At 46.1% G+C, this 288,358-nt stretch overlaps 1 protein-coding gene across 2 annotated transcripts; it reads left to right on the top strand.

Moving 5' to 3' along the window:
• Window positions 1–84,030: 84,030 nt before the first annotated feature.
• Window positions 84,031–286,557, top strand: RNASEH2B (ribonuclease H2 subunit B). Of its 2 annotated transcripts, XM_069205346.1 has the most exons (11): window positions 84,047–84,246; window positions 131,371–131,442; window positions 135,684–135,791; window positions 155,077–155,153; window positions 180,583–180,700; window positions 206,010–206,074; window positions 207,578–207,683; window positions 219,996–220,077; window positions 220,421–220,463; window positions 257,804–257,881; window positions 286,408–286,557. In XM_069205346.1, the coding sequence occupies exons 1-11, from the start codon at window positions 84,183–84,185 to the stop codon at window positions 286,513–286,515; spliced, it is 921 nt and encodes a 306-aa protein (XP_069061447.1). In that variant the 5' UTR covers window positions 84,047–84,182; the 3' UTR covers window positions 286,516–286,557. The 2 variants fall into 2 exon arrangements, with proteins under 2 accessions (XP_069061448.1, XP_069061447.1); XM_069205347.1 differs by lacking the exon at window positions 219,996–220,077 and having other exon boundaries at window positions 84,031–84,246.
• Window positions 286,558–288,358: the final 1,801 nt, after the last annotated feature.

The raw sequence follows: 288,358 nt of genomic DNA, 5'->3' as shown, positions 1-288,358 counted from the left end.
CAGGTTAATGGGACCAAGAAAAAAAAGAAGGTGGATGGATACAATAGGGAAAGGAAAGAAGGTAAGAAAAAAAACTAGGGATGTTGGAGAAGACATTGGTGAGCGATAACTAACTGGTGATGAGTGTTGACGTCCTTGCCAACAACTATCACTGTGTGACACAGCAGGCAGTAGGTGGCTGTAGTGCTGTACTGGTCTACAATGTCCCATTCTTGCCTGAGCATCTGCACAGGCACCAGAGTACCAGGAGCAGATACAGGATGGCCAGTCAATGGAGTGGCTGATGGTGAAGGTGCAACCAAGGCGCCTGAGATGGAAGGCCTTGCAGAGTCTAAGGTTCTGGCTGCGTATGATGTGGCTGCAACCACCTCTTCCAACTCCTGCTCCCGCCTCCTTTCATTCAATGCCAATCTTTGGAAGTGGATAGACATGAGATCTTTCCTCATCTAGGAGGTCCCAAAAGAATATTGCTGCCATGTGTCACAGAAGATGACTTCCTGGCATAGGCTGCATGTAACCACTGGAGCAATAGCTTTCTTCTCCCCAGGTGGCAGTGAGAAGAATTGCCACACCACCAGTTCTTTAAGCCTCCATTTCCTGTTGCCCTCTTACTCCTCCTGCAACCAGACTTCCTCCTCTTACTGTTCCTCATGTGGCCAGGATGACATTGGTCAGCCATTCTGAAGATCAAATACAACAGCTAATGACAAAATTGCAGCGAAAAACTCAACACCACATTACCCTTAGAGGTACTCAGTGGAAATGGTGAGTAAGGTGTTAAACTTTCTGTTTCCTGTGACTGTCAGTGTTTCCATCCAATCAAATTCTGTTTTACATTCGCAAAGTACTGCAGTATTACCGCAATAGTATCTAAGAAGTACTGTGGTACCAAATAAAAACCAAAAATATATTTTTGGCTTCTAAATTTCATAAACATATTATAAGAAGAGTAGGAAATGTATCTATGGGTTACTAAGATAGCCCAAAGTAGACAGCAATTAACACCAACCATAAAGACTACTTTATGGTTGAAAGTTCTAATAAATGAGTTTTCACCACAGCCCAGTACTACTAGCTTACAGCACAAACCATGTTGTTTGTGCTGACTGAAGGTACATATTATAAATGTATCTCTAATTTAGAAAAACAATGTATCAAGTATGGATACTTTAACATAGATGCAGAAATGTGCATATATTACAGTGTAGGGTCAAGTCATGTCAATCAATCTTCATTCAGTTAAAACCACAGAAGATGAACATTAAAAAATCAGATAAAATCAACATTACAGTATAGTTTTGGTAGACTGTATTATTTTGTATTTTACACATGGAAAACTAAGGAAAATAAAAAAAAACAAAGGTAAAATGTTACTTATAGTTAAAGAGAGCATTACTTTTATTTTGCATACAATGAAAAAAAACGACACAAACATTAGAAATTTATCAGTAATAGGTATACCGCACATTTACAATTGATCCTACTCCTTCACATCACTGTAGCTAACACAACTTCATACATGTTCTTTCCGTGTGTTTTGTTTTGTCTGTTTTCATTTCAGGTTGTTCCAAATCTTCTTCATATTTGTGGTCACATATAATTTTTGTTTTGAAAGACATTTTAGGTTTTGTAAAAATGGGGTATTCACCCAGATGAGGAGCGTATGTCTTTCACAAATGATTGTTTTCATTGACACTGCTATGCCAGCATTAATTCTTGTGTCATCAAAATAGATTATACATAGTCCTTTTATTTTTTTGTACGGGAGATAGAGCAATAAATGACATTCCATCTTTGAATACTGTAAAGCCAATATTGATTACAATATAATCTGAGGTTAGCCCTTGCAATTTGTGAATTGTAACCTCTTATGCCAAATAAACAGGAAACTGTTTTTTTCTAATATTTGTAGACAACAGAAAGTCCACTGCAAATCCCATGGTTCCATTTTCAAGTCCTTTTTTTACATGTAAACTACAATGTAACATAACACAACACTTTTTACACAGATGTAAATCATTCTCCAATTCTGCTGTATGTGACACAGATCTTTAAATATTTTTTTATTTTATAGCTAAACCTTTGCTAACATGTATGTTTAATATATAAGTCTCTACTTCATCTTTACAAGGGAGATGTACGGTGTACTTGTTTTCCATACGTAATATTTCATTATTTATTTCAGTGCATCCTTGAAGAGTTGGTATGAAACAAACCACAGATTGTGATTGTGAAAGCAGAAAATGCACCAATTGAGCTGGTGAATGGTTAGGAAACCATGTAGTTATACTTCGTTCCTTTAAGATAAGCTGTGATTCTTTTGTTAGAATGCCAAGGTGAACGTCTCAGAATATTTTTGCATATTTTTCATCATTAGCGTGCCTTTTATTCTGTATTAATTCTCTGTATGTAAAATTCAACCAAATATTCACTTTGCCTATACTTCCCAATAAATTCTGAGTTTAGGCCTGCACAAGGTTTTTGAAAAAAGGTTCACCTTTTACAGGGATAAGGTGTAATAAGTCCCCCAAAACAATGACATGTTTCCCTCCAAACAAGATTTCATTAGATGTTCTGAGAACCTTTTGCATTTGCAAATGAACAAATGCCAACATTACATTAAAAATCACGCTGACTTCAGAGCTCTCCCAAGTCCTTAACATGTATCAGTATGTAATTTCGAGTACTCAAATTTGTTATCCTGCTCCACAGGCAGTAACATGATTTAGATGAAGCAGTGTTATTCCTTTTATATTATGTGCAGCATCTCTTGTAGGAGCACTAACTACATTAGATACATTTGAATTTGTAACTTTATGGACATCAGCAGTAATTATTTTGAAAAGAAAGCTTTTTCCAGTTTCAGCTTAGCCACTGATATTGTAAAGTAGGTTCAAAACGACTACTGTCACATAATCCATTTTCATGTTCAAGTCCATGATCTACTGACTGCTTAGTGCCTTTCTATATTTGAAGTTGTTCAGAATTCTCTTGTGATACTAAGTATTCCAAAATCTCCACGCCCTTCTTAACTTTGCCCATAGCATATTCAACCTCGTCCATTCCAACCATACCTTTGTTATCAATTATTGGTTGTCCAAGTGGGCCAGCCATCCTGGAAGTACAATTCTTAGTGGTAGTTCCACTATTGTGTTGTATATCAGCATTAATGTTATTCTCTTCTGCCATTTCTTGTTCCAAAATCTGTAACTGTCTGAAATTGAGGTACTGCAATTTCATTTTTATATACATTAAATACATTTTTATATTAGTCAAAGGGTCCTATGATCTTTTCTTCTTTCTGCCATGGTTTAATTAGTTGTAGAAGTGCTTAGTAGTGGAAATCTTTCTTTTTCTACTGTGTCCCAACTCAGGCGGTCATTCCAAGTTTGGTGGTCATTACCGAAGACCGCCGGGCAAGCGGCCGACGAAGGACTGTCATTGATGGTGGAGTGAAGACTGCTGCATTACGAGTCACCCACACAACACCACCCAAAATACACCCAAAAAATGACACTGTCATCTGAAACTACGGCGTGAGGGAGGCGCTGCACCACCAGCACCACCACGCTGAGGATATCCCCCCGCTAAATAGCAATTCACAAATCAGCACCGCAGTCCCAACACAGCAGCAATCCATTGGCGGTCCGAACCGCAGCGGGAAAAAAAAAGCACCACCAGAACACTAAACCACATTGGACAACACCATTACCCAGCACCTGAGACACATACACACACCTGTCCACAGCACTACAAAACACCCCCTACACATACCCAGAACCCTTTGCAACCAGAAACTCTGACAGAGTGAGGCAAGGGCACACTAAAAGAAGATACTGCACCTAGATACCACAGGCACCATCACACTGAACACGCATCGCACAACACACCACTGCACACAAACACCACAGAGCACATGCACATACCACTACACAAACTCACATCAACAAACAGCACACCCAGAATCCCTGCACTACATACACCTGCACCCATAACATAACCACCATGGCACCACCAAAAAACCCACGATTCGCAGAAGAGGAGCTGAAAGTAATGGTTGAAGAATTCGTCAGAGTGGAGCCATGACTGTTTGGAGCACAGGTCCAGCAGACATCCATAGCCCAGAAGAACGACCTAAGGCAGAGGATAGTCATCAGGGTGAATGCAGTCAGGAACCATCCACGCACAAGGGAGGACATTAGGAAGAGGTGGAATGACCTATGGGGGAAGGTATGGGCCATGGGTTCCAGGCACCAAATCGCCATCATGAGGACTGGTGGTGAGTCCCCACGCGCTCCCCCAGAAATGTCACCATGGTAGGAGAAGGTCCTGGCCATTATACATCCAGAAGGGCTGACGGGAATACCTAGTGGACTGGACACTGGTAAGTCTACTGTAGTCCCTGGCCAACATGTCCCCGTGCACAGCATGTACCCCAACCACCCTCTCACCCCCTCACACCATCCTAACGTGCACATACCCACCATGGACCCAATACCCACCCTTGCATGCCACAGCACCCTACTGACACCATTCCTTCACAGGCCTACGTATTGCATGGATACCTCACACTGCAGCAAGTACCACAACTACCACAATGCAACACTCCCTACCCTTGCATGACTGCTACATCCACATCACATCTCTGCAATTGCATATTAACCCATGTCACTCCCCATCACCAATAAGTATAAGAAATGCACATCAGTGCATGGCAATGACAGTAGCAAGACAAACATTAACATTCCACTGATGGTAATACAAGCCGTGGACTGGTAACTGTCAATGCCATTACTGCCCTGCAAATCCAGTTAATGATGGCATACAACTATGTGTGTCACTGCTACAATACCATCATCTGACACAATACCTCTCTTTACACAGGTCTCCCACGTACTGCCACACAGCAGAGGAGCCTAGTGACAGAAAGCCCAGGCCTGGAAGCAGGTCCAATAGGGGAGGACTCCCCCAGAAGTCTGGATATGAAAGACAAACCTGGCACATCAGGCATGAGTGGTCAGTCCCCCACCACCAGCTTCACCCTGCCCAAAACTGAAATCACCTCCCCTGTGGCAGCCAATGCACAGCAGAACCCACCTTCCCATACCTGTGTCCCAAGGTCGCATCAAACATCAGTGTGCAAACCGAAGACAATGACGGTCCTGCTGTCAGTGGGAGGGGGCACACTGCACCAAGGGCACAGGGGGCAAGAGTCAGTGGGAGGGCAAGAGTGGGCCGAGGCAGGTGCAGGACACAACTGGCCATGCAGCCGTCTCTAGAGTCCTGGGAGCCTACGGGCAAACCCACAACAAGATGGACCAGATACTCACCACCTTGCACGATACACAAAGGCTGCAGGGGGAATACCACAACGGAGGCCATGCAGCAGTGGCAGGCACTCAGTGCCACCATGGTCTCCATATTAGGGGAGTTCAAGGAATTGAACAATATCCTGCAGACGTCCTCAACCCAACAGTAGGCCCTATCCAGTATTCGGGTAACACCACTGCCAACAACATATGCACCTGCTACTGAAATTGAGGCCCAGCAGGAGGACCCACAGGCCACCAGCACCCATACCCCTGCAGCTGAGGGGCCCCTCGCAAAGAGGTCGCCCATCCTGACATCCTGTAGGACCTGAGGCCAAGACCAATCCCCCCACCAGGAAGTGATCCCTCATTTGAACTGTCACCCTTGTGTGCCACTGTTACACCCTGTTGGCTGTCCAAACCCAAGTACACATCATACCAGGCAAATGGATACAGGACCTGTGAGACAAACAGCTGTACCACCCACTCTGATCAGCACCCAGACCATTACCCCCCACTCATCTGGACTGTGATGTTATACACTTAATAAACACAAATTCACCCACGTTGTGGTGTACGTCTCTTGATTGTATGTAGTGGCAATCCTGTTTTAAAGCAGCAAATGTACACACTTGTCGGCACCACAACAATGTTGAAGTGACAGATGTAGTGGGACACCCCAGCAGGTGTGTAAGTACATCAAAATTGTAATGAGATGCAGTGTCAACGATGGCAACAGACAATACAGTAATCAGCTTGCAGATAGAGATGCAACCTGAAGAGGGAAAATGAAATGGAATCAGGCACAATGTTGTAAGGCATGTGAACCAAGTCATACATCCACAGCATTTGAACACATACACAGTATGACTGGCCCAGCAGCTATGATATCTCATATGTAAGGGCATACATAGGCACTCACACACCTGTGGGACAGGAAAGATGTAACATAGGTAATATCCTCTATTGTTCACCTCCCTGAGTAGTCAGGAACAGTACTTGCCACACAGCAGCTGACAATGCAGCTTGCATGCCTATGCAGCAGGACAAGACTGATAAGTCCCCCTAGCATATCCCCAAACAGGCAGACCGAGGACCCTAAACCTTTGGTACAACTATAAGGTTGTACAGCAATGGCACCAGCATTCCCCACATGTACTTAGCAGCAGTGCATTTCCACTACCCATCATGGTAAGTCACCTATACTTCAAGGTCGGAAACCAAGATGGAAGGCTGTAGTCCCCACACACACCTTGATGCATGCAAATACTGGCTAAAGACTGGCTTCAGCAATACATCTTCCATTTGCACAATTCACACATACCTGTACATCATTGAAAGTAGTGATGAATCATGTCAGTCCTATTGTCATGTGCCTCATCCTCGTCTGTCTCCCCCTCAGCATCAGAGTCACTGGCCCCAAACACTGCTCCAGGATCAATGTCCCCCTCCTCCAACAGTGGGATGTTTATTCTGAGGGCTAGATTATGGAGCATGCAGCATGCAACAATGACCTTGCAGACTTTCCCTGGTCCGTACTTTAGGGCACCACCAGATACATTAAGGCAATGAAATCTAGCTTTCAAGAGACTGAAAGTTCGCTCAATCACTCGCCTCACCCAGCCATGTGCCTCATTGTACCTGTTCTCCCCTCTTGTAGTTGGATGTCTCACAGGTGTCAGGAGCCAGGCCAGGTTGGGGTATCCGGAGACACCTGTGTGGAAATGGGAACATGAATATAGGAAACAATGCTGGGCAGAGTGCTGACTGTGTTATGAGAGGTACAAATGTCTGACATGGAGAGCAGTATACATACCTATAACCCAGGCCCTTTCTCCCTGTAGTTGTGACATCATTGCAGGGACATTGCTGTTCCTCAGGATGTAGGAATCATGTACTGATCCTGGGAATTTAGCGTTCGCATGTGTAATGTATTCGTCTGCAAGACACGCCACTTGTACATTAGGCGAATATTCTCTTACGGTTTCTGTAGCCCTGTTCATTGGTCCTCGGAGGTACCAAGGCAATGTGAGTCCAATCAATGACCCCAATTACATGTGGGACCTTTGATATGTTGTAGAAGACTGCTTTTACAGTGGGCAATTCTGGACATTGTGGGAACCTAATGTACCTGTGCAAATGCTTGAGTAGGGCATCCAGCACATCCTGCAACACCTTATTGAACTGGGGCCGTGAAAACCCTGCAGCCAGTCCCACTATAACCTGAAAAGAGCCACTCACCAGAAAATGCAGGACTGACAAAACCTGGACTATTGGAGGAATGGCATGGGGATTTCTCAAACCAAGCAGGAGGTCTGGCTTCAACGGGCGACCAGTTACCTGCTGCACAAACGGTTCAGTCAATAGGTCAGGATGATGTGGTGCCCTTCCATGGTATCAAGATCTACAAGTGGCCGGTAAACTGGTGCATTCCTCATCACTCCATTGTGGCGATATTTGGCCGGGGACACAAACAACAATTTTGGAACCTCTCACAATGTAGAGCACCAAGTATGACATACAACTGTCACGAAGTTTTATTCATGCAAGTTGGCTATCATGTTATGGGAAGACACATTACTCCACACTCCATTCCTAACCAGACGATGGCACATGGTCCCTGTGGCAATAGACGTATACAGTACATTTACACATACACCTTCCATGTGTTCCACTATACTGATCATATATGCTGACATCTGTAGTGACAAGTGTGGTGATGTCACCAGACACTCACTACATGTGTCATTATCCACAATGTGTGACCTAATGTATCTATTTGTGACGACATGCAGGTAATTACGCAGTGTGAACCCAGGACAATCATGTTACAGACTAATATGGCATCCGCCTGTCCGGCATGCATTGGACAGCTGGAAGTGACCTCGTTCCGCCAGCGGAAGTCGTCATGGCGGAAGGCGGTCTGAACTGCTGTGCAACTCCTCATTGGTTAATATTGACGTCCATGGGAGACTAGGACCAATGACAATCACCGCCGGCGGTGACGGTCATGACTGCTGCTGTCGTAACCGCCATTTTGTATGGGCCAGCTCACTTGACTCCTGGCATTTGAGTAAGACAGATCTCCACTTTGTGTGCTGCTGTGTCCTGTATCTTGGAGCAACGATGGCACGCACTGCAGGGGATAGGGCCCCAACCTTCACTACGGAGGAACTTGAGAAACTGGTGGAAGGGGTCCTACCCCTGTATGAGCAGTTGTACGGTGCTCCAGGGCAACAGGTCAGTACAACATCCTTTGCCCCACATGTCGGGTGGTGTTTGGTGTTTGACGATGTATGTGTGTGCACATTACTAAGTCACAAAAGAGAGTACGGGGTTTTTTGAAAATATAAATGGACTGGAAGTGTGCTAATTGCGTCACCATGCCAGTCCTAAATCTCAACTAGAGATACAACGCGGGGTGGTTCACGGTCTGTAGAGGGGGATTTCCTTTACGGACTAAGTGGTCTCACACACTATATAGTGTCATGCTTCATCATATGACCACCTAGCCCCACCCAGGTAGGGCAATACCACCTGGGCGGACTCAACCTCGCTGTTAAAGGAACAGGAGGGAGTGCGTAAATTTAGTTAGATTTCTGGAAAAATAGGGATCCAGCTATGCTATGGGAATAAAAACACCTACTCAGATACCAGGGTAAGTTTTAATAGAAGGTTCTGTGTGGTGTGGTTAAAAGGAATGGGAGACCGGTGTGAGAACAATGACTCACAAGGTCACCTATCTAGCCGACATGTTTCTGCCCTTGTGATTGAGCTATGGAGGGTCTCTGGGCATTCATCAGGGCGTTGGATCCCTGTTGCGGATGCTAATAGCGCGCTGCAGTTAAATTCGTAATAGGAAAAAACGTGGGAAGGGAAGGAAGGGCCTACCTTAGCCAAGGGAATACCTGGGGAGAACCCTAACAAAAAAGGCTACTAGCCTCTGGTATCCTGGAGAGGGAGCGTCCCCTTATAGTCAGACTTGCATCAAAGGTGGGCGCTCGCTGTGCGCCTATACCGACCTCTCTGTCAGGACCGCTTGGGTGTGCACATTGACATGTCATGACTGATCAGGTGTTTAGCATGCACATGATATGTGTGGGATATTAGTGTGGTCCGTGTTTATTGTGTGTCGCCAAAGGTTACTGCTGTATTGGTATTATTTACATCATGTCCCCCATTTTTGGAATGTTTCTCTTGCAGGTCGGCTCCCAAAAGAAAAAAGGGTTATGGAGAGCCATCGCCAAGGAAGTGCGGACCCTGGGGGTCCATCGCCGGTGAAGCACCCACTGCAGGAAGCAGTGGGAGGACCTGAGATGCTGGGCCCGGAAGACGCAGAGGCCCATCTGGGGATGACCTCCCAACGTGAGAGGGGTGTCCGTCGGACCCTGACCCCCCTAATGGCCCGCATACTGGCAGTGGCCTACCCAGAGTTAGATGAGCGCTTGAAGGCAGCACAGCAGCCACAAGGGGGTAAGTGTTGACTGTCAGGTGAGTACCGCATGGTTGTGTACTGTGACTCTCACTGGACTTGGAATTTACGTGGTCAGATGGGATTTAGGGAATGTACAGTCCTGGTTGTCACACCCATTACGTAGGAGTGTGTCACGTTAGTTATGTCGAGCCATGCAGGAAAAGAAGTGGTGGTACTGTGACACACGTTCACCGGTCACTCAAGTATGGAGTATGCATGTCACTGGCTGCATCCTCCATCTCTGCATGTACAGCAGTAGTACAAGGTGGTCATATTGGTTCTGTATATGGGTAGTGACAGAAATGTTACATGAACATTGCAATTGTTTCACTTGCTACATCAATGGACCTCTGTATCACATGTACTCCACATTCCTGTCAGTTAGTTAGTGTTTTCAGTCCCTCTGTGTTCAGATTTGTATCATCCCGTAATGGATGATATGTGGTTGGGTATGTCCCTGGGCTGGACTGTTGGATAAGTCATTTGGGCAGTTGATAGGCATGTAGTGATCTTCATTCAGGTGTTTAGGCTACAGGGTTGAGGTGAGTTTGGGTATCACTTGCATGACTCAATTGTAAATGATTGATAAGGAGCTACCAATACATCTGATACAGATTTCTCCTCTGAAGGTGGCTCCCTGGCAGTGACAGACTCATCTGGGACCACCCCAGCACCATCCTTGTCCGCCACCCCCCATTACCAGCACCACCCTCCCTGTAGCACCACACCCAGCTGCCCGTGCCCGCTCACCCAGGAGGGTGGGCGTCTCCTTTGCCGAAGGCACCTCTGCCCATGACCCAGTCAGCCCTGCTGCACTCAGTGAGGAGGCTATTGACCTCCTGAGGTCCATCTCTGTGGGGCAGACAACCATTGTGAATGCCATCCAGGGATTGACATCCCAGATGCAGCAGTCCAGTGCGTTCCTGGAAGGCATTCACAGTGCCTTGTCTGGCCTACAGAGATCGTTTCAGGCTCTGGCCTCCTCATTAAGGGCAGCCAGTGCCCCTTCATCTTCCGTCCCCCCTCCAGCTACCTGTTCCCAATCCACAACCCCTCTCCCTACACCTGTCTTAAGCACACCTACAGACCAGCATACATCCACTAAAACAGACAAGGTGCCCAAAGACAGTCATAGGCATCACAAACGTTCACAAAGTCATGCACACAAACAACACACATCTGCAGACACAACAACAGACACTTTCCTCACCACCTCCTCCCTTACAGTCACATCTCCACTCACACCTGCCAGCACTGCCTTATCACACACTAGTCCTGCTATCATTCCTGTCATACCCTCAATCACCACAACAGCAGACTCACAGATCACATCCGCATTCACCACGACTACCATCTCTGCCACCTGCAGCACATCCACCTCACTTGCACACACCACTGCAACATTCACTCACACATCTCTCATTCCCTCTCCCTGCATTTCTGCCCCTCTCCTCCCAATGAATGTGCACGCACCCACTCACCCACCAAACATTCAGCCACCACACACATGCACACATTGCACACACCAGCATCCACGTACAGCACATCAACACGTCAGATGAGCACTCCCTCTACCTCCACTCCCAACCCTTAATCATGTGACCGCCTCCGTGTACCTAAGAAAGTTTTCCTTGCTGCCCTTGACCTCTTCCCTACTCCTCTCCCACCCCGTGTTCCCTGTAAACGCTGTGTCCCCCTGTCCCTCTCAGGCCCTTCCACCTCCCATTCCTCAGGTCCCCCCTCTGGTGTTTCCCCTGTTCCTCTACCCAGCAAGAAATCCACCCCTCCCAGTGCCAAAGTCACCCCTCCAAAGCCCAAACCAAAACGTGCCCCTTCTAAATCCAAGCCTCCCCCACCACACCCACACCCCAGAAGTGCCTGTCCGTCCCATAGATGTCCCTATGACATGGAGGCCTATTTGCTATCAGGGGCCAAGTTGGGGCCATGATATATATGGTCTTAAATGCGCTTCTGCACTAATGCAGGTTGGACTTGCCATTTGGCATATTTTGTATTTATTTATTATCATTTTTTATGGTTCCAATTACATCTGCCCACATTGCTGTGGTTGGCAAGATGAGTTGCTTGTCCTGGTTTTCTACTACTTGGTGGTGTAACATCTGTGTGCAACGGTGTGTGAGGTCTGTATATAGATTGTGTCTGTGTTGTTGCATGCACTGGGTAGATGGGTTGTGCCATGGGCATGTGGTAATATGTCTGACTGCTTGTTTGTGGGATTGTTGTGTGAGTATGTGTGTATGGTGCTGTATGTGTGGATTTCCTTGATTGTTGGTTGTACGTGTTGTGTCACCTGTGTCATTGTTTGGATGTGTGTTCACTGCTATTGATTGTGTGTCATTGCTACATACAGTTCATGGTGTGTGTGTATGTGTGGTGTCGCACAACATGCCTGTCTATGCCTGCGTTGAGGTGTTTGTGGTCTAGTTGTCGTTGTGTGGTTATGGGCTGTGTTGGTGGTGTTGGTGTGCATTGTGCTGTATGTTTGCCACGTATCTGCTTGGCTTTGTGTGTGTATTGGGTACTTGGCATTGACGTATATTCTGTGTGCCTGTGTGAGGCCTTCGCAGTCTGTGCGAAGAATGAGTGTTATGTGTAGTAGTGTATCACTGCCATTTCCTCCCCTCTGTGCTAGGTGTGCTTATGGTTGTCGTCTTCATCGTTGTCAATGGCCCTGAAGGTGTATGGCGAGATACAACACTGGGAACGCTACCAGTTTGTTTTCCATGGCGGCCGTGGACACGTCTCTGTGCCTGGAGGTGGGTGTCTCCTCTTGTACTTTCTGTTTTCCGCCAGGTTTTTCGGAGTGGCCAGCCCGCCCCAGATATCCCAGTGCCGTAGTGCCTCGGAATATGGTGGGTGGGACATTGGCTTCCACCTGCATGAAGTTGGCTTCCGCCGCTGGATGCTGCTCGTCCGAGGTGGCAGTGCTGGCGGTGAGTTTTCTGAGTTGCGTTGGGTTGACCACCTTACTTGTTATGTGGCGGTCTGCACCACTGCTGTTGTAGCTGTCAGGTTACCGCCAAACTCGGAATGACCACCTGAGTCTCCTATAGTCAATAAGAGTGCGTTTTGAATGGCATTAAACATCCATTGGCCCTGTCAACTACAAATTTTCCAGGGTTGATATCTTCTACTACATTATTTTGAAATGTATAGAATTGAGCAACATCATAGAACAATAGGTTTTCTAACAATGGACTTATGTTTGGGTAGTACGTGTCCAACATATTAGTTTTCAAAATGTCTGTAAGTTGGATTAACATGTGCAAGGTATTCGTTTCAGGCAGGCTTTTCAGACTTCTTCAGCATGGTGGTGACAGTTCTAAGCTATGCCACATGATTGTCCGGGATTTACTGTATAAGCCTGAAGAACTCCAAAGGTCACATGCTTCATAGCTACTGACCTCTTGGTGAGGTAGCATTTGGAGGTGAAATCAGTGACCATTATGCATCCTGAGGGCCTCGGAGGAGTTGGTGGAGGAATGGACTCTGGTAAGTCAAATCTTTAACTACCATATCCCCCACCCTACCTGCATGCTATCACAGACCCCCACCTTCATCCCCTCCCCTATCACTCCAACTCCTCACATATGTACTACTAACACAAACCACCTATCCCAACACCAAGCCCTGCATGACACAACAAAGCATGGACACCCATCACTAAAGCATGCCCACTGCACATACCCATAACACCCCCCCAACCATCATCACACAAGTCCCCACATAGGAATGCTACCACTGGGGTACACGCTCACCCACCCATTGCACACCATGACACACACAGATGCAATAATCATGCTTTTACACCCCTGCAGGACCACTACCCAAAGTCACCAGACAGGAGGGTCCAGACATCTCCACCCCACCAACAGAAGAGGCCCACAGTGATGACAGCAGCTCTGGCCAACTGGATCTACATGACCACCCCGGACCATCGTGGGCCTCGGGACAGTCGGTTCCCCTCACCCAGTCACAGGCCACCACAGACCTTCCACCCTCTGGTAACACCAGCAGAGCACCCACCCAGCGGGCCCATACCTCCGTACCCAGGTCATGTCAATCAGCTGTGTGTCCACCACTACAGGTAACCCAGGATAATACACCACCCCAACAACAACAGGGACCTGGGGGACGGAGGCCCAGGAACACAGGGGAACTGGGAGGGCTGCTGTGCGACAGGGGGCGGACAGGCCAAGGGAACCCACTCTCCACGAGGCCCTCTCCTCCATCATGGGAGCCTACCACCACTTCCAGGAGACGATGGCTACGGTCCTGGCCAAGTTTCAGGAGACCCAGCGCCTGCAGGAGGAACAGTATTTGGGGTTCAGGGAGGAACTCAGAACCATCAGCTCCGCCCTGGGCACCATCGTAGGGGTGCTGAAGGAGATACTGAACACCAGGAGGGACACTGTGGCACTCCAAGGGGACCCTGACACTAGCATGGACGATGAACTGCCCACCACCTCCACCAGCGCTAGTGGACAGGACGCCCCGCCACAGGACCACCACACCAGCACCCCACCCCCTGCAGATGGAGAACCACCCCGCAAGCGGTCCCTGGGATCCAGGAATAGGACAGAGCACGATGGCAAGACCCCCGCCAAGAAATGAGACCACCCTGATTGTCATCCCACTGTCCCACTTTGTAACCCTGTCCATATTGGAACTGCTCCAGATCCACTTCCTATGCCCATGTGGGCAGTGCACCTGTGAGACAAATAGACTGGACTCTGCCATGGACATTCCACCACCATCACTCCTCACCATTTTACCACCCCCCTCCAATATTTAGCACTTCAATAAACACCCTTGAAGCACAAAACAATCTGGAGTCAGTCTGTGATGTTGAAAATGTGTATTGGCAATGACAGTGACAAAATCCGTTCTCAAATGTAATGTCAACATACCTGTGTCACACATCTCAACTCCATGAGGAATCTAAGCAGATGACACACGTTGGTGACCACACCTGTGAAACCGTAATGGAAATGTGCAACTCAGTTACCATATACATGTTGAAATTGACAGACAGGATAGAGGTAGAAGTGGGAAAGTACTTATAGTAGGCAGGAAGGTGTTCTCACCTGTGTGTCATTGGAAATATTGCTGGATAACTGAGTCCCTGTTGTCAATGTCTTCTTCCTCTGCTTCCTCCTCATCACTGTCCACAGGCTCCACAGCTGCCACAACACCGTCATCTGGACCATCCTCCTGCAGAAAAGGCACCTGGCGTCGCAAAACCAGATTGTGAAGCATACAGCAGGCGATGATGATCTGGCACACCTTCCTTGGTGAGTAGAATAGGGAACCACCTGTCATATGGAGGCACCTGAACCTGGCATTCAGGAGCCCGAAGGTGTGTTCGATCACCCTCCTAGTCCACCCATGGGCCTCATTGTAGCGTTCCTCTGCCCTGGTCCTGGGATTCCTCACTGGGGTCAGTAGCCATGACAGGTTGGGGTAACCAGAGTCCCCTAATAGCTACACCCGGTGCCTCTGGAGTTGACCCATCACATAAGGGATGCTGCTATTCCTCAGGATGTAGGCGTCATGCACAGAGCCAGGGAACATAGCATTTACCTGGGAGATGTACTGGTCTGCCAAACATACCATCTGCACATTCAACGAATGATAACTCTTCCGGTTCCTGTACACCTGTTCACTCCTGTGGGGGGAGGACCAGAGCTACATAGGTCCCATCAATGGCACCTATGATGTTAGGGATATGTCCAAGGGCATAGAAGTCACCTTTCACTGTAGCCAAATCCTCCACCTGAGGGAAAACGATGTAGCTCCCCATGTGTTTCAGAAGGGCAGACAAAACTCTGGACAAAACGCTGGAAAACATAGGTTGGGACATCCCTGATGCCATGGCCACTGTTGTTTGAAATGACCCACTTGCAAGGAAATGGAGCACTGATAGCACCTGCACTTGAGGGGGGATCCCTGTGGGATGGCGGATAGCTGACATCAGGTCAGGCTCCAACTGGGTACACAGTTCCTGGATTGTGGCACGGTCAAACCTGTAGGTGATGATTAAATGTCGCTCCTCCATTGTCAACAGGTCCACCAGCGGTCGGTACACCGGAGGATTCCGCCATCATCTCACATGTCCCAGCTGACGGTGCCTAGGAAGGACAACAGCGACCACACAGTCAAACAACTCAGAGGTATGTACCCACAGTCTACACAGAACACGAAAATTAATCCAAAAAGTTGTCTGTATGTGTGTTGAGTCCATGCCTAGGTATGTGTGACGCAGTTGAAAATGAAGCCATGTGGGCCCCTGAAATGGCGGCTGCCTTACCTCTAAAGTGGGACAATGGGATGTGAGGTAACTGCACTGGCGTTGTACACCGTCGCGGTAGGCGGACGAAGACCGCAGCGCAATGCTGCATTGGTTAACATTGGACCCTATGGGCCCGAGGAGCCAATGACGAAGTGCGCCGGCGGTGATGATACGCACCGCCGCGGACGTGACCGCCGTTTTCTATCTGTTGAATCACTCGATACCTGATCTTCGACAGGAGAGGACCTACACTGCAAGTGCTGCTGTGACCTCGGTCTGGAAGAGACAATGGCTTGTGCGTCTGGGGAAAGGACCCCTGCCTTCACTGCACAGGAGTTGGAGAAGCTCGTGGAGGGGGTCCTCCCCAAGAACACGCTACTCTACGGTCCACCAGACCAACAGGTGAGTACACAGGGAGCAAGGTTTATGGGCTATGCCTGTGTGGAGAGGGCTGGTTGTAAGAAGGAAGGGGCAACAGTTCTGTGTGCATGAAGGACTGTGAATGCATGTGCCACATGGCAAGGGTAGGGATGTGGGCTACTCACTTTGACGGTGCAGTTGGTAATGACTTCTCTTCTTCCCCTTTACATGTCATGTAGGTCAGCGCCCACCAGAAGAAGGATATTTGGCGTGCCATCGCCAAGGACGTCCGGACCCTGGGGGTCCACCAGAGAGAGAGCTCCCACAGCTGTAAAAGATGGGAGGACATTCGCCGCTGGAGCAAGAAGACGGCGGAGGCTCAGCTGGGGATGGCCTCCCAACGTGGGAGGGGTGGCCGTCGCACCATGACCCCCCTGATGTTCCGGATCCTGGCGGTGGCCTACCCTGAGTTGGATGGGCGCTGCCCCGCCCCCCTGTGATTCCATTCGCCGGACCGCTCCTGCCACCCAGCTGCTCCTCCCTCCCGGCTCCTTACTTATGACGCCCCCAGAGCGACCGCGCAGCGGACGCGTGCAGCGGGAGCACCGACTGAGCGCCGAAGGTGCGCCAAAGGTAAGCCCGTCTGCGCCCGTCCGCGCCTGGACCGCGCCCAGCGCCAGACCCCCTGGTCCTCGCCCTCGCCAGCACACCCTGCACAGCTACGATGCCAAAACCCTCCACGCACTCAACGCCGGCCGAAACACCGCCTGCTACCGAGCCACCCCGAGACGCACCCACGGACTCTTCACCTGCCTGACCTGCCGCTTCACCAGCCTCCGACCCAACACTGCACCTACTAAACCGAGCCCCAGCAACAAACACCTGATGTGCATCCTGCTCAACACCCGCTCCGTTCACAGGCATGCCGTCGAACTCTGGAACCTCCTCGACTCGACAGCACCAGACATCGCCTTCCTGACGGAAACCTGGATGAACGCCTCCTCAGCACCCGACGTCGCCATCGCCGTCCCAGAAGGCTACAAAATCACCAGGAGGGACCGCGTCAACCAGACAGGAGGAGGCATCGCCATCATCCACAAGAACACCATCCGCATCACGACCAACTCCGATGACACCTTCACCTCCGCCGAACACCTCCACTTCCAGATACACACCAACCCCAAGACCACGCTCAGAGGCACCCTCATCTACAGACCACCGGGACCACGCACACAGTTCAGCGAAGACATCACAGACTTTGTCAGCCCCCACGCCATCAATTCCACCGACTACATCCTCCTGGGGGACCTCAACTTCCACCTGGAGGACGACAAGGACCGCAACACCACTGCTCTACTGGACAACCTGGCCAACCTCGGACTCAAGCAACTGGTAACCACCCCCCCCACCACGCCGGCCACACGCTTGACCCAGTCTTCTCATCCAGCAAATATGTCACCTTCAGCCACTCCACCAATCTCCAGTGGACTGACCACAGCTGCGTCCACTTCAGCTTCAGTAAAACGACGACCCACCACCACCCTCAACAAGCCCCCCGCAGGAGCTGGAACAAGATCACCGGCGACCAGCTCACCACCTTCCTCAGCCAGAACCCCCCCACCAGCTCAACGGACCCCAACGAAGCCGCCAACAACCTCACACAGTGGATCACCAACTGCGCAGACACCCTCGCACCACTGAAGAAGAACCCCCCCAGCAGACGCAGCAGCAAGAAAGCCTCCTGGTTCACCGACGAGCTCATCACCTCCAAGAAGAACTGCCGCTCCCTGGAGAACACCTGGCGCACTAACCAGACCACAGACAACATGACAGCCCTCAAACACGCCACCCGCAAACACCACCAACTGATCCGCGCCACAAAGAAGACAGCCTTAAAGGAACGACTGGACAACAACACCCACAACAGCAAGGAACTCTTCAGCATCGTCAAAGAGCTCTCCAAGCCCGACGCCGGAAACAATGACATCACTCCCTCGCAAGACCTCTGCGACTCCCTCGCAGCCTTCTTCCACGACAAGATCGCCAACATCCACAACAGCTTCGGCCCACCAACCACAAACCCCACCACCGAACCGATGCCCCCCACCGCCACCCTCTGCACCTGGACCCCAGTCAGCACCGAAGACACAACACGCACAATGAACACCATCCACTCCGGATCCCCTACGGACCCCTGCCCACACCACATCTTCAACACGGCCGACCACATCATCGCACCCCACCTCCGCGACATCGTCAACGCCTCCTTCAACACCGCCACCTTCCCGGAGTGCTGGAAACACGCTGAGATCAGTGCCCTGCTGAAGAAACCAACTGCAGACCCCTCCGACCTCAAGAACTCCCGCCCCATCTCGCTCCTCCCGTTTCCTGCCAAAGTCATCGAGAAGACCCTCAACAGACAGCTAGCCGCCTTCCTCGAGACCAACGGATCCCTCGACCACTCGCAATCCGGCTTCCGAGCCAACCACAGCACGGAGACCGCCCTCATCGCAGCCACAGATGACATCAGATCCCTAATGGACAATGGGGAAACTGCGGCCCTCATCCTCCTGGACCTCTCCGCAGCGTTCGACACTGTCTGCCACCGCACCCTGGTACAGCGCCTGAACAACACCGGCATCCAGGAGAAGGCCCTGGAGTGGATCACCTCATTCCTCGCCGGAAGAACCCAGAGAGTCCGCCTCCCCCCGTTCCGGTCAGCGGCCACCGAAGTCATCTGCGGAGTTCCACAAGGGTCATCGCTCAGCCCCACCCTCTTCAACGTCTATATGAGCCCCCTCGCAACCATCGCACGTCAACACAACCTCAAGATCATCACCTACGCCGACGACACCCAGCTGATCCTCTCCCTCACCAGCGACCCGGACGCCGCCAGAGCCAGCCTACACGAAGGGATGAAAGACGTCGCCGAATGGATGAAGAACACCCGCCTGAAACTGAACTCAGACAAGACGGAGGTCCTCATCCTGGGATCATCACCATCCGCCTGGGACGACTCCTGGTGGCCCCCCGCCCTGGGAGCCACCCCCAAGCCAACGGACCACGCTCGCAACCTAGGCTTCATCCTGGACTCCTCCCTCTCGATGACCAGACAAGTCAACGCCGTCTCATCTTCATGCTTCAACACCCTGCGCATGCTTCGAAAGATCTTCCGGTGGATCCCCACCGAGACCAGGAAGACGGTCACCCAGGCCCTCGTCACCAGTCGGCTGGACTACGGGAACGCCCTCTACGCCGGCACTGCCGCCAAACTCCAGAAGAAACTCCAACGGATCCAGAACGCCTCAGCACGACTCATCCTGGACATCCCCCGACACAGCCACATCTCCGGACACCTGAGAGACCTGCACTGGCTCCCTGTCAACAAAAGAATCACGTTCCGACTCCTCACCCACGCACACAAGGCCCTCCACGACCTGGGCCCCAAGTTCCTCAACAGCCGCCTGACCTTCCACAAGCCCACCCGCCAGCTCCGCTCCGCCAGCCTCGCTCTCGCCACCGTCCCCCGCATCCGCAGAGCCACCGCCGGAGGAAGATCCTTCTCCTACCTGGCAGCCAAGACATGGAACTCCCTCCCCATCCACCTCCGGACAACGCAAGACCATCTCGCCTTCAGGAGGCAACTCAAGACCTGGCTGTTCGAGCAGTAGCGTTCCCCCTCCCCCCCCAGCGCCTTGAGACCCTCCGGGTGAGCAGTGCTCTATACAAATGCCTTTGATTGATTGATTGATTGGCGCTTGAGGGCATCACAGCAGACACAAGGGGGTGAGTACAACATCAATCTGCGGACTTTGCACGCAGTGAAGGTGTCTGGGCGGGGGAGGAGGTCTGTGGGTTTCCCTAGGCCAGGGCGAGTTCCGTATGCTAGGCCCCTCAGTAATGCAGGCCATATGGCACTCCACCCCCCCTCTGTAGAGTGCCAAGTACAGGTATACATGCCCCTGTGTCATCTATGTGTGCTGATGTCCACCATAGCCATGTAGGCCATATCCAAGGAACTGCATCTGTAGAGGCCAACAGCGCGGCGTAGTGAGGGGGATGCTGTGTCTGTATTGTCTGCCAATGGTAGCGGTAAGCCAAGCACTCAACATGTCTTTCTTCTGTCGTCCCCCTTTTGTGGTCTCCCTGTTCTTGTGTGCATCAGCATCATCAGGCGGAGGTACAGTGGCACCGGAGCACGAGGGAGCTGCATCCCACATGGCCATGGAGGGCCACACCACGGACTCTGAATACACCAGTGGGACGGAGGACGAGGGGAGCTCCACGGCGGCCACAGGATCAGCAACCAGCGACATGGACTCGCCCTCCGATGGGAGTTCCCTTGTTGTGGCGGCAAAATCTGTGCCCCCCACTTCTACAGGTACAGCCGCCACCCCACCTACCAGCACCGCCCTCCCAGCAGCCCCTCAGCCTTCGCCCCGTGCCCGCTCACCCAGGAGGGTGGGCATCACCTTCACCCCAGGCACCTCAGCCCCTGCCCCTGTCACCTCTGCTGCCCTCAGTGAGGAGGCCATTGACCTCCTCAGGTCACTCACTGTTGGGCAGTCTACCATTTTGAATGCCATCCAGGGTGTAGAAAGGGAATTGCAACACACAAATGCATTCCTGGAGGGCATTCATTCTGGTCAGGCTGCCCTTCATCGAACCCTGCAATCTCTGGCCTCAGCACTGATGGCAGCCATTGTCCCTGTGTCTAGCCTCCCCCTTCCAACTTCCTCCACCCAGACCCAATCCCCTGTACCTCAGCCTATCCCAAGCACACCTTCAGACCAGCCTGCACACACGTCAACACACAAGGGAAGCTCAGGCAAACATAAGCACCACACATCCCACAGGCACTCACGCAAGCATCACACACATACAGACATACCAACATCCACTGCCTCCACTGTGTCCCCCTCCTCCTCGTTTCCCTCCTCCCTCCCAGTGTCGTCTATACTCTCACCTGCATGCACTACCACTACAGCCACTAGGTCCCGCACCAGCACTCTCACCACCACACCCCGCTCACCTGCACTCACCACCCCCACTACCATTTACATGTCATCTGTGTCCTCTCCCAGTGTGTCTGTGACGCCCCCTCCCAAAGTACACAAACGCAGGCACACACTCACCCAACAGCCATCCACCTCACGACAGCCTCCAGCGCATGCACCTGCACCCAAAGCCACAAAAGTTACACCTCCTACAACCAACTCCTCTTCCTCCACTCCCAGCCCAGACCCCCTCCAGCTACCCGTCCCAGTGTTCCTAAGAAACCTTTCCTGAGCAGGCTTGACCTCTTTCCCACCACCCCCCCTCCAATTCATAGGTCCCGTACTAGCACCTCAGCCAAAAAATCTCCGGTACCAGTGGTGCCTGTTAGAGGTATGTGGAGTGCACCGGGCACCAGGGCAGCCAGTGTGACACGGAGCCACAGCGCAGCCAGTCCCCCCCCTGTGAAGCACCAGAAGTTGGACAGTGCCCGGCGGGAGTGGGGGAAGGCTCCAGCCGGCAAAGCCGCTCACAAGGGTCCCGGGGGGAGTGTCCACTCAGCTGTGACTCCTCCCAAGGTGGGGACGGGGCAGAAGAAATCGCCAAAGTCTGGGAAGAGCAGCACGGCGGAGAAGACCGCCATCATCCCCGCTGCCCAGGAGGCCACCGGCAGCCCCATCGTCACTGGCCAGGAGGCCACCGCCAGAGTCAGTGCCCAGGATGGCAGCCCCATCGTCACTGGCCAGGAGGCCACCGCCAGAGTCAGTGCCCAGGAGGGCAAGCCAATCGTCACTGGCCAGGAGGCCACCGCCAGAGTCAGTGCCCAGGAGGGCAGCCCCATCGTCACTGGCCAGGAGGCCACCGCCAAAGTCAGTGCCCAGGAGGGCAGCACCGTTGTCACTGGCCAGGAGGCCACCGCCAGAGTCAGTGCCCAGGAGGGCCCCGGCAGCCACAGCCCTGCTGGGCAATGAAGGACCGTCAGCCCCAGCCCAGCTGGGCAATGAAGGACCGCCATGGCAAGCACCGCTGAACAGGGCAAGCACAGCTGAACAGGGCAAGCACCGCTGAACAGGGCAAAGACCGCCATGGCATGCACTGCTGAACAGGGCAAAGACCGCTGAACAGGGCAAAGACCGCCATGGCAAGCACCGCTGAACAGGGCAATCACCGCTGAACAGGGCAAAGACCACCATGGCATGCACCGCTGAGCAGGGCAAGCACCGCTGAACAGGGCAAAGACCGCCATGGCATGCACCGCTGAACAGGGCAAGCACCGCTGAATAGGGCAAAGACCGCTGAACAGGGCAAAGACCGCCATGGCAAGCACGGCTGAACAGGGCAACGACCACTGAACAGGGCAAAGACCACCATGGTAAGCACCGCTGAACAGGGCAAGCACCGCTGAACAGGGCAAAGACCGCTGAACAGGGCAAAGACCGCTGAACAGGGCAAAGACTGCCATGGCAAGCACCGGTGAACAGGGCAAAGACCGCTGAACAGGGCAAGCACTGCTGAACTGGGCAAAGACCGCTGAACAGGGCAAAGACTGCCATGGCAAGCACCGCTGAACAGGTCAGTCCTGCAAAGTCAAGTACCGCTAGCCCATGTGCGGCAGGGGCAGTGACGGAACTGGGACCGTCACTGGGAGAGTGATGCACTGTGGGCACCAGTCCCCCTCCAGAACCAGTGGAGAACAGCATCCACTCCGTCTGTCCTTAACAGGATGAAGCACTGTGGGCACCAGTCCCCCTCCAGAACCAGTGGAGAACAGTATCCACACCGTCTGTCCTTAACAGGATGAAGCACTCTGGGCACCAGTCCCCCTCCAGAACAAGTGGAGACTGTAATCCACTTGAGAGACTGTGGCTTTGCACTCCCCAGGATTGAACAGTGGGCAACCCACCCACTGTAGAGACTTGAGAGACTGTGGCTTTGCACTCCCCAGGATTGAACAGTGGGCAAACCAACCACTGTAGAGACTTGAGAGACTGTGGCTTTACACTCCCCAGGATTGAACAGTGGGCAAACCACCCACTGTAGAGACTTGAGAGACTGTGGCTTTGTACTCCCCAGGATTGAACAGTGGGCATACCACCCACTGTAGAGACTTGAGAGACTGTGGCTTTGCACTCCCCAGGATACATTAATGGGCATGGAGCCCCCTCGTGGATCTGGCGTGGTGCACTCATCCGTCTGAGGTGCCCCCCCTTCCCCCTGAGGTGCCTGTTGTATTTCTATCTGATGCCCCAGCAGTGTTCTCTCCATTTAGATCAGGTATCTGATGTGGGCCTGGCCCATGCATTTTGGGCCCAGTGGTCCACGGACATTGAATGGTGCATTACCTGCACTACTAATCGTGATGTATATTTTGTTGAATGTGTATATATATATCTGTATATATTTGGTTACTGTCTTTTGATATATTACAATGGTTGAACTCATTTCCTTTTGTCTTTGCATTCTTCCAGGGGGTTTGGGGGTTGTTACTGTAATGTTTGGATATGCATTGGTGTGTGTGTTGTAGTGGGTGAGGGTCGGGGTGAGGGTGTTGCGTGTGTGTGTCCCTGACTTTTACCTCCCCCTCCCCTATGTCGTAGGTGCAGTACTCACCGTTGTCTTCGGCACCGGCGTTGATGATGGTCGTACAGGAGCAGGAAGACTATCGCAGGGAGTATTTGGAGTTCCATGGTGCCCTCCTTCCTCGTGGAGTGTGTAGAGGTGAGCGTTTTCCCTTTGAAATGGCTGTTTCCGCCGTGCTTTTATCCACTGTGAATCCGCCCCAGAAAAGGTGGCGGATTGGTAGGTTGTGATACTGTGGGGGTGCAAGCTTCCATCTTCGGAACAGATAAGACTATGATAGTTCACGCGAAACTAATGCGGGAGGCCGCGCCTTTGTATGTTCCTCCTAAAGGATTGGGTACAAGTGATGATAAAACTTCTGTTGATGCTAAGGGTTATTTTATTTATAATTGGGTGTATACTCCTTGGAATAGGGCAGATGTAATGGCACTTAAAACAGCATTACCTGACCCGCAGAAAAATCCAGCCGCCTTTTATGAGGAAGTTGAGGGAGCAATTAGTTCTTGTACTATGACTTTGGCTGACATTGATTTATTTTTCGGATTGATATCACGGCCAGATATGTGGAGAACTGTTCGTAAAGTTGACGATCGTGTAGTTTTTGGGTTGTCAAGGAAAGAATTAGAGCAGATGGATGGGGATAGGGAACCTGCGAAAAAGCCATATCAGTTGATTCTAGATCTTCCCGCAGCCATATTAGTTAAGTTAAAAATGATTATTCCCCCTAAAAAGATAGATTGGACTGTTTTAGCGTCTTGTAAGCAAAAGGCAGATGAATCAGTCTCTGATTTCTTTACACGCTTTGAAGAAGCATTTCATGGTTTTAGCGGCCAGTTATTGTCAGATGATACAGGCAGACATTTGTTTGTCGATAAATATGTGGAAAATCTGTTACCAGGAATAGCTAGTCATCTAAAAGCTAGTGAAAGTTCATGGACTACCTCTACTCCGGTTTCTCTTTTGACTATGGCTCAGTATTATGAACTCTCAGGAATTAGAAGCAAAAGGTAGCAAGGATAAAAAGATTAAAGAATTAAAGACGAAGGTTATGTTGGCTCAAGCTTATGGTCCGCCTTTTAGAGGTAGTGATAGAGGTGGACGTGGATCTTATGGTTCTTCTTACACTCGTTCGAATTTGTCTGTTGATCAGTGTGCGTATTGTAAGAAATTTGGGCATTGGGCTGCCCATTGTCCAGCACTACGTGTTCAGCAGTGTTCACGTGGTCGGGGACAAATGAGAAATCGCTCAGGATATTCAGGGCCTAGAAGAAGCACGAATGATCATGCTAGGGTTGATGCTAATGTACGAGGGCAGGATGGGTTTAACACTTTTGATAGACGGAACCAATACCAGATATCTAACTATGTGCAGCCTGATTTCTAAGATTCTGCTTATGCATAGGATTGCCTAGGATGGGGTAAGGAATCAGTTGAAGTTCCAGTAGATCAGAGGGGTCCCTATGTTACAGCACATGTTTTGGGTTCTACTGATCAGTTTCTGGTTGATACAGGAGCTACTCGTAGCGCCTTGTCTAAACAATTGATTCCAAAGGCTCCCCTGTCTGGCTTAACCATTACATCGATAGGTTTCGATGGAACACCTTCCCCTGAGCCCATTGTCACAACCACTTGCATACCATGTTGATAACTTTACTGCTCCATGTCCATTTTTGCTTTCACCAAATACACCAGACAATATTGTGGGTCTTGATATGCTCAAGTATTTCAGGGATACAATACGATGCTCTCCTGAAGGGGTGCGTGTTATTTTGAATGATAAACATCCTGTGATGGAAAGAGTTTGTCTTGTTAAAGAGGATATTGCATTAGCTTCACTCCCTAGTACTTTGTGGGCTACTTCAGATACTGATGTGGGACAAAGGATTATTCCACCGGTGCATATTAGTGTCAGGGAGGGAGCTGTATTGCCACGTTTGCCTCAATACAAAATGTCACAGGAGGGCGAAGAAGCACTCACACGAATTGTACATGATCTTATTGCAGTTGGAGTTGTTGAGGAAGTTCCGTATAATGTTTGTAACAGTCTGATTCTTCAGATTCTGAAAAAGGATACTGATACTAGGATTTACCGATTCATTACTGATTTACGAGAAGTCAATAAGATTGTGGTACCACAATATCTTGTGGTATCTGACATCACGACACTTCTTACTTTGGTTCCCCCGACAGCAACTAAGTTCTCTGTGATAGACTTGAAGAATGCTTTCTTTTCGATCTCTATTCATCCTGACAGCCGATATTTGTTTGGTTTTACTTTGAATAAACGATCATTTAGATTTTGCAGAGTTCCTCAAGGCTATACTGAGAGTCCTAGTATTTATAGTCAAGCGTTAAAACGACAACTTGATTCTTTTGTTTTGCCTGAAGGTGTGGCTCTCATACAATATATTGATGATATTTTGTAGGCAGCTGATACCCCTGAGCAATGTGAAAAGTGCACTTTGTGCTTACTTTCTTTTCTTGCTTCACACCATCATAAAGTGTCACAAAAGAAATTGCAATATTGTAGACCAAAGGTAACCTATTTAGGTCACCTTTTGTCTAAGGAGGGCCGTGCACTTACATCAGACCGTATTCAAGCAATTTTAGACACACCAGCACCCTCTACTCAGAAAGATGTTCGTGCATTCCTTGGTCTTACTTCTTTTTGTAGGCAATGGATATTAGGGTTTTCACACATTGTCAAACCTTTGCCAGCCCTTTTGACTAAAGATACTCCAATGCCCCTTCCATGGACAGATGAATGTGAGACTGTTTTCCGGCAGCTACGACAAGCCTTTTGTTCAGCACCAGTGATAGGTACTCCAGATTACACAAAGTATTTTGCACTTTACGTACATGAGAAAGATGGATGTGCATTGTCAGTTTTAGTACAGACACATGGCGATAAGCAGGGCCCTGTGCATATTTTTCAGCAGTACTTGATCCTGTCGCTCGAACATTGCCTGGGTGTTTTCGTTCAGTTGCCGCAACAGCTGTGTCAATACATCAGAGTGAAGGGATAGTTTTGTCACATAAGCTGTTGGTGTTAGTACCCCATGCGGTTGATGCTCTTTTAAATCAAACAAAGACGCAACATTTAACTAGCGCTTGCCTGACAAGATATGAATTGACATTGCTGGCTCCTCACATTACACTGAAGAGATGTGCAACACTAACTCCAGCCACTTTGTTGCCATATCCGGTGACTCAGCCTCAGTCACAAGAAACACATGATTGTATATTCCTTACCGAAGAACAGACAAAGGGTCGTATTGATTTACAAGATACGCCCCTTCCAGATGTAGACGGGGAATTGTGGGTTGATGGGTCTTGTTTGAAGTTGCCAGACGGTACAACCTCAGCTGCATATGCAATCACCACAATACACACGGTAGTGGAGACAGCTCGTATACCACAGAAGTCAGCTCAAGCAGCTGAACTAATAGCTTTGACACGAGCATGTGAGCTTAGTACTGACTTATGTGTGAACATTTATACAGACAGCCGCTATGCTTTTGGAGTGGCTCATGATTTTGGTTTTCTTTGGAAGGACAGAGGCTTTCTCACATCCCACGGGATGCAGATAATGCACAGAGAATTAGTGCATAACCGCTTGACTGCATTGACATATCCAAAGAAACTAGCTATTGTGAAATGTAGTGCACACAAGAAAGTGACCGATAAGATAGGGCAAGGTAATGCTAGACAAGACGTATTAGATATAAAGAAATCTGCTTCTGTGAAAGAACGTGAGCAATGGTCTGAAGAAGGAGAATTGGATGATGAGGGCTGTTGGCGGAATAAGCAGATGGATAAATGGAAATTGCCTATAGCTTTTGTACAACCTATGGTTCAGATGGCACATGGGCTGGCACATGTTGGAGCTTCAACAATAACGAAGTTGCTTACGCAAGTTTGGGAGCATCCAGAAATTTCCAGTACAGCTAAGAGAGTAGTACAGTCTTGTTTGATATGTTTACGATACAATCCTGGAAAAGGGACACGAACTCCTACGGGAGGGTTTGCTACACCAACTGCACCTTTCGAAGTTCTACAAATGGATTATATTCAGCTTGAACGTTGCAACAATTTAAAGCATGTCTTGGTGGTGGTATGTACCTTCAGTAAATGGATAGAGGCGTACCCCACAAAGGATAATACTGCCATTACCACAGCAAAGCTGCTTTTGAAAGAATTTTTCCCTAGGTTTGGTGTTTGCAGACTTTTATGGAATGATAACGGACCTCATTTTGTTGGGGAAGTTATTAAGTATGTCCTGAAAGGATTAGGGATCAAACAGAAGTTCCATGCGGTTTTCCACCCACAATCAGCAGGGTTGTTGGAAAGGTATAATGCTACTTTGAAGCTGAAGTTAGCGAAGATACAGGCTTCCACATCCTTAACTTGGCCAGATGCATTACCGTTGGCTTTAGTGTCTATTAGGTCACACTCTCGAATAGGCCTTACCCCCTATGAAATAGTATTTGGAAGGCCAATGAACATTTGGGGAGTTCCTAGGCCAAATTCTGTATATGATGTACCTTGTGTCCTGATGAATGATTATTTGGCACAGTTAACCGACAATTTGGTTTCTATTCATCAACAGGTTCGAGAAGCACTTCATGACAGAATTACAGGTGAAGGCCATGAACTCCGACCTGGTGACCTGGTGACCAGGTGATGATTAAGTCCTTTGAAAGATCAAGCAGCTTGGAACCAAGGTGGTGAGGCCCAAAGCAGGTGCTCCTTGCGACACGGACAGCAGTTTGAGTGACGAACCGAAAGAAGTGGGTCCATAGTACTCATTGCAAGAGAGTACTACCTACCTTGGTGGAACCTGCTGTGCTGACCGATCATCGAGAGATTTTGACTACAGAGAGAAAGGCCGTGCTATATCACCTGACGAATCTGCGGAGTTCTTCCCAAACCATATGATTTCTGGAGTGTCGCGATATAATTTGAGACTGAGGAAAGACACGTAGTGCTGGATAAAACTAATTGAGCTACCGCCCTGGGTTAGTGAAACGGAGAGCCAATGTAGCAAGGGGGGGGTCAGCCATGCATTAGAGTAGTGACACCCGTCTTGGCCCGTGCTGAAGAAATCAGCGGCTGCCCAGGGATAAGAGCTCCAACGATTGTTTTTAATTAATTTCTGAAAGGGTCAATTATCACTGTTGCTAAAATGAATAACAAACTGATCATTAGTACTATGAGATTGTTGTTGTTTTGGTGGTTATAGCAATAATCACCTGGTTTGTTGAGAAGAAGGCTCCTGCTCGTGAGTTTTTTGTTGCCACTACTCCAGTACCAGAGGATCACTATCACTTCACGCTTCCCTATCAGGAGCAGAAGCACTGTCAATCGTACTTCAATAATACTTTCATTCAGATGTTGCATCATACTCATAATGCTACAAATACTACTAACTGTTAGGGTATGTGGAATGATACCTGCGCATCAAAAGAAAGGAGGAACACCTTTCATTCCTCTTCCTTTTTCACACAATGGTTCTTGTCAAGCTTGGTATACGCTTTTGTTTGCATCTGGAAAACGTACAGAGGGCGGACTTCTTTTTCGCCTTAATAAAGTATGCTACCAAGACAAAGATGGGTATCCCCAAGCCAAAGGAACTAAATGGGAATGGGAAGAGTATCAACTGGACAATGTTTCAATACCATATGTCTTCACAAATATAAGAGACTCTGACAAGAAACAACAATTTGTGATTTCTGCTACAAAAACTAATGTATACGTAGCATTGGGCGAATTCCAGTGGGGATAAGCGATTGTACCTTGATTTTAACTATTGAGGGTGTAAATAATAGTAGTTTTACAGCTTCACATAATACATATTTTGTTTGTGGTAACTATGGATATTACCAACTACCTGTTGGGTGGTCAAGTGTGTGTTATGTATCTTTTCTATTACCCCCTGTGTTTTTGGCCCCTGCATCATATCACCGAGATTTTAAACTGTTCAATGACATCATTAAAAATAGATATAAAAGGACAATAAGTACAAATGAGGTAGACCAAACGGACACTAGCCTGCAACAAATGTTGATTTTAATTTGGGGTTGTTCTCCTTTGTGGGTGCTGCATTAAACAGTAGGAAAGTGAGACGATTGACTAGAGTTGTGGAAGCTGTTACCAATCAGGCAGCTCTGGCACTTGGGAATATTACCAAGGAGCTCCAAATTGCGAGGATTGCAACGCTCCAAAATCAAATGGTACTAGATGTGATATTAGCTGATCGAGGTGGTGCATGTCGCATCATCATTAGTAGTTGCTGCGTTTTCATTCCAGATCACTCACCTTCAGTGTATGATGCAATATCTAAATTGCATAAAATTGCTGCAGAAATCCACACAGAGACTGGTACTTGGACTTTTTCTGGGTGGTTTTGGGCTCTTGTTTCCGCTTGGGGCTGGAAACTACTGACTATCCTGTGTGTAATGATTGCAATATTTTTCACATACTGTATCTGTATTCAGTGTGGTCCAATGTTCTGCTCCATGTGTATTACTGCTTGTATGCCTACCAAAAGAAATATTACAGAAATGAAAGCACAACACATGTTAGATAAGGAAATAGCTGAAATGATGAGCATAAATATACAAGATGAATATTAGATTATCCCAGAAAGACAAATGTCTTCAGCTAATGCTGAAAGGGTCGTCTGCTGTAAATCAGTAGTGATTAGATTAAGCATTAGCAGAAGACATCTTGTATTTAGCAACTATTGTACATTTCGCGGAGTCCATTTTGTATTCATGGCAGCCATTTTCTCTGCCATGTGCTCGCCATGTGCTCTGTCCTACCTTTCTGTTAACTACTCTTGAAAATCAGTCTAGTGACAAGTTATATTAAGCATCTCCCACTTTTGCACATGCCCAGTAAGATCTGCAGCTGTTAGTAATCAGTAACAGACAGTAATGTGTCAACTTGTCCTTAAAAACTGTTAGCCCCTCCTACCTGTCGACTGTGCATTTCCATATGACCTTATATGTATGTAAGTCTTGCTTCTATAATTGTACCACCTTCTTTTAGCCCCTGCGTGGGTATAAAAGGACCATGCTCTCTTAGTTCAGTGTGCTACTTCAAACATTACCGAAGGGTGCTGTTTGAACTGTAGTACCACCTCATGAGGTTTAATAAACTTTGTCTTTTATTTCGGTTTCTGTGCCAACTTCTTCCTACATGGTCCGAGGACTTTGTGCAGAGAAGGGCGAACCCCTTGCACTAGTAGGCCTTGCTGAGGCTTACTTCGACACTTGAGTTGGGTAGTGAGGGAAGTCCCCATATATTGTGGGGTAAAACAGACCTGCAGTTTGCTTGCATTTTCACCTTCTGTGTGGTGCATGCATCTCAGACTCTCGACTAGCTTTGCATATGGTTTCCTGGTTGTGAATAGTGTCTCATTTACTGAATTGTCTTGGAGTGCTACATTTTCTAGGTGTTTGAGCTCAGCATCCATGACTATTAATTCCCTTTTTAGAGTTTTGCAGCTCCCTTCTGTTGCACTTATGCAATGTCCCCTTACAACTTCTTGACCAATTCCATAAGCTACTTTTGATGCTCAGACCCCCTCAGTTGATCCCAAGTCCACTGCTGGAGACAATCTGATTAGAAATTAGGGAGATGAAATCAACAAAATCACAAGCTATTCTGCAGCTATAAGCCCATTTGAATAAGATCAACCCAAACTAACCCAGTGTACAGAAAGAGTAGATGAGTTGAAGCATGGGGTCTTGTATCTTGAGGATTGACAAAATCTACCATGGAGCCACTCGTCTGAATAAAAAAAATAAATCAATTGACAAATAAACAGGCAGAAATAGAAAACTACTCTTGTCAATCGAATCTTTGGTTCCTGGGTGTCCCAGATAGTCAGGAGAATGATGGAGACATGATTCCCCTGAGTTGAAAGTCTAATTAAAAGGTATTTTGCTAACTGTTCTACTGAAATTCAGGAGGGTGGAGTTGCATTAAAGATGGATGCTTTTTTACACCCCCAAAGTTGTCAATTGTCTTCTATCTGCTCCTAGTCAATACTGCAAATGTCAGAGCAACAGGCTGCCAGACTAGCAGCTTGCCCTTGCCTTCATCTTTTATTTAAGCCAATTGTTTCAGTTTGAAAGCTCCAGGCTAAATAGGAAAAATACTCCAGATTATTTCACAATCATGTACGTGCATGAAAGAAATCATAATAAATTATCAAATGCAGAGAGAAAAGTTTATGTTTGTTTTCTCTATCTATTGTTCGCTCATTGAAAACTACAATGCTGGAAATCTCTAGACATTCCTTTTTTGCTCAATGGTAGGTAAAAATGTGATAATTTAGATTTTTATAACAAATAAATTCTAAGAGAAATAATCAGGTGGTGAAATATCATGCTGTTTGACAATTTTTTTAACATCCAAATTAATGTTAACATGCATGATGAAGGGGGGTGGCCAACCACTGAAGATGGCAACCGTAATTGCTTAAGGCTCCTGCCGGGTGCCATGAACCTGTTATCATCCGGCATCATCCTCTACCTGCAAGTAAACAGGATCCTGCCTTTAACGCAGGGACCTGTAGTGTTGACCCTACAAACATTTTGGTGTGTTGGATAGGGCCACATGACCAGGCTAATGACATATGGAGGCCAGGACTGACTGTGTACATGTTAGCCCCTTCCTGTCAGAGCTGTCCCTTGGGGGCTGTGAGTCCCTGTCCCCCACCGGATCAGGTGGAGGGCCTTGGCGGGAGCCTAAGCCACAGGCAAGATCCTGTCTGCTGATCGCAGATATCGCCCTGGGCAGGCTCCATCTCGGGTTGAATCCCCCAGCACAGTGGTGAAGATTTGGTGGATGCAGGAGACCCAGCCCGAGATGCTGCCTGCTTCACTGGACCAAAGTGGCAGTGAGTGCGGGGCCCGTCTTGATTGCTCCCTGCGCCACTCAGACCTGCAGGTGTCAGAGGGGATTTCCAATTGTGGTGCAATGATTGCCGGCTGCGGCGCAGCCCCCGTGTGAGATGCAGTGGGCCGGTATTGTTGAAGATGGGAAAACTAGCCCTTCAAGACCTCATGCACTGTCAGCTGATGTGCCGGGCTCTGCGGCCCGTTCTGATAAAAGTGGTCCACCCTCACTGAAGACTCCGACCCCACTGTTACCAGTTATCCACACTGCTCAATGACTAGACTGCCGGAATCCTGGGTCATTGGGCCTCCCAGTGCAATCATCAAGGTCCTCTCTCTTAGTCCTGCAGTGTTGGGTGCCCACCCCCCTGGTGCCCCGACTGTGTGACTTTGCTGCAGATTGCAACCCCTGGGTCGTTGGAGTCCTCTAAGGACTTGCAAGCCCCCCCACCACAGAATGCAGTCCAGCTGTGGTCATACGGACTAGCTGCTAATCCAACACCCAGCATACGGGTATCCCCCAAACTCTCCCTGTTGTAACCTCACAAAGCTCCTGGGATCTAGACAGGTGATTCAGAAACCGCTCACACCAAAAATATCCTCTTGGGCTCCCACAAGTCGGGGTGCGTCCACTGCGCTACACCTGGACGTATGTCATGGGCTGCACCAACTCCAACAGAATGTATAAACTTCCCTGCAGGGGGGCATCTCAACATAGCCTTTCGGACGGCTCCTCAACTCCTAAGCTTGAAGTCTATATTTCCCCCCACCATTTTCAATTCACCACCTGACAATCTGGACATCATTCTCCAGGAAATCTGGGACTCTAGGTCGGCCATCGAGTACCACATTGACTTATTGTCAGCAGACTTAGGCCTCCTACGTGATGACCACTGCAAACTCTCTGACAAAGTTAAGACCTCTGAAACTACTCTATCAGCACTGACCTCTCAAGAAGAACTGCAGTCTGCCACAATCAATGAACTCCTCAAACAACTTACGACTCTGCAAGATAGAGCAGAAGACGTGGAGGGCCCTGCATGCCGGAATAATGTGCGCATAGTAGGGTTGCCCGAGGGCATGAAAGGGCCCAATCCAATTTTGTATATTGAACAATGGCTCCAGACGTCAACTGCACCTCAGGGTATCTCCACTTTATTCACTGTGGAACGGGCGTGCAGAGTGCTGACACGCCACCCATCACCAGGCGCCCCACCACACTCCATTGTTTCATGTATCCCTAAGTATAGGGATCAAGATGTCCCACTGCAGAAGGCCATCGAGAAGGCACCTATAATTTTGGGCAATGGAACTGTTTCCTTATTCCTGGATTATAGACTGGAGGTTCAGTGCAGTTGGGTATCCTTCCTGGCTGCCAAGAGACAACTATGGGCCGAAGGGCTCTCACATGCATTGGTGTCCCCGGCATGCTTTAGAGTGGTCTGTGATAAGCACAATTACTTCTTTGGCACTGGCTGGAACAACACTATCCAAATGATGTGCGTCATCCTCCTCCAATGGGTCATCCGACCAGGGAGCCGTGGAGTCCCCCATTCCTGTGATGACGACAAGGACTCCCTGGGTGGAAAACCTTAACAACGGCACCCTCAACAGACCCTGGAGGGTAGACACGCAGTGCTGGCACTGGTATTTTCCACAGGGCGTAACAGACTCTATCCCCCTCCAGCTCCTCCGGGCTCTGACTCAAATGCAAGCATGGCTCTGTTTATCCCAGTGACACCACTAATCTCCGAGAATGTGATTGGTTATGAAACCACTGTAGTAACCACTGTAGTAACCACTCTGTTCTTACTGTAGACATGTCCACTGTTCTAATGGAAAGGCCCCCTATTTCTGTCCTCCCTTCTCCTTTTTTCCTCCATTCTCCCCCTCTTCCAACCCTCCCCCACCTCTCTCTCTCTACTCTCTTCTAAGCTGTATACATTGGGCCCTATTGAAGGTGGTGCAAATGTGGTCCATTAATTCAATCTCACTTCAAAAAATTACCTTCATTGTGACTGGATGTAAGGTAATCCTTGCTTGTGATTTCACTGTATGGATCTCTAGTGGCACCTGTGCATGGTCTTTGTACCTACAGTGATCACCCCATGCTTGTCACAACTCACACTAGCTATTCTATCCATCATGACACCCTTTAACACACACTGAACTACACAATTAGAGATAAATGAGGCATGTCTGTGTGACCTGAGGCTTCTGCGGCCCTCAGCAGTTAATCAGGAGGATCTGAGTACCCATCCATCCCCCAGCGAAATATGCCAAGCACAAGAAGACATGCTATGTAATAGGACACTAGGAATCAATGGGCTAACCATTGAATTCTATTCCACATTTGCTCCCTGACTGGTCAAATGCCTGAAAAAAACTCTACAAAGCCTCACTGGACACAGGCTTGCTTCCACCAACTACTTGACAGGCCCTGGTCAACCTCCTTTTTCAAACCTGGCCGAGACCCAGATGACCTTTCTTCCTGTAGGCCACTCTCATGCCTGACTTCAGAGTTTAAAATACTCAGTAAAGTGCGAGCACGACCACTGCTCCTACTTCTACCTGACTTGATCCATATCAGCCAATGCGGTGTTGTTCTGCGTAGAAGTACCTCTCTAAACATAGAGATTATACCACATGACGGAGGTAGCACAACAGCAATACCTGGACGTGATGTCTCTCTCCTTAGACCTCCAACAAGCGTTTCACTCCCTGGGCTGGGATTATTTATTTGTGGCTCTGCATAAATTAGACATCCCCTCGCCTTCATTAATTGGGTTAAACTCCTTTACACTAATCCACAGCAAGGGCTAAGATTCGGACACACATTTTGTCACAATACCTGATCTCCTGGGGGACTTGTCAGGGCAGCCCATTGTCTCACCTCTCACTTGCTCTCACCATGGAACCCCTGCACAAGAATCTGTGTGCTTGGGGTATCCCACAGTGGTTTTTAACCCATGCAGTTTCGGTATATGAAGATGACATGATAGTGTACACTCGTGACCTGAGCAAGGATGTTGCTCCTATCTCCACTATACTTTGCTCCTTTGGCACCTTATCAAGCCTCCAAGTCAATCATACCAAATCACATGCAGTTTAATTCCAAGGCACTATGCCACGTGATAAAGTGTTCCTAGGGACACAAACTATTCCAGTTGCGCACCACACATTTCGATATCTAGGTATCCAAGTATCCAGATTGAACACAGATTTGCTGGATGGAAACTTACTTAAGGCTATTGCATCCTTTAAGGCACTAGTGAAATTTTGAGTCACAGTGCCCCTGTCAGTGGTAGGTCATCTAGTATTGTCCAAAATGGTGATGCTGCCCAAATTATTATACTATTTCACCAGCAGCAGCTTCTCCGTTATGGTGGAAGAGCGTTGCCACCCCTGCCAGCAGATACAAAACTTGAAATATAAAACGATAATAAAACAGGTTTATTAACATTTTATTTTTCTTCACTGGAATGAGTCTTCGGGGAGGGGTCATTGAGATGACAGGCAAGGAGGAAGAGTGGTGGAACTTCTGCAAGTGCGCATGTGGGTTTGGTCGCCGTCTTAGGACGGCCAAACCGACATGCGCACTGAGATGTCTCCAACCCGAACTGGGTTGCTGGGTTGGAGACAGACGGCACAAGCTCCCACTCCCCATGGGAGCGCAAATCCATCCCACTCAGGCTAAGCCTGGTGCTACCCTCATGCTGCCAGCAGCAGGAAAGCAGCATCTAGGTTGGCCATATTGAGTCCGGGAGCCTGTGCTACAGTGGAGCCAGAGGAGTTGAATAGCGGTGATGCGGCAGGCAGCAGGTAAGTTCTTTTTTTTTGTTTGCTTTTGTGCTGTTATTATCACCCACCTTCCCACCTCCCCACTTTCCCTGACACCAGATGCTACTGTATTTCAGGAATCTGCTGGTTGCTGTCCCCAGGACAATCTTTAAAACATTGCACTCCCTACTGATTGACCGCATTTGGGGATCCGGATGGTGGTGGTTTAACCTACTTAAATTGCAGCTACTACCAGGAGGGGGGGCTGGGTGTGCCTAACTTTAAAGCATACTGCCTTGCTGGCCAGTTGCAATGGCTGTCTTATTGTTTGGGTAAGATTCACCTAAAAGACACTGGATATTCACCAGGTATGATAAAATTGGGCGAATTGCACAAATTGCTGCTACCCGAAGTGATGCGTCCCTCCGGCCTTCCTCTGTTCCTTAGAATGCTGTCACATATTGGAAGACTATGCTTATATACACAAATACCCCGACAAACTATTGCCCTAATATCACTCTATGCATCCTGCCTAACCCAGTGGGCAGGCTCACTTCCACCAAACTACTCCCATGGCAAACTGCAGGGGTTACCACAGTGGGCGACTTGTTCAGTGACGGGGCACTGATGACGCATCAGGATTTTACACAATTACACAGGATCCCTGGTTCCCTCTTTCTTACACACGCCAATATAATACAATATTTTCACCTATATTGGTCGCCAACAGGCACTGAACCTGACACTCATACACTCATTCACGCTGTTCATGAAATGGGAGCTGGTAAGTATCTGGTTTGGTGGCTGTACAAAGGGCTACTTGTCCACTTACACACTTCCCTACTCCTATCATGAACAAAATGGGAGGCGGACCTCAACCAGACCTTCAATGACAAAGAATGGAGCTTTCTTATAGGAAACTCTAGCATGATCTCCTGAAACACGTGCTTTAAATGTATCCAATTCTCGCTCCTGCATAGGGCCTATTTAACACCTTCAAAATTTCAAAGGATATTTCCTGTGGCTTCATCCTCCTGTCCGAGAAGCCGGACTGACAACGCTGACTTACTGCATATGCTATGGTCATGTCCTTTGTTGTCGTCCTATTGGATTGAAGTCAGGGAATCACTCATGACACTCACAGGGACCATGCAGTGGGACACCATTAAACATTGTCTTCTAAGCTTATTCCCTAAACCCAAGTCCTCCAAGACCATGACACACTTCATTGATCTAGTGCTTCTCCTTGCTAAGTGGCAGGTTATGCGCTGTTGAAAATCCCCCACCGCACACACTGGGATGGGCTGGAGAGAGGAAGTTTGGAACTTAGGTTTGGCAGAAAGTCATGCACTGCATAGGGAAGAATACAGTGGGTTGCGTAGACAGCCCATAGATATGATATAGGATGACCTATGGGAACAATTAAAGTTAAGGCCCAGTTGGAGGATACAGCCTGACCTTGAGGTAAATGCGGGTATCTTCACCCACTTGTCCCCATCTCTGGTCCCTCCTTACCTACTTGTACGGGATGTGTGTTGACCCATGTGGATGCTTCTGGAGATGGGGAGATCTCACCTACTATGTATAGAATTGATTCTCAAAGAGGCATGGACTTGGTTCAGTGGATAACATTAGGGGGTGGGTGGGTGAGTAGTTTATGGACAATTCCTTACTATTCATGTAACGTTTCACCCTTGTGAAATGTATGCCAACATGATTCTAGGCTTATCGCACTATTTATTAACAAGGATATGCTTTATATATTTGCTTGGCTGCTGTAAGATATCTTGACCCCATAGGACACATGGGGGAGTCCTTTAGGTACACCTCATGGGTAAAAAATTGCCCATTCAGGGGAAAAGCAATGCCCTGACTGGCTGGCCCCACCCTGACAGTAATACTATGGCCCTCATTATGACTCTGTCGGTCTTCTGACCGCCAGGGCCAGATGGCAGTTTCACCGCGCCACATTATGAGTGTGGCGGGTTGGCCTCTGGCAACTTGCCACATCCCCACTCATACCGCCAGGGTGGTTGGGCCCTCCGGGCCAGAGATGAGCATCTCCGACCCGGCGGTCCACAGAAGACCACCAGCAGTATTTTGAGCCGGCTTTCCACCAGGGTTTCCGTGGCGATAGCACTGCCACAAAAACCCTGGTGGAAAGGCTACAGGTTACAGGGAATTTCTTCCCTGTCACTGGCAGACAACTCCAAGCAAGCACAATACCGCACCCAAGCCCCCCCCTCCCTTGCCCCTCCTACCTCCCCTTCAAGGTACAGCACCCTTCTCCCCCTCCAGGTACAGCAACCCCACCCCACCCCACTCTTCGCATACATGTACACAGAGACCCACACGCATCCCGCATACACTCATTCACCAACACTGACATAAATGCATTCACGCACATGCATCCATACACGCACTCACTGCAACACTCATACACGCATTCCCTTCAGCATTCATACACGCATACACACACGCAAACACCCATTCACCCATGCACACACAACACCCCCCACCCTCCCATCCCCCTCCCCTGTTGGACACCCTGACTTACCTTATTCTGCAAGAAGGTCGTCCGTCAAAGAACGGGCACTTCCACGCCAGCAGTGCCCTGCCATCTGGAAACCGCCAGGCCATATTACTGCTCATAATACGGCTGGTGGAGTCCTTTTGGTGGGGTGGGGCAGGGCGGGCCGGTGGTAGAACCGCCCATGCGCCTCTGCCCACCAGCATGTCTAATGCTGGATTTCCAACCAAAATGTGGCAGAAATCCAGAGGTACTCATAATATAGTGGGCGGAAGACTGTCAGCACTGCCGGTCTTCTGGCACCTGTGCCGTTAGCCCCTGGCTTTGGCGGTCTTTGTGTGCATTACAAAAAACATAAAACTTAACTGAAAAAAAATAAGATTGCAGGGACGTTATAGTTAGGTTGACGTTTTACCCACAAAAAAAACATAAAAAATCATCAGTTATAGTTATACTTATAGTTATACTTATCTGAAGAAACTAGAACTTGTGCTGCAAAGTAACTTTGGGCAACAAGTTATAGTTTCTTAACATAAGTATAACTAGAAGTATAACTATAACTGCTGAATTTCTATGGTTTTGTATGGGTAAAATATCAACCTAACTATAACGTCCCTGTAACCTTTATTTTTTTCAGTGAATACATATATGTATATATATATATATATATATATATATATATTTGTTTATACATTATTTCATGCTTAAAATGTATATAGGTCACTGCTTCATTTAACTAATGTCTGTCATATAAAATACAGAAAAGAGAAAAGGCCCACTTTTGCTAATGCACAGGTCAGCAGGAAAACGTGCAATATTGTATGTGGTCAAGGACAAACATAGGTCCAAACTGTTTACAGTGTCAGAATAGAGAGCAGGAACAGAGTGATGGCCTGGGTGAGAGGCAGACACGAGTTGAAGTAGATAAAATAATTAATAACATAGCTGTAATGGAAGGTCACAGCATGAATCATAGGCCACATTGTAATGCACGTTTCTGAGAAAAAATGTAGTTTGCAGCATAGCTGGCACGTAGGGAGGAAATGTTGATATGCTTCAGAGCATGAGACTAAAACACACTGTGCTTACTAACAAAAATGTATCAATAGCAGGTGCACTTAAATCACATTCTTGGAACGTGTGGTTAGATGTTTTTGCAGAAAACTATTGCTTCGTCCTGAAATTAATAGAGAAAACAATATTACTAAGCAAGCACTTTAATTAATATGCATGCCACCGATGAAAAAGAGGTCATTGTGGTTTTGAGACTATATAAGACACTGTCTGTTATGTTGCAGTTTGAGTGCAGTTCAATCACAGAGCTGATATGTCCTTCCGGCCATATTTGATAAAAACCTATACTATATTGCCAACCAGAATTGTGTTGCTTCTGTATTCCACTATTCCAAAAACATTTGGCGTAGCTGAGCCAGAAGCCACTTCCCTTCCCCGGACTGCGGCTGATGGAAGCACCGGCTGCACTGGTTCGATAGAATACTGAGCAGAAATCAGGTGAGCATACACCTGCCTATTCAAACTGGTGGGCAGGGTTTCCAGAGGTTGCCATCCTAAAGGGTGGGGAGAGGTTGGACTTTGTACCATAAAATTTTAATCGCATGATCCGGTGGCAATTATAGTATGGGGGATGAGGAAATGCATGAATGATTTATGTGTTATTTTTTCAGGATGCAATGTTATGTTGCACAAATGAAATGTGATTTCCCAGTCAGACTGGAAGACTAGCTATGTGTGAATCCCCTTTGAGATAGAAGGGAGGAATATCAGGTAATAGTGTGTTTACCCAGGAGACAGCTCCTGGAAGGGATATTCCTTTGGGAGTGGCCAACAGGTATCCAAGTTAGATACGAAGGGCCAGAGTAAAAGTAGTTAGGTGGACCAGGCAACAGGTGTGAAGTCTGACGTGGCAAAGAGACGGTCACTTCACAGGCACTGACAGGCCTTGCTCTGAATAAGTCAGATGCCCTGTTCCCAAATTCCCAGATTTAAGATATCTGGAAGGCGTCTTTAAGGGAAAGTGACTGAGGCATCAATGGGGAGTCTGACGTTTAGGTAAAGGGACAACCGAATAGTTGGTGTCAATTGACTTTGCCCTTACAACGGGCAGACCCTTGGTTGCAAACCCAAAAAGCGCAGTAGTAGCAAGTAGATATCCCCTCATGAGTATTCAGTAAGGAGGATGACATAAAGAGTACAGTATTTCATCATCATAATGGCAAAAATATAGAGATGTGGCAGGAGTCCCTGCCAGCTGTCATACAGTTTGATATAATCAAGGAAGAAAGGGTGCAACATCTTTGCCACATTTTTGACTTTCCAATAGAGACCTCTAAAGTGTCCTGTAAGTGGGGAAACATTATTTCAGATAAAAACACAGGGAGGAAAAATAAAACATCCCAAGACAAGTGTAAAAATTAATAATAAATCCCTATGAATGAGGCTGATGATTCACTGTGGCAGGAAACAGATACCATTGAATTAAAACTAATATTTCAATGAGCCCATGGAGAGCCCCCATGTCCATGTAGCACCCCTCGGTTTGAAATAATAACAGTCACCTATTATTTTAGAGGTGCTCCTTGACGCAGTTCTCACAGACCTTCACAATTTACTTAAAAACATTAAAGGGATACCACATCAAGGAGCACCACAAATAGTTATCTACATTCATGATAAGGTTATAACATGTAATGTATCAGGCACCAATCCACTTAGACCTCTCATAAAGTAATAGACCAGACATAACCATGGAAGAAGTGTTACACAGACTAGCGATAAATATGGCTGATGTTGACCGATTTGGTCTCACAACAATATATGTGAAGTAAGGTAATACTGCATGAGATTAACATGTGCTTACCAGTGCCATAGGTTAGCGATATTGATAAGGACAAATACACATCAGTAAAGGAGATGAGGTCCAAAATAGACATAAAATAGTGGACAAATAAACAGGAGATACACATAGGAAATACATATCCTTTGCACCCCTCTGGAACACATGCTAAAAACCTTCCCTTCAGACAAGTAGAGGATACAAAAATACTATAAACAATGGTATAAAGGTACCAAGGACCACACTCAGCCATGGCCAAAGGAAGGGACATTTGACGAAGACATAGCTGAACATACATTGACTTATATTCGCTCTACGTATAAGAAAAAGAAAAGAGAGAAAAGGGAAGCCATCTTGTCATTATGGCAGGTATTCTGTGATACAAAAACAAACATGAAGCCAACAACACCCAAAGAGGCAGTGACACAGCCCCCAGAGAAGCCCCAGAGAAGCCTTAAGGGGAACCCCCATCTCACAGTCTTTATCTCATTCTGCCAGCAGGGTACCAGGTTCCCGTTAGAGTTGCACCTAAAGAGGAGAAACAAGAATTACGGGGAGCCAAGTCAACGTCAGACTGCATCCTTACATCTCCTCGGGCCAGACTAATAAATGAATTGCAGCATACTGTGAGAAAGGCAGAACAATATAGAAGTCCTGCCCCCCTTCGAGGGCAATGGACTATCTTAGGTTGGGAGACACTTCTGCATAGAGTCTGAGAGAGGCAGCTGAGGAATGTAGAGCTGCCACAATATAACAAACCTACGACTGAGTTACAAGACGTAGCAGGGGCAGAGGACATTGGGGAGAGGGAAGAAAGACCTAACAGGGGTGCAGATGAACAGGAAACTAAGCGGAGACCATATACTTTCCACCCTCCGTCCTACGCGGGGGTTACTAATGACAGCAAGAGACACCTCAAACATGAGGAGGAAGTCAATCCTAAAAACGAGCAGCCCAGATTTAACACCCATGGAGATAATAGAACAAAAGGAGGGTAGTTACTATTGCCAACCCTTCTGAGATGAATTGGCGCAGTGAAATAAAAAGGAAGGGAGAAAGCCATGGCCTGAGAAGGGTCTTTTCATCCCTTTGACTTAGTAACTACAGAAGATTGTAATTGGCAAGGACAGAGTGACCCTGATTGGAACTACCCCTATAGGCAAGAGTGCCTCACGGTCTGGGAGCAGTAATAGATCAGATCCGAGGTTAGGCCCGAGGCCAGTAAACCCTCAACCAATAACTCATTTACCCCTCATTTTCAAGGGTGTTAAGTATCCACATATGTACCACGGCCGCAAATGGATAAAGAGAATTTAAGGAGAGCACTACTCACCGCTGTCTGAGGGAGCGGGAAAATGGAGGAAAATGGAAAGGATGCTTTGAAAATCACACTGCTGGAGTGAACCTCGCCTTGGGTGATATTAAAAACTTCTAAGTTCTTTATTGGGAGACAAGGGAACTAGAATTTTGGGGACCCTCAAATAACATTGATAAATACACAGTTTGATGGGTCATCCGCTCCGACTAACATACCCAGACATGCCAGACATTGGAGCCTTTATGGCAGAGAGCATAAAAGCGACTGAGGATATTGCAGAATGTATTACCAGAACAAAACAGCGATGGGTAGAGGAAGTAGGATGTGACTGGGAAAACACGGGAGGAAATGCAATTTTATTTTATAATGTATTGGAAAGAACAATGAGCAAGCACAAGGATGGATCACCCCACAGAGGCAGGTGAGGCCGCAACAGATACAATGGACGCCCCAACAAGAAGTAATACAAGAACCCCTACAGGTCCCTCAAGCTCAGTGGTACACACAACGGGGGCCAATGCCACAGAGTGCACACCAGGGTGTCAAAAACACTACAGGAGGACCAACACAAGTCCAGGTGGGAGGGGTAATGGTGCAAGGAGGCAATAATTTTTACGCACAACCCTAAATGTCCAGAGGGACACTGATCAACAATTATACTCAATGACAGAGCCCACAGACAACCACTATGTGTCCAATATTATTAGTAACCCACAGGACAGATGAGGAGCCCACTGTGACGGGAACCTTCTATGGCTGCCAAAGAAGGTCATCCCTATAGTTTTCTCATCCACATTGAGGCCACCAAATTGTGTATATAGGAAGGAACACTACCACTTTCTCACAAAGCAATGGACACAGGTTTTCTGGGGCTGTCAGGAGGGTTCCTTTTACTGAATCAGTGAGCATGGTTGTAGCAGACACACAGATTGAAGGACCATTATTATATTCCCCAGAGTCACCAGTCATACTTCTTGGAAGAGACCTAATGACTAAGTTGAACATGATCATCTCTTTTCTGGAAGATGGGCCAATGGTATGTTTCACACCAAGTGTCACACCAGGTAGGATACTGTCACTTATAGCTCATGAGGAATTGGGACAACAGGTCAAAGCAATTCCTATTGACACAGAGGCCTTTTTGTGTGGCATATATGTTTTGAAAGCACACACACCAATGTTGCAGAGGGAAGACAGTGCAAATGCCAAAGGAACTATTGTTCAGACATGAAAGGCCTGTTGATCCTATAGCAGAACCTGATATGATGTTTGAAATATCAGCCCTTGAAATAAGGCCAACATATGCAACGCTGATAGCTTTTGACAGGAGGCAGGAAATGTGGCAGTCAATGGTATTTACAGATGGAGGGATCAAATTGAGAGATAAATCAGAGGAAGAAATGCTTCATGACAGCCAACCAGTTGAGACAGTGGTATTTGAAATGGACATCACCATTAGAGCGCAGTTGAAATACAGGACAATGCCATGGCAAGCAGAAGACAGTACAATAAGAGGAAAAGATTTGGCAAGGGTACCAGAAGGTCTTTGGACAAAAGGCAGCATGATGTGGGACTGATTAAAGGAGCTGAGCCTGTGAAAATTACACTGAAACCTGGGGCGATACTGCCCAGGGTACGTTAGTATGCCTAGTCCAAAGAGGCAGAAGGAGGTATCTTTCCTACAACTCAGGTGTTACTTGAGCAAGGAGTAATACATGAGAGATTGACACCATGTAAAACTGCAATTTTTCCGATAAAGAAAGCAAAGGAAGAAACTTGGAATATGATTCAAGATTTTCGCTCCCTGATCGATATAGTAACACCAGCATTTCCAATAGTAGCAGACCAGCCAGTCATACTGACAAACATTTATACGGACGGCACCTACTTTTCAGTGATTGATTTGAAAAATGCATTTTTCAGCAATCCGTGGCACCTAGATAGTCAATATTTAACGGGGTTCACACGCAAAGAAACTCAATATCGCCATAAAAGGCTTCCACAAGACTATTGTGAGTCCCCGAGTATCTTTAACAGGACAGTGAAAAAGGATTTAGCGAACATAAAATGCAAAAGTACCCTTCTACAGTACGTGGATGACATTTTGGTATGTAGCCCTACTGGAGACATATGTAGAGATGACAGTATTGGTCTCATTTACCTGCTTGCAGAGAAAGGATACAAAGTGGACAAAAACAAATTGCAATATGTGGAGACAGAGGTCCACTATTTGGGGCACATAAAATCTGAAGATGGGAGGAGTAGAGAACGTCAGAAACATGCCTAAACTCGCCACAACAAAATAAAAGCATCAGTTCCTAGGACTCTGCAATTACATGAAACAGTGGGGATTCCATTATGCCACCCTTGCTGCACAACTTCTGGCCGCTCTAAAGGAGTCCCATACCAATGAGAACAAAATAAACTGGACTGATGAAAGAGAGACAGCATTTCTAGAGCTAAAGAAAGCAAATTCAAACGCTCCAGTTTTAGGTACACCTGACTACAGCAAAAGATTCTACCTCTTCTGTCATGGTAATGGAATGACAGTGACAGCAGTACTGGCTCAAAAGACATCTATGGGACACAAACCAATTGCCTCCTACAGTGGGCTGCTAGATCCCCTCATGAAAGGTCACTATCCATGTGAGCAAGCACTGGCTACAGCAGCATTTGCAGTTCAGAAAAGCACCACTAAAGTGATGGGATCACCTTTAGCACTGTATGTAGAGCATGCAGTATTTGTTATCTTACAAAGAGGCAAGAGCACCCTCACAACTCAGAGAGCATCTGGATGCAAAGTATACTTTCAATACCATCACTGCAAGTGGTTCGCTGTCACACAGTTAATCCAGCAACATTCTGTGTACACTCAATTACTGACGATGAACAAGTATATGACTGTGCTAATTACATACCAGATGAAGGAAGTAAGGTGGGCGAAGACCCCATCCCAGGGAGCATGTTGCTCTTTGTTGATAGGTGCTCTTTCATAGATCAGAAAACTGAGATTAGACATTCTGGAGCAGCAGTTGTAAGAGCTGAACAGCAGGGATCATCTGATACATTGCAGATAATTAGTCAGATACCACTACCTTCTCATTTTTCAGCACATGCGGCAGAATTAGTGGCCATTATTGAAGCATTGCAGTGAGCTAAGGGACCAGAGGTCACCATTTACTCAGAATCAGCATAGTCACCACCACTTTACATTCTAGCATTCACAGGTGGGAAGGGAGGGGATTTTTAAAATCTGATGCGCAAAGATTTATTGGCACAATTGATAAAAGCTCTAACTCTTCCACCCAAAGCAGTAGCAATAAAGTGTGCAGCGCACACCAATCAGCAAGACCTTAACTCCGGAGGTAATGCTCTGGCAGATTGGGTAGCAAAAGAAGCAGCTAAAGCATCCCCAAATTATATTGAATATGATGAACACACATTAGGAGTGATGACAAGCAGGCAACAGGATGCTACTGAATTACCACTCCCATAGACATAGACGACATAATTACATTTACATGAATTGCAAGAACAAGCACTACCTCATGGAAAGGAGCTGTGGGAACAGCGAGGCTGCACGCAGTCCCCAACAGTCTTTATTTACAGGCAAGAGAGCACAGGCAAGCCAGTGATGCCACAAGCCCTGTTGTACACAGCTCTAGAGCCACTACATTTCCCAGCGCACACTGCCAAGGAATATCTTCATGCTACACTATAGACAGATTGGTTTATTCCACAACTATCTGAAATGATCACTACGTATATTGCAGAATGTGCAGTATGTCAACAGTACAGCCCCAAGACTACATTGAAAGTGATCACCTCAACAATACCACACCCAACAGTTCCATTAAAAAATTTACATTGAGAATTTGTTGACATTGAGAGATGAAACAATTACAGGTATCTTATTGGGGTTGCCTGTCCCTTCTCGAGATAGATCAAGACTGGACTATGTGCACATAATGATGCTAAGGCTGCAGCCAATTTTTTAATAGGAGGACTAATACCCAGGTGGGGAATTGCAGAAGCGATTTGCTCAGATAATGGCACACACTTCATTAATGCAATGTTCCAGCACATTTGCTCCTCCCTAGGAATAAAACATAAGTTGTCATCTGTTTATCACCCCCAAAGTAATGGTATAATAGAGCACCTCAATGGCCTCCTAAAAAATAAAATAAGCAAACTATGTGCTACGTTACAAAAGATGTGGCTTCACTGCCTCCCCCTAGCTTTATATGCCCTCAGAAATCAACCAGTAAGTGATCACCATTTGACCCCGCACCAGATAGTGACAGGACGTCCCACGCCTTCCCCTTTAACAATAGCGCAACAAAAGAGAGCTGCCCATAAGACAGCTGAGGATTTTAGGGGATGAAGTGAGCTGTTTTTTATGTCAGTTGTTGAAGTCTGCCAAGTTCCTCTCTAAACAAGGTGTTGCTCAGGAGAAGTGTACCACTGAAGCCCAGCAGACCAGTCCAATACCTGTTGGCCAATAAGTGTACATCTGCAATTTTGTACGTAGCTGGAGGGACAGGAAATTCAAGGGCCCTATTCAATCACCCAAAGCAAACCCACTGCAGTGAAAGTGGAGGGAAGGAAACCATGGATACATTTGTCAGACGTTCAACTGGCCCCTGCTTTGGGTCAAGCTTCGCAATCCTCAGAAGGAGACTTAAAGGAGAAAAAAGAGAAACAAGAGTAACAACATCTCCCTTCAAAGCGTGAGTGGAGTATTTTATCGACTCTGATTTGTTTTTTCTGTTCATGTCTTCTTGTGTTAGCAGCTGCATTGCAATGGTATTTTAGCCCCTGTATGGCACTATGGCCCTCATTCTGACCTTGGCGGGCGGCGGAGGCCGCCCGCCAAAGTCCCGCCGTCAGGTTACCGTTCCGCGGTGGAAAGACCGCGGCGGTAATTCTGACTTTCCCGCTGGGCTGGCGGGCGGTCTCCTTCAGACCGCCAGCCAGCCCAGCGGGAAAGAGGCTTCCACGATGAAGCCGGCTCGGAATCGAGCCGGCGGAGTGGAAGCTGTGCGACGGGTGCAGTTGCACCCGTCGCGTATTTCACTGTCTGCGCAGCGGACAGTGAAATACATTTAGGGGCCCTCTTACGGGGGCCCCTGCAATGCCCATGCCAGTGGCATGGGCACTGCAGGGGCCCCCAGGGGCCCCGCGACCCCCCCTACCGCCATCCGGATCTCGGCGGTCCGACCGCCGGGATCTGGATGGCGGTAGGGGGGGTCAGAATCCCCGCGGCGGTGCAGCAAGCTGCGCCGCCGCGGAGGATTCAATGGGGCCGCGGTACACTGGCGGGACCCCGCCAGTGGTGCCGGTCCGACCGCGGCTTTACCGCCGCGGTCGGAATCCCCATTGAAGCACCGCCGGCTTGTCGGCGGTGCTCCCGCGGTCCTCCGCCCTGGCGGTCAAAGACCGCCAGGGTCAGAATGAGGGCCTATGTCAGTATATACCACACTTGCGGAGAGAGGTATACGTGTACAAAAATGTATCTCATAGCATTCATGCTAGCTTGTTAGATAATATGTGGTAGCAGCATATGACAGAGATAGGCATGCAGACTTCTATTAAATCATGTTTTGTTTGTTCCTTGATTCCAACTGTTAGTAATTCAGACAGACTACACTCGTCTAAAGAGGTACCCCCGAATATTACTCAGTGTCTATTACACCCTTTCCTTTGTAGAATACAAGCGCAGATGCAGCCCCTGCAAGTAAAACAGGGAACATTCCTAGGAAATACCACGAAATATGAGGAAGAGTAAGCAGACGTAATGAACGTCCTGACAGACCACAAAGAACTAGTAGTGAAGCTAGACACAGTGGTCAAGACAGGACCTATGAGGTACAAGTGTGAAAGGTGGAGAGCTAAAATATTGCAACAGGGGTTTTTAGAGGTACCCGAACTACATTTTTCTGTAAAAACTATGCAGTCACACCAAAGTCCCACAATTGTCAATTGAGATCAGTATATGTTCATGATCACTGGCACCCTGGCACTACATTTGGATGCAGAGCCCTTTCCTTATGGAAAGAAAACCAGAGTGATAATATCACGCAACAAAAGTGTCAGGCGGTTTTGGATGAGAACATATCTAGACTAACTTGGGTAGAAACACCTTCAACTCTTCGAGTAGGTAGAAGACCCATTATTTTTTCTTTTTGTTTCAGGGGGAATGGAACGGTCCCAGTGAGGAATAACATGAATTGCATCACCACAAGGTATAATGCAGACATGCAATGGGGCACCTTCAGTCTGATGGATTACTATTGACAGTGGGGAGAGTGGCAGTATATGCAACTTCCTTCAAGATGGAGAGGTCTCTGTTCTTTGGTCGCCATGCACTCCCCCTCCTTGGTGATTTCAGGAGTGGACATTTCAAAATTACATGACCATCCCATGAGCTGTCCAACTACCTTGTTGCACCATCATCAGAGGAAGAGATCTGCAGAATATTTTGGCACTACAACCTGGAAAAACGTCCTGCAGAAGCACAGGTTGTTCAACAATGCCCAGTTGTTCTTTGGAAACATCTTTCCGCCAAGCAAAAGTGACTGTACACTGGTTGCAAATAACTCACTGTGAACTCATGAAGGCCATCAACGCCACTGAAGATAGCTTTAAAGCAGTTGAAAAGAGTTGCAAGCTATGAGAGTAATGATCATGGGGCACAGCTATGTGCTGGACTTGATGACGGTTATGGAGAGGGGAATTTGTGGCAAAATTGGAACTGCCTGTTATACATACTTCGGGGCTAACGATGCAGACAATGGAACAATAACAGAGGCCATAAAACTCTGCATAACCTACAAAAGAAGATGGTGGACAATGGGGTGTCCCCAATGAATGGTTCTCAAGGTGGTTCACTTAGATGCCATCCTGGATGTCAGGACTGTTTAAGGGCTTACTGCCAGTCTTTGTGGTGATACTCTTGATGTATTGTATCTTCCAGTTAGTGATAGGATGCTGCAAGAGGGTTAGCCAGAAGCTGGGAGGGACGTTTTACCACTAGATTGGTCAATAAAATGCAGGATGTTGAGGAGAACAAATACGCACTGATGGACGCTTGCAAAAAGGAAGGTGAGGAAATAGTTGAAAGTTCAACTAAAAGGGGAATGTCATAGAAAATATAAAAAGGAGAGAAGGTTCACTTTTGCTAACGCACGGATCAGCAGGAAAAGGTGCAGAATTGTATGTGGTCGAGGACAAACACAGGCCCAAACTGTTTACAATGTCAGAATAGAGAGCAGGAACAGAGTGGGGGCCCGGTGTGAAAGGCAGACATGATTTGAAAGCATGAGTCATAGGCTACATTGTAATACACGTTTCTGAGAAAGAATGTAGCTTAAAGAGCAGCAGACGCATAGGGAGGAAATGTTGATATGCTTCAGTGCATGAGACTAAAAGACACTGGCCCTCATTACAACCCTGGCGGTCGGTGATAAAGCGGAGATAATACCACCAACAGGCCTGCGGCAAACACCGCCCAATTATGACCATGGCATAAAGAGCTCAGACAGACAGACACTTTACCACACCGATCGTCAGGGCAGAATCGACAGGTGCAACGGCAGTAGCTGCCAACAGCCAGGCAGAAGTCAATGTTCCGCCCACTGTATTATGACAGCCCAATCAGCCACCTTTTCTCTGGCGGTAACCAACGACATCAAAAGCTTGGCGAAAACACTGCACAGAAGGGAAACAACTCACCATTGGAGAAACAGGGAAGAAGCACGCTGCCATGGAGCCCGAACTGCAGATCTTCCCAATGCTATTCTACGTCCTGCTCCACGACAAACACCAACAACGGCGAAGACGACCACAGTGAGTACAGCCGCCTAGCACAAGGGGGGGGAAAAGAGAGCGACACACACGCAACCCCCCACCCCAACACCATACACACAAGCAGATGCAGTAAGAAAACATATTCACCCGTACCCCTCAGGAATAATGCAAAGACCACAGGAATACATGAAAGTGGATGTAATAATATAACTATAGAAGAAATAAGAAAATTCAATCTAAAAGTATATACATATGTACAAACAAGGGACACTGCCCAGTCCTCAATCTTCGTGGGCCACAGGGCCACATTACAAAGTCCAAGGCCCCACTTGACTCCTTCAATAAAACAGAGACAACACTGCAGGGGCATCAGTTAAAAAATAGGCAAGCACCTCAGGGGGATGGGGAACAGGGGGCATCTCAGCCAGCAGATGGTACAACACCACTGGTCCTGGAGGGGCCAACATGCCCTGTGCTAGGTCCTGGGGAGTGCAAGGCCACAGTCTCTCAAGTGGGTGACTTGCCCATTGGTTCTGGAGGGGGCAACATGCCCTGTGCTCTGTCCTGGGGAGTGCAAGGCCACAGTCTCTCAAGTGGGTGACTTGCCCACTGGTTCTGGAGGGTGCAACATGCCCTGTGCTCTGTCCTGGGGAGCGCAAGGCCACAGTCTTTCAAGTGGGTGACTTTCCCGTTGATTCTGGAGGGGGCGACATGCCCTATGCTCAGTCTGGGGGAGTGCAAGGCCACAGTCACTCAAGTGGGTGACTTGCCCACATGCTCTGGAGGGGGCCAACATGCCCTGTGCTTGGTCCTGGGGAGGCTGGGGTTGATGGGTAGATTACCCACTGGTTCTGGAGGGGGCATCGTGCCCTGTGATCTTCATCCTGGAGAGGATGGGGTGAGTTGATGCCATACTCACTGGTTCTGGAGGGGGCATTGTGCCCTGTGATCTTCATCCTGGAGAGGACGGGGTGAGTGGGTGCCATACCCACTGGTTCTGGAGGGGGAAACATGCCCTGTGCTTTGTCCTGGGGAGTGCAAGGCCACAGTCTCTCAAGTGGGTGACTTGCCCACATGCTCTGGAGCGGGCCAGCATGCCCTGTGCTTGATCCTGGGGAGGCTGGGGTTGTCCCACTGATTCTGGAGGGGGCATCGTGCCCTGTGATCTTCCTCCTGGGGAGGATGGGGTGAGTGGGTGCCATACCCACTGGTTCTGGAGGGGTCATCGTGCCCTGTGATCTTCATCTTGGAGAGGACGGGTTGAGTGGGTGCCATACCCACTGGTTCTGGAGGGGGCATCGGACTACAGACTGTCCGCCGGCGGTGACAGCTGGTCAGTAGTGGTGCTGCTGCTGCTGGTGGTGGTGGAGGCTCCAGCCCATCCCCTGCGGCCTCAGAGGAGCTGCCCACTGGTGGTGGTGGTGCTGCTGCTGGTGGTGGGGGGAGGCTCCAACCCATCCCCTGCAGCCTCGAACGGCTGCTCACTTGTGGTGGTGGTGCTGCTGATGCTGGTGGGGGGAGGCTTCAGCCCATCCCCTGCAGCCTCGGACGGCTGCCCATTGATGGTGGTGGTGCTGGTGGTGGTGCTGATGCTGCTCTTGCTGGTGGTGGGGGGAGACTCCAGCCCATCCCATGCAGCCTCGCACGGCTGCGTCACCATGATTGGTGGTGGGGGCACCGACTGAGTCCAAGCACCAGGCCTCTTGTCCTTTCTGCCTGCTGGTGCAGGCCCCTTCCACTTCCTGTCAGCAGCTGAAGATTCCTCCTTGCCCTTCCTGGCAGCAGCTGGGGGTGACACCTTGCCCTTCCTGGCAGCAACTGGGGTTGGCACCTTGACCTTCCTGGCAGCACTTGGGGCAGGAACCCTTTCCGCGTGGCTGGCTGGTGGCCTGGATCCTTTTCCACCACGAGTGAGTGTGGTGACGACTGGGCCCGTGGACTTGGTGGCTACGGTGCTTGCCTGGGTTTTACACACCCTGGCCAGACATGAAGGATGGGGGAGGGGGAGGGAAGACGTCAGTGGTGGAGAGGAAAAGCTTCTTAGGGACATTGGGGTGGAAAGAGGGAGAAGGTTTGGGAGTGGAGGAAGAGGGAGTGGTTGTAGGAAGTGTCTTCTGTGTTTGGGTGCAGGTGCATGGGCTGGATGCTGGTGTGAGGTGGATGGCTGTTGGGTGTCTGTGTGCTTGCGTTTGTGTACCTTGGGAGGGGGGCACAGACACAGTGGGAGAGGACACAGGGGACGTGTGCATGGATGTTGGGGTGGTGACTGCCAGTGAGGTGTGTGTTCTGATAGGTGTGCTGGTGATGGAGGCAGTGGATGAGGATGTTGTGCATGCAGGTGTGAGTGTAGATGCAACTGGGAGGGAGGTGGAGGGGGCCACAGTGGAGGCAGTGGATGTTGTTATGTCTGCATCTGGTTGGTGTTTGTGTGAGTGCCTGTGGGATGATGTGTGGTGCTTGTGTTTGCCCGTGCCACTCTTGTGTGTTGTCCTGTGTGCATGCTCTTCTGTCTGTGTGCTTGGGATAGGTTGGGGTTGAGGGAAATGGGATTGGGCAGAGTACGTTGGAGGGTAGAAACAGGGACAATGGCTGCATCAGAGAGGAGGCCAGAGCCTCGATTGATCTCTGTGTGAATGCCCTCCAGAAATGCATTGGTCTATTGCATTTGGGCTGCCAGCCCCTGGATGGCATTCACAATGGTTGACTGCCTAACAGAGATGGATCTCAGGAGGTCAATAGCCTCCGCACTCAGGGCAGCAGGTCTCACTGGGGCAGGGCCTGAGGTGCCTGAGGAGAAGGAGATGCCCACCCTCCTGGGTGAGCAGGCATGGGCAACTCGCTGAGGGGCTGCTGGGAGGGCGGTGCTGGTACGGGGGTGGCGGCTGTACCTGTAGCTGGGGTGGGCACAGAGGTGTCCACCACCACCAGGGAGCTTCCATTGGAGGAGGTATCCGTGTCCGAACTGTCCCCTTCAGTCTCCGCCATGGTGCTCCCCTTGGCCTCCATCTCACTGGTGCACTCAGCGTCGGTGGACTCTGCCTCCTGGGTCCTGTGGGATGCAGCTCCCTCCGTCACCGATGCCTCTGCTCCTCTGCCAGATGATGCTAATGCACATAAGGACAGTGTGACAAAACAAAAAGGGGGGGGGGAAACAAAGGATACACTTGGTCAATGGCTGCACCAACACCACCGTTGGCGTACATACCACCCTCACACACAGGTAAGAGCCCTACACACTATGCAATGCACTACCAGTAACAATGCTAGTCATCAGGGCATGGGGAGGGACACATACCGCCAACTGCAGCATGCCTGGGATCCACACAGCCCTGCCCAGTAGTGGATGCCTACTAGTTAAGTTCGAAGAATTTCCCATCAGAACCCTGGCCAGCATGGGACCTACTCTGCTATGTCAGGCCTGGCCTAGGGGCACCCACTGACACACATTCCCCACCCGGGTACCCCCCTACCATGCATGAGTTGGAATGATGGGCACTGTACTCACCCCCTTTTGGCTGCTGTGATGCCCTCAAGTGCCCATCCAGCTCCGGATAGGCCACCGCCAGTATGCGGGCCATGGGGGGGTCATGGTTCGACGGGCAGCCCTTCCTCGATAGAAGGCCATCCCCAGCTGGGCCTTTGCTGTCTTCCATGCCCAGCGTCTCAGATCCTCCCACCGTTTCCGACAGTGGGTGCTCCGCCTGCCGTAGACCCCCAGGGTCCACACGTCCTTGGCGATGGCACATCATATACCCTTCTTTTGATGGGCGCTGACCTGCAGAGGAAACATACACTGGGAAAGGTATTAGTTAGACCATCCTGCCTGTTACATGCATGGCCCACCATAGCCCTTCCCATCCCCTTTCGAACAGACATGGCCCAGCATACATGCTGCATGCTGCCCAGGGCCAATCCACCAACCCCCGCCTACACGGGCCTTCACACACAGCACTCCATGCATTCATGATCCATGCATCGTGCTCACAGTGTACTCACCTGTTGGTCTGGAGGCCCATACAGCAGTCGGTACTGGGGTAGGACCCCATTCACTAGTCTCTCCAACTCTGCCGAGATGAAGGCAGGGGCCCTTTCCCCAGTCACACGCGCCATGGTAGATTCCAGACACAGGTAACAGCAGCACATGCAGTGTAGGTCCTCTCCTGTTGAAGGTCAGGTAGCAAGTGAGTGAACAGATAGAAAATGGCGGTGACGTCCCCGCCAGTGCATACCGTCACCGCTGGCATACATCACCATTGGCCACTGTACCCCAAAGGGCCCAATTATAACCAATGAGGAGTTGCACAGCGGTTCCCGACTGCCTCACGCAACAGCGCACAACGTCAGCGGAATTACCTCACTTCCACCTGTCCCTCCATACAGGACATGCGGACGCCATTTCGGGGGGGGGGGGTGCAGTGCATTGTGTCACAGATCACAATTGTGCATACAGGACATATGCCAGTAATACAGTTAAAAATCACATCATGCATTGAACTGTAGTGGCTACAATGTACATTTTATGACTGGCACCTCACTCTTTTGCCCCATAGATTGCAACCGCTGCGGATGAATAGGAGATGGAGACATCCCCCCGTGTACAGACCCCTGGTGGACTTGGCAACAATGGAGAACAGGAACATTATACTCACCTACAGACTTGACAGGGTTACTATCACAGAGCTGTGTGCCCAATTGGAGCCTGACCAGATATATGCTATCCGTCACCCCCAATGGGATCCCCCCCTCTTGTGCAAGTTCTATCTGTGCTCCATTTCTTGGCAACTGGTTCTTTCCAAGTGACAATGGGCTTGGCAGCAGGAATCTCACAGACAATGTTCGCAATAGTGCTGACAAGAGTGTTGGGTGTCCTGTAATGGTGACCAGGGTGGTGTTAATGGCCTTCAAGTCCTCCCTGATCCCCTGGTACTGTCCCTCCTGCAGCCGCGTGTTCTCCAGGATCTGACCCAGCATATCCTGGGAATGTTAGTTTGCTCCCAGGATCTTAGTGAGTGCCTCCTGGAGAGTCGGGTCCCTGGGCCTGTCCTGCCCCTGGCGCACAGCAGTCCTCCCAGCTTTTCTGTTGTCCTGTGCCTCTGTCCCCTGAACCGTGTGCCCACTGCCACTGACACCAGGTCCCTGATTGTCTTGGGTTTGTGGTGTGCCTTGGGGTTCCCTTTAGTGATGGACACACTGCTGATTGACGTATCCTGCAGAGAGAGTTATGGGCATGCTGGGTGGGTGCTGGGGTGGGGGAGGCTCTGTGGTGGTGTGTGACTGTGGCTGGGTAACCGACTGTCCGGAGGTCCCTGATGGGCCAGGTTGGACATCCAGATCCAGGCGACCAGAGTCACTGTCATCACTGTGGCCCTCTTTTATGGGGGGACTGGATGCTGCTGGTACCTCTTCTCTGGTGACATTAGCTGGGATACCTGTGAGGATGTAAATGCAGTGTTATTGTTTCTGTGTGTGACATATTGTGCATGGATGGGTTGCCCTCTATGGTCGTTTTTGCCCTGGCAGCTTTCACTTGTGTATGTTAGTGTATGGTGGGATGATTAGTTCTCTCTAGTGTGCATGATTTAGTGATTGGTGTCCATGCAGGTCTGTGAGTGGTGTCCATGCATTGGTGGTGCATGCAGGGCTTGGCATAGGGATGAGTGAGATGCAATGGTGGGGTTTGTGGGTAGTGGTGGAGTGATGGGAGTGAGGATGGGGGTATGTGATGGCATGCAGGTAGGGGGGTGATAGTAGTATAGAGTTGACTTACCAGAGTCCAGTCCTCCTGCTACTCCTGCCAGGCCCTCAGGATGCATGATTGCCAAGACTTGCTCCTCCCATGTTGTTAGTTGTGGGGGAGGAGGTGGGGGTCCACCGCCAGTCTTCTGTACAGCGAGTTGGTGTCTTGCTGCAATGGAACGCACCTTCCCCCGTAGGTCGTTCCACCTCTTCCTGATGTCATCCCTTGTTCTGGGGTACTGTCCCACAACATTGATCCTGTCCACGATCCTACGCCATAGCTCCATCTTCCTAGCAATGGATGTTTGCTGTACCTGTGCTCCAAATAGCTGTGGCTCTACCCGGATGATTTCCTCCACCATGACTCTTAGCTCGTCCTCAGAGAATCTGGGGTGTTGCTGTGGTGCCATGGGTGTTGTGTGAGTAGTGTGGGTGTGGGTGTGTAGGGTGATGTGTTGGGGTGTGTGTTGTGAGGTGCGTGGGTGGTGTATAGGTGATGGTGGTATGTGGCTCTTGTTGTGTGAGTGGTCTTGCTGTCTCTCTCTGGTGCCAATGATTTGTATTTGTAAAGGGTTGTGGGTAATGTGGGTGTGTGTTTTATAGTGGTATGGGTGTGGTATGTGTATGTGTGCCAGGTGTGTGTAATTTAAATTGTCCAATGTGGTGCTGTTTTGTATGTGTGTGTGTATTTTGAGCGTGGCGGTATGAACCGCCAATGGTTTACCGCAGTTGAATGTCCGCCGTGGGGATTCGTGGATCATAATGTGATGGGTGTAGTTCTGTTGGCGTAACGGTGTGGGTTTTGACACCGCCAGTTTATCACTGACTTTTAGTGTGGCAGAGTTGTGCCTGTGGCTGTATACTGACGGATTGGTGTGTGTGTGTCATAATATGGTGAACGGATATCCGCCGCGCCGGCGGTATGTTGGCGGCAGTCAGCATGGCGGTAAGTGGGATTTACCGCCAATGTCATAATGAGGGCCACTGTGCTAACTAGCAAAAATGTATCAACAGCAGGTGCACTTCAGTCACATTCTTGTAACATGTAATTAAATGTTTTTGCAGAAAACTATTGCTTTGTGCTGAGATTATTAGAGATAACAATGTACTAAGCAAGCGGTTTAATTAATATGCATACCACCGATTAATAGAGTTCATTGTAGTTTTGAGACTATATAAGACAGTCAGTTCTGTTGCAGTTTGAGTGCAGTTCAATCACAGAGCTGATCTCTCCTCCTGGCCGTATTTGATAAAAACCTATACAATATTGCCAACCAGAATTGTGTTGCTGCTTCATTTCTCTATTCTGACAACACGTTATTTAATTAGATGCTTATGGGCCTCTCTTTATTTTATTTATCTATCACAATATGTAAATATGATCATAACAATTAATCTATGAGTGCTTTACTATTAAAATATTGAGTAAAGCATAAAAATGTAATAAAATGAATATATAAAAAGAAAAAATTTATATATAGAAACACAAATAAATTAGCTTTCACATACAGCAACACCTGAAAGTCTGAATTTCTAACTATCTATCGATACTTCCACATATGGAACATTAAGTAATACAATTTTATATCTCTTTATTATTTTCCTTATAAATGTATACCCTTTCTCTGTAGTTATGTATCTATTTATTACATTACTCATACAGTAGAAAGAAAAAAATACTTTAACTCCCTCCAATGCACTACTCTATGTCTCATCCTATAACTTTCTCAATAAATCATTTACTTACACTCTCTAACTCGACGTTACTCAAAGTACGGCCCGCGGAGACGTACAACAAACGGCCTATGATAATGGCCGCAGTATGTAAACATAGAAGAGGGCCGCGGGAGCATGCGCAACAGTGGCTTCTTTGCGCATGCTCCCGCGGCCCTCCTCTATGTTTTACTACGGCGGCCATTATTTATGGCGTTTCCGTGGATCCTGGAAGCCAAAGCCCCATAAAAGTCAGCGCTTGCAGCTAACTTTTACGGGGCTTTGTCATCTGCTTCCTGTCACCGGCTCCACTCTGCTGCCCGCCTGCCTGCCTGCCGTTCTACATTTGTGGCATCTTTACAGTGCTTTGAGTCAGGTAAGGCTCTTTGGTTATTTATTTATTTGTTTTTAATGTAGTGTGTGTGTTACTGGGTTAGGGGTGAGAGCAGATGGCGCTGTGTGTGTGCGCTGTGTGTGTGTGTTACTGGGGTAGGGGTGAGAGCAGATGGCGCTGTGTGTGTTACTGGGGTAGGGGTGAGAGCAGATGGCGCTGTGTGCAGATGGCGCTGTGTGTGTTACTGGGGTAGGGGTGAGAGCAGATGGCGCTGTGTGCAGATGGCGGTAGGGGTGAGAGCAGATGGCGCTGTGTGTGATAGACCGGACCCTGCAAGGGTAAGAACTGTGCTGCAGCATTGTTTAGCAATGTTTTGAAAAAGGGGGCGGGTGGTTGTTCCCCCTCTAAGCCCCGCCTCCGCCCCCGCTGTCACTTCAGTGCGGCCCTCGGCCGCAAACCATACTGCAATTTTGGCCCCCGAGAAAAAGTTTGTGAGTACCCATGCTCTAACTCATCCCAAACCTAATCTATTACTATGATCTCCTCAAGAACCTTTGACTCTTCCTTCCTCTATCCCTTCTTGACTCATCCTAAACCTCATTTATTTAAATGATCTACCTAATATCCCTTTCTATACTCTTCCTTCCTCTATCTCTCCTTTGACTCATCCCAAACCTCACCTGATATGAACTCCAAAATAACAATATCTAGACTCTTCCCTTCTCTGTCCCTACTTTATCCTATTCAATCAAACCAGCAGAATCACATGTACACCGCGCAGATCCCCAAATTATATTTCCGTATACTAATACACCATTAATCCTTTGGGTTCCAGAGTAGTGTGCTAGTCAATGAAAAGCTCTCCAACACCTCAGGAGTAATAAGTGCTATATAAGTAAAATTAACTTCCCCTGTTCTGTGTTGTACCTGGAATTACTGTGCCTCAGACTGTATGCTCTGTGTGCAATTCTTCCTTGGTGCGCTTCTACTGATGGTCCACAGTGGAGACCCCGCGTACAGCGAATGCTGCTGGAGAAATCCGTCCAGAGAGACTTTTTAGGATTTTTCTCAGCTCCATCCTCATCAGAGCACTACAATGTGCAAGAATCTTCACATAAGGTCAAGACGTAGGCAGATGTTCAGACAGCAGCTATCGCACTCATTCAGACTGAGGTGCTGAAGGGTTAGCTAGCTTTCTGTGCAAATCCAACTACATGCTCAAACAGCCAAAGAGGTAGAATAGACACAGAGACTAAAATGTTACAGTATTGCAAGTTTCTACTTTGTTTTTTAAGCTCTCTCAGTTTTGTGTCATTTTTGTTCTCAAGACAAATGAAACAGCACTATCCTCCAGACAGCTGGCCTACTAGAACCTAGGTGCTAGAATCCTCTCTTGGAACACATCAGAAACAATCTAAAGATTTGCCTCTTCAGATTACATTGGTCAGAATAGCTGTTGCTATTACACCTATCCCTTCTAATATTGTACCCGTTCATTTAATTTTTTGCTCTACTGCCTTTTTGACTAGGGTTCACAATTTACATATTCCTTAAATAAATACACACTAGATACCATTTTCTGTGTGATTGGAGGAGTAAGTGAAAGTAAAAACACACTTTCAAAAAGGCTACATCAAGATCCTGTAAAGAGAGACAGTTTTCAGCAGAAGTAAAACACATTCCAGAGAAGCAATATTTAATAAAATGCAACCTTGGCTTTTTGACATGCTTGGTCACAGAGAGCAACAACATTAGCGTACCCCTCAACTAACCCTGTTCCAGAAGGTGCCAGGCTCCAAAAAAGCAAAATATCTCCCATTGACTTCTGTGATATCCGTCACCCTCAACCTTCTTCACTATCCCTATTTTCATTGTCATTGATTTTAATGGCACTCCCTCCAAAACCACATAATCTCACATTCTTTGAGACTAGTTAAGGCATCAGACAATCTTAGCATGTAAGAAGGCCAAGGTTCGGCAAGAGAAGAGTGGGAAGAGGTGGAGAGCGTCTAGACACACGCTGGAGTGGACCAAGTGAGAGATGTGCCTTGCAACAGTAGCAGTGCCCTGACCGCAGAGGAACATTTTCAACAAGAGGTGCTCTGTGTGCCCCCTAGCAGCCACATGCTGACACTGCAGGCAACAAATAAGAGGCAGATGGGAATCGGTGCTGGAGGCAGCCGGTTTTCTACATGACTAATTAGCAGACACAGCGCCAGCACAGGAAATCCAGCGAACACCACCCAGGGTGTGTCAAGAAAGTATGTGGCAGCGCTAAAGGACAAAAGGGACCCACAGGAGGCTGTTAAGAGGATTCATTTAGAGGAAGAACAGCAGACAAAAAAACACAATAGGAGAAGTGCAAGCACCTTTCGTTTAAAGGTTACTATCACTCACAAGTAACAGAGACTGGGAATAGAAAAAAGGAAGGTGAAAAGTTGACTAAATAAAAATATTTCACTGGCTATCACTAACATCTGTTGATCCTTCAGCCCCATCAGGTCCAGCCATGAACAAAAACATAAAGGGCAATGCCGCAATGGGGAAGCAACATCACACGTCTCCATGACAGCACTATCACCCTTTAGTGCACTGGTAGATAAGGCCACCAAGGCCCATGATGGAAGATCTTGGTTGGCAGCTTAAACAACTACTTCTCATCCACAAATGAGATAGATAACACAGTAAAAAGATTCCTGCTGTTTCATTTCGCAGGTGAGGTGTACAAACTCTTTGAAACGTCCCGGGGAGATGAGATAACCATGACTGTGATGTAGCAGTAACAATGCTGAACATGCATTTTAATTCTTATATCAACCTTGATTGCAAGTGCTTCAAGCTGCAGCAGGGACAGCAAGGGGTTGTAGAAACTAATGATGAGGGAGTTAAACTAACCCCCAGGTGGCAAAATACCTCATAATATCATGAACATGTGCCAAACCTGTAGACTGGATTCCCACCCCCTTGATAAGTGCCCTGCCCAAGACAAATCAAGGCTAACTACTTTACCAGTTTGTGCCAGGGCTCAGAGAGAGGGCAGAGGCTCTCTGGGAAATCATGCATCTGCAGCGGTGGAACATCTACAGAGCAGTGGCAGCTCCTCCATAATGGTGGAGGAGCATTGCCCCACTGGCTCAGAGCCAGCAGCTGAAAAATAAAACAATATTTTTTTATTGTTTCATTTTTAGCTGCTGGCTGAACCAGCGTTTGCAGAGAGGGGCAGGGCCAGGCCATGGGAGGGTGAGGAGGAGGGGAGTGGAGTCACTGGAGTGCACTTTAAAGTGCGCATGTCAGTTTGGCCGGTTCTCTTAAGCCGGCCAAACAGACATGTGCACTTAGGTTTCTCCAACCTAGCTGTGCTGCACATCCGGGTTTAAGAAGCAGCACAGACTCCCATGCACTGTCTGAGTGGCAGACAAAGCCACTCAGACCAATCCTGGCGCTGCTCTAATGCTAACTTTAGCATGAGAGCAGTGCCAGGATTCCCTGGGGAGCCTGTGCTGGTGTCCCAGGGACTGCTGGGACACCATAAGGAGCAGGAGACAAGAGGAGCGAGGAAGCCGGCAGCGTTGGCGGCAGGATAGGTAAGTTTTTTAATTATTATTTCGCTAATCTCCCGTATCCCCCCCACCTCCCCATTTGAGATTTGTGGCATCTGCCACTGCTACAGAGTACAACAAAAATTGCACCACCTGATGAAACAGACATTAATGACGAAGATGAGGAGGACATCTTAACGATTTGTGTTAGAAACTGGGTGTCTGGTTGGCAGAGTTACGAACCTTGTCCAAACAAGAAACACAATCCTAGTCAGGGTAGATCCCTACACACCTTAAATTAACCTGTGCTTAACCTCTGTTAGTTTGGCACAGAGCAGTCAGGCTTAACGTAAGAGGCAATTCAAACAGTCAAACAGAAAATACCACACAAAAAGATACCAAACCTGGTTCGAAAAATAGAGCCTAATTTAATGAATAAAATAAGACCAAAACAACAAATATACAATAAGTAGAAGTAGAGATATGAATTTTTAAAGAATAAACGTAGTTTTAGTGCTTAGACGCATAAAGCACCAACAAAGCCATCTGGTCGCGCTAAACCGGGTCAAATGTGAAAAGTCTGACTGACTGGGATGGAGCTCGTGTCAGATACAGGGACCAACCGTGGCCCATTGAAACAGTACCTTGGTTCGGACTTACGGCGAGAAAAATATGAGAGGAGCAACGGAGGTGATGTTTTTCATTTGATCCTGAGAATGTAGGCTATGCATCACTTCGGTGCTGTGCAAATTCAAAGATGCATCGAGAATGGAGACGATGCTGTCAACAATACAGTGTACCCGATCCTCGCAGCAGCAGTGATGCACCGGCGTTGACAGCAATACAATGTCCACAATCCTCACAGCAGCAGCAATGCCTTGGTGTCAATGGAGAAGTGCCGGTTCTGAGCAGCGCAAGGGCATTGATGTGTGAATTTGGGCCTGAACAGCACTTCATACCAATTTCCAAGGGCCCAGGACTGGTTTGGCACCACTTGCCAGGGCAAGACTCTCAGAAGGCAGAGTCCAGGTGCTGTAGGTGATGATTTGTAAGACTTTTGTGTCTCTGAGACTTGAGAAGAAATGGAGGCAAGCCAGCAAGCCCTTAGAATCACTCTGGTTCTGGGTACAAGTGTTATGGGCCTAGTCCTTCTCACCCAGACAAGGAGGGCAGTAGGCAGCAGGTCTGCACAGCAAAAAAACTGTTCTTCCAGAGCAGCAGTCCAGCAGAGGAGCAATTCTTCCTGGCAGAGTATCCACAGGTCCAGAAGTGTACTGAGTTGGTAGGGTCAGAAGTCCAGTTCTTAAATCCAGTGCTGCCTTTGAAGTGTGGGAAACATCAAAGAAAGGCTTTGAAATGCTCAAAGGTCGCTCCCTTCCTGCCCTGGCTCCAGACTCACTAGAGGAGGGCATGTAATCCTTTGTGTGAGTTCCGGACACAGCCTATTCAGGTGTTACTGTGAGGCTGTGACCAGCTCCTCCCTCCCATCCTGCCTAGGATGGCCCATCAGGATGTTGATGGCCCATCAGTCACACCTCAGCTCCCTTTGTGTGTGGCTGTATAGCGGGAATGCACAAGCCCAACTGACACCCCACTAGACGTGTATTGGAGATAGGCTGCAGGCAAACAGGGCTAAGAGCAGGCCTTTTCAAAATTGTAACAATATATCCACATTTACTATTAAAGAGGATTTATCCTTACAATTCCATAGGTACTAAAAATAACAGGTCTACCCCTTCCCAATCAGGAATTACACCTTATTAAATGTAATAAGGAATTCTCAATGTTATCCTATGGGAAGGATAGGCCTCACAGTACTGAAAAACGAATTTGAGAGTTTTTCACTACCAGGACATGTAAAACTTAAAATTATATGTTCTGCCTTTTAATTACATAGCACCCTGTCCAATGGGTTTCCTAGGGACTACCTTAGGTGTGACTTATATGTAATAAAATGGCAGTTTAAGGCTTGGCAAAGGGTTTTAAAGGCCAAGTCAACATTGCAGTGTAACACTTCATTCAGGCTGCAATGGCAGGCCTGGGACATGTTTTAAAGTGCTACTTATGTGAGTAGGGCAAGCAGTGTTGCAGGCCCACTAGTAGCATTTAATTTACAGGCACTGGGCACATGTATTGCACTTTACAAGGGACTTATAAGTACATTAAATATGGCAATTAGGTATATACAAATCAGACTGTGTTTTAGAGAGAGAGCATATGCACTTTAACACTGTTCAGCAGTGGTAAAACACTCAGAGTCCTGAGGCCAACATAAAGAAATCAGCAAAATTTGAGGCAACATGTTTGGGGAAAATGTCGGGGAAATTTGAGATAAAAGGCTTGGGGGAAGACCACCCTATGGCTGTTAGGTCCAATACGTGTCCCACTTCAGGTGAAAGTGGGGAGAACTACCCAACCTCCTGGAAGTTGTCATCACTAAGGCGGAAGAACTCAGTGAGACCATCAGCACTGGCCTGGTCTGACCCAGGTTTATGTTCCACCGTAAAGTACATTCTCTTAGGGAGATGGACTACCTCAACAATTGTGGGTTCTCCTCATTTGCATTAGCCACCTTGGGAGGCTGTGGTCTGTCTGGACCTGGACATGAGTCCTAAACAGGTATGGTCTCAACTTCTTCAGTGCCCAGACCAAAGCAGAAGCTTCCCTTTCAATAGCACCCCACCTCTGTTCCCTGGAAAGTTAGCCACTAAAAATTAAAGCTACACGCTGGTCTAGGCTCTCATCATTGAGCTCAGATAGTGACAGTACTGAGGCATTAGTTTGGACAATGAGTTCCCTGGAAATGTAAGTAGCCTTGAGCATAGGGGCTGTGCACATTGCCTGTTTTAAGGAGTCAAATGCTGTCTGGCATTCCTCAGTCTAAATCACATTTATGGGCTGCTTCTTGGAAGTCAGCTCAGTCAGGGGGACAACAATGGTGCCATATCAACATAACAAACCTCCTATAGAATTCTGTGAGACCCAGAAAGGCCCTAACCTCAGATTGAGCTTTGGGGCTCTCAGGCCAGTATAGTCTCCATCTTGGATTGGAGGGACTGCACCTTACCCTAGCCATCAGGTGTCCCAAGTAATCCAAAGACCCCTGCCCTATCTGGCATTTACTGGCGTTGATAGTCAGCCCTGCAGTTCGCAGAGCTGGAAGCACTTCCTGCAGGTGAAACAGGACCACTGAAGGCAGCTATGTAATCCAAGTAAGCAGCACTGAATGCCTCCATGCCGGCCAAAACTTGGTTCACCAGGCGCTGGAAGGTGGCAGGGGCATTCTTGAGTCCAAAGGGCATCACTTAAAATTGGTAGTGGCCCTCTGAAGTGGAGAAGGCAGACTTTACCTTGGCTCCTTCAGTTAGGGCAATATGCCAGTAACCTGAAGTAAGGTCAAATGTACTCAGGAACAGGGCAGCCCCTAACCCTTCAATTAGCTCATCAGTCCGGGGAATGGGATGAGCATCGGTCTTGGTCACTGAATTAATCCCCCTGCAGCCTACATAGAACCTGAGTTAGGGTGTAGTGCCTGGTGGGTCAGCGTTTGGGCCCAGCATCACAGGACTGGACCAGGGACTGCTGGAGGGTTCAATGACCCAACTCCAACATCTTGGATATGTCATCCTTGATGTTGACCCTTACTTTGTCCAGCAGCCTGTGTATTTTGTTTTTGATAGGGGGGCTGCCTCATGTATTAATATCATGGGTATACAGATGTGTAACCACAGGAGTGAGGGAAAACAGGAAGGAGAACTGTCCTAGCAAGTGGTAACAGTGCCTCTGCTGTTCTGAAGGCAGGGTAGGGAGTAGGTTTATACCTTCCACTGACCCATCCTTCTCTTTGGAGGCTAGGTCAGGGAGAGGTTCACTGTATTCTTCCTCCCCACCATCTGTCACCAGCAACATGGTGACCTCAGACCTCTCACAGTGGCGTTTGAGGTGGTTAATATGGAGGACCCTTAGGGGGATGTTTGGGGCTCTTGAGGTCCACCAAGTAGGTGACCTCCCCTTCATCTCAACCACCCCATAGGGCCCTGGGGGTCCACTGGATCCATAACCCACACTTTTTGTCCAGGCTGGAATTCTACACAGGTAACCGTCTGGTCGGACCACTGCTTTATAACCTCCTGACTTGCCTCCAAGTTTTCAGAAGTTTTTTTCCAAAACTTGCCCATCTGACTCTTGAGGGCTACCATGTAGCTAACCACATCCTGGGGAGGTTTCCTGGGACTTTGCTCCCACTCCTCCCTAACCAGGCTGACAGGTCCCCTTACAGTGTGCCCATACAACAATGCAAAGGGGCCAAAACCAACCCTTTCTGTGGCTCCTCTCTGTAAGCAAAGAGCAGGCATGGTAAAAGGACATCCCACTTATGCCTCAATGGCTCTGGTACGCCCTTGATCATGCCCATTTTGGTAAAAATCCCCATTCGAGTCTTAGCCACTGCAGGTGCAGTTGTGGTCCTCAGAGGAATAGCCTCTGGCTACTGTGTGGCATGGTCCACCAGAACCAGGATAAATCTGTGGTCAGAGGTTGTCTGGGGATCATGGACCCATCATTATTGATACCCACCCTTTCAAAGAGGGTGCCAGTGAGAGATAAGGGATTCAAGAGAGCATTCATCTTCTGCCATGTCTTCCCACTGGCATTTCAAGCAGGTCCTACAGAAACAATCTGAGGAAACATTCATCCCCGGCCAGTAAACATGTTGGAAAGCCTGGCAAAGGTCTTGTTCTGGCCCAGATGTGCTGCCAGTGGTATCTTGTGAACCAACCTCAGTAGGAACGAGCTGTATGGCTGGGGGCCACCAGAGCACTTGTTGCCCCATGCACGTGGGCTTTAGACTCACTGAATAGGAGGCCATCCTCAAATCAGATTGACTTTTTTGGTTACATTTTCTCAAAAGATGCCATCAGCATTGACCCTCGAAAGGCAGAAGGTATACAGAATGCTCCAAACTCTCAGAATATCACAGACGTGAGGGGCTCCCTGGGTACTGCTACATAATGTGGTGGGTTTGTGGCCTAACTGGCCACCCTATCATAACACTTAAATCCCCTCAAGACGGCAATTGTCCAGCATGGCTGCAATACCCAAACAGAAACAGCGTTCAGAGAAATCAAGAAGGCATTGCACAAGTATTCCACAATGGCTTATTTCACCCCCCCCCCAAAAAAAAAAACAAATTACTGTAGATGCTACCCAGAGGGTCTAGCAGCCGTTTTGATGCAGTAGTAGAACTAATTATTATGCGTATCAATTACATATGCAAGCAGAGCACTGACAGGCAACAGGGCCCAATATGCTAAAGATTTAAGCCCAAGGACGTGGTTTTGGGATTGGGAGGGTGCATGGGGTAGAACACTTCCCCCCAACAATTTCTCAGTCGGGTCTTTACCTGGCAGTGCAGTCAGATTTGCCATCAGCAGCAACAATTACAACAAGTCACTGCTGATGCAGACTGGGTAAAAGTGGTTGAGCCAACAAATTAGGAGGAACAGCAGACCCTGAACTGAGCAAAGGATTTGGCTGACTCTTAGAAGCTTGTGCACGAGCCAAGCCATAAGACTATTTGGCATGTAAATCATGCAACAAACATCATCTAAAAAAAGATAAAGTAACTTCAATTTATTTATTTTTTAAATGATTTCTTCAACTGACAGAAGCGTTTCATTTCAGTACCTCAGTACTTCAGATTAATATCACTGCATTGAGAGGCACTTATTAAAAGTAATAGAATTGAAAGATGAATTTAGAAATATTCATGCCTCCAATGCCCTGATGACAATGCCACAAGTGAATTCAGAAAACTGCATCACTCTTAAACTGATGCATGGCCTGGGTTTCTGTCTCCCGGTATACGCAGGTACCGAGCCAGACAACTTGGGCCTGAAGAGACCCTTTCACTCATAAGGGGCGAAACATCGACATACATCTCTCCTAGTTCCCAGCCAGATTATTTGTATTCCACATTGTGCAATATTGTATGCCCATGCATGTTAAGAAAACTATGTAATGACCCCCGGGAGTAGCTATGGTGTTTTTTTTATATATTTTATGTATTTATGCACTCACTTAAGCACTGCGTCATCTACACTTTGTTGATACTTGCTGTACAGTCATTTGCATATATATATATTGGATGCTAATACATAACAGCAACAGAAACTTTCTCAGGCTGAGTCACTAAATGGGTGTATCTTTCTCTCGCCTGTTTTCAATCAAAGGTCACTACTCTGTGATTAATTCTTGGCATATGAAGTTAGCATTGAGGGCAGACAGAAGCCATCTGAAAGCTCAAATCAATTTCGACTCAAGGGTCCAAGAGGGCCTCAAGATGAGCGAGGCAGCTGGCTTGAGTTTTCAATGACTCACCCATCTCCAAGACTGAGGGCCTCATTACGACGAGGCCGGAGGTAGCACCGCCAACAGGCTGGCGGTGCTACATCAGGTATTCCGACCGCGGCTGTGAAGCCGCGGTCGCCCAGCCGGGTCCGGCGGTTTCCCACCGGAATTCCCCCGGCTGGGGGAATCCTCCATGGCGGCGTTGCATGGGGATTCCGACCCCCTTCCCGCCAGCCTGTTCTTTGCGGTTTACACCTGCAGGGGCCCCCTAACAGGGCCCCATTAAGATTTTCAGTGTCTGCTTGGCAGACACTGAAAATCGTGACGGGTGCAACTGCACCCGTCGCACCCCAGCAAATCCGCCGGCTCCATTCGAAGCCGGCTTCATCTTTGCTGGGGCTTTCCCGCTGGGACGGCGGGCGATCTTTTGAAGATCGCCCGCCGGCCCAGCGGGAAAGTCAGAATGCTCCCCGCGGTCATTTGACCGCGGGCGGTGTTTGGGCGGTTTCCGCCCAGCGGGCGGCGCCCGCCGCCCGCCGGGGTCGGAATGACCCCCTGAGTCTGGGATGGCAGAGTGATCTACGAAGAAGTGTGTGTGATATCCAAGCATAGCCAAGGGCACGGATCTGAGTAGGCCTTTGCCTTTTAGTCACATCACACCAGTTTGCTGCTTGCAGGTCATTAGGTGGGTCAGATCTTCTGAGGTCTTATATGCATCAGTAATGAATAAAAACGGTCTTTGAAATGGGTCTCCACTGGGTCCTAAATTCATATGCTTTACACCCCAAAACAATGCTTAATTTCTGAACAAGGATGTAGACGGACATAACCCTTTCGCTGCAAGGCCTTCCCCTCCCCCCCATGCTAAGTCTTTTTTCCCAAAGAAATCAAGTATTGAAATGAAAAAATATTGAAATTGAGTTGAATAAAACAGCTATTTGTGTCTCTGTTTTCATCTGTAAAATCCAACTATGGCAGATTTTCGAAAACAACATACAGTTGCATCTACTGGACCCTTCTGGTTGTGGGGATACATATGACTTGTAGGTTCACCAAGAACCCTAGGTACCCAGAGCCAATAATTGAGCTGCACCTTGCAATGGATTTTCATTGAGTACTGGGTAAGCAGTAATTCATTTGGTAAAAATATAAACAATGAAAAATAGGTATCAAGGAAACCTATGTATTTCTGAAATGGGCACAGGATATGGTGTTTAGAAGCAGTGGTTACTTGCACATCTTTGAATTTGGGGTTACCTACACTAGCATGGGAATTAGAGGGTATTTCTCAAAATGACTTCTTTCTTACTCACTTTCTTACATTGGGAAGGTGCAAATGCAGAGAAAGACAATTGGTAATAACACTTGTTCTACTATTCTGTGTTCCCATAGGTCTCCCGTTACAAATGGTACCTTACTTGTGTGGGTAGGCCTAGTGCCTGCTACAGGGAAATGGCCCAAAATGCAACATGAATACATCAAATTTTTCCACGCAAAACTGACCTGTTTTTTTGCAAAGTGGCTAGCTGTGGTTTTGGGGCCCTACCTCAGCTGGCACCTAGAGAAATCTAGCAAATCTATAAAAAATTTAAAACTAGACATCTAGGGAAATCCAGGGTGAGGTGACTTGTGTGGCTCTCACCTGGTTGTTTTGCCCAGAATCCCTTGCAACCCTCAAATTTTGACTAAAAGAATATATTCTTCTTACATTTCTGTGATGGAAAGTTCTGGAATCTGCACAGAGTCACAGACTTCCTTTCACCTAGCATTTTCCTAACTCTTCTGTTGAAAATGGTACCTCACCTGTATGGGCAGGCCTAGTGCCTGTGACAGGAAACAGCCCAAAAAGCAACACAGATATATCAAATTTGTCTACGCAAAACTGACCAGTTTTTTGCAAAGTAGGTAGCTGTGGTTTCTCGGCCCTGCTTCAGCTGGGACCTAGGAAAACCTAACAAACCTGTGATTTTTTTTAAACTAGACACCCAGGAAAATCCAGGATGGGGTGGCTCTCACCAGGATCTGTTACCCAAAATCCTGTGCAAACTCCAGAATTTGACTAAAAACACATTTACTTAACATTTCTGTGATGGGAAGTTCTGGAATTTGAGGGGAGCCACAAATTTCTTACCACCCAGCGTTCTCTCAGGGTCTCCGGATAAAAATGCTACCTCACTTGTGTGGGTGGGCTAAGTGCCTGTGACAGGGAAGGGCCCAAAACATATTGTGGACACATTAAAATTATCTTTCACGATTTTTGCAAGGAGGGGCCTGCATTTGTGGTTCAGGGCTTGGCGGCCATCTAGGGAAACCTACCAAACCCAGACATTTCTGAAAACTAGACACCCGAAGGAGTCTAGGGAGGTGTGGCTTGCATGGATCCCCTAATATTTTCTTACCCAGAATCCCCTGCATAACTCAAATTTCAATCACATTTGCCTCACATTTCTGTGTGGGATTACCCAGCTGGCATAATTTTCCTCCTCAGTCTTCTGATAAAAATAGTACCTCAATTGTGTAGGTGGGCCAGGTGCCTGGGACAGGGAAGGGCCATAAACTTGTAAAAATTGAGGGGGAACCGTGGATCCAAAAGGGCAGTTTTTTTTCATATGTTTGTTCTGCTTTGGGCACCCACACAAGTGGGGCAGAGTTTTTATCAGTACAGACATTGGGTAGTATGACTTTTGTGGATTCCTGTGGATTCTGGAAGCTTCCATCGCAGAAATTTAGGGATAATGTCTGATTACAGAAAGACTATGCCAATTTTGGGGGGGAATGGGGGCATTACAATGCTCATTGATGAATAAAACAAATTTGCCCAGTGCCTTGTGGGCTTTTTCGCCGACCGGGGGAGGGAAAATTAGGGACTATTGCCCCATCTACCCCACCGGGAAGGAAAGGACAGAAATACTATGCTGATTTTTTGTGGGGAGGGGTGGGGCATTACAATGCTCATTCTGGGCAACCCCCATCCCTAAATGAATACAAAAAAATCCCTGGTGCCTAGTAGGCTTTCTGCCCCTCCAAGGGGGCAGATCAGTAACTACTACCCCTTCTGGGCACCTCGCGGGCAGAAAGACTGAATATGCCCAAAAAATAAAGGGGGGAGCAAACGCCTTTGCCCAAGGTGCCACTACCACCTCCCTGGTGTCTAGTGGGTGGATCCCTGCTTGGGGATCACCCTCCTGTGGTGATCCCCAGGCAGGGAATCCACTAGGGTGGGTACCTTTGGAAAGGGGAGATTCTCCCCTTTTGGCGCGCACTGATTATCATTTCACTGAAAACCCAGAACTGTCTCAGGAGCTGGTGAAGCTATTCCCCAGCTCCTGAAGCTGTTTTGGAAGAAAGGAAATCCCTCTGGTACCTGCACCGAAGGGATTTTCAGTGCCATGTGTGCAGAAGGCTGGGAGCTGTCCGACGCACACGAGCACCATTACGTCGGATGGCTCACAGCCATCTGAGGTATCGAAGGAGTTAAAGTAATCCGTAACAGTAATGCAGTCCCTGTTTACAATTCATTTTACCTTCCTTGTGCACTACCTAAGAGTCTTTGATTTTTGTTCCATATGTTGGGCTGCTATAGTTTTTTTCATGCAACATATGACTTGTATGTGTAAACTGAGTCACTTCTAGTCATCTCGGTGAGTTTTGGTTGTGGGTGAGTGTTCATGATTGGGCACAAGAGCGAGTTCTGGAGATGAATCTGAAGATAGCGTGAATTTCTCACATTACCTGTCAGTGGGTTATAAAGGTGTTTTAACTTCATGTACACGCTATCCTTGGCCTCTCTGCAGATCGCACAGTGTGATTGTCACATATGTGCCAATTTTAAATGCAGGTTTTTGGGAAAGTGTTGAAAAGATGAGGGCAGCTGTTGAAATACTGACAGCACCATAGGAAATAAAATGCAGTGCTTAGAGGTAAGTTGGTGGTTTGAGTGTGGGGAAATGGTGAAGTGAGGAGATGAACAGAAGTACAGGTAGAAGGAAAGAATGGCAAGAAGGTTTGATTTGTGACAAGAATATTTGCGACCAGTTAAGAATGGTAAGATCGGACCTATGTAATAATGGGTCAGTTCTTAACATTCTGAATGATAGTGGGTACAATCCAACCTACATCATGAATATTAATAAGATAGATTTCAAATTGGGACTCACTATGGTTGGAAGTCATTACAGGGAAGGTGGCCTCCCGGGGTAAGAAAACTACCATGTCTATGATTGTCTTTCAATAAAGTCAATCTTTTTTTTTAAATCCAACCCATTTTTGTTACAGGAAACTAGGCTAATTTAAAAAAAGGAAAGTTTACTTTTTTGGTTTATTTGGAATTTTGCAGTACTCCCAGACAAACATTTTGTAACATTCACAATGGAAAAGGGATTTTCACCCCATCTTGGAAGTCACTACATTTTCAATGGTTTTTGACTGCTATTTCAATGCTAATCCATTAATATGTATGGACCAGAATTGCTATTTTGAAGGGATACCTACAAAATGCCCCTTCTAAATAGCGATTCCTTATCCATTTCTAAACCCATTTTAGGAGTCACTAAAAGCAGTCTCTTAAATTGGAGCATGCTTAACAAAATAGCTGGAATTACATTTGCATGTATGTTCTTAGAGTATAAATATACTTGTCACCAACTTGTTATACAACATTCTGAGGTGGCTGACTGCTATTCCTTCTATTATGAGCCTCAAGTCACAGTGTTACATAAAAGTCATCATGTTTGTAGTTATAGAATCTTCTATTGTTGGGGTATGATTTCTAAGCAACAAAGGACAGACCCCAATCACAAGGTAGTAAGTACTAGAATTCTTGATGAGATCTGCAATCAGTGCTTCCGCATCTCAGAGATTTCTTGCACTTTGCTGCCTAGTAGGTACATATACATGCCCTTCAAAGTCACTAATCCTCTTTTACAACTCATCATGTGCACAAGGGTAGCAGCTGCACATGTAGCCGCACCAAATTCTTTTACACACACACATCCACATAGACATTCGTTTGATGTGACGGAATTTTAGGAATTTCACTGAAGAAGCGTAACATGAAATTCCCAAAATACACATATACCACCTACACAGTGGTCTTTAATCTATCCATGCACACAAAATAACAACTAGCACAAATGTCTATCAATCCACAGACATTTTCTTATCACATGCATTGTCCATCCACATTCTCCATCATCCACTCATCCAGCTGCCCACACAACCAGCATTCATTGAAACATAAATTCACATGCTATCCAGCTTCCCACTAACCCAGTTCTCCACCAACTCTCACCACCATCCACCTCTCTATCCATTAAATAATGTATTAATGCGGCCATTTACCCCTACACATGACATAGAATCCTAAACACAGATTCACCCATGGGACATCTTGGTGCTGACATGACAGATTTTTATACATAAGCATCCATACTTAATCATTACTTGCTCAATCATTCATGCACTCACTAGTCCACACAACCATACTGAAATGAATGCATAAAGTAAGCAAAGGTTTATGTACTACTTCTGCAGCCAGTTATTTGAGAAAGGTACAACTGATACTTCCTGAGCTTTACTGGTCTGTGACAGTGTGTACTGCTGCTGTAGTGTCAGGAAGAGAATCTTCCACTGATGTTACAATACTGTAAGTGTTCCGCAAATTAGGGTAGCTTGTACTTCTACCCATACTACATATGTTCCAGGAGGAATGGAAGCATGCACTGCTGATGGCCAGCTGTCCATGTTGTGTGAAGCATGCTGTGGTGAACATCCATGAAGATGGCAAACTTGCCAACTGATGCACAGGTGTATCTGCTCTATAAGAGAGGCAAATGTGTGCTACTAATGCCCTACTGTGCCTGTTTTGTGAGTGATGCTTGCACTGCTGATAGTGTTCTGTACCTGTTCTGTGAGGTAGGAAAACTGTTTGTTCTATATGTTATTCTGAGCTTATAGAAGGGCAGGAGATGTTACTTACATTGCAATTTGTGTAACAGTATCTGCATTCCTTTTATTTAACATAGCAATTATGATTCTGTTTCCATTAAAACATTTAGGAATAGTCGAGACAACTCTAAAATACTTTTGATGTGTTTTCATCTTGTAGATGCTGCGTTATTTTTATATTTCAAAGGGGTAAAATACTGGATTGTGATGATGTTAGTGCGTATTTTTCCTCACTTGGCATAAAAATACTGGTCAAACCAATGGTCACAGTTTCAATTCTCTTAATATAGCTTGAATGGTTAATGTATCTGCAATCGAGCACTGTAATATTAGATCTCACATTTACAGTCTAATCAAGATAGCGCGGAGGGTACTGCTTTTATTATAGATATCCGTGTGTAGTCCTTGCCCGCACTTTCCTCCTTCCTTCTGTGTCTCCCTAAGAGCCCCTCATCATCTGCTGCACAGGGCATGGTGGTGCTGTTGACTTGGACTCAGGGGCTCATTACTAGTTGGCAGTCCCAGGACTGCCATGTTGGCGGCGGCGGTGGTTGTACCGCCAAGGGGCTGGCAGAGAAGACCATGGCGGTCTTCCCAACAGGACACAGCCAAGCAACCACCAGTACCGTCAATGCGGACATGCCTCCATGGATAGCGATAGACACCTTCAGGCCATGTTCCAGCCGGACATATTACGAGGCTGCACACCGCCAAGTTTTCCACCGCGGTCGCACCACCACAAAAACCTTGGCTGAAACCAACTCTATAAATGGAAACACCTACCTTCTGGAACACATACCTAACTGGAGCTGCCATGGAGCCGGAACTGAAAGTCTGCCCTCTTCTCGCACAATGACTCCGGAACCAGCGACAAAGACAACAACCGTGAGTACACACAGCTACCTCACACTGGAGGGAAAACCCACACTACAGACACGCATACAACATACACATCTGGGATGGCTTGCGACAGCAACACACACACGTAACTACACACCCATACGCACATACACACACCTACATACACACATGCACACCCATGCTATACACACCAAGGCCCGTACTACACACACCACGGCCAACACAGACATACCATACACACACCAACCCGCAGACACACAGCACCGGCACTCTCTAACACAATCATCCACAACAGCTCCAATACACACAACGGCATCACAACCTCAACTACACAAACGCTTCGCCAAGCAATGTCATTGCGCACCTCCACGTGACAACACATACTAACAACAACACGTAGCAATACCAGACACCAATATAAACAATCACACTGCAATACAACGAAGCATATGTCACAACACGCTAACACCACACACAACGCATATGACATAGCCATCACCACACACACGGACGCACACACAACAACCACACAAGGGCACAGAACACCACCATAACACATCTCTAAGCAAACACAACACAATTTTGCAACATACATTCACGTGACAAACACAAACGTATCTTACACACATTACACAGCAATGACAGTGGGATAAATGGCAGGGCCACACCCACATATGCAGCCCAGGCACAACAGCTGGCACAACCAACACACACACACACAAACCAAACCCACAAACACCAAAAAGGCACGTTGAAAGAAAGGCAGGACAAGTTTGTCAACGTCGAATCCAACATGTTGGGCCAGATGTATTAGGTAAGAAACATATATAGAAACAAACATATTTACAATTAAAAGGCCAATGGCCAGTCCAAAGTGCCAAAGGCACAAATGGCACCTTAGAGTGCCCCAACTTGACTCCTGACTGCAAAATGACCTCCCCAGGGTAGGGGCATCAAGGGGGGAGGCAGGGACCTCAGAGATTATTGGGAGAGATGGAGGGGGGGTTGGGCTTCGGTTGGGGAGGGTGGTCTTTGGTCTTGGGTTTGGAGGGGGTACTTGGGCCTTGGCTTGGGAGGGGTATACTTCTTGGCAGAGGGAGCGGCATGGGCACTAGTAGGGGGGTACGGGAGGACTTGGAGGTGGAAGGGCTGGACTTGAGGAGGGACGAAGAGCGCTTGGGGGTATCACAGGGTGGGAGAGGAGTAAATAACAAGGATAACTCAGAGAGAAAATGCTTCTTAGACTCACAGGGCTGTCATGGCAAGAGAGTTTGGGAGTGGAGGGGGAGGGACTGGTTGTAAGATGTGTTGCTGTAGATGCCTTGGGTGCAAGTTTGTGCGTGGAATGCTTGTGGATGTTGGGTGTCTGTTGGGTGAGTGAGTGCGGGAGTTTAGGTGCCTTGGGAGGAAGGGGGAGGAGGTGCAGGGAGATACCATGCTGGATTGGTGACTGTCTGTTGGGGTGGTGTCTGCAGGAATGGTAGATGTGGTGCATGTGGGTGTGTTGGTGGTTGTGGTAGGTGCGGATGTGGTGATTGGGGTGGATATCAGCGGGTCTGATTTGTGATGACTGTGGGTAAGACAGGTGTTGTGGCTGGATCCATGAATGATGGTGTGGTGGCTGCAGGTGTGCCTGGTGTAGTGTCTGTGAAGGAGGGGGTGGCGGGGAGTCAGTGTAGGTAGTGGATGTTGGTGTGTCAGCAGGTAAGAGTTGTTTGCGTGCATGCTGGTGGTGGGTCTTGGGGTGCTTGTCAGTGGTACCTTGTCTGTTGAAGTGGATGCATGCCTGTTTGTATGTGTGCTTTGGATGGGTTTGGGGAGAGGGGTTTGGGATAGGGAAGAGGTAGGTGGAGGGGGGACAGGAGACAAAGGGAGAATTGCTGCAGTCAGTGTGGATGCCAGAGCCTGAAAGGCTCTCTGGTGGCCAGCCAGAGCCAGCCAGAACACCATGAATGCCCTCCAGGAACACATTGCTCTGTTGGCCTTGAGCTGCCAGTCCCTGGATGGCATTCACAATGGTGGACTGACTCACAGAGATGGACCTCAGGAGGTCAATAGCCTCCTCACTGAGAGCAGCAGAGCTGACTGGGGCAGGGGCAGAGGTGCGTGCAGCGAAAGAGATGTCCACCCACCTGGGTGAGAGGGCACAGGCAACTGGGTGGGGAACTACAGGGAGGGCAGTGCTAGTAAGGGGGGTGGAGGACAAAGATGGTGCTGGGGTGGTCCCAGGTGGGTCCGCCACCGCCAGGCAGTGTCCACTGGAGGAAGATCCCGAAGAAGAGGTGTCAGATCCGGTCTAATCCGTGGCACTCCCCTTGCCCTCCGTCCCACTGGGTCCCTAGCTCTCGCTGGTTGCAGCTTCCTGGGTCCCGGTGGCTGCTGCTTTTCCACTCGCCTGTGCCCCTTCTCCTTCGCCTGACGATACTGATGCACACAGATAGAGAGAAAGGGGGGAAGAGAGAGAGAGGGAGAAAGAGATTGGACCAAAATGAGTTAACAGATGACTCTCATACACTCTGGTTAACAAGCACATCTGTTACATTACTTATCCTGGCTAGGCCATCGCAGGTGCCAATACACATTACCTACATCATGTCACAACAAGTCACTACTACCCACACCTGTATGCCAACCCTCACACCTACATCAATATCTATGTTGGACAGCACAACTGGAATCATCCATATGATGACTACTAAAGCTATTTCTTCTGCCACAGCATGCCCTGGATGCAGTATCAATTGTCTGCCTGAATACACATCATACCTTCCCATACCCCTTTCACCCATTGGATGGCCAGCTGATTAAACAAAACACTTCTCGCCACTACAGTTACAACACCTGATCAGACCATGCCATCTGTAACATATCCATTACATTGAAGACAACTCCACTCATAGACCACACAGCACCTGCCTGTCACATTACATGCCAAACCAAACAATCTGTACAGTGATGCCAATATAGAAATCAACACTGATTGGCCATTACAATTCAGACACCCAAACAGTTGACATCTTAAAATATGAGTCTGTGTTATAGCCGTTTGAATAGTCAGACCCAATCATTGAGCCAGATCAGCAGACACCAAACACATATATCACAACTGATCATACTGCTAGTTGCAACTACAAAGGCCCATACATCACATATAACACATCCATACTCAATCACTGAGTGCAGTGTCACAACAGATGTACTTCAGGAACACACATATTACATCATGGTCCACTAACAATGCGACAACACATGCAGTTACACCTGTTAGACTGCGCAGCATGACAACTCCACCCTCACACACCATTCCAGAAATGACAATACCTGTCACAGAGCCTGGACAACACACATTTCAGACGGCTACTGTCAGGATGCATTAGGCACACACGGACCAACAACACTGCCTGTACACCATTTACACATCCCACTACTACATGAGCCAGCCTGGGGAGACCAAGTGCATCAATAGATTCACATCGACATGCCATGTGTCATGCAAAAGGCCAACCTCTCCTAATCTGCCACTTCAGCTTGGCCAAGGCAAGCAGAAAAGTCCCAGCCCATCAGATGTGCCCTCAACTTACCATTAGGACATGATGTTGGCAGTGACTCTGCAATGTAGCATGTCAATAGCTAGGGCATTGTCATACATCCCATATACATACCATGGTGACATAAACAAGATCTGGCTAAAGCACTTACCACCTCTTGTACCATACCATTGGTTTAACGGTTACATCCCCACAAGTATAGCACCTAGGAATGCATGTTGTTTGCAACTAGACCTCATCAATTGTACATATATCAGTATCCCAGTTTGCCTAACTTCACTTACTCTACAGTCAGCAGGTCACCTACATGTGGCAATACAGCTATCAAATCAGTAATCCAGTCCCAGGAAGGCCATATCTGTTGTGGAACTGTAATGGCAGCCCCACATTCAGTCAATACCATTACCAGTGCATGATGTATTTAGTCCCTATGATAAAACTAGAGTCACACAGTAACATATACAGGTATGATACACAGATGAGAGCTGACTGACATCTCAGAGCCACAAATGCAGATGGATGGAGCTGGTCACACTCAATGCTTAGGGTGATACTAATACTCACATCCATTGCATAGGCAGGATGGTCTCACACATGTGACTATGTCATTAGACCATCTCCACATTTCAGACATTGAGAGGTCAAGGAATGGGGGATGTACATCCACTGACAGTAAACCATGCCGACACATCTACTATTTATACTCAGCCAGGGTACACAATACCCATTTCCAATAGACGAAACACAGGATGTCATTACAACAATGTCACTTTGCCAGCAGTGAGGCACTTAATGCCTACTAAGCCCAGCCAAGGGCCGGGATACAGTCAGTACTTACCCCCTTGTGGCTGCTTTGCTATCCTCAAATACCCATCCTCCTCGGGGTAGGCCACTAGGCGATTAGGGGGGTCAGGGGCCAATGGGCTCCCCTCCTTCATTGGGAGGACAGTGGATAGTGTATTGTGACATGTGTACCATGGTCCATTGAGGTAGATGTCAATCAGTCTAGGTAACTTTTGCTGGATGGGTGAGTTCAGGTCCTGTGTGATGTTTTACATGACAGGTATGCCCTGCTAGCTCGTGGCAAATCAGGCTTGCTAAATGTGAGTGGGGATGGCTGTACATTGCAGCATGGTGTCCAAGTGGGAGGAGGGTATGTGTGTATGCAAGGTAGCTTGTCATGTCTGTGCATTCGGTACATGGGGTATTACTTCTTACTTTCAAGCCAATGATCAGTCCATTTCAGGGTTGTTGATCTGGATAAGTGGCCATTAAGTTTGGTGACAGTGCTGTGGGTGTGTTTGGCCTTGTTTGCCATTGTGTAGTGCCATTGCATTGCTCTCATTGCCATGTAGTGGTCCTCAGACAAAGCATACAGTTGGTATAGCTAGTGCTATAGTCATACATGCAAGAGATGTGCTGTGAAGTGCACATTGCAGGTTTTGTTGTAGATGGGCATTGTGGGAGTCGTAGTGATTGTTATTGGCAACGCTATCTGTGCATTTGCCAGGGACTGTGTGGGCATTGGGGCTGGGTAGTGGTGTGGCATGCAGGAGAAAAGCAATAGGTGATTAGGTGGGAGGTGTAGTGGGAGATAGAGTGCATTGGCGAGTCTTTGGGTGGTTTGGAAGCATACTGGACAGGACAAATGTGTGCCAGGGGAGTGTTAGTTACTTACCAGACTCCAGTCCACCGGGTATTCCAGCCAGGCCCTCTGAGTGCAGAATGTCCAAGATCTTCTCCTCCCACAATGTGAACTCTAGGGGAGGAGGTCCGGGCCCACCGCCAGTCTTCTGCAAAAGCAATCTAATGGCATGATGTCATGGAACGCACCTTCCCCCGTAGGTCATTCCATCTCCTCCTGATGTCCTCCCTTGTACGTGGATGGTTGCCTACTGAGTTTACTCTTTCAACAATTCTCTACCATAACTCCATTTTGGCTGGCAAATGGATGTTTGCTGGACCTGTGCTCCAAACAGTTGTGGCTCTACCCTGACAATTTCATTGACCATGACCGTCAACTCATTGTCTGTGACACGTGGGTGCTTTTGTCAGGACATGGTGGTGGATGTGTTGTGGATGGGGGTGGGTGTTGTGTGTGCACGGGTGCAGTGTGGGGTGGTTGGTGGGGTGGGGCTGTTCAGTTGTATATGAAGGTCGGTTGTGGTGTTTGTTTGTATTTGTTATGTGTATTGTGTTGTTCGTGCAGTTCTATGGTGCGTGCTGAGTGAGATGTGTGTGTGCCTATTGTGTAAAGGTGGTATCTGTCAGTTTTTGCCTGCTCTCGTGTATGCAATTGTCATTTTAGTTGCAAAGTGTTGTGGACTGTGTGGGGGGTGTTATATAGTGCAAGGAGTAGGTGTATATGTGTGTCAGGTGTGGGGATTCGAACTGGCTAATGTGGTGTTGTGTTCTGTCTGACATGGGTTTGTGAGTGCGGCAGTTCGCACTGCCAATGGTTTTCCGCCATGGTAGAACTGCTGTGGTGATTTGTGGCTTGTAATCTGGTGGGTGGAAAGTTGTTGTGCTGGCTGTGCTGGTGGTGAAACCGCCTCTTTTCCGCCCACCTGGGTCCTGGCAGTGTCGGATTTGTGGCTGTTTAGTGGCAGTCTCCAGTGTGTGACTCTTCAAACCATGGTCTGATTACCAACATGGCAGTCTTTTGGTGGCTGCACTGCAGCAGTCTTCCGAAAAGACCGTCAAAGTCGTAATGAGGCCCTCAGTGTCTTCCACCCTTGTCTGGCCTCAGCCAGGTTCCATCTATCCTTTCTGTTGTTATTTCAATTCAAATCATTGCATGGTATTGGCCTGTTGCATGCCAGTGAGTGAGGGGATACGTCCTGGGACCATCAATCAGCTTCAAGCCATCCAGATGGTTCAGTGTTTATTGATCATTAGTTCATCCAGTTCAAGCCATAATTACACAACACCCTACAACAGTACACATTAGACACAATTCCTGTCCGCATCATATACACAATTCAGATCGAAACCGTGTCTTGTCTATGTGTTTGCTCCATCAGTGGTTTATTGACCCATGATATTCTATCAATGTACATATCCTTTATGAGAAAGTTAGTTTAAACCTGCCATACCCAAAAACACTTTGAATGGCATCAAAGCCACATAATTGGGACTGGGAGCTCTAAAATGATTAACCATTTGAAGCTGAGCAAGGGACAACTGCATACCCAGTAGAACAAAACAAATTGTAATGTCCTTCAGCACATGAATCCATGACTATTATCTTCATTTGCAACACCATTTTATAAATATACTGTTAAAAGGGAGAAAGAAGAAGGGGCACTGGTTCCTTGTTCTGTAGATCACCACACTGAGCAGGGATTTTAGGGCCCAGGTAGTTTCAAACATTTCTTTCCTGAACATTTAGGTGTCTTATGTCATTACATGCTGCTAGTATTCTACAACATTTTCTACTATTTGGCTGCTTTCACTTTGCCTTCTCTCCCTGGTTCATCTCTTCTTCCAAGTGTGGTCTCCTGCTGGGCCTGAACTACTAAAAAGCCTACTCTTGCTGCCCATCCAAAGCCTGGCATGCTGATGTTAAGTATGGGCTTACGCCAGCCTGCTCTCCTGGACCTTTCTGCCCTACCTACCTGTGAGGAGGAACATTGTCCACACTATCTCACTGAGGCCCTACGCTGACTGGCCTTACTTTTCCAAATAACTGAAAACTAATGCCCCTAATCCTGCCCATTACTACTATCCAGTAGCACCAGCTGCTTTATCCCTTTTAGATGGCTACATCGCATTGCTTATTGGGAAATCTCAGACTCACTCCTGGTAACATTGCTGATGTTAGTAGCTCTGAACCATTGAGGTCTAATATCATACAGATTTAAATTTGGAGTCTAATACACGCTCGAGAAGGAATTCGACATCTCCTCCATGTGATGTATTATCTGATCGTGGCTATTCTTTAGATGGCAATGCTTCGGAATCTGTGCAGAATGAGGGTTCAAATTCTGCTGTTATTATGAACCCTTCTGGGTCTACTTCGAGAACTACAACAACTCGTAACTCTAGAACGGTCAAATTACCAGCAACATTTCAGGATTTCATTCTTGCATAAATATGTATATATATATATATAGCTTGGTTATTTGTTTTGTATAAAGGAGGGAGGTGGTGTAGTAGGTGATGTAATTAGTTCTTTTTTATTAACGTTCCTTTTATGTATTGTTGTAGGATTCTAAGAATGCTAATGTGCTCCAGCTGCTGGCTCGATCAGCATTCAGACGTTGATCCAGCAGCTGGAGACAGCTGTATCTGTTGTGGGTCCTCACTCAAGAAATAAACGTTTGATCGTCTTTTATCTTCGAGTTGGAGTTGTGGTCTTTGTTTCCCCATTCTACACGCAGTCGGAAGCTGCGGCGGTAACGCCAAAAACCTCTACCCAGTATTCACAAAGAAACTGTAGTAGCATTATCCTTTACAAACTGTGGTCAAAACAAACAATGCCAAACGCTTTAATTATGTGCCCTGAAGCGCACGAAGAACTACATACTGCTCAACAGATCACGCAACGAAAAGCTTCTTATCATATGCGACCCAACTTTCGGTTTCGTTTCTCACGACTAGACCTACTGGGCCATACCAATGCAAGTGCAGAGTGGGGGGAGCGGCAAAGAGCGCGGTCTGTGAAACATTGTGTATGTTTGCTTTCCTCATTCATATGTAACGGCGATATTATGTTAAAACTACACACGTCACAGATGGGAGGCGACACATCTGATGTACACTTTTGCACGGAGTTCTGTTGTGGCGTTAATCTATATTTCCCAACCCAGCAGTCGCTGTACTTAGTACGATTTGCCGCCAAGCTTCGACTTGCTCTTCTCCTTTCGTGGAGTTGAGCCACAGCTCCGCGCGTCAAAGCAGCAAGTGGTCAGCTTGGACATTAAGATGCTGTCCAAGAAGAAGCGTCAGACTGATACCCAGCGTGACCAGTGGGTGCTTATTGGTCAAGGTAAAGCACCTTAATCCGTGCGCCTTCAAAACTGGCTGCATGAATTTACTCCGGATTTTCTTCTGTAAATGTAGATTGCTGGAGTCTCATAAACAAAGAAAGGAGACTGGAGACGCAACTCCACATGTGAGCCGCCTGATTACAAGTAACACCGTATTGAAGAAAATATCTTTTAAATCCGACACTTTAGAGGGATATTTGTTATTTTCTGTCATGCGAGATCTCAGTACACTGAGATTGACTTGTAATTACAATATTTACTTTGTTACTTTTAATGTTTGAGGTAGAAGCCTCGGACCAGACAAACTTCGAAACGTTGTTATTGTGTTGTTTTTAATGAAAACTGGCTAAATGAATAAACGCAGTCAGTTGTGCGGGTTCTTTTTCTCCACTGTTTAATTTTGGCACTGTAATTTGGTGCTTTTATGTGAATCTCTCTGAGTAAACTAGAAATTGGCCCGCAGGGCTCAGTAGCAATGTTCACTTGCAGTAAGTAGTACATGGTAAATATAAGATTTTTTTTTACCCAAAATATATTTGCATGCCAGGATTTTAAGCCTACGCATCCATTGTAGCGAAACTAAATGGGCTAAAATGCAGCCTTTTTTATTTAAATGTTAGGTCTAGCTAAACGTATCTCATAAAACACGGGGAACATTTGGCGGATTTAGTCTGCTCTTTTTACGTAAATGTTAGTTGTGCTGTGGTATTGTAGGTCACATGCCTGGTACAATGTTACATACTGTTTTCACATTTATTTGTATATTATTGAATTGCTTTCATGAAAATTTCAACAACCTCGTGTTCCTGTTACTTATGTCTATGGCAATACCAATACAATATTCGGGTCTCAAACCTTATAGCTCAATTTAGCAATGCGGCATAACTGTTGTCCCAATCATAACTGTAGTGGACCGCATACCATCAACACATTTCTAGTCAGGGTTAGGCAAACACACCTATTATGAAACTCGGGACAGAACCCTCGCATCTATCTGTTTTAATTGTGATAGCTTTCCCATTCTGATAATTACAGCGGCACAATTCAGTAATATAAGAGTGATTTCTATTGACAGAAAGGAACCATATATCCATCTCCTTTACAGCCAATCTAGGGCCATAATTGTGCTTTGTTGCCCCCACCTAATTCCAAACCTGCCATCATAAAGTAGTCTATCATCTGTCTTGGCTTTCGAGATGATAATAATCTCGTCCGATCTGGCACCATTCTACCTGCCTTTGTTTTTTTTCTGAAAGATGGCCAAAGCGTCCCCCTCTGCCACTGTCCACTTCAACAATTATCTCAGCTAGGTTCCCGGGAGTAGCTCTTTCAAAGGCATAGCTATTTGTTGCTTGAGCAGCAGCCCTGCCTATTCAGCAAACCTATTCGCAAGCCCTGTAAGCCTCGACCTCTTGAACAGGCCCAGCAGGCTCCAACACCCAGTAATCTCCGCAATGTGTTTCGACACCACTTCTCAGCAGTGTCCGAAATCTAGGCAACTGCAGAACATATGAACTAAGTGACATCTGGAACAACAGTTTGGCATGTCTCAAAGATCCAGTGCAACTTTCCTGATGGCAGATAAGCTCTATGAAGTATCTTGTACTTAATAAATTTAATCGGTCATTTCTGGAAATTTTCATGGGGTATTCAAGTATTTGGGACCACTTTTTGGGAGCAAAGTCCCGTCCAATATTCCTTTCCCTTGCTCCCAATAAATGGGATATATATATCTCGTCACTGTGTCAAAATGGTTTGTAGCATGTCATGGGGGTCCTGGCTCCCTGACTCGGTGTATTTCAGGTATCGCACCAATGAACAAAATATTAGGAACTGACCCACCGAGATTTGAATATTCTGTCACAATTCCGCAAAGGTAAAAAGCTTCCCTTCGTTATAGGCTGTTAGGGGAAAAAGTTAGACGTCTAGGGTCACCCTACTGGGAAGGAACACTTCATTGTTTCTGTGTTTCTTTTCCGCGGTTTGTGATTTAAATGATTCATGTAGGGCATCCCACTGCAAAGAGATGCAGGTTTTATGGAGGCAGAGGTATTGTTCTCTTCTGAGTGCTTCACCCCAGCTAATCCCCAGTGATCTATCTCTTTACGCCAGCTGTCTGCAGTGGTGGCCATGGGTGATTTCCATCTTCCTGTTATTTGTATTTTGACCAATAGTAAAGGCAGATCCACAAAGCGAGAAAGAGCTTTAGAGAATTTTGGACGAGGGTAAAGGCCTAATATACAGTGTTCCAATGTGTGCCAGTGTGGGGATTCTGCCAGGTCTGTCAAGGAGGATCTAATGTCTTTTCAGTAGGTTCATAAGGAGGGACATGACCAGAGCATATGTAGTAGATCACCAAGAACCGGTGCATTATGGGGATACTGTGGGAAAAATAGTGTGTGATTTTTGTGACAATAAATATGCCCTAGGCAACAGGGAAAACGATATGCCAGTCCTTGTCATTTACTGCCCGAGCTATATCTTCCTCCCGTTGGGTCCTAAGGGATGCTTGTGATGTACATGGGTGTGTAGCTATTCCTCTGTACAACCACTTGACCAGGAGTCTGCCTGTTCCCATCTCATATAGCGCCTGAACCAGTTTGTGAAAGAGTTTGTGGTTCTTGTCCCTCTTTTGCCCAAGTTCTGCAGACATAACGGGATATTCCAACATACAATAGAAAAAGGGATTCTAGGAAGCCATGCATTTAGGCAAAGTGTTGGTGGGACATTAACTTACCGTCAGTGAATAAACCTCCAATTGTGTTAACTCCTACTGCGTCCCACAGGTAGACACTGATGAGCGGACCCAGGGGTGACGGTATGCAGAGCAGAGGCACGTTATGTGCATATTATAATGGACCTTTCTTGTATTTTAGAACTTGTTTCCAGTATAGTAGGGCATTATTTGAGAGCAGAGGTAGCTCAGGTGGTTAATGGGCTCCCGGTAATAACAGTGTCTGTAACCTGCCTCTCTGTAAGTCCCTTAGTGTTTAATTTATTTCTGTCGGGTGGATACCTACTAGCCAGAACGCCAACCATGGCAGCTGGCCTGCAGAGCAGTACGCTCTAAAGTCTGGGGCTTCTAGTCCTCCCTCGTCTGTGGGTAGTTGTAATTTGGCAAGGCTCCCCCTACGTCTGCCGGTACCTCAGACCAGATCTGTAAGCATTGTTGAGAAGTTGGTAATACCCCAGTGGGACCATTACCGATAATCTAACAAAATAATATAATAAATGGGGCAGCATTACCATTTTTGCCACTGCTATTCATCCGGCCACAGATGAGTGATCCAAAACCGAATCTGCAAGCTGAAGGAAGTAATTGTTTTGTATAAGTTGCCTTCTATAAGGTTGCGAGCTGTAAATTTGGACTCATAAGTACCAAAATGTGCATGGGACTAAAGGGATTGCATTTGTTCCCATTTTTATATGTCTAACTATAGCGTCTCCTTGGAAGGTGAAAGCACAGGATTAATTATGATTGCTTCTTAGCCCTGAGAGTTCTGCAAATTGAATGAGGATTGTATTGAGTGGTAACATTATCCATTGTCACAGAGATCTACTATGAGGTTGCCTGCATACAGTGAGCTGGCATGATGTTAGTGTCCCTGTGAAATACCCCAAGTGTGTGCTCTCTGTTGAATTCTCTGTGCCAGTGGCTCCATGGCCAATACAAAAAGGAGTGGTGATAGAGGGCACCCCTATCTAGTGCCACAAAAGATTGGGTAAGCAGAGGAAATGTACGAGCCTATTTGGGTACAGCAGTTGGGTTTGTATATAGTAATTTCACGCTTGTGGGAGGTCAAGGGAAAGACGTCCGGCATTCGGGTAGGTTATTTTAGCGACCTCCATTACTTGATATAATCTTCTAATATTTAACAATGTACTATGCCGGGGCACAAACACATTTTGGGCTGTGTGTAAGATCTAGTAATAGTGGGAGTAATCTGGTGGCTATGACTTAACTCACTATTTTATACTCTGTGGAAAGCAGGGATAATGGCCCGTAGGATGACATGACTGTCCTTTCTCTGCCAGGTTTGAGCAGGGACGTCACCAGGGCCTGAGAAGTAGAGGGTGAGGGGAATCCGTTTTTAAGTGACATATATGTTTTCTAAGTGTGGGAGGAGACGGGTGGCATATGTGGCGTAAAATTCGCCCAGCAGACCATACAGTCATGGTGTCTTATTACGTAGGAGATCATTTATCGCATTACAGATTTCTTCTTGTGTTACGGGTGAATTTAGTGCTGCACTGTTTGTATTGGGGACTAGTGGCAATATCATGTCCTCTAAGAAGCCTTGTAAATTGGTTGGAGACTGGGTAGTGGGGCCCATACAGACATGTTGAAATGCTGTGTTAATGGATTTTTGTGTTCTAAGTGTGGTGCCCTTGGGCATACATATAGGACTGCTGTGATCGAATCAAACAGGTCAATGAGGCACCTGCCGTATGGCCCTCTGTATATTTTATTCGTATAGGCGCGATAATCTAGCATCCAGAGACGTTCCAGATGTTCGGCATATTGAGTGCATCAATCCTGTAGTTCTTTAATCTGTGCTTCATTGTGGGCCGTCAGCTAATCTAGGATTCTTAACTGATTCTCCACTTCCTTTATGTCTTGTTTTATCGTTGGATGTGCCCCAGACGAGGAGGACATAGATGTTCCTCTTATAAGTACCTTAAACGCTTCCTATTCAACTGACGACAATGAAGCTGTATCCGTATTTTCAATAAAATAAGTTGTAAAAATAGTGGCCAGGGTGTCTTTGAAGTCTGTGTCCTCCAATTGACTGGGCTGGAGTCTCCATTTGGGCACCAGAGTGGGAACCCACCCCCATGTAATTTGTAGTTCGAGCACTATATTTTCGTTGTGTGAGAAATGCTTCTAAGGAGGTGAGGGTAACAAAAAATGTGATCTAGCTGGAAGTGCAGATTGTGTTGGATTGAATAAAATGAGTGTTCTCTCATCCCCTCATTCAACTCTAGACAGGCATCCAGCAAGGACCATTCCTTGGCCCATTCTTTCAGGGCTTTGGCTTGTCAAATCAGGGGCACATTAGGAAGAGGAGGGTGGGACCGATCCAGGGAAAAATCAAGGACTGCATTATAATCAACACAGATTTAACCATGGCATTTGGGACGAGTCTGCCAGCATTGCAGAAAGATGTGATCAGAAAGATTCCTGTTCTGTATTTGGGGCATACACACTTCATAAAACTAATGATTTACTATCCAAGTTCCCCCATACTAGCACATAACAACCGTGTGTGTCAGTCTTGGATTAGAGTGCCTCAAACGGTTCACCAGCTTGAAAATAGCTGCTCCTCATGCGTATGTCGAGAAGGTTGTAGCAAATAATTGCCCTCGTCATTTACGACAAAGCTTTAACACTTCTGTGGAGGAGGGATGTGTTTCTTGTAATTATGCCACATGGACAATTTGGCGACTCAAGAGGATGTGTATTCTGTGTCACTTTTGTGTGGTGCCCATCCCCTGACATTCCTTGTCATTATAATATATGAACAGGCTGTGGTAGGCATTAATGTAGCTATTGTATAATTCACTTAGATGATTCATTTCTGCACACACCATTTCTCCCACTAGGACATTTCCCCATCATAATAATTTCCTGGAGCAGAAGTACTCCCCCTGTAGAACTGGTGAACCTTAATACTCGGTCCAACGAAAAACAGTTGTTCAACCAAAACAACAAACATTAGAACACAACATGCGTTTCGTAGCGCATGCACTGGGGATAGGCTAACATTTTCAATGATAGTACCTGTCGAGTATGTAATCCACTAATTAAGCAGGCTTAGGATTGGCTCCCTTGGGCAACCCAGGAACAAGCACAATAACACACCAGTTGTGTCAAAAATTGAGCTCTGCCACTGTGCCAGACCTACTAACCATCAGCAGTATAGCCTACGGCTTCAGACCTGGAGAAACAAGATGTTTATCAAATATGCAATCAAAGGATATTGAGTCCCAGGAATATAACTTGTGAGGAAAAAAGAGGGGGTGAAATAATATAACGGTGTCGTATGTTTGCGGTGTCACCATTAGGAACAGTGCTGCACTGGCGTTTGCAGTCAGAGTCTGATGAGGCATTGTTCAGGGACCTGGACAGTGAGTGTGGGGACCGGTCCTGTTTGGAAGAAGATGTAGCAAGCACCGCCAGACGTTCCTCCAATGCTTGCTTAGGGATCGGGCTGCCCCAAAGGAGAACTGCCTGGTGTTGTCATGTTTGCGGTGCCGGACGACACAACCAGAAGGGTCTCGTAGTTTTCTGGCGGTATCTGGTCGACGATCATTGGGATAGTGGGTTTCCAGTCAATCACTGACTGCCACTGGGGTATCAAAAAAATTAGTTTTCTGGTCATGGAATATTCAAAGTCCTGCTGGAAACATCAGTGCGTAAGTTAGTCCTTCGGCTCACAGTTGAAGTTTTGCTGCTACAAATGCAACCTTTTCCACTGGACTTCCAAGGTATAGTCTGGAAATATAGAAACATTTGAGTTGTGGACTATGATGGGTGTATACTCTGGCTTTTTGCAGGATGGTATCCTGGCCTGTCTAGTTCAGGATATGCTCAATCATGGGTCGTGGTGGTTTTCCAGGGGCCGGTCGTCTTGTGGGTACCCTGTAGGCACTCTCCACCGTGAAGTGAGATGAGAGGCCTTGCACGATGTATTGAGTCAGAATGGAGCCTTCTGCCCCTTCAGCCATCCCAGTTATTCATACATTGTTACGCCATGCCCTCCCTTCTGCATCCTCTGCCCTGTCATGCAGGTGATTAAACTGGGTGCGCAAATCGTCTACTGCAGCAGAGTGGGTAGCTTGTTGTGGACTCAAGGTTTTGCAAACAGCTTCTCTGACCCTGTCTGTGTACTTGCGATGATCATTGATCAAATCTGTCACCAGTGTGCCAATTTGGAATTTGATGGTGGCTCTGGAGTCTCTGATTTCTTTTAGTATGAGGTCAAGTTTGTTGGTACCAGGGGCTGGGAGGTATTACATCCACTCCTGTTCAGTTTGACGATCCATCTGAGTAAGGAGATTTGGCAGAGGTTGTCCTGGGTATGAGGAAAGACAGGCTTTGTGTTTTTGGTGCAGCCCATTCTTCGTGTCTCTAAGGGCAGCTGTCTGAAATATTGTCAGTGACGAGCTTGGTGCTGTTCTATCTTTAATGACCAGTGTCGTAGAACATCATTGTTATTGGGTTCACAGAGGCAACAAGGAGCAACAGTTATTGTATTATTACCCCAATGCTATGAGCAGGCCAGGCGTAACTGTGGGATAGACGCTGTCGTCCTAGCATCATACAGTTATTTTACTGATGGTCTTTCAGTATCTACGTGATAAACCGGTCAGGAGGAACAAAATGCCAGTTTGTGGTATATTTTATGCTGGAGGAACTGCGTCTTTTGCAATAATTCAAGCTGTGCTCTCGAGGGATAGAGTGGGAAGAGCTGGAGTTCTGGCCTTTTATAAGGGATTCAGTCTGGCGCCCACAGTAATTCGTTTAGTAGATAGCTGTATGTTAGTCCACTCGTGCACTATATGTGCAGCAGTTATCCTGACTGAGGCAAGGTACTCTCCTTTATGCTGTTCAGGCACATCTGAGTCATTTCTCTTATAAATTTCACTCTATTTCAACTGTATTTCATGCATGGAGGTCAATGTGCGTTTAGACCCCTGTTTTTGTACCTGTACTTGACCCCGATAGTGCCCTGAAGGCTCACTAGAGGGGGAGGGACAGAAGCCCTGGTTTGCTTGAATGCCACCATTCTGGCCCCCACTGCTATTAGTATGGAGAACAACAGTCTTACAGAGTACACGGTCACCTTTTGTGGAGCAATTGTCCTGGCTGTATTTTGGCAGTCCTTTTGATGCTATTTGGCTATGTGGAAATCAGTTACCCCAACATGCGATGCCGTTCGTTATCTTCTCCGCACAGGAAGGCCGCCCCAGCTCTTGATTTCCACCTCCCCCCCCATTCTTGCACCCGCTTGCTCCCTTAGCCCTGTGCATGTGACTTGGCTTACCTGCTGCTTATTCGATTCTGAGTTCTGTTGGGGTTCACAGTCCTCTCCGCACCATCCGCCCGGCTCTGCAGGGCCACACTGCGCAGCGTATGGATGCCCTGGTTCCCTCTCAAGCCCTTTTTTGTGGGTGGGGAGGGGATGGGGGGGAGGAGAGTTGTTTCCAGCAGCAGGTTCAGGTGGTCTGGCCTTCAGTTTCTCCCTCTGTTTTGTACTTGAGGCCCCGATTACCATTCTGCTGATTTTGAGGGTCTGGGCGTGATGGGGAGTCAGAAAGCAGGGTTCTCGGCCGGCTTTGCTCATGCCATCCAACTCTTCCGGGCTGTACCATATGGTATATCTGTGTCTCGGCCCCTCTCTTAGACTCTCCTCCCGGTTTTCCTGCAGCGGATGAGGAGCTCAGATGGTCCGGGCAGCCAGAGCTTTGCAGCAGGAGGGGGCACCTTAGTTCCAGTCTGGTGAGGCCGTCTTGAGGCCTGTGCAGGCTTCTGTCCTCCAGACCACTTGGAGGATTTTTCACTGTTGCCGACCTCGTCCAGAAGTCGGCTTTTCGGATGTCGGACTCGCACAGGGCCCATGGTGTTGCGGGCAATTAACTTCTGCGACAGATGTGCAGAATGATAAAGGATTATGTTGGTTCCCGGTTGCCTGTTGGGAGCCTCACTAAAATGCATCCGCTATCTTAAGCAGTTAGCCACGCCCCCAGTTTTTGGTTTACCTTTAACAACTAATGGTCATCTGCTGTGGTGGCAATTGTTCAGTTGAAGTAAAACTAGACTAGTACCACTACCAGATGTATTGGCACCTCAACTAAAACCTCTTGTTGTTTTCATTTGTCCTTATGCAATGGAGCTGTGTGGCAGTTTAAGGGCCACATTAATCTCACATGATTCTTTTTTTTATCACAGTCACAATAGTAATGTGAGAAGGAATAGTATGTAGAGGTCTCCAGTTAACTAGGTTCATATTTGAGTATGACTTAGTCCACTTTTTTTCTTTGCATTCTATTATGTTTTCCTGAATTTAGAATGGCATAAAACAGGACTTTCTGTATCACAATGGAAAGAAAAAAACCTGAACTCAAATAGCAAGTCACTAAGAATGTTTGGAGCTGTGCTTCAAATGAGTCTGCATGTGAGGTGGCACCTTCTTGTTGTTTGCTTCTGCCACTCATTTCTTTTATCCATCCGGAATTGGTCTGGATAGCCATCTTGTCTACAGCTGAGGAATGACTTGATATCAACTATTCTTTATTTTGCAAATTAATACTTCAAATTCTCCAGCCTCACTATATCACTAGTATTCAAAGCATTGAATGCATGAGGTCAGAGAGCAGTAAGAACCTTAAATGCACACCCTACCTCCAGTATCCTTTAGTTACTGACCAGATCAGTAAGCGAGGTAGAGATCTTAGGTCACTGACCTATCAGTGAGTTGACAGGATCATGGTACCCAACAGCGTACTACATACCTTGAATGATGAGGAAGCAAGGCTAGCTATCTACCTACATCTCTTTCATTGGTAGTTTAGAAAAGCAGTTTCCTCTCAGCCTGCCAGCAGGACTGGTTTGTTTTACCATAGGCAGATTATTAAGTACTTTAAGGGAAGGACCTGCCTGGCAGCCATAAGACACTAGTGCTGATCGTCAGCATGATCTTTCCTGCCCTTTCGTTTTTTTTTTTCTATGGCGGAGTCTGCAGTGTCTCCCACAAACCTAACAGGCAGGTAGGTGGCAGTTGTCACCTCCAAGACAGTTTAGTCACCATAGGGGGCACACACACAATGGGATCTCAGGTCTCTCAGTTTCACTGCAGATGCCAAAGTTACATTTGTGGGTGTAGGCAGTGGCATATGGATCCCACCTGCAAATTGCGAGTGATTGCGAGTCTACGTTTAACCTGAACCGGTGTGATTAAGGTTGACTTAAAGTTTTGAGTTTTCCTCGTGATTTTGCTTCACAGATTGGAGGAACCTTGATACCTTGTGCCTAAACTATGCAGGTTTGTTCTGCTCATTGTGGATTATTCCAAAAGGTGTTTCTCTATCCAGTGTTTGGTTTTGTGACCCTCGAACTATCTAGTGATTTGTGAAGTCCTCTGCTGATTGTGGTCTTCTAGTTAGCGGGATAATTATGGAATGAGAGTTATGCTTTGTGACCTACTAAGTCCATGTGGGGGTTCTGTTTATGTACAATACTATTTGCACTGGGGTCCCTTTTCTTCTTTTGAAAGGGTCTCCCCTCCCCAGAGCCTCTTTTCTTCACCCAACAGTACTTCCTCTTCCCTCCCCCTGCTATTGGTCCTATAAGTCGTACTCTTCATGCACCAAAACCTCTTTTAATGGTTTCCTAAGTATTGTCTTTTCATATTTCCCACAGTTGCCTGGTTCCATGGATGGAGGCATTAGTATGTACTTGTAGTCCTTGAAAAATCATACAAATGTTACCAAACCTGCAAATCTATGACTTGAATAATCTACTCAACCTCCTGTAATGCACGTGACGCATAAACTTGTCTAAATTGTGTGATCCTAGCCAACTATTTTGTTTCACATAGTCTCCTTTTTCTTCATTATCACATAAGAGTACCTTCAATTATGTGAGTTGAGCATGTCTACTGTTCAAAAAACTCTATTGTTTGATATAATAGACCAAATGTTTGCTCCATGTTTAGTGAAAATGTATCCCATATATTGTGTACACATGACCTTTGACTTGCCTCTTAGTTCACTAATAGCATTGGCATCAAGGCAGGGGATGGAATGTGTAGCAGTTCATATTGGAAAAACTCTTACTTTTAATACATTTATTACTAAATCACAATGTGATAGTGCACTGTCATTTACCAACAGACATTGCCATTGAAATGATGACAAACTTTCCCACTGACATGTAGTTTACTGCTAAAACTATATAATGTACGGAAATTTGGTTTCAGCAAATATTTACCATTTTCACAATGTTGTAATTGGACTCTCGCTCCTAGGCGAGACTGCCGGTTTAGGGATGACAGCACTTTTGTTTGTAGACGACTATGCCAATCCTACAACAAATTGCAACTGTCCGCCCAACCCTCCTGGCTTACAAGCAGTACCTCACCATATACCCAAACAGTAAAAGGTTATTTCTGGCAGCCTTTATGCATGGACTCTAGACTGCACCATCTCAGGGGAGTAGTGGTGGAACGGAGATTACCTGTTTCTAACATGAGCAACAAGTCTCAGTCACACACAGTCAATAAAGGAGATGCAGGAGAGTTTTTAACAGGTTTATTAAAAAGACTGCAATCTACTGTAAAATGCTCGAGATGCAATGATTAGGATAGTGAACAATGCAAGAAGCAGAATGGTAAAGATAAGAGTCGTGAATACAACGACTCCCACCATATTGCAATGAACATAAGATGTAAAATATCCCTAAAAGCCTAGCATGGAGAACCTAATCCCTAACCTAATGATAGCTAGGTGTGTTAGGTGTGATAAACCTAATCTGCCAGTACCAGGTCCATGAGAAGCACCCCCCCGCCCCCAACCCTCGTTACCGTGGAATGAGGTCTTTAGCTCAGACTCCGTGGGGACACAAAGGCTGGGTCTGTATCAAGGCGATGTGCGGCATAGATGCCTTCAATAGCATCTGGTAGGAATCCCTCTGATAACCATGTCTGCGTTAAATGTATTTGTACAGATCTTGTAGGATCCCTGACACTGGTATGTTCCCAAACAATAGATAAGGGGCAGCAATTATACAAACAATTTCCTCCAAAAGTACATAATGTTCCTGTCACAAGTAAGTGGGAAGGTGTTTTGCTTCACTGCTGACCGAGCTGAAATACACACACACACACTGAAAAGAATCTCTGGAATGCAGCCCTTAGTGTAGGAAATACATTTAATGCATCACTCTGCTAGGCTCGTAAAGGAAGGTCAGTACAACTGAAAGTGCACATTCAAAATGTGCACAACAACAAAATTAAAACATGTACAAGGAATCTTCAATCTATAAACAGCAAATATATATGCAAAGACACATATATATAAACATGCACAATGCAAAGCAAATAATTAGTAAAAAAATAATCACCGTGGGGCCCAGTTGCTCTTTCATCTTTCTCCCTGCAGCTTCAAGTCTTAGACCCCAGACCAACTGGAAGGAGAGATCTGATCTACCCTCACGGGAAGGATGACAGGCGTTTGCATCCTGACCCTGACCGAGGTCTCAGAATCCCTTCACTGTCAATCTTTGGTCTCTTATATACCTTAAACAAGCCATAGAGGAGATTTCTAGAAGAAAAAAAACTCACTCCACAATTAGTTGTTAAAAAATGCTGGCTACTTCAGGTCAGTTTTGAAAGGAACAGGTTGGAACTGGCCAAAATCCCAAGGTGCTCTCTCAAAACAAAACTGTTCCTTGCCGTACCATAAACATCATCCTAGAACACTCTTATCTCTCTAAGTCCTTGGTGAGAAAGAACTCGCAGACACGTAGAATAAAAACATGAGCAAAAACACATTTCATAACATGAGCACGGAAAAATACTTGCACTTCTAACATATGCACCTCTAACTTGGCAGTGGCTAACACTAAAATCAAGTCAATAGGCAAAATGAATCTGGTGGTCACTAATGTGAAGGTGTGCTGCTAGGCTAAGTGCAACGTGGAGTCAGTGGTCAAAACACAAATATCATTAGAGAAAGGGACATGATGTGCATACCTACGTATCTCACCTAACATTGATGCTGATAATGACGCCTTTACAGAGTGCCACTGATGACATAAAATCAAAACATTTCATTAACCATAAACATAGCAGCTGTTTTGAAAGAAATAATTAAATAGGCTAAGACAGAGCAAGCTAAGTAGGTTAAAAGTCACTAGGTGAAGGGGGCACATGCCTGCAAGCCATAAGGCTAAGCTAAACTCTTGAATCCCATAGAAACTAAATAGGATCCACTACACCCTTCCCATTGCCGTAACAAGGATGGCACCATAGTTATGATGGGAAGAGAAGGTGTATGACTCCAAGCTAAAATGCTCTGAGGTAAAAACAAGTTAAAATCTCATTAAAAATGAGTTAAAACAGCTAAAACATTCAACGAGATAATAATGTCGACCTGACCAAGCACAGCAGACCAAAGCCAATCTTATCAATAAGGGAATTTGGCATAATACTTTTGAAACTTTGGAATAAAGCCAATGGTCAAACAGTTAACATTAGTCATGATATTATAGAATGTCTCCGAAGTCATCGGAAGGAAGTGCATCCAGGAATGACTCCACATCGTCAAATGTCATGTCGATGAGAGGCTTGGCAGACGGGTCCATGGAGCAGAAGTGCGCAGGAGCCTCAAGCGCAGGATCACCTGCGAAGGCAGTACCATCTAAAATGCCTGAAGGATCCAGATTGTTGACAAAGGGTGGCTCATAGGTGGCCTTGCAAATCAGCCTCAGTCTCATGGGGCCCGACGGTAAATGAACCCTCATCAGGAACACCATCAGTTCTTCGTCCACAGGAGGCACTGGTGAAACAGCAAGGCACACTGAAGGTAGACACTCAGAGGCACCAGGTGCAATGCACCACCGGTTGCATGCACCATAGGATCGGCCAGAATGACAGTGACTAATCATCCTCCAATTCTACCGGCAACGAAGCACCAAAGAACTGCACCATGTGATCACGGCACAGCTGGGCTGGTGGTAGTAGCTCCATTATTCGGCTTAGCTGAGAAGGCACAAATACTGCGTTCTAGGAACAGCAGCTGCAGTATCCTGCCAATCAGTGCCAAAGTCACAGGAAGGCCGCCAAACACACCTGAAAAGAGTGAATGGGTTGCTGATTGAATGACGCCGAAGACCATCTGGAAGATGGAAACAAATCTAGGCCCAACAGCCTTAAAGAAGTGCACAATCCCTGTAGTGCTTGAGGTGTTACATATTCTGGAAACCAGCTCTCCAGCGTGCTTGGGGAAGTTGGTATTTAATAGGGATTGTACCTCGGCTGATGATGGAGTTGAACAGTGTTCCCACTGTGTCTTGTTGCTTGGTGCAGGTAATAATGTTCCCAATTATTATAACAGAACATTTCCCCATAATTCTTTGTGTTAATGGACACATCATCACTTTCAAATACAGTGTCGTCTTGCAGCTCTGCAAGCAATAAATCAACTGTTTGAACATCCCAGTCATCAGAAACCACACCAAGTGTAATTACATCAGTCATTGAAATCTTGAAAACATATGGTATTTGAATGACCTCAGTTGGCCCGTAAATATCAAATAGAACTTTATCCCACACAATTCCTTCTGGAATTGGTACTGCTAAAATGTTCAAAAGAGACACATCTCTTCAGACCTTATGTGAGGAAAGATATGGAGTTAGTACTTCATCCCTTGGCTCGACAGAAGAACGTTCAGGAAGATAATGACCATTTATAGAGAGAAAGAAAACAGTCACAAGATCAATCCATAACAGAAATGCAAGCAATGTCAAAAATACCCACAGATAATTCCATGGATATACTAAATAGTTATTTTCAAGCCATATATACAGCTTACGTGTCTTTGAGAAAGTTTCAGTTGCAAGTGCGGATGAAGTTGAAAAAAAGTCATCAAGGTCGATGAAATAACCAGAAGCAGTCTCTGTAAACACAGGAGCTGGTGCATTACTGGTGGATGGATCGACTTTGCGTGGCGGTTCATAGTAGACTATGTTGTCTGTTTGTGTTGAGTTGGAGTAGAAGACAGCCACATCTTGGACAGTTGTTGTCAGTGAAGTGGTAACCGGAATCAGCAAAAGCTCATTTTCTACCCTCCCCATGCTCGAGGAGGCATTTGGAGCATTGTTGTTCATGCTGGTGTAGTCTGAAGAGTTGTTGTTTCTTCGTTGAAGAGGTATATCCTGTTTGGTAGTGAGAGGGGACCGGGAACTACCCAAGAGACCTCTGGGTCTACTGTGCATGATCGACCACATGGTGCAATTTGATGTTGTAGATGGAGACAAATCTGTTGCCTTTGGAACCTGGCAGAGGTTGTAGAATGATAGTTCTGGTGCCTTGTGTTCCCAGGACTGGTACCGGTGCTCTGTAGGGTGGGCCAAATTCCTTCTTCACAGAAATCTTCTCACAAGCCAGATCCCCATGTCTTAGGAATCCTGCCTTTAGATGTTGTTAGCAAATCTCTTATTTCTAAAGCGGCAGCACTGGCGGATGGATTGTCATCACAAAATTGCTGAAGCTACTGTAAGACAGTGAGAAGTTCATTTATGTCAAAAGGTGTCTGTTGCCTCCAAACCAGGGCCATCTAGATCTGGGACATACATAGGTATCCCAAAGAGGACCTCGTAAGGAGTGCGTCCTCCCAAGAACCAGCTTGGCAGATTATTCAGCACTCTCTGGACCCCATATGGGTGAAGAAGCCTACTGCGACCTGAACCTAATACTCTAGCTGTTAAAGACTGCTTCAGATTTCTATTCCTCCTCTGCAGGGCCGAATTACCCTTGGGATAGTAGGGTGAGGAGTAATTGAGTTCGACACCCATCGTCCTCATGGTGTCCCTGAATGATTAGAGGCAAAGGCAGGGCCCTGGTACGAATGGAATGCAGCAACCGCTTATGTACCGATAAAGATCAGCAAGTCTTTAATAACAGTTTGAGCGTCAGCCGACCACTGTGGCCATACCCACACGAATCTAGAACAAGAATCTACAGCCACTAGGATGTATTTGTATGCACCATCAGGTTGTAAAGGACCACAGTGGTCCTGGTACACACATCGTAGTGGCCTGTTGGACACTAAGAGGGATGTCTGCTGTGGGCGTTTGATGTTTGCGCCTTTAATTTGCTGGCAAATGTCACAGCAAAGGACATATTGCTTGGTCTGTTTGTATAGACCTGGCCACCAGAAGCATTTCTGTAAGAGTGTTATTGTGGTCGCAACACCAGCATGAGCAGGCGCGACACCTTCATGCACTGCTTTGAGATATGATCTCGGGCCTTGGTTGGGGATCACTCGATCTCCTACCCCAGGAATTGTTTCAAAGGCAACATTCTGTGCACTTATGTGGTAAGAATACTTAGTAGGGTATACTTTTGGGAGAGGTTTGCCTTCAGCCGAAGCTTTCATGGCAGCCAGAATTGAATTATCCAATTTTGTGTGGGAATGAGTCATTGCAACAACAGAAGCCGTAGCTACTGTGGATTTGGCTATTTTATCTGCCAAGGTGTTGCAATAACGTGTACACCTACACGTTGGTGGCCCAATGTATGGATTCCATGAGATTCAGGTAGCTTATCCTTAAGATCAGCCACCCTACCCCTACAGAGTTCTGTGTTTTATGGTGTTCCCCTTTGAGTCTCTGAACCAGTTTAGTCGCCAATGATTAAGATGGTCATGGTAGGACTGGACAGAGTAGTACGAATCAGACTGTGAGTTACCCTAGATCCTTATGTTCTCACGCAAGGATAAGGGTTTGAGTTCAGCCAGTTGTGCTATGGAGCCCCCTAGGGTCTGCTTGTAGGTATTGTGAGGGTGGAATACGCCATCTTTCATTACGCCGCTCACGGCTGCACAAGCGGCTGAGTATTGATGTTTTGTATCTACAGGTGGTTGTGCTGAATCATCAGTGTAAATTACATTGTCATCTGTCAAGTGGCAAGATGTTAAGAGGTGCGAGGTACTCCTGTTTATATTGGAGAAATTCTTGTGTCTGAAGTTTTGGATTAAAGATGTAATCAACATCAGTGGCAGTCAGGGAGGTTGCCCATTGAATCCAATGTGGATATAATGCTTTAGTGTTAGGAACGCTTGCTTTGGTGACGGCTTCTAAAGCTGGCACCAGGGTAATGACAATGATGCGTTTCCCTTGGGCAATTGGCATCTCCTTGATGACGGCCTTCTGCACAGCAGTTAGAATTCTTTCTGTGGATGCAAAGTGTTGCGCTGCATTGAAATGTAAATCTGATTTATATGCTATGGGCACCATGTCACCCTCATTAAAGGTGACATAACTGAACCCAATGGCACTGGCAATTATTCTGATGACCAAATTTGTTTTGTTGTCATGAATGTGTAAATGTTTTGCTTCTAGCATGTCTTGCTGCAATCCTCTAAGGATCCGCATGTGTTCAATTGTCCAGTGTCTGCTTGAGAAATCTGAGCGTATTAAATGATAGAGTGGCTTGGTGCGTTGTGCCTAGTCAGGAATGTAAGTTCTGCCAAAGTTTAAGAAACCAAGTAAAGACTGCAGTTTCTTGATAGTATTTGGTGGCTGGAATTGAGCACATTTTTCTAAAAAGTGCAGGACCAGGCTCTTGCCCTCATTTGATAGCTTGTCTCCCAGGAACAATTCACTGACAGGCAATTTTAGTTTTTCTAAAATTGAATTTGTAGCCAAGGGCTGCGAATCCAAGAACGATCCGATCAACCCTGGCAAGATGAATGTTGAGGTTGTCATGTGTGAGATAGATGTTATCCACATAGGACAACGCCTCGGGTCAATATCACGCAATATTGATGTTACACGGGCTGAGAACAACCCTGAGCTGTAGCCCTGGGGCAAACGACAGAAGCATTTTTATGAGCCAAATGAGAATGCACTCGGGTCCCAACTTTCGTGTGTTAAGTTATGGCAGAAAAAAAACGTTCTAAATATCCAAGGTTGTTTTGTATTTTTTAATCACTATGTTAATTAGTGTGGTGCTGTGTGAATTTTTTATTGCATATGTGCATGTGGGACTGTTTAGGTGTCTGTAATCCAAGACTGTTCAATATGAATGGTCTGGTTTTGCAACAAGGAATAACTGGTTATTCATTACATAGACACAGGGTTCTTTTACTCCCTGGTACTGAAGCTGAGTGAGGATCTCCCTCACTGGAGCTTTAGTCTCGTGTTTAACAGGATATTGGGGCTGAGGCTGGGGTTTAGATCTGATCAGTATTATATGGTGGGAGAAATCTCAATCAATCAGGAATTTGTAAAGCGCACTACTCACCCATGAGGGTCTCAAGGCGCTGAGGAGGGGATGGGGTAAAAGGTGGTGGAAGAGGTGCTGCTACTGCTCGTACAGCCAGGTCTTGAGAAGTTTCCTGAAGGTAAGGAGGTCTTTGGTCTGGCGCAGATGGGTGGGAACAGTGTTCCACGTTTTGGCAGCGAGGTGCGAGAATGATCTACCACCGGTTGTAGTTCTGCGGAGCAGAGAGGACGGGTCAGAGTGTAGAAGGAGAGTTGTCTGTTGAGGTATTCTGGTCCGGTGTTGTGCAGTGCTTTGTGAGCATGGGTGAGGAGTTTGAATGTGATTCTCTTGTTGACTGGGAGCCAGTGCAGGTTTTTCAGGTGGTCTGTGATGTGGCGGAGGATGTCCAGGATGAGGCGTGCGGAGGCGTTCTGGATGCGTTGCAGCCTCTTCTGGAGTTTGGCTGTGGTTCCTGTGTAGAGGGCATTGCCGTAGACCAGTTTGCTGCTTACAAGGGCTTGGGTGACTGTTCTTCTGGTTTCGGTGGGTATCCATTTGTAGATCTTTTGGAGCATGCAGTGGGTGTTAAAGCAGGAGGAGGAGATTGCTTTGACTTGCTGGGTCATGGATAGTGAGGGGTCCAAAATGAATCCTAGGTTGCGTGCGTGGTCGGTGGGAGTTTGAGCGGTTCCGAGAGTGGCAGGCTACCAGGAGTCATCCCATGCGGACGGGGTGGAGCCGAAGATAAGGGCTTCCGTCTTGTCGGAATTGAGTTTGAGGCAGCTGCTCTTCACCCACTCGGCGATGGCCTTCACTCCTTCATGGAGGTTGGTCTTGGCAGAGTCCTTGGTGATTGAGAGAATCAGCTGGGTGTCGTCGTCATATGAGATGATGTTGAGGGTGTGGGATTGGGCGGTTAGCAAGCGGGGCCATTTAGACGTTGAAGAGGGTCGGGCTGAGGGACTAACCCTGGGGTACGCCGGAGATGATTTCAGTGGCCTCTGAGCAGAATGGGGGGAGGCGGACTCTCTGGGTTCTGCCTGTGAGAAAGGAGGTGACCCAGTCCAGGGCTCTGTTGCGGATTCCAGCATTGCTGAGGCGTGAGCGTAGGGCGTGGTGGCAGACGCTGCATAGAGGTCCAGGAGGATGAGGGCCGCGGTTTCGTTGCTGTCCAGTATGGTTCAGATGTCGTCGGTGGCGGCGATGAGGGTGGTTTTGATGCTGTGGTTGCTGCGGAATCCAGATTGGGAATGGTCCAGGGTGCGGTTCTCCTTGAGGAAGCGGGTTAGTTGTCTGTTGACAGCCTTCTTGATGACTTTTGCCGGGAAGGGGAGCAGGGAGATAGGCCGTAAGTTCTTGAGGTCCTTTGGGTCCACCTTGGGTTTTTTGAGGAGGGCGTTGATCGCTGCATGTTTCCAGCTCTCCGGGAAGGTGGCGGACTCGTAGGAGCTGTTGATGATCTTCCGTAGTTGGGGTGTGTAGGAGGCTGGACTGGCTTGTAGTAAGTACCTAGGGGTACTTGCACCTTGCACCAGGCCCAGTTATCCCTTATTAGTGTATAGGGTGTCTAGCAGCTTAGGCTGATAGATAATGGTAGCTTAGCAGAGCAGCTTAGGCTGAACTAGGAGACGTGTGAAGCTACTATAGTACCACTTAGTGTCATATGCACAATATCATAAGAAAACACAATACACAGTTATACTAAAAATAAAGGTACTTTATTTTTATGACAATATGCCAAAGTATCTCAGAGTGTACCCTCAGTGAGAGGATAGGAAATATACACAAGATATATATACACAATACCAGAAATATGCAGTATAGTCTTAGAAAACAGTGCAAACAATGTATAGTTACAATAGGATGCAATGGGGACACATAGGGATAGGGGCAACACAAACCATATACTCCAAAAGTGGAATGGGAACCACGAATGGACCCTAAACCTATGTGACCTTGTAGAGGGTCGCTGGGACTATTAGAAAATAGTGAGAGTTAGAAAATTACCCCTCGCCAAGACCCTGAAAAGTGAGTGCAAAGTGCACTAAAGTTCCCCTAAGGACAAAGAGGTCATGTTAGAGGAATAATGTAGGAAAAGACACAAACCAACAATGCAACAACGCTGGATTTCCAATCTGGGGTACCTGTGGAACAAGGGGACCAAGTCCAAAAGTCACAAGCAAGTCGGAGATGGGCAGATGCCCAGGAAATGCCAGCTGCGGGTGCAAAGAAGCTTCGACTGGACTGAAGAAGCTGCGGTTTCTGCAGGAACGCAAAGGGCTAGAGACTTCCCCTTTGGACGACGGATCCCTCTCGCCTTGTAGAGTCGTGCAGAAGTGTTTCCCGCCGAAAGAACGCCAACAAGCCCTGCTAGCTGCAAATCGTGCGGTTAGCGTTTTTGGACGCTGCTGCGGCAAAGGAGGGACCAGGAGGTCGCAAATTGGACCAGGAGGTAGAGGGGACGTCGAGCAAGACAAGGAGCCCTCTTAGCAGCAGGTAGCACCCGGAGAAGTGCCAGGAACAGGCACTACGAGGATGCGTGAAACGGTGCTCACCCGAAGTCGCACAAAGGAGTCCCACGTCGCCGGAGACCAACTTAGAAAGTCGTGCAATGCAGGTTAGAGTGCCGTGGACCCAGGCTTGGCTGTGCACGAAGGATTTACGCCGGAAGTGCACAGGGGTCGGAGTAGCTGCAAAAGTCGCGGTTCCCAGCAATGCAGTCTAGCGAGGTGAGGCAAGGACTTACCTCCACCAAACTTGGACTGAAGAGTCACTGGACTGTGGGAGTCACTTGGACAGAGTTGCTGGATTCGAGGGACCTCGCTCGTCGTGCTGAGAGGAGACCCAAGGGACCGGTAATGCAGCTTTTTGGTGCCTGCGGTTGCAGGTTGAAGATTCCGTCGACCCACGGGAGATTTCTTCGGAGCTTCTAGTGCAGAGAGGAGGCAGACTACCCCCACAGCATGCACCACCAGGAAAACAGTCGAGAAGGCGGCAGGATCAGCGTTACAGAGTTGCAGTAGTTGTCTTTGTTACTATGTTGCAGGTTTGCAGGCTTCCAGCGCGGTCAGCAGTCGATTCCTTGGCAGAAGGTGAAGAGAGAGATGCAGAGGAACTCGGATGAGCTCTTGCATTCGTTATCTAAGGAATCCCAAGAGACAGAGACCCTAAATAGCCAGAAAAGAGGGTTTGGCTACCTAGGAGAGAGGATAGGCTAGCAACACCTGAAGGAGCCTATCACAAGGAGTCTCTGACATCACCTGGTGGCACTGGCCACTCAGAGCAGTCCAGTGTGCCAGCAGCACCTCTGTTTCCAAGATGGCAGAGGTCTGGAGCACACTGGAGGAGCTCTGGGCACCTCCCAGGGGAGGTACAGGTCAGGGGAGTGGTCACTCCCCTTTCCTTTGTCCAGTTTCGTGCCAGAGCAGGGCTAAGGGGTCCCTGAACCGGTGTAGACTGGCTTATGCAGAATTGGGCACATCTGTGCCCAAGAAAGCATTTCCAGAGGCTGGGGGAGGCTACTCCTCCCCTGCCTTCACACCATTTTCCAAAGGGAGAGGGTGTGACACCCTCTCTCAGAGGAAGTCCTTTGTTCTGCCATCCTGGGCCAGGCCTGGCTGGACCCCAAGAGGGCAGATGCCTGTCTAAGGGGTTGGCAGCAGCAGCAGCTGCAGCGAAACCCCGGGAAAGGCAGTATGGCAGTACCAGGGTCTGTGCTACAGACCACTGGGATCATGGGATTGTGCCAACTATGCCAGGATGGTATAGAGGGGGCAATTCCATGATCATAGACATATTACATGGCCATATTCGGAGTTACCATTGTGAAGCTACATATAGGTAGTGACCTATATGTAGTGCACGCGTGTAATGGTGTCCCCGCACTCACAAAGTTCAGGGAATTGGCTCTGAACAATGTGGGGGCACCTTGGCTAGTGCCAGGGTGCCCTCACACTAAGTAACTTTGCACCTAACCTTTACCAGGTAAAGGTTAGACATATAGGTGACTTATAAGTTACTTAAGTGCAGTGTAAAATGGCTGTGAAATAACGTGTGCGTTATTTCACTCAGGCTGCAGTGGCAGGCCTGTGTAAGAATTGTCAGAGCTCCCTATGGGTGGCAAAATAAATGCTGCAGCCCATAGGGATCTCCTGAAACCCCAATACCCTGGGTACCTCAGTACCATATACTAGGGAATTATAAGGGTGTTCCAGTAAGCCAATGTAAATTGGTAAAATTGGTCACTAGCCTGTCAGTGACAATTAGAAAGAAATGAGAGAGCATAACCACTGAGGTTCTGATTAGCAGAGCCTCAGTGAGACAGTTAGTCACTACACAGGTAACACATTCAGGCACACTTATGAGCACTGGGGCCCTGGTGAACAGGGTCCCAGTGACACATACAACTAAAACAACATATATACAGTGAAAAATGGGGGTAACATGCCAGGCAAGATGGTACTTTCCTACACAACCCCCCCCAAACGAAGGACAATAAGACTAGCCATGACCTGATGAGTCTTCATTGTCTAAGTGGAGAGTCCATCTGCATTGGAGTGGCTACTCCCAGGTCTATGTTCCACTGTATAGTCCATTCCCTGTAGGGATATGGACCACCTCAACAATTTAGGATTTTCACCTTTCATTTGTTTTAGCCAAAGTAGAGGTTTGTGGTCTGTCTGAACAATGAAGTGAGTGCCAAACAGGTGTGGCCTCAACTTTTTCAGAGCCCAGACCACAGCAAAGGCCTCCCTCTCTATGGCAGACCAACGCTTTTCTCTAGGGGTCAACCTCCTACTAATAAAAGCAACAGGTTGATCCTGGCCCTCAGAATTAAGTTGTGATAGGACTGCCCCTACTCCTAATTCAGATGCATCAGTTTGGACATAGACATTTTTAGAGTAACAAGGGCTTTTCAGGACAGGTGCAGAGCACATGGCCTGCTTCAGCTCCTCAAAAGCTTTCTGACAGTTAGCTGTCCACAATACCTTTTTAGGCATCTTTTTGGATGTGAGGTCATTAAGAGGGGCTGCAATGGAGCCATAGTTCTTAATGAACCTCCTGTAATACCCAGTGAGGCCTAGGAAGGCTCTCACCTGAGTCTGAGTGGTAGGGGGAACCCAATCAATAATTGTTTGGATTTTCCCCTGAAGTGGTGCAATCTGTTCCCCACCAACAAGGTGTCCCAGATAAACCACCTTACCCTGCCCTATCTGGCACTTTGAAGCCTTGATAGTGAGGCCTGCCTTCTGCAGGGCCTCCAAAACTTTCCATAGGTGGACCAGGTGATCATCCCAGCTGGAGCTAAAGACAGCTATATCGTCCAAATATGCTGCACTGAAAGCTTCCAGCCCTTGCAGGACTGTGTTCACCAACCTCTGAAAAGTGGCAGGTGCATTTTTCAAACCAAAAGGCATTACAGTAAACTGGAAATGTCCTCCAATGGTTGAAAATGCAGTTTTAGGTTTAGCATCTTCTGACAATTTGATCTGCCAATACCCTGCAGTCAAATCAAAAGTGCTTAGATACTTGGCAGATGCCAGTGTATCTATGAGCTCATCTGCCCTGGGTATAGGGTGAGCATCAGTTTTGGTTACCAAGTTGAGACCTCTATAGTTTACACAAAACCGCATTTCCTTCTTTCCATCTTTGGAATGGGGTTTTGGTACAAGTACCACAGGAGAAGCCCATGGACTTTCAGAGTGCTCAACCACTCCTAGTTCTAACATTTTCTGGACCTCTTGATTTATGCAGTCCCTGACATGGTCAGGCTGCCTATAGATCTTACTTTTGACAGGTAAACTGTCTCCAGTATCTATAGTGTGCTCACACCAAGAAGTGGTACCTGGCACAGTAGAGAAGAGTTCAGAGAATTGATCTAGGAGATTTATGCAATGGTCTTTCTGCTCAGCAGTAAGACAATCAGCCAAAACTACACCTTCCACAAGAACATCTTGTTCTGTGGAAGAGAAGAGATCAGGTAGAGGATCACTGTCTTCTTCCTGTCCCTCATCAGTTGCCATGAGCAGGGTGAGATCAGCCCTGTCATAGTAGGGTTTCAGGCGGTTGACATGGAGCACCCTAAGGGGACTCCTGGCAGTGCCTAAGTCAACTAAATAGGTGACTTCTCCCTTCTTTTCAACAATTGTGTGGGGTCCACTCCATTTATCTTGGAGTGCTCTTGGGGCCACAGGCTCCAAGACCCACACTTTCTGCCCTGGTTGGTACTGAACCAAAACAGCCTTCTGATCATGCCATTGCTTCTGGAGCTCTTGGCTGGCCTGAAGGTTTTTGCTGGCCTTTTTCATGTACTCAGCCATTCTTGATCTGAGGCCAAGTACATAATCCACAATATCCTGCTTAGGAGCTTTTAAAGGTTGTTCCCAACCCACCTTTACAAGTGTGAGTGGACCCCTAACAGGGTGTCCAAAAAGAAGTTCAAAGGGGCTGAAGCCCACTCCTTTCTGGGGTACCTCCCTGTAGGCAAAAAGGAGGCATGGTAGAAGGATATCCCATCTCCTGCGGAGTTTTTCAGGGAGACCCATAATCATGCCTTTGAGAGTTTTATTAAATCTCTCCACCAGTCCATTTTGTTTGTGGATGATAGGGTGTTGTGAACTTGTAAGTTACACCACACTCCTTCCACATGGCCTTTAAGTATGCAGACATGAAATTGCTTCCCCTGTCTGATACTACTTCCTTTGGGAAGCCCACCCTAGAAAATATTCCCAGGAGGGCCTTTGCCACTGCAGGTGCTGTAGTGGTCCTTAAAGGAATTGCTTCAGGGTATCTTGTGGCATGGTCCACTACCACCAAGATAAACCTATTGCCTGAAGCAGTAGGAGGGTCAAGGGGGCCAATTATGTCAACCCCTACCCTTTCAAAGGGAACCCCAACCACAGGCAGTGGAATAAGGGGTGCCTTTGGGGTGCCACCTGTTTTGCCACTGGCTTGACAGGTTTCACAGGACTTACAAAAATCTTTTGTGTCCTCAGACATCCTAGGCCAATGAAACAATGGAACCAGTCTGTCCCAAGTTTTCATTTGACCCAGGTGCCCAGCTAGGGGAATGTCGTGTGCAAGAGTTAGGAGGAACTTTCTGTACTCCTGAGGAATCACTAGTCTCCTGGCAGCTCCAGGTTTAGGATCCCTGTGCTCAGTGTACAAGAGGTTGTCCTCCCAGTAAACTCTGTGAGAGTCACTGACATCCCCATTAGCCTGTTTGACAGCTTGCTGTCTGAGACCCTCTAATGTGGGACAGGTTTGCTGTGCCACACTCAGCTCCTCCCTGGCAGGCCCCCCTTCACCCAAAAGCTCAGCAGTGTCTGCTTGAAGCTCCTCTGGTGTAGGTTCTGCACAGGGAGGGAATTCTTCTTCCTCAGAAGTAGAATCCACTGTAGAGGGAGGGATAGTAGGAAGTGGTTTGCTTCTACTAGCCCTAGCTTTAGGGAGCACTTGGTCCATTGTTCCAGGATCCAAGCTTCCCTGTCCTTTTTGCTTTTTGGCCTGAGCCCTTGTCAAAGCAAAAATATGCCCTGGGATGCCCAGCATTGCTGCATGGGCCTCCAACTCCACATCTGACCAAGCTGATGTCTCCAAATCATTCCCTAATAGACAGTCTACAGGTAAATCTGAAGCTACCACAACTTTCTTTGGACCAGTAACCCCCCCCCAGTTGAGATTAACAACAGCCATGGGGTGGCTAAGTGTGTTGTTGTGAGCATCGGTTACTTGGTACTGGTGACCAAGTAGGTGTTGTTCAGGGTGGACCGGTTTCTCTATGACCATAGTCACACTGGCTCCAGTGTCCCTGTAGGCCTGAACCTCAACACCATTTATTAGGGGTAGCTGCTTGTACTTATCCATATTAAGGGGACAAGCAACTAAGGTGGCTAAATCAATAGCCCCCTCAGAGACTAACACAGCCTCTGTGGCCTCCCTAACAAGGCCAACCCCAACTAAGTTACCAATAGTGAGCCCAGCTACTCCCTTGGATTGGCTATTAGTAGGTTTGCTCCCACCCCCACTGCTATTAGTAGGGACACTAGGGGTAGCAGTAGGGGTTGTGGTGGTAGGAGGCTTGGTGCTTTTCTTTGGACAACTGGGATCTGTTGTCCAATGGCCTTTTATTTTACATAAATAGCACCATGGTTTCTTTTCCTTGTTTTGATTAGAAGAGGATTTGGGCCCACTACCCCCACCAGAGTGTATTTGTGGGCCTGATGAAGACTCCTTTTTAGATTTGTCCCCACCCTTGTCAGAAGACTTACCATCCTTCTTCTTCTTGCCATCTTTGTCACCCCCTGTATGAACTTTTCTGTTCACCCTTGTTCTGACCCATTTGTCTGCCTTCTTTCCCAATTCTTGGGGAGAGGTCAGATCAGAGTCCACCAAGTACTGGTGCAACAAATCAGACACACAATTATTAAGAATATGCTCTCTCAGGATCAAGTTATACAGGCTGTCATAATCAGTAACTTTACTGCCATGTAACCACCCCTCCAAGGCCTTCACTGAATGGTCAATGTAATCAACCCAGTCTTGTGAAGACTCCTTTTTGGTCTCTCTGAACTTTATCCTGTATTGTTCAGTGGTTAAGCCATAACCATCCAGGAGTGCATTCTTAAGAACTTTGTAATCATTAGCTTCATTTTCTTTTACAGTAAGGAGCCTATCCCTACCTTTTCCACTAAATGATAGCCATAGGATAGCAGCCCACTGCCTTTGAGGGACATCCTGTACAGCACAGGCCCTCTCAAGTGCAGCAAACCACTTGTTAATGTCATCCCCCTCCTTATAAGGGGGAACTATCTTATGCAGATTCCTGGAATCATGCTCTTTTGCAGGATGACTATGGGGAATACTGCTGCTGCCACCATGGGTTTCTAAACCCAGTTTCTGTCTCTCCTTCTCTACTTCTAAAGTCTGTCTATCCAAATCCAGCTGTTGCTTCTTGAGCTTCAGTCTGGTTTGTTCCACTCTCAATCTATTGAGCTCCCTTTCTAACAATCTGTCATCAGGGTGGGTGGGAGGGACATGCCTTGAAACAGAAGTATGGTGAGAATGGACAGAAGGAGACCTGTCCCTTACAGAGGGCACCCTAACAGCTTGGCTAACAGAAACATCAGTACCACTGTGGTGAGAATAAATGCTTTTGCTATGATGTGAGACAACACTATTTGTATGGTGTGACCCAACATCATTACCAACTATGCTAGACTGTCTAGTAATGGGCAGGCTAGGAAGTTTCTTTCCTGAATCTTTTCCTGGGGGAGTCCCTGGATCAGATTGGGAACCATTAGATACTTTTTCAACAGATGGGGCACTTCTTGCCTTATCTTGTTCTCTAAGCATGTTAAGTAACAATTCCAAGGAAGGATTCTTCCCTACACTCAAACCTCTCTCTATGCAGAGACTCCTTGCTCCTTTCCAGCTAAGGTGATCATATGCAAGTTTGGACAGATCAACATTTTGGCCTGTGCCAGACATTTTTAGAGAGAGTTAAAGCGATAGAAAAAGAGAAAAAGTTTGTCAGAGCTTTTAGAAAGACTGAGAAAAAAAACTTTAAAAACTTTTTAGAACTTTTTAGAAAGTTAGAAGTACTTTTCAGCACTTAGAAAAGAGTGAGAAGAGGAAATGCAAAACTTTTTAGCAATGTGTATATACACTGAACTTGTTTTGTATATTTTTCTCTTATGAAAAGTACAATGACAAGAGTGGTAAGTAGTCTCAAAGCACTTATCCCACCGCTGCACAACCAATGTAGGAGGCTGGACTGGCTTGTAGTGAGTACCTAGGGGTACTTGCACCTTGCACCAGGCCCAGTTATCCCTTATTAGTGTATAGGGTGTCTAGCAGCTTAGGCTGATAGATAATGGTAGCTTAGCAGAGCAGCTTAGGCTGAACTAGGAGACGTGTGAAGCTACTACAGTACCACTTAGTGTCATATGCACAATATCATAAGAAAACACAATACACAGTTATACTAAAAATAAAGGTACTTTATTTTTATGACAATATGCCAAAGTATCTCAGAGTGTACCCTCAGTGAGAGGATAGGAAATATATACAAGATATATATACACAATACCAGAAATATGCAGTATAGTCTTAGAAAACAGTGCAAATAATGTATAGTTACAATAGGATGCAATGGGGACACATAGGGATAGGGGCAACACAAACCATATACTCTAAAAGTGGAATGCGAACCACGAATGGACCCCAAACCTATGTGACCTTGTAGAGGGTCGCTGGGACTATTAGAAAATAGTGAGAGTTAGAAAATTAGCCCTCCCCAAGACCCTGAAAAGTGAGTGCAAAGTGCACTAAAGTTCCCCTAAGGACAAAGAGGTCGTGTTAGAGGAATAATGCAGGAAAGACACAAACCAACAATGCAAGAACGCTGGATTTCCAATCTGGGGTACCTGTGGAACAAGGGGACCAAGTCCAAAAGTCACAAGCAAGTCGGAGATGGGCAGATGCCCAGGAAATGCCAGCTGCGGGTGCAAAGAAGCTTCGACTGGACTGAAGAAGCTGCGGTTTCTGCAGGAACGCAAAGGGCTAGAGACTTCCCCTTTGGAGGACGGATCCCTCTCGCCTTGTAGAGTCGTGCAGAAGTGTTTTCCCGCCAAAAGAACGCCAACAAGCCCTGCTAGTTGCAAATCATGCGGTTAGTGTTTTTGGACGCTGCTGCGGCCCAGGAGGTCGCAAATTGGACCAGGAGGTAGAGGGGACGTCGAGCAAGACAAGGAGCCCTCTTAGCAGCAGGTAGCACCCGGAGAAGTGCCAGGAACAGGCACTACGAGGATGCGTGAAACGGTGCTCACCCGAAGTCGCACAAAGGAGTCCCACGTCGCCGGAGACCAACTTAGAAAGTCGTGCAATGCAGGTTAGAGTGCCGTGGACCCAGGCTTGGCTGTGCACGAAGGATTTCCGCCGGAAGTGCACAGGGGCCGGAGTAGCTGCAAAAGTCGCGGTTCCCAGCAATGCAGTCTAGCGAGGTGAGGCAAGGACTTACCTCCACCAAACTTGGACTGAAGAGTCACTGGACTGTGGGAGTCACTTGGACAGAGTTGCTGGATTCGAGGGACCTCGCTCGTCGTGCTGAGAGGAGACCCAAGGGACCGGTAATGCAGCTTTTTGGTGCCTGCGGTTGCAGGGGGAAGATTCCGTCGACCCACGGGAGATTTCTTCGGAGCTTCTAGTGCAGAGAGGAGGCAGACTACCCCCACAGCATGCACCACCAGGAAAACAGTCGAGAAGGCGGCAGGATCAGCGTTACAGAGTTGCAGTAGTCGTCTTTGTTACTATGTTGCAGGTTTGCAGGCTTCCAGCGCGGTCAGCAGTCGATTCCTTGGCAGAAGGTGAAGAGAGAGATGCAGAGGAACTCGGATGAGCTCTTGCATTCGTTATCTAAGGAATCCCAAGAGACAGAGACCCTAAATAGCCAGAAAAGAGGGTTTGGCTACCTAGGAGAGAGGATAGGCTAGCAACACCTGAAGGAGCCTATCACAAGGAGTCTCTGACGTCACCTGGTGGCACTGGCCACTCAGAGCAGTCCAGTGTGCCAGCAGCACCTCTGTTTCCAAGATGGCAGAGGTCTGGAGCACACTGGAGGAGCTCTGGGCACCTCCCAGGGGAGGTACAGGTCAGGGGAGTGGTCACTCCCCTTTCCTTTGTCCAGTTTCGCGCCAGAGCAGGGCTAAGGGGTCCCTGAACCGGTGTAGACTGGCTTATGCAGAATTGGGCACATCTGTGCCCAAGAAAGCATTTCCAGAGGCTGGGGGAGGCTACTCCTCCCCTGCCTTCACACCATTTTCCAAAGGGAGAGGGTGTCACACCCTCTCTCAGAGGAAGTCCTTTGTTCTGCCATCCTGGGCCAGGCCTGGCTGGACCCCAGGAGGGCAGCTGCCTGTCTGAGGGGCTGGCAGCAGCAGCAGCAGCTGCAGTGAAACCCCAGGAAGGGCAGTTTGGCAGTACCAGGGTCTGTGCTACAGACCACTGGGATCAGGGGATTGTGCCAACTATGCCAGGATGGTATAGAGGGGGCAATTCCATGATCATAGACATGTTACATGGCCATATTTGGAGTTACCATTGTGAAGCTACATATAGGTAGTGACCTATATGTAGTGCACGCGTGTAATGGTGTCCCCGCACTCACAAAGTTCAGGGAATTGGCTCTGAACAATGTGGGGGCACCTTGGCTAGTGCCAGGGTGCCCTCACACTAAGTAACTTTGCACCTAACCTTTACCAGGTAAAGGTTAGACATATAGGTGACTTATAAGTTACTTAAGTGCAGTGTAAAATGGCTGTGAAATAACGTGTGCGTTATTTCACTCAGGCTGCAGTGGCAGGCCTGTGTAAGAATTGTCAGAGCTCCCTATGGGTGGCAAAATAAATGCTGCAGCCCATAGGGATCTCCTGGAACCCCAATACCCTGGGTACCTCAGTACCATATACTAGGGAATTATAAGGGTGTTTCAGTAAGCCAATGTAAATTGGTAAAATTGGTCACTAGCCTGTCAGTGACAATTAGAAAGAAATGAGAGAGCATAACCACTGAGGTTCTGATTAGCAGAGCCTCAGTGAGACAGTTAGTCACTACACAGGTAACACATTCAGGCACACTTATGAGCACTGGGGCCCTGGTGAACAGGGTCCCAGTGACACATACAACTAAAACAACATATATACAGTGAAAAATGGGGGTAACATGCCAGGCAAGATGGTACTTTCCTACAGGGTGCGATGACAGAGCTTGCTTTGTTGAGGATGTGGTGAGGGCAGGGGTCAAATGGAGAGCTGGAGTGGATGGTGTTCATGATTTCGATGGTGTTGTTGACGGGGGTCCAGGAGAGCAGGAGGTTGGTCGGAGGCGAAGCTGTGGGTTCGGTAGTTGCCGAGGGTGGGGGGGTGCCAGGTGCTGAAGCTGTCGTGGATGTCTGCAATCTTGCAGTGGAAGTAGGAGGCTAGGCAGTCGCAGAGGTCTTGCAATGTCTTTGGCGTTGGAGCTGGGGTTGGAGTGTTCCTTCACAAGGTTGAAGAGCTCCTTGTGGCTGTGTGCATTGTTGATTCGCTCTTCAAAGGCAGTTCTCTTGGCTGCTCGGATGAGTTGGTGGTGTCTGCGAATGGCGTTTTTGAAGGCTGTGAGGTTGTCCAGAGTCTGATTTTGGCAACACTTTCTTTCGAGTCTTCGACAGCTTTGCTTAGATTCGTGGAGGTCGGCGGTAAACCAGAAGGCCTTTCTGTCGGTGCATCTGTTGGAGGGATTCTTGATTGGGGCGAGAGTATTGACACAGGTGTTGACCCATTGGCTGAAGTTGCGGGCAGCTGCATCAGTGTCAGTGGTGTTGATGGGTGGGTTCTGGGAGAGGGTCGCGATAAGTTGGTCTTCTGTGATCTTGTTCCAACTGCGGTGAGGGATCCGTTGTGGGTGGCGGTGTGTTGTGGGTTTCTTGAAGGAGCAGAGGATGCAGCTGTGATCTGTCCAGTGGAGTTTGGTGGTGTGGCTGAAAGAGACGTGATTGCTGGCGGAGAGAATAGGGTTGAGTGTGTTTCCTGCGGAGTGGGTTGGTGTTGTGATGAGCTGTTTGAGGCCGAGGTTGGAGAGGTTGTCGAGCAGGGTGGCAGTGTTGTTGTCGTTGGTGTTCTCGAGGTGGAAGTTTAAGTCCCAGAGTAGTATGTAGTCAGTGGATGCGAGAGCATGTGTGCTGATGATGTCGGTAATGGAGTCGCTGAACTGCTGTCATGGGCCAGGGGGCCTGTAGACGAGAGTCCATCGGAGGGTGGTGTTTGGGTCAGTGTGGATTTGGAAGTACAGGTGTTCGGCGGTGCTGAGGGTGCTGGTTGTGATCCTGAGGGTGTTCTTGTGGATGATTGTGATGCCTCTTCCATGTTTGTTGAAGCGGTCACTGCGGGTGATCTTGTAGCCGTCCGGGATGGCTGTGGCGATGTCAGGCGCTGAGGAGGGGGCTCATTCAGGTCTCGGTCAGGAAGGCGACGTCTGGGGAGGCTGAGTTGAGTAGATTCCATAGCCCTACTGCGTGCTTGTGGATGGAGCGAGCAGGTGTTGAGGAGGATACATCTGAGATGGTTGCATCCTGCCTTGGTGGGTGGGTCATTGACGTGGAGGCTGGTGAAGGTGCAGTTCCGGCAGGAGAAGGGTCCGCGTGTGCTCTGCGGGAAGGCTTGAAGGCAAACGGGAGAGCGGCCGGTGTTGAGGGTGCAGAGGGTGGCGGCGTAGTAGTGAAGATGTGCGTGGTGGCAATTGGGGGGATGGGAGCCAGGGGTTCTGGCGCTGGGCGTGGTCCAGGTGCAGGCAGGCTTGCCTTTGGCGTCCGCTGCGTGGCCACGCAGTGGTTGCCATTACGTAGGGAGGTGGGGGGCAGGACAGGACAGCTGGGAGGTGGGACGGGGATGAAAAACGGCGCAAGAAAGGGGACGGAGCTGAAAAAGGGGGCAGGGCAGCAGAGGCGGGGGAGAGAGAGAAGGGGAGAGCGAAAGTGAGAGAGCAGATTTAGAGAGAACGAGGAAAAGGAGCACTAAGGGACAGTAGTGAAGCAGAACAGAGAGTAAAGCAAAAGTTGCACTAAGGGACAGAAGTGAAGCAGAGCAGAGAGCAAAGCAAAAGGAGGAGAGAGGCAGAAGTTAGCCTAGTAGGAAAGCAGAGCTCTCCCACTAGACATCAGGGGTGAGGCGCAGGCAGAAGCCTGCGGGTTGAGGAGGGCCTCGAACTCCTGACGGGTCAGGAAAGGGCTCTACTTACAGGGTAGAGCCATGGTAGGCAGAGCAGTGCACTGACCAGGTCTGTCATATTGCTCGACCTACCATGCAGCGGCTGCCATTAATTAGGGAGGTGGGGGGAGGAGAGGACAGCTGGGAGGCAGGAGGGGAGCGAAAAATGGCACAGAAAAGGGGGTGGAGCCAAAAAAGGGGCGGGTAGCGGGGACAGCAGCGGTGGGGGAGATTGAGAGAGGGGGGAGAGCAAAAGTGAGAGGGAGTGAGAAAGAAACGAGGAAAAGGAGCAATAAGGGATAGTAGTGAAGCAGAGCAAAGAGCAAAGCACAGCAAAAGGAGGAGTGGCAGAAGGTAGCCTAGTAGGAAAGCAGAGCTCTCCCACTAACACCAGGGATGAGGCACAGGCAGAAGCCTGCGGGTGGAGGAGGGCCTTGAACTCCTGAAAGGGGTCAGGATTTCGAGGAGCCAGGGAAAGGGTTCTACGTACAGGGTGGAGCCACGGGAGGCCGAGCAGTGCATTGACCAGTCCCATCCTACCCTATGTGGTTGCTGTATAGCGTGGGTGCTTGCGCCAAAGCCCAGTCGACAGTGTAGGCTTCTTTCACAGCTTCCGGAACAAGATCTGAGAAAGAAGGCAAAATTACATCTTCCCCGTGTGTGAGCTTACAGATGTGCTCTGGTGGCCAGTCTTTTTCTGCCAGTAGGCTATTACAATTAGGTTCATCCCAAAAGAGTACACTAATGGTACGCTCTGTCTCCCTCAATTTGGATAGTTACATTATAAAACACTGTTGGGTGGGAGAACACACCCGTCCGCAGTCACGACTGCAAGAAAGTCATTAGATGCTGTCACATCCAGGTGATCTTTCAGACTCTGGTGACATATTGTGACTTCTGCTGCACTGTCCAGCAGGGTCACTGCCCACGTCTTGTTCTTCAGCATTGTTCTCAAGTTTACTGGCATGTTTAATTGATATAGCTGGCACCTTTTTCTTTTTAAATTGTGGCTTTTGTTGTGGGGATTTGTCTTCTTTCTTGTCTGAAGACCGCTGTAAGTCTTTCTTCCGTTTTACGTAGTCAGGGCTTTGCTCTGACTGGGCCACTCTTTTGCTACGTCTATCCGGTGCGTCCTGAAAGAAACGAGAGGGACCTGAATCAGAATATCAGGAGCTTTTATTTTTTCTCTGTATCTGAGATTATATCTCTTTTCGGAGCTCTCCAGATGTAGAGAGTCTGCTCTCTATCTTCGTCTGTCTTCATTTTGTTTTTGTTTATCCCAACACTTTTTGGAACCCTCTTGTGCTTGTTTAGTACCTTCCTTAGGGGTGGCAGTCTGTAATTCAGGCTTTTGTGGTTTGGCTCCCAAACTATCCTGTTCTATACTAGTATAGATGTCAGTAATAATTTTCAGTAGTTGATGCTCCTGTTCCAGTTTTGGAATCTCCCGGAGACACTGGCGTACAGCCGACGATACTGCTTCCCCTTTAATGTTACTTAGTATTATTGAGGAGACTGTGTTGAAGTTACACATTAGTTTGATCCCCAAATCCAGTGCTGGTGCAACCAGTACTCATTCTGAATTTGTTTTAACACTACGGGCAAATTCGCAAGTGTTGGGACACATGTGTGGTGGTGTATATTGCAGCGAAGACTCTACCCCTTGTGGTGCAGTCGTCTACTGAGGGAACCATTCTGAATGCCAAGCGCATTGTGAGAATTCTCTGTTTGTCCTGTGGTCCCATATGGGAAAACTCAGCTTCCCAGGTGATTCGTTTTTTGTACTATGCAGAACGGGATCTTCTCATGTTCCGTGGGCACCTTGCCCATGATAGAATGTACTGTTTTTGGGTTAATCCCAGAAATAGCCAATTGATATCCAGTTGATGCTGAACACACTGGTGTTGTGTTCAAAGTTCGCAATATGAACTGAACAAGTTATCTATATAATGTTACTAATTCATTGTAAAGATCGCGCAGATCAGCTGCCTCCATTGTTTGTACACCTGAATGTGGTGCATACGTGGCAAATTTTGGCCACGTTGGTCTGTCATTTCTTTAAAAACCTAATCTCACAGGTTGTATTACGTCTGGTAGGGCGCCATTAAACCAGTTCTAATGTTCTTGAGTGGTAATTGGTATTTCAAGATACTGTAAAGCTTGGTACCGTTGTGGTACGTTCGCTATTTCATGTGTGTTAAATGTGTATGTTGTAATGTCTTCCTAATGAAAAGTAACCCAGGAATAGAATGTTTCTGTTTTGTAACCTTCATTAGCTTCTACTATAAATGTGACATCCTCAGCATCATCTTTCAAGCCATGCGCTGATAGATGTATTGTTAATGCATGTCTAGAATTTTCTATAATCTCTATGGCGTTGGCCATGTTGGATAATGGGTGAAGAGAAGGAACACCAAATGGGGAAAAAATCCTTTTAAGAGTTCAAGCTTGAACAACCTACAGCCCAATTAGGTGCTCACTGTTCAGCTGAGGAGGATTATCCTAAAGACCACTTACGCCTCCATATAATGGTACTTAGGGTACCTTTTGTGTGTGAGACCAAGGTACTTGGGGCCTCCGTAAATTAGTGCTCCATGTCGTAGTTGGACCCACGCTCATAGGCAGCTGCACTGGCCTCCTGGTCGGTGTCTGCTGCCCTCCCCAGCTACTCTGGCTGCTGCTGCCTCTTGCCTGGGACAAACTGAAAGTCTCAACTCTCAGTTCGAGGCCCTCCTCCACCTGCAGGCTCATCCCTGCACCTCATCCCTGGTGGTCTGGTGTCCATCACAAGTAAGTATTTTCCTTTTCTTTTCTTCTCTCTGTCGCTCTTTCACTTTTGTATTTTCTGCCTTTTTCTTCTATCAGCCCTCATTTATCCCTAGTGCTTTTTTTTTTCCACTCTTCCTCTGCCCCCGTGTAGCTCCTTTCCTGTCCTCACCCACCACCCTCCCCTTCCTAATGGCGGCCGCAGCGCTGTGAAAGAGCAGCCGCACTGACCTGGTCTGTGTCTGCTGCCCTCCCCAGCTCCTCTGGCTGCTGCTGCTGCCTCTTGCCTGGGACTTATTGAGTGTCTTCTGACTCTCAGTTCAAGGCCCTCCTCCACCCGCAGGCTCGCCCCTGCACCTCATCTCTGGTGGTCTAGTGGCCATCACAAGTAAGTATTTTCCTTTTCTTTTCCTCTCTCTGTCACTTTTTCACTTTTGCATTTTCTCCCTCTCCCTTCTATCATTTGCCTTTTCTTTTTCTCTGTCGCTTTCACTTTTGCATTTTCTGCCTTTTTCTTCTATCACCCCTCGTTTTTCTCTAGTGCTTTTTCCTGTCTCCCCTCTTACTCTGCACCCCTCACCCCTTGCGAAGCACCTTTCCTGCCCTCCCAGCTAACTGCTCCGCCCACCCGCCCCCTCACCACCTTAATGGTGGCCGCAGCGCTGTGAGAGGGCAGCTGCACTGACCTTCTGGTCGGTGTCTGCTGCCCTCCCCAGCTTCTCTGGATGCTGCTGCCTCTGCCTCATGCATGGAACAAACTCAGTCTCCTAACTCTCAGTTCGAGGCCCTCCTCCACCCACAGGCTCGTCCCTGCACCTCATCCCTAGTTGTCTAGTGGCCATCACAAGTAAGTATGTTCCTTTTCTTTTCTTCTCTCTGTCGCTCTTTCACTTTTGTATTTTCTCCCTTTTTCTTCTATCACCCCTTGTTTTTCCCTAGTGCTTTTTCCTTTCTTCCCTCTTCCTCTGCCCCCCTTCTCAGCAAAGCACATCTCCCAGCTGACTGCTCTCCCCTCCCCTTAATGGCGGCCTCGCCGTTGGCGCGCCGAAAGCACACCAAAGGCAAGCCAGTCTGCGCCCATCCGCACCTAGTCTGCGCCCAGTGGCAGGAACTCTGGTAGCTTCAGTTGAGGTTCCCCCGCACCTTGAGACCCTCACGGGTAAGTAGCTGCGCTTTATAAGTATTGATTGATTGATTGAGGCAATACAGCTGGTTTAGGGATGACAGCACTTTTGTTTGTAGGCGACTATGCCAATCCTACAACAAGTCACAATTGTCGGCCCAACCCTCCTGGCGCACAAGCAGTACCTCACATATACCCAAACAATAAAAGCTGACTTCTGTCTGCCTTTATGTGTGAACTCTAGAATGCGACATCTCAGGGGAGTCGTGGTGGAATGGAGATTACCCTTTTCTCATGTGAGCAACGACTCTGTCACACACAGGCAATAAAGGATGTGCAGGAGAGTTTTTTAACAGGTTTATTAAAAAGACTGCAATCTACTGTATAATGCATGAGCTGCAATGATTAGGATAATGAGCAATGCAAGAAGCAGAACGGTAAAGATGAGAGTCGTGAATACAAAGATCCCCACCATATTGCAATGAACATAAGATGTAAAATATCCCTAAAACCCTAGCATGGAGAACCTAACGTTAGCTAACCTAATCTGCCAGTACCAGGTCAATGAGAAGCGCCCCCCAACCCTCGTTACCTTGGAGTAAGGTCTCTAGATCAGACTCCGTGGGAACACGAAGGCTGAGTCTGCATCAAGGCAAAGTGCATCACAGATGGCGTCAGTGGCATCTGGTAGGAATCCCCTTATAACCTTGTCTGCGTGAGATGTATTCATACAGATTTTGTAGGACCCCTGATGCAGGTATGTTCCCAAACAATAGATAAGGAGGCATGCTTGGGGCAGCAATTATTGTATAAATAATTCCCTCCCAAAGTACATTATGTTCCTGTCACAAGTAAGTGAGAATGGGACATGATGTGAATACCTACGTATCTCACTTAACTTTGACCCTAATGATGACGCTTTACTGAGTGGCACTGATAAAGTAAAATCAAAACATTTTGCTAACTATAAACATAGCAGCTATTTTGAAAGAAGTAATTAGGCTAAAACAGAGCAGGCTAAGTAGGTTAAAAGTCACAAGATGATGGGGGCACAGGCCCGCAAGTCAGAAGGCTAAGCTAAACTCCTGATTCCCATAAAAACTAAATAGGATCTACTACAACAACACGAAGTAAAGCATTCCGATTTGTTTTGATCCTATTAAAATCTTTTTCATTTCACTTCAGAATTCCAAAAAAGCTCTATTGAACTGTAATTTGAACTATTTGTACAGTTCATTTAAAAGTTTTTTTTCTTCAATTTTCTGTGCCCAGAGCGAACGTCGGAGAGTTCACTTTACAAAATTCTCTTTCTTTTCAGTTAAAGAAAGAAAAGTAAACCCCAATCTGTAGGATAAAATGAGCAGCAATCTGTAGGAACACATAAGCTGACATTTGACCTCGGTCTTTGAACACACAGCCAAGGTGGCAAGATAAAAACAAGACCTGAAGACCTATTCATTGCTCTTTCAGTATATGAATGAACAGAGCACCTGTTCTTTGCCAGCTTGAGCTCTCTAGCCAGACCGGTTTAGTAGGCCCTAAAAATAGCGCATCCTGATAAATATACTCACCCACTCGCTACTACGAGTTAGGTTTTATCAAGGACTGTACCCTCATGGTGTATTCAGATATGTGGAGGAGTAGTGTACAAATGGAGAAGCAGATTACAGCACGCTACTTATTACCATCATTGAGTGCCGGGAGGAGCGAAGATCTACAAGAGGTGGTGCTACAAATGGGTCATGATGCTCATGTAGTCTGGCTGCTTGGATTTGTCTCTGTATCTCTTAGAGGCTCCACAGAAGACAAAGTTGCAAAAGTCCAGTGTTGATGAGACTGAGGCTTTAGGAAGTTTGATCTATTGAGGATGCTGAAGCAAATTTTTTTTTTACTTCCATTACATGAGTCAGTATGAGGGCTAATTTCTCAGGCTGGTTTAAAAGAATGTTCCCAGGACTCTCCAAATCTTCATATTTCAGATGTCAATCCGTTCAGGCTTCATCCAGCTGAAAAAGGAAACATTACATATGTAATCCACATACTTTAAAACCGGAACATAACTTTCAAGAAACAGGATTAGTATCCTTGCTTAATAACCTGTGATGCCAAAGACTACAACAGAAACAAAATGAGGTACTTGGGAACTTTGACAACTGCTACCACAAACAGACCCTAGTCGCTGCTTTAAAAAAAAAAACATGCCTACATCGCACTAGAGGATGAAACGTGTTGTAGACTCTTGGAGTACACATTTTCAAATTATGGATTAATAATAATAGCATGGAATAAAATAATTCTGCTCACCCTCTTGAAGCTGTTCATTTCTGTTGAAACTTTTACGTATTGTACTCAATATAATAATCATGTGAACCAATGGGTGCTAAACCCAGTCTGTATCATATGACAGTAAGTGGGGAGGAGCCCAGACCGACAACTGACGAATGCATAAGCACACCTGTTGACAAATACTGCTCTCATGGCTAAGGCATTGCAAGATTTTGGAGGCCTCAGTTTCAACTCTAATACCTCTAGCTGCCTATTGAATGCTTTTTATGGCATATCCAAGATGTGTTGAGTGAATGCGTTAAGACCTGTCTACTGAACAGGTGATTGTGTAGGGTGTCCTGTGTTTTTTTTTGGATAGCCTATTTACAAGCCTGTCCAGCATTACATACGTGTGTGGTGTTTAGTCAAGAAAAGCTTATTGATAGGGGTCTTTAACAAGTTGTTTGGTGGCTTTTCAGTTGCACCTCTCCTGAGAGCTGTATCGGGCAAGCATATCCTAATTGTACTTTATGGCTCAACACTAATGGCTTTGTGTGGAACAGTGAAGTTTTTGAATCTTGAAAGTCAGGTCTTACAACACACCTTTGGACATTCAGCTCAACTCAAGTATGGTCCAAGCTTTTAACACTGAAATTTGGCTCTTGCCCTTGGTATGAACTCGCTTTAAAATGTGCTGTTATTACTTTTATTTGGGACAGTGTCTAAGCATTGGCCTCCCCTGACCTGACTTCCTAATATATGCTTTAATAATCTGGCATCTTAATCTTATTTTAATGTTTTCTTGTACCTAGCGTTGAAAATATTTCAGTAGTCCTATCGGTTCAGCTGAATTTGGGACCCTTAGTTGAAAAGACTTTTCAAAATATTGCCTTAATGAAACGTAAAGCTCATGTATGTTTAGAGGATATATTTGGTATTGCATACTGGTTATTAATTGGACTCTCATGGTTATTTTCCTCTCCTGTTTTAATTTCTTAAACCCAAACTATGGGACGCTTGCTTAGATCGATTGGGATCAATGCTTCCAAGGACCATATCGGTGCAAATTATGGATTTTGTATGCATGTTTGTAATTTACCCTTTTGCATTTGTTATTGGATTGTTTCTGTCTTTTGTTGTTAATCTGTTGTACATTTCTTTGCCCTGTGTTTCTGATATATCTCTTCTTGTGTACAAGCTGCTGATCAGTTAATTCAGTGATGGACTGGGATGTAGCAAATGCTCCAGAAGGGTTATTGTGTTTAAAATTTAATATTTTTATGTAATTATGTAATTTTGGATCCATTATATGTATTTAGGGGTGTGCGAAATTCGTGTGATTTGCTTTTGTGTAAAAATTGGAAATCAAGCTAAAACTTCACAAATTAACCCATAATTATGCAAAATGAAAATCCATCATTATGGGCTAGATTTTAGCACAAAAAATCAAATCAATTTAACAGCTGCTCATGTTTTGTAAATTTTTACTGCGAACAATGCATAATTGCACTAAGTGGCATCGTTTCTGGAATTTCACATAACCAGCATGTAAGAAATTGGGTTTTGAGTGAGGGGGGTGAAAGACCTTGAGCAACAACCACAGTCCTTGTGAGGGATAAACACAAAAGTCACTAAATTAACCTGTGCCTAACCCATCTGGAAGGTTGGAACAAAAGCAGTCAGGTTTAACTTAGAGGCAATGTGTTAAATATTTATGTAACTCACAATCAGTAATAAAGTGAACACGCAAGTGCTATCCCAGACCAATTTAGAAAAATTGAGTAAAATCTAGGAAACAAAACGAGACTAAAATGACACAAACCCCATCAGTAGCACCTGAGATACGCAGTTTTAAAGGTGTAAGTACAAATAACCTCAAGAAGCAGAAAGTGCTAACTGTGGGTGTATGATAACAATAGATCGGGACTGTCCCAAGTTTAGGCCGACTACGATGGGAGTGTGAGACAGATACGGGGACCAGTTTAGTCCAGCTGAAAAGTTTACTTTCTCAGAGTCTGGCGCACAGAGTTCCAAACCTCAGGATTTCACAGGAGTTCAACTGCTGCCAGCCAGGTGTCCATAACCTGGGGAGGCACCTCTTTCTAATCAGGCCCTCACTCCAGCAGAGGCCAGCAGGGCCATTTGCAGCAGATCAGCTGGGCACTTGCAGGAAGGCCTCTGGAGCTTGTTGTGACGTTGTTGCTCAGAACATGTCCGCCAACTGACCCATGGAGTCACTCGGGTTAGCCTGGGATGAAGGGAGCAGGACTCTTCCTTCTTAGAGAGCAGGGCAGCTCTCGAGCAGAAGGGCAGTCCTCTGATGAATAAGTCAGGCCTCAAGCCGTAGGGCAGTTCTGTGTGGAACAAGGCAGGCCTCAATTTGCAGGGTGTCCCCCCAGTTTGAGACCACCTTCAGGCAGTCAAACGTCACTGACAGAACATAATCCTTGGTAGTCTTTTAAATAAGAAACAGTCCTGTTAGTCAAAGACCAGGGCAGAGTCCCAGACTTTAATCCACAGACCATTTAATTTCCCAAAGTAATAAGACTGCATTTTACAAACTGGCATATCAGCCCTGACCTAGAATGAACGAAGGATAAAGCAAGCTCCACAGTGACCCAGATCCACCTAAGGAAAGTGAAAGAATGTGTTGTAACCAAAGTTATACATTTTTCCCAACTTCAATGTAATAAAAAGTACAGTGGACCTTGCCGCAGTGTGAAACTATGTGCAAGGGGTCAGAGCTACAGTACACAAACAAATTAATTGACCCAGTATCAGAAACACTGATGATACATCTGAGATTGCATGCAAGACCCTTTGATCATTGGGCCTTGCCCTGGACACCAGTTACACATCAAAGCAAAAGCCTGCCAATCAAGGGCTGCAATGGGACACAGTGACAGAGTTAAAATACACCCCTCAAGAGCTAGGTGAGCAGGGTATGACTAAAGGACCCAAAGACCCATTGCTGTCTTGCTACAGGAGACCCAGTAGCACAAACTCCGCAGCCACACATAACAGACCCACACAAGAACTGCCAAGTTTAGGGCAAGCAGCATAGCACATGCTCACATTCCCTTGCTATTGATGGTAGCTAGCTCCGCAGTTGAAAATTGGAACAGAAGTCTACTAAAGCAAAGCAGCTCACCTGCACCTGGGCCCCCAGCACCCCCTGCCTTGTCATAGCTACAGCACAAGTGTAGGGCAGACTAGAGCTCTGTTCTGGCAAGACCTTTTACCTGAATCATGCCAGGACAGCAAGTAATTAAAGCATAGAAACTACTACAATGAAAATGAAATGCTCATTTCAGATCATGACTTATCTTCTGACAGACAAAAAAAGCAGGTGGAGCTTCCTGAGGGTTGGGGTATTTTGGATGAAAGGATTGGGGTTAAGGATATAGAAAGGGCACATCCACTAAGTGAAAAAGGGAAAACAGCATTTTCACAGTTATGAATGATTATCTGTCATGGTATGTGGTCTGTTCTCACATATATAATATCTGAGAGGTGGGAGACCAAATAAGTATTAATGCCTTGTATTGAGCTAAACAAATAATGGCTAAATACTCTTGAAAGATAAATTATTTTTATTTTTCATGTTAGTAGATGCAACAAGGATCCTGTTAAAAGCTGGACATTCCTAAAGAAGGCTATTAAAGGTTTCATCATTGGTTACCATGACTCCTCTTTAAGCCTAATATTTCTGGCAAGTAGTCTAGTCCATTCCATGTACTGTGGGGCATGAGACTGGAATGCCCAGTCACAAATCCTAGTTGCACTGACCGTTGAGCCACTGGCTGAAGTAATTCTCAAGTGGACGCTCATGTTGGGGGTTGTTGGTGAGCTCCTGCCAGGGAAGGCTGAATTTCACTCTATGTGGATGGCATACAACTGCATATAGCTGACTCAGAGGACTCCCTCATCTGGCTTGTTAAGCAAATAGTCCAGTCCTTGGATCAGCTCATACAAATCCTGCAGGTCTTGTTGGAGGTTGGAATCTGGGAGAGAAGCTTCCTATGTGCCTTCGGGTGCAACACAAACACTTGGAGTACCTAGGACTGGTGTTTCAACCAATCCACACACACTATGCAGATAATCTTGACTCGATGCTCCGGAATTCAGAGACTGATATTTTATTTTAGATATTGCTTCCCTTGTTCATGCTGGGTTGTATTGCTGTTTTCAAACTATTCACGTTCTCACAGATAGTGAACAAAGTATACCATACACAATACTGGAGGGTCTCTTTTGTAAAATGGGGACCAGACCTCTACTGTGGCATGTGGTGCACCAAGAATATCTCTAAAGCACTCCAGAGATCCACATATGATTAAGGGATATCCTTGCCTGATGTACAGAAGTATAATAAGCACCCCACATAATGAACATCAGCGGTTGGGCATTTGCCTCACAGAATGAGCTGACCTGCAAGGTAGTTGGGCATGAAGGGATGCATGCATTCCTTATAAGGCAGCATTTTCGCCTAGGATGCTCTGGCCTGCAACTGAAACTGTGATCAGGATTTAAATTTAACAAAGAAATAAATTAATCCAAAAAATAAATCCTTGGGATTCTGTTATGGGATGCCACAAAACTTTGGGAAGTGAATAGATGTACTGGATCTAGGAATTGGGACATTGCTGAAATGTCAACATTGAATGAGGCCTGGGGAAATGATAGTATGTTTACATTTGCTTATCTGCAGAAAGAATATGGAATGAGCAACTCAACTTTTAAATACTTCAAGCTGAAATGCACTCTGAGGGCATGAATAGAGGTTGATGCTGCTGAACCAAACTCATGGCCCTCAGATGACAGGTTTCTTGATATGGAGGTGGGGGGCATATCCCGGACGTATGCCATGCTGATGATCAACTCAATTGTTGATTTAGCCTAAGTGAAACATAGATGGACCCAAGAGGTGGGGACTCTGGAGGACAATGAGTGGAAGGAAGCTCTTGCATTCTCCAGAGAGATATCAATGGAGGCTAGTTTATGACTGTTCCAACTAAAAACTCTTCATCACATATATTAAGCCTGGGATATCATGCAGAAAACGAGCAGGGCAGTGAGTAACTTGTGCTTTGTGTTATTTGGAGTTGATAGAACCTTTTTTCATATATTGGATTGCCCCTTGATAAAGGGAATACTGGGGACAACAGAGAGAACTGCAGCCCATTGTTTCATTCAACATAGAATTGAAGGTATCCACTGTACTCCTGGCGTTATGAGACATGGGTGGCTTCTGTAGGGTTAAAAAAATAATGGTTAATCAAAGCTTTCCAGTAGCAAAGAGGGTTATAGCAAGGAAATGGGGTAGCCCTTTCATACTTCCACTCAAAGAATGGAACAGAGACATGAACTCTTGGACTCTTGGATGGCTGAGAAGCAGGCGGTCTACCAGGCTCGGAGATGCCTCTGCAAGTTTGAAAAGATATCAGGCTTTGGTTTGAGCATGCTGGTATTTGCTGATCAGTGTAAAGATGTCTTGTTAAACAATAGCCTATTGCAAGTATGTTGCAGTCCAGTGGTTTGTATTGTGAATGAGCCAAATAATTCTCCATCTTTGGCGTATTCGCAAGGATGCAGGTATACATTCACATAAAATTATCCCTACCCCAGTGGTCAACTTGCAATCTGAATGTTCGTTGGCTGGATTTGCTCTCGCTGGATGACTGACAGAGATATATAAATTTCCAATTTTTGTGATGATAAAGCAATAGCATGGTTAAGTAAAGGAAAAGGATTCCTTTTCTGAGTATCTAGTAAGAGTGGTTGGCCACGATCTGACAAACATTCAAACTGTGGGCCTCATTACGACTTTGGTGGTCTTTTTGTAAGACCGTCGAAGTGGCTGGAGCCAACAGACCGCCAGTGCTGGCGGTCTGCTGACTGCCATATTAGGAGTCATTGGAGGAAGGGGCGGGGGGTGTTTGTAAGTGTTTGAATGGGTGGGAGGGGGGGGCATGTGCCGGCGACAGGAATGGGGATTCTTGTCGCTGGGTGCATAACCGCCAGGGTTTTCGTGGCTGGGTGACCGCCACGGAAAGCCTGGCGGTCTGCAGCCTTATAATCTGGCCGGCAGGCAGAGGCCTGCTGCCAGGCTGGAGAAGCTCACTGCCGGCCACGGCCCTGGCAGTCTTCGGACCGCCAGGGTCGTAATGAGGCTCTGTGTTGATGCAGAGCCTTAACATTCTTTTTCTGGGATGATTGTAAAGGCATTCTGCCACAGGTGCCCACGGAAATGTAGCTCTTGGCTGTCTCTGTTGGAAATGTGACCTTCGTCACAAAATATTCCTGTGCTACTCTTACTGTATTACTTAATCTGGCTGGCGCAAATCAGTAGTGTGAAGGGTACAGCATCGACCTTTCTCTGCATGTTTACTCAGATGTTTTCTCAAATCAGCTGTGTGATGAATGTTTAAAACGGTGCACACATAGCTACAATCCGCGTGTTATGATAAACAGTAGCAAGGTCTCACAAGTGGCAGAGAAGGCTGTAATTAGTCTATCTGGAGGAGAAAAATTATCTTGTGGTGGGTGGGCAAACGGTGACTAACAGCAGGATTGGGTGGACTGCATGCCACTCAGTTGGAACTGAGGTTTCATGCAGCCACACTGAAGGCTTTCTCCAAACTCAAACCCTTCCAAGGAGACCTCTTTCTGTAAGAGCAGAAGTGTGAGAGGGAGCTGAGAGAACTGTCATACTTGCTGTTGTGCTTGCAGCAAATACCTGCCCCTTGTGCTTTCTTTCAGAGAATAGAGTGGGATAGAAAGCTGTAGAAGGGTGCCTTCATGCAAGGGTGTATTTTCCCTTAGATGTGACTGGAAGACACATCAACATAATCTTTGTTCCATCAGGTGTGAGTAGTGAAGCCTTTGAAATATCAGTCAATCTGGTGTGAGGTGAAATTTAGTTTAGAGTGCTGCACTTTCAATGCACTCTCTTCTCATGGATGCAACCTTTAGTTGTCGTCCCGAGGTCCTTGTTCCACGCACTCAGGTTAATTTTTTTGCGCTTTGTGCACTTTTCCATAGCGAAGCTAGGTGACTTCACCTGAATCAGTCATTTTTTGTGTGGGAGCTGTTTGTTGAAAAAAGACCTTTAAAATAACATTGACCGTATTGGTTTCTGTTTTGCTAATTACATCGACATTGTTTATGTCTAATACAATATTAATCTTGGCTTCTGTAATGTTATTTGAGTATTGACCACTGATGTCGTGACACACTGCTTTAGCACCTGGCTTAATTGCCTATTGTCACTTTAGTGGTCACTTTTTACAGACTCCATTTTGTATTCAGCCTAGGCTCCATTTTGTGTTCAGCTTACTTTGCCTCCACGTTAAAGTATTTTTCTGTGCAAACATGTTATGCAATGCGTTTTTCTACTTCTACGGGTGTGTCTTCTCACCGAAGAGCCAGGGCTGGTACACAACATGTACGAGGTGAGCAGTTAGTACGCTAAGGCCGTAACAAGCTAGTGTTCATCATAGGCAAGAGAACAGTTTGACCTTGAAAGGCGTGTTTCGGAACGATGGCCAGCTCCCAACATATTCCTGTCAAGGCTTATCTAAACAAGCCATCATTTTTTATATTTCCATCTGAGAGGGAGGGCTTTCTAGAAAGTTCTCTCGTGATTGTTTAAGATATAAAAATATGGCTCTACTCAGTAGCGATGAATTCCGAGATCTCAGTCAGGATTGTACATCAAATGCCTGACATTTTCCAGTGAGGGTGGTTGTCTCTTTCTCGCAGTTGAACGTGGTCATCGACTTGCTGGCATGAGAAAGATGAAGAGCTTGGCAGGCCCTACGGTGATGAATTTTTATTAATTATTTGCTTTGCATTGCATATGAATATATATCAATATACAAGTGTTTGTATCCTTGCATGTATATATTTGCTGTTTATAGATTGAAGACCTTTAATACATAGTCTCACGTTGTTGTTGCACATTTTGGAAGTACACTTTTTACTAATCAATCCTTCCTTCATGAACCTTGCAAAAAGCTATAATAAATGTCTTCTTCAGATTAAGAAGTGCATTCAAGAAAATCTTTTCTACTCCTTTCAGTGTGTATATCTTGGCTCAGTCGAAAATAAAGCAAAACAGCTTCATAACCAGACACTAGTTTATAGCAACGTAAATATGTGCTATTAAAGAACACTTCAATTTAAATCTTGATGGGATACAAAATGTTTTACCAAACATAATTTGCCTTTTCTAGAGTCGCTCAAAGATGTTCCTGAAAAACATGATGGTGGACCTCTGTTTGCCAGACTGCGGCATCCCTGCACTGGTAAGTCGCACATACTATGTCAAATGATTTAACATGACTATAAATCAGTTTTCCATTTGAGTTCCTTCTAAGTTTATGTGAGTCTCTTTATATAATTCGCACTTTTGTGAAGAAGTGATGTAGACTAAGATGACAGTTAGATGGGGTTACTCTTGCCTTGGTCCACAAACACCTGCCATGGACCAATTGAGTGGCTGTCCCTGCTACTTGTTTTTGGCCCAGCAGGGTGGAAGAAGGGGAGAAATAAAGAATGGTGGTGGGTGGCCTTCCCACTGATAAGTAGTTTTGGTACCCCAGCTTCCCCTAACTGAGGATATATTGGGGAGATGGACACCGCTCCTATCACCTCTGTATTAAAGGGCATTAAGGTGATTTTTTCCCCCCGTATATTACCTTCTTAGGGACATGCAAACATTTACACAGTACCTTGCGGGAGCTTCTGGAATTCCTCTTTTTGTTAGCCTAATAATAATGGTCAAGGTCTGACATTGTTGAATGGTGTTCTACATCTATATATATATTCACACTTACAAAGTTCTGACACAACATTACAAGCTAGTAGACCTTCTGATTAGCTTTCATGTACACCTATGTTGACGACTGACCAAGGGTTCTGCAGCTCAGGCTTGTAACTTCAAAAACAGTTAACCACAATCATCTTTGGGTGTCTTCAGCAGGTCTTCTGTGCTTCCTTACAAACCATTCAATTCCACCTCTAAGCCTTGGGAGAGGAAGTGCTAAAGCCACAGCAGGTTTGGTAGTAAACTGAAGCTACTTGGACACGGAAGCAAATGCGAATCTGCTTAAAAAAGATGAATTAGCCTGCTAGGCGCGTTGCTCTGCTATCATGTGCAGTAAAGGGGACTTCCATCATATTGATAGACATGCCTGAAAAATTTGAAACAATTAGTTTTTTTATGCACATCTCAAACATTACAACTTTGTTTGTCGGTGCGTGAAATTGCTGGTACTGGCTGTGAAAAAGTATTGTTTTTGTCTTTGGGCTCGATTCAGCAGCCTTCCTTGCTGAATTCCCTGCAAAAGAAAATTAGCCTTTAAAATAGTTTACATTTTAAAAGCAGCCCGTGCATTCCCAGATGCCTTGGAAGCCATACATTTATAATCAGAGTTGCTGTTTTGTTTATTCTACGGTTAATTGAACTCTTCTGCTGTATTTTTAACATGTATGAAGAACTGTTACGTTTTTCGAATCTAGTGCCTAATGTTCGCAAGAGCATTTGGTAAAAGTGGTCTCAATTTTTTGGCAGATCTCTAACAAATATATTGTCTTTTTTTGAGTACTAACATATGTTTAAACATTTTTAAAAATTCTGATTTGTAGGGGGTCCCAATTTGACTTATCTCACTAATATGCATGATGTATGTAACAACCCACCATGAATCACTGCTATCACAGAGATGGTGGCCTACTGGGGTTTCCACATCTGTGATTGCTTTTAAATAAAGCAATCCTTTAGTTTTTTCTTCTTCTTTAATATAGCCTATTTCTCGTAAAGAAAAATAGGATGCGTTTTTAACAGAAAAGTTTCAAAAACCAGCAAACAATGCTCCCGTTGACCATTGCCTACTCCTAAAAAATGTTGTTTTGCAACATTCACAAACGAAGAGGGGTCCTAATAAAACCCCTTCCCGTTGGTGAGAGGGTTGTCACCTCCTTTAAAGTGTTGGTAGCTCATCAATAATTTGGACCGTAGTTGTGGTCACAAACCATTGGTACTTAATGTTAGAAATCGCAAGTTTGAAGGGACACCTCCAACTCTCCCCTTTCAATTAGCGATTTAGTATGTAGTTGCAAACCTATTTTGTGATTCGTTAACCTGTTAGTAAATCACAATTTGGGTTTGGAAGATAACCAAAAGCTATTTTGCAGTCTCAAAGTCTCCAAAAGCTTTGAACATAAGGCCTGTAGTTCCTTGTGTGGGAAACTATGTATTTACTTATTCCCTGTCGTCGACTTGTGAACTGATTATCCCACTGTTGCCTTTTTAAAGGATATTGCAGAGATTCATTAAGTTCACAAACTGAGTGAAGGTGACCTCATGAACAGTCTTCCTGCTTCATTGGTGAATGAGCGCAGGTTCAGCCGGAGTTTATCTGTGCCTATATTCTTCCTTTCTCTAACAGAAAGCTCTTTGAAATGCTTGCATCTATTTAGCCCTTGATGTTTCTTATACTTTTCTCACCCCTTCGCAAATTCCTAACAAAAAGTACTAACAATATCTGTTGTCCAAACCCTGTAATGCAGGCTAATTACTTTAAGAGGGAAATATGCACATTGTTTAATCAAAGGATAATCTCAATTGGATCTTCCAATTTGTATTGCATTTACTATGTCCTCACATGACACCTCTTATAATGCATATGAACACCTGAGCTCTGGTATCCGACTTTTTAAAGGTAATGAGCAACATTACATTGCGTAGCAAAAAGAATGTATCACAATATTCTTACTCCGATGGTGCCCATCAGCAGTCAGCGTTGAGATATAGCACATATTGTAGTTGTAAGAAATGTAATCTTACAAACTTAAATGCCATTTTTTAAATACTTAACTATTGCTGTCCTTGTTCAATTACTTTGGTTACTCTTCCTTCAATTCATTTCTCAAGGTGAGAATTCCAGCTTAGTTATTGAACTACATTCTACATATAGCCATTTCGTTTGTACGACTCTTCATCCCCCTTTCACATTTTTAGTTTTGGAAGGATGTTATGTTTTTACTGTCAAAGACCCTTGCCTTATGCTGATCCTTTATAGATTTCTATTGGCTTCGAACTGTCAACAGGTTTAAAACTTTGGTCTGTCTTTTCACTCTAACTGGCATTTGCAGGTCACATTTAGTAGGTTCTTCCATTTCATTTGTTGCATAAACTTGCTGACCGCTACTGTGCTTGATGGCATTTCCAATGTACCCTTGATTCAGACTTATAGCACAATACTGGATGCCTATTTTATTCCGGTATTTGCATTGATGAATAATTAAAACTTGTAAGATCCAGTAGGAACAATTCAGTTGTCCTTTACTTCAGATTTGCACCAAATGAACACAGATGATCAGTGTTCTCTTAGATATGTACATTAGAGCCTGGCTCATAGGGAAATAGCTTATAGGGATATTGAGTTGCCCCATCATTCTTCCCTTGCCTGAGTTAATCAAGAGAATCAATTCACCCCAATAGTTGAATACTTAAGCATGCAGTGGTATGTGGACAGGTGCCACAGGTAGCATACAGAGTCCATTTTTTCCCTGTCATTTCAAATGATGAGAAGAAAAGTATAGAGCCCATATGTAAAGCTCACTGGGAATTTACCAATCTTAAGGATTTTAAGAAACATCGGGCCTCCTCACAGAAAGCCTTCAACTCCATCATGCCAAGTTCTCGTTTTTGGTTAACTATGAAGAGCTGGGTTTGGTTGATATTTTGTGTCAATGGTCAAAGATGTTACAAGAGCTGTGCTGGGCATTTAGTATGAATGTATGCTTGTACAGGCTCATGGGATACATTACTTTGATTTCTCCACCCTCTTCTGGCCTTCTCAGTCAAACCCCTACCCTTTGCAAAAAAGCAGACGCTTGGTAATTGGGGGATCCATTTTAAATCCCTTGCAGGATGCCAATAACACACTATTAATTAATGCTGAGTGTATCTTGTTTCTACTGTATCGGCAGGCAATTGCATAGGTGTTCAATGCTTCTAACTTTGATGGGAGGCTGTGAATCATGGTTGAAGAGAAACGTGCCATAGTACTAAGGATTTGTTGGGTGCCACACTGACTTTTCTGAACATTCACATGGGTAGATCAAATCCACCATCGAAATTCGATACTCCATATTCCTCTGGAGTACTGTTGATCCTAGGTGCAGCCTCCGATCATGCAGCTCCACTATAGCATGTTGTCTCACTGCAGGAATGAACTCCATCCGCTGATGGAGTACACTGTGGCAACAACTGGTTTACAAAATCTGTGCCTCTAGGTCCGTGGCGCTGTAAACTAAACAACCACAATATGAACCCATACCTAAACATTAATGATATTCAAATGAAACCTCGTTAGTTTGTTCACTTGCTGTGCTTTGGTGGTCTTAATTAATTTGGCAAACATATCAGGCGCTCATTCAAACTCAACGTTAAACTCTTGCTAGATTGCTTATCAAAATGTTCAGTGCTTCTCAGATGAACGTGGGTGTGTTTTGAAGCTTATGTAACGCTGTTTTTCAGGTGAAGGCGCCATGTTCTTGTTCGCTGACTCTGGACAGCAGCTGTTTGAAGTGAAGGCATTTAATGAAGAATATCATTCCTGGTTAATTGGTCAAACAGTTCAGCATGGTGAGTAACTGTAACACTCGGTATTCCTCTACCTAACCCAGTATATTAATAACTAAACTACCATGGACGGTTAAAGTTTTCATTGGGAACAATTGTGTCTGCTGGAGATTATGTAATTTTTTCGTAAAAACCTTTCTTATTTATAGCTTAATGCAATTACAACTTTTACAGCATTATCTAGTTAATTTTATACCTGAATGCCTGATGAAACACCCAGTTAATTGTGGCCTCGAAAGCATCTGCAGTTGTGGCAGCATGGATTTGCTGCCACTAACAGCCCACTGAAAAATCTGTTTTAAGTAGCATGTTGATCTAGCACATTTGCGAACAAATATATATATTTTTTTCAATTTTGTAACAAATATAGCTGCACTCTGCTTAATATTTCATGAACTCTGCTTTAAGTATTAAAGGGAACAAATCTGTTGTGGCTTCCAATGGATTCACAGCAGGACTTTGAGTCTAGAGTCACTTGCTTTCCCCCAAGCTGGTGTGAGGGGGTGGAGGAGGTGGGCCCCCTCCCATGCTCCCTCTCTCCCGCTGGACGTGTCAGGCCATTGTCAGGGCCAAGAGTGGGCCCATCTGCACCTGTCAGAGCCTCAAGAAGTCCAGACCACCCCTCTTGGGTTTGTACTCTGACTCATGACATCTTTCTGTTCCAGTATCCTCTACAATAGTGAAGAGGAAATCCATGGCCATCACTGGTAACCAGATCTGTTACTTTCTAACTACTGCTGTGGGAGCTATTAACCAAGAAATTTATTTTGTGGAAAAAACAAAGATGGGGCATTCCCAAAAGAGAGGCGACTCAGGCCTCTGGCAGTAATGCCAGTTTTGATCCTTCTGCCTACCCTTGCTTCCTACTGTGAGCTGTCCCTCAGTTGGTAGAAGGATGGACATTCTATGCATTTCAGAGGTGTTAGCGAGTCAGACGTTATTAAGTAAACTTATAAGGCGACGCGTATAGGCCGATGGACCTTTTGACTGCGCTTCGAGTAGTTCCCACCATATAACTCCGTACCAATGCAAATCAATAGCAATAACAATCAATTACATCAATAATCAATAGGAGTCAGTAATTTCCACACACCGTGACCTTGCGGCCATGAATAACCACACCTTTATGTAAAAGTTAAAATGTTTATTTCCCTATATTACCAATCCTAATGTCACGTAACTTAGTCTCAATATGAAATGGTAAGCATATAAAAACAATAATGGCTGCCCAAAATGCCTAAAGAATTGCAGTCTAATCAAGGCTTGGACCACTACAGATTCTAAGGCTACCGTCCAAATGAATAGTACGAATAACTGCACAAACGAAAAAGATACACATTTAGATTCAACAAAGAAAAGACATCAGCTGTTATTACATATAGTGAACTTCATCAGTGAGAACCCTAACTAACATCAGATTAGAATAGCATGTTTCGACTTCATGCAAAACAATTTTGTCACACAAATTTGGAAAACAACTAACTATGGCTCTATCAAAAGTAGTGGTTGGTACCTAGGATCAAAAGCAAATAGACATAACAATCAGTAACATCATCATATACCTTGCCTCAGTATGGTTCAGAAAGCTGCAACAGTTTTCATCAATTGGACATCAGTTCGGCCAGCAAGGAATCAGGATTCAACATTAGAGTTCAGAAAAAGCAAAGTCTCTTCATGCAGTTCGAAAGAATAAAGCTAATGTCAAAGTGGAAAATGGTGGAAAAATGGTGTCCTCCTCCGGTGCAGTCTGGCTAAGTTAGATTTCCTATAACTACTTCCCACATCCATATTGGTCAAAGAATCGCATGTTTGCATTAGTTCCAATTAAAATAAAACTCCAAATCTATTAATTTACTAGTATACGGTTCACATGTTGATGATTGGTTTCTCTTCTCCTTTTCCATTGTTTGGCTTGTCAGGTATCAATATTTGTAGCGGTTTATACTCCAGTCAGTGCATCCATTGTCTTCTCCTGGGGAGGTCAGTCTTACAGCTAACACGTTATACAATGTATCCGAGCTAGTACAACATCTTCTAGCAAGCAGTTTTCATGAGAAAGAATTTCAGCTACGAGTACTTGGTCAGTACAGTGGAAAATCACAATTTAATGCTCCAAGCAGCCATTTTATAAGTCGCCAAAAATTGCAGTTTGACATGAGGCCATGCAACTAGGCCCAAGACCTTGGTAAAGTAAGGTCTACGATTAATAAAGCTAATAAATACATACTCTTTAATATGACATACTACTACATTAATCAAAGCACAAGCTTAACAATTTACATTAATAAGCCATTAATAAGTATACTTCGTGAACATTGATGGCCACTCAGGTAGGCGCCACTTCAAATGCATGCATTATTTTCTATCTTAACTCATTTTCTATGCAAATCCAACACTCAGAATATATGAATATTAATTAGTAAAATCCAGCGTTAACAGAAGCGCCACTTTCCATTTGACTCAGTCAACGCAGAAGGGGCAAAACTGAGTTCTCATTCCCCTCTGCCCCCCAACAAGAAAAATGACTGTGTGCACTCTGCAGGGGAAAGGAAACTTGTGTCCAAACTAACTAGAAACACAACTATTTTACCTGGCAAATCAGGTGGTGAGGAGAATAGTAGAGAATCTATGTTAACCCTACTCCATGAGAAATCGCATAGCATGGAGGGATTGGTAATTAAATTTAAGGATTTGTTTTTTGCTTGTCTGAGTGCTATCCTAGATCGTATTGTGGGTTCTAATGCACGTGTACATCCTCACGAGGAGGCTCTGCCTAACTTCCAAAAGAACCAGTTAAGTTTTGTTCCATCCATTAAACCTGTAGTCATGCTATGAAATGCTATGCCTAGTAATCTGTCTCTTGTGAACCCAGGTTTTGTTCCATCTGAAATTCCTGAGAGGCCCCTGGATAATCTCGTTTAGTAATAAATATTCCTCTCCAAACGTTGGGAGGCCTTTCTCACTCCAGCTGCCACTGGAAGCTACTCCATTTGTTATAGTTCTTAAAGGTGCCCTATTGTTAAGACCCTTACCATTGGAGCACTTAACGAACAAAGTAGCTCCTTGGCTGAAGGGTTGTGTGTTTTGGTGACTCAGTGCATGGCCAGATTGATATGGCTCGGCAAGTGCCATGGATTGGCAACAGTCGGACGTCTGACAGCAACGATTGTGTTGTAGATAACTTCAGGAATTCTGGTGTTGTGCGTCTTATTTTTAATAAGATATTTTTAGCTCTGCTTGGTCATAGCAGGATTGAGGCAGTACCCTTGGGTTACTTTTATAGGCCTGCACTTGCTTTTGCTATCTCTTCTGCTGCTAGCTGTATTTTTCCCTTGTCAGGGACTTCTCTACTGACCTGCTCAGGCCCGGTTACTAACAGGTATGCAGTATTGGCTCAGGACATTGCTGTTGATTGACTTACTGGAAACTTACCATCTGGGTGTGCACCCTCATCTAATCACATCAAGTATTCTAATCCCTCAGCAGTAGATGATCCCTATGGATTCTTTTAACTGCTACCAGAGTGAGAGAAGGGACCACTGCCCAGCCCTATCGCCAGACTCTAGCCACTCCTCGCAGACTTGTTCTTCTATTGCATATAAATTTGCTTCTTGAAATGTGGTTGGTCTGAGGGCTGAGTATAAGAACCAAGATTGGCAGGGCTTTGTATGTAACTAGCTGCCAGGAAACCTAGACCACTGCCTCATTCCACTTGGATGGATACGTCTCTTATTTCACTCCTGATATCGCTTCTAACTCAGCAAGAACTAACGGAGGCTGCACATCTTGGTCTCATTTTGCTGTCCGGGAAACATTGTGTGGTCTAATCTGGCTTCACCCAATGTTAAATTGTTTACGTTTAATTGTAGGTCTCAAAATTTTGTATTTAATTAATTTTAAACCAATAGTTTTAGTCCCAGCAATGCTGATATTATTGATTCGCTGACGGGTGAGTTGAGAAGCTCCCTAACCTCTGGAAATCCTGCTTTCAGTTGTCTGGATGAGGGATTTTAACATGTAATATTGTTACTTCTCTGAAAGCAGTATATGTGGTGTTAAAGATACTAGTAGTGAACCAGTTAACGAGTTCAAGCACACTCCCAGTGGTGAAGTTTTAAATTCGTTATTGATCACTTATCATTTGCAATTTGCTTTTGATTCTTACTTTGATATTCTGCTTCTGCAACCTACTTTTACAGGGAGTGATAACCCCAGTTAATTGATTTATACTATTTTCAAATCGCCTGCAGGGTTTTCCTGCTGACAATGCAGTTATTGACAATGTTCAGTGATCATACTCTTTCAGCAATCTATTTGATTGAAGCTGTAAATGTTATGCAGCCCAGTGTTAATGCTCCTCCCCTAATGGCAGACGAGAATAAGGGAATCCTATTACGATGGGAACAGTTCAATAAGTCTAATTTGCTTATTGATTTGGTGAGATCTTTGATTGCCTCGATGATGTACTGAAGTTGACGCTTTTGTCAATTCATATGCTAGACTGTCCAGTTCCCTCAGAGAGCTCCTGACCATTCTTTCACTGGGTGCTAGGGGCAAACTAAATTGATGGTTTAATTTACTCTGTTCCAAGGCCTCCTATTGGACCGCTTAGGGAATTAAATGCAGTACCTTGGAGTTTTGACAAAGTTTGCCAATGTAGAAGTACTTTTTAAATGGGGCTCGAATGTATGAAAAAGACCATTTGATCGGAAGCCTGCGAGTCTCTTGACAGTCAGTTTGCATAGAGCTAACCCTGCTTTTTGGAAGATTGTTAATTGCACTTTTTTCAGGGACTCACCAGAGTCTGGTATTGATACAATGATTCCCCCTAGTAAATGGGTAACCCTTTTTTCATATTTATATTCTGTCCTCTTTGCTAACTCAGATCTTTCTGATGTTAGATTGGAGAATATGGACGGGGCCCCTGGAAGTTTGGTTATTGACATATCTGATGTGATTGCAGCCTTAAACAGGTGTCATGGTAAGGTGCCAGGCTCGGACAGTGTGGTGGTAGATCTGTTTTAGAGATTTTTTTCTCTGGGCCCCTCTGCTGACCAGGGTATTAAAGGTGATCTCTACGCAAGGTCCTCTGCGATCCTGGTCCCATGGCACAGTTGTACCAATTTTTAAGAAGGGGAATAAATCTGATCTTGAGCGTTATCTGCCCACATCCCAGATTGATATTACAGCTAAAAGTATAGGCAGGATTATTCTAGATCGCCTTGAAACATGGATTTAGGATAATCATGTTGTTTTAGATCTACAGTACAGTGTCCGCTCGGACCTTGGTACCATTGAACAATGTCTAAATCTGTACCCACTTATTAGTAAGTATGCTGCATTGAAGATGGGAAATCTTTATCTTTCTTTCATAGACTTGAGTTTCGCATTTATTCACGTTAATAGATCTAAGTTGTGTCATATCATGCTCAATATGGAGTGGCGGATCAGATTGTGTGCTTCCTTATGCAACTGCATTCTGATGTCACCGCTAGTGTAAGCTATGGGCCGAATGGTAAAATGACTGAGACAAACGTTGCCAAGTCAGTCCATCAGGGCTGGTTTGAATGTAGACACCCCTCGAGTATGCTCCAAACCTGTCCCAGTTTTACTCTATGCTGGCGATGCAGTGCTCATTGCCAGAACTCCAATACCGCTCCAAAAGTTGCTTGATCATTATACTAAGTTTATGGCAGATTTAGATCTTTCAATTAACCACACACAGTAAAACCCATATTATGACCTAGGGTGCCTCTAGGTCGAGAAATAATGCCTCTTTCTGAAAACTACTGAAATTAAATCAGTACCTACTTTTCCCTATTTGGGGTTTTTATTTGATTATGCCTATAATTGGAAAGCACAGGGACAATTAGGAGCTCCGAGTTTGCAAGGAGTATTAAGGCACTTTTCAGTTTTGCATCTAAGTTTGAGATCAAACTGCTGAATTAGCTGATGGCAGTAAAAGAAGATAAAAGTCTACCCATTGCAACTTATAGTGTTGGTCTCTGGGGTGCGCAGGAATACCTTGACTTAGTTATTGGAAATGGATTTTTCAGGCAATTACATACTGTACCTAAAAGTACCTAGACCTACGTTTGCAATGCTGAATTGGGACTAGGCTATATTACCTATTGCATTAGCTTGCGACCATTGCTTCTTTGGTTTGTCCACCTGGACAAAGCATGAAACCGGTTTCAATAGGCTGCTCCTGATGCATTGCCTTATATTAGAGAAAGCCCTTTAAATCCCCACTTAATCATTACTAGACCCCAGCGACTGCCACGGAGTCATTACTGGAAGTCTGGGACCCTGTCCGAAGCATTTTCTATGATTTGAACCACAACCCCCCCCCCCCCCCCCCCCCCAATCCTCCAGCCCCCAGAGAAGGCCACTCATATTCCCAGGTGTCCTTGGACCACAGGTTAGGAACCAATGGAACCAATGTTCTTAAACATTGCTCTTCTTCCCCTTTTGGTGTCGTATAGCCCAGCAGGCTATAAAACGCCACTGGATCACATGGAGCAGTGTGCCAATGTTAACGAAGCAGCTTTTAAGTCTTTCCAATCTTTACTTTCAGATTGAAGCAAACAGATCATAATTGATTCGTTAACTTCATCATTGAAAAATATCACGTGTTGCAGTCTCTCCAGCATTTATACAAGGCCACTGACTGGGATTACCTTTCAACATCGCATGCAATTCTAAATGTTTGATGATAAACAACAACTTATTTGTCTGGGTGATCAGGAAGAACAAAGCAAACAAATATACCAAATAAACAAATATAACTGTGAATGAAAAAGTGTTACCTTTGTTTGAACAACATCAAGCCCTCACGATCAGCAGAGATAAAAAGTACCACTGTCCTGGCCTATAAAAGTAGGAGGCATCTCTTCGCCAGGGCAGGCAGTTAAGAACCTTGAAATATTGTTTAACGAAAATCCCTCATTTGACTGGAAAATAACTGAGTGGTTAAAAAGACACCTTTTTTAAGAAGACTCTTTGCTACTGCTCCAATGATCTAATTGCATTAAACGTATCACACCAACACCCTGGTATTCTTGAGACATTGTATGTGCTGAAAAACCTACAAAGAACAGAGGCTGCAGAATCATGTAGCCAGGCTCTTAACTTGAAAGCATCCTAATCGGCTCTCACCGCCCTACAGAGAATTTCGCTGGCTCTGAGTGCCACAAATGATAAAATTAAAGTTAACAACAAAAAAAAAAAGGGCAGGGACCAATTGAACCCAAAATGGCTACAGATGATTATAGATTCTGAGGTAACCTTCAAAAGATCAATCAGATGCCTAAATCATGACCAACACCTTTCCCAAGAAGAGGATATTTTTAATTGCTATATACCTACAAAATGAAGATAGAGGAGGGTACAAGTAGCATGCTCCAGTAAAACCTCCCATTGATATTTAGTCACTCAAAAGGTACTGGGGTCAACCAGGAGTGTGCCGGTGAAGATTAAAATTGAGTGTTCCACTTGGTGCCCATCTTTGAGCAAATGATAAAACTAATTTAGATTAACAGTTATTTAACCAAAGCTTGAGGGATTTTTTACTTCTCTAGGAGGTACACTCTTACAAATTGCATGTCCAAGGATCTTTTTCTGTCCACATAACCCTTTAGAGACCGTTAGAGTAGTGACAAGTACTAGCAGAACAAGGACCCATCCTGACTAATGCCATGGTAAAGAGGCATACGGACAGAAAGATGTTGCGATAGTATACTGATTATAGCGGCACTTAAAATTCCCATATAGCTGTAATGATTTTGTCTCCATTTCGTAGGGGGCGGAGAATAAAATGTAATATTGGTTAATCATCCTTGAAACACATTTTTAGCTTAGGTGTTTAGATGCATTCCACATTAGTCGTGCGGCGTTTGTTTCGTATGAAATGTCAAAACAAACTTTATACAATACAGGATATCCACAGTAACTTGACTGCTGTAACTAAAAAACATCCTGTATATCGGACATAAATGGTCCCCAAGGGGGGGAAGTGTTACCCTTAACTTCCCCGGTTACTCTATTAAATACATAGTGTGTAGAAGGAAAGAAAGGGAAATATGCAATTTTATTCAGTAAAAATAATAATATAACAATAAGGTGCTCCTGTATGGTGGCAGTGCAAAGTGACAAAGTGAAAAAGTGCACTGGTGTTATATACATGTGACTGGAAAAAATAATAATAATGTCCTGGGATATCTATCCTTTAGATATCCGCATCCACATATCAATTTGAAAGCCAGTCTACAGTTATGTATTCTGTCGACGTTTCGACTCTATATCCAGATTAATCAGTGCAGGGTCATTATCAGGACGATAAAATTGGGTGGAGACAACAAAAACCTTCCTTATTGATTTCCTCCAATGGTCCGAATGGGGTCCAGGAGAAGGGGCATTCTTATTATTCCGCAAGGTATCAACAAACGCGGGTGTATGGCTGCCAAATAAAGGAATAGATGCCCGAGGTGGGCTGTGTATTCCCAGCAGACGAGCAAGATGGGCACCAATAATCAACCTGAATCTGGAAATTACCAGGAGTCCAACTCCTGAGTTGTGTATCCAGCATCCTGGCATGAAGAGCTCCTTAAAAGCCAACCATAACCAGAAGACCACTGGGTGTGGTTAGCAGGAGACCAAATGATGATGCATGCCACATACCGTGGATTAAGTTCACTGTCCTTTTAAGGGAAAGCTACATTAGGCGTTCCATATATGTGTAGTATTTATACCAGGACCTGTCACTCCACCAATAGTAGGGGCCTCCTGAGTCATGTTGCCTGTAGATGGCCAAGTACATTTTGTGAGTAACAAATACGGTATAACATGTCAATACATTCACCTGTATATGTGTACTCACGGTCAAATTACAACACCCCCCCCCCCCCCCCCCCCCCAATCAATCATACAACTCACCCAGCATCATAGATGACGACACACCCACCATTAAATATTTGTGCAACCACCAATATACACCTACACCCATGCCATTGACAGCCATATTCATACATTGCACCTGTTTACATGTACACACACAAAATAAACCCAAACACACCCACAATCATACCTAGGTTTGCCCCCATCATATGCCAATACACCTACTTTTGGCTATCCAAATATACACCATAGTACATGAACAAATCCAGCATTACACACCCACACATTCACCAATCCTCACAGGTTAACATACTGGCCATCATGCACCCACACAACCAAGGTTTACCAATACTCAACAGTGTCACTCTTTGGACTTGGTCCAGCCATCATGAATCCTTTCACAGACCTATAAACCTAAACAGTGATTGTCTTTAGTTGTTTCATTTTAAGCTTTAAGTAACAATAGGGGTAGTTTATAAGGCTGACACAAGCTGACGCTTGCATCTTAACTAGTGATTTTCTTGACGTTAATCTTTGGGTGGGGTGGGGTTTTTTAATAGGGAATATCTTTATTTTCTTTTTTTTCCTTTTTATGCTATGACATGATGTTGATTTTGTGAATGTACTTTAGTAGGAATAATGGCATTTGATTTTGGGTAGGTAGTCTTAGATGTTGTTTGTGGTGGTGTGTGATATTGGTTGTTTAGCCTTAGGATGACGTTTTGGCATTACCATGTGTGACTTATGACAGTGGGTCTGTTGGCGTATGATGTGGATTTTGCAGATGTATAATGGTTGGTGTGGGAAGTTGGTTGTGTTAATATGAATTGGGTGCATTGATGTCAAATGTTTTTGTGAACGTATGATGATGGATGTATTGGCGTGTGATGTTGGTTTTATAGCTTTATGATGGTGAGTGTGCCCCCACCCTCCTGCATTTCCTTTGTCGTCCAGACCCTTCCGGCAGCACCTTCAAGTGGCCCACACACCCCCTGCAGCAAATCTTTGTGCCTTCTACCTCCCCTCTATGGGCCCCCTGCCCTTCTCTGTACTCCCAGCCCCTCTAAAACACCTCTGAGAACCCCTGCCCCACACCTGGTGCTACTTTACATATAAACTTACGCCCCTGCAATCCATCAGTATCCTCCCCACCCCCTGCAGCCCATCTGTGCCACGTTGCCTCCTAAAGCCCCTCTTGGGCACCAGCTGCACTGCAAATGCTGTGTGCTGCCTTACCCAATCCTCAGGCCCTTTTGGTGCCTCCAGCATCCCATTAGAGTACTGCTCTTCTTTGCTCCTGCAGCTCCCCAATGTAATTCCATTCCCTGTAGCCCCCGCTGTGTGCCACTTAACGGCTTTTAGGCTCCATGTACTGCACTCCCTGTCCTTGCAGTCCTTGCGACCCCATCCTGTAACACTGTCAAAGTTGATATAATGGCTTGTAAGTAGCAAGCATTGGCATAGTTAATATGTGTTACCCACTGGTTTTGCCAATGGGTTTTAGCCATGCTGCATAGAATCTCTGATGTTGCACAGCATGGTTAATGATTTTTTTTTTTTTTTTAAATGCAGTGGCGGCTACTGCAAATCTCGGGGGGAGGGAGGAGGGGGTGGGAATAAAAAAAAAAAAAAAAACTCTCCTGTCCTGACGCTGCCTCCCACCTCGCTCCTCTTCTCTCCGGCTCCTGATGGTGTCCCAGCAGTCCTTTGGACACCAGCACAGGCTCCCCCATGCAAACCCGGCGCTGCTCTCATGCTATACCTAACATAAGAGCAGTGCCAGGATTGGTCTGAGCAGCTCGGTCTGCCGCCCAGACAGTGCATGGGAGTCTGTGCTGTTTCTCCAACCGAGCTGTGCAACGGTTGGGTTGGAGAAACCTAAGTACAAAATGGCTGGCCAAACTGACATGCACACTTTTAGTGCACTCCACTCCTCCTTCCCTCCTCCCACGGGCAGGCCCGCCCCTCCCTGCACATGCTGGTTCTTAGCCAGTGGGGCAATGCTCCTCCACCATTGCAGAGGAGCCGCTGCTGTGCAGAGGGAGCGTCATTTTGTAGACACACGCACCATGCATGCACATACCTACAAAATAATGTTTTTATTTTGTTTTGTTTTTATTTACTGATTAGAGTTGGAACGGTAACTTAAAAAAAAAAAAAAACATTGGTGATGAGGCCGGAGGCAAAACTTGAAACATTGACCGGGGAAGCAAAACTGGGCACACAAGGAGGGGTGAGCATACAGGAGATGAAAACAACGTAGATGGGGCAGAGAAAGCACACTTTGAAACAAAGCAGCATGAGGGAGCACAGAAGCGCACAACGAAACAGAGCAACATGGAGATGGCAGCGCACAGACGCATATGGCGAGAAAGAGCAACACTAAGTCGGAAGGGAAGCAGCATGGGGAACTGTAACAACCCAATAGGGGCAGAGAAGCACATGGCTAAGTAAAGCAACACGGGGTGAGCACAGAAGCAGCATGATAAATCAACACAGAGAAAGGGGATAACAAGGAAGCACACTGAAACAACATGGAGACTGGAAGCACATGGCAAGACATAGCAACATGGAGATTGGGGCGACAATGAAGCCCACAGTGAGACAGGGCCACACGGGGATGTGGGTAGAGAACCAAACCAGGGAGACTGCTGGAAAACTCACGTATTTTTGTAGTGTACTTAACTAAAAAGGAAAGAGTAACACCAAAAAAAGCATTGTAAGGGCACAGTAGTGATTTCATGCTCCAGAGGATGGAAAAACACAGGACTGGAAAGTAAAGCCCACGCAAGCCATCAAATACGAAGTAAGCAAATGAGTGACAATGATACCACCCAGTGGTAAACAACAGGCAGGCCCTAAACCCACTCTAAGCTAACAAAATGTCTTGCTACAGACCAAGTAAATGTGGGCTTAGTCGAGACTTCACAAAGGCTTGTAAGTAAAATTGAAAGCCAGACGTATTGGCTTTCCCGGTGTTTTTTTTTTTTTTTAAATCTACTGTTCATTCATATTGGGAGAGATGTATTTATTTATTTATGTTAACATGAGCGTGGAGTTGTGTGGTGTAGTTTTCTCACTCCCACTCCCAATCCGTGGGATAATTTTGTTATTAAATCTCTTGATTTTTGCGAACAACAGGAAATAGTTAAAATAAATATTCTGGCCATGAACACAGCACTGTGCCCCCACTTAGCCCAAGGGTTGCTGGTTGTTTAATAGTTATTGCCCCTGTTTTCCCCAAGGGCTGGGCAGTGTGTGCCCCATGACCAAGGTTGAGGGAAGGCTTACAAATAAACAAAATAAGCAGATGATAGGTGACCTGCTCCTCTGTTAAACACACTATATAGTGGGCCACAGAGGAGCTGGGTCAGCTGGCACCCATTGTGTGACCTGTTTCCATTTGGGAAGAGGACACGGTAACAGATGGCAGCTCCCCCGCATTTTTTTTTTAAGGTTCATCCTTGGGTTTTGTGAGGTTCATATGCCCTTGGCCCAAATATTGGAGGCTTCTTTTAAAGCTTCGTTCTCACCCTTTTGTAAACTTGGAGAGGGGCTATTTCACTGCAAGGCTAAGGGAAGGCCTATCTTACAGCAAAAGGGTCTTAGGTACAACTTTTTAGCGTGGGGAGAGAACCAATCATTGGTGCAACCAAATGATACGTGAAAATTGCAATTCAATTTGGCTGCTTGTTTTCTCTTACTATGGAATGAAGTTATCTTAAATGCTTAAAAATTTGACACTGTTGTGAATGTAGTGTGTTGTTTGGTATGTCTTATTTGAAGAAGTAGTCAGTGATGATCAGAGCTTTAGCTAGAGCTGAGTTGACAGAGAAGTCTTTATTTGGTAGTTAATTAAAACTATTCCAAATCTGCAATAAAAACATATTATAATCCTTATTAAAAATTATGTGAACAGGGAGGCTACAAAAAGTGCCGGCCAGATATGAGCATGAACTTGAGTTTGGGTTTCGCCAAGAGGTGCAAGTGTCATTCTGCTTTGAATCTTTTTATAACATTTTTTTACACAGAAAATGCACAGAGTGCAAAATACAATTGCAGAGACACCTGTTTAAAAGAATGAAAAAACAGATCGTATACAGCTCCAGCATCATATGGCAACCAACGCTTCCACAATTCCCTCCCTGTAATCGCAATCTGTATCATGACAGACAGAAGGGTTACAGGGTACAACGGCAAGATGCCATCCGTTAATAGGATAGAAGAGCTATGAGGAGTAAAAAGTCAGAACTATAGCAGGTTATGTCAAAGGCAAGGGGTGAGGAAGAACCCAGTGATATAAGGACGAGAACGTCAGCGATGAGAGGCAGAACTGGGGCTACGGCCAATTAGTGGAAATGTGTGGAAGGTCACATGTGGACCACTACAAATGGCTGGGTTGCAGGTCAGTGGGGTCCTCCACTCTTGTAAGAAGTTAAACTATGTTAGGTGGTCTGCAGATGTCACATTATCAAGTCTAGTAAATTTGTTGGAGTAGCAAGATCGAAGGGAGTGTCAGCTTGCAGGCAAGAAAAACGAAGAAATCTGGGGTTAAACCTTTCTCACTCTTTCATGAATTAGGGGGGCCCATGTATCAGTAAATATGTGTTCTTGGTCACTCAGCCAGTAGATGAAACATGCATATGCAGCTGTGATTGGCACACGTTCCAACTAGTCCCTATCAGTCGTGCTGTGAGTGTAGACCACCAGAGTTTAGCCAGTCACGGCTTGTGACAATCAGAAGGGGAGGGGGTGGTGTGGGGGGAATAGATAACAATTAAGTTAATTATTATTATTATTATTTTTTTAAAACGCCTCCGTCGCCGCTCCTCTGTCCCTTGTAGCTACAGGCACAGGGTCCCAGCCTGCCCTGTAGTCGATCCTGACGCTGCTCAAAGCAGCGTCATGATTGGTTGGGAGTGCCCAGCCAGAGCACTCCCAGGCAGACTTGGGAGCCTGTGCAGGCTTTCTCCAGCCCGGCCTACTGTGCATGTGTGTTTGGTCTGCCCGAGACGGCCGGCCAAACACACTTGTGCTCTGAGGGGAGTGCTCTGTGGACAGTGGAGTCAATTTGTGAGAGGAGGCTAGCTGGGATTTTAAAAGAAAGCATGCCAAACAGGTAGTTAACCTCTGGACTAACATCATCTTGACCATTTGGACTCTTCCCCAGAAAGACCGTTAGAGCGTCGACCATTTTGCGCAGTCTTGTTTGGTGGAATCCAAGAGAGGAAGGATGTCATCCCTTACCATGACGCAAAAGTCTTTGTGTAATAAGAATCCTAAATACCTTACACCATGCAGAGCCATGTCACCAGTAGTTGAGAGAGAGAGATTTCTGAGGACTGGGGGTCAACAGCATTACTTCCGTCTTGGACCAGTTAATCTTGTGGCGTGAGAAGGTAGCAAATGAGTCAACTAGAGTCATGAGAGCTGGGATCAATACACTGGGGTTGCCCAGGGTCAAAAGAATGTCTTCTGCATACAATAGACTGTTACAATTCACCTTCCCTCGTCTAGATGCCCTAGATGTGTGCAGAGGATCTAATAGCTATGGCCTGGCGTTCCAGAGCCAGGAGGGTTGACGGGGGGCAACCCTGGCTGGTGTTCTTGGGTAATGGATACCGAATCAGAGAGGGGGACTCAGAAGCTGATCATCGCCGTGGGAGACTGATAGACACACTGGACTTTTCGGATGAACCTAGGGCCAATTCTGAATCTGTCCATGGTTCGAAAAAGTGATAGCCATTCAACATGTTCATATGCCTTCTCTACGTCTAGGGAAAGGAGCATTTTTTGGTCCGGATCAGACTTGGTAGACCAGATGACATGTGCCAGAGTTTGTAGATGGTGAGACGATCTGTATGGGACAAAACCCATTTGGTTATCATGGATCGGAGACCTGCTATCTCGTCCCAAATTGGTGGACAAGACGTTAGCCAAATTTTCATTTCACAGTTCAGAAGCAAGATGGGGTGGTAATTGGCACAGGATAGATGGTCCTTTCCTAGTTTTGAGATGAGAGAGATGGGCACTCTGGTAAATTTAGGCCAGAGAGCCAGTAGTCACAGCTTCCTGTAGCACAGCCGTGAGGAGTGGACAGTTTGGGCACTGGTCGCCCTATAGAATTATAACAAGAAACTGTTTTTCCCAGGCGTTTTGTCTGTACTCAAGGTTTTGATGGTGTCTGCGACCTTTTCCTCCAAGATGGCCGACTCCAGGTCCTCTTAGTCACTCACAGGGAGAGGGGGAAGTCTGAGACCGGACATGAATAATTGCTGGCAATCTGCAATGTAAAGTGCTGTGTAATAGAATAATAATACATACAAAATGTGAAGCAGATGAGTCAGGATGGTTCCAGAGACCTTCTGGATAGCTGGAATTGCTGATCTTCCTTCCCTCTGCTGCCTCTCCAAGTGGCGCCCCACATTTTCACTGTGTTCTGTCTCACGCAGGACAGGGCTTTTTCTGCCTTCAAGGTGTAAATACTGTTAATTTCAAGTTTCGTTGCCTTAAGCGTGCAATCAGTCCTGGGTGGGACAGCCTCTGTACTCCTCCAGGAGGAATTGTACTTTTGTTCCTAACTCTGTCTTCTGCACAGCATCCTTGGTCTGCACAATAACGGCTTCTCTCACTAGCATGCCTTGCAGGTATGCCTTCCCTGCTTCCCCTAAGATTTGTCTGGAAGTAGCAGTAGGTTCATTGAGCTCAGATAATCACCAAGGAGGTTTCTCAGTCTGTCTTTTCCCTCTGGCGATTGAAGTCGAGGGGTATTACATCACCAAGTGCAGGATTTGGACAGGGTCAGTTGTAGATCTAAGGTGAGGGCAATGGAAGGATGATCCAAGATCACTCTAATGCCAATGGTGCATGTACAAATTAGCAACAGAGCCACTGTATTTGTCAGGAAGAAGTCTAGACGAGACTCCAAGCCGTGGGCTGGAGAAAGACATGTATGTTTGCACTCCTTGTGATGCAGTAGGCGCCACACATGGAGAGAATCTTCATCCATTAAGTTACGAAGCACAGCAAGGCCACCATTGCATCTCATATCCGGCCTGCCTGATTTATCCAGAAGAGGGTCTAGGGTTAAGTTCCAGTCTCCACCAACAATGAGTTTATGGGATCTGAATTGCACCAATTATCTGTGAAGGCGTGCACTGGGCGTTTCATACACTCTGGGGTATGCATACCAACTATCAGGATTTGGTCTGAGACTTTGATCTGTGCAAAAATGTAGCAGCCACATTCATCTGACCAGGATTTCAGGATCTGAACCAGAAGCTGCTTTTGGAGCAAGATGGTTACTCTGTTCTTCCTTGGGAGAGATGTGATGGATTGGGTGCCGGGTGGGGTTGCATCAGATCTTGGGGAGAAAATTATTTTACCTACCCACTCACATTTAAGTTTTGCTGATTCTTACACTGTGATGTGTGTTTCTTACATAAGGACAATATCTGTTTATTTGGAAGCTAAAAAGGACAGTTTTCTTACATTCAGTGTTCAGACATCATGAACCATCTAGTGAGGGATAAAAGAGATAAAAGAATTTGTAACCAAGCTTTCAGTGGGGGTGATAAATCACCATAAGCTTCGTAGGAAGGGAAAGAAGAAAATCATCTGGGCCGGGCTAGGAAGCGGGAGGCGTTTGGGGTTGACGAGGCCTATGCCTGCCAGGCTTTGTACAGGAGTCGCAGCTTATGGGGAGACCTAGATTTGTCTCTATCCTGAGGTCTCTGTCCAAGTTTCCTTTCCTGTTAGGTGCTTCAACATGTGATGTCTGCGATGGGAGAGAATTTGGCAGAGTGGTGTCCATATTCTGTTGTCATTGGATCTCGATATCCTCCAGCCAGAGCTCCAATTCCGCAGAGTCCCGGAGCTCCTTAACTGTGCCATTTACAGTCACCAGCATAGTGGCTGGTTCCATCATCCCAAATCTGAGGTCTAATTTCCGAAGCTCTGGGTGCAAAGCCAGAAACTTTTTCCTCAGGTTATGCATTTCATTGGATAGTTTGCCTGAAACATTTTCCGCAGGTTATGCATTTCATATGGATAGTCCACCTGAAAACTTTTTCTGCAAGTTATACATTTCATATGAATAGTCAGTTGAGAAGGTGATCTTTTTGCTGTTAGATAAGCATGGACTGTATTTCTGAACCTCTGAAAGGATCATCATCACCTACTGGTGATGGAGAAGACATGCAATGATTGTGCGGGGGTTCCGACGAGCTGATAAGGAGCGGGAAGCGGTGTGTTGCCTGTTCAAACTCCAGTGGGAGTGAAAAGGACAAGTCCAGAAGCTATGGAAGAAAACACTGGAGGAACAGGGGGACATCCTGTGTATCCGTGAACTCAGGGACCCCAAAGATCCACATATTATTTCTGTTACTGCATTTTTCCAAGTACGTCAGTTTCTTCTGCGTGTTCCAGAGTTTGGTGCTCCATGGTATGGTTTCTGTCACCTGCCTTTCAAGGTAGACAACTTTGTGGTCTGTAATATCCATGCATTCTCATAGGTGGGTCAGACCACCTTTCAGTAGTTTTGGTTCTGCGTTTGTTTCCATAGTGGTGAGGTCAACTGTAGTAATGGAGGCTTGTATAGTCTTTAAGGCACCCATGATGGAATCCGACGTTACCTCTGAGATGGCATGGCAGGGGGGGGCATAGGTCGTAGTTTGGTGACTTGAATAGGCTCAGCAAAAATGAGATGATGGGTGACCTTACCTGAAGCGATGGTTGTTGTAGTTTTCAGAAATTTGAGAGGAGGTCGGGGGTCCCAGACCCCACCAAGCATGGGGGAGAGAAAACAGGTGTTGCATGTAATAGTAGGGAGCGCCCTCCAGGGATTATAGTCAGAACTGCGAGCCCTGCAGAGAGAATGTGGTAAACACTAAGTCAAGTATGGCTTTGACAATGAGGGGGAAGATCTTTTGGAGCTCTTAGGTGGCGTCGTCAGTGGGAATGGAAGGCTGGGGGCAGTTGTGTGAGAGCAGTCAGTATTGGATGAGAGCAGTTAAAAGTCAAGTACCCCAAAGGCTGGGCTCATGAAGGTCTGCATTGATATTGGTTCTGTACTGGAGTACTGGTGAGGTTTGGGAGGGGAGAGGTTGGGGGTACACCTGCACCTAGCAAGGCTGTGTAACCCAAAATGTTGATTGGGACACCTTTCCCGTGTCCTCACTCGGGCGGAGATGGGTGCAGGAGGGGAGTGCAATCAGTGCCCCATTGTGTATACCACCTCTCCGTGGGTCAGGACAGTGAGCACCCTAGATGTAGGCGGTTGTGTGCAAGGACCCTGTGCGGTGGGTAGCCAGGCATAGGTCATCGACTGCACCAGCACAGCAACAGGCAAGGTCAGGCGGCGTCTCCAGGTAATCCCGGGTGATGGTTCGCCCAGCGGATGTTACCGGCAGCACCACCCTGGCCATTAAGTGTGGGCTGCTGTTGGGTGGATAAATGTGAGGGCTGCTGGCTACACAGGCTGTTGGAGATGCCACAGGGCATTCCTGGCTGATGGCTTGCTGGCTTGCTGGGCAGGTGTCACTAGCAGCACTACCTGGGCCGGTGAATTCAGGCTACCTTTACATGGAGGGTCACCGGAGTCACTGGCTGCGGAGGCCAACACAGGAAGGTACAAGTCTCCAGAGGAGCAGGTCAACACCAGGGTTCGAACGTCTGTGGGGCATGGAGGAGGTGAGAAAGGAATCCCCCTGAACTCAGGAAAGTTGCCACATGGAGTGGAAGGCTCAGGAGCTTTGCTAAGGGGCTGCCATTTTCATGTGTGGCCTAGCTGCACTCTGCCCCATCCCACCTCTTAACTCACATCCGCAAGTGTCATTCTGAATTTAGGCTTTATTAGAAGTAGCATCAATCTGATCATTGCACAAACTGCGCAGTATCAGCATTCGGTAAAATATTAGCAAAATCTTAGGTTTGCTTTTTACTGATATAAATAAATATGTCAGGAAGGCCTTTTGGCAGTTGATAATGCTGTTCTGTATATTTGTAATTTCTACTTCTAATCATTATCCAAATATTTTAATATCTGAAAAGTCGCACTTCTAGTATTTTAAGTTGTATGCGATATCCCTAAAGTCAGGTCACATCGTTTGGTGATGCTATGTGTTTTAAAAAAATCTTTATAACCATGCCAGAATATTGGAAGTTTGACATTGGCATAATTTTCTTCTTGCATGAAATATTTATTTATTGTGTGTTTTTTTTCGGGGAGACGATATGAAACATTGTGCCAAAACGTGACTTAGTTAATATGTTATTATGTCCAAGAGAACATCTTTTCATGTAGTAATGTTTTTTTGTTGCACTTCTTTTTGGTGTTTTTTTTCTCTATATACCACTGTTGATAGCATGAATAACCTGCTTTTTGTGGTTATAGATGGCCGACTACTGTTTGCAACGCCAGTGGACCCCCTGTTTCTTGTACTATACTATCTGGTGAAGACTGGCCAAGTGGTATGCACAATTATATCTCTCCCACCTCTTTCAAAGGCATTTCTGTAAAATAATGCTTTTCCTTATATGTAAATACACAGGTGTCTTCTGTTTTCTGTAAAGTAATCAGGTCTGAAATAAACGTCTGCACTGACATGCACAGTCCTTGCACATATGTTCATCATGGAAAGCTTTTTTTATTCCTTCGTCGCACCCCCACCCCCGCATGTTTTAATTAATTCAGTTGTCCCTCTTTCTTGGAGCCTGATGATACGGTGAAGGTGTAGATGAGCACCGGACTGTGCTCCGTTTGAGATACTGAATTACAAGGTAGGCCACAATTTTCAAGCCTCCCTCATTCCCCTTTTCCACGGTTTGTGCTACTGATAACCACAAGGGTTTTCTTGAGAAAAGCTGATAACGATTTATTTCGAACTTTTTCGAATCAAAGAACTCATGCGTTTTCATGCAAGGGCAGATAAAATGAAATGCAGACTGTATTAGGCAATCTCCACTTAAAATGCAAAAGTACATTAAAAACGTTATACAAGATTTGGAATAACAAAACTGGCTAATGAAAACTGAAAATAAGTGTTTCTCTTAAGAATACATTGTTAGACTACATCTTGGTTAAAAGCAGGAGTGAAGGAGTTTAAGAAAGCATTTTAAAGATGAAAATAAGTGTATTTTTAGGAATGTGCCAACTAAGTTCTGAGATCAGACATCCTTTTCAGACAAGCAACAATATGTTCCCTCTCTGAAGAAATCTGATGTAGAAATTAGATCTTTGAGTGCATATGAAAGTCTTCTAGTTTATTTTCTAGTGTTGCCTTTTAAGGGTGAGGTAGCAGGGTTTTCTGTATCTGTGTTAGAGTGTAGTCATTAAATAACTCACACCACTTGTTATATGGACCTTTGCTGGTCGACAGGTATAAAAGAGTATCGATCATCTCCATAGTCAATAAATCATTAAGACTTTAGATTAGATGAATAAAGAGAGTTAGTGGAGTTAAAGAGTTATATTTTCAGACCTTTTAGCTTTTCATCTGTTTGTTTACGAGGCATTAATCAATTAATTTCACCATTAAAAGTTAAAATAATCTATAAATCGATATTTGATTATGAAGTAGCGTATAGTAGTAATACAAGCGTGTTCCATAAAGGAACCCCCTATTACAATAAATTAATATGAGAGAAAAAGGTAATTAAGAAACCTAATTAAGAGTTCTGATGAAAGAGAGATCGATGAACAAGCATATAGCCTTTGCAAATAAGACTGATTATTCACGTTCACAAATCAGCAGACATCTAGAATTTAGCTAAATAACCTCTCATGTTATGAAAAGTAAGAGATGAGCATAAGGTCAGAATGTCGGGGAAAGGAATTCTGCCCTACTCCAGGTATATACACTAATATAAACATACATATTCTATGTTGCAACGGTATTTCTTTTGTCTTCTTCATCCACCAAAAGAATACTCCTGGGAACAAGTTGACTCCTCATGCCCTCACCAAAGCATAATAGGCTTTCAGACATTAGTCCTTGAAGAGTTGCATTGTTTTCTTGTGATCTAAAACTTTTTCCCCCTGAGTCATTCTTCTTGTCATCTTCTGTTGGTGAGAACCTCACTATCGGTTGACTAATTCAAAATAAGTGTCTATTCAGTAGCTAACAGTAGGCTTCTGCAGCAGAGAGAAGAAAAACATCATGCACACACAAATTTATTCAGTGTGAAAAACAGGCGTTTCAGTTATAATGCATTATTTTCCAATTACCATGGCATTGACAGGCTAACTTGATTCAGCACTTTATTTACATGCAGTTCTATAGCATTCAAGTGTGGTTACATACAAAAAATATTTCATTTTAGCATTGTTTATTTTAAACGTAATCTTGTAGACATTACTAATGTGTTTTAATAACAAACAAGTTTTGCTACAGCAAGGGGATTTCAACTACTTGAATAAAGGTTTAAAAATCTAGTGTCTTACATTCAACATGAGCACCAAAACTTGTCCAAGGGCGGAATGCGTCTGAGAGAGTCGAGCTTGGACTCTCCATCTACTGCAAAAACCGCAAGCAGAGATCTGTTGTGAGGTTGGACTCGGACAAAAAGATTTGTTATGGAGTCTTCTTTGCCCCAAAATAGAAGTTTGACTGTGTTGGAATAGAGTTCCCAGAATTTTCCAAAACACAAACGTACATAATCTTTTTGTTTTGTGTTGTAATTCTTTATTCAAGAAAGCAATGAAACATTACATACAGCCGTACCATGTAGTAAAATACGCAAGCCTGGCGGTATCAAACATATCTAAACAGACATACTTGGATACAATGGCGAGTAAGAGTAGTCATGAATACATTATGTGCCTTGTGTCATGTCGAAGAACCTGGTAGAATATCGAAAGCTGTTGGCTGCATCAATGTGCGTCTGCCACCAGGCTTCCCCACATTGAGGTAAAGTTGAATGCGAGACCATAAGAAGGCCTAAGGGGAACTTATCCAGCCTCCCTTCCATTTACCAAACTGGGACTCCACAGATTAGTGGCGATGTCAAGGTAGTAGGGACAGATCCAAGGCAAGGTGATGGATAGATACAGTTCTCAGCCAATCCTCGGTACCCGGATTCACCGGCTGGGGGAAGGAGAGGGTGAGGATTAATAGAGTATGTCTGTAAAAGAGTGATGTAGGGCCATGGGACCACAAGAAGTGGAGTCGAGACCAGGGGTGGGTATGGAGAACTAGAACGAGATAAAGGGAATGTAGTTAATTGAACAAGAGTGCAGGAGAAGAAGAAGAAGTAGTAATAGCCGACAGGATATGAGTAGAAGAAAAGGAAGCGAGAGAGGGGGAGGGGGCAGCGGAGGGGGGGCATCTTGTATGATAGGGAGCCAGAGTGGGTCCAAAGAAATAGAGAGAGGAAGGGTGCTAGCTATAAAGACGAAGACAGTGGTGGCAAAGTTATGAACCATGCTTATGCTCATGAGGAGGACATGGAGATGAGCGACCATGGAGGGGGGCAGAAGACGTGGGGGGGAGCCATGAAGAAAGGTGATAGCAAGAAACATAGGTACTGGCATAAGCGCGATCGGGAATGACCGAGTGGGGGAAATAGGGGAGGGGACGGGTTAGGAGTGTTTCAACATGAGTGGAAGGACAGAAGTAAAGGGGAGGGAGGGAGGGAGGTGAGGGAGGATCCTCCAATGAGTACTTAGAATCGATCTTGATCGTGCTCTTGAGTACAGTTATGGACATCAGATGATATGGGTATTGCGTGTATGTGTGGCCACTATGCATGAAGATTGCCTTATTGTGCCCCTTATCGGGGAACTATGTGAGCATTCAATCCTCCGGAATAGAGAGGACAGGGGCCCAAGTCCCCAGGTCCGGAGGAATGTGTCCATCTTGTCCTGGAGGCTGTAAATAATTTGTTCATGGGAATCGGCTTGGTACATTGCTGTGATCCATTCATCATGAGTAGGGGCTGTTGCTGTGTGCCAGTGTCTTAGAATACACATTTTGGTTGTTGCCAGTGACCTATGTAGTAGGTTTAGTTGTGGGCGGAGAAGACCTTACATGTCGTTTATATTATGTAGTGATAGAAGGGAGGGGGTAAGAGAGGGCGGCAGAGTTAGAATTTCTCTGAGGGTGTATCTCACAGACTGCCCGTAAGGTTGGATGGATGGGCAAACGTGTAGAATATGGAATAGGTCGCAGCAAGGGTGGGGACAGCGCCCGCAGGAGGCATGAGACAGTAATCCTGCAGACCGCAGCTTCTGGGGAGTCCAGTACCAGTGTCTTGAAAAGACTGAATTTCAAGCGAGCCTCCCGTGCCCCACGATCCCTCGCCTCAATCAGGTCAGCCCAATCCTCCATCTTGTATTCTATCTGTTGTTGTGTCTGCCATTTAACTTTGAGAGAGACCAACACGGGGAGGAAAAACAAGTGGCGGTTCAGCAGGGCATGTATACCTGATACGACTCCCTGAAAAAGACCCCATGTTTCTAAGTAGTTGAGTACTGGGGAGTTGCCAGAGACATGCCACCATGCGGAGTCTGAGGCAGTGCTGTAGCTGTAGGAAGTTCCAAGAGTGATGGGCGTGTAGATCACATTCCTCCCGAAGATCCGTAAACGGTTTCAGTAGGCCATTGGTTAGGAATTGATAAATACGTAGAATGCCTCTTGATCGCCACTCCTCCCAATGTATAGCATTCCCACTTATTGTGAATCCTGCATTGCCCGAAAGCAGAGCACGTTCATGTATCAAGGGATCTACTCCCAGTAAGTGATGCGCCCGTCTCCAGGCGTTCCGCATAGCTCGTATCATGGGGTTGATAGGGCAAGTTAGGGTAGCCTCCGCACTGTAGAGCACATTGAGTCCCAGTAGGGAGCGCAAGAGCCTTCGTTCTACCTCCACCCACATCGGCAGGTCTTGAACTCCCGTTGGGAGGAAAACGAGCATAATGTTCCACCGAAGGTAGACCTAGCCCACCGGACTCACGCCTAGCTAGTAATGTAGCCCTGGGTAACCGAGGACTCGTAGAACCCCAAACAAAGGCTCGTATGCGACAGTCTTCCTCTCTGAGGAGAGTCAAGGGGATCTGTAAAGGCAACGTACCAAGAACATAGAAGAATCTTGGTAGGGTCACCATGTGTACTGCCTGAGCTCTACCCCACATGGAGAGACCAAGTGTAAGGAAATGCCTCCTTGGCATGGTTGCCCCCTGACTTTTTGCCTTTGCTGATGCTATGTTTACAATTGAAAGTGTGCTGAGGCCTGCTAACCAGGCCCCAGCACCAGTGTTCTTTCCCTAACCTGTACTTTTGTATCCACAATTGGCAGACCCTGGCATCCAGATAAGTCCCTTGTAACTGGTACTTCTAGTACCAAGGGCCCTGATGCCAAGGAAGGTCTCTAAGGGCTGCAGCATGTCTTATGCCACCCTGGAGACCTCTCACTCAGCACAGACACACTGCTTGCCAGCTTGTGTGTGCTAGTGAGGACAAAACGAGTAAGTCGACATGGCACTCCCCTCAGGGTGCCATGCCAGCCTCTCACTGCCTATGCAGTATAGGTAAGACACCCCTCTAGCAGGCCTTACAGCCCTAAGGCAGGGTGCACTATACCATAGGTGAGGGTACCAGTGCATGAGCATGGTACCCCTACAGTGTCTAAACAAAACCTTAGACATTGTAAGTGCAGGGTAGCCATAAGAGTATATGGTCTGGGAGTTTGTCAAACACGAACTCCACAGCACCATAATGGCTACACTGAAAACTGGGAAGTCTGGTATCAAACTTCTCAGCACAATAAATGCACACTGATGCCAGTGTACATTTTATTGTAAAATACACCCCAGAGGGCACCTTAGAGGTGCCCCCTGAAACTTAACCGACTATCTGTGTAGGCTGACTAGTTTTAGCAGCCTGCCACAAACCGAGACATGTTGCTGGCCCCATGGGGAGAGTGCCTTTGTCACTCTGAGGCCAGTAACAAAGCCTGCACTGGGTGGAGATGCTAACACCTCCCCCAGGCAGGAATTGTCACACCTGGCGGTGAGCCTCAAAGGCTCACCTCCTTTGTGCCAACCCAGCAGGACACTCCAGCTAGTGGAGTTGCCCGCCCCCTCCGGCCAGGCCCCACTTTTGGCGGCAAGGCCGGAGAAAATAATGAGAAAAACAAGGAGGAGTCACTGGCCAGTCAGGACAGCCCCTAAGGTGTCCTGAGCTGAAGTGACTCTAACTTTTAGAAATCCTCCATCTTGCAGATGGAGGATTCCCCCAATAGGGTTAGGATTGTGACCCCCTCCCCTTGGGAGGAGGCACAAAGAGGGTGTACCCACCCTCAGGGCTAGTAGCCATTGGCTACTAACCCCCCAGACCTAAACACGCCCTTAAATTTAGTATTTAAGGGCTACCCTGAACCCTAGAAAATAAGATTCCTGCAAACTACAAGAAGAAGGACTGCCTAGCTGAAAACCCCTGCAGAGGAAGACCAGAAGACGACAACTGCCTTGGCCCCAGAAACTCACCGGCCTGTCTCCTGCCTTCCAAAGAACTCTGCTCCAGCGACGCCTTCCAAGGGACCAGCGACCTCTGAATCCTCTGAGGACTGCCCTGCTTCGAAAAAGACAAGAAACTCCCGAGGACAGCGGACCTGCTCCAAAAAGACTGCAACTTTGTTTCGAGGAGCAGCTTTACAGACCCTGCAATCTCCCCGCAAGAAGCGTGAGACTTGCAACACTGCACCCGGCGACCCCGACTCGGCTGGTGGAGAACCAACACCTCAGGGAGGACCCCCGGACTACTCTCCGACTGTGAGTACCAAAACCTGTCCCCCCTGAGCCCCCACAGCGCCGCCTGCAGAGGGAATCCCGAGGTGTCCCCTGACCGCGACTCTCTGAAACCTAAGTCCCGACGCCTGGAAAAGACCCTGCACCCGCAGCCCCCAGGACCTGAAGGACCGGACTTTCACTGGAGAAGTGACCCCCAGGAGTCCCTCTCCCTTGCCCAAGTGGAGGTTTCCCAGAGGAAGCCCCCCCCTTGCCTGCCTGCAGCGCTGAAGAGATCCGTTGATCTCTCATAGACTAACATTGCGAACCCGACGCTTGTTTCTACACTGCACCCGGCCGCCCCCGCGCTGCTGAGGGTGAAATTTCTGTGTGGGCTTGTGTCCCCCCCGGTGCCCTACAAAACCCCCCTGGTCTGCCCTCCGAAGACGCGGGTACTTACCTGCAAGCAGACCGGAACCGGGGCACCCCCTTCTCTCCATTCTAGCCTATGCGTTTTGGGCACCACTTTGAACTCTGCACCTGACCGGCCCTGAGCTGCTGGGGTGGTGACTTTGGGGTTGCTCTGAACCCCCAACGGTGGGCTACCTTGGACCAAGAACTAAGCCCTGTAAGTGTCTTACTTACCTGGTTAACCTAACAAATACTTACCTCCCCTAGGAACTGTGAAAAGTGTCCACTTTTAAAACAGCTATTTGTGAATAACTCGAAAAGTATGCATGCAATTTTGATGATTTGAAGTTCCTAAAGTACTTACCTGCAATACCTTTCGAATGAGATATTACATGTAGAATTTGAACCTGTGGTTCCTAAAATAAACTAAGAAAATATATTTTTCTATATAAAAACCTATTGGCTGGATTTGTCTCTGAGTGTGTGTACCTCATTTATTGTCTATGTGTATGTGCAACAAATGCTTAACACTACTCCTTGGATAAGCCTACTGCTCGACCACACTACCACAAAATAGAGCATTAGTATTATCTCTTTTTGCCACTATCTTACTTCTAAGGGGAACCCTTGGACTCTGTGCATACTATTCCTTACTTTGAAATAGTGCATACAGAGCCAACTTCCTACACCAAGTGTACGAGGCTGGCCTGGCTTGTAGTGGGTAGGTCCAGTTATCCCTTATTAGTAGAGTGTCGTAGTGTCCTAGCAGCTCAGGCTGATATAGGCAGCTATAGCAGAGCAGCCAAGGCTGAACCAGGAGACATGCAAGCTCATGCAATACCACTTATATCATATAGGTACTATATCGTAAGAAAGACAATACTCATAGTTACTAAAAAATAAAGGTACTTTATTTTAGTGACTGTGGCAAAAATATCTGAGGATATACTCCCTTAGGAGGTAAGTAACATATACAAAATATACACAACTAACTAAATCAGCTAAGTAAAACAGTCAGAAAGTAGTGCAAACAATGTAAAGCCAATAGGATGCAATAGGCCTAGGGGCAACACAAACCATATACTAAGAAAGTGGAATGCGAACCACGAATGCACCCCTAGGCAAGTTTAGTGTGTAGAGGGTCGCTGGGAGTGTGAGAAAACACTAAGGGTGTAAAGAGACCCCACCCCAAGACCCTGTAAAGCAGGAGTAAAGTACTGCTGTTTCCCCAACAACACACTAAAGTCGTGATAAGGGATTTTGCAAGGACCACAACAGACTGCAAAGCACTGAAGATGGATTCCTGGACCTGAAAGCCTGCAAAGGAAGGGGACCAAGTGCAAAAGTCGCTCAAGTGTCCAGGGGGGGCAGGAGCCCACTAAACCCCGGATGAAGGTGCAAAATGGCTGCCTCCGGTTGGAAGAAGATGCTGGTTCTGCACCAACGAAAGGAGGTAGGAAGTTCTTCTTTGTGCAGAAGATGTCCCACGGTGTGCTGGAGGATGCAGAGTTGTTTCCTTGGCAAAATACTGCAAACAAGCCTTGCTACCTGCAAGAGTTGCGGTTGGAGAAAAAGGGTGCTGCGCGGGCCCAGAATGTTTGGGAGAGGAGACCCTAAGCAATGTAAAGAGCCCACGGACAGGAAGGAAGCACCTGCAGAAGTCCTTGAACACTGGTTCAAGAAGACTGAACACAGCGGTTGTCTCAACGCTGCAAAGAGAGGTCCCACGACACCAGAGGTCAGCTCAGGGAGCTGAGCATCGCAGGACGGGGTGCTGGGGACCTAGGCTCGGCTGTGCATGCAGGATTTCTTGGAAATGTGCACAGAAGCCTTTGTAGCTGCAGATCACACAGTGCACAGGATTACTGTCTGGGGAGGGGAGACAAGGACTTACCTCCTCCAAATTCAGACAGTTGGACCTCTGGACAGTCTGGGTCACTTTGGTCCACCACCTCTGTTCCAGGGGCCACGCTCGCCAGGATGAGAGGGGACCCAGAGTACCAGTGAAGCTGTAGTTTGGTGCCTGCTGAAGCAGGTGGAAGATTCCGTCGACCCACAGGAGATTTCTTCGTGGTTTCCAGTGCAGGGTGAAGGCAGGCAGCCCCCAGAGCATACACCACCAGGAAACAGTCGAGAAAGCCGGCAGGATTAGGTGCTAAAAGTCGCTGGTAGTCTTCTTGCTACTTTGTTGCAGTTTTGCAGGTGTCCTGGATCAGTCAGCAGTCGATCCTGGGCAGAAGTTGAAGAGAGAGGTGCAGAGGAACTCTGGTGAATTCTTGCAAGTCGTAATCTGAGGAACAGCCCACTGGAGAGAGCCTAATAGCCCTCAGAGTAGAATTGGCCACCTAGTCAGGTAAGCACCTATCAGGAGGGGTCTCTGACGTCACCTGCCGGCACTGGCCACTCAGAGGCCTCCAGAGTGCCCTCGCACCTCTGGAAACAAGATGGCAGAGGTCTGAGACACACTGGAGGAGCTCTGGGCACCACCCCTGGGGTGGTGATGGACAGGGGAGTGGTCACTCCCATTTCCTTGGTCCAGTTTCGTGCCTGAGCAGGGACTGGGGGTTCCCTAAACCGGTGTAGACTGGCTTGTGCAAGGAGGGCGCCATCTGTGCCCTTCAAAGCATTTCCAGAGGCTGGGAGAGGCTACCCCTCCCCAGCCCTTAACACCTATTTCCAAAGAGAAAGGGTGTAACACCCTGCTGTCAGAGGAAATGCTTTGTTCTGCTGTCCTGGGACTGGGCTGTCCAGACCCCAGGTGGGCAGAACCCTGTCTGTGGGGTGGCAGCAACTGTAGCTGCAGAGAAAACCCCTGAGAGCTGGTTTAGCAGTACTGGGAGTCCATAGTGGAGCCCCCAGGATGCATGGAATTGGCTCCCCAATACCAGATCTGGAATGGGGGGATAATTCCATGATCTTAGACATGTTACATGGCCCTATTTGGAGTTACCATTGTGAAGCTACATATAGGTATTGACCTATATGTAGTGCACATGTGTAATGGTGTCCCCGCACTCACAAAGTCCCGGGAAATGGCCCTGAACTATGTGGGTGCACCTTTGCTAGTGCAAGGGTGCCCTCGCACTTAGTAACTTTGCACCTAACCTTCAGCAAGTGAAGGTTAGACATATAGGTGACTTATAAGTTACTTAAGTGCAGCGAAAATGGCTTTGAAATAACGTGTGCCTTATTTCACGCAGGCTGCAGTGGCAGTCCTGTGTAAGGGTTTGTCTGAGCTCCCTATGGGTGGCAAAAGAAATGCTGCAGCCCATATGGATCTCCTGCAACCCCAATGCCCTGGGTACCATATACTAGGGACTTATAAGGGGGGTCCAGTATGCCAATCAGAATTGGTAAATGTAGTCACTAGCCTATAGTGACAAATTTAAAGGCAGAGAGAGCATGAGCACTGAGGTTCTGATTAGCAGAGCCTCAGTGACATAGATAGGAACTACACAGGCATACACATTTAGGCCACAAACTATAAGTATTGGGGTCCTAGCTAGCAGGATCCCAGTGAGACAGGCAAAAACATACTGGCATACATGTAAAATTGGGGGTAACATGCCAAGAAAGATGGTACTTTCCTACTCCAAGGTGTGACCATTTGTCGAAGTCCCTTTTTGTGTAGTGACTAAGTTGTCTGCCACCATATGTTCCAGGCCTCTATTGATATAGATGCCCAGATATGGAAGACATTACTGCTTCCATTTAACCGGAAAGTCCTGTACGGTTGCACTTAGTGTCACTGGGGATAGAGGCAGTGCTTCGCTTTTATCCCAGTTTATCTTGTAGCCCGAGAGTGACTCAAAGTCAGCTAAAGTGGTTTGGAGCGCCGGCAGGGACTTAGCTGGGTATGAAAGTGTTAGTAAGATATCATCGGCGTACAGGTAGATGATGAAGCTACCACCAGTGATCGGTACTCCGGTAATGAGGCTTGATCTTCGAGTCATTGCCGCTAAGTGTTCCACGGCTAATAGAAACAGATACGGCGATAAGGGGCAACCTTGTCAGGTCCCTCTCCTGATGAAGATGTTGACCAGGAACCCCCCTGCATTTGACCTGTACTGTTGGTGAGCCATACAACAGGCGCACCTTATTAATAAAACTGGGTCCGAGCGCCCAAACCGCTTTAGAGTTTCGAAAAGGTACCACCATTCTATTCTATCAAATGCCTTCTCGGCATCTAGGAAGAGGGCAAAGGCCTCCTCCCGGAATCCTGTGCTGTCCAGAGGGCATGTAGCAGGGTTCTTAGATGGTTCCTAGAGGAGGGGCCGGGGACGAAAACCACTTGCATGAGGTGAATGAGATGGAATGACTTTCTTTAGATGCGCCGCCAGGATTCCTGCAAGTATTTTGACATCCACGTAAAGGAGGGAGATGGTCCTTCCCTGATTTGGGTAAGACTGCTATGGAAGCGTTGTTGGAGAGAGGGTGCGAGCCTGTTTGATCCGCCCCATGGAATGCCTCAAATAGAGAATTCACTGTGTCTGCTCCTGTCCATTTATAGAATTCTGCAGAGAACCCATTTTCCCCAAGGGCCTTATGATAAAGAAGTTTAGCTATTGCTTGTGAGATCTCTTCCTTGCTGATGTCCCCCTCTTAGAGAGCCCTACCTGCTTCCGAGAAGCCTTCTCAAAGAATGTGGTCAGTTTATCATGGTCTTGTACAGTTTCTGGTGTATAGAGTGTCTGATAAAACCGACCAAACTCATCCGCTATCGCCTGGGGGTGTGTGATAATCGTGCCATCAGGGCTATGTAAGTCCGGAATGGCCAGTGTCACATCCCTTTGGCAGAGTTGAGCAGCCAATAAATGCCTGGCTTTCTCTCCATGCTCGTAATGGTGACCTTTCAACCGTTGTAACGCGTATTCTGCTTGTGAGGTGAAGAGAGCATTAAGTTCCATTTTGGCCTGCTCCAGGCGACGTCGGGTGGAAGGGGAGGGGGCTGAGGTATATTTGCGGGTAGTCTGGGCTATGCAGTCTTCCAGAGGTTGCTGTCTGTCACACCTTTGGGCATTGGCGATGGCAGCGTCCCTCATGAGTTGGCCCCTTATCATTGCCTTCACCGCAGCCCGTAACAACTGCAGGGAGGAGACCGAGCCCTCTTTGTTGAGCAGGTAGGTAGTAATGTGGGAACGGAGTTGTTCCTTCCCCCTTGGTGTTCGGTATCTGGTCGTCTGTAGACGCCATGGTTTCTGCCCCAGTGACGCCAGTCCCAGCCAAGAGCCAGCATGACTGGGGAGTGGTCTGACAACGTAGCCGGTAAGATCTGGGACTTCCTGATCGTATGAAGCAGTCGGTGGGTGGTAAGGAAATAATCCAGTCTGGATTGGGTCCCATGTACTGGTGAGACATAAGTGTATTCATGGTCTGATGGGTGGGAAAGGCGCCAATGATCCATCAACCCATGATCCAAGAGGAGGTCCCCAAAGAATGCCCGATCTGTGTTACTGCCCACATCAAGGCTGCCCGTATGATCCAGGATAGCGTCTCACGCTAGATTCCAATCCCCACCAAGTAAGTATTGGGAAGCTCCGATCTCTGTCAGCAACCAATTTAGAGAGAGGAAGGAAAGGCGCTTGGAGCCCGTAGGGGCGTAGATTGAGCCAACACAGATTGTGGAGGTGCCCAATTTGAGCTTGGCGAGGACGTATCGTCCTTCTGGGTCATACCACGTTTTGAGGAGTCTGAATTGTAATGATCGATGGATGAGAATCGCCACCCCACATTTTCTCCCGGAGCCTTGCATTTCTGCATGTACGGATGGAGTGCCACTGAAGAGCACCTTCCCTACCCAATCTCTGTGCAGTTTCTCCGATTCCGAGGGGGAGAGGTGCATTTCCTGTAGGAGAGCAATGTCCACCCTCCTGGACCGCAAGTAGGATAAGACTTTTTGTCTCTTGATGTAGTGCGTCAGGCCATGGATGTTCCATGAAAGGACCGTCAACGGAACTGTCGTCCCCATACTAAAGCCGAGTCTAACGGGTCCTTGTGGACGTTTGGTCCCCTTTATGCTAGTAGATGTAGCCCAAAAGAGAGAGGCACTATGTTAGTGACAATTCGGGGGGCGGGGGCAACTGGAGGAGAGGAGGGGGCTTTGGTGGGGACCCTCGGTCAGTGAAAAGGAGTGTAGGGCAAGTGAGCCAGTCAAGAAGACAAGGAGGGAGAGATAGGAAAGAATGCACAGGGGAGATGGGACGGTGAAATCAGAATAGAATAGAATAAAAGAGAGTAGTGTAGAAGAGTAGGTAGGGTAGGGTGGATCAGGGGGGATAAGAGTGAATAGATGCAAGAGATGATATACATAGCTGAGGTCCAATGGGAACCGAGGTAAGCACCTTGCTGTGGTGAGTCCTATTAAGCTGCGGGTCGGAACCTGTGTGTCCAGCGTGCCAGACGAGCACAAAGTGGGGTGCGGGGGGGCTGGAGGGGCCAGCAACAAACAGCCAGTGGTAATCGGTGTAAGGTGGAATGTTCTGTACATTGCAGGGGATACAGGGGTGTAGTGCGTCGGGGGCAGGAGGGGAAGCGGGAAGCGAGCCAGGGAAGCTCTTGGAATGGACGGGTGTAGGAAGTTGGCTCTGTATGTGCTATTTCAAAGTAAGGAATAGCATGCACAGAGTCCAAGGGTTCCCCTTAGAGGTAAGATAGTGGCAAAAAGAGATAATACTAATGCTCTATTTTGTGGTAGTGTGGTCGAGCAGTAGGCTTATCCAAGGAGTAGTGTTAAGCATTTGTTGTACATACACAGGCAATAAATGAGGAACACACACTCAGAGACAAATCCAAGCCAATAGGTTTTGTTATAGAAAAATATCTTTTCTTAGTTTATTTTAAGAACCACAGGTTCAATTTCTACATGTAATATCTCATTTGAAAGGTATTGCAGGTAAGTACTTTAGGAACTTTGAATCATTACATTAGCATGTATACTTTTTACATAAAACACAAATAGCTGTTTTAAAAGTGGACACAGTGCAATTTTCACAGTTCCTGGGGGAGGTAAGTTTTTGTTAGTTTTGTCAGGTAAGTAAATCACTTACAAGTCTCAGGTTTGGGTCCAAGGTAGCCCACCGTTGGGGGTTCAGAGCAACCCCAAAGTTACCACACCAGCAGCTCAGGGCCGGTCAGGTGCAGAGGTCAAAGAGGTGCCCAAAACGCATAGGCTTCAATGGAGAGAAGGGGGTGCCCCGGTTCCGGTCTGCCAGCAGGTAAGTACCCGCGTCTTCGGAGGGCAGACCAGGGGGGGTTTTGTAGGGCACCGGGGGGGGACACAAGTCCACACAAAAAGTACACCCTCAGCGGCACTGGGGCGGCCGGGTGCAGTGTGGAAACAAGCGTCGGGTTTTCAATGGAAATCAATGAGAGATCAAGGGATCTCTTCAGCGTTGCAGGCAGGCAAGGGGGGGGCTCCTCGGGGTAGCCACCACCTGGGCAAGGGAGAGGGCTTCCTGGGGGTCACTCCTGCACAGGAGTTCCGTTCCTTTAGGTGCTGGGGGCTGCGGGTGCAGGGTCTTTTCCAGCCGTCGGGAAATGGAGTTCAGGCAGTCGCGGTCAGGGGGAGCCTCGGGATTCCCTCTGCAGGCGTCGCTGTGGGGGCTCAGGGGGGACAACTTTGGTTACTCACGGACTCTGAGTCTCCGGAGGGTCCTCCCTGAGGTGTTGGTTCTCCACCAGTCGAGTCGGGGTCGCCGGGTGCAGTGTTGCAAGTCTCACGCTTCTTGCGGGGAGTTGCAGGGGTCTTTAAATCTGCTCCTTGAAACAAAGTCGCAGTTCTTTTGGAGCAGTGCCGCTGTCCTCGGGAGTTTCTTGGTCTCTTGGAAGCAGGGCAGTCCTCTGAGGATTCAGAGGTCGCTGGTCCTGGAGAAAGCGTCGCTGGAGCAGGGTTCTTTAGAAGGCAGGAGACAGGCCGGTAGGACTGGGGCCAAAGCAGTTGGTGTCTTCTTTCTTCTTCTGCAGGGGTTTTCAGCTCAGCAGTCTTCTTCTTCGGTAAGTTGCAGGAATCTAAATTCTTAGGTTCAGGGAAGCCCTTAAATACTAAATTTAAGGGCGTGTTTAGGTCTGGGGGGTTAGTAGCCAATGGCTACTAGCCCTGAGGGTGGGTACACCCTCTTTGTGCCTCCTCCCAAGGGGAGGGGGTCACATTCCTATCCCTATTGGGGGAATCCTCCTTCTACAAGATGGAGGATTTCTAAAAGTCAGAGTCACCTCAGCTCAGGACACCTTAGGGGCTGTCCTGACTGGCCAGTGACTCCTCCTTGTTTTTCTCATTATCTCTCCTGGACTTGCCGCCAAAAGTGGGGGCTGTGTCCAGGGGGCGGGCATCTCCACTAGCTGGAGTGCCCTGGGGCATTGTAACACGAAGCTTGAGCCTTTGAAGCTCACTGCTAGGTGTTACAGTTCCTGCAGGGGGGAGGTGTGAAGCACCTCCACCCAGAGCAGGCTTTGTTTCTGCCCTCAGAGAGCACAAAGGCTCTCACCGCATGAGGTCAGACACTCGTCTCTCAGCAGCAGGCTGGCACAGACCAGTCAGTCCTGCACTGAACAATTGGGTAAAATACAGGGGGTATCTCTAAGATGCCCTCTGTATGCATTGTTTAATAAATCCAACACTGGCATCAGTGTGGGTTTATTATTCTGAGAAGTTTGATACTAAACTTCCCAGTATTCAGTGTAGCCATTATGGAGCTGTGGAGTTCGTTTTTGACAGACTCCCAGCCCATATACTCTTATGGCTACCCTGCACTTACAATGTCTAAGGTTTTGCTTAGACACTGTAGGGGCATAGTGCTCATGCACATATGCCCTCACCTGTGGTATAGTGCACCCTACCTTAGGGCTGTAAGGCCTACTAGAGGGGTGACTTACCTATGCCACAGGCAGTGGGAGGTTGGCATGGCACCCTGAGGGGAGTGCCATGTCGACTTAGTCATTTTCTCCCCACCAGCACACACAAGCTGGCAAGCAGTGTGTCTGTGCTGAGTGAGGGGTCCCTAGGGTGGCATAAGACATGCTGCAGTCCTTAGAGACCTTCCGTGGCATCAGGGCCCTTGGTAACAGGGGTACCAGTTACAAGGGACTTACCTAGGTGCCAGGGTTGTGCCAATTGTGGAAACAATGGTACATTTTAGGTGAAAGAACACTGGTGCTGGGGCCTGGTTAGCAGGGTCCCAGCACACTTCTCAGTCAAGTCAGCATCAGTATCAGGCAAAAAGTGGGGGGTAACTGCAACAGGGAGCCATTTCTTTACAACGGGTCTCAGCATGTTGTGGGTATGGAGGGAAGGGGCATCTATCGCGCTGGGGCCAGGAGCATCGAAAAGGAATCTGAGGTCCATGTGTCCAGACGAGTAGCCTGTACTGGGAACACCCCTGGAGGGGGAGGTATGGGCATGGCTTCAGGCCGGGGACGACGTATGGGGTGCAGAGTGTAAATATTTTGTGGTCCCAGGGTGGAAGAGGTGGGGAGAGACACAGGGGGATGCCCAGGGCCCACCCAGAATAGTGAACTGGGATATGGAAGTATGAGGACAGGCGGACTCCTGTTCTGAATTCCGCTGGATGTTCTCCAGTGGTCTACAGCCAGGAGGAGTCATGGACAAGCATAACAGGTGGATGAGCCTTATCAGAATGCACCAATAGAAGGGTCTATACTCATCATCATATTCCTAACAACAGTTTCAACATATCTCGGGGAGTGCAGTGAACAGCCTAACCGAGACAACCTTTAACCAGAAACACATAAGGCATATGCAGAACCCACGGAACCCCGTACAAGGACAGTTCACAGAAATGGCAGAGTATGTCCAGTGAATCACGTTTTGTAACAGCCATGTATGCAGAGAGAAAAACAATATCAGTAGGAGCGATAAGAGCAATAACAGAGCCAGCGACTCTAGTCATGACAAAAGTAGGCATATATGGGAGAGATTGACGGGGTACTTAGCTGTCCAGCAGGTATGTGCACGCTCCGGACTATTGGGTGAGGGATCATTGCGGTCGATCTGTAGAAGGTGTTGGTTTCAAGGGAGAGCGGGATTTGTCTCTGCATTGATCCTGGGTGAGAGCAATCACAACCTGAAGAGCGTGCTCTCGGCCTTCCTGTGATTTCAGTGAGCGATCATAAGTCCTCGTCCTCTTCTGCATTGCAGCATGAGCATTAGGAGCAGTGATGGAGGGAGGGTCTCCTAGGGCAGGGGAGCTTGGTTTTGGGAGCGGGGGCATGGTCCATAGGTTGTGTGGTAAGTCCTTCCAGGAAGGAGCAAAGGTCCGCTGGTTCGAGGAAGTCTCTGGATTAACCATCCTGTTTGATCCACATACGGGCAGGCTCAAAGAGGCCAAATTTGATGTCCATTTTCCTCAATTGCGATCGGAGGGCCAACAATGTTTTCCGTTTCTTGTTAGTTTCTCTTGAAGTCTGCGGCCATCCTTATTTCGTGACCCTCTAGGGAGTATGGGCCTTGAGTTCTGGTGGCAGAAATGACTTGGCGGGCCTGCTCGTGGCATAAAAAGCATGTGATGATAGGACGTGGCTTTCCCGGGTTAGCTATATGCGGAGGACCGATTCTGTGTACCCTTTGAAACTCCAATGGCAGGGAAAAGGTGAGGCCTGTGAGTTCGGGTAGGAAGTCTTTGAGGAAAGCTTTGACATCTGAGCCTTCCTTATGTTCCGGTATTCCAAAAAAACTGATATTGTCCCGCAGACTCCTGTCCTCCAAGTCTGTGATCTTTGCTTAAAGGAACTGCAGCTCCGTTTCCTGTTCGGCAGCGTCGCAAGGCAGTCCTCAACGGTCATAAGTCGATGGTCCAAGACTGTGACCGTAACTTGGAAACAAGCAATGTCGGCCCATATGGAGGTGGAAGCCGTAGAGAGGTCTGAGATATTCGAGTCCATTTCTTCCAAGCGGCGTCCCACAGCAGTAATTTCCTGGAGTATACGTTCCGTGGCATCAGCCAATCGGGGGTTGGCCGGCGAGGTCGCAGAGCAAGGAAGGATCTTCTGTGACGCCATTGGTTTAGGTTGCTCGATAGCTTCTGAGAACAGCAGTTGGCTGGAGTGTTTACCTGATGATTTTCCGCTGGGCATCACTGCCCGGGGAGGGGGTGTTCAGGGGAGGTCTGGAGTGTCTTCTTGACTACGAGGATACGGTGCAGTAGCGTGGACTCCGTAGGTGTCCCCTCCTTATGGAGGTCCAGTACTAGGGCCCCTCAGTGCGCTCCAGGGGCGCCTGATGGTTGTGCGATTCCAGTAGCAATAAGCATATACAGCCTGACCTGTTCACGTGGTTTTGTGCCTAAGTGTACCACTAAGGTGCCAGTAAGCAGGTTGGCCCCCAGGCGTCTCCAATGCCCTCACCATAGCCCGTCGCGATCGAGCACAACGACAGCAGGTGACTCAGTTGCATACTGTGCATAGTGTGTCTCATCAGCGCTAGATGGTCCTGCAGTAGGTGTCAGGCGGACGGTGCTCTCATGCGAGTGTCAGCCTGCACCTCCAGAAGAGTTCACCACTGGAGAGGGGGTCGTGAGCACAAAGCTGTTGCGTCACGGACCAGTAAATCTGTATGACCAGAGCCAGCCCTACATTTCCAACACAGAAGCTCTGCCAGCTGCTTCCTAAGAAAGGCTCTTCTTCCGGACCAGGGGCAACCAGCCGTGAGATATAGGTCGGCTGTGGGTCCAAACTGAGGGGGGGCGTGCAGTTGAAGTAATACGCTGTAGGAGCGCACCCTCACTAGTGCATTGGGGACTCCACACATACAGTTGTGAAGGTCACCCTCCAGCGGGCTGGAAAGAGCGGCCGCTCGCTACTCAGAGCCTTGAACCTGCACTGGACAAGGGGGGGGGGGGAGGCAGTCAGTCCCCTCCGACCCGTTCTCGTGCCCCTTTCTTCTGCAGGTCTCCTGGGAACTTGGGTGAGCATCAGCGGGGCCCCAGGGATTCTGTAAATGTGGGTGGGTCCAGTCCACTGATGCGTGGCTGGGCACGATCCGCCCCAGCGGCCTCTCTGACTTTTCCACGCGAGGAAGTAATCGAGACCTCGGCGCCTCGCGTGGCAGAGGACTGCAGTGCTCTGTTGGCCCCTCTGCTCCTCGTGGGTGGGTAATGGGTCCTAAAACACCCGCCGCCAATTCAGGGCAGACAGGGCGAGGCAGGGGAGACACCCTCAGTGATCAGCGGCCCCTCCGTTCCCCCCCCTCCCATCCCCCCGCTCAATCTGGCACGCTGAGCCCTCAATTCAGGCGGCCATTCCTCTCCACGGCCAGACCAGCCTCCTACATAATCTTTTAACATATAATTTGTGAATCTGCCATTGTGCACCCGTTAACTGTTCAAGGCTCTCATCAAGAACTAAGTGTCGGCCAAATTATTGTATAGCAAGTGGGGGACAGTTTTGCCTAGTCCCCCTTATGACTTTTCCACTCAGAGGAAAACAAAGTTTCTTTGTATGTCTGAGGGTTGAGAAATCTTAAATCTATATCCCTTTCCTTGCAGACAAATCGCTGGGCTTTTTCGTGCTGAGGATTCTGGTAACCTCTACACGTCCACAGACGCAGTCTCCTCGTCGTTCTGTATGAGTGGTGTTCACCTCAGTGACCTTATTAAGAGTTATTATCTGAGATGGAGCGCTGCCCCAGAAGGCTTGATGTATCGACACAAAATTACGTTTTTGCTTTGTTTCTTTTTATAAAACATTTTAATAACATGTTCAAAACCAGCAGCCATAATACAGTGATCCATGTAGTGAAAAGCTAATGCAGTTTCTCCTTGATACGATACTCACTTCGGCATCCATAACAGTATAGCATGGTTTACAAATTATACAGGAGTTTAGCTTCCAATGGACTGTAGTCAAGAAACTCCACTAAATCAGAAACCTAAGGCGTGAATGTATGCCTAAGTTGCAGAGCACTGTAAAACTGCAATGGTAGAGGTGGTATTCCTCCAAATAGGTCTGAGCAGGATTTGAGCATTGTCGCTGTCGGGAGGACACCAGAGTTCGAGATACCAATAGCATCTCATTGTCTAAAGCCCTGCAACTCCGCAACCTGCTGGAGCCAACTCTCACACTAGAAAGGTGTCTTTCACGCCAAGCATCACGACCAGTCAAAACCCTAGGTGTTTCGTTCCAGATCTGAAAAAACATTTTCGTGGCTGGAGAAAAGGACAATGGAGAGGAACCAAAATGAAGTGTTTTAAAGTCATATATTGCTATTCCAAAAATATTTTTGTGGGAGCTTGTACAACCCTAGTTTTTTTGCTTACATGCTTTAAGTAAGCACCTGTGCTTGCACTGAGATAAGAATCTGGGGAGGCCTAAGATAGCAAAAGGTATGAAATTCCTACTCAGGGTGTCATGAGTTTGAGTGTAGAATTTGCATGGCCCTCTGTTAAAAAGCAGATTGTGATGTGTGTAATATTTATTCATTTCGGTTTATGACACTTTTTGATAAACATGCCTAATAGTGTAATTTATGCCTTCATCTAAGCAAAGTTTTCTGCCTCTCTGTACATATAACACCTAGATGGGTATAGGGTAGCATTTACCTTAAATAGCACATATTTCTGTGAATTGTGAACAAACTTTGAATTTGAACTTGATTATGGGACCTTGTCCATATGAGGGGTGAGAGGGCTAATCGTCCCAGAAATCTGCTAAGATAAATTTTGATAGTCCTGATCTGTGTAATTATTAATACTGAATTGGGTGTTACAATTTTTATGGTGTTCATATTTTTTTTAAAACGTGTGAATCTGGATTTACTTTTTTTTTTTTTTTTTTTTTTTTGCTGAGGGGAACTGTTGCTTGTGACCTGTGTTTAGGGTCCCTGTAGCCCTGATTCCTCTTTTGGGCTATTTGTTTTGGGGTTCGTTTTTTTGTGACACCCGCCATTTTTTCCTTGCTCCCTGGTGCCATTTGCGGCAACCATCTTGGAGGGGTTAGCGGTCCAGTTGTTTTTTGGATCACGAATTGCCTCTTTCAAGGCTATTTTAAGCACGATGCGGCGAGCGCACAGCGGGCGCGCCACAGGCAAGCCAGTCTGCGCCCGTCCGCGCCAGGTCGGGCCTGGGGGCCTGCTTCCTTGATTCTCCCTCAGAGGTTAGTGATGCCCCTTCTATCTACTGTTATTCCTCTAAGGAACTGCATGACCTGAGAGTCTCAGGGAACAAGGAATGTATTATATGTAGAGAGTGTACTAGAGATACATGGCGCTGCCCTGCCTGTCACTGGACTTTCAATCCCAGGGGGATTGAGTTTGAGGTAAGGGGTAATCCTTTTACCTCCTTGCTCTACACTAACTGCCGCTCATTGGTCGCCCACAAACTTGATATTAATTTACTGTTAACTGAGGTCTCTCCTACAGCATTGTTTCTAACCGAAACATGACTGAATGATGCTTCTGATCCCGATATTAGCCTGGCAGTACCTATTGGGTATCGAATTGGCAGATTAGACAGAGGGATGGCAAAAGGAGGGGGTATTGCAGTCATTTATAGGGACTGTTTGAACCTTACTTTTCAGCCTCTTCAGTTAGTGGAGGGGGAAGGGATGTTTTTCTCTCTAGCTCTTAACCCTCGTTATACCTTCTCTGGGATCCTAATTTATCGCCCCCCCAGGCCCCTCGGAAACGTTTTTAGACTCTCTCTTAGACTGTGCGTCAGATTTGATATGTGCCAGGCCTAATCTTACAATCTTAGGAGATTTTAATATGTATGGTGAGATCCCGGAACGAACAGATTCAAGGCTTCTACTTGGTGGTATGGAAGCAATGGGCCTGACCCAACTTGTTAAAGGCCCTTACCACGAAATGGGTCATACTATTGACTTAGTGTTTAGTAACACTCCTGCCCTGACATGTAGGATCTCCGACCCCACTAGCGTGGTCTGATCATTTTTTAATTTCTATTGAATTAGCCACGGGTACAATGGTAAGTGAGAGTAAGCCTGTTGTTCAGGTCGGGAGATCGTGGAATAAATTAGATAAAGAGAATTTTTTAGTCACTTTGGAATCTCTTACGTCCAGTGTCATGAGTAAGAGAGGATCTGAAGTTGAAGCTTTCAGTGATTGGATCACTGAAAGTCTGGACATAGTTCTTCCCCTGAGGAAAAAGTCTGGTCCGCGTAGAACAACTAGTGCCCCTTGGTTTACCCCCTCATTACTTCTCCTAAAAAAGGAATGTAAAAAGTTAGAAAGAACTTGGAGAAAGCTGTTTGTTCCAGCAGATAGGGAAGCTTACAAGGGGGCTTTCAGAAGGTATCGTGCTGAAATTAAGGAGGCACAGAGGGTTTTCTACCAGCAGAAAATTGAGGGAGCGGCAGGTTCCCCCAAAGTAGTTTTCCAAATATTAAAAGATATTCTACATGCACCGGTGAAAGACAATCCTTTAGAGACTTCCCTAGAACACAGCAATTTACTAGCTGAATTTTTCCACCAAAAAAGTTTGGACATCTATTCCACTTTTGGGGAGAAAAGTCCTTCACTGAAGGAGGAGGAGTTTAATGGTGTTAATACAGCCTGTCTTTCTCACTTTAACCCTCTTTTACAAACTCGAGTGTTAAATTTCTTGAGTGCCCTGAAATCAGGATCCCCCCCTGGACCCTGCCCCTCCTCACATATTTGTGCAGGGGGCGGAAGTTATTGCTCCAATGCTGATACACTTACTTAATGATTCTCTTTCCAAAGGAGTAGTACATAGCTCTTGGAAGCCTGCTATAGTGAAACCGCTATTAAAAAAAAACTTCTCTTGACCCGACAGTGTTGAAGAATTTTAGACCCAATGCCCTTTTGCCCACCCTCGCTAAAATTCTGGATAAATACATCAATTGGCAACTTTCTACCTGTTTAGAAGAGAATAGGTTGCTCCATCCCACTCAGATGGGCTTTAGAACTGGTCACAGCACGGAAACTGCATTAATTGCAGTTGCGGAAGAGGCTAGAAAGAGGGTTGACCAGGGTCTTACCACAGTGATTATTATGCTGGACTTGAGCGCAGCTTTTGACACAGTAGACCACCAGCTATTGATCCAGAGAATGAGGGAGCTCGGAATTAAGGAACAGGCACTTGCCTGGTTTACTTCCTTTCTACTGGACAGGTCCTTTCAGGTCCTAGATCGATCGTTCCTATCAAACAAACTACAGTGCAGGTGTGGTGTACCTCAGGGCTCTGCCCTTAGTCCAACACTGTTTAACATTTATATGGCTCCCTTGGCCTCTTTGGTGGAATCATTTGGGTTAGCATTAGTGTCCTATGCTGATGACACCCAACTGGTGGTTTCCTTTTCTGCTAATGAGACCTCAGAAGGAGCCGCTTTCCTTACTTGTATGCAAGCGGTCTCAAGCTGGATGACTCAGAGTAAATTGCAACTAAATGAGGAGAAGTCGGCAGTCATGATACTGGGCCCTGAACCAAGGCCTGGAATTTCTCGCACCTGTCCTTCGGCACTTAGTGAGTTCCCTCCTCCCAAAAAGCATGTTAAGAGCCTGGGGATCAGTCTGGATCCCCTTCTGACGCTAGACCTGCAGGTTACGAACATATCTACTACTTGCTTTGCCTTACTGAGACTTCTTAGGAAGATTTTTTTTATTCTTCCAGCACTGGCTAGAAGACTCATTGTGCAAGCTGTTATTCTTTCAAGGCTAGACTACGGAAATGGCCTTTTCCTAGGTTCCCCAGGATATGTTAAAAAGAAATTACAAAGAGTTCAAAATGCTGCAGCTCTTTTATTACTGAACATCCCAAGAAGGTCTTCTTTGAAAGCTGGATTGGCCTCCTTGCACTGGTTGCCTGTTGTACAGCGGATCAAATTTAAGGCTCTGTCATATCCACAGGTCTTTGCATGACAGACGACCTATGCTCCTTAGGAACTTGCCCAGTTTTTCTAGGCCGAATAGAGATTTGAGATCCACTACTCTTGCTTTAGTAACCGTACCGAAAATAAAGAAAGCAAGATGGGGTGGGTCCTCTCTGATGTTTTTAGGAGCCAAATTGTGGAACTCGCTGCCTCTTAATCTTCAGCTGATGGAGCAAGAACTGCAATTTCGAAAGCTTGGTTATTCTAGGTCCAGTTGTTTTTATTCCTTTCTTGTTGTGTATCACTCTCATCCCCTCTGTGGTTAGGGTTTAGTAGCGCCGGGAAACCCGAGGGTAGCCATGCGCTCTATAAATTGTGTGACATAACATAACATAACAATTAACCTCTTTTTGAAATCCACTCTTTTACACTTTTACCCTTCATTGTCTCTCACCCTAATTTTGTATGTGATTAATGCACCATAGTTGTTTGTAGTTATTTTTCTAATTGCTTTACAAGGCAAATGAATAACAAAATACACACGTATGTCAAGAATGGTGCAATGGGCTCCTAGTGTATTATTAGTTCTATCAAGCCGCTCATTTCAAGTACACAGTTTAAAATTACTTTTGTGGTTCAGCTGATGGATTGCATAGCTGAAAGAAGGCCTAATTTGAACTACATAGCAAATGCCAGAATCTACAGATTGTGATGAATGAAGCATGGGCCATTTGCTAATCTTGTTCCAGAACACTGGATACGCATTAGTAGCTCCTGTTCACAATTAACACTATTTTGAGCAATGACTAATCAGCTCTTTCACTATTATCAAAACTCACTGTATAATTATCCCATTATAACACCTTATCCACTAGGACCGGAAACAATAATTGGATATTGCAAGCACTACCATAGAAGGGAAAGTGGCGCATCAAAAGATGATGGTCCTCACTGCAGAATGTGATAAAAGGACTTTGAGCTTCTCATTTCACATACATTTGTTGGCCTTGAGCGAATGGCGGGCTCTTGAAGAGTTGGGGGGCACCCATGCACTGCAGGAGCTGCACAGCTCTTTGTTGCACCCCAGAGAAGGCGACCTGTTTGCATGATGAATACTCATTTCCCTTGGTTGTTCTTAAACCTTTTTACTTGACCTGTTGTGCGGGGTGTGTGTTTGTTTTGGGGGGGGGGGGGGGACATGGATGTGTGTCAGTGATCCATTCAGTAGGGACAATTAAATCTGTTCTTGGCGCTACCATAGACGCACACCTAGTAAGGTCTCCAGTCACTGATATTTTCATATATGCATCCAAATTTGAATACAGTAGTCTGAATATAGACTGACCAGTACGTGGCACAGAACTGATGTCCTTTCTTTCTCTGTTTCCATATCTGAATCATGTTAATGCAGAATAAAGCACACCCTGCTTTGAACGCTATAATAGGATAAAGGGGGGGGGGGAGGTGTGTGTGTGTGTGTGTGTGTTTAGTGTGTGTTTAGTGTGTGTGTGTGTGTTTTTCAACCAAATTATAAATATCATGAATATATATATATTTTTTTAAACCGCTTGGCCGTCCACGTTTGTTGAGGAGCCTTGTTTGCACAATGCCTGATGAGCTAGCCAAACTATGGTGTCAATTTGTTGGTTTCTTTTTCTTAATATTTACCCACAAATATAGTGTTATATTGTTTTACTTGTTTACCTAGTACACAATCTAAACTGGTTATGCCCAATTTCCAGCATATATTTTGAGTTTTAAGGTTGTACCAAATGATTGTTTCCTTGATAATATGTATTTAAGACTTTGTAGTGATGTGTGCTACATTAATTGCGTGTAATGGCAGTAAAGAAACATTTATTTATGCATGCGGTGTGTATATCTTTAGCCCTTTTGCTATCAAAGAGTGACCGTTTATTTAGGAACACCATGGTTATAAACACAGCGCTATTTCTCGTTTTCTTTCAGCAAGCAAAGTTTCAACCAGTAGATCAGCTAGTGGTGGATGAAGAATTCCCAACATGTTGCATGTTGATAAAGTGCACACGACTTCTGAAGACACTACATCACGTGACAGAGGAAAAAGGTATGCTCTGCATAATTTAGAACACATGGATTTTATTTCAGGTTCACTGGCCCTGTTGGCTCAACCTGAAGGTCTTGAAAATCTTACTGGTCACTAATTAAAGTGTAGGATAGGACTGTCCTGTCCTTTTATGTGTGGAGACTCTGCACTCATAAAGAGACTACTTGTAAATCCCTTTGTGAATACCAAACAATTGTAAACGTACACAAAAGAAATGTACGTTTACATTTGTGCATCAAGCCCCTAGACTATCAAATATTCCTAACTTTGCAATATCTGTTTTTCTAGAATTGTATTTTTAGAACTGATGATAAATATTTATTAGCACTGGTTGTTCTTATCAAAGAAAATGCCATGCGTAAAGTTGTGTTAACAGCAAATATTTCACTCTGATATGCAGTGAAGGCCACAAAGCTAAAATAACTGCAGGCATATGTGGTGTTATGGGTAACAACACCTTGAGGTTGGTTGACCTCAAATGGTGGCAACTGGACCTCATTGGCTGTTGCATATATTAAGGCTTCTCTTACACCCTAATGTTCCTTACTCTAAATGTAAAACCTTTATCACATACATGCCTCTGAACCTGAATTTAATAACATCCCTGACGTCTTTTATAATGGGAACCAACTTTACTGATTGTCAAGCAAAGTGTAAATAGGATTTCTGTTTTTCTGTTTTCGGCTTTATTTTTTGATTTCTAGTGTTATCCCAACTTCTGAAAATCAGTGGTTATATATTCCTGTACCTTTAAACTTTGCCAGGACAGTGCTTTACAAGTGCCTAATAAACTATGTGGCTTAATTGCACTGACTTTGCCCAAGCTCTTTGCACCCCCTTCGTCACTGCCCTTCTCATGACGGCAGTTCTTTCATCTGTCTCTTCTGTGTCACATTGCCTCTTTCCAGAGCATCTTCCATTAGTACCTCTCTAGCATAGTGTTTTCATTATTATTTGTCTTTAAACTTCTGCTCCCAAATAAACTGCCAGCAATGGAGAAATGTGATAGTACAACTGAACTGGCTTACTTGAATGGTAACAAGCAGACCACACTTTAATATGGCTTAGTGAATTTAGAGATCTATGTATATCCAGCAAGTTTGAGGGTAGTCATCGAATACTGGAAAGATAACTTGGATGACTAATGCTTCTTTCACAAATTTGAAGTGTCATAAAATAGGACTGATAGATAATGTTCCTGCTGCAGAGCATTTCCGTGCAATGTGATTCAGCAGTGTGTATATTCAGTAACTGTGTCTCTTTGTGGAAGTAGAACGATATTAAAATAATTGGGGTATCTCTCAGAATCTCTAGCTTTACTTTAGATTTGAGAATGTGTCACCTTCTTTGTGAACAGAAAGTCAGCATTAGTGTACCTCCAGTCTATCATTCCAACCCTATTTTGCTGTCTCTTTACACTGTTTTTATCAAGTGATATTATGTCCAAATGTGCAGTTTAAAATGAGCAATATAGAAAGATCGTGCACTTTGGGCAAAAGGTTCTTGAGTGTTTGCTTTCAAAATAAAATATATTTGCAACTTGGGGGAAAAAAGGATGAAGGTTACAGACAGTTTTCTGTTTTTAATGATTTTTTGTCAGCGTCCGATTACCAAAAACTTGTCATGATGCCAGGACTCCCTTTTCAGGAATCTAAGTTCTCTTTAGTGATAGATTTTTCAGTAGTTTCTTGAAGTAACTTGTAGTGTGTGAGTACTTGGTCAGGGCATCTCACAGTCGAGATATTGTATAAGAAAAGGCTCATCTTCCATGTTTGACCATGCATATCTTCAGAGGGTTCAAAAGACCAGTAGAAGAAGAACGCGAATTCGGGACTCTTACGTGGATGGTAATCATTTCCTTAATTAATTCCGGACAAAACGTATAGATTACATTTTGGCTGACGATAAGAGCTTTAAACTTTAATTGACAGCCAGTGTAAATGATCAAGATGAGACCATGATACTTTCTTTGGTGGCCATGGTTTAAATAATCATGAGTTAATGTAAGACATGTTTTTAGGAGGGTGGCAAGATGTAAGGAATTACAATAATCGAGTCTACACCAAATAATGGTATGATTCATTGTCAGGTTATGGTGAGGAGGCAACATAGAAATGATTTTCTCAACTGTCTCAAATGAAATAGGTAGGAGGAAGCGACTTTCGAGATTTGTGCGGAACAGTCAAATTCGCTGTCAAACATGAAAAATAGATTCATGACTGATTTTACGGAAGAAGGAAATTCTCCTACAAAGCAAATCTGCTACTAATTTTGTAAGGCGAAAGATAAATATATTTTCTGTAAGGCGTCTGTAGGAAGTTGGCTCTGTATGTGCTATTTCAAAGTAAGGAATAGCATGCACAGAGTCCAAGGGTTCCCCTTAGAGGTAAAATAGTGGTAAAAAGAGATAATACTAATGCTCTATTTTGTGGTAGTGTGGTCGAGCAGTAGGCTTATCCAAGGAGTAGTGTTAAGCATTTGTTGTACATACACATAGACAATAAATGAGGTACACACACTCAGAGACAAATCCAGCCAATAGGTTTTGTATAGAAAAATATCTTTTCTTAGTTTATTTTAAGAACCACAGGTTCAAATTTAACATGTAATATCTTGTTTGAAAGGTATTGCAGGTAAGTACATTAGGAACTTTGAATCATTTCAATTGCATGTATACTTTTCAAGTTATTCACAAATAGCTATTTCAAAAGTGGACACAGTGCAATTTTCACAGTTCCTGGGGGAGGTAAGTTTTTGTTAGTTTTACCAGGTAAGTAAGACACTTACAGGGTTCAGTTCTTGGTCCAAGGTAGCCCACCGTTGGGGGTTCAGAGCAACCCCAAAGTTACCACACCAGCAGCTCAGGGCCGGTCAGGTGCAGAGTTCAAAGTGGTGCCCAAAACGCATAGGCTAGAATGGAGAGAAGGGGGTGCCCCGGTTCCGGTCTGCTTGCAGGTAAGTACCCGCGTCTTCGGAGGGCAGACCAGGGGGGTTTTGTAGGGCACCGGGGGGGACACAAGCCCACACAGAAATTTCACCCTCAGCAGCGCGGGGGCGGCCGGGTGCAGTGTAGAAACAAGCGTCGGGTTTGCAATGTTAGTCTATGAGAGATCAACGGATCTCTTCAGCGCTGCAGGCAGGCAAGGGGGGGCTTCCTCGGGGAAACCTCCACTTGAGCAAGGGAGAGGGACTCCTGGGGGTCACTTCTCCAGTGAAAGTCCGGTCTTTCAGGTCCTGGGGGCTGCGGGTGCAGGGTCTTTTCCAGGCGTCGGGACTTAGGTTTCAGAGAGTCGCGGTCAGGGGAAGCCTCGGAATTCCCTCTGCAGGCGGCGCTGTGGGGGCTCAGGGGGGACAGGTTTTGGTACTCACAGTCGTAGAGTAGTCCGGGGGTCCTCCCTGAGGTGTTGGTTCTCCACCAGCCGAGTCGGGGTCGCCGGGTGCAGTGTTGCAAGTCTCACGCTTCTTGCGGGGAGTTGCAGGGTTCTTTAAAGCTGCTTCTTGAAACAAAGTTGCAGTCTTTTTGGAGCAGGTCCGCTGTCCTCGGGAGTTTCTTGTCGTCGTCGAAGCAGGGCAGTCCTCAGAGGATTCAGAGGTCGCTGGTCCCTTTGGAAGGCGTCGCTGGAGCAGAGTTTCTTTGGAAGGCAGGAGACAGGCCGGTGAGTTTCTGGAGCCAAGGCAGTTGTTGTCTTCTGGTCTTCCTCTGCAGGGGTTTTCAGCTGGGCAGTCCTTCTTCTTGTTGTTGCAGGAATCTAATTTTCTAGGGTTCAGGGTAGCCCTTAAATACTAAATTTAAGGGCGTGTTTAGGTCTGGGGGGTTAGTAGCCAATGGCTACTAGCCCTGAGGGTGGGTACACCCTCTTTGTGCCTCCTCCCAAGGGGAGGGGGTCACATCCCTAATCCTATTGGGGGAATCCTCCATCTGCAAGATGGAGGATTTTTTTAAAAGTTAGACTCACCTCAGCTCAGGACACCTTAGGGGCCGTCCTGACTGGCCAGTGACTCCTCCTTGTTGCTTTCTTTGTTCCCTCCAGCCTTGCCGCCAAAAGTGGGGGCCGTGGCCGGAGGGGGCGGCCAACTCCACTAAGCTGGAGTGCCCTGCTGGGCTGTGACAAAGGGGTGAGCCTTTGAGGCTCACCGCCAGGTGTCACAGCTCCTGCCTGGGGGAGGTGTTAGCATCTCCACCCAGTGCAGGCTTTGTTACTGGCCTCAGAGTGACAAAGGCACTCTCCCCATGGGGCCAGCAACATGTCTCTAGTGTGGCAGGCTGCTGGAACTAGTCAGCCTACACAGACAGTCGGTTAAGTTTCAGGGGGCACCTCTAAGGTGCCCTCTGGGGTGTATTTTGCAATAAAATGTACACTGGCATCAGTGTGCATTTATTGTGCTGAGAAGTTTGATACCAAACTTCCCAGTTTTCAGTGTAGCCATTATGGTGCTGTGGAGTTCGTGTTTGACAGACTCCCAGACCATATACTCTTATGGCTACCCTGCACTTACAATGTCTAAGGTTTTGTTTAGACACTGTAGGGGTACCATGCTCATGCACTGGTACCCTCACCTATGGTATAGTGCACCCTGCCTTAGGGCTGTAAGGCCTGCTAGAGGGGTGTCTTACCTATACTGAATAGGCAGTGAGAGGCTGGCATGGCACCCTGAGGGGAGTGCCATGTCGACTTACTCGTTTTGTCCTCACTAGCACACACAAGCTGGCAAGCAGTGTGTCTGTGCTGAGTCAGAGGTCTCCAGGGTGGCATAAGACATGCTGCAGCCCTTAGAGACCTTCCTTGGCATCAGGGCCCTTGGTACTAGAAGTACCAGTTACAAGGGACTTATCTGGATGCCAGGGTCTGCCAATTGTGGATACAAAAGTACAGGTTAGGGAAAGAACACTGGTGCTGGGGCCTGGTTAGCAGGCCTCAGCACACTTTCAATTGTAAACATAGCATCAGCAAAGGCAAAAAGTCAGGGGGCAACCATGCCAAGGAGGCATTTCCTTACACAACCCCCCCCCCCCCAAACGAAAGAGGATGAGACTAACCTTTCCCAAGAGAGTCTTCATTTTCTAAGTGGAAGAACCTGGAAAGGCCATCTGCATTGGCATGGGCAGTCCCAGGTCTGTGTTCCACTATAAAGTCCATTCCCTGTAGGGAGATGGACCACCTCAACAGTTTAGGATTTTCACCTTTCATTTGCATCAGCCATTTGAGAGGTCTGTGGTCAGTTTGAACTAGGAAGTGAGTCCCAAAGAGGTATGGTCTCAGCTTCTTCAGGGACCAAACCACAGCAAAGGCCTCCCTCTCAATGGCACTCCAACGCTGCTCCCTGGGGAGTAACCTCCTGCTAATGAAAGCAACAGGCTGGTCAAGGCCATCATCATTTGTTTGGGACAAAACTGCCCCTATCCCATGTTCAGAGGCATCTGTCTGCACAATGAACTGCTTAGAATAATCTGGAGCTTTTAGAACTGGTGCTGAGCACATTGCTTGTTTCAGGGTGTCAAAGGCCTGTTGGCATTCCACAGTCCAGTTCACTTTCTTGGGCATTTTCTTGGAGGTGAGTTCAGTGAGGGCTGTCACAATGGATCCATATCCCTTCACAAACCTCCTGTAATACCCAGTCAAGCCAAGGAATGCCCTGACTTGAGTCTGGGTTTTTGGAGCTACCCAGTCCAGAATAGTCTGGATCTTGGGTTGGAGTGGCTGAACTTGGCCTCCACCTACAAGGTGGCCCAAGTAAACCACAGTTCCCTGCCCTATCTGGCATTTGGATGCCTTGGTAGAGAGGCCTGCAGATTGCAGAGCCTTCAAAACCTTCTTCAGGTGGACCAGGTGATCCTGCCAGGTGGAGCTAAAGACAGCAATATCATCAAGATAAGCTGTGCTAAAGGACTCCAAACCAGCAAGGACTTGATTCACCAACCTTTGGAAGGTGGCAGGGGCATTCTTTAAACCAAAGGGCATAACAGTAAACTGGTAATGCCCATCAGGTGTGAAGAATGCTGTTTTCTCTTTTGCTCCAGGTGCCATTTTTATTTGCCAGTACCCTGCTGTCAAGTCAAAGGTACTTAAGAATTTGGCAGCACCTAATTTATCTATGAGCTCATCAGCTCTAGGAATTGGATGAGCATCTGTCTTGGTGACAGAATTGAGCCCTCTGTAGTCCACACAAAACCTCATCTCTTTCTTTCCATCTTTGGTGTGAGGTTTGGGGACTAAGACCACTGGGCTAGCCCAGGGGCTGTCAGAGCGCTCAATTACTCCCAATTCCAGCATCTTGTGGACTTCCACCTTGATGCTTTCCTTAACATGGTCAGACTGTCTAAAGATTTTGTTCTTGACAGGCATGCTGTCTCCTGTGTCCACATCATGGGTACACAGGTGTGTCTGACCAGGGGTTAAGGAGAAGAGTTCAGGAAACTGTTGTAGGACTCTCCTACAATCAGCTTGCTGTTGGCCAGAGAGGGTGTCTGAGTAGATCACTCCATCTACTGAGCCATCTTTTGGGTGTGATGATAGAAGATCAGGGAGAGGTTCACTCTCTGCCTCCTGATCCTCATCTGTTACCATCAACAGATTCACATCAGCCCTGTCATGGAAGAGCTTAAGGCGGTTCACATGGATCACCCTCTTGGGGCTCCTGCTTGTGCCCAGGTCCACCAGGTAGGTGACCTGACTCTTCCTTTCTAGCACTGGGTAAGGGCCACTCCATTTGTCCTGGAGTGCCCTGGGAGCCACAGGCTCCAGAACCCAGACTTTCTGCCCTGGTTGGAACTCAACCAGTGCAGCCTTTTGGTCATACCAAAACTTCTGGAGCTGTTGGCTGGCCTCAAGGTTTTTGGTTGCCTTTTCCATGTACTCTGCCATTCTAGAGCGAAGGCCAAGTACATAGTCCACTATGTCTTGTTTAGGCTCATGAAGAGGTCTCTCCCAGCCTTCTTTAACAAGAGCAAGTGGTCCCCTTACAGGGTGGCCAAACAGAAGTTCAAAGGGTGAGAATCCTACTCCCTTCTGTGGCACCTCTCTGTAAGCAAAAAGCAGACATGGCAAGAGGACATCCCATCTCCTTTTGAGTTTTTCTGGGAGCCCCATGATCATGCCTTTTAATGTCTTGTTGAATCTCTCAACTAAGCCATTAGTTTGTGGATGGTATGGTGTAATGAATTTGTAAGTCACTCCACACTCATTCCACATGTGTTTTAGGTATGCTGACATGAAGTTGGTACCTCTGTCAGACACCACCTCCTTAGGGAAACCCACTCTGGTAAAGATACCAATGAGGGCCTTGGCTACTGCAGGGGCAGTAGTCGACCTAAGGGGAATAGCTTCAGGATACCTAGTAGCATGATCCTCTACTACTAGGATGTACATATTTCCTGAGGCTGTGGGAGGTTCCAGTGGACCAACTATGTCCACACCCACTCTTTCAAAGGGGACCCCCACCACTGGAAGTGGAATGAGGGGGGCCTTTGGGTGCCCACCTGTCTTACCACTGGATTGACAGGTGGGGCAGGAGAGGCAAAACTCCTTAACCTTCTGGGACATATTGGGCCAGTAGAAGTGGTTGACTAACCTCTCCCACGTCTTGGTTTGTCCCAAATGCCCAGCAAGGGGAATATCATGGGCTAAGGTCAGAATAAACTCTCTGAACGACTGAAGCACTACCACTCTCCTAGTGGCACCAGGTTTGGGGTCTCTGGCCTCAGTGTACAGGAGTCCATCTTCCCAATAGACCCTATGTGTTCCATTTTTCTTGCCCTTGGACTCTTCAGCAGCTTGCTGCCTAAGGCCTTCAAGAGAGGGACAGGTTTCTTGTCCCTTACACAGCTCCTCCCTTGAGGGTCCCCCTGGGCCTAGGAGCTCAACCTGATAAGGTTCAAGCTCCAAAGGCTCAGTTCCCTCAGAGGGCAGAACTTCTTCCTGAGAAGAGAGGTTCTCTTTTTCTGACTGTGTTGCAGTTGGTTTCCCAACTGACTTTCCTTTTCTCTTGGTAGGCTGGGCCATTTTTCCAGACTCCAGCTCTACTTTTTCACCCTGTGCCTTGCATTGTGCTCTTGTTTTTACACACACCAGTTCAGGGATACCCAGCATGGCTGCATGGGTTTTTAGTTCTACCTCAGCCCATGCTGAGGACTCCAGGTCATTTCCAAGCAGACAGTCTACTGGGATGTTTGAGGAGACCACCACCTGTTTCAGGCCATTGACCCCTCCCCATTCTAAAGTTACCATTGCCATGGGATGTGCTTTAGTTTGATTGTCAGCATTGGTGACTGTATAAGTTTTTCCAGTCAGGTATTGGCCAGGGGAAACCAGTGTTCGATGGCATCTGTCGCTGTAGATACGCATGTTCTGCAATAGCTCGCCATCTGGTGTTGGGCCGGAGTGTTACAAGTTGTTTTTCTTCGAAGAAGTCTTTCGAGTCACGGGACTGAGTGACTCCTCCTTTTGTCTCCATTGCGCATGGGCGTCGACTCCATCTTCGATTGTTTTTTTTCCGCCATCGGGTTCGGACGTGTTCCTGTCGCTCTGAGTTTCGGAACGGAAGATTAGCTAATTTCGGAAGATTTTCGTCGGTATTGTTGCGTTCGGGATCGGCGTACTTAGATTCCACACCGCTTCGAAGATCGAAGAGCTCCGTCCCTCCGTCGGGGCCTGGTCGGCCCGACCGCGTGCTGAAGAACGCCGATGGAACGGACCCCGTTCCGTTTCTGCCCCAAATGCCACAATAAATACCCCTACACAGACCAACACTTGGTCTGCAACCTGTGCCTGTCACCTGAGCACAGCGAAGACACCTGCGAGGCCTGTCGTGCGTTCCGGTCCCGAAAAACACTCCGAGACCGTCGAGCCAGAAGACTTCAGATGGCGTCCGCACCGACAGCCCAACGGGAGTTCGAGGAACAGGAAGAGGAAGGTACCTTCTCGATCCAAGACTCAGACTCCGAAGGATTCGACGATACACAAACCGTGAGTAAGACGTCGAAATCCACTCAGAGGAACATTTACAAGGCCCAGGGGACGCCACTGCCACCAGGCCATGGCTCGACCCATACATTCGGTGACCGACCGTCGGCACCGAAAAAGGCCCAAACAGTGCCGAGATCGTCCGACTCCGGTCGAGACACCGGCACGCAGCCTTCTCGGGACCGAGAAAGTGCTGGAGACAAGCCTCGACACCGAGATGCCGGTGTGGACACGGCTCGACGCCGAGACAGCGGCACCGAAACAGATCGACGCCGAGAGGTTTGGGCCCCGAAAAGGAAAAAAGTCACCTCGGAGCCGAAAAAACACGCAGACAAAGTTTCGATGCCGAAACAATCTGCAAGCGACCCAGCTTCAGGCTCTTATACAGAAGAGCACTCGCTAACCTCCCAAATGCAGAAGCATAGGTTTGAGGAGGAGCTACAAGCAACTGATGTGGACCATACGCAAAAGCGTATCTTCATTCAGCAGGGGACAGGAAAAATAAGCACCCTTCCCCCCATTAGGAGAAAGAGAAGGTTGGAGTTCCAGACGGAACAAACACCACAACCAAAAGTGGTGAAAAGAGTTACACCACCACCCTCTCCTCCGCCCGTGATTAACGTTTCACCAGCACAAACTCCATCACACTCCCCAGCTCACACCACCATGAGCCAGGGTGACCAAGATCAGGACGCATGGGACCTATACGACGCCCCAGTGTCAGATAACAGTCCGGAGGCATACCCTACAAAGCCATCTCCACCAGAAGACAGCACCGCGTACTCTCAAGTGGTGGCTAGAGCAGCACAATTTCACCACGTAAGCCTCCACTCAGAACAGGTCGAGGATGATTTCTTATTCAACACACTCTCCTCCACCCACAGCTCATACCAAAGCCTGCCTATGCTCCCTGGTATGCTCCGGCACGCAAAAGACATCTTTAAGGAGCCGGTCAAAAGTAGGGCAATCACACCAAGGGTGGAAAAAAAGTATAAGCCGCCTCCTACGGACCCGGTTTTCATCACTACACAGCTGCCACCAGACTCTGTCGTTGTAGGAGCAGCTAGGAAAAGGGCCAACTCTCACACATCTGGAGATGCACCACCCCCAGATAAAGAAAGCCGCAAGTTCGATGCAGCTGGTAAAAGAGTCGCAGCACAAGCTGCAAACCAGTGGCGCATCGCGAACTCCCAGGCACTACTTGCGCGCTATGACAGAGCCCACTGGGACGAGATGCAACATCTCATTGAACATCTGCCCAAGGACTTACAAAATAGGGCAAAACAAGTGGTTGAGGAGGGACAGACCATCTCCAACAACCAGATACGCTCCTCCATGGACGCTGCAGATACAGCTGCACGGACAATTAATACATCTGTAACTATCAGAAGGCATGCATGGCTCCGAACGTCTGGATTTAAACCAGAGATTCAACAAGCAGTTCTCAATATGCCTTTTAATGAAAAAGAACTGTTCGGTCCAGAAGTGGACACAGCGATTGAGAAACTCAAAAAAGATACGGACACTGCCAAAGCCATGGGCGCACTCTACTCCCCGCAGAGCAGAGGGAATTACAGCACATTCCGTAAAACGCCCTTTCGAGGGGGGTTTCGGGGTCAAAGCACACAAGCCAGCACCTCACAAGCCACACCGTCCAGTTACCAGGGACAGTATAGAGGAGGTTTTCGGGGACAATATAGAGGAGGGCAATTCCCTAGAAATAGAGGAAGATTTCAAAGCCCCAAAACCCCTACTACTAAACAGTGACTCACATGTCACTCACCCCCTCCACACAACACCAGTGGGGGGAAGAATAGGTCATTATTACAAAGCATGGGAGAAAATCACTACAGACACATGGGTTCTAGCAATTATCCAACATGGTTATTGCATAGAATTTCTACAATTCCCTCCAAACATACCACCAAAAGCACAAAATTTAACAACACACCATTCCAATCTCCTGGAGATAGAAGTGCAGGCACTATTGCAAAAGAATGCAATCGAATTAGTGCCAAACACACAAATAAACACAGGAGTTTATTCACTGTACTTTCTGATACCAAAGAAGGACAAAACACTGAGACCAATCCTAGACCTCAGAGTAGTGAACACTTTCATCAAATCAGACCACTTCCACATGGTCACACTACAAGAAGTATTGCCATTGCTAAAACTACACAACTACATGGCAACTTTAGACCTCAAGGATGCTTATTTCCATATACCAATACACCCATCGCACAGGAAATACCTAAGGTTTGTATTCAAAGGAATACATTACCAATTCAAGGTACTGCCTTTCGGATTAACAACCGCACCAAGAGTCTTTACCAAATGTCTAGCGGTAGTCGCTGCACACATAAGAAGGCAGCAAATACATGTGTTCCCATATTTGGACGACTGGCTAATCAAGGCCCATTCGTTCATACAGTGCTCAAATCACACAAATCAGATCATACAAACCCTCTTCAAACTCGGGTTCACCGTCAACTTTACAAAATCCAACATTCTGCCGCGCAAGGTACAACAATACCTAGGAGCCATAATAGACACATCAAAGGGAGTAGCCACTCCAAGTCCACAAAGAATTCTAAATTTCAACACCATCATACAACGCATGTATCCAACACAAAAGATACAGGCAAAGATGGTATTACAACTCCTAGGCATGATGTCTTCATGCATAGCCATTGTCCCAAACGCAAGACTGCACATGAGGCCCTTACAACAATGCCTAGCATCACAGTGGTCTCAAGCACAGGGTCACCTTCTAGATCTGGTGTTAATAGACCGCCAAACTTACCTCTCGCTTCTGTGGTGGAACAACATAAATTTAAACAAGGGGCGGCCTTTCCAAGACCCAGTGCCACAATACGTAATAACAACAGATGCTTCCATGACAGGGTGGGGAGCACACCTCGATCAACACAGCATACAAGGACAATGGAACGTACATCAAACAAAACTGCATATCAATCACCTAGAACTTCTAGCAGTTTTTCAAGCACTAAAAGCCTTCCAACCAATAATAGTTCACAAATACATTCTCGTCAAAACAGACAACATAACAACAATGTATTATCTAAACAAGCAGGGGGGGACGCACTCCACGCAGTTAAGCCTGCTAGCACAAAAAATTTGGCATTGGGCAATTCACAACCAAATTCGCCTAATAGCACAGTTTATACCAGGGATCCAAAATCAACTCGCAGACAATCTCTCTCGAGATCATCAACAAGTCCACGAATGGGAAATTCACCCCCAAATTCTGAACACTTATTTCAAACTCTGGGGAACACCTCAGATAGACTTGTTTGCGACAAGGGAGAACGCAAAATGCCAAAACTTCGCATCCAGATACCCACACAAACAATCCCAAGGCAATGCCCTATGGATGAACTGGTCAGGGATATTTGCTTACGCTTTTCCTCCTCTCCCTCTCCTTCCTTACCTGGTAAACAAACTCAGTCAAAGCAAACTCAAACTCATATTGATAGCACCAACTTGGGCAAGGCAACCCTGGTACACAACGCTGCTAGACCTATCAGTGGTACCCTGCATCAAATTGCCCAACAGGCCAGATCTGTTGACACAGCACAACCAAAAGATCAGACACCCAGATCCAGCATCGCTGAATCTAGCAATCTGGCTCCTGAAATCCTAGAATTCGGGCACTTACAACTTACCCAAGAATGTATGGAAGTCATAAAACAAGCCAGAAGGCCATCCACCAGGCACTGTTATGCAAGTAAATGGAAGAGGTTTGTTTGCTACTGCCATATTAATCAAATACAACCATTACACACAACTCCAGAACATGTAGTGGGTTACTTGCTTCACTTACAAAAATCTAACCTAGCTTTCTCTTCCATTAAAATACACCTTGCAGCAATATCTGCATACCTGCAGACTACCTATTCAACTTCCCTATATAAGATACCAGTCATTAAAGCATTCATGGAGGGCCTTAGGAGAATTATACCACCAAGAACACTACCTGTTCCTTCATGGAACCTAAATGTTGTCCTAACTAGACTTATGGGTCCACCTTTTGAACCCATGCACTCCTGCGACATACAGTTCCTAACCTGGAAGGTGGCATTTCTCATCGCCATTACTTCCCTAAGAAGAGTAAGCGAGATTCAGGCGTTTACAATACAGGAACCTTTTATACAACTACACAAAAATAAAGTCGTCCTAAGGACCAATCCTAAATTTTTGCCAAAGGTTATTTCACCGTTCCATCTAAATCAAACAGTGGAACTTCCAGTGTTCTTTCCACAGCCAGATACTGTAGCTGAAAGGGCACTACATACATTAGATGTCAAAAGAGCATTGATGTATTACATTGACAGAACAAAAAACATCAGAAAGACTAAACAACTCTTTATTGCATTTCAAAAACCTCATGCAGGAAACCCAATTTCAAAACAAGGTATAGCCAGATGGATAGTTAAATGCATCCAAATCTGCTACCTTAAAGCTAAACGACAGCTGCCCATTACACCAAGGGCACACTCAACCAGAAAGAAAGGTGCTACCATGGCCTTTCTAGGAAACATCCCAATGCAAGAAATATGTAAGGCAGCCACATGGTCTACGCCTCACACATTCACCAAGCACTACTGTGTAGACGTGTTATCCGCACAACAAGCCACAGTAGGTCAAGCTGTATTAAGAACATTATTTCAGACTACTTCCACTCCTACAGGCTGATCCACCGCTTTTGGGGAAATAACTGCTTACTAGTCTATGCAGAACATGCGTATCTACAGCGACAGATGCCATCGAACTGAAAATGTCACTTACCCAGTGTACATCTGTTCGTGGCATCAGTCGCAGTAGATTCGCATGTGCCCACCCGCCTCCCCGGGAGCCTGTAGCAGTTTGGAAGTTACCTTCAATTATTTATATATGTGTCATCTCAACCTTAAATAGGTGCATACTTAGTCACTCCATTGCATGGGCACTATTACTACAATTCAACTCCTACCTCACCCTCTGCGGGGAAAAACAATCGAAGATGGAGTCGACGCCCATGCGCAATGGAGACAAAAGGAGGAGTCACTCAGTCCCGTGACTCGAAAGACTTCTTCGAAGAAAAACAACTTGTAACACTCCGGCCCAACACCAGATGGCGAGCTATTGCAGAACATGCGAATCTACTGCGACTGATGCCACGAACAGATGTACACTGGGTAAGTGACATTTTCATTCTCTGTCACCATGGTGACACTGGCACCTGTATCCCTCAGGCCCTCTACACTTGTCCCATTAATAAAGAGCTGCTGCCTGTATTTTTGCATGTTAGGCGGCCAGGCAGCTAGTGTGGCTAAATCCACCCCACCCTCAGAGACTAGAGTAGCTTCAGTGTGGACCCTGATTTGCTCTGGGCACACTGTTGATCCCACTTGGAGACTGGCCATTCCAGTGTTACCTGGAGTGGAGTTTGGAGTGGAACCTTTCTTGGGACAGGCCTTGTCTCCAGTTTGGTGTCCAGGCTGATTACAGCTACGACACCAGGCCTTTTTGGGATCAAAGTTTTTACCCTTGTACCCAGGATTGTTTTGTGAAGAGGCTCTGGGCCCACCCTCCTGTGCAGGTTTTTGGGGGCCTGTAGAAGACTCTTTACTATTTTTATTTTTGGCTGTCTCACCACCTTTCCCCTGGGGAGGTTTTGTGACCCCTTTCTTTTGGTCACCCGCTGTGGAAGTTTTGGACACCCTAGTCTTGACCCAATGGTCCGCCTTCTTTCCCAATTCTTGGGGAGAAATTGGTCCTAGGTCTACCAGATGCTGATGCAGTTTATCATTGAAACAATTACTTAACAGGTGTTCTTTCACAAATAAATTGTACAGCCCATCATAATTACTTACACCACTGCCTTGAATCCAACCATCTAGTGTTTTTACTGAGTAGTCTACAAAGTCAACCCAGGTCTGGCTGGAGGATTTTTGAGCCCCCCTGAATCTAATCCTATACTCCTCAGTGGAGAACCCAAAGCCCTCAATCAGGGTACCCTTCATGAGGTCATAAGATTCTGCATCTTTTCCAGAGAGTGTGAGGAGTCTATCCCTACACTTTCCTGTGAACATTTCCCAAAGGAGAGCACCCCAGTGAGATTTGTTCACTTTTCTGGTTACACAAGCCCTCTCAAAAGCTGTGAACCATTTGGTGATGTCATCACCATCTTCATATTTAGTTACAATCCCTTTAGGGATTTTCAACATGTCAGGAGAATCTCTGACCCTATTTATGTTGCTGCCACCATTGATGGGTCCTAGGCCCATCTCTTGTCTTTCCCTCTCTATGGCTAGGATCTGTCTTTCCAAAGCCAATCTTTTGGCCATCCTGGCTAACTGGATGTCCTCTTCACTGGAGTTATCCTCAGTGATTTCAGAGTTGTTGGTCCCTCCTGTGAGGGAACCAGCATCTCTGACTATTATTTGTGGAGTCAGGGCTTGAGTATCCCTGCTCTCCCTAAGTAGGACTGGAGGGGGGGAATTTCCCTCCAAGTCACTATCTTCATCCTCTGAGTTGCCACCCTCAGAGGGGTTGGCCTTTTCAAACTCTGCCAAAAGCTCCTGGAGCTGTATTTTGGTAGGTTTGGGGCCCATTGCTATTTTCTTTAGTTTACAGAGTGACCTTAGCTCTCTCATCTGTAGATGGAGGTAAGGTGTGGTGTCGAGTTCCACCACAGTCACATCTGTGCTAGACATTTTGCTTCTAAAAGTTGGAATACTTTTTAAGAATCTACAACTAGTTCTAGGTTCTAATTCAAACTTTTACAAACTTTTAAACTCTAAAAGAAATGCTAAACAGGATCTAACACAAGGCCCTAGCAGGTCTTTTAAGAATTTAGAAAACTTCTCAAATTGCAAAAATCTATTTCTAATGACAATTTTGGAATTTGTCGTGTGATCAGGTATTGGCTGAGTAGTCCAGCAAATGCAAAGTCTTGTACCCCACCGCTGATCCACCAATGTAGGAAGTTGGCTCTGTATGTGCTATTTCAAAGTAAGGAATAGCATGCACAGAGTCCAAGGGTTCCCCTTAGAGGTAAAATAGTGGTAAAAAGAGATAATACTAATGCTCTATTTTGTGGTAGTGTGGTCGAGCAGTAGGCTTATCCAAGGAGTAGTGTTAAGCATTTGTTGTACATACACATAGACAATAAATGAGGTACACACACTCAGAGACAAATCCAGCCAATAGGTTTTGTATAGAAAAATATCTTTTCTTAGTTTATTTTAAGAACCACAGGTTCAAATTTAACATGTAATATCTTGTTTGAAAGGTATTGCAGGTAAGTACATTAGGAACTTTGAATCATTTCAATTGCATGTATACTTTTCAAGTTATTCACAAATAGCTATTTCAAAAGTGGACACTTAGTGCAATTTTCACAGTTCCTGGGGGAGGTAAGTTTTTGTTAGTTTTACCAGGTAAGTAAGACACTTACAGGGTTCAGTTCTTGGTCCAAGGTAGCCCACCGTTGGGGGTTCAGAGCAACCCCAAAGTTACCACACCAGCAGCTCAGGGCCGGTCAGGTGCAGAGTTCAAAGTGGTGCCCAAAACGCATAGGCTAGAATGGAGAGAAGGGGGTGCCCCGGTTCCGGTCTGCTTGCAGGTAAGTACCCGCGTCTTCGGAGGGCAGACCAGGGGGGTTTTGTAGGGCACCGGGGGGGACACAAGCCCACACAGAAATTTCACCCTCAGCAGCGCGGGGGCGGCCGGGTGCAGTGTAGAAACAAGCGTCGGGTTTGCAATGTTAGTCTATGAGAGATCAACGGATCTCTTCAGCGCTGCAGGCAGGCAAGGGGGGGCTTCCTCGGGGAAACCTCCACTTGGGCAAGGGAGAGGGACTCCTGGGGGTCACTTCTCCAGTGAAAGTCCGGTCTTTCAGGTCCTGGGGGCTGCGGGTGCAGGGTCTTTTCCAGGCGTCGGGACTTAGGTTTCAGAGAGTCGCGGTCAGGGGAAGCCTCGGAATTCCCTCTGCAGGCGGCGCTGTGGGGGCTCAGGGGGGACAGGTTTTGGTACTCACAGTCGTAGAGTAGTCCGGGGGTCCTCCTTGAGGTGTTGGTTCTCCACCAGCCGAGTCGGGGTCGCCGGGTGCAGTGTTGCAAGTCTCACGCTTTTTGCGGGGAGTTGCAGGGTTCTTTAAAGCTGCTTCTTGAAACAAAGTTGCAGTCTTTTTGGAGCAGGTCCGCTGTCCTCGGGAGTTTCTTGTCGTCGTCGAAGCAGGGCAGTCCTCAGAGGATTCAGAGGTCGCTGGTCCCTTTGGAAGGCGTCGCTGGAGCAGAGTTTCTTTGGAAGGCAGGAGACAGGCCGGTGAGTTTCTGGAGCCAAGGCAGTTGTTGTCTTCTGGTCTTCCTCTGCAGGGGTTTTCAGCTGGGCAGTCCTTCTTCTTGTTGTTGCAGGAATCTAATTTTCTAGGGTTCAGGGTAGCCCTTAAATACTAAATTTAAGGGCGTGTTTAGGTCTGGGGGGTTAGTAGCCAATGGCTACTAGCCCTGAGGGTGGGTACACCCTCTTTGTGCCTCCTCCCAAGGGGAGGGGGTCACATCCCTAATCCTATTGGGGGAATCCTCCATCTGCAAGATGGAGGATTTCTAAAAGTTAGAGTCACCTCAGCTCAGGACACCTTAGGGGCCGTCCTGACTGGCCAGTGACTCCTCCTTGTTGCTTTCTTTGTTCCCTCCAGCCTTGCCGCCAAAAGTGGGGGCCGTGGCCGGAGGGGGCGGCCAACTCCACTAAGCTGGAGTGCCCTGCTGGGCTGTGACAAAGGGGTGAGCCTTTGAGGCTCACCGCCAGGTGTCACAGCTCCTGCCTGGGGGAGGTGTTAGCATCTCCACCCAGTGCAGGCTTTGTTACTGGCCTCAGAGTGACAAAGGCACTCTCCCCATGGGGCCAGCAACATGTCTCTAGTGTGGCAGGCTGCTGGAACTAGTCAGCCTACACAGACAGTCGGTTAAGTTTCAGGGGGCACCTCTAAGGTGCCCTCTGGGGTGTATTTTGCAATAAAATGTACACTGGCATCAGTGTGCATTTATTGTGCTGAGAAGTTTGATACCAAACTTCCCAGTTTTCAGTGTAGCCATTATGGTGCTGTGGAGTTCGTGTTTGACAGACTCCCAGACCATATACTCTTATGGCTACCCTGCACTTACAATGTCTAAGGTTTTGTTTAGACACTGTAGGGGTACCATGCTCATGCGCTGGTACCCTCACCTATGGTATAGTGCACCCTGCCTTAGGGCTGTAAGGCCTGCTAGAGGGGTGTCTTACCTATACTGCATAGGCAGTGAGAGGCTGGCATGGCACCCTGAGGGGAGTGCCATGTCGACTTACTCGTTTTGTCCTCACTAGCACACACAAGCTGGCAAGCAGTGTGTCTGTGCTGAGTGAGAGGTCTCCAGGGTGGCATAAGACATGCTGCAGCCCTTAGAGACCTTCCTTGGCATCAGGGCCCTTGGTAGTAGAAGTACCAGTTACAAGGGACTTATCTGGATGCCAGGGTCTGCCAATTGTGGATACAAAAGTACAGGTTAGGGAAAGAACACTGGTGCTGGGGCCTGGTTAGCAGGCCTCAGCACACTTTCAATTGTAAACATAGCATCAGCAAAGGCAAAAAGTCAGGGGGCAACCATGCCAAGGAGGCATTTCCTTACAGCGTCATTAAATAAAAAACATGTTTGACAGAGAATTGGTGTAAAACCATGATGGTCACTTTGTGAAAAGAAATTGGAGGCCCCATTCCTAACGAAAATTTTAAAAGTGCACCTTCAGGTCTGTGATGTTGCTTTGGTGAAGGTTTACGACATTCCTAAACTCCAAAAACTTACAAAAGTAAGCGTGGAACTCTACAATTGCAAACATTTGTGAATTCCATTTTGCTTGAGCAAACATGCACACACATATCCTTTCATGATAAAGTGCAAATTCACTTTCTATTTTTTTTATTTCTTTTTTCTGCAGCAGGAAGGTGTTTTTCCACATAGAGATGCTCCTTTCCTTTCAATCACACCTTTTATTCGAAGGGAGGTGGAGGGAGGGAGTTCCTCCGACTCTGGCAATAGTTTAATACTTCATTTGTCAGGAGTAAATTTAGCACCATTGAAAGGGATGGAGAGGTGTTAGTGAATATCTTTAAGCATGCAAGCAAAAACTCACAGGGCATTCCAGCCTTGGAATTACCACCTCACACCTACTTTCAGGACAAGTGAATAGATTAATTTATTTTATGAGCATAAGGCAAACCTCTGCACACGTAAGGCAATGTGTCAAAGCTTTGACAATAAGGCCCATTAAATGTTGCATCAAATCAAACTTTGCAGAGTTAATTTATCTGTAAAATGTTATTTATCAGATATTGTATAGTTCTTGATCTAGTGCTTGGTATATACTCACCGTTATGTTTAACAAGTCAAGTGAGGCACAGTGAGGTGAAGTGATATGTCAGAGAATGATAAAGTATGGTTAAGGGGAGAAGGCCAGATTGTGGGTGGTCTCTTTGAGTCTTATCTTTTACCCTAATCATTGGATGGGAAATATAATGTGGGTTCTCTTAAAGTAATATTTTGTGAAGTCAATTGAATATTTAAAAGCCCATTTGCCAGAGCAATTCACAAAATGCTGCCCCAGAACCTAAAGTGAGAGAGAGAGAGAGGAATGGTTCAATTAGAACCATGATATAGCCTGAACTCTGCTATCAACAAATGTCTGGTTTAATGAATATGTTGGCATATTTAGACACTTACCAGAATGCAGATTCTCTGAATATTAAAACATTTGCCATACCTGGAGCGCCTATATGTGTGTTTGAAGTCCAATATTAATCCGGAAGATGGCATCACCAGGGCCTTGCCAGAATCCAAACTGACATATAAACCCTGCCATAAACAGAGACTCTATTATCAGAGCTCTGATATTGTGAGAACAGTCCCATAGTCTGTCACCTCAATACATAACACCACATTTGGCAAGTGTTTTTTTTTTTTTTTTTTTTTTTACTGGGCAAGTTGATTCTTTACAAGGATAAGTAGATATTTTATAAACATTCTGCATTCATTCACGTCATGATATACGTTGTCTGGAAGTTCTTTTTGTATTGATGAGTCACCAAGTGCAATGTGTTTTGCCTTTGTTCAACCTGATAGTCCAGAATTGCCATTTGAATAAGGCCAGTTAGTTCAGAGATTAGGGTTGGTGAAGGCACCTTAACCAGAATGTGAAATATTTTCTGTCAGAGAATCTCTGTGCACAGAAAAGACAACTTTGATTGTAAGTGATACTGTTAACTAGAATTCTCTGTGGGAGGTCTCTAGTAAAGGGCGGGTCCAGGGGAGGGAAGATGAATAGTCATTCCCAGGTTACTTTGTACTCTAGAATTTGATGAGTGTCACTGCTGCTATAACAATATAGGTTTTCATATCAAATCTAGTTATAGTTGTGCTATTTTGTGGCTGTGGATCATCCTTTGCTTCTGTTAGGCTAGTCCCTAAAGTGTAAATTAAGTCTGTGTATTTGAATGAGGTGGTTATTAGTGATGCTCTTCAGAGGAAACTATCAACTGTGATTAAGCCAGTCTCTTTGGTGTGATCCAGTCCAGCTTGTAGCCCTTTCTGTTCTCTCCTGTATCGTTATATAACTTGCATGGGGATGGGCTGGCATTGCTTTAGGTGGCAGCTGTAGTGAAGAATTAACCTGACATAGTGTTTGCCATCATGCTGTTCTTAACTAGCTACACCTGTGTGCTGGAGGGCATCAATGATGCAACGAATGCATTATGGGCATGTATACAACATGCCTTCATCTTGTCTTTCCTAAGCTGCCTGGTAATTATGTAAGTTGTGTCTTTAGTTAATTGGAGATGCCATTGTTGTTACACGATGTATGGCACTTTTAGTAAAGTAACAGCAGTCAGTGCAAAATGAATGGGACAGTGACAAAAGATGTGTGTGTCCCATGGGAACTAGGTGCACTACTTTTTATGGGCAAGTGCAAAGCACTCCGTCCATAAAGTAATCTCTCTTTGGGCTTCAAACCACGCCCAGGTCACGTCAGTCCCTTTCATTGGTTCCTAGGCTTGCTCTTTAAAATCTGCATGCTTTCATTTGTGAAAGGCATGCACACGTCATGCCTTTTCCGGTGTTTAGCCCGCCTACACAGCACCAGTAAACTACAAAAAACATACGAGGCTCGATGGTTTGAGCCTGGTTTCTGGACTACTTTATCTGTTCATTTTCCTCACAGCCAGATCGCGCTGGAGTTTACATAGCGCAATCGCGCTCCGTTTTTTCGTTTCCAATTTGAGCACGATCGCTCTGCTTTTTACATAGCGCAATTGCGCTGTTTTTATTTTTCTTTTAATTTGTGTGGCAAGAAAAGTTAGGTTAGGAGTTTACAACGCAAATAGCTCCAACTCGAGCAAATGCGAGCCCCGTTGCATTGAAAATGCTTGTTAGGTCTTTCCTGCAGGACAACCAACACTGTGTGGTTGCAAAAAGACCTGCATACAACTGCTCCCACCCAATAGCTTACCTTTAATTGGCTTTATTGTGACTCATATTGGCTTGCTATTTATTCATGTGCTTGTGTGGGCTTTCTGTCCTCTTCTTATGATTGACCCTTTCCTGGAGCATATCCTCTTTACTTGTGTCGGGCACTACTTTTTCTTTTTCGTTAAGCACTCCATGAGAGTGCATGTGTTGTCTAGCAGTCTTCCTCATGTAATTCTCATCCCCTCTTTAACCCCTCCTCCCCCCCGGTGCACCCTAGGTTAATATCGCTCCTATGTGGTTCCCCTCCCCACAGTTGTGCTCATTACCGTGTAATTTTAAAGGGGTTTCGTCCTTGCCTGTGTGCTTTTCCTTTGTATGCTGCCTCCCTCTCCCAACTTCTCACTCCCTGTTGATCTCACTTGCCCATCTGTGGTCTTTCTATAAAATTTGTCAACCTTTTGTATTTGTATTAAGACTCCATTTTTGAATGCCTTAACTATGAATTCAAAACCTATTGCCGCAGGTCATGGCTCTGTCTAGAGATCTACCTTTTGAGCAGAAGTGAAATAATGTTTCTGCTCTGCTACTCCCCAACCTGCTCCGCACCCCAGTTAACTGTTCCGGACTCTGTACCATGGGTCAGGATATCTGTATTTCAGTGGCACCAGTTGCCACATCTAATAACACAAGTGAGGCAAATGAAGCTGAAAGTAGAACGTCGTTTTACTCCAAGGCCATTGTCCTTTCAAAAACAATTGGAATGGGCAACATAAACTAACCATAAGTCACACTGCCTACATCTAGTAATCTGTGATTGCTCCCTGTCTGCCACCACCTCTCCGCTTATTGGAGAATGTGGACCTGCTTCTCAGCCACCGCATTCAATCCCGTGGTATCTTTAATCTTGGTGCATAGCACCAGCTTCTAGATGAAATTTCATTTTCAGAGGGTGATGATTTGTCCAGGTAGATTTGACAAGCCTCTTGTATGTTCTGTGGGTTTATGCTGCCAGCTCCAGCTGGTGTATCACCTAATAAATTGACATGGCCTATGTTTGCTGTATTCTGTGATTCAATTGCGGCTGGAAAAGCTAATGTAAAAAGGCTTTAAACTGCTCAGCTATATGCTTTTGGTCGTTGACAAGGAAGAATAAATGTGTTGTACAGTGGGCCTCCGCTGCCCTGGCAGGGGAACCGGTTCGGGCCACGGTTAGAGCCACGCTCCATTTTCCCAGCCGCAGGGCTCGCCACCGCCCCTTTTTCCAGCCACAAGTCGTCCGAGGCCCAGGAATTGGCGTTGTGCCTCAGTGGGTTCAGGGTGCGGTGTGCCCTCAGCGTTAGGAGTGGTCGCCCACCCCTCACTTACCTGGTGTCTTGCCTCTTTAAGGGCTATTTTCTTCTTCTTCCTTTTTCTTTCTTTCTTTTCCTTCTCTTTTTCTCTGTGGGGCCATATTCTTTCTCCCAGCATGCATTTCTTCTTGTCTTCTTCCGTGCATGCTTCTGGTTCCCTTTCTAACATGGCGTCCTCACCTATCTAATTCTGTAGTCTTTTCCCAATATAACATGGCATTCTTGCTTTTTCCAGTATGTCACTTCCTGTTCAGGGGTATTTAAGGAGTTGGATTCTTGTTCTCCTTGCGTTGCAACACTTCCATTGGTGGTGATCATGCTCCGTTTGTTTTCTTCCGATTCCAGCCTTTTTTCTGTTTGTTCCAGCTTCCTTCCAGTTATTTTTCTTGACTTGGAAATCTGATATTTTTTCATGTATCTTTTCTTCTGTTCCAGGGAGTTCCTGTCATAGAGATTTTTACCCCTGGGGGGTTTTCCTCTGGGACTCCTTCTGGAGGGCACGGACTGCCTTTGACAAACCATTGTCAGCAGCACTGTGGCTACCGGAAAGGGTTGCCCTTACTTTGGCCAGAGCAGGACTTGCAAGACTTGAGGTCGTCTTCCAGTTCCAGCTGACCAAGGCCGTAAGCGAAGGGTAGACCGTGACAGATTGCAGCTTCAAAAGAACCAGTTTTAGTCAAACATTATGGAGGACAACTTGACGGCTGCTGCAGAAACAAACCAGTTGTTACTGCTGACCATCCAACAGCAAGCCCAGTAACTGCAACAGTTACGAACTGAAAATGCAGCTTTACGACAAGTCTTGGTTTCCCGAACAACAGATGTTCCCACTGTTTCTGCTACCACACCACGCTGTTCAGGGGATCCCAACAAATTGCATGAATTCCTTGATGCCCTGGCAGTCTATTTTGTATTTTGGCCTTCACAGTTTGTGCAAGATAAGACTAAAGTAGGAATCGAGGTCGTCCTCCAGTTCCAGCTGACCAAGGCCGTAAGCGAAGGGTAGACCGTGACAAAATGATTGAGTTACCTTCCTGCATTCAACGTTTATACCCTACATTTCATAATAATTTGCCTCGCAAAGCTCAAGTAGAGGATTCTTGGGGGTGACCATGGCAGTGTAAATGAGAAACTGTTCTTTTCAATGGTCTTTCGCATCTGCCTCACTTCCGTCCGAGCCAAGAGTGCTTGATATTAAGATTGAGACTTAGAGTTTCAATGTTTCTGTTTAATCTTCTCCCAATGATTTTAAACAAATAATTAGGTAACTTGTTGCTGGTGTTTCACTCATTTTAGCCTTTTTGTGCTCTATTATTTTGCATACGGTGCACGTAAAATATTTTGTCTACTAGGAACTTGTTTATCTCTGCTTTTCAGCCATAACAGTCAGGAGTTTTTCTACTTTCTAAAGTATTTTGCACAAAGATTTTTTTTCTTTCTTCTAATACTATTCAGCTTTTCATGAGTGCCACCATCTGTGCGAGACTGAATTTGTGCAGCAGTCTGTGAGAGTATTTAATTCCTGCTTTCTTATTGCCAGTTAGGCCAAACCTGTAGGTTAAGAAGTCACCAATTGGTGTATCGTGACCATTCTTACGTCCAAGCTCTCCAGCCTAAAGTTTCTTGGGCACTATTTAGGGACACAGAAAAAAATGGAAAAAGAGCATTTCCAACACCATAACTGCAACGTTCTAGCAGATGTAAGCGTGTGATATTTTTTTTTAAACAGACTGAGCAATTGGAGTTAGAGGTAAGTAACTTAATTTGTTTTAAGAAGGTTTTAATTTCACTTCAGTGCATTAGTAGTTTTCAAGTCTTGCTTAGTCCTTGCTGCGCATCCATAGCATTTTTATTGAACCCGGCAAACATTAACCACTGAACCTTTGGTTGTTATTCTATTTCCATGAGTCTTATTTTATGCAAATCATTATCTCATCAATTTTGATGCGCAATATTCTTCACTTCTGCAAACTATTTAAGGCCTTTAATTTCCCCATGTACCTCCAGTTATTCTGTTGCTCTGTTTACTCTAACTTTAAGAACAGTTACAGACAGATGCTGTAAGCAAACCCATAATCAATTCCATCACCCATTTTTTTAAGCAAGTACAAATATCTGGTTTTGCGTACTTATAGATTCATGTCATCCGTTCTGCTATTGATTTGAGAAAAGAAGTTCCAGAGTGGAAACCCCACAAGAACCCATGTGTGAAAGGGTAAACAATAACTTTTCATACAAAATAGCTTCTAAGAAAAGTAAGTTAATGCTGCAACCCTACTTAATGATCTTTTTATGTGCTTTGTTGGATCCTCCTTTTGGAGAACAGCTGTGGCTGTAGTTTGAGACATTTGGTAACCAGGGTAAAGAGTTCATCTCTTTTGCAATCCAGGTATCCTTATTTAAAAACTCTGGCTCTGTTTTGTGAAGACGTGATGGTAAGACCAACAAAACGGCTTTCTTTTCAGTGTCAGCATTTTTCTTTCCTCTTCTCCAGAAATCGGCAACAAGAAATTTTTCAAATATAGTAAAGAAAAAACATTGACCTGGCTAAAGAAAAAGGCAAGTGATTCTTTCGTATTCAGTTTGTAATATATCATGTTTCTGCATGCTAACACCCCATCACTTGGTTTCACGCCTCGCAACTATGAAAAAGAAGAGCCTTCTTAGTATAACTTGCTTGACTAAATTGAGGATATCACTAAGCATTTATTTTCAAATAATATCAGAATATATATATATATATATATATATATAATTTTGCTATCAAAACGCACCTTTTTTATTTGGGAAAATAAGCTCAGTTCTCTTTTTCCAGAAATGTTTAACATTTTTTTTTTTTTTTAATTGTCCTCCAGTACTGGCTTTTTATCATTGTTAGTATATGTTTGGTGCCCCAACCTTAAGTTATCATTTTGATTGAGTTCTCACATGTACTACTATCACACATTTATGGAGTCTCAATGCATGACCATATTTCACCATCTCCTTCCACATATGCCCACAAAATGGTAATGTTTCAACTGTTATTTTAGGGCTGACCGTTTTCTAAAACTGGGCACCATCATGCCATGTCCAGATAGGGCAGTAATTCCTACCATTATTCGTGGGCCAAAATATCTCTGTCTTGGGGATTTACCTCTCCTGTATCATTTTCACTCCGCTCCTGGCTGCATTTTCTGTGATATGGCAGGCCCATTGTCATATGTATGTGATTGACATCTCAGTGTCTGACTCAGTGTGCGATTAACAGCTCGAAGAACAGTGTTACACAGGACCCGCTTTTGATGAAAGAACGTTGATGGACAGTGCTTCATTGGAAACTTGTAAGGCCTCATCTGTCCACAGACAGACACAGTCAATCATCATTCTAACAAATAAACTAAGTGTGTCTGTGTGGCTACGCAGGGGCTGCCATCAAAGCAGATCTGCATTTTTGTTTCTGCTTCACTCTGCAGGATTGGAGGGTTAGACTCTTCTACCAACTTGTGAAAAAGAGACCAGGGGCAGTGGCCCAAAAACATAATGGGCAAGCCAGACCTGGCCAGAGCAAAGGGTCTACTTTTCTGCAGTCACTTTTATCAATCTTTCAAGTCTTTCAGTGATTTTATATAGACCAAACAAACTGTAAGCCTGTTAACTTATTTGAATGTGACAAGGAACTGGTTCAAGTCTGCAAAGGTGTTCCACCGTGGAAACATAACCATCTGTATAAAAAGACAGTCCACCTCCCAGATGATCACACCATGACCATGATGTTATCTGAAAGCATTAGCATTACACTAAATGAAGTACCCTCACATTGAGAGTCTTGATGCATGGACGTGCAGCTCAGAAAAAAGATATAAAACTTTACATGTATTTTACAAACATAACCCATTGCCTTTTGGTTGTTGACTTTTAAGAGCCATCCTTTTATGTGATTCGACTAAGTACTTGTGTTTACTGAAAGGTCTGTTTAGGATAAGTGTGCTCTTTATGAGGGGATTTGTTTGCATTATTTATCTATTGAAACATAACCTGTGTTCTTTAGCTTTGCAAATAATTCCCTGTTTTTGTTTCTAGGTTGAGCAGACAATGAAAGTTTTAAAAAACAGCAATGTGTGTGTCGGTGGAGGAGTGCAATCTGCCACATTCATCAGAAGTAAACAAGGTTCAGAGGCTAAAGAAGGTAAAAAACATAGGAATTGGGGAAGAACGAGAGGGGGGGAAGAGATTCTTGACTAGGTAAAGATATAGACGATGTTGATAATAGGGATTTAGACACTGAAGATTTTGAAGGGTAACTGAGTGTAGATGAAGGTCTGCAGCTATGCAAGGGATCTAAGGAAGACCGTATCTTGTAAAGCACGTTCCAAAAATACTTACAAATGCTTCTACAAAGGAGTTTAGAAACGGAGAGTTGGAGTGAAAAATCAATGACCAAGGTCTATTTATTTTGCTGCAGCAAAGAGGACAGATTTACAACTGGCATCCCCAGCCCGAAGTAAAGTGGGCTAACATGGTGCAACAGTGATATTTATACTCCTACATCAAATGATATATAAAGTAAGTAAATAATGATATACGTCATACAGGAATTTTAAGGAGGGAATCAGTTTCCACACACAAACCACACACCTGTTTCCGTTCCTGCTTCGTCCTCAACTCCCTTCTGCAGCTGTCTGACTTCTCGCATTCTGAGAACCCTTCAAAGGATTTTGTGGTTCAAAGATATCGATATCAACCTTTCCCTCCCCAAAATACAACAGGCGAGGTCGGTTAGTTTATTTTTTACCACATGATTATAAATGAGTAATGTGCCCCACCTAGGGAAAGAAACCAGCTGCAAGCCCGTGGTGGAGCCAGGCTTTTTTTTACCAAACAAATATACATGGTAACATATGCAATAGGTAGTGAGTTTTAGAGAGAGAACTCAAACTAAGGCGGTCATTCTGACCGCGGCGGGCGGCGGTCGCCGCCCGCCATGCGGTCACCGCCGAATGACCGCACCGCGGTCAAAAGACCGCGGCGGCCATTCCAACTTTCCCGCTGGGCCGACGGGCGCCCTCCAAAAGAGCGCCCAGCGGGAAAGCCCCTGCAACCATGAAGCCGGCTCCGAATGGAGCCGGCGGAGTTGCAGGGGTGCGACGGGTGCAGTGGCACCCATCGCGATTTTCACTGTCTGCTAAGCAGACAGTGAAAATCTTTGTGGGGCCCTGTTAGGGGGGCCCCTGCACTGCCCATGCCAGTGGCATGGGCAGTGCAGGGACCCCCAGGGGCCCCCAGGGGCCCCACGACACCAGTTCCCGCCATCCTGGTTCTGGCGGTGTAAACCGACAGAAACAGGGTGGCGGGAAGGGGGTCGGAATCCCCATGGCGGCGCTGCAAGCAGCGCCGCCATGGAGGATTCCCTGGGCCAGGGGAAAACCGGCGGGAAACCGCCGGTTCCCCTTTTCTGACCGCGGCTTTACCACCGCGGTCAGAATAGCCCAGGAAGCACCGCCAGCCTGTTGGCGGTGCTTCCGCTGCCCTCCACCCTGGCGGTTTCAAACCGCCAGGGTTGGAATGAGGGCCAAAATGTCTTTAAAGAAAAGGAGCAATATAAAATGGATTCTTAAAGTCTGGAATTAAAAAAAAAAAAAAAAAAAACTGTGTTGGCGGACAGTTACGCTTCTATACATCTAATAAATATACATTGGACATGTGGATCTGTGTTCACTGGTTTAATACCTTAGTAAACTGTATTCATGCTCCATGTACATAGTTGTGGCCATTTTAGGATCTGCAGACGTTCACATCTTAACCACACACTAAATGCCAGCTACAATATGCTGACCATGCAGACTAATAAAGGGAGTTTGTGTGCTAGGGGCAACATTACCCATGTGTACCACGGTTGCCTATTGCTTTTTGCGCATGTCGCATGACAGTGTTAACAAGGCTGACCTTACCATGCGTGCTTGAATGTCACCAGATGCTGGGGGCTTGTCACTTGCTGCAGAGCTTGAATGGCAGCGCAATGATCACATAAATCAAGGATACAGTGAAAATGTCAACAAGCACAGTAGCTGTCAACAAATTTATGTAACAAATGGCATGGAAGCATCTACTAAATGTGACCTGAAAATGCCACTTAGAGAGTGAAAAGACAGACCAATGCTAATTAAAATCTATACAGTATCAGCATAAGGGCATGGTCCTTGACATTAAACATGTGGCATCCATACAAAAAAAATTGAAAAGGGCATGAAGGGTCATGCAAACGAAATGGGTAAATGTAGAATGTGGTCTAACCTGGGATGCTTAACTTGAGAAATTAATTGAAGGAAGAGTAACCAAAGTAATTGAACAAGGATTTTTATCAATTATTTTTATTGCAAAAGAACAACAAACAAAACATTGCAGCAGCAAAATCAACAACATCGGGTAATAGTCTATGACAATATTACTTCTCATAGAAAACCCACAATAGCCCACTCCCTCACCCCCATAGTAAAATCAGAGCACACCTTAACACCAGGTCGTATCTGGTTTCAATCTTCTTCCCCCAAGTGGCCATGTGGAGCACATAAACCACCTCTGTGGGTATTCCACTTTCCCCAGATTTTGGTCCATTTCGTTGGGCAACCCCTACTCGCGTATACCACTCACTCCCCTAACATACACCAGTCCAGGTCATAATTGAACACGGATTGAAATAATTAAGTATTAAAAATGGCATTTCGGTTTGTAAGATTAGTTTTCTTACAACTACAATTTGTGCTATATCTCAACTGTGACTACTGATGGGCACCATCGGGGTCAGAATACTGTGATATTCAATTTGCTACGCAATGCAAATGTTGCTCATTATCTTTAAAAGGTTGGAACCCCATCCTTAGGTGTCCATATGCATTGTATGTTGTGTTGTGATGACATAGTAAATGTAGTACAGATTGGAAGATCCCATTGAGATTATACTTTGGTTAAACTATACACATCTTTTCCTCTCAAAATATTTAGCCTGTTACAGGATTTGGACAACGGATATCGTTGGAGCTTTGTTGGCATGCATTGAGGTTAAAAAAAGTATAAGAACCATCACTTGCTAAATAGATGCAAGCACTTTAAAGGACTTTCTGTTAGAGAACGGAAGAATATGGGCACAGATAAACTCTGGTTAGACCGGCACTCAGTCACCAGCAAAGCAGGGAGACTCAGTTTGTAAACTTAGTGAATCTCAGCATTGTCCTTCAAAAAGGCAACAGTTGGAAAATCAGTTAACAAGTCAACAACAAGGAATGAGTAAAATGAGTAAAGAAATTCTTTCCCACACCAGGATCTACGGAACTTATATTAAAAGATTTTTGGAGACTTTGAGACAGCAAAATAGCTTTTGGGTCTCTTCCAGACCCAAATTGTGATTTTACCGAATGACAAAATAGGTTTGCAACTATATACCAAATCGCAAGTTTAAAGGGGAGTGTCCAAGGGGGGGCCCCTTCAAATTTGCGATTTCTAACATTAAGTACCAATGGTTTGTGAGGGCAACTGCAGTCCAAGTTATTGATAGGTTACAGACAATTTAAAGGAGGTGGTAACCCACTCGCCAACTGGAAGGTGTTCCTTTACGGACCCCTTTCCATTTGTGAATGTTGTAAAAAGACATTTTCATGAGTAGGCAGTGGTCACCGGGAACACTGTTTACTGGTAACTAAAAGTTTTGGAAACTTTTCTGTTTAAAACGCATCACATATTATTTTAAGGAAAAGAGGTTCTGTAAAAATAAAAATAAAAAAAAGGATTGTTTTCTTTAAAAGCAATCACATTTTTGGAAACCCCATCCATGTGATGGCAGTGATTCATGGTGGGGTTGTAACCTATGTCGTGCATATTAGTGAGGTAAGTCAAATTGCGACCCCTCTCTCCCCACCTCCCATGAAGCAGAATAAAAAAATAATCACATGTTGGTTCACAATAAACCAAAACATTTGGTAGAGGTCGGCCAGAAAATTAAGACCACTTTTACTAAAAGCTTTTACAAACATTAGGCACTACATTCCAAAAATATAAGGGTTCTTCACTTACAGGTGCTACATGTTAAAAATACATCAGAAGAGTTCAACTGACTTTATTCTGAGCTAGCCCCTGCATGCCCTAGGCCTCTTTATGCCCTCTTCTTTTCTGACTAATAAGTTATTTAGTATGGCCAAGGAGAGAAGGGAAGACTTGGGGGATTTAGTAAACCATTATTTTATCCACTAAGCATCCAAAATAAATGGGGAAAATGAAGAGGGTAACCAAGCAAAAAGCTGTTCCCATGCTCGCAATTACTATCTCATCCTCACCTGTGAGTAAATGGTCCTCATTAAAGGACTTGGAAAAAGTGGGAGCAATGCCGGAGTGAAAACTAACGAGGAGAGAGGCCTAGTGAAAAGCAATTCCTTCTGCCTCACTACTCAGCATAGTGCCATATGTGTGCTTCCACGTGCCTTAGACAAAGAGCTCACTGTTACTTTCCCAGCTTGAGGGCGACCACACAGAAAAAAAATCCACTTATTACATTTTGTGCTTTGTAGTGCTCTCACGGATTGTGGCAGTGTTCTCGTATCATAGCTGACATGTTCTCTGTTTATGCCATGGCTTATACAATGTCAGGGATTAGATTGTAGGAAAGCTACAATTATTCTGTTTTACCAATAATACCAGCCTCTGTAAACACTGGTATTTATGTCGGATCTTTGAATGTTCAGAGGCTCTGTATATAAAGAAACTCTGATGTGCGTCATGATCCTGAAAGCATTTTCATTAAGCTGTGCGTCTGATTACAGTGGAGTTCTGCATATATACTTGAACCATTTCTCTTTTTATAGTTTTGTGAAATCATCTTGTAACTTGTTCTACCAAATTTTACTTTCAAGCATTCACTCGATTTCACAAAATGTAACCCATATTATAGTTGCAGTACAGTCTTTAGGATGCCAGCTGAGGAACAGAGACATCTCACAGTGTGATCTTCTTCACATTGTCACATTGTGTAATTCTTGAACGCATCACTTCATATCACTGTGCCTCACTTCCCTTGTTTTCCTTAACATTGAATAGATATACCAAGCCCTATATCAATAACATGGGCATTTAAATTTTACACATGGATTAACCATTGATGTTTTGGTCTGAGTCATAATGATATAGTCCAGATTCTCAGAGCTATTGATGCATTTATGTTTGGCTTCTGAACCCTGTAAAAGGTCAGGCATGGGTGGATTCATCTGAACATTTTTGTGTGCAAGAAAAAACTCTGCCCCCTCCCCCCTTTTCCAAAAAAGGTACAGGTTGTAGGGAGGGTTTCTCCACGGCAAAATGTTTTAACATGAATTTTCACTTGCCCAGCATATTTTAGCATGGACAAATATGCATGTTATTTTTGCTCATGCGAAGTGCGGTTCACAAACGTTTGCTTAAGGTACATATGGAGATCTGCAGCTGTTCAGTGTTACAGTCCTACTTCAGTAAACTTGTGTGAATTACCTGAAAGTCGTAAATCTACACTGGTTTAAGGTCACAAATCTGAAGGTGCACTCTTGTGGGATCCTTAAACTTTTTTTCACAAGCTGGTCATAATGGTTTTACACGGATTCTCCATCAAACAAGTTTTATTCAGTGATGCTTTACAGAAATATTTGTGCACGTATTTTTGGCTATTTTTAGGTCGAGCGTAAGCATTCGACCTTGTGTATACTTTTAGTATATTTCTTATAGCTCAAAAGCGATTTCATTTATTGGTTGCAGTGACCTTTAAAAATTATTTCTCGCTTGTGTTCAGTTCTGCCTCTTTCTCCCTTCTTTTTCTGTTTCAGAGCAATGACCAACTACTGTATTATTTCACTTTGGTTTCTTTATCTGTTGCTGTGACGGACTACTTTGGTATTTCTTTGGTGCTCCCCATTCACTGTAGGCTGGTAGCTGCCTCTGTTTTATTGCAGCATTCCATTCCTCCTATTTTGCTCACATTTGTTTTGGCTTTATTCCAGTGCTGTCCACTTTTACTTCGGGCTCCTAAAATAAGCTTACTTTACAAAAGAATCACCCAGTTGTTTATTTCGCTGATCACGAAAGCCACAATATGCCTTTTCTGGTAGAAGCAATGTTGTGAAACTTGCTCTGCCCCGCATCGCATCTCGAGTCTCTCTCTCCAGGGCCCCTCCCTACCAGCACTCCCCACATCGCACACAGGGCATTGCTTATCTCCTTTATTGGGTCCATAAATCTTCTCAGGCTGCTTGTTGAAATGCGAGGCAAGAATGCTTGCAAGACTTTTCATTCTGTTAAAATAAAAATAAATTACTTTTCCAGACTTATTTTCCAATTTCTGTTCAGACGTTTACACAACACAAGGTAGTGCAGTCATTTCGTCTCTCCTCAAGGGCTTGTGATTTCTGATCCTCCATCGGCCTTTTACAGCACAGTTTGTTGCAAATTTAGCAAAATGCTACATATGTTTAATATGGTTGATTCTGCATCAGGATGTTCCAAACTACATGTATGGTGCCTTGTTAGTAGCTGGCACTCTGTGCACATATTGTGCTCCATTTTTTATTCTTAAGCCCAGATTGATTTTAGTATTAAACACACACTTGCACCTAAATCATTGTTTTTACATGGGATTGATATGATTTATGTGCTATAAAATGCATGTGCCGTACTTGCCGTTCAGTAAAAGCAGATTCTTATAACTGGCAGAAGTACTACCCCGCTTACATTTCACTCATTTTGACTTGCTTTACTGGCCCTTGTCAAACACAACACAACACCACACAATTCCACACCAAACCACATAATTCCACTCTATGACACACAATTACACTACACACCACATACATCCAATACGCACCACAAAATTCCACATCATGCTATATAATTCAATGGCACGCCACATAAATCTCCTTCACGCCACTTCACAATACATACCACTCTACATGATTACACTCTATGACACACAATCATGTCACATAATTCCACTACACACAATAGCACATAATTCCTATCCACATAATTCCAATCCACATAATTCCAATCCACATAGCTCCACTCAACGCTACACAATTCAAGCACACACAATTCAAAGCCAAACTATTCCACACCACACAATTCTACTCAAACCCACATAATTCCGTTCCACACCACATAATTCCAATCCACACCACATAATTCCAATCCACACAATATAATTCAGCATCATTACACATAGTTCCAATCCAAGCCACTCCACATAAATCCATACCATACAACATAATTACACTCCGGTGCGATTAAATGTCAACACTCCGAATAGCAAGGTTGCGTACTCTTGAATCCACCCCTGACTTCCTTAACCCACTGCCAGACACTCTGTGCCCCATCAGCTCTCTTTTGTGGGTTCCTGCTTTCTTCCTTCGTTAACTTTCACTTCCTTTGCCTTTCCCCTTTGTGTGTCTTTATCTCTCTTGCTTTCAGAAAATGTCTATCCACTGGCAACCACCGGATCAAATTAAGCACTGGGTGCTGCCCCTCGTTCACAAGGTCTGTGCATCTCCAGTGTCTTAAGGTCTTGTGTGTGTGTGTGTTATCCTAAGCGTTTCCTTTTTGGGTAAACAAAGCTGCACTCACAGTATACCAGAGGTTTTCAACTATCTTTGTTTATTTAGACATTGCACATCAACGCGTTTTGGTCCCACTGGGGCCTTGTACACGATAGTGGGCTCCAGATTGCCCCTTGTTATAACATTTCGTGATCTGCATCATAACAATAAACATCGACGTAGGACCAGAATTCTTTCTACTAGCATGGCAGACATTTTGGTACTTGCATGAAGAACATAGCCGTGTGGGGATTTTCAACCAATAATAACAAAAATATTTATTTTGTAAATGCAAAATTAAAATTACAATTAGAAAATTGTATGTCCCTCTTTATTATTAACGTTGATCCTGAGTCTCTATTATTTCACTTTTCAAATATAAATAACACACCAGGATTCATTCTGCTGCAATGGCAGACATTTTGATATATGTAAAGTAAGCCACTAGATTATATATAACTCTTACATGAATTGTTAGTTATTAGAAAATAACATATTTTCTTTTATAATCCTATTTACAGATATTAATTTGTTTCTCAGAGTCAAAATATTGGCAATTATTTAGAGACACATAGGGGGTTATTCCAACTTTGGAGGAGGTGTTAATCCGTCCCTAAAGTGACGGATATACCACCAGCTGTATTAAGAGTCCATTATATCCTATGGAACTCGTAATACGGCTGGTGGTATATCCGTCACTTTACCATCACTTTTGGGACGGATTAACACCTCCTCCAAAGTTGTAATAACCCCCATAATCTTACATCACCACCCCGGCCCTATATTACTCATGCTTTCTATTTATTTGTCCCTTTCAGCTAACCAGTCCTGTAAAATAAAACAAACAAAACCAAACCTGTTTACCCCAAATGCTCACAAGAATTTTTGAAATAACATTTTATTGTTTTTATTAAAACATTTTTTACACTACACTACAACCCACTTTTCTGTTTGAGTAGGAAAACAGCTAAATAAACACATGTGATTCTGCATCCACATTCAATCCTTTTGGTTCTAAGGCATCAATCTTTAAAATGTATCTGGTCTTTAATATTCATAGGTCTCTCTCTCTCGGTTTCCCTCCGTGTGTGTTTATGTATACCCCACCATTCAATGTCTTTTTATGCTCTCTCATGGCTGGAACTTTTGTTTTATAGATGAGAAGAGTTTGTGTTTTAAGGGCCTTGTTTGTAATAGTATTTCAGTAGGACTGCTAGGTCTAAAAATGTGTAAGGCACTACGCCCTCTAGGGGTTACATATATGGTTACACTACATTACTTTCTGCCATTCTGTTTTCATGTATTTATGCCCTCTTGGAGCTGAGTATATGGTTACATGGCCATGATTCTTGCAAAGTACAAATGGTATATTCATTATGTTTCCTCTAGAGTTGTTCTGAGCATTACAGTCAAGATACTACAATATTCACTGCACTCAGAAACTTGCTCATAATGCTTTGCGGGGCATTCATTTTACAAAACATTTTTGCCCATAACTCACTGTGTGGTGGTCCTAGGGCAATGGGACCACCATCAAAATTCTCAGAACAACATACTGCCTAGGGCATCTCTGGGTCCCCACACTAGGTTGGGGGTGTGTGTGAAAAATAATAGCCCCCCCCCCCTTCACCAGTCCATGTCGCTCATGGCTGGAACTTTTGTTTACAGCTGGGCGTAGTTTGTGTTTTAAGGGCCTTGTTAGTAATATTATTAAGTAGGCTTGCTAGGCCAGAAAATGTGTAATGCACTATGCCCTCTAGGGGCTAAATATATGGTTACACTGCATTGCATTATGCCATTCTGTTTTCGTGTGGTATACCCTTCCGGAGCTGACTATATGGTTACATGACCATGTTTCTTACAAATTATTTTTATAGTGGTTCCCGCTAGTGGCTGTTCTGAGCATTACAGTCCACTACAATATTCGCTGCACTTGGACACTCACCCCATAATGCTTTGTGGGACATTTTATTTTACAAAACATTTTTGCCCATAACTCACTGCACGATGTGCTCTTTCTGTCTAGGTCATCTCTTGGTCTCCACACTAGATTGGGGGGGGACCCCAAAATAATAATATAAAAAATATAATAAATAACAGCAATATTTTCATTTTTTGCTGAAGATGGAGGAAGAAGATAAACAGAAGTGCTTTACTTATATGAAGGGCCACTAGTATTATGTGGCAGAGAGGAACAAATTATGCAGCAGCGTTTACCAATTTATGTGGCAAGAAACTCGAGCAAATGCGAGACCTATTGCATTGTGAATACTTGCTTTGAAAGCAATCACTACTGTTGCTTCCGTTCTTCTGTGTACACTTGCATAACATCAGAGTTTTCTGTAGAAATTATAAATAGCCACAAATTAAGTTTTGCAATCATACGTGCTTTTATATTGAAATTATTTTAATGCAAACTGAGCTTACAGCTCACTGTATTTCCTTAAAGTCCTCACTCTAACAATAGCTTTGCTATAATGAACCATATGTGTTTTTGAACATCTTATACACATCAATATACATTTTGCCTTTGTAACAGACTGTCCTCTTTCCTGCAACTACATTTTTGCACTGAACCCTGGCAGCCAAGATATTTATGCTGGAGGGGGCAGTCTCTACTTCTTCATTAGACAAAATAAACATGAAGGCTTGCTGTCCTTGATCCCAAACAAAATGTCCTGGTGTTGTACCATAGGAATTACCCATTGCTGTTGACATCTGAAAATGCACTAGTGCAGTGTCTTTCTTTTTAGGCTTCGCTTGCGCTGTGCTTGTGAAATATCATGTATTGAAAAAATAAATCTTAAAGGGGGCTTAGATCCCACCCAATACTTACCTTTACTTACCATTTGTTGGTTCCAAATTTGCTCTAATTTACATGCATCTTGTTGGTCAGCACGTTGTCTGCACAACGTCCTGTTCTGCTTTGCCTGTCTGTGGCGTAGCTTAGAGTATGACCCAAGTACAGCACTGACTATGTACTCTGGAGGTACCTTTTTTTTGTTTATTTGCTAGTTAGCACTGTATACGAGTGCATCTGCAGGCCGTCTTCTCTCCTTCCTGACACTTTTTTCTAATATCGTTCCTGCTACGTATATCAAAAGCGTGTTGTCACTTCATTTTCATTGCCCCCCGGACCTCCCCCTGTTGCTGTTCCTCATCTGCCCACCTGCATTTTGTGGTTTGTTTCACCCTCTCAGCACCCTGCCCTCTTCTCACTGCCCCCCCACTTCGCCCCCCCAGCCCACCTGGCTGTTGTGCAACATGGATTAAAGTTTAAAAAACAAAACAAAAAAAACAAACAAAAAAAACAAACAAAAAAAACAAACAAAAAAAACACATTTTTAAAAACAAGCTCCATGAAGGGCCTCCGTGCTGGCTGCGTCCTAGTGCTATTTAGTTTTTCTTTAAGCCTTGTTGCATAGCAGATCACGGCACTGTACAACACGTTAAAAAAAAAAAAGGAAAAAAAACAGTGACAAAGACCATATATTTTGAATAGGTGAAACCTATTGGCTTTGCCAATACTTATTCTGTATTACCATCAGTATGTTTGCTAAGCTGTCTAGCAGCCATATTTATCCTCAACAATCCGGAAGAGCCTCTCTTCGCATCATAAAAGCTCAAGGAACTCCATGAGCACTCATATATTAATGTAGCAATTATTTCTACCGCATCGAATGAACCTGAAACATTTCTTTCCTTTTAATACTATTTCAAAATGTTGAACAGTGTCCTCTGTAAGCATAGGTTTTTACAGTTTACACATCACACCTGTTGATTTGACAAGTTCTGCTGGGGCCTAGAAAATGTGTAAATTATATTCACAAATTGGGTCATTTGCACAGCTTTTGTTTTTATGAAATACCCTTTTATGATTATGATTTTGGCACACATATTGCACACTAAATTGTCTTGAGGAATCTCAGTGTACTATGATTTTTTATTTTGAAGAGTTACTCCTTTCCTTTCTGTGTTTAAAGAGAATAATGACTGAGGAACTGATGTGACTGAGAAACTCTTCGCTCATGTTTGACTGACAACTGATAGGGCAAGCCAAACAAGCTGCTTTTATTTTCTTACTTATACTTGGGTAACAAATGGCAAAGAAATAATTGTGGGTGCTGTTTTCACGACCTGCCAACTGCACAGCCATCTAGTCTTGCCGATCTACTCTAATCTTGCCCCAACTTTGGTATTGTGTGTCCCTTTGAATATTGAATGGTCCCCCAGAATGGATGCTCTATATAATAATACACCTGTCACGTGACCGCAACTAAGTCAATTGAATGTGTTTTTAGAATTGCCAAATATGTGAATACCTATTTAAGGAATATGCCAGTCTCGGTTCTTGTCAATGATTTGCTTTGAGAAGACCCAACATACATAGCTTGAAGTTGGTAGGAGGGCATGTAGGTGTGGGGTTGAAGAGAAGATGGTGGTGGTCTTTCTCTACTGTGTAGTCAGTCTCTTTCTTGTACTGTGTACTTTTACATACTCCCTGTCATTTTCTGCCAGGCAAGAAAAGCTATCACAAGTTAGTCCATGAAGGCTGCCTTCTCTGTGAAAGACTAAAAGTTGCTATAGTTTACTTTTCTTGATTTAGGTGTTAAAGAAGTGTTTATGCTTTGCAGAGCAGTACTTCTGTTGTATCGTATAGGAAGTGCACACAGGCCCTTGATTATCAAGTGAGGTGAAGTTAGATGAATGCAGTCATTACCTGTGAGTTATACTATTTATGGCAGCAGTGTCGTGGATTCCTGGATATCTATCACTATGCATCTGTAAGTGTAGTTGGGGAATCTTGTACTCTCATAAAACAGACTTTATATTTAGAAGAGCACACTCACTGTCCTGTGCATTAAGGATTGGTTCTTCAGATTCTTCATTTTTCTTTTCAGAGGACTATCTGCGATATGCACACGGCTTAATATCAGAGTACATTCCCCAAGATCTGAGTGAGGAATTGTCTAAATACTTAAAGTAAGTTTTTAGTCAGAAATATAGCACAAATTCATCCTCCAGATGAACTGTTAGCACTGCCAGTCAAGTAAATTGTAAAACGCTTAAAGATTTCTGGGAATCTGTGCGTTAAATCATTGAAGCAAGCGAATGATTTTTTACTAATATGTAACCGTTACAATCTATGGGTAGGCAATAAATTTTGTTCAGAGAAGAGTTAAAATGACTTACAGTAGGTTAATATTTGGGTAAATCTTTTGCTTGATTTGTTGGGCCACTAAATAGTAGTGTAGTTCATAATTTAAGTTTATTTATTAACAATCTGAATGTCAAATATTTTGCAAACCATGTGCTTTTATTTCAGGATTCCAGAGCTACCAAGTGCAGTACAAGACCCCCCGTCGAAGGTAGGGTATTGAAGAATATTCAGAGAGCTGTATTTGCACTTGATTTCCTCGGTCTCGCTAGTCAGATTGTTTTCATGTCTGCATAATTGTTTTAATTCCAAAGGTTCAACCCCTTGAATAGTGGGGCTTTCCTGCTCCCAGTGCTGAGCCCTTTTTTGGCTATTTGGGGTAGTTTGCGCTTTTCTCCCACATAAAGAATCAACACCAAATTTGCAGCCTTATCTTTTTCAGTATCCAGCGGATTCTAAAGTTCCCCAGAAATTGTGGATTTCACCTGGGGAAGACTGAGAAAATGGGCAAAATATAGCTACATTTTGAGGTTTTTGGGAAAAATAGAAAAACCCTGCTTTGCAAAAATGTCTATTTTTTCCTGAAAATGGCATCGGGGAAAGGTTTGTGTGCTAAAGTCATAATCTTCCCAGCTTTCAGGAACATGCAAAGCTGAATCCACAAACCTACTTTTTCACAACAGTTTTGGCATTTTTCAAAAAGGTAGTCCATTCTTCCTATTTCGAGTGTTGTCAACCTACTTCCTGTTTGTGGGGGAAACCAGTGTTTCATGGGCAATCCAAGAAAGAGAAAGCTATAGATTTCTGAAACGTAGGCGCAATTATGAATTCAACAAGTGGTCATATGTGTAAATTCCTCAAGGTTTTCCCAAAGAAACTAACTGTTAAAATAACAAAAAATTTAAAATGAATGAAAAACCATTTGTGACATTTTCATGTGTAACTTTTTATCATGATGGCCGATTTTACAAAAGCTGTATACCAATATGTTCATTAGACCCTTCTGGTTGGTGGGGGGGTTATGTAGAATTTGAAGGTACTTTAAGAACCAGAGGTACCCAGAGCCAACAACTGGGCTGCATCGTACAATGGTTTTTCATTGTGTACCGAGTATAGACCAGTTATTATGGTGAAATATGTAGAATGAAAATGGATGTCAAGGAAACTTAAGTATTTCTGAAATGAGCACAATATATTATGTTTAACAGCAGTGGCTACTTGTACAATTTTTGGCACCCATACTAGCTTGTGATTCAAAGAGTGTTTTTCAAAATGTCTTCTTGCACACTGGCTTGCATTCGGAAGGCACAAAAGCAGTAAAATCTAACTGATAATAAACAATGGTCTCCTATTCTTTGTTCCCAAATGTCTTCCGATAAAAATGATACATCACTTGTATGGGTAGGCTTAGTGTCTGCAAGAGGAATGGATCAAACCTATGTCAGTGGGTGTTCCACTGTGGAATTTCTATTTTGCCCTGGTTTGAAGCTTTGCCATCGCGGTCACTAGGTCCAGCCACACAAGTGGATTGGCGTTTTTATCGGGACCAGTGGGGAAATGCTAAATGGTAGGAATTATGTGCACGCCTCCTGATTCCAGAAGTTTTCATCACAGAAATGCAAGGACATTTTGTGATTTTAGGTAAAGTTTGAAATTTGCAACCCATTGTGGTTAAGAAACTAAACTTCATGGAATCCACGTGAAGCACACCACCCTGGACTCCCCCAGAATTCTACTTTTCAGAAATGTATAGGTTTGTTAGGTTTCTCTAGGTGGCAGCCGAGCCAGGCCCAAGGTAACACAGCTACCCCTATTGCCAAATCAGGTTAGTTTTTGTGACAGGAAATGTTGATGTTTCCATATTACTTTTTGGGTCTTTTCCTGTTGTTGGCACTAGGTCCACCCATATAAGAAGGGTCATTTTAATCAGAAAAAGTTGGTGAATGCTAGGCAGTAGCAAGTTTGTGGATCCCGGTGTATTCTGGAAGTTTACATTACAGAAATGTTAGGAAAATGAGTGATTTTAGGTAGAGTGTGAGTTGTGCATAGCATTTAGGTTAAGAAAACTTTGTGGGACCCACACAAGGCATTCCACCCAGGACTCCCCTCGATGTCTAGTTTTCCAAAATGTCCGAGGCTGGTAGTTTTCTCCAAGTGGTGAAGTGCAGCCATTCACTATGGTAAGTGGGAAGATATTGGGATTTAGCCCCACTCTCCTTGCCTACGTTGAAAAACAACACCCAAAAGAATCAAATGTCTTCTTGCTTGCCTGTGGGACTGGATGTTATAGTCCCCTGGAGAACAGAAAGACTGTTGAGGTTTTAGGGGTGAGGATGGGATGTAATGTCAGGATGGGCCAGAACCACCCCTTATTTTATAATTAAAAAAACAAAAACATCTGTTAAAGTAGGCTTTCTGCTCCCGGGAGTAAACTCCCTATCTGCCCTCCGTGGAGGACAAAATACTGGGTACTGGTTTGTCCTCTTTGGGGTGGGAGTATGCCCTAATCTCAGATACCGACGCTTGTCCACCTTTCATTTCCACCTAAATGCAAAATGTCTCTCCCACCTCCCCATCCCCACCCCCTGCCACGAGGGCAGATTTGGGGGAGACTCTCCAATTGGGAGAAACTTACTATCTGCCCTGGCGGACAGAAAGAAGCTATTGGCCCTTGTGGTGCAGGTGTGTGGGTCAGAGCCAGGACAGGCCACCACCACCTTTAGTTTGGGTGCCACCATTTTGAACTTCCTGGTGTCTAGGGAGCTTTCGGCCCCCACCGAGGCACATTGGGGGCAGACCCTTATTTTGCCCCTGGGGGAGGTGCAGGAAGATTGGTTTGTCCTTTTCGTCGTTGAGGTGTGGCCAATGGCAGAGAGTGTATCACCTCCCCACTCCTTTCTTTCGGTCTTCATTCAAAATGCCTGGTGTCCAGTAGATTTATACCCCTCTCCCACGGGGGTAGATTTGGGGCAACCTCCTCAATTGGGACAAAATTACTATATGCCCCAATGGGGGGCAGATGCACTATTGTCCCTTCTGGGGCAGGGGTATGGCTGATGCCATGGTACGTTACTCCCTCCATTTACTTGTTTTGGCACCATTTTGAAAGTCCTAGTGTTTAATGGGCTTTCTGACCCCACCCCCAAAAAATACTGCATAAATGCATTCCCTGGTGTCTGTTGGGCACTACACCCATCAGGGCGGCACTAGGGTTACTTGCTGCCCTCATATGCCTCCTAGAGGGAGCAGAAAGACTGTTAATATATTTATTTGGGGTGGGGGCATGGCCATTCCCAAGGTGGGCAGCCTCTACCCCCATATATTTGTTATCATATCTCCTGGTATCTAGTAGGCTTTCTGCCCCCCCCCCAACCCACACTGGGGGGGGGGGGAGTTTGGGGTTAATCACCCCCATCCTTCCTCTAGGGGAGGCAGAAAGACTGTCAGAATATTTCTTTGTGGGTGGGCATGGTCATGCCTATTGTGGCCAGCCCCCACCCCTATAGTTTGTTTTATTTAATTATTTTCTCTGGCATCTACTGGGCTGTCGACCCAGTAGATGCCAGAGAAATGGTGGGAGCTCATTGGGGGTAGTTATCCAGATTGGGGTGGGGTTGGGCCAGAAAGTCTGTCTGCACTGTAGCTTGGGTGGGGGCATGGCCTATTGTGGGAAGCATCCTCCCCTATATGTTTTTTTTTTTTTTTTTTTAAAGTTCCCTGCTGTGTAGAGGGCCTTCTGCCCCCTCCCCCAGGAGGGCAGATTGGTTGTAATCTCCCCCATCCGCCTCCCAGGGGATAGAAAGATTGTCTGCTTTGCCTGCGTTGTTGCTGGTGTGAGCAGCCCCCACCCCTAAATTATTATAATATATATATATATATATATATATATTATTTTTTTTTAAGTTTGCTGATGTCTGGTGAGCTGAATTTGTCATAAAGCCCCCAAATCCATAACCACAAGACACCTACATTAAGGGTGACAGCATACGTCATAGACAGGAGGAGGTAGAGGCATTGATGACGTAATGTGCTAAAGAAGAGGTTCTGTTACTCCAAAGGGGGTCTGAGTACTTTTTACTTTCTTATGCTCAAGAAGCGCAAGTCCTTGTGCCCCATTCTGAAACACATTTTATAAAGGAACAATGGTCCCTTGAATAAAAGGACTATAGATTTAAATACCACAAAGAATCACAATGAAGTCTATGGAAAAGCTGCAATAAACCAGTATATTTATTCCAAACAAAAGTAAGAAAACCGTGTAATGGGAAAAAAAAATGTCTTGGAAACCATAAATCATGATTGCTCAGGCATACCCCATGTGACAGAAAGCACAGTTAAAGTCACAGTTTTACAGTACTCTTGCATATGTCAAAACATATATTATTGTACAGAGTCCAAGTACTAAATGTTGTCAACGTTTCGATCCCTTATTTGATTGTTGGGATCATCATCAGGACATAAAAATTATGCCTGAAATGCACATAAATAGTTATTGACTATATAAACGAAGACAAGAATAAACCTTTATAGGGACATCTGTCAATTTAGAAGTCCTCAATAAATCAACGTAGTTATGATCCTCAATCAAGGCCCTCAATGGGCAATTAGGAGTAATTACTTAGGGCAAAACACTTTGCCGGATGTCCCCATCGGAACCAACTGAGTCGGGCTTAAAACATTCCTGAAATCTACAGTCCCCGCAGTCCCTGGTAATAAGGTGTGCTGTTTCTGAAACACATGCATCTCAATCACCACAGCTGGACAGCAAAATGTCTATTTTTAAAAGTGTCAATTATATTTTAAAGCAAGGTGCTAGTGCTTGTTTTTCATCCTTAGGTACTCATATTAGCATAGCCTAATGCATGCCAGGCGAAGTAAATGTCTCCAGTGTATATTCAGTAGGAAACATCAGTGCTTTGTAGTTGGTCAGTCAGGATTGGAACTATATCAGTGGCAGGAAGCCACAGACTTGTCCATACCCGGAGTACTGATTAGTGAAAGTATGCTGTTTATCATCATGAGATTAATAGAAACCAAACCATCCACCTTTTGTTCTGGTTGCTTTTCAGTCAACTTGATCAAGTCATGTTGTGCTCTTCTTGGCAGAAGATATTTCTGAATACCAAAAGGCACCGTGAAAGCATTTTTGGTTTTTCATTAAGGATGTTACAGTATTTGACATCCGCTGGATGCTTGTTTGTAACTCATCCAGTTTGATATATTTGACTGTATTATTTGCTTACCTAAAAAGCAAGAATGGTCATTCACTTTCTAAAGTGCCAGGTACACACTTATTTCTGGAGGGCTTTAAGAGAGCAATCCCACCACTCTACAACCCCTGTCCCTCATGGAACCTAACACAGTAGTGACATAACTTCTGGCACTTCCTTTTCCTCCCCTTAACATGTTACATTATAAGCATCTGTATTAATTGGCTGTAGCTCATTATTCTGGATAAGTGAGTTTCTGCCCCTTGATGTGCAATAGACCTGTTTACAGATGGGAACTGAGTGGCCATGCACACTTGTACAGAGATTACTTTTAGTATGATTTTTGGATGTATGCCAGTAAAAACTTTAATTGCCTTGTCAATCTTAAATTTACGGCGACAAAAGCAAAAAGAACAGATGATGGACAGAATGCAGATAAATTGAAGCATTCACCCCCAGTCACAGATCTTTTTTGCTCACCACGTCACCCCAGTTTGGACCCAGCCATATGCAAACCTTGACCCTGCTCCCCATGGGAAAGGCCAGCCTGGAACTGTGTGCTTAAACCAAGTGTTGCTAGCCACCTCTCGAACTTCTGCTGATGTCCGAATTTATGCAATTTTGCAAAATCTTTCTGACATTTTACATAATTATGCAAGACTAAATTACACAAATGTCTCACTCCCTTAATTGATAGAACTAAAGATTTCAAAAAGACATAACAGCTCCTAGTCTGTTGCACATCTCCAGCCTTGGATGATTCAATTAATCAATCAAGTATTACATATTATGTAATGTGTAAACCTTTGCAATTCACTACTAAAAAACTTTGCTTAAATATTAGGAACTCACACTTAGCTCTCATTCATAATACTTTTTCTTGCTGACGTACAGGACAACTCCTCAGTTCACACATTAACCAAATATTACTGCGTGAAAATTGATTTCAGTACGGAAGACTACTTAAACTTTACTTTCATATATATGCAATACATGTGCATCTGGAATAGATTCAGCACAAAAGAGAAAAGTTATGTATGTGTAACTAAATGCTTTCCTCATCCACGGTGAATAAGAGGTATACATTGCTAGATTCGAGCTCACTATTCTTACTTTAGTAACTTCACTCAACACGCAGTCAAGAAGATATGACTTGGAGATGGTGTCTATTCTTTGTGTGAGACAGACTCTTCCTGATCCCGCCTTTGGTTAATGCTCAAAACACTTACTCCAGTAAACTAGATATTTTGTAGAGCCCAACCACTAGATGGTAGGATAAAGAACATTATGTGATTTTTAAAATATTCTCAACTCTATTGTTATAAATAGGTAGCATCATCTTTCATGACCGTTCAGCCATATGAGTCCTAATGCTTTTAATTGAAACCTTATGTAAGTAAGTGCCTATTTTGTCATGGTCATTCCCCCACTTTCTGCCTGGTTTCTGGTGTAATTTCAACTGAAAGTGCACTGGGTTCCTACTATCTAGATCCCCAGTGCCATATCTCTTTCCCACAAAACTACATCTTTGTTTTTCCCAATTGGCAAAACCTTTAGCACCCACGGTAAGCCCCTAGTAAGTGGTACTCCTGGTACCTAGGGCCTGGGGTACTAAAGAGGGTTCTGAAGGGCTGAAACACGAATTGCGCCACCCTAAGGGACCCCTCACATGACCAGCTGCCATTGCAGGCTGCATGTCTTGGTGCAGACAAAAGTGAAAATGAAACAATTCACACGGCCTGTTGCCATGTCCCCTAAACACTGCATACAATATATGTAAGTCACCCATCTAGCAGGCCTTACATCCCTAAGGCGGGGTGCATACCCTTACACGTGAGTGCATGTGTCTTTGTCGATTCTCAGACATAGTAAGTGACCAGGGAAGTCATTTTAAAAGCATGTGCTGGACACTGGTCATTACGAGTTTCCCAACTACATTATGGCTTGTCTGAATATAGGGATGTTTGGTATCAAACATCTCAGATTAATAAACCCTCACTGAGGCCAGTGAGAAATTTATTAAAAACTCCACCCAGCTGGCACCTTAGAGGTGCCCCCTGATAACCTAAGAGCTACTAGTGTATTGACTGAATGGTCCTGACCAGTTCAGCCATCCTAGACCAGTTTCTGCCCAAGGTGAGAGCCAGAACTTTAGAAGGCCAGAGAAAAAGGCCTGCACTGTGCAAGAGTGTTAGCTCCTCACCCATGCACGATGGACATTTCAGGGTGGGGAGCTTCAAAGGCATAGCCACCTTTGTAATGTGACCCAGGTCTCTGCAGATGTGGAGATGACTGACTCCCTTCCCACCCCGCCATCCTGACCCCACTTGTGGTGGCAGCGCAGGTGGGAAAAATAGTCAAATCAGGAGGTTAAGGTGGATGAGCTGAAGTGGATATTACTTTTTAAATTCCTCCATCTTGTTTGGAAGGAATTGGGCCACTAGGGTTAGTGTTATGCTCTTTTCACTGCAGAAGTGGTCATAAGAAGGTTGTAGTCACCCTAAGGATGGTCCGCACCATTTGCTAGCCCTGAGCACTCCCTGTAACAACCCTAAATTGAGTATTTAGAAGGCACCCTTCAACCATAGAACTCATATCCTTATGACTTACGAAGACAAGGTCACAGAGGAGTCGCACCGGCAGATGAGGATAGGAAATAAGCTGGTGACTCTGTACCAGCCTGCCTGCTAACCTCGACGGACCCTGTCCGAAAAGACGACTCATCCTGCAGCTGAGCCTCCAAGAAACCCGGGAGGACTGCCTACCTTCTACAAAGACTCAGACTTCAGTGAGCAGTGGAACTGCTCTGCAACAAAGTTTCAATAAAGGACTCGGTTCCTTGCACTTCCAGGGGTACAGACAACTGAAGTGACCTCTGCCCCCAACGTCCCCAACCCAAGGTGAAGCCAACCAATGATGCCAGTCCAGTTCCCCTGCTGCCTAGAGTTCAAGTCCACTCAGGTTTTACCCATTTTGTACTCCCCCCCCGCCCCCCCCCCCCCCAAGTTGCTGCAGCCCCCTTCTCCTGCAGCCTGTGGTGAGAGAAAACCCAACACCTCCAGTAACCACTGCACCCATCGCCTCCAGTGCAATCTGAGGTGGGTCACTGGTGCCAGCAACATTCCCCGGCTCCACTGAGCACGAGTCCACCCTGGCCCACCACCACACTGGAATTCCGATGATGCCTGCAGCCTCAACACACAGGATCCCCTTACCATGAGTGCTCCCGGACAGAGAATACAGACTCCTAGGGACACTCCTGCATCCGTCGCCCCTTGGCCCTGGAGAAAAGGACCAAAGGTGTACCTATGTCCCAAGCACTACTACCTATCTGTTTGTTGTCCCCGACTGGCTTCCTAGCTGCAGCCTTCAGCCTGTCTTTACGAGGACCAACTCCCATAGGAAACCATTGGGCTCCCGACACCTTGCTCCACCCGGCCACCCCAGTGCTGGCTGGAGTGATTTGCTGGTGAGGTTCTCATCAGTGCCCAGTACTTAGCTTAACTCTCTGAGATTGGCCTTGTAAGTCGTCGTTAAACCCGGGTTTGCTGAACATTGTTTTCCGTCATAGGTTAACATTGAAGATCTCCTGAGAACTGCATTGTGTTGATTTTTGAATCTGAAAATTATTTATGCTTGAAAAAGTACTTACTTGATTACAAAATTCTTTGATTTGAAATGTATATAAACAAAAGTATTATTTTTCTAAATTGGTCTCAAATTTATTCTTTGAGTGTGTGTCTCATTTATTGCCTCTGTGAGTACATCAAATGCTTAACACTACCCTCGAAAAGCCTAACTGCTCGCCCACTCTACCACAAAGTAGAACATTAGTCCTATCTACTTTTGCCTTTGCAAACCAATTGGGATCCACTGGACTCTCTGCACGGTGTACTTCTTTTTAGTGCACCAGATATAGAGCCAGCTTCCTACTTTGCTGGAACTACAGTGGGGTCTGTGACTTTGCATTTGTTAACACCACTTGGTCAATAAGTGACTACAAGAATAAATCCAAAAATTGCCTTCAGATAAATTGCATTTTTGAATTGGGTGTTTTTTGAAGTTCCTTAAGGTAACTGCTAGGGCTCTGGTTAGGTCACTGTAGTTTAACAGTTTAAAGTCTTAAAAACTTACTTTAGTTAGGACTGTAAAAACTGTGTTAGGATTTTTGTCTAACTCAAAAGTTCTCATATTTAGGACAATAATGAGTACTTCAGAGAATATGGTTAAGGAGCTCAACCTAACCCTTTACCTCCAGCTTTCTCATAAGCAGTTAAGGGCCCTCTGCAAAGGGTACAAAATCAAACCCTACCACTGCAAAGCTCAAGGAGCTGCTGGCAAAGTATGAGCAGTCCCATCCTACTTATGGAGTCACTGACCCTGTAGATAAATAGCAGCTCAAATGGAGAGGAGAAACTGGCCCTCCATCACTTGAAAGAGTGGAACCTGTACCCCAAGTGTCTAGGGCACCCCCCTCTAGTGAGAGTGGCTCAGGTTCCTCAAGGTCCAGATGAAGGCTCTCTGAATGGGAGATTCTTTTAGAGAGACTAGGTAGGAGAATTGCCATGAAAGACAGGATCTTGGCAATGGAGAGGGAAAGATCAGAAATGGGTTTAGCATCCATGAACGGTGACAGCAATTTTATAACTAGGAACAGAGTAGAGCACTTTGACCCTAAAATCCCCAAAGAGTGTGCCCCCAAATATGAGGAAGGTGATGATATCACCAAACGGTTCACAACCTACGAGAGGGCCTGTGGTGCTGGACACTTGAGAAAAACACTGGGGCTCTCTCCTTTGGGAAATGTTCTCAGAGAAGTGCAGGGATAGACTCCTGACACTGACTGAGGCAGATGCTAGGCCAAATGACCTTATGAAGGACACTCTGATTGAGGGCTTTGGGCTTACTCCTGGGGAGTACAGAATCAAATACAGGGAGACTCCAAGCCCTGGGTGGATTGTGTGGATTTCTCAGTAAAACACTAGCAGGCTGGTTAAAAGGTAACAATGTGCATGATTATGAAGGGCTTTACAGTTTAGTGATGAAAAGGCATCTGTTGAGTAATTGTGTGTAGGGAAATTTACCAGTTCCTAGTAGCCCTACGTTCACTTTCTCCTCAAGAATTGGGGAAGAAGGAAGACCACTGGGTCAAAACGGGTGATCAAAACTTACACAGGCGGGGGGTGGGGAGGTGGCCGAGGGGCACAAGAAAGAGGCCAAAAAGCCCCACAAGGGAAAAAGGATAATCTGAACAAAGATAGAAATAAAAAGGCTCCAAAAAACCTACGCAGGCGGGTGGGCCCCAAGACTCTTCAGAATTCTAGGGTAGATACAAAGGGAAAAACTGAGTTTCCAAAAAAGCATGTAAATGCAGTGGTAAGTCTCCAGATGGTATTCCAGATAGGGCCTGGCCATGTCAGTGAGCCTCCTGAGACAACTGTAGTCTCAGAGGGTGGAGTAAATGTAGCTGCCCTGGCTGTCTGGCCCAGTAACCTGGAGAGATACAGACAACAGCCACATATTATTGGGATTAAGTTTGAACCACTGAGAGATACTGGTGCCAGTGTCACCATGGTGACTGACCATCTAGTGACCTCAGATCAGTATCTGACTGGTGAGACATATATAGTCCTCAGTGCTGATAATGAGGCTAAGGTACATCTCTTGGTGATGGTATCCTTAGAATGGGAAGGGATTTACTGGCCAGAATAAGGTGGTGGTGTCTGCTGGGAAATGATCTGGAGTCCTCAGCAAGGGCTGAGGTATAAAGAAGGGCCCATGCAGCTATGGTATCCCTGGATGTTTTGTGTAACAATAAGAGAACGGAGCAAGGCCCAAGGGTAAAACTTAGAGTAGGAGTCTGAGATAATGGCACAGCCTACCAAGAGAAAGGGCAAGAAGACTAAACAGATCCCAGAAACATGTACCCTCTCCTCAGGGGAAAAAACCTGACAGCCCCAGAGGGAACTGAGCCTCAGGAGTTTGGGCTTTACACGGCAGAGCTCTTAGGACCAGGGGGACCCTTTAGGGAGGATCTGTGCCAGGAACGAAAAGCCTGTCCCACTCTTGAAGACCTGAGACAGCAAGCTACAGATCAGGAAAAGAGAGATATCAGTGGCTCCCACAGGACCTACTGGGAGGAGGGACTCCTTTACACTGAGGACTGAGATCCAAAACCTGGTGCCACTAGGAAAGTGATAGTGCCTCAGCAGTTCAGAGCATTTTTCCTCACTTTGGCCCATGATGTCCCCCCTAGCTGGGCATCTTGGCCAGGCAAAAACATAGAGTAGATAGGTAAGCCACTTCTACTGGCCAGGTATGTCTCGGAAGATGAAGGAGTTTTGTAACTCCGATGCCACCTGTGAAGCCAGTGGCAAGACAGGTGGCCACCCAAAGGCCCCCTTAATTCCACTTCCAGTGGTTGGGTGGGGTTCCCTTTGAAAGGGTAGGGATTGACATTGTCGGTACCCTTGACCCTCCAACTGCATCAGGGAAACACATTTATACTGGTTGTAGTGGATCATGTAACCAGGTACCTTAAAGCAATTCCCCTAAGGACTACTACTGCCTCTGCAGCAGCTAGGGCCCTCATTGGTGTATTTTTCTGAGTGCGCTTTCCAAAGGAGGTGGTGTCAGACAGAGGTACAAACTTTGTGTCTGGCTACCTAAAACACAAGTGGGCTGAATGTGTTGTGACCCATAAGTTCACTACCTCTATCACCCACAAACCAATGGCCTTGCTGAGAGATTCAACAAGACATTGCAAGGCATGATTGGTAGACTCCCTGAAAAACTCAGAAGGAGATATCTTACTTCCATGCCTGCTTTTTGCTTACAGGTAAGTGCCAGAGAAGGGAATAGGTTTTTCCCCCTTTGAGCTTCTGTTTGGTCATACTGTAAGGGGACCACTTTGTCTTGTAAAGGAGGGATGGGAGAGACCTCTCAGGGAACCTAAACTGGACACAGTGGACTATGTACTTGACCTTCTTTCCAGGATGGCTGAGTACATGGAGAAAGCATCCAAAAACCTAGAGGCCAGCCAAGAGCTCCAGAAGCTTTGTTATGACCAAACGGCTGCAGTGGTGGAAGAAGGTGTGGGTTTTGGAGCCTGAGGCACATAGAGAGCCAGCTTCCTACACCTTAAGATCCAAGTTTTGCAGGGACATTAATCTGTATGAGGCCCTATTTGTAGTGTATTTGGCTGGTCTAGGGAACCTCACTGTAGAGTCTTACCTGTGTAACATAAGTTGAAAACCTACACCTCTTGCATGCTCATACATCTTGAAGAGGCTGACTTGAGGCTGTTCTTTGAAGCCTCTGCACCTGGTTGGCAAATGGGCAATATACTGTGTTAGTGCCCTCATTTACCACTGTTGTCCTTAGGCCATCAGTACTAATATACTTGAATTGGATAACCTTTTGTGCCGCTAGCTCTGCAAGGGCACTGAAGTTCAGCAGTCACGATTTACTCTAGGTGGTGGTATGCGCTAGAAACTCTAATACAACAAAAAGCTGTAAATGACACTCAAATTCATGTTGAGCTACCACTGTATTTTGAAAGAGAGGAATTTTATTAAAAAGTAGGCAAAAAGAAAAGATTTATTTGTGATGCACATAAAACTAGCATAAACCCAAGCATTTATTTTATATGGACCAGATTCGCTGTAGCACTATCCACATGGATAGTTTTGCTCTCTGAGACTATGTTCAAGAAAATGCAAAAGGATTTACACTTTAGTTTTAAATTGTTTTTAAGCAGGGTCTCAATGGAAAGGAGGGAAAACACTGTCCTAATTTTGCTTTGAGTCTGGCCCTCAGTGATCAGGGTGCAACACTGGACTAAGTAGGACTGAAGTTCTAGGTGCTGAACGTCAGGTAAAAATAGTAGAATGCCAGCCAAGCCTCACTCCTGTAAAAGGAATGATTAGGATTAAGGGTACCAGGACTCTAGGTGTCCAGTTCAGTCGGTGGCAGAAGATCCAGTGGCTGGTATGCAGACTAAACACCTTTCAAATTTTTTAGACAAATTCGAGATAGAGCTGATTTTGGTGTCTTTAGTGGGAAGCAGATATAGGGGGTCATTACAACCCTGGCGGACGGTGTTAAAGGTGCTGTAATACCGCAAACAGGCCGGCAGAGAAAATAATCATGACCCTGGCGGAAACCGCCAACAAAGACAGCCACTTTAACACACCGCCCGCCACAGCGGTACAGACAAGCAGCGCGGCGGTCACCGCCAACAGACAGGCGGAAGACAATGTACCGCCCATAGTATCACAACCCGCCAATCCGCCACCTTTTCCGGGGCGGATTCACCGTGAATAAAAACACGGCGGAAACAGTTGCTGCAATGTGAAAACGCTCCCCTTAACGCATCCCACGAGGAAGGAGGACACCATGGAGCCGGAATTACAAATCCTACCGACCCTTGTATTCCTACTCATCTACGAAGACCAACGCCGGCGCCGGCGAAGACAACGGTGAGTACTGCACCTACGACATAGGGAAGGGGGGAGGCAAAAGTCAGGGGGACACACACGCAGCACCCCCGCCCCCACCCTCGCATATTACAACACACACCAATGCATTTAGAAACATCACAGTAACAACCCCCAACCCCCCCGGAAGAATGCAAAGACAAAACGAACTCAGTTCAAACATTGTAATGTATCAATATACATGTCTCAAATATATACAAGATATATTATAAAATCATTCAAAAGTATATACATTACGAGAAGTAGTGCAGATAAGCACATATCAATGTCGGTGCACCACTAGTCCAAAAATGCATGGGCGAGGCCCACACAAGATACCTGTCCACAAACGGAGAGAACACTGCCGGGGCATCAGAGAGAAATACAACAGGCACCTCGTGGAAGGAAAGGGGGGGGGGGGCACCTCAGCCGGATGAGTGCAAAGCCAGATCCACGACGGTGCTCCATGCCCATTGATGTATCCTGGGGAGTGCAAAGCCACAGTCTCTCAAGTCTCTACAGTGGGTGGTTTGCCCACTGGACTATCCTGGAGAGTGCAAAGCCACAGTCTCTCAAGTCTCTACAGTGGGTGGGTTGCCCACTGGTTCATCCTGGGGAGTGCAAAGCCACAGTCTCTCAAGTAGATAACAGCCTCCACTGGTTCTGGAGGGGGACTGGTCCCCAGACTGGATTAGTCTCCCCGTGACAGTTCCTGTCCCGTTGCTGTCCCAGCTGCACATGGGATAACGATGCTTGATGTGGCGGTCTTTTCCTTCTTCAGCGGTGCAAGCCCTGTTCAGCGGTGCTTTGCCATGGTGGTTCTGGACTGTTCAGCGGTGCTTTGCCATGGCGGTTCTGGACTGTTCAGCGGTGCTTTGCCATGGCGGTCTCTGGACTGTTCAGCGGTGCTTTGCCATGGCGGTCTCTGGACTGTTCAGTGGTGCTTTGCCATGGCGGTCTCTGGACTGTTCAGTGGTGCTTTGCCATGGCGGTTCTGGACTGTTCAGCGGTGCTTTGCCATGGCGGTCTCTGGACTGGGCATTGGTGTGTGGCATGACGTTCTCTGGACTGGGTATTGGTGTGTGGCATGACGGTCCCTCATTGCCCAGCGGGGCTGTGGCTGCGGCTGCCGGGGCCCTCCTGGGCACTGACTCCGGCGGCGGTGGTCTCCTGACCACTGACGATACTTGGGCCCTCCTGGGCACTGACTCTGGTGGTGGTCTCCTGACCAGTGACGATACTTGGGCCCTCCTGGGCACTGACTCCGGCAGTGGCGGTGGCCTCCTGACCAGTGACAATACTTGGGCCCTCCTGGGCACTGACTCCGGCGGTGGCGGTGGTCTCCTGACCATTGACGATACTTGGGCCCTGACGGTGGTGGTGGCCTCCTGACCAGTGACGATACTTGGGCCCTCCTGGGCACGGACTCCGGCAGTGGCGGTGGTCTCCTGACCAGTGACGATACTTGGGGCCTCCTGGGCACTGACTCCGGCGGTGGTCTCCTGACCAGTGACGACGGTGCTGGCGGTGGCGTCCCGGCCGCAGGTAGGATGCTGCCCTTCTCCGCCGTGATGCTCACACCAGGCTGTGCAGACTTCTTCTGGCCCTTCCCCACCTTTGGAGGAATCACAGCTGACTCTGCAATCCCCCTGGGACCTCTGTGAGTTGTTTTGCCTCCAGGAGTCTTCGCAAGGTCCCATCGGCCACTTTCCAACTTCAGAGCCTTTACAGGGGGTGGACTGGCAGTGTCTTGGCTGCGTGTCACACTGCCTGCCCTGGTGGCCGGTGCACTCCACACACCTTGAACACGCACCACTGGTACTGGAGGCTTTTTGGTTGAGGCGCTACGACGGGACTGATGAATTGGAGGGGGGGTGGAGGCAAAAAGGTCAACTTTGCAGAGGGACAGTTTCTGACGAACACTGGGATGGGTAGCTGGAGGGGGTCTGGGAGTGGAGGAAGAGGAGGTGGTTGTAGGAGGTGTCACTTTAGGTGTTTTGGGTGCAGGTACTGGAGGCTGTCGTGAGGTGGATGGATGTTGAGTGTGTGGGTGCCCGCGTTTTTGTACTTTGGGAGGGGGCGTCACAGACACACTGGGAGAGGACACAGGGGATGTGTAAATGGGAGTGGAGGTGGTGATTGCAGGTGAGCGGGGTGTGGTGCTGGGTGTTCTGGTGCGAGTCCTGGTGCCTGTAGATGTAGTGCATGCAGGTGAGAGTGTAGATGAGACTGGGAGGGAGGAGGGAGACGAGGAGGGGGACACAGTGGAGGCAGTGGATGTTGCTGTGTCTGCATGTGGGTGATGCTTGTGTGTGTGCCTGTGGGTTGTGTGGTGCCTATGTTTGTCTGAGCTACTTTTGTGTGTTGAGGTGTGTGGATGCTGGTCTGATGGTGTGCTTGGGATGGGCTGGGGTACAGGGGATTGGGTCTGGGTGGAGGAGGTTGGAGGGGGAGGCTAGACACAGGGACAATGGCTGCCATCAGTGCTGAGGCCAGAGATTGCAGGGTTCGCTGAAGGACAGCCTGACCAGAATGAATGCCCTCCAGGAATGCATTACCGTGTTGCAACTCCCTTTCTACACCCTGGATGGCATTCACAATGGTAGACTGCCCAACAGTGAGTGACCTGAGGAGGTCAATGGCCTCCTCGCTGAGGGCAGCAGGGGTGACTGGGGCAGGGCCTGAGGTGCCTGGGGCGAAGGTGATGCCCACCCTCCTGGGTGAGCGGGCACAGGGCGAAGGCTGAGGGGCTGCTGGGAGGGCGGTGCTGGTAGGGGAGGTGGTGGCTGTACCTGTAGAAGTGGGGCGCACAGATGGTGCCGCCACCACAAGGGAGCTCCCATCGGCGGACGAGTCCGTGTCGCTGGTTGGTGATCCAGTGGCCGACGTGAAGCTCCCCTCGCCCTCCGTCCCACTGGTGCATTCTGAGTCCGTGGTGTGGCCCTCCATGGCCATGTAGGATGCAGCTCCCTCGTGCTCCGGTGCCACTGTACCTCCGCCTGATAATGCTGATGCACAAAAGAACAGGGAGAGCACAAAAGGGGGGGGAGGGAAGACAGAAGAAAGACAGGTTGAGTGCATGGCATACCGCTACCGTTGGCGGACAATACAGACACAGCAGCCCCCTGCACTACGCGGTGCTCCTGGCCTCTACAGATGCAATTTCTGGGATCTGGCCTACATGGCTATGGTGGACATCTGCACACATGGATGCCACAGGGGCATGTATACCTGTACTTGGCACTCTACTGCGGTGGGGTAGAGTGCCACATGGCCTGCATTACGGAGGGGCCTAGCCTACGTATTTCTGCCTGGCCTAGGTACACCCACAGCCCTCCTCCCTCAGCCAGCCCCTCCACTGCGCGCCAAGTCCCCAGAATGAGGTTGTACTCACCCCCTTGTGTCTGCTGTGATGCCCTCAAGCGCCCATCCAACTCAGGGTAGGCCACCGCCAGGATCCGGAACATCAGGGTGGTCATGGTGCGACGGGCACCCCTCCCACGTTGGGAGGCCATCCCCAGCTGAGCCTCCGTTGTCTTCTTGCTCCAGCGGCGAATGTCCTCCCATCTTTTCCGGCAGTGGGTGCCCCGTCTCTGGTGGACCCCCAGGGTCCGGACATCCTTGGCGATGGCACGCCAAATGTCCTTCTTCTGGTGGGCGCTGACCTACATGACGTGCACAAGGGAAGAAGAGAAGTCATTACCAACTGCACCGTCAAAGTGAGTGTCCACCCTCCCTACCGTAGCCATGTGGCACATTCATTCACATGCATTAATGTTCCCTGAACTCTGCCCACCTTCCCTCTTACAACCAGCCCTCTCCACCCAGGCCTAGCCCATACAACGTGCTACCTGTGTACTAACCTGTTGGTCTGGAGGACCGTAGAGTAGCGTGTACTGGGTGAGGACCCCGTCTACTAGTTTCTCCAACTCCTGAGCAGTGAAGGCAGGGGCCCTTTCCCCAGACGCAGCAGCCATCGTCGCTTCCAGACTGAGGTCACAGCAGCACTTGCAGTGTAGGTCCTCTCCTGTCGAAGATCAGGTATATCTAGTGATTGAACAGATAGAAAATGGCGGAGATGTCCGCAGCTGTGCGTATCATCACCGGCGGCGCACTTGTTCATTGGCTCCTGGGACCCATAGGGTCCAATGTTAACCAATGCAGCATTGCGCCACGGTCTACGACCGCCTACCGCGACGGTGTACAACGGCAACGCAGTTACCCCACAATCCCATTGTCCCAGTTTAGAGGTCAGGCAGCCGCCATTTCAGGGGCCCACATGGCTTAATTTACTTCTGCGTCACACATAGCTAGGCCTACACTCAACACACATACTGGAAGGGTTTTGTGTTTGGTGTCGTGTTCTGTGTAACTGTGGGTACATACCTGGAAAAAAGTTGACTCTGTGGTCGCTGTTGTCCTTCCTAGGCACCGTCATTTGGGACAATTGAGAAGATGGTGGAATCCTCCGGTGTACCGACCGCTGGTAGACCTGTTGACAATGGAGGAGCGACATTTAATCGTCACCTACAGGTTTGACCGTGCCACTATCCAGGAACTATGTACCCAGTTGGAGCCAGACCTGATGTCACCCATCCGCCATCCCACTGGAATCCCCCCTGACGTGCAGGTGCTGTCAGCGCTCCATTTCCTTGCAAGTGGCTCTTTTCAGACAACAGTGGCCATGGCATCAGGGATGTCCCAGCCTATGTTTTCCAACGTGCTGTCCAGAGTGTTGTCTGCCCTGCTGAAACACGTAAGGAGATACATCATTTTCCCTGAGGTGGAAGATTTGGCTACAGTGAAAGGTGACTTCTATGCCCTTGGACATATCCCCAACATCAAAGGTGCTATTGATGGCACCCATGTAGCTCTGGTCCCCCCCCCCCCCCCCCCCACACAGGAGTGAACAGGCGTACAGGAACTGGAAGAGTTATCATTCCATGAATGTACAGATGGTATGTTTGGCAGACCAGTACATCTCTCAGGTAAATGCTATGTTTCCTGGCTCAGTGCATGACGCCTACATCCTGCGGAATAGCAGCATCCCTGATATGATGGGTCAACTCCAGAGGCACCGTATGTGGCTATTAGGAGACTCTGGTTACCCCAACCTGTCCTAGCTATTGACCCCAGTGAGGAATCCCAGGACCAGGGCAGAGGAACGGTACAATGAGGCCCATGGGCGGACTAGGAGGGTGATCGAACGCACCTTCGGCCTCCTGAAGGCCAGGTTCAGGTGCCTCCATATGAAAGGTGGTTCCCTATTCTACTCACCGAAGAAGGTGTGCCAGATCATCATCGCCTGCTTGATGCTTCACAATCTTGCATTGCGACGCCAGGTGCCTTTTCTGCAGGAGGATGGTCCAGATGACGGTGTTGTGGCAGCTGTGGAGCCTGTGGACAGTGATGAGGAGGAAGCTGAGGAAGAAGACAACGACAACAGGGAGTCAGTCATACAGCAATATTTCCAGTGACACACAGGTGAGAACATTTTCATTTTTACCATTACATTCACTGTCACACGTCTTCCTCTATCCTGCGTGTAATTTCATAGGATTATTTGGTAACTGAGTTGTTCCTTTCCATTACGGTTTCACAGGTGTGCTTACCAACGTGTGTCATCTGCATGCATCCTTCAAGGACTTGTGATGTGTGACATAGGTATGTTGCCTTTACAACTGGAAACGCATTTTGACACTGTCATTGATAATACATTTTACCAAATCATAGACTGACTCCAGATTGTTTTGTGGTTCAAGGGTGTTTATTTAAGTGCTCAAAAATGGAGGGGGGTTGTTAAATGGTGAGGGGTGATGGTGGAGGAATCTCCATGGCAGAGTCCAGTCTATTAGTCTCACGGGTGCACTGCCCATATGGGCATAGGAAGTGGAGCTGGGGCAGTTTAAGTATGGCTCTCCTGAAACTTGACAAGGACCGTCGCCATCGTCTCCTGGGAGTGGCGGTATGCTCCCATGATGGATGAGAGGGCCTCGTGGAGCGTGGGTTCCGTTGGCCTGTCCGCCCCCTGTCGCACAGCAGCCCTCCCAGTTCCCCTGTGTTCCTGTGCCTCCGTCCCTTGGACCGTGTGCCCACTACCACTGCCCCCAGGTCCCTGTTGTTGTTGGGGTTTTGGGTTATCCTGGGTTCCCTGCAGTGGTGGACACACAGCTGATTGACCTGTCCTGGGTACGGAGGTTTGGGCCCGCTGGGTGGGTGCTGTGCTGGTGTTACCAGAGGGTGGAAGGTCAGTGTTTGGCTGTGCCTGTGCAAGGGGAACTGACTGTCCGGAGGCCCACGATGGTCCGGGCTGGTCATCAGGATCCAGTAGGGCAGAGCTGCTATCGTCACCGTGGGCCTCTTCTGTGGATGGAGTGGAGTTGTCTGGACCCTCCAGTGTGGTGACGGTCCTTCGTGATCCTGCAGGGGCATAAGAGCATTATTATTGCATGTGTGTGTGTCATGGTGTGCAATGGGTGGGTGTGCGTGTACCCCAGTGCAAGCATTCCTGTGTGGGGGCTTGTGTGATGATGGTTAGGGGTTGTTATGGGTGTGTGCAGTGAGCATGCTTTAGTGATGGGTGTCCATGCTTAGTTGTGTCATGCAGGGCTTGGTGTTGGGATGTGTGGTTTGTGTTCTTAGTACATTAGTGAGGAGTTTGGGTGATAGGGGTGGGGGTGAGGGCGAAGGTGTGTGATAGCATGCAGGTAGGGTGGGGGATCTGATAGTTAAGATTTGACTTACCAGTGTCAATTCCTCCACCGACTCCTCCGAGGCCCTCTGGATGGATGATGGTCAAGACTTGCTCCTCCCATATTGTTAGTTGTGGGGGAGGAGGTGGGAGTCCGCCGCCAGTCCGCTGAACCGTGATGTTGTGCCTGGAGACCGCTGAACGCATCTTCCCCCGTAGGTCGTTCCACCTCTTCCTGATGTCCTCCCGATTTCTTGGATGCTGTCCCACAGCGTTGACCTTGTCCACGATTCTGCGCCATAGCTCCATCTTCCTGGCTATGGATGTGTGCTGCACCTGTGAGCCAAATAGCTGTGGCTCTACCCTTAGGATTTCCTCCACCATGACCCGGAGCTCCTCCTCGGAAAAGCGGGGGTGTCTTTGGCGTGACATGGGGTGGGGTGTGTGATGTGTGGGGCGGTGTCAGTGTTGATGTGTGTGGTGATGTGTAGTGCTGTGTGGTGTTTTGTGCGTGGATGTTGTGTGCCTCTGTATGGTGGGATTGTCTATTCTGTGCTGTCTCTCTGGCCTTCGTGACTAATTTTTGGTCGTAGGGGTTTGTGGGTGATGTGGGTGTGTGTTTTATATTGAATTGGGTGTGTGGGAGTGCTATGTGTGTATGTGTATCAGGTGTATGTATTTTGAATTGTCCAATGTTTTGGAGATGTGTGTGTATTTTGAGCACGGCGGTGTGTACCGCCAATGGAATACCGCGGTTGAAAGACCGACGCATGGATTCGTGGGTCGTAATAGCATGGGCGTGTTTCTGTTGGCGTGGAGGTGGAGGTTTTGTTTTCGCCAGTTTAACACTGACCTTTGGTGTGGCGGACTTGTGTGGGTGTCTGGATTTCGGCGGATTCCGAGATGTGTGTCATAATAGCTGTGGTATAATGCCGCGCCGGTGTATTGGCGGTCTTCTGCACGGCGGTAAGCGGCTTTTACCGCCAATGTTGTAATGACCCCCATAGTTCTTAATCAGTACCAGTGGTGACTGATGGTCTTTAAAAGTGGTTGGGGAGAGGGGGGTAGTACTTGCCCAACATTTTAGTAAGCAAGTGAGTGATTATGACTTTTTTTTTTTGGGAGGAAATCAGGGGATGGGTATCCGATCTGAGATACGTTTGAAGGAAATTGGGTCACATAGTGCCTTAACAAATACACTTGAAATGTGAACATTGTTCTTTAAAACACACTATCACTTGCAAGAGTATTCTGGCACTGACCAAGTGTGTACCCCTACCCTACCTATGGTAGGTTGGTTAATTGAAAAGCCATGTCTTCAGCTTCTTGCATGCATTTGCTAACAAACCATAGGCCCTGAAAAAGCGCTTATGAAGAATCCAGATTCAAGAGTTGCCCCCAGTATGTCCAGGACCTGCAGCACACACAAGCATAACACACACTCGTGCTGATACATTCACATGCACTCAAACTTGCACACTCACACTGTGTAACTCACTTAGTCTCTCATATATACACACATTCATGCACACTGATACATGCACTCTCTCTCTCTCTCACACACACACACACACACACACACTGGCTAACTCTGTGAATCCAGTGCTGGAAGTAAAACCAGGAAGTGAGAATTCCAGAGCTGGAAATGGGGAGCCAGTCAGCAGGATTAATAAGAGGAAGACCTACCTCAAGCCCTGTCTTGCCTTCTGATCGAGCTGTCTTTTCAGAAGCCTGGGCCAGGCCTGGGATCCCACCTTTGTTGCCTCCTTGCCCGAGGCATGCACAGTACATCTACTAAATAAAAATGATTGTACCTGTGTGAGAGGACATAGCTGAATTATACCCTTAGACATGCACAACCCAGAGATGCACCTGGGGAGGAGATAGTTGTGTGTACAGCATTTAGAGGCCCATATCTAGCAAAGAGCTCATTTCAGACAAGAATTTTTCTGGTGGTGTTTATGATTCTTATCAAGCACTCCTTACTTTTGATGACATTAAATGTTTCTTCTGTTGCTGTACTTTCTGGGCCTGATTCACAAAGAGTCTTCACGCATGTGGTGGAGGCTCCCGCAGTCATGGCGGGATCTTCACATTGCACTTTCTCATTGCAGTGATTTAGCAACGAGTGTGGAGATCTTGCAACTACTACAGAGCCTGTTTGTGAATTGAGCCCACTGCGCACTCTAGGAATCATTGAGTTGAGTTGCTGGGAACACTAGGGCCTTTTCTACGTGCAGCTTTTAAGATGTAAAGTTTCTACTTTTGGTATGTGATGAAAAGAGGAATTCAGATGAGGGATCCTTAACTCAATAATTCACCACTCTGATGAAACAGGGAAGGTTCAACCATGCCTGTGGAGTTTAAAGTCCCTAGTTAGGTGACCCTACATGAGGAAACCTAGTTATGTGTTGTATTTAATTTTATGGAATGTAATATGCAAAGGAGTTGGCCAGTACCTGCTTTGTTGCTTCCCTGGGACTACATCACACAGCCAGTGCTTTTGACATATAAGAATATGAGTGTGACATCTTAACAAACCAAAGACCGTTTCTCCAGGTAAACCTTCATGCTGTTTTGTTTCCTTACGCCTCATGAAATATGGTGAACTCCTGCTTTGCTATGACTGGGTGCTTAAAAGATTACCCTTAGTATTGCATCAAGCTTCGAAAATAAAACTGATGGAATCATGATTTATTTTTTAGAGAAAAGGATTAGTTCAGTATAAACAAATATGTTTATAATAGACATTGGTAGGTGTTGTAAAGTGCCCTTTTTGCATGGTCACCCCCTCCCCCAATTTATTTTTGATGCTAGATGCTGTTGTTTTTGACCTGTTGGGGTACTGGGGCCTGCTAACCAGACCCCAGTATATTTGCTTGCTCTTTCCCTTAAACTGTATGTCAAATTGTATAGGCGAGTTTGAAAGGAATTGACCACCCCTGTAAATCCCTAGTAATTGGTACCAGTGGTGCCAGGACAAGGCTGGTTATGGGGTCACCAGGGCTATGTGACCCAAGTAAAAGTGAGACTGCAGAGCTGCCATGTCAGCCTGCATGAGCAGCCTGCTGCTCGAGTGCGACTCTGCCCACACCAGGTGCAGGTAGAGTCCCTTTACTGCCCATACTACAGGTCAGTCACCCCTAAGGCAGGCCTCCTGTTTCCCAGGACGCAGGGTGCACTGTACTGTGAGTGACCCTGTTATAGCATTTAAAATGTGATGCTACCATGAGTAACCAGCGGTCCATAGAATAACATGGACTGGCATCTGGACAGTGCCAGATGTCCAGCTCCATGATGGCCCGGCAAAAGTTTCCCCTGTAGGTATCAAATATCTTGCTTTTTAACCTTGAGCATGATGCCCATGCTCAGGATTAACTAGCATGTGCCCGGGAGGCACCCTTAGGGGGTGCCCACCAAGCTCCTTGCTGTTTTGGTGGACTCTATCGAGCCTTTGCCACCACAGACAAGAGTCCTGCCAACCCTGCATGTTGTGTTAGGGCGGAGACAAAGGGCCTGGGCAGGCAGGAGGTCACATCTCCTACCTTACAGGCTGGCTAGTGTGAAAGGTAATCAAGGCAGTGAGCTTGAAAAGCTTCACCCGCCCTTGAAGTGTAATTACTTGTCCCCCACTCTATGACAAAGCCCCTCCTGCCCTGTCCAGCCCGACTGGCGGGAAATTAGTTATGCAGGAAGCGTACACCTCCAAAAGATTAGCCACACCTTTAGGGTGGGCTAGGAGGTCTGTACAGCCGAGAGAGGGTTCTGCCATCTTTGCAACCCTTGGGTTTAGTGGATTCTGGGTAGGAAAGTTACCCACTCCCACAGTAAGTGGTCACTACAAGGGTGGACTAGCCGCGGAACCAGTAGCCAATTGGCCACCTTCCCCCCCCCCTCACCCTCAATGACCACTAAAACCAGGTTTTGAGGGGCTCCTGGCACCAGAAAATTAGTTCTTACTTGCAAAGAAGAGGCACCAAGAAGACGTCGTCAAAGACAACAGGACCTGGACTCCAGCGTCCGCGCGCAGAGAAGACAGAAGTGGCCTGCGGAGACCACCACTGGAACTGAGTGACAGACGTGTGCCCAGGGTTAAAGCTTGTTGGTCCCAGCAAGAGGGACCCCAGTGGACACCGAGAGGGCAAGAAAGACTCCCCTGCCTGGAGGTACCAGACCCTGGTAAACTGCAGAAATAACCGCTGTGCTGAAATGAAGAAACTGTGACCCGCAGGCTCCGTGTGAGTGACCCTAAAGAAACTCGGAGTCCAGCATCCAAACAGTGGGAGTGAGGTCTCCGCCAAGTTTCAAGCCTCTACTTCCTGCCGGGTGACCTCCAGCTGTCGAAGTACCAGCGGACCACATTTGCAGCTATCAAGGCTGGTCTATCACCAAACAGGAAACAGATGGCTATTCGCACATCACCAACTCCAGAGCAGACCGACCTCTGCAACAACCCCTCTCCTGTGGTTCTGCATCCTGAAGAGAGTGACCTCGAGAGGAGCAGCAAAGCATCTTTGGCGCAACCAGCTCTTGTGATTGACAGCTAGAAGTCACCTTTGCACACGGAACCACCGGTGGTGAAGGTCTAACTGTTGATTCCTGGTCCTGGCTTCCCAAAGATCTCTACATACAAAGGGTAGAGCGTGTGTCCACCCACAAGTACCCGTTTACCAAGTGGTGCAAACATACCAGCCACTGCGGACCTGTCCGCACCAAGAACAGCCAAAGCAACTCTGCACCTGAACGCTTTGCGCAAGGTAAAAAGAAACTGACTGTTGACTCTTGGTCTAGGGCCCTGCAGAACATTAGTCCAGGTGGGCTCCCGGGAACTCACCCTGCAAGTTCCCGATTACACACTTTAGATGGCTCTTATTGATATCAGTGGAGAAAATCAAACAGTGAAAATACCCTATTTTCTAAAGCTTCTAAAATTCATAACTTCGTTGTGTGTTACTTAAAAAGTTTGTTTTGGTGTCTAAATTTTATGTACAAATAAGATGCATTTTTCTTGGATTTTTTCTTGGAAATTGGATTTGGATTTCTTTTGAGTTGTCATTTAGTTATCGTCCATGTTGGTATTGTGAAATGCTTTACACATGTTTCTCTAAGTAGCCTTACTGCTCTTTGCCATACTACCAGGATTGAGCTTGTTGTGTAGCCATTTTAGTTACAGCTCCATTCACGTTATACTAACACACTAGGCCGCTGTGCAATTTAACCTAGATACATTTTATTCGGCTTTGCATTGTTATTTTTACAATAACCATTTTTACGGTCTTGTTTTATTTTCATCTATCTAACTGTTTTGCCTAGTCCAGCATTGTGTTGTCAAACAAGACATTCTTGATCACTCTGTGCTTCATTCTAGGCTACAGTTCAGTACATTGCCGGTGAACGTGGTAGAAGTTTAGTCTCCAACATTAGTAGAAAATACACATCCTTACGTAGGGACATTTTCTCAGAACATCAGCTGTGTTGTTATATAAACACTTTCTTGTCCCTCACACGTTAGAGGGAGATTCCAGCCAGGGAACCACGACTGTATGCTGATTGCTGAATGCTTTGCTACAGATGCTAACACACACCACAGGCCTTTGCTCAGGTATGGGTGTTGATGTCTTCCCAGAGCAACCCGAAAGGCAGAATTAGAGCTTAACATGCTGTGCTCAAATTACAGCCTAGATAGGAAATAGACCTTCGACTATAGTGACAATATGATAGTGTTGTTTTTATGCTTCACTCTTCTTGTCGTCCTGGTTATTGCAGCTCACGCTTTGCTATCTAAGATGCAGTCGTTTTATTAAACTAATCATTGAAACATATACTGCTTCTGTTTGTCATTTATATATAAGACTGAATTGTAAATGAGAGAACCGGATGCAACATGAGTGACCACGACTTCCCTGAGAAGCCTAGTATGTCATGTACTCGGCTGCCCAATCATCACTGTCCTGTGGTAGGGATGAGGCACTGCTAGTTAGCCGGGGCAAAACCTGGATTTAGAGTGACAGGTGTCACCTGCAGAGGGTTAGACTCAGTCTCCCACACCGCAGACGATCCTGCTGCTCAAAATCCAATAGTCTCATTAGAATATTGAGAGCCTACGCGACATGGCACCACCAACGTTTGGTCAGAGTCTAATCTTCGGGTCCTCTGGAGTATCTCTGTCTCATTATATATAATGACGCCTTAATACCATATGCGGAGACGTCCATGGTACTGAGGACTTCCACCACAGCTGCGTAGGCTATCCTACTGCAGCTGGAGGTTGTTCAAGCTTGAACCTTAAAAGGAAAGCCCTATTTTGGTGTGCCTTCTCTGAACTCATAGTGTCACTACAATGGCGAATCCACAGCAGGTACAAATAGCGGTTAATATGAGACAACCTCTAATTGCACATTTATTAGCGAATGGCCTAACCGCCCAGCAGGGGGTCCAGTCACATTTGTGGTGGACGCCCATGCAGCTTATAGAACAGAACTTTCCTATTCTTGGGTCACATTTCCAGCAGAGGATGGGAACACAAATACATTTTACCAATACACACCTGCAAATGCGCCTGGACGGTACAGAGCATATGCATATTTAGAGATACCTCTATCTTATCACAAACATAATAATTGGCTTGATGGCGCCCTACCCCACACAATATTACCAGTAAGGTTAGGTCCTCTAAGTAATGATGGTCCTACCTGGCCATTATTAGCCACATATACACCACACCCTACGGTTGCAAATTTAGCGGTACCTGAGGTTCGTCGTTTATATACTGAACTGATAGCGATATTTAGCCGATTAGTACAATTTGTGATGCAAACACTAAATACAAACCCAGCACGTGTTGCTCCAGCACATTCACAAGTAGCAACGTCAGGTATAAATCCTGCAACTGTACATTCGATTATGGGTAAAGTACCCGCCAAACGAAAGGAAACTCCGTTTTGGTTAGCACAAAAGATTAATGCGCTGGAGGCAGTATTTCCCCATACGGGACCTCAGGATAAACATAGAATATTAACAATGTGCGGTGGGGCTTGCAGTGCGCATGCCGCTCCGTGACTTTCCACAACAGGATCAGGAACAAGAGCTGCCTAAAATAATAGCAGAGACCTATTCAAGTATTGGTCGAGATAGTCTAGGGGCCAGACCACAAAAACCACAATTTCAGGGAAAATCGAGTAAAGATTCCCCTAAGCAAGCACCTGAGAGTAATAAGAAACACTGGGATAAAAACAACAAACTGCTAAAAAAGAGAGGGGAGAATCTCCGCATATGGAGACCCCGCAGAATAGGTATAACCTCAGAAATAGATATAACATAAAAACGCCTGATAGATATCAATATACTGATACACGCCAATCTTGTTCCTTTCCGGACTCATCGGAAAAACGAAATGAGAGAGGCGGGCGATCAGAACGAAGCTCAGAGTACGTGAAACCGAGACAGGAATCACAATGCTCTTCAGAGGTTTCTGTTAAAAAGGAAGAGAAACCCGCCCTACAAAACCACAATTCAAAAAGAAAAAAGTGGCAGCAGTCATAGTCCGACATGCCACTCAGGAAGAGGGTCCTCTTGTAGAGTAAGAATTGGGCTCTAGCACTGCTAGATAGCGCGGCAGAGGTCACAATAGTTTGCCGGAATCTTCTAGAGCATCTGGAGGTGAAAGCAACTGATGACTTTATACAAGTAGAGACTGCAGACATGCGTGTCTCCATGCCTGATAGGGTGTACAAAGTAACGTTACAGTTAGAAGGAGACATTGAATGCATAATAGACGCAATCTTTTGGGATCCTGTAGTAAACATATATGATGTCTTGTTGGCAGAACAAGATTGGCCATCTGACTTTGTCCGTACCTGCCCATATGGAGAAGAAGTCATTAAGCCTTCTTTCTCGCCCCTTGTTCCAGAGGAACTCGCTGAATCCTATTCCACTGAATGGGCTTTAGCACAAGCACCCGCATTATACAGAAATCACGTAAGATGGGATAAAGAATCCCCCTACCATATAATTCCAATTAAAAGTGAACCTCAGCCACAACCGCAGTATTCTATAAAACATGAAGCAAAAGCACCAGTGAGAGAACAACTCACACAATTAGAGTACCAGGGCGTAGTTGAACCCTGTGTCTCGCCAATTAATAATCCATTATTCCCAGTAGCTAAGCCAGACCATTCATACAGAATAGTCTTAGACTACAGACATTTAAACAGTCATACACGCACTTATGCCATCCAAAACTCACATAGCACAGCGCTAATGAACAACATACTGCGTAAAAAATACAAAACAACACTGGACATTTCCAGTAGTTTTTTCTGCCAGAATATAGCGCCTGAGAGTAGAGACTTAACAAGTTTCAGTGCACTAGGCTCCCAGAAAAAATTATGTCGTTTACCTCAGGGGTATAAGAACAGCCCAGGACTATTCACAACTCGTGTCACTGCAATTTTGCAGGAGATTGACCCTGAAGCATTCCTATGTAGATGATCTATCTTACGGATGATGAATTACTACAACATTTAAGACGGGTAGCCCGCATTGTTGTAGGATTTGCCGAATTTTGGCTACCAATTCAACTTCAAAAAAACAAAAATAGCCTTCCTCAGCGTCCTCTTCCTAGGGTATGAGCTGTCAAGTGAAGGAAAGAGCCTAGCGCCACAATTCTTAGAGAAATGCATGCAGTTACAACCACCAAATACGATTTAAAAAAAACTTCAATCTCTATTGGCCTTCCTAAATTTTGGCGGAATTTATATTCCAGATTATGCTACACGCATAAAACCTTTACATGATCTAATACGTACCGATTTTTCAAGTAAATTCTGGACAATTGAACACACATGCATTCTTCAAGAGTTGCAAACAGACATGCTTGTGGCACAACACTTACACACGAGGGTCAACAAAACACATTTGGTCATCAGAGTAATAGCTGGGGCCATCAGTTTCACCTATGTAACATTCAATGAAGTTGAGTCAGTCCCGATTGCATACAAATCACATTTATATTCAGCAGCAGAACAGCGCTTCGCTCCCACAGAGAAAATTCTCACTGCTGTCCGGAGGTCTGTCATTAAAGAAAGACCTCTTGCCCAAGGAAAACGTATTATTTTCTTTTCTCCGATCCCAGCCCTAGAGGCTGTTACAAAAGCCTGCGTTCCAAACGCAAAAGCATTACATCCATGTTGGATACAGTGGGCTACATCTCTGACAGCCACTGATGTAGACTACATTTTAGACCCAAAGTTACAAACTCAAGAATTTTCACAATATGAAATAGAATACCCAGTTCCAGCAAATATATTGCCTATTGAACAATATCATAGAGTCATGTACACCGATGGCTCAGCACAACCTGCAGTTGGAACTAAACACCAATATTCTGTTGATTGCGCAGTCGTAAGTGGCTACATGGAGGGCAATAAATTCTGTCCTCTACATATCTTTACTCAAACCCTAGGGGTTTGCACAGCACAGTTGGCAGAATAGAAGCTCTGCTGATGGCACTGGAACACATGGATCCTGCACAGCTTACGCTGATTGTGATTCGTATTATTGTGTTCAGTCCTTTAATGAATACCTGCATTACTGGCGCCAGAATGGGTTCAGAGATTCCAAAGGCAACGCCATTAAACACAGACTTCTGTGGGGGAAAGTAGCAGATCTGAAAGAGACGCTACCAAATGTCCACGTTGTACACACAATTGGACACCAGCGTGTTGGAATACATGTTGCTGGAAATACAATGGGTGATGAAGCTGCAAAGTCAGCAGTGGCCGCTGTAGCTGCAGTGACTCGTTCAAGTTCCAAACCGGATGCAGACATTTGAGCAGCCGTGACAGCTACGTCCGATGGTAAGCCCTATCCTAAAGGATTTCCTAATAAATAATCCTACAGAATGGGAGAGCGCCTGAATGCTGAAGTTAGAACACCAGGTGTAGGTGTAAGGGACATTCCCAACAAAAACATAAGACCAGGGTTGATTAAAGCAGTGCATGAGGGGGTGGCATCTGCCTATGCTGGCATGACTGCTACAATTTCGATCTTGGTGGCCTGGTCTTTACAAAGAGAACAAGCAGTATGTCCTTTGTTGTGACATCTGTCAACAAATTAAAGTTTCCACTGCCAAGCGCCCGCCGCAGACACCCCTCTTAATTTCTAACAGACCATTACAATGTGTGTACTTGGACCACTGTGGTCCCCTAACACCTGATAGTGCATACAAATATATTTTAGTCGCTGTTGATTCATGCTCCAGATTTTTATGGGTGTGGCCACAACGCTCGGCTAACGTTCGAACTGTTATTAAAGATTTGCGAGTCTTTATCGGTACATATGCAGTTGCGGCTTTCCATTCAGACCAGGGCCCTGCTTTCGCCTCAAGGGCATTCAGGGACGCTATGGCTTCATTGGGGGTCCAACTCCAGTACTCGCCTCCATTTCATTCCAAGAGAAATAGTGTTGTGGAGTGATTAAACTGTGATTTAAAGCAACCCTTAACAGCCAGAGTCTTAAGTACGGGTCGTAGTTGGCTTAATCACCTATATGGAGTCCAGAGAGCACTAAATAATCTGCCTAGAAGGTCCCTGGGGGGGTCGTACTTCATATGAGTGCCTGTTTGGAACTCAAATGTATGTTCTGGATCTTGATGGTCCTGGCGTGGAGGCAGCAGAAACACCTTTTGACATAAATGAACATGTCACTGTCTTACAGGAATTGCAACAGTTCCATGATGATAATTCTTCTAACTGTGCCGCCTCCACAGGAATCAAGGATGTGCCTGTAACATCTACCGGCTGGAATCCCAAAGTTGGGGATGTTGTACGTGAGAAAGTTGCTGTGAAAAAGGAATTTGGCCCTTCTTATCGAGCACCAGTCCCAGTACTAGGGATACACGGTACCAGAACTGCAATTCTACCACCATTGGCAGGTGCCAAAGTAAATCGTTTTGTCTCTATTGACAATGTCAAACTACACCATGTGGCCGATCCTGCACAGCCGACCAAGAGGAACAGCCAGTAGTTCCCGAATCCCTCTCACTACTGGTGAAGAAGTTCCTCTACAAGTTCTATATACCAACACTGACACACCTCCAAGCTTGGGGAGGGTGGAAGATGATCTTGCATTAGTTCCACTAAAGTCAACTAATTTAGAAACATTTGACCAAGTTAACTCAACTCCGACACATACGGATGGTGCTACCTATAGTGTGCCACCGCAGGAAACACCAACTCCACCACTTACAACGGCTCCACCATTTGCACGAACTGCCTCTGGATATTTTGCCGACTTCAACAATGACTTCTCAGATTCATTCGCCTCTTCGGCAGCTGACTTGTCAAGTACCTGAAAGCTAAAAACTTGGCTTTAAGAAAAGTATTTTATTTTTCCATGGAATTATCTATGGCTCTCTTTGACTGTCTTAGCCTTTCTACTTTGGATTGATTTTGTCATCACCTTTTTCTTATTAATACATGGTCACTTTCTTCCTGAAAGATCAACAGTTGAACTGGTGAAGGAGATTTTAAAGCCACATTTTTCATCGCATAAAGTCCGAAGAGACTTATCCTTAGTGAACATTTCCGCAGTGCCAATTCCTGATGGGATTGTTTAGGACAAAGTAATGTTATATATATATATGGTCCCACAGAAGTTATTCAAATAACGTATGTGTTCAAATTATCAATGAATGATATAGTAATACCAGGCATTGTTTCTGATGATTGGGATGTGAGAACAGTTAATTCCATGATGTCTGAATTGCAATATTATACTGTCTTTGAAAACGAAGATGTTTACCAATTTAAAGAAAATTATGGCGATATGTTTTGCTATAATTATTATGGGCACCATTTCATACATAGAGCGAGCAGCCCCAGAACAGTTTTTAATTACACGCAACGGGAACATTGCCCGACTCAGCCACAGGGGAGTTCCAAAACACATTCTGAAAAGTTTGCATATTTTTCTGGGCACAATGTGAAAAATGCTGAGTCATATTATTTTAAAGTACCACCTACCAAGGATATACATATATTAATGACCAATACGAAATTTAAATATTCAGAATCCTTTGTTTCCCGATTATTGGTAGAAGGCTATGAATATTGGCTGAAAACGATTGATCTGAAAAGTGTGTGGGGAACAAGAAATTGGCAAATTAAGGGAAAGGAAGCCTTGTTTAGAGCATGCCTTATTCCTGTACAACTGATCTTTTTAAACGAAATGGTACAACAGACAAGTTGTTTAGGCTTAACTAAAATTAGGGAATTAAACATGCCCAGTATACCTGCCCCCGCAAAGTTTTATAAATGGCACAAATATACAAATGCACCTGAAAATAAGCTCGATGAATGGGTCCAGAATGGTACATTTAATGCATCACTGACACATCCTGGCGGGTAGTTATTGTGGCCAATAGATACCAATGGGTGTCATCAGCGTTTTATTAACTCCTCAGGGTTTTAGGACGACTAGGCCAGACCCTCGCTATATATCATCAGAGCATGCGGTTATAATTACAACATATAGTGTGGGAAAATTGTGCCAGCAATGGTTAAAATCATCCTCACTAGACTTGTTAGAGAACACTTCAGTCTCCTGTCTAACACCACTGACATACCAGATTTCTTGTTAGGCCCCCAAATACCACGTAGGAAGAGTTTCTTATATGCAGTATATAATGAAATTTGGAAACTTTCCCATCAAGATGCTGCTGCCCGGTTAAGGCAAATTGATCAGGAAAATCTAAAAAAAGGAATTTGCTGTTGTGGATAATGGGATTAACACCTTGTCTGACCGGATATATACAATAAATAATATCGTCTCTTCTGCTATAGACATTATACAATCAGATATGTCTTCTTTACACCATGGACAGTCAGATCAGGTTAATTATGCAGTTGGGTTGGACACGTCAAACATTGAAGGCAGGTCGAGTTCCCTGGCAGCATGTCAGTGCAAGGGAGATATTTTCTTCCTTTAATTTAACGCAACAACAACTAATGGCTAAGAAGGAACAACTTATGTCATGCTTTACATCGAGAAATTAGAAAAGTTGCCTTTTACTGTGGCCGAAATACCATCTGCTGAGTGGTTAATACATGGGGTTATTAATCTGACTATTTCAACGCTTCAATTCACCTCCAGTTTAAAACACATTCCGGTAGGCAGATATGAAAAGCTAGGAGATAGTTACATTCATGAGGTGTGGGAGCTTCCCTTCTCGTCCAAAAGCTTCAGTGGCATGAAAGAAGTCTGTCTTAGCGGTAGTGAATGCGAGACTTCAGTCAGCCGTTCGATGATTTGTAAACAGCTGTCCTTGCATGGGGTGTGTAACGCCTCTGCTGCGAACTTGGCTTGTTATCTGAAGGGAGTTCCAGTCCCCTTGATTAGACAAACGTTCCAGGTGCTTTCAAACGGCAGTTACGTCCTCCTCAATGGTGAAGACTGTTGTGGCATGTGGGCTGGAATAATTTACGTTGTTTTGGTCTCTAAGGTCGTTACATGCTGCGGGAACGTACTCTTCCCCCCACTAGAATTAGGGAGGTAGCTGATATTTGGCCTCGCATTGCTTCTTCAAATGTGAATTTTGACAAGTTAAGCAGACTCAGGGCTTTACTGTTTCAAAAGCATGTGGCCCTTACATCTGCACGCAAGACCTACGCACTTCAAGTGGAAAGGTCATCAGCAGAAATACAGTCCCTGTTAAATACAAACTTTCCGAGACACTTTGGTGAACTCGTGATACGAATATTCAATGCATCCAGTACAACTGGAATCGCACATTTTTTTCAAAGCTGTTGGTTCTGGTTTCATTCACACCTTCTCCCCCATATTCGGTTTGATACCTTCAGCTATTCACTCAATTTTCGGTAGTATTCTCAGGGGATTTCCAATAACTTTGGCTTTATTAGCTAGTATCTTGCTGTTGCTGTTGTTTATGCGCAATGGCTGTCCCGCCACAACGAGGAGAAATGACGGCACTCCCATCAGCGCAGCTGTGTCGTGAGCATATGATGCAGTATTTTGGAGCAGCACTTTTGGAGCAATTGGAGTGTGGCTGGTCTTTGTCATTCAGACCGGTTTTTCATTGTGTGCAGCCTGTGTTTCGGTGTCTCTGGTTCTCTTTCGAACATGCACTGGAAATCTGCCTTTCGCAGTAGCGCTTGTCGGCGGTGGAGGCTGATCTGTTGATGTTCTCGTTGAGGGTTCATTACCAGACATGCGCATTGAGGTTGCGTTTGCTTCGTGAAGCTGCTTATGAGTTAGCCTTCCTGGAGGAAGTTGTTGACGTATATTTTATTCGACTTCGCATTATTTTTACAATAACCATTTTTACGGTCTTGTTTTATTTTTATCTATCTAACTGTTTTGCCTAGTCTAGCACTGTGTTCTCAAACAAGACATTCTTGATCACTCTGCTTCATTCAAGGCTACAGTTCGGTACATTGTCGGTCAACGTGGTAGAAGTTTGGTCTCCAACATTCATAGAAAATACACATCCTTACGTAGGGACATTTTCTCAGAACATCAGCTGTGTTGTTATATAAACACTTCCTTGTCCCTTACCCGTTAGAGGGAGATTTCAGCCAGGGAACCACGACTGTATGCTGATTGCTCAATGCTTCGCTACAAATGCTAACACAGACCACAGGCCTTTGCTCAGGTATGGGGGTTGATGTCTTCCAAGGTGAACCTGAAAGGCAGAATTAGCGCTTAACATGCTGTGCTCAAATTATAACCTAGATAGGAAATAGACCTTCGCCTATAGTGACAATATGATAGCGTTGTTTTTATTCTTCACTCTTCTCGTCACCATTTTAATACTGTCATGTTGTGTCGTCTAAAATGCAGTCGTTTTATTAAACTAATCATTGAAACATATACTGCCTCTATTTGTCATTTATATATGAGACTGAATTGTAAATGAGAGAACCTGATGCGACCTGAGTGACCAGGACTTCCCTGAGAAGCCTAGTATGTCATGCACTCGGCTGCCCAATCATCACTGTCCTGTGGTAGGGATGAGGCACTGCTAGTTAGTCGGAGCAAAACCCGGATTTAGAGCAACAGGTGTCACCTGCAGTGGGTTAGACTCAGTCTCCCACACCGCGGACGATCCTTCTGCTCAAAATCCAGTAGTCTCGTTAGTATAACGAGAGCCTACGTGACGAGCTAATGTTTACTAGTGTGAACACAAGGTATACTACTGGGTAACTTGATAGTATTACATGGTAAGACTCCACAGTCCTATCACATAATATTGCCTCCTTGCTACAGTAGGGGAAGTGGAACAAACAAGTGCACTGGTAGTCCTTGCTAGAAATGTTGAAAAAACCTTTAGTATTTTCAGCATTCTAAAGTATCTGAATAGTTACAGCTAGAGCGTTACAAAAATCCCAAACAAATTCAGAAAGCAGCAGCCCATGACTATACTCATCCAAAGCAGTCATTCCATCCTTCCTTGAAGTGCTTGTAATTGGTCCTGCCTCAGTATTTGGCCCTTATGGTACAGAACAAGCAGTCTGATGCACCAAGCATGATATTGTATCACACTACAAGTCTGTCGTAAAAACAAGGAAACCCATTCACATTTGGCTCAGTTTACAAATAGAAGTGTTACCAACTTCATAACGACAGGGAAGCAAGCCCGATAGTGCCCATCTACATCGATGCTGGATGAAGGTGAGATAAGGGCGTCACTTATCCCTAGACACAGCAGGCAGCAGTGCAGCTCAGAAGAGGTTGATATTAAGCTCATAATTTGTCAGAAGCCTATCTCTGACCAGTGAAAGAGCAGGGATGTGGCAGGCACTGGTAAAAAAAGAAAAAAAAACTAGAATGGACTTTTCTTGAGTGGTGAATCCCTGCATCATTTCAGTTTCTGAGGTAGTTTGTTCAGTCTTGATGTCACAGTGGTAAACTTGCAGCTCATCGTCCTGGTTTAACAGAAAAAGGAAAGCAAACTTGTTACAGATGCAAATAGTGCATTGCTACAAATTTTGAAGATCAGTGAAGCACAGAGTAGTGCACTTGCACAACAATTGAAAGTTCTCACCTTAGTTGATTGAGTATTTCCGATATATATTATTAATTGTAATGGATTAAGGCTGTATTATATGACATAAAACACAAATAACTTGATGGTTAATAATGCAGCACCACCATGAATGGAAGAACAATCATGGTAAAAAAGATCTGTAATGTCTTCATATTTAGAAACCAACAATTTCTAATTGCAACTGTGTAGGCAGTACCACTGTGTTAACTGGCCAATTAAGGGCTTAGTCTGAGAATTTGTCAGTGCAAGCAATATCTTAAATTTGTTGACTTAGAACTGAAGAGCTTTGAGCATGCACGTATGACAGTGATATCATAAATTGTTGACTTTGGAATTGAAGAGCCTAGTCATAATATGAATCTCTGTTGACGATATCCTAAATTAGTCGCTTTTGGAATAGTAGGATGCTCCTAGGGTGTGGATCAGTGTAGGTAATATGTTTCACTTGTATACTATAGAACTGAAGTGCCTATTCTGAATAAGTGTCTTTGCAGGCCCCGACAAGACCCTATAGATTGTTTGAGTTGAAGAGCCTATTGTGAACTCTTTGTTATTATTGTTAAACATTATGAAATGTAAAGTTGTCAGGTAATTTTGAGGCCTGATAGTTCAATTAACAGCTTGTGTAGCCTTGCCAAACATCTTCTGGATTCTTTTGTTCAAATCTTCCAAGTTCCAGCATGCCTATAGAAATTGACCCAGTATAAGATCAGCTGTGAAAATTGAACACGTTATCTGATTTAGTCATTACTTGTTTATAAATTTCTGCATTGCCATTCTCTGCCACACCATTCTTTTTATTGGTTTAATCGTTTGTTTCTCTTTAAGATTATGATTGTCATTTATGATTTCTTTCCCCTTTGACCCATCGTATTTTGTTTCTAACCAGCTTACAATCCCTTGTTAAAGGTGACCATTTGTGAATATGCCATGTAAATGTGTTTATAATTTATGCCCCTCTTAATCTTTGTTTGTGGCAAAGAAGGACAGACTTCATTCAGAATTACCCCATCCTGCATGTATTTATGGAAATTATTTCCTTGAACACTCGCACACAAAACTAGATCTAGTGTTTGACAGAGCAACTTCAACAATCTAACATTTCAGAAACGGAAAGCAGAAGGGCCAGTTGAAGCCGAAGAAGACTACACAAAGGTTAATGTGGCTGATTCAAAGAGCAAAAAGGTATGTGTTTTAATTTTTTGCTGAACTAACAATCTATCTACTTAGGTTCTCTGGACTTTCTCAGTTGGCTTAATTTTGGATTTGAAGTTGTTTCTGTGTGTTTAGTTTTAACAAACTTTTTATTCAACACTTTCCACAACAAGTATTAAAAAACGCATGCAGCATCTAATTGTGTGCATTGCTATGTGTAGAGTGGTATGCATGATGGTTCTAAAGAGACTAAGGTTTTACATACAGAATTTTTATTTTTGCTGAGTGTGTGCTCAGAAATGTCTACTCTCTATTAGTCTAAATTTGTTGGTGGGTTCCATAATTTATTTATACAACCTGACAAGCATTCTTCAATAACAGTTAAAACAGCGTCGCAAAAATATTATCATTTGGATTACACAAGTTGAGTGCTACACTTATGCGTACTTTTACCAGCATCTTTAAAAACTGAACATCCCCACTTCCTGCGTGGCTAGCACGTAAGTCCCCTGCATGATTTATACGTAATATTCTATGTTTGAGGCATAGAGGTATTTGGAATCTATTGGTTTTTTTTTTGGTTTTTTTTGTTTTACTGAAGTAGTTTGCCCAAATTAGGACATACATTTCCTTGTACTTTTGAGCATATGCCTCTTGTTGGTAATTCATTAACCCATGTTTTGGCAAATATTTTAGATAAATCAGGACTGGAACCAAACTCCAAAAACACTTGGAGAGACATTCTTCTGAATGAATTACCAACGCCATCAATAAAGAGATGATTGAAAGCTTAGGAGGATTACATTTTAAAAAAACAGTAGCTTCATCACCAAACAAATATTCAAGTGTTTTGTACCAGATTTAATAAACCACATATTGTATGAACCTGCTTTAGAAAATATCTGGAAGAATAGATATAACTTGGACATACCTTCTGAATTATAAGGACTGTTTTGGAGTCAACAGAAAATTGAATACAAATGCAGAACGTAATTTTATTAACAGAGGTTTATTTTCAGCATCACCACAAATTAGTTCTTGTCAATTATTGAAGAACTAAGAAAAGTGGAAAATAGTCAACTAAAAATAAAACAATCCCAATCAATCTGCGACTATTTTGAAAAGCTGGAGGTCAGACATGATTATGTAGAAGATCCTTTAAATGTAGCCCTGGGAAGGAGCAGCATTACCATCTGCTACTGTTTATCAAACTGATAATTTCCCAAGGCAACACTTTCCATATCCAGAATATAGAAACAAGAATAAAGGCAAGCTAGGATAGACTACAGAATGATCACAGAACAGGGCAGAAAGGGAGAAACCTAAGAATGATACACACATCCCCCCTAAAAGAAATAAAACAAAGAATAACTGTGTTGTAATGCACTGCAGACTATTTTTTATAAAATATGATATCAGTTACCTATCACTAATAGCAATTACCAAGATTAACGCGCAGAATAATAATACACAGTAAATTACATCATTTACAACAAAAAAGTCCCATTAAATGGCAACCAAATCTTTTAACTTATTGGAAGTAACAATAATTTGTCCAGAACAAATCCTTTTGACCTTCAGCCTTGAATTTTCTTTTGTACCGCTATGTTGAGCACACCTACAACCACTTTCACAGTGGTGATTTTCCACCTTAACTTTGTATCTGTAATACCATCATGGTGTTCTTCAAAATTACATTCCTTGTGCAAATTACATTCATTGTGCACCCATCCATCAGAACACCATCTAGTAGTCCATAACCTTTGACCATCCTCCCATACCATTCCTTTCCATGTTTGCCCCATCCAACAATTAAAAATCTTTAACTGCATTTAGCTGTGCATGATAACCAGTTTCCATGAAGCAGGTGCATGATGCTCATTATTTCAAACCTTTCCAGAACCAACCCTTGCCACATAGATTGAAGTGGTACAAACTGAATGTTTCAAAACGCCCTTCCCTTCTTAGCCACTTTAATTCCCTTCATGACCCACACACATAGGGTTTTTTTGTGTGTTTTTTTTTTTTAAATAACACTTTTCACACCATTTCACCCATCATGGTATCTCTTGCATAACAACTGCACTCTCTTAATATTCTCTTGAAGAACGTCTAGGTGCATTTAATCCAAATTGTCTTTAGTAACAATAATTATTTTGATTCTGTAGGGGTTAATACCCAGTCGTGTTGTTTAAAAAAAAGAAAAAACAATTATACCTCTATTTCCCAGTTCTGGCTACTTTTGCTAGCCAGCCCTGTCATCCCATTATCACCCAATTAAATTTCTCAAATTCTTCAATTTCTGCTTGAGTGATGCAGGGAAGTAGTTTTGTATTTAATGCCATTGTGGCAAAGAAAATTCTCCATGCATTCTCACTTTAATTGTGAAATATTTTCACTCCAAATTCTCTTTGGTATTCATCTCTGAAGAATATCTTGTCTACAAACTATTGTACTGCATCACAATTCATCTTTTTTTTCGTTTTTACAGTTTACAATTTCAGGATCTGGCCACTTGAGAAAATATTCTGTCAACACAATAATGTACTTTTGCTCCATCCAGTCCCTGAGCTGACCCATTATGTCAATTGCCAACAATTGCCACTAAAAATTGGAACAATCCAGGGGACACAAATGAGGTGTCTGCATGGCTTGCAATTTATCCAACTTCTCAGACAACTTTCTACATTGAAATCCTTTCCAGGCCACCAGTACAAATCTTTTGTCGTTCTTACTTTTAGCGATCTCTAAATGTCCTTCATGGCGTAAATGCTAACTTCTTTTCCTTAACAGTTTGAGAGATATAACTTGAGATATAACTTTACAAGCCATTTTACTCTTTTAAGTTATGCTTAACCTCCAAAACGCCTTATTTTTATTTTCTGTAACTTCTTAACTAGGCAACCTTCCCTCAAATACTTCCTTGCTTTCCTCAGTGTTTGATCTCCAATGTAACACACTTTCCATTCAAAGCAGTGATAGCTTTCCTATACTTATAGTGGAGATTTTATTCCCACTGTCCATTCACCACATTGATAGCGTTCTTTCACTTATATTATGAAATTTGGTACTCAAATCACTTGTCATAGGTACATTCTATCATGGGTAACGATGTTCTGCTAAAAAAATCTTCAGCCTTCATTTTTAAAACTGGAAGATATTGTTCCTTGTAGTTATAATCCTGCAGCCTTTTGCAGAGCCTGGCAAATTGTCCTGAGCTACTAAACCGGTCTTACCAAGGACTATCATTAAGGGTTTGTAATCACATCTCAATACAAGTTCAATTTCCCAAAATGAATTGGTGAAAGTGTTTCAGATCCCACACACGTTACCATTTTCAATGTGGACAAAGAATCAATCAATCAAGATTTATAGAGCGCACTAATCACCCGTTAGGGCTCAAGGCGCTCGGGGGGGAGCTACTGGTCGTAGAGCCATGTCTTGAGGCGTTTCCTGAATGTCAAGCGGTCTTGGGTCTGGTGAAGGTGGAGCGGTAGGGAGTTCCAGGTCTTGGCGGCTAGGTGAGAGAAGGATCTTCCTCCGTCAGTGGTGCGGTGGATGCGGGGAATGGAGGCGAGGGCGGGGCTGGAGGAGCGAAGATTGCGGGTGGGGGTGTGGAAGGTGAGTCTGTCGTTGAGGTAGGCTGGGCCTGTGTTGTGGAGGGCCTTGTGTGCGTGGATGAGGAGTTTGAAGGTGATCCTCTTTGACACTGGTAGCCAGTGAAGATCTCTGAGGTGGGGGGAAATGTGGTCACGGCGTGGGATGTCCAGAATGAGGCGGGCGGATGCGTTCTGGATTCTTTGCAGTTTTGTTAGGAGTTTGGTTGTTATTCCTGCATATAGGGCGTTTCCGTAGTCTAATCGGCTGCTGACCAGGGCGTGGGTGACAGTTTTCCTGGTTTCGACGGGAATCCACTTGAAGATTTTGCAGAGTATGCGGAGAGTGTTGTAGCAGGAAGAGGAGATGGCATTGACCTGCTGAGTCATGCTGAGTGTGGAGTCCAAGATGAAGCCTAGGTTGCGTGCGTGGGTGGTGGGTGAGGGTGCTGTTCCTAGGGAGGTGGGCCACCAGGAGTCATTCCAAGTTGAGGGGTTGGTGCCAAAGATGAGGATTTCTGTCTTGTCTGTGTTTAACTTGAGGTGGCTTGATTCCATCCAGCTGGCTATGGCGTGAAGTCCATTGTGGAGGTTGTTCTTTGCAGTTGTAGGGTCTTTCGTGAGGGAGAGGATGAGCTGAGTGTCGTCTGCGTAGGAAACTATGTTGATGTGGTGGGTTCGTGCGATGTTGGCAAGGGGGGCCATGTAAACGTTGAAGAGCGTGGTGCTGAGCGAAGATCCTTGGGGAACTCCACAGATGATTCCGGAAGCTTCTGACAGGAGCGGTGGGAGTCTGACTCTCTGGGTTCTGCCTGAGAGAAATGACGAGATCCAGTCGAGTGCCTTGTCGCGGATTCCAGCGTTGTGTAGGCGTGTGCGGAGAGTGTGATGACATACTGTGTCAAAAGCTGCGGAGAGGTCCAGGAGGATGAGTGCTGCTGTTTCTCCTTCGTCAAGCATCAAATCATTAACATTTATAAAGCGTGCTACTCACCCGTGCCGGTCTCAAGGCGCTAGGGGAAAGGGGGGGTTACTGCTGCTCGAATAGCCAGGTTTTTAGGAGTCTCCGGAAAGTAGAGTGGTCCTGGGTGGTCCTGAGGCTGGTGGGGAGGGAGTTCCAGGTCTTGGCCGCCAGGAAGGAAAAAGATCTCCCACCCGCCGTGGAGCGGCGGATGCGAGGGACGGCGGCGAGTGCGAGACCAGAGGAACGGAGGAAGTGGGTGGGGACGTAGAAGCTGAGGCGTCAGTTGAGGTATTCCGGTCCCTTGTTGTGGAGGGCTTTGTGTGCGTGGGTGAGAAGTCGAAAGGTGATCCTTTTGCCGACTGGGAGCCAATGCAGGTGTCTCAGGTGTGCGGAGATGTGGCTGTTGCGGGGTACGTCGAGGATGAGGCGGGCCGAGGCGTTTTGAATGCGTTGCAGGCGATTTTGGAGTTTGGCTGTGGTCCCGGCGTAGAGGGTGTTGCCGTAGTCCAGGCGGCTCGTGACGAGGGCGTGGGTCACGGTTTTTCTAGTGTCGGCGGGGATCCAGCGGAAGATCTTGCGGAGCATGCAGAGGGTGAGGAAGCAGGCGGAGGACACGGCGTTGACTTGCTTGGTCATGGTGAGAAGAGGGTCCAAGATGAAGCCGAGGTTGCGGGCGTGGTCTGTGGGGGTCGGTGCGGTGCCGAGGGCCGTGGGCCACCAGGAGTCGTCCCAGGCGGACGGGGTGTTGCCGAGGATGAGGACTTCCGTTTTTTCAGAGTTCAGCTTTAGGTGGCTGAGCCTCATCCAATCTGCGACATCCTTCATTCCCTCTTGTAGGTTGGTCTTGGCGCTGGCGGGGTCCTTGGGGAGAGAGAGTATAAGTTGGGTGTCGTCGGCGTAGGAGGGGATGATGTCATGCTTGCGAACGATGTTGGCGAGGGGGCTCATGTAGACATTGAAGAGTGTCGGGCTGAGCGATGAGCCTTGTGGGACGCCGCAGATGATCTCGGTGGGTTCTGAGCGAAACGGAGGGAGGTAAACTCTTTGGGAACGGTTTGAGAGGAAGGAGGCATCCAGTCCAGGGCCTGGCCTTGGATCCCGGTGGAGCGGAGGCGGGTGATTAGGGTGCGGTGACAGACGGTGTCGAAGGCAGCCGAGAGGTCGAGGAGAATGAGGGCGACTGTTTCACCGTTGTCCATCAGGGTTCTGATGTCGTCAGTGACTGAGATGAGGGCGGTTTCCGTGCTGTGGTTGGTTCGGAATCCGGTTTGTGAAGGGTCGAGCAGGTTGTTGTTTTCCAGGAAGGTGGTCAGCTGTTTGTTGACTGTCTTCTCTATTACCTTGGCTGGGAAAGGCAGAAGAGAGATGGGGCGGAAGTTTTTCAGGTCGCTCGGGTCAGCCGTAGGTTTCTTTAGTAGGGCGTTGACTTCGTCGTGTTTCCAGCATTCGGGGAAGGTAGCAGAAGAAAAAGAAGAGTTGATGATGGTCTGGAGGTGCGGGGCGATGATGTCGTCGGCTTTGTTAAAGATGAAGTGAGGACAGGGGTCCGAAGGGGCGCCGGAGTGGATAGAGTTCATGATGGATTTGGTTTCTTCAGTGTTGATGTGGGTCCAGTTGTTGAGGGTAATGGCCGGGGGTGCGGGTTCGGTGGTGTTATGTTGGGTCTGTTGTCCGAAGCTGTCGTGGAGGTCGCTGATCTTGCGATGGAAGAAAGTGGCGAGGGATTCGCACAGATCCTGTGAGGGCGTTGGGGTTGGAGAACTCCTTGACGATGCTGAAGAGTTCTCTGCTGTTGTGGCTGTTTTTGTCCAGTGTCGGTGAAAAAGTTATTTTTAGCAGCGCGGATCAGCGGTGGTGTTTGCGGGTAGCGTTCTTGAGGGCGGTCATGTTGTCCGTGGTGTGGTCCTTGCGCCAGGCCTTCTCGAGGGCGCGACAAGTTTTCTTTGAGGGTGTCAGAGAACCAGAGAGGTTTCTTGGTGTTGGTCTGTCGATGCGTGCGTTTGATGGGAGCAAGGTTGTCTGCGCAGTTGGAGATCCAGTTTGTGAGGTTGAGGGCTGCGTCGTTGGGGTCGGTGGTGAGGGCGGGTTGGTTGGCGGCGAGTGCGGAGAAGAGTTGCTCTTTGGGGATCTTGTTCCACTGTCGACGAGGGACGGGTTGAGTGCGGAGGTGGCGGGTCTCGCGTCGGAATGTGAAGTGGACACAGCTGTGGTCGGTCCAGTGTAGAGCGGAGGTGTGGCTGAAGAAGACGTGTTTGCTGGCGGAGAAGATAGGGTCAAGCGTGTGTCCGGCGATGTGGGTGGCTGTGTTCACCAGTTGTTTGAGGCCGAGGTTGGCGAGGTTGGCGAGCAGGGTGGTGGTGTTGGGGTCGTTGTTTTGTTCCAGATGAAAGTTGAGGTCGCCTAGGAGGATGTAGTCCGGTGAGGCGAGGGCGTGCGGGGACATGAAGTCGGCGATGGCGTCGCTGAAAGGGGCGCGCGGTCCGGGAGGACGGTAGACGAGGGATCCTCTGAGGGTGGTCCTCGGGTCGGTGCGAATCTGAAAATGCAGACGAGAGGGGTGTCTTCGGTGGAGGTGGTGACGCTGATGGAGTCTTTGAAGACGATGGCGATACCTCCTCCTACTTGGTTGGTGCGGTCTTTTCTGGAGATCTTGTAGCCTTCGGGGATGGCGGTGGCGATGTCTGGAGCAGAGGAGGCGTTCATCCAGGTCTCCGTGATGAAGGCGACGTCCAGGGCTGTGGAGTCCAGGAGGTCCCAGAGTTCAACGGCGTGCTTGTGGACGGAACGAGCGTTGACCAGGATGCACTTGAGGTGGTTGATGGCGCGTGGGCTTGTGGTCGTGGTAGTTGCGTGGTGGAAGATGCGTTTGCAGGAGTTGCAGGCGAAGGGTTCATGGGTGCATTTGGGGTGAGCTTGGAAGCAGGTGTTGGAGCGTCCTGGGTTGAGGGCGTGGAGGGTGGTGGGGTCGTAGCGGATCAGCGGGGCTTGGGAGAGCTGAGGACCAGGGGTCGTGGCTCTGGGCGCGGACGGGTGCAGACGGGCTTGCCTCTGGCGCGCCAGCGGCGCGGTCACGCAGCGGCCGCCATATGAGGTAGGAGGGGGGGGGGGAGGGGTCAGCTGGGGGCGAATGGGAGCTGAGGGCGCATGGGAGCTGGGGGACGGGGGCGTGCAGGAGGTCGCGGCGGGAAAGCGCGAGGGAGGGGGGACAGGTAGAGTGAGAAGAGCTGGGGGAGGGGGGTTTAAGGGTGGAGGGGGGTGAGTGTTAGGAGGTTTAGGAGATTAGAGAGAAAGATAGGAGTAGGGTTGTGAAGATAGGGGAGGGGGGGTTGTAGAGGTGGGTGAGGGTGAGTGGTAGAGTCAGAGGATAGGAAGATAGGTAATAGAGGGGGTGGCGGGAAGGGGGGGAGAGATAGAGAAATAGATAGAGAAAATAGAGAAATCGATAGCTAGAGAAATAGATAGATAGAGAGATAGGTAGATAGGAGGTGGAGAGTGAGGGAGTTAGATAGTGGGATAGAGAGATAGGTAGAAAGGAGGAGTGAGGGAGGTAGATAGCGAACGGGTTAGATAGGGGTGATAGAGAGGGGGAGGCGAGTGAGGGAGGGGGATGAGGCAGGAGGGCAGGCGCGGGGAGAAGAAGACGGAGGAGGCAGAAGAGCCGAAGGCAGAAGATAGAAGACAGAAGACCGGAGGAACAGAAGACCGGAAGAACAGAAGCAAAGAAGACCGGAAGAACAGAAGAGCAGGAGACCAGAAGAACACAGAAGAACACAGAGGAACACAGAGGAAGATACAGAAAACGAAGAACAGAAGGCAGAAGACCACAGAAGAAGATGAGGAAGAAGAGAGGCGACAGGAGAGGCTGAGAAGCACACAGAAGAAGAGAGAAGACGGGGAAAAGAAGAGTACAGAAGAAGATTACAGACTAGGAGCGAGGAGGAAGAACAGAAAAAGAAAAGAAGCAGGAGAGAGGGTGAGTAGCGCGGGGCAGAGCAAGGGGCTGGGAGGTGGGGGGTACTTACTGTGAGGTGGGTCTCAGGAACTCAGGAACCTGGAGGAGCTGCAGCGGCAGGGGGAGCGACCTACCCTTGGGTCAAGGGTCGCTACCACTGTCGCGCAGCGGCCGCCATATGAGGTGGGGAGGGGTCAGCTGGGGGCGAATGGGGGTGGGGGCGTGCAGGAGGTCGCGGCGGGAAAGCGCGAGGGAGGGGGGGACAGGTAGAGTGAGAAGAGCTGGGGGAGGGGGGTTTAAGAGTGGAGGGGGGGTGAGTGTTAGGAGGTTTAGGAGATTAGGGAGAAAGATAGGAGTAGGGTTGTGAAGATAGGGGAGGGGGGGTTGTAGAGGTGGGTGAGAGGTAGAGTGAGAGGATAGGAAGATAGGTAATAGAGGGGGTGGCAGGAAGGGGGGGAGAGATAGAGAAATAGATAGAGAAAATAGATAGAGAAATCGATAGATAGAGAAATAGATAGATAGGTAGATAGGAGGAGGTGGAGAGTGAGGGAGTTAGATAGTGGGATAGAGAGTTAGGTAGAAAGGAGGAGTGAGGGAGGTAGATAGCGAACGGGTTAGATAGGGGTGATAGAGAGGGGGAGGCGAGTGAGGGAGGGGGATGAGGCAGGAGCAGGAGGGCAGGCGCGGGGAGAAGAAGACGGAGGAGGCAGAAGACACGAAGGCAGAAGATAGAAGACAGAAGACAGAAGACAGAAGAGCAGAAGACCGGAGGAACAGAAGCAAAGAAGACCGGAAGAACAGAAGCAAAGAAGACCGGAAGAACAGAAGAGCAGGAGACCAGAAGAACACAGAAGAACACAGAGGAAGATACAGAAAACAAAGAACAGAAGGCAGAAGACCACAGAAGAAGATGAGGAAGAAGAGAGGCGACAGGAGAGGCTGAGAAGCACACAGAAGAAGACAGAAGACGGGGAAAAGAAGAGTACAGAAGAAGATTACAGACGAGGAGCGAGGAGGAGGAACAGAGAAGAAGAAAAGACGCAGGAGCAGGAGAGAGGGTGAGTAGCACGGGGCAGAGTGAGGGGCTGGGAGGTGGGGGGTACTTACTGTGAGGTGGGACTCAGGAACCTGGAGGAGCTGCAGCGGCAGGGGGAGCGACCTACCCTACCCTAGGAGCATGGTCCTAATGTCCTCTGTGGCAGCAATGAGTGCAGTCTCAGTGCTGTGGTTTCTGCGGAATCTGGATTGGGAGGTGTCAAGGAACCGGGATAGTTGGCTGTTTACAATTTTTTCGATGACCTTGGCTGGGAAAGGAAGGAGGGAGATTGGCCGGTAGTTCTTGGGGTCGTCTGGGTCTGCCTTTGGTTTCTTTAGCAGGGCGTTGATTTCTGCGTGCTTCCATCTTTCTGGGAAGGTGTCTGACTCAAAGGAGCTGTTGATGGTTTTGCAGAGGTGGGGGGCGATGATGATGTTTGCCTTATTGAAGATATGGTGTGGGCAGGGGTCCGATGGTGATCCGGAGTAGATGGAGGCCATTGTGGTGGTGTCCTCTGTAGACGGGGGTCCAGGTGTGGACGAGGTGGGTGTTGCTTGGAGCGTTGGGTTCTTGGGTGTTTGTAGTCAGCTGGTGGGTCTGGGGTTTGAAGCTATTGTGGATTTCTTCTATCTTTCGACAGAAGTGGGTTGCCAGTGAGTTGCAGAACTCCTGTGATGGCAGGGGTTCGTTGGAGCAGGTCCTGGGGGTGGAGAGCTCATGGACGATGCCGAAGAGCTCTTTACTGTTGTGAGCGTTGGCATTGATGCGGTTTTTGAAGTGGGTCCTTTTGGTGGTGCGGATCATTTGGTGATGTTTGCGTAGGGCATCCTTAAAAGCAATGTGGTTGGAGTTGGTAGGGTCAAGGTGCCAGGTTTTTTCCATTCTTCGACATAGCCGTTTGGATTCCTGTAGAATGAGAAACAAAGGTTGTTGCCATCTCTCTTACATCTGATTTCACTTCTATAAGTGCAGCTGGGAGGGCTTTCCACCTGCGCCTGGTAAACTAATATCAATCCAAATCTTCCAAGGAATTTTCAAACACCTTTTTTCCCCACCACTGTTCTGTCTGTTTTCTGTATTTGGCCAAAGTGTCTCAGTCCTTCAGCACCTAATCAGGGAAAAATAATAATTTTCTTCTTCTCCGGTAACATCTGTTTATCTTTTTTTTTTTGCTTAAATACAATTGCTGTCATCTTATAACAGGATGTCCAGATGCAGCAATCAATACTTATGTAGAATCATGGTAAACATCCGTGCTGCACATATATTGTGTGTAGATTATTTATTGGCCCAGCCTTCATCGACCTGTATTGGATTAATTCAGCGTTTCCCCACCCGAGGAGATATTCCAATTCATAACCAATAATAATTGAAGGGGAGGATACTCTTTTGGAATACATGCATCTATATTCATATTCACCGACTGAGGTTGAGCAGATACAAATAACTGTACATGTAGATAGACCCTGCTGGTGAACAGTAGAAATCTGTCCTTGAGAGGAAAGACGTTGGTGAACAGTTTAATTAAAAACGTCATTACTGTTATCCTTGCGTCCTTCAGACATGCTACACTGTAATCAAGAAAATAATAGTTTGATGGCATCTGTCGCTGTAGATACACATGTTGTGCATAGCCCGCCATCTGGTGTTGGGTCGGAGTGTTACAAGTTGTTTTTCTTCGAAGAAGTCTTTCGAGTCACGGGACCGAGTGACTCCTCCTTTTGTCTCCATTGCGCATGGGCGTCGACTCCATCTTCGATTGTTTTCTTTCCGCCATCGGGTTCGGACGTGTTCCTGTCGCTCCGAGTTTCGGAACGGAAAGTTAGCTAACTATCGGAAGATAACGTCGGTATTGTTGCGTTCGGGATCGGCTTAGATAGAATCGACACCGCATCGAAGTTTGAAGAGCTCCGGTGCCCTTTGGGGTAGCTTTCGATCCCCGTCGGGGCCTGGTCGGCCCGACCAAGTGTCAAACGACGCAGATGGAACGGACCCCGTTTCGTTTCTGTCCCAAATGCCACAACAAATACCCGTATTCAGACCAACATTTGGTCTGTAACCTGTGCCTGTCGCCTGAGCACAGTGAAGAGACTTGCGAGGCCTGTCGTGCGTTCCGGTCCCGAAAGACACTCTGTGACCGTCGAGCCAGAAGACTTCAGATGGCGTCCACGCCGACAGCACACCGAGAGTTCGAGGAACAAGAGGAGGAAGAAGCCTTCTCGATCCACGAATCGGACTCCGAGGAATTCGATGATCAAAGAACTGTGAGTAAGACGTCGAAGACAACACACCAGAAAAGTGACAAGGCCCAGGGGACGCCACTGCCACCAGGCCATGGCTCGACCGATAAATTCGGTGACCGACCGTCGGCACCGAAACAATGCCGAGATCGTCCGACTCCGGTCGAGACACCGGCACGCAGCCTGCTCGGGACCGAGACAGTGCTGCTCAAAAAGATCCACGCCGAGATAGCGGTGCCGAAACGGCTCCACGCCGAGACAGTGGCACCGAGGAAGATCGACGCCGAGAGGTTTCGACTCCAAAAAAGAAAAAAGTCACCTCGGAGCCGAAAAAGAGTACAGACAGGGTTTCGGTGCCAAAACGAGCCGCAACCGACTCAGTTACTGGTTCCTATTCAGAGGAGCAATCACTGTCCTCTCAGATGCGAAAGCATAGATTTGAGGAAGAGTTGCAATCCACCGAAGTGGACCATACGCAGAAACGTATTTTCATACAGGAAGGAACAGGGAAAATAAGCACCCTTCCCCCAATTAGGAGAAAAAGGAGACTGGAGTTTCAAACAGACCAAGCACCACAAACAAAAATGGTGAAAAAGGTAACTCCGCCACCCTCTCCTCCACCTGTAACTAACGTTTCACCAGCACAAACTCCATCACATTCCCCGGCTCACACCACCGCGAGCCAAGGTGACCAGGACCAAGACGCTTGGGACTTATACGACGCCCCAGTGTCGGACAACAGTCCTGAGGCGTATCCCACAAAGCCCTCACCACCAGAAGACAGCACGGCTTATTCACAAGTGGTGGCTAGAGCGGCAGAGTTCCACAACGTAAACCTCCACTCAGAACCAGTCGAGGATTACTTCTTATTCAACACCCTCTCCTCCACCCACAGCTCCTACCAAAGCTTGCCTATGCTCCCAGGAATGCTTTGGCACGCAAAGGAAATCTTCAAGGAGCCGGTCAAGAGTAGGGCAATAACACCAAGGGTGGAAAAGAAATATAAAGCACCTCCCACAGACCCTGTTTTCATCACCACACAGCTGCCACCAGATTCCGTCGTTGTAGGAGCGGCTCGCAAGAGACCCAACTCCCACACATCTGGGGACGCACCACCCCCAGATAAAGAGAGCCGCAAGTTCGATGCAGCCGGAAAGAGAGTCGCAGTACAGGCTGCAAACCAGTGGCGCATCGCTAACTCCCAAGCACTACTTGCGCGCTATGACAGAGCCCATTGGGACGAGATGCAACACCTCATTGAGCATCTACCCAAGGAACTGCAAAAGAGGGCGAAGCAGGTGGTTGAGGAAGGACAGAACATATCTAATAATCAGATACGCTCCTCTATGGACGCAGCGGACACAGCTGCGAGAACAATTAACACATCTGTGACTATAAGAAGGCACGCATGGCTACGAACGTCTGGTTTTAAACCAGAGATACAGCAGGCAGTGCTCAATATGCCATTCAATGAAAAACAACTGTTCGGACCAGAGGTGGACACGGCAATTGAGAAACTGAAAAAGGACACTGACACTGCTAAAGCCATGGGCGCACTCTACTCCCCGCAGAGCAGAGGCACTTACAGCACCTTCCGCAAGACAACCTTTAGAGGGGGGTTTCGGGGTCAGGCCACACAAGCCAGCACCTCACAGACAACACCGTCCAGCTACCAGGGACAGTACCAGAGGGGAGGCTTTCGGGGCCAATACAGAGGACAATTCCCTAGGAATAGGGGAAAATTTCCAAGCCCCAAAACCCCTACAACCAAGCAGTGACTCACATGTCACTCATCCCCTCCACACAACACCAGTGGGGGGAAGAATAGGTCAGTATTACCAAGCATGGGAGGAAATAACTACAGACACTTGGGTCTTAGCAATTATCCAACATGGTTATTACATAGAATTTCTACAAATCCCTCCAAACATACCACCAAAAGCACAGAATTTATCAAAACAACATTCAGACCTTCTGGAAACAGAAGTTCAAGCATTATTGCAAAAGAACGCAATAGAATTAGTACCAGAAACACAAATAAACACAGGAGTTTATTCACTGTACTTCCTAATACCAAAAAAGGACAAAACACTGAGACCAATCCTAGACCTCAGAACACTAAACACCTACATCAAATCAGAACACTTTCACATGGTCACGCTACAAGAGGTGTTACCATTGCTAAAACAACAGGACTACATGACAACCTTAGATCTCAAAGACGCGTATTTCCACATACCAATACATCAGTCGCACAGGAAATACCTCAGGTTTGTATTCAAAGGAATACATTACCAATTCAAAGTATTGCCGTTTGGTTTAACAACCGCGCCAAGAGTCTTTACAAAATGTCTAGCAGTAGTGGCTGCACACATCAGAAGGCAGCAAATACACGTATTCCCGTATCTAGACGACTGGCTAATCAAGACCAACTCACTGACAAGGTGCTCACACCACACAAATCAGGTCATACAAAACCTCTACAAACTCTGTTTCACCATCAACTATGCAAAATCACACATTCTGCCGTGCAAAGTACAACAATACCTAGGAGCCATAATAGACACAACAAAAGGATTAGCCACTCCAAGTCCACAGAGAATTCAAAATTTCAACAAGATCATACAACGCATGTACCCAACACAGAGAATACAAGCAAAAATGATATTACAACTCCTAGGCATGATGTCCTCATGCATAGCCATTGTCCCGAACGCAAGACTGCACATGAGGCCCTTACAACAGTGCCTAGCATCACAATGGTCACAAGCACAGGGTCACCTTCTAGATCTGGTGTTGATAGACCGCCAAACATACCTCTCGCTTCTATGGTGGAACAGTATAAATTTAAACAAAGGGCGGCCTTTCCAAGACCCAGTGCCACAATACGTAATAACGACAGATGCTTCCATGACGGGGTGGGGAGCACACCTCGATCAACACAGCATACAAGGACAATGGGACGTACATCAAACAAAACTGCACATAAATCACCTGGAACTGCTAGCAGTTTTTCAAGCACTAAAAGTATTCCAACCAATCATAACTCACAAGTACATTCTTGTCAAAACAGACAACATGACAACAATGTATTATCTAAACAAACAGGGGGAGACACACTCACCGCAGCTGAGCCTTCTAGCACAAAAGATATGGCGCTGGGCAATTCACAATCACGTTCGCCTAATAGCACAGTTTATTCCGGGGATCCAGAATCAACTTGCAGACAATCTCTCTCGAGATCACCAACAGGTCCACGAATGGGAAATTCACCCCCAAATTCTAAACACTTACTTCAAACTTTGGGGAACACCTCAAATAGACTTATTTGCAACAAAGGAGAACGCAAAATGCCAAAACTTCGCATCCAGATACCCACACAGGCAGTCTCAAGGCAATGCCCTATGGATGAACTGGTCAGGGATATTTGCGTACGCTTTTCCCCCTCTCCCTCTCCTTCCATATCTAGTAAACAAATTGAGTCAAAACAAACTCAAACTCATACTGATAGCACCAACATGGGCAAGGCAACCTTGGTACACAACACTGCTAGACCTATCAGTAGTACCCCACGTCAAGTTGCCCAACAGGCCAGATCTGTTAACACAACACAAACAACAGATCAGGCATCCAAACCCAGCATCGCTGAATCTAGCAATCTGGCTCCTGAAATCCTAGAATTCGGACACTTAAACCTCACACAAGAATGTATGGAAGTCATAAAGCAAGCTAGAAGACCATCCACTAGACACTGCTATGCAAGCAAATGGAAAAGGTTTGTTTGCTACTGCCATGAGAATCAAATTCAACCATTACACGCATCTCCAAAGGATGTAGTGGGCTACTTACTACACTTACAAAAATCAAACCTGGCCTTCTCTTCCATTAAAATACACCTCGCAGCAATATCTGCATACCTGCAGATTACCCATTCAACTTCACTATTTAGGATACCTGTCATTAAAGCGTTTATGGAAGGCCTCAAAAGAATTATACCACCAAGGACACCACCCGTTCCTTCATGGAACCTCAACATCGTCTTAACAAGACTCATGGGTCCACCCTTTGAACCTATGCATTCTTGCGAAATACAATTCCTAACCTGGAAGGTTGCATTTCTCATCGCCATCACATCTCTAAGAAGAGTAAGTGAAATTCAGGCGTTTACAATACAAGAACCTTTTATCCAACTACACAAAAATAAGGTAGTCCTAAGGACTAATCCTAAATTTTTACCGAAGGTTATTTCACCATTCCACCTAAATCAAACGGTAGAACTACCAGTATTCTTCCCACAGCCAGATTCCGTAGCTGAGAGGGCACTACATACATTAGATGTCAAAAGAGCATTAATGTACTACATTGACAGAACAAAGAACATCAGAAAAACTAAACAGCTATTTATTGCATTCCAAAAACCTCATGCAGGAAACCCAATATCAAAACAAGGTATAGCCAGATGGATAGTTAAGTGCATCCAAATCTGCTACCTTAAAGCAAAACGACAGCTGCCCATTACACCAAGGGCACACTCAACCAGAAAGAAAGGTGCCACCATGGCCTTTCTAGGAAATATTCCAATGCACGAAATATGTAAGGCAGCCACATGGTCTACGCCTCACACGTTCACCAAGCACTACTGTGTAGACGTGCTATCCGCACAACAAGCCATAGTAGGTCAAGCCGTGTTAAGAACCTTATGTTCGATGGCATCTGTCGCTGTAGATACGCATGTTATGCAATAGCTCGCCATCTGGTGTTGGGCCGGAGTGTTACAAGTTGTTTTTCTTCGAAGAAGTATTTCGAGTCACGGGACCGAGTGACTCCTCCTTCTGTCTCCATTGCGCATGGGCGTCGACTCCATCTTCGATTGTTTTTTTTCCGCCATCGGGTTCGGACGTGTTTCTGTCGCTCCGAGTTTCGGAACGGAAAAATAGCTAAATTTCGGAAGATTTTCGTCGGTATTGTTGCGTTCGGGTTCGGCGTAGTTAGATTCAACACCGCGTCGAAGGATCGAAGAGCTCCGGTGCCCTTCGGGGTAGTTTTTTCGATCCCCCGTCGGGGCCTGGTCGGCCCGACCGCGTGCTGAAGAACGCCGATGGAACGGACCCCGTTCCGTTTCTGCCCCAAATGCCACAATAAATACCCCTACACAGACCAACACTTGGTCTGCAACCTGTGCCTGTCACCTGAGCACAGCGAAGACACCTGCGAGGCCTGTCGTGCGTTCCGGTCCCGAAAAACACTCCGAGACCGTCGAGCCAGAAGACTTCAGATGGCGTCCACGCCGACAGCCCAACGGGAGTTCGAGGAACAAGAAGAGGAAGGTACCTTCTCGATTCAAGACTCGGACTCCGAATGATTCGACGATACACAAACCGTGAGTAAGACGTCGACATCCACTCACAGGAACATTTACAAGGCCCAGGGGACGCCACTGCCACCAGGCCATGGCTCGACCCATAAATTCGGTGACCGACCGTCGGCACCGAAAAAGGCCCAAACAGTGCCGAGATCGTCCGACTCCGGTCGAGACACCGGCACACAGCCTTCTCGGGACCGAGAAAGTGCTGGAGACAAGCGTCGACACCGAGATGCCGGTGCTGACACGGCTCGACGCCGAGACAGCGGGCCCGACTAAGATCGGCGCCGAGAGGTTTCGGCCCCGAAAAAGAAAAAAGTCACCTCGGAGCCGAAAAAGGACGCTGGCAGGGTTTCGGTACCGAAACAAGCTGCAACCGACCCAGCTTCAGGCTCTTATACAGAAGAGCACTCGCTAACCTCACAAATGCAAAAGCATAGGTTTGAGGAAGAGCTACAATCAACGGATGTGGACCATACGCAAAAGCGTATTTTCATACAGCAGGGGACAGGAAAAATAAGCACCCTTCCCCCTATTAGAAGAAAGAGAAGGTTGGAGTTCCAGACTGAACAGACACCACAACCAAAAGTGGTGAAAAGAGTTACTCCACCACCCTCTCCACCGCCCGTGATTAACGTCTCACCAGCACAAACTCCATCACACTCCCCAGCTCACACCACCATGAGCCAGGGTGACCAAGATCAGGACGCATGGGACCTATACGACGCCCCAGTGTCAGATAACAGTCCGGAGGCATACCCTACCAAGCCATCTCCACCAGAGGACAGCACTGCGTACTCTCAAGTGGTGGCCAGAGCTGCACAATTTCATAACGTAAGCCTCCACTCAGAACAGGTCGAGGATGATTTTTTATTCAACACACTCTCCTCCACCCACAGCTCATACCAAAGCCTACCTATGCTCCCTGGTATGCTCCGGCACGCAAAAGAAATCTTTAAGGAGCCGGTCAAAAGTAGGGCAATCACACCAAGGGTGGAAAAAAAGTATAAAGCGCCTCCTACGGACCCAGTTTTCATCACTACACAGCTGCCACCAGACTCTGTCGTTGTAGGAGCAGCTAGAAAAAGAGCCAACTCCCACACATCTGGAGATGCACCACCCCCAGATAAAGAAAGCCGCAAGTTCGACGCAGCTGGTAAGAGTCGCAGCACAAGCTGCAAACCAGTGGCGCATCGCAAACTCCCAGGCCCTACTTGCGCGCTATGACAGAGCCCATTGGGATGAGATGCAACATCTCATTGAACATCTGCCCAAGGATCTACAAAATAGGGCAAAACAGGTGGTTGAAGAGGGACAGACCATTTCTAACAACCAGATCCGCTCCTCCATGGACGCTGCAGATACAGCTGCACGGACAATTAATACATCTGTAACTATCAGAAGGCATGCATGGCTCAGAACGTCTGGCTTTAAACCAGAGATTCAGCAAGCAGTTCTCAATATGCCTTTTAACGAAAAGGAACTGTTCGGCCCAGAAGTGGACACAGCGATTGAGAAACTCAAAAAAGACACAGACACTGCCAAAGCCATGGGCGCACTCTACTCCCCGCAGAGCAGAGGAAATTACAGCACGTTTCGTAAAACACCCTTTAGAGGGGGGTTTCGGGGTCAGAGCACACAAGCCAGCACCTCACAGACAACACCGTCCAGTTACCAGGGACAGTATAGAGGAGGTTTTCGGGGACAATATAGAGGAGGGCAATTCCCTAGAAATAGAGGAAGATTTCAGAGCCCCAAAACCCCTACTACTAAACAGTGACTCACATGTCACTCACCCCCTCCACACAACACCAGTGGGGGGAAGAATAAGTCAGTACTACAAAGCATGGGAGAAAATCACTACAGACACTTGGGTTCTAGCAATTATCCAACATGGTTATTGCATAGAATTTCTACAATTCCCTCCAAACATACCACCAAAAGCACAGAATTTGTCAAAACATCATTCCAATTGCCTGGAGATAGAAGTGCAGGCACTATTGCAAAAGAGCGCAATCGAACTAGTGCCAAACACACAAATAAACACAGGAGTTTACTCACTGTACTTTCTGATACCAAAGAAAGACAAAACACTGAGACCAATCCTAGACCTCAGAGTTGTGAATACTTTCGTCAAATCAGACCACTTTCACATGGTCACACTACAGGAAGTATTACCATTGCTAAAACTGCACGACTACATGGCAACTTTAGACCTCAAGGATGCTTATTTCCATATACCAATACACCCATCGCACAGGAAATACCTAAGGTTTGTATTCAAAGGAATACATTATCAATTCAAGGTACTGCCTTTCGGATTAACAACCGCACCAAGAGTCTTTACCAAATGTCTAGCGGTAGTCGCTGCACACATAAGAAGGCAGCAAATACATGTGTTCCCATATTTGGACGACTGGCTAATCAAAGCCCATTCGCTCATAGAGTGCTCAAATCACACAAATCAGATCATACAAACCCTCTTCAAACTCGGGTTCACCGTCAACTTCACAAAATCCAACATTCTGCCGCGCAAGGTACAACAATACCTAGGAGCCATAATAGACACATCAAAGAGAGTAGCCACTCCAAGTCCACAAAGAATTCTAAATTTCAACACCATCATACAACGCATGTATCCAACACAAAGGATACAAGCAAAGATGGTGTTACAACTCCTAGGCATGATGTCTTCATGCATAGCCATTGTCCCAAACGCAAGACTGCACATGAGGCCCTTACAACAGTGCCTAGCATCACAGTGGTCTCAAGCACAGGGTCACCTTCTAGATCTGGTGTTAATAGACCGCCAAACTTACCTCTCGCTTCTGTGGTGGAACAACATAAATTTAAACAAAGGGCGGCCTTTCCAAGACCCAGTGCCACAATACGTAATAACAACAGATGCTTCCATGACAGGGTGGGGAGCACACCTCGATCAACACAGCATACAAGGACAATGGAACATACATCAAACAAAACTGCATATCAATCACCTAGAACTTCTAGCAGTTTTTCAAGCACTAAAAGCTTTCCAACCAATAATAGTTCACAAATACATTCTCGTCAAAACAGACAACATGACAACAATGTATTATTTAAACAAACAAGGGGGGACGCACTCCACGCAGTTAAGCCTGCTAGCACAAAAAATTTGGCGTTGGGCAATTCACAACCAAATTCGCCTAATAGCACAATTTATACCAGGGATCCAAAATCAACTCGCAGACAATCTCTCTCGAGATCACCAACAGGTCCACGAATGGGAAATTCACCCCCAAATTCTGAACACTTATTTCAAACTCTGGGGAACACCTCAGATAGACTTGTTTGCGACGAAGGAGAACGCAAAATGCCAAAACTTCGCATCCAGATACCCACACAAACAGTCCCAAGGCAATGCCCTATGGATGAACTGGTCAGGGATATTTGCTTACGCTTTTCCTCCTCTCCCTCTCCTTCCTTACCTGGTAAACAAACTCAGTCAAAACAAACTCAAACTCATATTAATAGCACCAACTTGGGCAAGGCAACCCTGGTACACAACGCTGCTAGACCTATCAGTAGTACCCTGCATCAAATTGCCCAACAGGCCAGATCTGCTGACACAACACAACCAAAAGATCAGACACCCAGATCCAGCATCGCTGAATCTAGCAATCTGGCTCCTGAAATCCTAGAATTCGGGCACTTACAACTTACCCAAGAATGTATGGAAGTCATAAAGCAAGCCAGAAGGCCATCCACCAGGCACTGCTATGCAAGTAAATGGAAGAGGTTTGTTTGCTACTGCCATATTAATCAAATACAACCATTACACACAACTCCAGAACATGTAGTGGGTTACTTGCTTCACTTACAGAAATCTAACCTGGCTTTCTCTTCCATGAAAATACACCTTGCAGCAATATCTGCATACCTGCAGACTACCTATTCAACTTCCCTATATAAGATACCAGTCATTAAAGCATTCATGGAGGGACTTAGGAGAATTATACCACCAAGAACACCACCTGTTCCTTCATGGAACCTAAATGTGGTCCTAACTAGACTTATGGGTCCACCTTTTGAACCCATGCACTCCTGCGAAATACAGTTCCTAACCTGGAAGGTGGCATTTCTCATCGCCATTACTTCCCTAAGAAGAGTAAGCGAGATTCAGGCGTTTACTATACAAGAACCTTTTATACAACTTCACAAAAATAAGGTCGTCCTAAGGACCAATCCTAAATTTTTGCCAAAGGTTATTTCACCGTTCCATCTAAATCAAACAGTGGAACTTCCAGTGTTCTTTCCACAGCCAGATACCGTAGCTGAAAGGGCACTACATACGTTAGATGTCAAAAGAGCATTGATGTATTACATTGACAGAACAAAGAACATCAGAAAGACTAAACAACTATTTATTGCATTTCAAAAACCTCATGCAGGAAACCCAATATCAAAACAAGGTATAGCCAGATGGATAGTTAAATGCATCCAGATCTGCTACCTAAAAGCCAAACGACAGCTGCCCATTACACCAAGGGCACACTCAACCAGGAAAAAAGGTGCTACCATGGCCTTTCTAGGAAACATCCCAATGCAAGAAATATGTAAGGCAGCCACATGGTCTACGCCTCACACATTCACCAAGCACTACTGTGTAGACGTGTTATCCGCACAACAAGCCACAGTAGGTCAAGCCGTATTAAGAACATTATTTCAAACTACTTCCACTCCTACAGGCTGATCCACCGCTTTTGGGGAGATAACTGCTTACTAGTCTATGCATAACATGCGTATCTACAGCGACAGATGCCATCGAACTGAAAATGTCACTTACCCAGTGTACATCTGTTCGTGGCATCAGTCGCAGTAGATTCGCATGTGCCCACCCGCCTCCCCGGGAGCCTGTAGCAGTTTGGAAGTTACCTTCAACTATTTGTATATGTATCATCTCAACCTTAAGTAGGTACATACTTAGTCACTCCATTGCATGGGCACTTTTACTACAATACAACTCCTACCTCACCCTCTGCGGGGAAAAACAATCGAAGATGGAGTCGACGCCCATGCGCAATGGAGACAGAAGGAGGAGTCACTCGGTCCCGTGACTCGAAAGACTTCTTCGAAGAAAAACAACTTGTAACACTCCGGCCCAACACCAGATGGCGAGCTATTGCATAACATGCGAATCTACTGCGACTGATGCCACGAACAGATGTACACTGGGTAAGTGACATTTTCATTCAGACTACTTCCACTCCTACAGGCTGAGCCACCGCTTTTGGGGAGATAACTGCTTACTAGTCTATGCACAACATGTGTATCTACAGCGACAGATGCCATCGAACTGAAAATGTCACTTACCCAGTGTACATCTGTTCGTGGCATCAGTCGCTGAAGATTCACATGTGCCCACCCGCCTCCCCGGGAGCCTGTAGCAGTTCGGAAGTTAGCTTAAGCTTTGTACATTTGTAAATATATTATTTAAACCTTAAATAGGTACATACTTAGTCACTCCATTGCATGGGCACTATTACTACAACACAACTCCTACCTCACCCTCTGCGGGGAAAACAATCGAAGATGGAGTCGACGCCCATGCGCAATGGAGACAAAAGGAGGAGTCACTCGGTCCCGTGACTCGAAAGACTTCTTCGAAGAAAAACAACTTGTAACACTCCGACCCAACACCAGATGGCGGGCTATGCACAACATGTGAATCTTCAGCGACTGATGCCACGAACAGATGTACACTACTGGGTAAGTGACATTTTCATTCTGACCTTTTCCATGTTTCAATCTTTATTAAGCATTGAGGTCAATCACATCTATGAAACACCATATGGTGTAAAGTGTACAGAGATGTGCAAACAAACGTCTGATAAACAAGGTCATGTGCTCATAATCTTGTGTGATGGGCTCCTTCTGCTCATGGCGAGTTATCACCCTGTACACAGACGGAGTGTGTGGCATGGCAAGACATGAGCGCAATCATTTCTCCAACAGACTAGGTGAGAACCTGTTCCTTTTTAACAGGATTGATAATACAATGTTTGCACCAAAACAACAGCCAGAATTATTCTGCCTTTCGCTTTCCATATTTTGAAGCATCAAAAAGGGTTAGGGTTCAGTTGCTTTAAGTAAATAGCCAATGTTTTGATCCAGTCATTGGTCAACCTTATAAATTGTGGTGTGTAAACCGTGTTTTGTTCATGTTCTTTCTGGGGGATGTGCTGATCAATTTGTAAAGTAAGACATCAAATCTCATTATGCAGAAGATCTTTTATTAGCAGCACTGGCAAGTACAGCTTCACTCTGTGCAAGCAGTTATCCAAGTAATGTTTTCTCAATACAAAACATTTTTTAGCTAATAAATGGAACAGGAACACAGAACATGTTTAGAAGGAATATGGAATGCAGACAGATCAACGTAGGAAAGGTGGAATTTATTAACACTACATCATTAGTATGATTTAGTAAGACAAAATTGTAAAAAAATATATATATATTCTGCTATTAAAAAATTTACTGGCGCAAAACAGCTCTTGGAGAATAAGGCTGACTGACTTTAAACCAATACAAGATTATTTGCTCCTATCATTGCTAACAGTTGATCTGTAGGATCCACTCTTAGATGTATGTAAGACTACTCTTTTCAAAGCCATCGTCACAATACCTGTGGTGCCGGTTGCACAAAGGTATTTTGTCAACCACTCCTTGCTACCGGGAACAGTACTGGTACAATCTTACCTTGCATGGCACAAACCCTCCGTTGGCCAACAGAAGACCTATAACTGATTTGCATTACTAAACTAACATATTTGATAGGTTCAGTTAAAATCTACAGATTTCTATTGCACTCAATTACCTTTTGGAACCTGTTCAAACCAAGATCTGACCACAAAGTTGTACAGAATCTAAGTTCTAGCATACCTGGTGACCACAGATGGGAAGTAATGGATGTGCTGGGGCAGAGATCACATAAGGCCTATCAGCTACCTTGATTGGAGGCCCTGTTTTCTTCTTTTGAAGAGGCTTAGGTCAACACCTGGCATTACAGTGGATAACCTTATTCCCCATTGCGATTGGGCGGTGATTACTCCCCTTGTTCTGCCTAGCATTAAACATGATGGGCTGTGGCCACCCAAGTGTCATGCACATTCTTCCAACATGTAAATTATTCCACTGATCATCCTGATTTGATCTTTTGACGTAGGGGTTGTAAACTGTGCTGACGACCCAGAGCTTTCATTGAACTTTACACAGAGAATCATTAGATTCCGAAGAACTGCTTGAATTGCCAATGCCTGGCTATGAATGAGATATACATGGCCAAATATTGGTAAAAACTCAGTGCTTCCGAAATCGAGATGATGGTAGTGGTAGGTTGTAACATGGAAGTCAGGCCAACAAATAGTTGGGTTTCTAGAATAAAGGGTTGTCCAATACCTACTGCAGCAATAATCGCAACCTGGTCGCATTTATCGAATTAATTCACATCTTACTATGACTTGTACTGCAAACGTCTGAATTCTTCTGCATACCAGATACAACACTGTACTGTGGGCCAACATGAAAACCATATATTCTACAGGAATACACCATGAAACTACAGTAGCAAACTATCGAAATGCTGATACAGTTAATGTATGTACTTCAGCAATTATGTAAACGCAGTGCTGGCAATTGTGAGCTCATTTGAAAATAACTCAGATAGCATCTACCAAGGCTTCCCTCATCATGTAATACATCACTTGCAGTTGATTCACAATGCAGTAGCCTGCTTGGTCTTAAGGCTGTGTTTTACAGATGAGATAGCAGCACTGGCAAGCTTTACCTGGTTGCTGGTTGACCTATGAAAGCTCATTTTACCTTTCCTGGGTCGTAGAAGTCTTTCCTCGTTCCAATTTATGGTCTCACTTCCTGCGAGAAACTAAAAATATTTCACTGTAATTGGTCTGGAATTACATTGCCAAGATGTTGTGTTACATAATTATCCCCTAGCAATCCAAGACTCTGAAATCCTACTGCCAGATGTGCAGGAGTCTGCACCCTTCTTTCTGACCCCAAGCACACTACAAATCACTGCACCTCTCTATCCAGCACTCACTCCCTCCAAACATAACATGACCTCATTACTCCTTATTCCCTACTAATCTCATTGACAGACCTGTAAATCCTTTACTCTGAATTATGGCCCTGTATTAAACCTCTGTGAAGGATATTGGGAGTTTCTCCCGTCCAACAGTAAAAGGTTATATGGCTGGTGTATTAAAATATTCCTAATACTATGTAAGATTGGACAGGAAGACCACGGGTGTCATTTGACCACAATGGTAGCACTGGCTTTAAGTAAAGAGCCTGAACCAGCAGAAGTATCTTATCACAGAGGCCCATGGAGTCAAGAGTGGACAGCAAAAAAGGCCAGCAGGCTAAATCACTTGCCTTCTATTTGTCACAGCAGCAAGTGATCAAAAGTAACCTTCTCATGCAAGATTGACTCAATCCAACATACAAGTATGTTGACTAGGATCTCTTCCCATAAAATGCCTTGTTAAGTGAGGGCTTCACATTTTTTATGTATTTCAAAGGCCCTCTTACCTATATTTTTAGAGAAGATTTTGAAGTCTACATTAAGTAGAGCTTGCGACCAATTAGTGCTGTAGTGTGGGGGAATTTTATCCCCAGTGTAAAAACATTATAGTCCTTGTCTAACTCCATTTCTAGAATGTTTGCTTCTACGCAAATGCTCCAAAACCTTAACTGCTTGTCCAGACTTTAATTTGTAAACTTCAGCAGGATACACACTATACCTATGATAGCGCATAGCCATTTAATAATTGTCCTCTTTTGCCCCTCAACCTAGAGTACATCTGAGATCTCTGTACTTTTGGGGGTGAGATATTCTGTTCCATTAAAAAAGTAAATCTGACCAAAATGCTTTGCTTTAGCCCCTGGTTTTATGACTCACTGTGATACAAAAATACTTCTGGAATGCTCTCCTGATAGTAAGTTTTTTAAATCAAGAAAGTGATTTTTGGTTACAAAAAGCTAGAAAACGCAAGCTAGTTGCTCAACTCCGTATCGTAAATTGTATATTCCATTTGTTTATACTTCATACATCTTCTGGTCCTAGTGGCCTGTTCATGGTGCTTACAATAGCTGGCGATTCCCGAACTTGAGAGGGTGACGTAAGGGTAGAATACTGCATTTAATGTATGCTGCATTTCTTCCTTTTTGCATACTAAGTTAGTTATAAACATTACATGAAGTGAGACCCTCCCCTATAAATGCCTTAAAGTTTTCCAGAAGAATAAGAGGATTATGGTATGTAGCATTAAACTTCTTTTCCACTCATTAACCTAGGGCTTAAATAAGTGGGTGCTAAACAGTGCTTTACTCCTTGTCTAGAGGTGAAAAAGAGCATCCAAAACTGGAAATTAGATAGAGAGGGATCATTCACACAAGGTGGTAGTATGGGGTCCAAATATGTGTAACGAAGTAACGTAGGTAGCAGTGCTGAGTTGTTTCTAGAGACGCTCTAGCCGCTATGCACAGTAAACATTGTGTTTGTTTTTGTTTCTTATACGTATGTTTTGATTTTAGAACTCGAGGCATTGTAAATCCTATTAAAGGTCATCATTGAGCCCGAGATCCATAGTGTGTTCATAATAGATGGCCAATAACAAAATGGAACATTATTTAAATAATAGTTTGTGTTTAACAGTGACGAATGTGCCTTATGGTCTTCCCAATAATGTTTGAAAAATCCGATAAAAATTAGATACATCTTCAGCTGCGGCATTGTATGTGCTGGCTTTGTAGCTCTGTAGGGCTAAAAGACTAAAGTGTATTTTGAAGGTATAATACATTGCCGCGGGTGTGGGGCTTCCCACCAGAGTACTCCTTTTATGCCAAAAGAGTACAGGCTGCAGTGCATAATGTTGCAGCTCACGTAGCTAAAAGCAGGGTTCAGTTATCTAGCTTTATAGAATTTAATGTAAGATTTGGAATGGGAACCTTGCACATGCCTTGAAATTTTAGTGTAGAATTTCTCCTATTCGCTGTTTCTATTTGTGTCAGATTTTTGTTGGAGTACAGGGGGGGTGAGTGCAGCAGGGCTTCCGGAATCAAAGTATGGAAAGAAGCCCCTCACAAGATGGTTAACTATTTTGTGCTCAAAGCACACCAGTTATGGAGTGCTGGGGATACTTGTCAATATGACCATCTCTTGTCTCCGGTTTGAGCAGACGCCTTCAGCTCATAGAAAAGACCCATTTTGAAATAATAATATTTCTACATTTTTGTGACGGAGTGTTACACCAGTAGCTGAGAAGAAAACAATTTTCCATTTAGACTTTAATCAGTGAGGACATGGTACGTTTTAATGAGCTCGCTCTTCAGGTTTTAACTAATATTTTCGAATCTAGAGTGGCACGTTTCTTTGTGTTTCTGGCATGCAATGGCTAGTGTGTGGTTTCATTGGTATAACTAGTAGAGCGAAATCAGTCACAAGGCGGCATTTGCATTTCTGCAAGCAATCCTTTGCACTAAAGCGGAAGCAGAGCTCTTCCAAGATGGCAGAGATCAACCTCTGCCCTGTTTCCTTAAATGGGAATGTTTGAAGATTACATTTATATTGGCATGTGCGTTCCACTTAAATCAAAGAAATTTGTGAGTACCCTCGTGGAGGATACTCATCCATTGCATTGAGTGGAATTGGCTACTTCTACGCGAACTGCATCAAGCGAGCTTGGGCTATGTTGACATGAGTCGTGTTGCATCTGCTCCCCCTACTCTTGTTTTATTATCGAATTGCCTCCGAGTTTGGGAGAACAGATAGTAACAATAGTGGTAGTGTCACCTTTTTTGCAACATTTTGCAAGCTATCAGTAGTGCAAACCTGTGGATCCTACTTATCCTCATTTGATTTGCAAAGATAGTTTCATGTTAACGGTTTTGCAAAAATGCCTAGGACAGTGCATGGAAATCTAATCCATGCCTGTGCATAAACTAGTGTATTTTCTAGCATTAAATATGTGAATTGCCAGAGGTTGGGGGGAGGACAATGTGTGTGTATGCACAGAGTATTGGAAGTGTGCACTGCTGCTGTTCAGGTAATACCCATCCCGTATTACATAAGCTTGAAAAAAAACCTTTGTGCAATACTAAAGTCCAAACGTGTTGTATGTACTACGTGATTGTTTGAAACTGCTTCTACCTTAGCTCTGTATTGACTAAATGCATTGGTTTTAACTCTGAAGGAATTGAGCATTAGATAAATCGTGAAAAAGTAGTTCTTAACTCTAGTTTAAAGAGAATGTTTGCAGCCACATTTGTGAGGCTTCAGAAATATTTGAGTGTGGGTTTGAGAAACATGTTTACTAAACAATTGTTTTTTTGTTTTTTTTTCCACAGTCAAATGGCAAGATGACTGCAGCTCAGAAATCGTTAGCCAAAGTGGACAAGAGTGGAATGAAAAGCATATCTTCATTTTTTAGCCCTAAAAGCAAAGTAGCAAAATAAGTATTAAATTATTTTAGTCTAATAAAGATAATTTTGTCGTTACCTTGGTGTCATGCCTGTTTATTGATTAAACAGATCAGTAGTGATGTAGTTTCCGCTGCTCCAGAAACCTTGGTTCAAATTGACAATTTATGTTGGATCACTTTGTATCAATGACTTGAAGTACAGTTTTCCATTGAAAATATGTTTTGCCTTTTGATATGTAATTCGCAAATCAAGAATATTTGTGATTATTCGACTGATTATTGTCAACTATATATTTTTTCTAAATTAATGCCTTGTTTCTACACAGTGTTATTTACAGCGGCTTTGCTATTTCTAAACATTGTATAAAACAGGTGCTTTGACCGATTTTAATTCACTGAAATGGCACTCATTTTATCAACTTATCAAAAACGAAAGGCAGAGCTGGCCTTGCAGGAATTTCATTTGTGCAATGAAGTTCTGATAGATGTCAACATGGAGTACCTCACTCGCTGACCAATCACGCCTCTGCAGATGGCTTAATTAAAACTGTTGCTTGGAGGGGCGATTTTGAATGGAAAAGGCAACATAACTCATCTTTTGTTTGCTTCTGTTTGGCCCAGCTAGTCTATTGCTTGACTCAGTCATCTGAAAAACAACCTCAGTTGCCTTCTTCCCCAGCCTTACCTTCCAGAGACCGGTCCACATTGACTCAGTGCACCGCAGGGCCTCATGCACCTTGTCGTTGACAACATCCAATCTCATTTTTGGGAAAGGTTTACACAGGGGGATGGACAGACCTCCTTTCAAAAGTCCTCATGGTCAAGCAATGTTCCCCTGGACCAACCACCACCAGGTTTGTAACCTTTGTCCGTCTCTTGACAGTACCGCATGCAAGGCCTGTCTGACCTTCCGGTCAAAGAAGACTCTTTGATATCAGGAGACGATATTGTGGTCACAACACATGATGCAGAGGAAGGAATCTGATGACACCCTTAATCTTTGGAGAACAGCTCTCCTTAGTGTCGAAGATGAAGAGGCCAGCTCCCCGGGCCTTCAGCTCCATGAGCCATCACTTGGTGCGGAGGTCATCTTCTCTCCCAGCTTTGACTACGAGCCCAAAGACTTCCAGTTTCCCAGCAACTATACGAATTTGGGACCCTGGTTGAAGACCTTGGTGCAGATTGTGAGTGTAACTGAAGACTAATCACACTTAAGGCCTCCTAAAAGGCCCCGAGTTGAGGCAGACCAGGGCCCACAAGGAGGTCAGACGTTGAGCCCTACGACAAAGACTCAGCCTTCTAGGGCCCCACTGCCACAGGACTGCATTGACTGAAAACCTCAAAACTGACACCACCCTTGTCCACAGGCACTATCCCATCAAACCCAAAAGCGCTTCAGAGGCCGTAGATTCTCCCATTGCCAGCACCAAGGACAGCCTCCACTTCGAAGTCCACATCAGTTCCAAAAACATTACTAGTGCCCAAAAGGACCTTTAGATCCAAAAACATCCTGTGCCCAAGCCATGTCGTCAGATCCAAGACCCGCATCGGCCCCCAAGCCATTGGCGCACGCCCTCTGTGCATGGCTCTGACTACTCAGAGCAACCTGTCTTCCAATAGTTTGAGGATGAATTGGACTACTATGTCGATCCTACAGGGATCCCTGCTTGGATCATTATCGAGCTAGGTCATCACCTCCAGGTGACAACCACTTACCATGAGGTCACATGGTAGCTATGCATGTTCTCCATGAGGACGCCTATTTCCTTGTGGAAACCTTATCCAAACCTGAGCAGACAGTGAACTTTCTGACCCATGCTCATGGAGGATGTTGAAGTGGACCACAGGCACATTCAAGGAACTAGTCAAGGACATGG

The sequence above is a fragment of the Pleurodeles waltl genome, chromosome 8, assembly GCF_031143425.1.
Source record: "Pleurodeles waltl isolate 20211129_DDA chromosome 8, aPleWal1.hap1.20221129, whole genome shotgun sequence".
NCBI lineage: Eukaryota > Metazoa > Chordata > Amphibia > Caudata > Salamandridae > Pleurodeles > Pleurodeles waltl.
This window is presented reverse-complemented; position numbering and strand designations above follow the sequence as displayed.

Coding starts and splice junctions, on each gene's coding strand:
- RNASEH2B (XM_069205346.1), top strand. CDS start 84,183: ATGCTGTCCAAGAAGAAGCGTCAGACTGATACCCAGCGTGACCAGTGG. Junction 207,684..219,995: donor AGGTTCAGAGGCTAAAGAAG/GTAAAAAACATA, acceptor TTTTCTTTTCAG/AGGACTATCTGCGATATGCA. Junction 220,464..257,803: donor TACAAGACCCCCCGTCGAAG/GTAGGGTATTGA, acceptor CTAACATTTCAG/AAACGGAAAGCAGAAGGGCC.